Raw genomic sequence first — 288,358 nt, 5'->3', positions numbered from 1 at the left:
TTCCCATGTGAGAGATTAACTGATGTTGACCAGTTGACCTCCAAAGAGTTGAGCCAATTCACAATGCTCCTCACCTGGCAGCAGCTTGCCCAATTATACAGTCATTACACAAACTGAGTGATATTAATAGCTTCATTTTCGGAGGCTTGCTCAGGGTTATGATGAAGAGTGAAGGGTATTATAGAACATGCTGAATTGCAATTTACTTTGGTACTGGTGAATTTGAAAATCTCTGCTCATAGACTTGTGCTGCGCGGCCTTTTATTGTCTGGGAAGTGTCTGCTCTTTCCTTTGCTACCTTTCCTACTGGGTGGGTTTTTTCTTTAACTTTTCATTTTCAAACAGCTTTTGATCTGAGATGAGTGTCAATGGTTGAGCGGTAGTTAGGGTTGGCAATAGCTACAATCTCTTGTTACTGGTCACGGTGTCATGCTTAAATTCCTGGGACTCAGAAAGGTGCTGTTGTGTTAGGCATCCATCCACTCCCTGGCCAAATGTAGTGTCTTAATGTAAACGAAAATATGTGAACCCAAAATTCTTGAGCCTGAGGAGTTCCAGGACTGGGGCTACCTCTTCTGTCACATACAGTTCTAACTTCAGATGTGGGGCACTGTCTTCACACATCTAGCCTCCCCAGTCTAGAATATGGTCAAATCAAACTACTACAATAATGTAGGCAGCTTAGCTCATCTGATAGAGGATTTCTTCGCTATTTGCTTAGCTGAAGTTGGGTGAAGAGGTCAGTGGTCACCTTATATCTTCACAGGGTACCAGACCATTGAGTCATGCTTTCTCAGATGTCTCCAAATCCTCTTTGGCTGCCCTTAACCAAAAATGGCCTCGAGGAGAGCCAAACCCAACTGCTTCAGATTTGAAGTGAAGGAGGCCCAGCTCAGGGCCAGCGTCCACTCAGCCTCACAAAAGGCCAAACCTTTATCAACTGCTAGGCCCCATAGGAGTTCTAACAACTTTGGGTTTTGTCAAAAACTTCCTCTTGGTGGCAGTATTGTTCTAGAAAAGCCAATTAACCCAGCCCTTCCCATCTACTCCCGCCCATTCAATATGAAAAAAAGCCAAGAGACAAAGGAGTCAGGAAACAAAGCTGCCCAGCTAATTGCCCTGTTTGCAGGAAATTTGCTCAAACAGATGTACTTTTGCTCCTGGTTTCCCTAGAAATCAAACTGAGGCCTAAACCACTTAACCTCATCAGCCATGTTTTCTTTTCAAGAATTCCATTTCCATTCTACCAAAGGTCTGCTCTTCTTCACTCAGCCTTGATCCCCAACATTTTCCCATGTTATTTGCTTCAATGGGCAATTCCCATGGATCCAGGGCTAAGAGTAAAGAAAATAATGGAAATAAGGGCCTGGAGAAGAGCAAACCTAGGGACCAGGCCATGTGGTTCTTGATTTATCTCACTGCCTGGTTCCCTGGGAGTCCTCTATTTTCTGAGTGGGCTCTAGGCTTTGTGTAATGAATGGGAGGCAGCGATTTGGCTGGAACCTTAAGAGGAGGGTCCAGATATCTCTCAAGTCTGAATTCCATACAATGTCCCACCTGGAGTAACACATACATAAACATATAAATTCCAGGATGAAAGGACATGATTTTGTCTCATGGTTTCATCATTTAACATTGAAACACAAGTATGTTTCCATGCTTGTGATTATATGACCTTCAATGGTTTCCTATGATTTTATTATTATGTATGTGTATGCCACTAATTAAGTCTTAACGATCAGTCTTACAGTTTTCTCGTAAGTAACCAACACATGGTGCTTGCAAAGGATTAAAAAAAAAACAACCATGTACTGATCAAGAGAAAAAGTGCTGTCATAAAATATTGCATTAAGCACTGATAACCTTTTGCATATTTACTCCCATTCTTTCAACACACACATAGTTCTATATTTACAGTAAGAAACTACAATAAATTTACATTTAATTTGGATTTATAAATGCAACGTGTTTTAGATCCCAAATTTTCACTTCTGATTCCGGGGTAGCTTTAAATTATTACGAAATATTTGCATGACCTGGATTTTACATAATAAAACATTTGCAAAGAACTACTTGATTGACCCATTAATTAAAGAATATTAATTAGCTTACTTCATCTTTTTAAATTCATACACAGGACATAAAAAACCTATAATGCCACCCTCAGGAATCTTGATTTTGAAATTTGCCTTACCTAATCATTAATACAATGACATATACATACTCTAATATTGGAACAGACACTAACTACTCATGCCCCAGAACATTAGGGTTTCCTTTTTATACTTCTCAATATTTACAGCAATTTTTATCTTAAAGTTTAGGAAACTTTATTTTAGAAAACAGAATTCAATAAATTAAGGTTGAAATTGGTATCTCTCAAATTCAGTTACCCAGATGTGTATCCTAAGAAAACTTTAAGGTGGATGCATTCACACCCTTTACATGCAGCTATAATCTTTCATTAACGTCTCCTTTAAATATAAATAGTCGACTGAGAATTTCAAGTTGAAAAGCATACTCACTACAACACTGACCATCATCGTAAATATGTAACATTTGAAACTGTTTACATATATATACATATTATATAAAAATACATACTTATATCTATATAAATGTTCACACACACACACAGGTTTGCTTCTCTTTAAACATAATTGGACACATACTGGGTGCAGTGTTGCAAATAGTCTTCAGCACAACCTTATATCGTTTGCATACTTGCATATCAATATATACTTCTGAGTGCTTGAAAATGTTTTTATATTTTACTCTAAAAGATCTTTCTATTCCAAGAAATTACAAAAGTTATACATGCTGCTGGCAAAGCATTCAAATTTTGAGTAATTCTAAAGTAGAAAACAAATGGTACCTCTACCAGAAGAAATAACCACTTAAAAAATGTCTTTGACTTAAAAAACAATATTCAAATTCTCTTTGATCATTAAAACAAGTCTTCCTACCTTGTAGCTTGAATGCTTTTTGAAGCATCATAAAAGTCTTTGGAATTCTGACACGTTTTAAAATTTTGCCACCTGTTTTTGCATTTCTAGAAATAATCATGCTTCTTTACAATGTACCTGCTACAACAGCCATGTATGAAGAAGTGAAGCGAGGTCACAGGTAATGCCACCTCCGGCAGACAGACTTTTAAAATGTAGGTTCATCTTCAATCCTCTTCACCTGTTTTTGGTTCCCATCTGTTTGTGCGAGATCTGCTCTCCTAGCAGAAGTACTTCTTGGCTTGGTTGGGTGATTCCACTTCTCTTCAGGCTCTCCCAGGTCCAATTTGGGTGCACCTGAGACCTCCAGCAAGCACACTGGGTCTTGCTATAAGCCACCAGGAATTGTCCTGTCCTCTATTCTCAGACTCTGCTACCAAAAAGGGCCCAAGTCCCAGAGCACAGGAACACCACGTGCTCTGAAGGGCTGGGAGAGAGAAAAATACTCACAGGCCCAGTACTTTGTCTCTAAGTGGTTTCCTCTGGTCCCGCCCACACTGGGAGAATACCAAGACCCCACCCCATGACTTCCTGTGCCTGGACTTCCTGGCAGCTGCTGGCTGTCTTGCCTCCCCACTGGCAAGCTCCCACACCTGGATCCCACACTTTGTCCAGAGCCCCAGGTAGTTCTCTGGAGGAGGCACTGACCTTTGGCTTGGGGCCTGGCCCATTAGCCTCCCCACAGAATGGACCTTTCCAAACTAAAAGTCGTTTCAGAGAGGAATCCTTGGGGCTTTTTCCTGAGATTTCCTCACGATGGCAGTGTTGCTCCAGAAATTCAATCTAACACTGCCCCCATGCCCTCTTCTCCCACCCATCTGGTCTGAAAAAAATGCGACCAAGAGACAGAGGCGGCAGGAAATATGGCTGCCTTGCTACTTGCCCAGATTGAAGAAACCTGCACGCACTATTGTGATTTTGCTTTTGGTTTCTATCTGCAGTCAAACTGGAATCTAAACCTATATTCTCATCAGGCATCTTTTCGGTTCAAGAACTCAGTTTACACTTACCTAGTCTGTGCAGTTCTACTTTCTCTTCACTCATCATTATATTGCCAGTGTTTTCTCTTGGTATCCAATTGTCTTGGGATATCAGGGGAAAAGCTGGGGGATCCAGACCTAAGATGGAAAAGAAAATGGTTTCAGGGCTTGGAGAAGAGCAAATCTAGGCACCAGTACACGTGGTTCCCTGGGAGTCCTCCATTTTCTGGCCTGGGCACTAGGCCTAGGTATATTTAGAGAGAAGCAGCTATTTGTCTGGAACCCTAAGAGAGGTCTCTAGATTGTTCTCAAGAGTGCGTGCTATAGAGTGCCCACTTGGAATGATACAAACACTCAAATATGTATAAGTTCCAGCCATAGGGGACATGATTTAGCCTCACGGTTTCATCATGTAACATTAGAAAACAGGCAGGTACCTACATCATTACGGACCTTCAGTGGCTTCCTATGACTTTATTGTGTGTGTGTGTCACTGATTATGTCTTAGGAATCAGTCATACAATGTTTTCTCATAAGTAACTAAGACACGGTGCTTGCGAAGGATTCAGAAAATAATCATGTGCTGATCAAGAGTAAGCACTGTCACAAACAGTACCTGTTAGGACCGCTGATAAACATTTGGATTATGTTTCAACATACACATGCAAACTCAGTTTCCATATCCCCATGCACTCATTTCAAAGTACACATACAAATGTGTATATTTAGCTTCACACACAACCATAAGTTTACATTCAAATGAGATTTATTTGTATGTTGTGGTTTGGACCATACGTTCATGAAAAATTTGCAAGACCTGATTTTTAGTAAATAAAACATTGGCAAAGAGATTTTTGATTGCCACATTCACTAAAAATATTAGAATCTCAGTGAAGAAATGTACAGTTCATAAGACACTTATGTAACAACTGGAAATTTAATGCCTATGATGACACTCTTTGGGTATCATGATTTGAAGACCTATATTTTCTAATCATTATTATGCTAACATGTGTACATATGTATTCTTAAACAAATATTGAATCACAACCGCCCATGTTTGCTTCAGAAAATAACGTTTTTTCCCCCTTCTCAAAAATGTAACCTACATTTTTATCTAAAATTTAATCTCAACATCTTATTATCAAAAAATATAACAACAGATTACATTACTGTCTAGATAAGGTTTATGTCTAACATTGTGATCCAAGTGTGTATTCTAGCAAAGCTTCAAGGTGAAAGCATTCAGATTTTTTATAGTCACCAATAATCTTTCATCAATGTTTCCCTTTATATTTATTTGTTTACTAAAAATTGTCTTGAAAATTTTTCATGAATATGACAAACTGTCCAGGAAACAGAAGTGAAAATAGGATCCAAACCATGACACCTGAATAAATCCCATTTTAATGTAAACTCATTGTGTGTGACGCTAAATGCCAGTTTGTATATGAATACATATATACATACATGTACAAACACAGATACATACATACAGAACACAAACTCACACACATGCATATATGGACACAAAAAGTGCAGTTTGGGTGAAGTTTAATTGCACTCTTATTGTAATAATCACCATAATTTAAAATATATAATTTTGACACGTGTACACATATAGATGGATATATACGAATGTACTAACATGTATGTTTGTTTCGTTTTAAACATAATTGAATGCATACTGAAGGTAGTTTTAAAGAAAATCTTCGTCATTATCTTATATAATTTCCATATACGTATTTCCATGCATATATATATTTGGAGAACTTGGAATTTCTTTATTCTCCTGTAGGAAGAGCCTTATGATCCAAGAGATTTACAAAAGAAATACCTACTGCAGGCAAACTGTTCAAATTTTCAGAAATCATAAGGCCAAAAATAATGGCAATTCAATCCCAACAAGAATAAAGACATTTAAAATCTCATTCTTACCTCATACTTATATAATACACTACTTTTAAAAAATAAAATTCAAATTCCTTCATACCTCCAGGGTTCAAATATATCTTCTGCACTGACTGTGGCTAGAGCACTTTCCCAACTTCATTAGATATTTTTTGAAATACCGGTTATTTTTTAAAGAGTAGCCTCTTACATTTGAAATTTCTCAAAATCAGACATGCTTTTTAACAATAAGTAGAGGTACAACAGCCATTTACAAAGAAGTACAAGGAAGTCACAGGTAATGCCACCTCACACAGACAAGGACTTGTAAAATATTGTCGTATCTTCAGTCCTCCTGTTGCGCATGCTCAGAGATACATATTCCTTAGGTTTCGTGTGGTCAACACAGCAAGTTGTCACCAATCATTTTTTCTGCACATATTTATTCTGTATTTGCTCTTGAATTACAATATAATACAAACATTGTGAAGAATCTTGCAGAATACACAAATCTCTGAAAGACATATGGAAACACTTCATCTCAAATCAATTTATCCCAAAGGAACTACTATGGCAGCCTTAATGGGTGTATGTCTTCAACTGTTGTAAACAAGATGTACGACCATCCATGGTAGCTGATATTATTTAACTAAATAAATATAGCCTACTGCTCATCAATAAACTCCTCTGTTTGCTCACAAGGTGCTAGAAACACACAAACATTCATCCATAGATCAACACATCATTATTTATTTTCTTCAATTATATCCTGGTTATACTGTAGGTGGAGTTTTGTGTCACTGTTTCTTCACTCAGCATTGGATAATGAATACTCATAAATTTCCCTTGTTCTTGACAAAAAAATTCTAATGATAATATGTGCATCTGGAAAAGAAATGATAAACCCAGGAATTATAAAACAGGAAAGAGCGGATACTCTCGATGACATAAACTCAATTGATATTTCAATCTATTGCATTCTGCCCTTTCTTCTATATGCATTGTGTTTGTGCGCATGTGTATGTGTGTGTATATGTGTGTTTCTGTGCTTGTGCACTGGGTTGTTTTGTTATAAATTTCAACTGACATGATCTATATATGGGATTTTCTTGTGGTTTGAAATTTTTCCTTTTTCCATGCTTTTCTCAGGTCTTTTATAGCAAGGCCACTTCAAATGTCATTAAATACACCTAAGAAGGCTGGATTTTAATGTTAAGTAATAATTTGCCCACAGCTTTTGTTTCTATGACCATTAAAGGTAGAACATTTAATCATTCCAGCGTGTACATAGAACTGTGTCTATTTTTATGGAAAAATAGCGTCTTCCAATAAATCATCCTTTATAACTTGCAGTTTCATTAAATTTATATTGAGACCATTTTTTCTAATTTTCTGTGAATTTCAAAACTTACATATTTGTTTTCAAAATTTGGATCCTTAAGACAGGCATAATTAAAACATGTAGGCTTTACCTTGTATTCTTGAGAAGTAGATCCTACTAGTAATTTTCTTAGAAGACAGAAACTTCGCTTTGTTCATATTCACATTTCAGAATCAAATGTGTTTATGGTTGTAGGTAAAGTAGAGAAAACAGTCTTTCATTTTCTGTTTCTTTTTCTTAGCAGCCTGAGAGGGTTTGATCTACAAGGTCCGATAATTTGATTTTCTCCTCTAAATCAATGAGGTGAGATATAGAGATTGGAGTTTAGTCTTTATGAAGTCTGAAGAAGATTCCCTTATGTGTTTGTAGGAGTATGTGTGTGTATGCAATCCAAAACTTTAGCTATACATAGAGGCATGAAAATGTGACCCATAACCAAGAGAAAAATTAGTCAACAGAACCTGGCCCAGATATAGCTGAATAAATTGAATGAATAAAAAAGGATTATAAAAGAGCTCTTATAAATACATTCAAGTATTTAAAGGAAAATCTGACCATAATAACAGAGCAAAATAGAAAATTAAATAAACAAATAGAAACTATAAATCAGAACCAAGTGGAAATTCTAAAACTGAAAAATTATATGAAATGAAAAATTAAGCAAATATTGACAGAACTAAAGGAAGAAATATACAAATCCCCAATTATAGTTGGCAATTTCATACTCCTCTTTCAGTAATTATAAGAGCAAGTAGACAGAAAATCAGTAAGGATAGAGGAGACTTGAACAACAGTATCAACCAAATCATTATAATGGACTTATAGAAACACTCTACACAATGGAAAAATATGCATTCTCTTTAAGTGCACATAAAACAATCACCAATAAAGACCATATATTTGGGAATAAAAACAAGTGTCAATAAATTTTGAAAGGATCCAAATTATTAAGACCACACCAAAATTAAATTAGAAATTAAAAAAACAGATATCTGGAAAAATCTCCAAATATTTTGAAATTAGTCAATACACTTCTAAGTGACTTATGGGGTAAAAAATTGAAATACAAGGGAAATTTTAAAATATTTTGAACTGAAAAAAATAAAAATACATCAAAATTTGTGAGGGGTAAGTAAAGCAATATACAGATATAAATGTATAGCTCTAAGACAGTTATATTAGAATAATAGAATGTTTTAAAGCCAATGATTGAAACTTCCATCTTAAGGAGCTCCAAAATCAAGAGCCCAATGTAAGCAGAAGAAAATAAATAATAAATATACGAGCAAAAATTAATAAATTAGAAAATGGACAAATAATGAAAAAAATGAACTTACAATATGTGTCCTTAACTTTTCATAATCTACCTAGAGTTGAAATTTTACCACTTAATGCATAATATAGCATCCTGACAACAATGATGATCGATTTACCATGCCCCAGTATCCTTTATGCTATAATTGTCATACGTAATTCATCTATATACATTATAAACTTCACACAGAATAATGCTATAATTTTTGTTTTAATCATTCCTGTGTATTTTAAAGTAACTGAATAGAAATACAGTCTTTTGTATTTACCAGATTTTCAAAATTTCTGATGTTCTTCATTGGCTCCTGAAGATCTTCGTAACCTTCTGGTGTCCTTTTTTCCTCAGCCTGAAGAATGTCCTATAGCATTTATTTCAGTGCATGTCTGCTTCTGACAAAAAAACCTTAGTTTTCTTTTGTCTGAAAATATTCATTTCACCTTCATCTGTGGAGGATATTTTCAATAGATACAGAATTCTGGGTTGATATTTTTTTCCTGTCAGCACTTTCAAGAATATGTTTCATTGTCTTCTAGCCTCCATACTTACTGATGAGAAATCCATAGCTATCTGAATGAGACAAGTAATATATGACAGTGGTAGCCTTTCAAATCTATGGGGAAATGGCTGCCTTTTCAATAAGCATCTTGGGACTACTGGGTATGCATGTGTACAAACGAAACTTTACTCCTCCCTCATAGTCTCTTTTCAGGGCATCAGAGAAGGCAAATTCGTCATAAACCTGCACTGGCACTATGGAAAGCCCACGAAGGGTGGAGGGCTTTGATGGATTTATGAAATAAGACTGATTTTTTAAACAGGGGTTGGAAAACAATGGCCCACAGAATAAATCTGACCAGTGTCCTATATTTGTAAAGCCTGAAAGCTAAGAACAGTTTTTACATTTTTAAAGGGTTGTTAAAAAAATAAAGAACATGCAGCAGAGACCATATATGGCCTGCAAAGCTTGAATGATTCACTATGTGGTCCTTTACATAAAGAGTTTGCAGGGGTGGCCCTGTGGCCGAGTGGTTAAGTTCACGTGCTCCGCTGCAGGCGGCCCAGTGTTTTGTTGGTTCGAATCCTGGGTGCAGACATGGCACTGCTCATCAAACCATGCTGAGGCGGCGTCCCACATGCCACAACTAGAAGGACCCACAATGAAGAATATACAACTATGTACCCGGGGGCTTTGGGGAGAAAAAGGAAAAAAATAAAATCTTTAAAAAAAGAAAAAAAAGAGTTTGCTGACCCCTACCTCTAGAACTGAAGATATCTTCACCCACATTATTTTCTAGTTAGAGAAAGAGCATTTTCAAGAAACCTCACTGTGGTCAAACGTGTACTACCTCTCGGTGGGGATAGCTTCACTGAAGTAAGTATGTGATGGTCCAGACTAGTATTTATGTTAGGCCAGGCACCAGAAGTATATTAGAATGATCTCTAGGCACAAGTTATAACCTTATCTATGATGTGATCTTACATGAAACCAACTGAAATCATTCCTGAATAAAAGGCAGAGGCCTAGTGAATTGAGGGTAGGAGCTCGCCCTTTCCGGAGAGCCTCTGGGACCACTATCACACAGAATCGAGGGGCACCTCCTGGAGCTCTAACTACTTTCTATCTTCGGGTCTTAGTTTCTCAAAAGACAGCAAGCTGAGAGGAGGGGAAAACAAGGAGAATGCAAGAGACCACTGGGATCTTGGTTCAGGGACTATCATGGAGTCAAAATGAAGCTGGGAACCACAGAAACAGGATGTCGATTTTCAGAACTCTGTTAGGTTCTTTTAAATCTCTTGTTTCTGCAAGTGATAGCCCTGCTATGCCCTGATTGTTTCCCAGCGTGGTCAATAGCCGTATCCTTAAAATAATAATTGTCCAGGTTCTGGTCATCTGAGGGTCCCAGGGAAGGGAGGAGTGGGGACGAGCTATTGTTCCTCCCTCTGCAGCCAGGTTTTAGAAGACAAGGGTGAGGAACCACAAAGGACAGTTAGAAACAGCAGTTACAGGGGAAAAAAGTGTAAAGGAGAGGAAGAGAAAGGAGAGAGGAAGAAAAAGGTGAAGCTCCCTACACAGGCGCGCGCACACACACACACATTCATTAACACCTCTAACCACATTCTCCCAGGGTGATCTGTTTTCTTTTTCTGATTCGTGTTTATGTAGCTAAATTATGTCCATCCATGATCACAAATGCCAACAGAGAACTCTGCAGAAAGTGCCACCTTTGACTCCAGTGGATGAAATCAATCATTTCATCAGTGCAGTTGTCTATTTATTTCCATTCACTTAACACTTACTGAGCACCTGCACTGCTTCGGACCTCGTGTTATAATCCTCGTTACAAGTCTCTGGACTATAATGCATATTGCTTGGTAATGATACTGGGATTTTTCATAGAATGAAAGATTTCCCTTGCTCATACTTATTTTTATTTTTGGAAACAAATACTATTCCAAGGTAAGAGGGTCAGCGTTAGGGCGAATGTCTTGGATTAGGTGTGTATCAAGGACAGCTTCTCAAACTGCTTGGTAGTTAAGAATAGTAATTTTTTAATACTGTAAGATATGGTATAGTGCAGAGGATTTAGGTAGGAGTTTCTGAGTAAGGATGAGATGAGGTTGAGGGGTTTTGTCAGCAGAATGATATGATAAAGAAGAGCTATGAAGAGTGTCAGAAAAGGAGAATTGATCAGGGATTGAAGAAGAGTTGAGGAAGACTGTTTCACATTTTCCTTGCTGATTTTAAAAAGTGATTTTTACAGAGAGTATAAGATCACGTTTGTTTTGGAGACGTGGTAAGGGTCAGGAATGCTTGTTTCTCACATTACTTAACTTTTAAAACTATGGGGATTTTATTTATAGTAAGGGATGATGTGGGCTAGGATGAAGTCAGCACGAGGTATACAAGAATCGCTTCTGTTCGTTACATTACTTGGTAATTTCGGACAATAGGGAATTTACATAAGCCATAGAATGTCATGGTTATCAGAGATGACATAAAGATCAGGAAAACTGAGTGACAGATGTGATTAAGGGATAGTGATGGATAAGGATTGTGCATATGGTGCGTATCACAGACCTTTTTTGGGGGGGATACTTGATAACATAAAGTAGTAGTTTTACTTAAATGAAAGAATTGCATAGCAGCTGTCAATAGCATGAATGAGGATCAGAGATTTGTGTTTATAACATTACTAATAGTAAAAGAGCAATTTTAAATAGGATGATGGTTAGGGGTGAATTCAAAATTAAGGATATTTCTTTCTCATATTACTTGCTCATCACACAATCACCAGAATTACAGGGGATAAAGGAGCAGGTGTGTGTCAAGTAGTTGGTGAAAGGTAAGGTTGGCATCAAGGTCAGTGCTGTGATGAAAGCAGGGGTGTTTATTTTGAACATTACTTGGACATCAAAAAAGAGTGATCTATAGCTGAAAAGGGGTTTGGTAGGAGTAATGGATCAAGTGAGTGTCAGTGATGTCCATTTTTCATATTAGCTGCTCATAAAACAGCATTTTTATTACGATGATTATTATATGAGTATTAGGATAGGAGTTAGGGATGGAATGGATCAGGAATTTTGTGAGGGTTGGGGGATTTCTATTTCCTATATAATTGATCATTGAAAGTAGTGATCTTACATAGGATAAGGTACTGGATTGAAGTCAGGGATAGAGGTGAAGTCAGCAGTGGATGAGAGGGCAAAGAGCCTTAGATTAAGGGATGTACTAAGCATGAGTACTTTATAATTACTTCGTCAGAAAAACAGTACACAGTACAGATAGGGTGGGGTCAGGGAAGGAGTGATGGGGATATGTGTCTACTTGGCCATGAAATATAGAGGTTCTTACATATAATCAGAGGGTACTCTCTTAGTGATGGAATACGTATCAGAAATGTTTGTTGTATTATTCGGTAGTAGAAAGCACTGATTTTACATAAGGGGTGGGCTTGGGGTCTACGTTGGAATGAGATTACAGAATAGATGGAGGGTCAGGGATGGTTTGAGGTCAGGGTCAGAGATATCTTCATTGTGCATTACTTGTTAAAAAAATAAAGTGAACAGTCTAGTAGCAATGAACACACCTAGTACCGAGATCCTGGTCTTTAATGCTATTCTCCAATGAAAGAAACCAGCACTCCCTGGAGAAATGGCTGATTCTAGGAGCAGGGCAGGAAATACACAAGATGAACCTGGAGTATCTTGCAGTGCCAGAGGGTAAGAAAGTGCTCCCCAAAAATTGCACTGATGGAGGTTTGTCAAAGGGACATAGGAGCCAACAGAAAGAGCTCCCAATGACCAAAGCTGGAACAATATCGGCAACAAAATGAAGTAGTGTTGAACTATATCCCAAAGTATAAAATAAATATATTCATGAGTCCATACTGATAAAAATAATTGAATAAATAAATAAATGAAGGAAAAGAGACAAACCTCCCATGCAAAAGAATTCCAAGTAATTTATGTAGATACTCAGCTTTCAAGGAGGTATAGCACAACTCTCTGCTCTGTAAGTGTGGGCTGCTCATAGTGACTTCCTTCCAAAAAGTACAATAGAAGAGAAAGAAAAAAAATGTAGCTTTACAGTGGCGAAATCTGACAAACACTGCCTCAGCCAGTGATTAGGTTAACTTCAACACTAAGTCAGGGTGATAGTATGGACCCTTGATATGATGTGATGAAAATGGCACTTTACCTCTGTGATCTTCCTCCTCGAAATCTTTCACCTCAGTTTAATCATGAAAATAACAATAGACAAACCCCAATATAAGAACATTATGCAAAATGCCTGATCAGTGTTACTCAAAACTATCAAGGTCATCAAAAACAAGGAAAGTCTGAGAAACTGTCACAGTCCAGAGGAGCCCAAGGAGACATGACTACTAAATGTAATATGATGTCCTTAATGGGATCCTGGAACAAAAATGGACATTCTGTTGAAACTAAGGACATCTGAATAAAGTGTGGACTTTAGTGAATAATGATGTATCATAATTGGTTCCTTAATTGTGACAAATGCACTATATGAAAGTAAGACGTTAACAATGGGGGAAACTGCACGCAGGGAACTTGGGAACTCTGTACTATTTTTGCAACTTTCCTGTAAATATAAATCTATTCTAAAATTAAAAGTCTATTTTAAAAAATAAATAAATGACAACCCAAAGGCCGAGGGACTCAGTGGGTAGACGGTGAGAGAGATGCTGAAGATTATAGGTAGCTTGAATGTCAGGTTTAGGGATATCTGGTTTACACCTTATTCGTTTATATGTCTCGAAAAAGTGATTTTATATAGGATGAGGAATGGGGTGGGTTTCAGAGACAAAGTGAGGGGCAGATATTTGGTAAAGCGAGGGTGAGGCATGGGGGAGGCCCGTGTATGGCTTGAGGATTGAAGAACAGGTGTTAGGAAAATTGTTTTGCACATCCATCAGTAATAAAATAGTGTTTTTGTTTATTTCTTTACAAAGAGATGATGTAGGCACCTCAGGTAAAGTCAAGGTTTGGAATGGAATGGAGTAGAAGCTGCAGTGAGAGGAAGGTATAGAGAAAAGGCTGAACTTTAGGTACTGAACACGGGTATGATAGGGGAGATAAGACTGTCACACTACTTGATAATCATGAGAGAAATAATACAGTGATTTGATCTTTTCTGTGGCAGTCTACATACAGCCATTGCAATTAGTCCAAATGTCCTGCTAGCATTTAAAACATTCTATCTTTTCATTACACTGAGAGGTATTCTTGCACATCAAGTTACCACCTAGGAGACTGGACAGTGTGTGGGCCAAGAGGATGGGCCTTGGAAGCTGCCACATATCAAAGAAGCTTCCTGTTCCCAGTTATCACACTCATTATGGACACTCTCAAAGCTCTACATTAGGGTGTCCAAGGGAGAGGTACTACAAAAGGGCTTCAGAGAAGGGTTGAGCAGAGCTGTATCGCCGGTCACCATACCGTCATAGTATTCAGGATCTATGTCAATGTCTTCGGGTGCCCTGACCCTCAACAACTCCCTAACCAGACCTCCTCCTACACCTTGAATTAAGGGTTCATTTGATCACCTAGGGCAAGGGTTCTTGCCCCTGGCTGTACCTTCAAATCACACAGGGAGATTTTTAAAAACACCAAAGCCTTTTACTCCATTCCCCAAATTCTAATTTTATTAGTTTGGGATGGAGTCCTGGCATCAGTATTAAGAAAATTTTCCACAGGTGAGAACCACCAACCTAATGCCCGCTTTCTGCCTCCTGCTTCCAATTACTTTCTAGTTTCATTGACACTTGCCTACAGGGTCTCAACCACTATTCCTGTGGGCTGTTGGAGTCTTCCTTCATCCAAACCGGAGATAACTACTGCACACTGGAGACAGGTAGCACCCAGTTTGCATCCCGTCTGGATATCCTAGCCAGGGCATGATTACCTTTTGAGGCAGCAAACTAAAGCAGGGGAAGATATGGTGAGCCAACCCTCAGAGAAGAAAGCAGAGGGCAGGAGCCCAGGTGGGCCTCCAGGTATCCGCACTGAGGCAAGGGGAGAAGGACCCTGCAGAGCAGCAATGGTGACTTGGAGACCACCGGAGGGTTCTTTGCTGTTTGTGGCTCTTGCGTGTCTTAGCCCTGCTGGGTGTGCCCTGAATGTATCCTGCCCCATCCAGAGTGAAGCCCTTAAAGCAGGATGGTCAGTGTGCTGGCCATCTGGGGCCCAAGGGAGGAGCTGTGGTGGCAGCAGCCCCCTCTGCAGCGATGCTTCTGGGCAAAGAGAAGCCAAAGAGTGCGGTAGGAGGTGGCAGCTACAGAAAGGGGAAGAGGCAGGGTCCAGATCTTACACCAACGGGAGGGAAGGAGAGCGGGGGCGGGGGACAGGGACCAGCTGGACCTGAGAGCAGGCCCAGGCTGCTGCGCAGAAGAAAGGCTCTGAGGATTTCAAGGCCAGGCCCTGATGGACCAGAAAATGGACGGTTGCGGGGGAGGGGGGGGGGGGCGTGGCGACCAAGAGGCCTCAGTCAGGGCGGGCCTGCCTCTGTCCTCTGAATAACAAGAGGGACTAAATGCCATCAAGAAGTTCCCACTGGTGCAGTTCCACCCAGCGTCGTTCCTTTGTGAGCAGAGAGCACAGTGCTGGGGCCCCGTTTGCGGCCTCTCTCCCCCAATTATGACACAATGAGAGGATCCCTCAGCCTGGAGCCAGCCTCTCTGGGACACCACTTCCTGACCCTCCAGCTGTGGTTCTTAAATTGTGTGTGTCACAAAGCCCACTGCGGAGCTGATGACAGCTATGGGGAAATGCACCAGAATTGCTTTTACATATGATTCAAGGGGTTTTATTTTCACAGAACTTCCCCGCCCATCCCCTGAACCCCCAAGTTAAGAACCCCTGCTCTCTATTCTCCTCTGCAGTTTCACACTCGCACTTTCTGCGTTGGGTGTCGTGTGCCCCAGTGACCGCTAGATGCCGACAGAGATCCCGGCAGGACGCCTCACCTTAGCTTCTAGGGCTGAGGGCAGCCTTTTCACAGGCCAAGTTTGTCCTCACCCCGGTGAGTGAAACTGGGACTCAGGACAAAGCAGTACCCCCACATCTTCCCCTCGCCTTTCACACACGTCTTTGAGTGAACGAAGGCTGAAAACCACTCCTTGCTCACCCCTGGGACATTCTCCCTTCGCAATCCTCTCCCCAGCCGGATCACACAGTATGAGTGATACTTCCGCTGATAAAATCGGACAGGATAGGTGCTGCAAATGTAGCTGTTTTTGGCTGTCCCTGCGTTCTCCATTCCTCCTGTCTGCCTTCCCCACGTCGTGGAGGACTGGTGGTCCCAGATTCACCTTTGACCTCAGCATAACCCAACCAACAACTAAGTAGGCTTGCCTAAGGATATGGGTCACATCTTAGCAGCTGTGAGACTATGAGCTAGTTATGTAACTGATCTGAGCGTAGGTTTCCTCGGGTATACAATGAGGATTATAATAGTCCCTACCTCATGGGGCTATTATGGGAATGAAATGAATCAATATTTCTCAAACACTTGTGACAATACCTGGCACATACTAAGGACTCGATACATGTTAGCTATTCTAATTTATCTTGGACCCTCAGTAATGATCCTTTTTTGGGCATTTCCCATTTGGGCTGCTAGTTTTTGATTAGAGACTTTGTCCTCGGCTTCATCAACTGTGTCTGGCATTTACTAACTGCTTTTTGGTCCTAGTTTTCTACAAAGCTCTGTTGTTGGTGTTGCTGCTGTGATGCTCTGGACTGAGACAGGCCTGACAGTATATTACTAGAGTCTCAGTGTTCTCTGGGAATACATGAGAGAAAGTAGAAACTCTCTCCACCTACAGATAAAAACCCTTCCCCTCTGGTGTCAATATTTGTCCCTAGGGGCATAGCTTTAGGGCCCATACATAAAATACTCTTCTTGGGACAGTAAGTTAAGGTTCCACCCAGCAGGTACTGTGCCCTACCCACTCAAGTACACAGTTCTATTTGACCGAGCACTTACACAGCTCCCAGATTCCCTCATTCAACTACTTTTCTACCCAAAAATTCAGGAATGTTTTAAATGCTCTGTATGTTAACTGTGTTGAGTTGTTCCCTGTCCTAGTTCAATTACAGCTAGGAGAATTGGGAATGAAGTCAGTCCCACATGGGCAGAGCCTCAGCGCAGAACTAGGCACCTTCTCCAAACCAGCCCACTGGAGAGCTCACTAAACTAGAAGTTGTTTAGAACAACCAAAAACTACAAGTAAATGAAACAATAGTTATCAAGACACTGGACACTAGGATACAAGGGATAGTGACCCTTAAAGGTAGACAACAGACAAGTATTCCCCAACTTACTGCCTTGAAAGACAATTGTCCCAACTTACTGCCTTGAAAGAGTTTTCAGGTCTCATCTGAAGAGCCTAGCGATTCTCTAAGTTGAGATGGAAAGCAGTGTTGGGAAGAATGAAGCGGCTAACATTTGCTAGACAGAGTACCAGGAAGGGGATTGCACAGAGAAAATACTGAGATCTGCAGGGATACATAATTGGTGTGTGAAGCTACCCAAGACTGGGGAAACAGCTATCCAAAAGGACTAGAGGGAACAGTACCCAGCACTCATACAGGGCCGAGAATAGAACCTATTCCTCCCTGCCAGACTTGAAAATATCCAAATTCAGGATCATTGGGTAGAGTACTCAGAAAGGTCTTGCCTCAGTAGTGGGGAATAATTACTCTTGCATAAACACCATTCTGGTGCTACCCAACAAATCTAAAGAATCAAATTGTTTCCAAGTAAGTACACTGCATCCTAGTAAAAAGGTCAAAAGCATTTCTAGAAATACAAAAATATCCAGTATCCAACAAGGTAAAAGTCAGTGTCTGGCATCCAACAAAACGTTACAAGCATACAAAGAATCAGGTAAATACAACCCATAATGAGGGAGAAACCAATTGAAATTGACCTGAATCTTACAGAGATGTTAATATTGACAGAAAAGGACGTTAAAATGACTATTATAACTGTATGTCTGTGTTTAAAAGGATAAAAAGAGACATGGAAGATAAAAAAAGAGTCCAAATCAAAATCCTATAGATGAAAACTACAATATTTAAAAGTAAGACTAGGGGCTGGCCCTGTGGCTGAGTAGTTAAAGGTCCCCACACCCTGCTTCAGTGGCCCGGGTTCACGGTTCGGATCCTGGGCGCAGACCTACAACACTCATCAAGCCATGCTGTGGCAGCAGCCTATATACAAAATGGAGGAAGATTGGCATAGATGTTAGCTCAGGGCTAATCTTCCTCAGGAAAAAAAAAAGTAAGACTTTACTGGATAAGATTAACATCATCTTAACTGTGACAAAAGATTAGTGAACTCTTCAAAGACAAGATAGCAATTGAAACTATCTATCTTCTATTAAACCATGATTTCATACTAATACTTCCAATCCCAATCTAACAAAACATGGTTCTATTTAGTGTTCCCCTTTTCATATTTGTAATGACCTTCTCTGACAATAAGAAACCTGGCCTCCATTATCGACAATATATTTACTTTTTTCCTTAATACTAGAATTCACAGAAAGTAGTTTCAGAATTGATAATGCATAACTGTAAAAAAGAAACGTACCTGGGATACCTACACAAAATTCAATTTTGAAGTAACTATAGATAGATAGAATGATAGAATGACAGATATAGAAAGCGATGTAGATGTATGTCTATAAACATATACACATTTATATATATACAGTTACATATACAAGTATTGATGTATATACATGTATATACATACACATATTTCCTAGCCTTGTCCATGGAGAGAGCTTAGAAACGTGACACCACCCCAGCAATGAGCATATTTAGTGTTCAGATCTTATTTCGGAAATACCATTCTCTACCACAAGAAATCAAGGTTCTTTGAAGAACTGGCTGATCCCAGGGCTGGGAATGGAAAAGTATATGACCAGCTTTCACCACCATGTTGTTGAGAAAAAAAGAAAGTGGTCAAAGAATGGTAGGTACATGTCAAAAGGACAGAGAAGCCAGCTTAAAGTGTGCACCAATGGCCAAACCACTAACAATATGAGCATCAATATGAATAACAGCAGTAACATTATAATCCATTGAAAAAAATAAGAATCCATTATACTGAAATAAATAAATAATTGTGGAAGAAGGAAAAACCTTCATACAATGGAATATGAACTAATGTGTAGAATAAATGATGGAATTAGAAAATCACAATTTGGCAACCATCATAATAATAATTTATTCAGGCAAGAATCAGCAGTGGATGCTAAAACTAGGGGTAAACATTTGATGTACAACTGATTGATTACACAGTCTAAAAATACCTTCCAGAAGATATTTATTATTTACAAAGGGGAATATTATAACTTCACAATGGAGAAAACTGGCAGACACCAACTTAACAAAATGATTGCAAAGTTAACAACACCAGTAATGGGACAAATTCACATCTTTTGCCTCTTGATATGATGTACTGAGAAGAACATATCACTTCTGTCATACCTGCCAAAACTACATAACCAGAATCTAATCGTGAGAAAACATCAGACAGACCCAAACTGAGGTGCATTCTACAAAATAACTGCTACGTACTCCTCAAAAATTTCAAGATTATTAAAGACAAAGAAAAACTGATGAATTGATCCAGAATAAAGGAGACTAAGTAAAGAGACATGACAATTTGAATGCACGACATACATCATCATAAGCAAGCATTCAATGGGAACATCATTATTATTGGAACAAAACATCATGTCCCTCCTGATATTATGTAATGAAAAGGAAACAAAATAACTTCTGTGGTACTCAAAAAGTAGTAACAATAAAAGGGTAGGACAACCTGAATTTAATAATGAGGCAACACTACATGAACACAAATTGAGAGAATATTCTGAAAAATAACTGACCTATATTCTTCAAAAATTTGAGTCATAAAAGACAAAGACTGAGGGGCTAGCCCCATGGCCAAGTGGTTAAGTTCGCACACTCAGCCTCAGTTGGCTCAGGGTTCACCAGTTCAGATCCTGGGAGTGGACCTACGCACCGCTCATCAAGCCATGCTGTGGCAGTGTCCCACATAGAAGAACTCGAATGACCTAGAACTGGGATATACAGCTATGTACTGGGGCTTTGGGGAGAAAAAAAAGAGACAAAGACTGAGAAACCGTTTCAGATTAAAGAAAGATAATGAGACATGACAACTACATGCAATGCATGATCCTGGGCAATGAATTGGAAAGTCTGGGTGAAGGGTATATGATAATTCTTTGTACTATTCTTGCAAAATTTCAGGGCGAGATAATTTTAAAATAGAAAGTTTAGGGCCTGGCCCTGTGGCTGGGTGGTTAAAGTTCCATGCACTTGACTTTGGTGGCCCAGGTTTGTGGGTTCAGATCCTGGGCATGGACTACTCCACTCACCAGACATGCTGTGGAGGTGTCCCACATTCCCACATACCAAAAACAGGAAGGTTGGCACAGATGTTAGCTCAGGTCTAATCTTCCTCAAGCAAAAAAAGAGGACGATTGGCAATGGACATTAGCTCAGGGCAACTCTTTCTCAGAAAAAATAAATAAATAAATAAAATAAAAAGTTTAAAAAATGAATATGAAAGTATTTTTCTATGCTCTGAAGTTAAGAAGTACTGAAATCATATTATTTTTGAAGGTTTTGTAGAATTCCCCATGAAGCCTTCTTTTTTTTCTTCATTCTAGACCATTTTTCACCCTTTCCCCCCTTTTATTTTAAAGTAATTTTATTGGGATTGTAATGGTTTACAACATTGTGTAATTTCTGGTGTACTTTCGGGAAATGCAAATCAAAACTACAATGAGATATCACCTCACTCCCATCAGAATGGCTATAATTAACAAGACAGAAAACAATAAGTGTTGGAGAGGATGTGGAGGAAAGGGAACACTCATACACTGCTGGTGGGAATGCAAACTGGTACAGCCACTATGGAGAACAGTATGGAGATTCCTCAAAAAATTAAAAATAGAAGTACCAAACGATGCAGCTATCCCACTACTTAGTATTTATCCAAAGAACTTGAAATCAATGATCCAAAGAGATTTATGCACCCCTATGTTCATTGCAGCACAATTCACAAAAGCCTTCTTAATCTGATACCATTTATTGGAGGGAGGGAGATCTTCATCTAAATTTAATTTTCCTTTGCACTTGACCTACTAGACTTTCTGTCTCTACTGGGGTCAACTTAGCAAGTTGAAGGATAATAAAAATTATCCATATATTAAAATTTATTTACATAGAGTTATACAAAATAGTGGGCTAGTTAGGGGATCCTTCTGGTTTGGGCTACCTCAGATCGTTTCTGAGGTCAGTTGGCAGTGAGGCTGAATGATCTTGGAAGGCCTAACTCACATATCTAGTGATTGGCAGGCTGTTGACTGAAGCACCTCAGTTCTCCACATGGCCTCTTCAGTAAATTTTCTCAGGCTCTTTTACATGAAGATGTTCTCAGGGTTCCAAACTCAGCAAGAGAGAAAGCACCAATTCATTAGCACTTTGAAGGCATCACATTTGTTAAAGCACCACTGACCAAAGCAAGTTACATGGTCAAGCCTCAAATCAAGGAGAGGAGTAATAGGCTCCATCTCTTGATGGGAAAAGTGGCAAAGTCACATTGCTAAGAGACATGCATTTAGGAATGGGAATAATTTGTGGTCATTTTGCAATCTATCACACCTTGTCTGGTTGATTACTGAGAGCCTTCTCTAAAGTGGATATATTCTGGTGGGCGTTTACATGGGACACAAATATCTTATACTCTGTGCCCCCTCTGAGAGGTCTACCTATATATCTCTTCTTCACACTTTCTAGGTACCAGTTTTCTAATATTGCCCTTTCCAAGTTCCTAACAAGTTAATCAAGCTATTAACTACTGTCCATGAATAGATCCATATTCTAGGCCATTTCTCCTTCAAGTGGACTGGTTCTGACCAGTAGTACTATTACAGTACTGTCTTTCTGGGCTAACCCTGAGTGAAGCTGCAATTCACCACCCATCCACTTCCGGCTGGTTCCAGCAAACCATGCAGATCTATGTGTAAACCAGACCTATCTTTTCTTTCCTGGTTAACTGGTCATTGGAAACTCTATGAGGGCTGAGGGAAAAGTGGTGCAGCATGTACACTGGAAGACTGAGGCATCTGCTCATGCAGTTCACTAATACCTTTCATACTTATTCAGCTCTGTTCTTATATCAAATTTTCATTTTACAATGGAATACTGCTATATATATCCAATTTTATGGTTTGATGGATTAACAACACACACTTCATGATAGGAAATTCAGGTTCAATAGTTATTTGGTATTCCATAATCCAATGTTCAGCCTCTAATACGGCACAGCAGCAAGCTAGGAGCTGCTTTTTTAACAGAGAGTTGCTGACAAAGAAGGCCATGCCTTACTCAAAAACTCTAGGGGTCTGTGTAATAATTCTCCAACTGGGGCTTGCCAGAGGCTACACAGAGCATTCCTGTCTGTGACAGACACTTCACCAATTCTAACACCCTTGGGTCTGCTGAATCATAACAAGCAGAAGGGCAGTTTTTACCACAGCCTGGCTTTGCTGCAGAACCTTTTCTTCCTTCTGGCCCCAGTCAAAAATTGCAGTATTATAGCTTTCCTAGTAAAGGATTGGAGCAGCACACCTAAATGTGGTGTCTGTTCTCTACAAAATCCAAAGAAACCTACCAAGTATTGTGCTCTTTTCTTGGCTGTGAGTGTTGCAAAGACATGGCAACTTATTTCAGGCCACTGGACCCCTAATGACTTCATTAATGAGGCAGGCCCCCGAGTTTGATGGGGTTTATCTCTCATGCTCTGGCATGCATGTGTCTTTCTAAGGTATCTAGCATGCCTTCTGCTTTCTGTCATCAGCTCCAGTTAGCATGATGTCATCACTGTAAGAGTCCTGTGCAATGATCTCTGCGATATCAAAATTATGATGACCCCTCTAGACTCTGTTGTGACAGAGAGCAGGAGAGTTGACATAGTAAGAAAGGAAGTCAAGCAGTTTCTCCTGTTCTCTCAAAGGTGGACTTCCTATTATCTGTTGATGAGGATCAGGGGGCTGGCAAATGCATTTGATAGGTCAATTTGTGAACATTGATGAAGGAGGCATTGATTCTTCAGGCCCAGGTAAAGGGGGTTGAAGCAGGCTCATATTAGAAGAGAAATTCTTGCCGGGTTTCCAAGGTTGAATAGGAATTCCACTAGTCAAGAACCACATGTATTTTGCAGACACCACATCAATCATGTGCACAGAGTTGGAAATAAATGAGATGTTTATGGGAACAGCAATAATTTTGTATGGCTGGATAAGCAAGGGTTAGGCCATTCACATGGGCTGGGTCCAGATCTTGGAAAGCTTTAAGAAGGCCTGAAGAGTCAGTCCCTCCTTCATTAGGGTCCCCACGTATGAATTACATTTGCTTCCTTTGTGAACCCCTTACTCTTTGTACACGACTTTACAATACTGTGCTTCCTATGTGGCTAAAGGTCTTAGAAAGCAGGAAAGAGTGGCATTCATATGGGCGGGTGCTAGGACATCCATGTTGCTATGTGGACTTCCCCAGACATTCTCATTGATATGCGGCCTTCAGAGATCTGCAGAACAGCTAGCAGCAAAAAGAAGTCCACCTCTACTCTCCTACTCTTCTAAACTTAACTCCAGGGCAGCCTCTCAGCCCAAAGCTACAATAGCCCTTCTGCTTCCTCCCGAGGGCTGGGATCACCAGAGCTTTGGGCCTGGATTTGCTGGGGTGGGGGTGGGTGGCCAGGCCCTTCTTCCCAGAAGTCCTTCTAAACCAGTGATTTTGACTCCTGGGGGATGACATGGATGTGAGCAGCTGGACCCCTCATCATAGCTGACCTTTTCCAATCACTAAGGATACCCTGTTCAACTTTGGTTGGCCTGAATAGTCTCAAGTAGTTAAACCTACTTACTTTTATATATAAATTCAAGATATCAGAGGAAATATCGTCTGTAACTTCTTGTCCTACTCTTTACTTCTTTTTAGAAAATACAGAATCTCTGTCTTGTTACACTCCCACCCCCACCACATTCCTAGAGTCAAGAGGAACAAATGTAGAGAAGTTGTCCTGTTTTCTGCACAGTTAAGAAATGGGAAATTCAATATGTGTTTACAACGATAGCAAAATTAAAATAGCTCATGCTACGTTGCCAAATGAAGGATAACAGAGACATAAACACTGTCCTTAAAAAGATTCTTTTAGAAGAAAAGTATGAATTGAATCATTTACTCAAGTACTGTTTGAACAGATGGTGTGATTAACAGCTAACATGTAAGCCATCTAGGGAGCTTATGGAAAAGTAAACAAGTGGAGTTAAAAAGAAATCACTTTATTCCCCAGAAGGTTGTTTCATTCATTTTACTAGGAAAATTGGAAAGTCTGTGTTTTGAAGGCTGCATTTCCTTGGGGGATGTTAGGAGTGAGCAGGGAGGAGAGTCTCCAGAGCAAGACCACATCGATGCAGGGTCGAGCGCTGAATTCATCTGCTGAGGGATGAGATGTGCTGAGCAGCCGAGACCCTCAGCATAGCTGACACTTCTTGAGCACTAAGGACCCTTCCTTTTTACTTGTCCTAAAATGCCTAATGTGCCTGGGAGGAAGAGAAGGGAGCTGAGCTGGGAACGAATTAGGTAACAGCACTCTGCTAGGAATATTACATGCACTGTTTCCTCGAAGGCTAGCTCACAATGGCCCTGGAAGTCATATGGTATAAAGCCGATTTTCCCAATGCAGAAACTGAGGTGGGAAAAGGGGGAAGTGATCTCCCACGGCCACACAGCTACTTCATTTTCCTTTGTGGAGCTGCCATTGAAACCCTGGCCTGTTGAGTTGCAGAGCTCCTAGGAGAGGCAGCTGATTGCAGAGGGAAGAGCACTGACCAGGATGTCTGCAGACACAGGTATGAAAGTCTCCTCTGCCAGCTAGTGCCTTAGGGACAGCAGCTGTTCCCTTCTGTGCCACAGTTTCTCCATCTTTCAAATGTGGGAGCTGTACCAGGTGGGCTCCAAGGTCTTCAAGCGGATACACAAATGGTATCAGAATATAAAGGTGGCTGCCCCAGCCCTATTCCTGAACTTCCCCGACTGACATGAGGAAAAAGTCCTTGCACAGACGTACAGGCCTAGTCATTGTGCAACCCACTTAGGCAAATTTCTAAGGGATTGGGTGACCCTTAGCAGAGCTCTCTCTCTACTGCTTACCACAGCACACTCCACTAAGTGATGGCCCACCACAGGTTGTCGTAGTGTTCTTTCATTTCTCTAATATTTACTGAGAGTGTAGTAACGCTCCAGGCACTGCGCTAGATACTGTGGAAACAACAGTGAGCAAGAAGGACACAGTGTCTCTCCTTCCAAAACTAGACCCAGTGCTAGAGAAACGCAAGTGAACGGAAAATTAAAATACAGAGGGATAAGTGCGAGCATGAGAACAGGGAACCACAGTTCCACCTGAGGAGTCAAGGTGTGCTACTCCGAGGAAGTGATGTTGGCACCAAACTAAACAATTTTTTTATCAACCATCCAGATATTTAGAATCACCCAGGTGACTGTTGTAGATTTGCTTGCCTATTATCCTGGCATTTGGTACCACTTACACGCACGTGTGGTGGATTCCCAGGGCATTCAGAGCCAAAAGTTGCCAGGAAGGAAATGAAATCTTTTATGTTTCCCAAGATCTAGAGAGTTAATTAAGGGGAAAGCAACTTTAGTGTTAATAATCTAGAAACAAACTCCTTCTCTTGGGCATGTTCTTGTAAGTACTTCTGAACTCTTTCATGTTAATGGCCTTCTCATTGCCTCTCTCAACATGATCCTTGAGGCTTTGAAATGGTTCCCCTTTGCAGCTTTGAAACCTTTGATACTGTGTCCTCTAGCAGGTGTGATTCCACCTCCTTCCCGGGCCTTTCGAATAAATGGACTTTGAGAATCTTCCTCTCTCCATTTAGTAAAGGGGCTGCCCCTTTCTAGTTACATTTGGATTCAAATCAGGTCTCTACTGGATGGAAAGGAAAGGCCTACTGTGTGTTCTGTGTTGATATATGACGCTATTCACCCCAAGGATTCTTTCCTCGGCTGGAAAGATCTGTTGGAACACTGCTCCAGATCAACAGAAGAAAGGATTCCTGTAACACCTCAACTGCCTGTCTACTAGGACACTTACCACTTTGTACCCAAACTTATAGCCAGTTGGTGTCCAAATGTCACCTCACACCCCCGTACCCAACTATGAGTTCCTATAGGCAACAACAGTGTTTTGATTTTCCTCAGATGCTTTGTGCCAATGCCAATGCCTTGTATGTAAGAGCTGCTCGTTCAATATTTGGCCAACATCCGAAATTCCAATGTTGCTTTATTGATCTTTCAATACTGTTTTATTGTCACATAAAGCCTGTCATAATTCATTCTCAAAGTCAGCCATCTTCATTCTTTTCCACACAACAATACTGTTACACTATTTTACCAGGTGCTAAAAATTATATTCTTAACTTTTTAATTCAGAGGAATTTGTTTTTTTTAAAAACATTATATTTGGGGCCGGCCCAGTAGCATAGCAGTTAAGTGCACACGTTCTGCTTCGGCGGCCTGGGGTTTCCCAGTTCGGATCCCAGGTGCAGACACGGCACCGTTTGGCACGCCATCTGTGGTAGACGTCCCACATATAAAGTAGAGGAAGATGGGCATGGATGTTAGCTCAGGGCCAGTCTTCCTCAGCGAAAAGGGAGGATTGGCAGCAGTTAGCACAGGGCTAACCGTCTCAAAAAAAAACTATTATATTTGTTCATGTCCAGTAATTTTCATAAAAGCTAACTTCTGGACTGTGGACCACATGCTTCTTCTGAGGGAAAAAGAAATGGTAATATTGGTTCTTCAATTCACCATGCTGGACCGTTTTTTAGGCTACTATCAAATTGAGGGCCAACCAGTATAAATAAAGAATTGTAACAATTCTTTCTAAGTTTATAAGTAATTTGTTTTTACAGTTGTTACATTTAGTTTCCATGAAAAGCTTTATATCAACTTGTTAATGGTAAAAAAATCAAATATATTCACTGTGATTTTTGATGGTCTTTATATGGATCATAAAAAAACAAACATACCTGAAATCATAGAGCTAGAAGGGTCCTGAATGATTGTCTAATGCCACAGGAAAATACTTGAGTGGGAAGGCAGGTCACAACATTTTCTACAGTGTGACATAATGACTGCAAAAATACTTAGGCATACAAATAGGGAAAGAGCCCAAATGTTGTTAACGGTCATGATTAAACCGTGGGATTCTCTATGATTCTTGTTCAATTACCTATAGTTTTCTGCAGCTTGCATGTTTTCTCCATTGATTGGGAAAAAAATGTTGAGTAAAAACAGTAATTGTCTAGTGAGATTCATTTGCTTTACAGAAGAGAAAACTGAGGTGCAGTGTATTCTGGCAAAACCAGGACAAGAAATCTGGCCTCAGGACTTTTAGACTACATTGTTCTTTGAATTCAGATTTGAAGAAGATGTGGATTTATTTATCTTTTCCCCAGCTTTATTGAGATATAATTGACACTTTGTATAAATTTGTCCAAGTTTAAGGTGTACAATGTGATGATTTGATATACATATATTGCAAAATGATTCCCACCATAGCATTAGCTAACATCTCCCTCATGTCACGTAGTTACTATTTCTTTTTTGTGGTGAGAACATTTAAGATCTCCTCTGTTAGCAACTTTCATGTATAAAGTAGAGCATTGTTAACTATAGTCACCACGCTGAACATTAGATCCATAGAAAATACCCATCTTATAAGCGGAAGCTTGTACCCTTTGACCAACATTTCCCCATTCCCGCCGCCCCCCGTCCCCACTCCCGCCAGCCCCTGGTAACCACCATTCTACTGTTTCTATGAGTTTGGCTTTATTTAGATTCCACATATAAGTAAGATCATGCAGTATTTGTCTTTTTCTGTTTTGATGATGTGAATTTAGAGTTTTATTTTTCAAGTAATTTAAAATTTGGGTAAAATAAGAATTCTGTTCGATTTAAAACCCAGCAGTCATTCTAAAGTCAAGTGGACAGATGCAGTTTTACGCGGACAATTAATACATTTGCTAGATTGCACTTTCTTTTAGATAGAATAGTCAGTTGGACTCAGCATCTTGCGTGATCCCCCTTGCCCTACTCTCTAGTTGCTCCTCTCAGTCATCTGCTCTTCCCAAATGCCCACTGCCAACAGTGGCTTCAGTCATCCAGGGATGCTCGTAACCTCTGGTGCAAAAGGAGGTTAGACTGTTTTGGCAGATGACTGTCAATGCGTCTGGATATGAGTTGGTTTCACTGGAGGAAATCTGAACTTTACGTGAGGGGTGCTAATTCCCGCTAATTGCTATCACCTCGTAATTAGATTGGCAGAAATTTCACTTCAGGGGCAGGAGATATGAAAACTGGCAGGCTTAAAAGCAGCCCTGTCAGAGGACTCTGAGAATGGGGACTGTGCGATCAACAGGATGTTTCTAGGCCTTAGGTCTGTGAGGGATTCAGAGGGCACAGAGAACCACAAAGGAGTGCCCGTAGACATAGGACACAAGACCTGTGGATGCCTAAGGAACTACTGTTTGCAGTGACCTGTAGGGGATGGGTGGTCTATGATCAGTATAATGCCAAACACAAACGCAAGGTGGTGTCCAGGCTAGAGAATATGATTTCAAGAGTAATCACCACGTTTCTAGATCAGCAGCTGGCAAACTACAGCATGTGAGCCAAGTCCAGCCCCTTGCCTATTTTCGTAGATAAAGTTTTATTAGAGTACAGCTATGCTTATTCATTTGCATAATCCCTGTGGCTGCTTTTGCACTACAATGGCAGAGCTGAGTAGTTGCAACAGACACTTCGTGGCCTGCAAAATCTAAAATTTCCTTATATGGCTGATTACAGACAAAGTTAGCCAATCCCTGTTCCAGATCATAAAAGAGAAAGTTTGAAAGAAATAATCCTGAAAGGAAGCCAGGATAAAAGAAAGGTTAAAGGAATTCCAACCTATAGTGTTGAAGCTCAGTAATAGAAAAACTTAACAGAGGAGAAGGAAGGGTAGTGGGCAGAAACTGTATTTCTGGACTAAAATATACAGGGATGAGAATATTTCTTTTAAGGTGCTTCTGAATTATCTAAAACCAGTGTTGACCAGCTATGGCCTGCAGGCCAAATCTGGTGTGCTATATGTTTGTTGTTGTTGCTTTAATAGGCTATTTTTTAAAAGTAGGTTTAGGTTTACAGAAAATTTGAGCAGAAAATACAGAGAGTTCCCATATTCCTCTTCTCTCTGGCCCACAATTTTCCTTATTATTAATATCTTGCATTATTGTGATACATTTGTTAAAAATGATGAAAAAATATTGATATATTAACTAAAGATCATGGTTCACATTAGGTTTTATTCTTTGTATTATACAGCTCTATGGATTTTGACAAATGTATAATGTCGTGTATCACCTTTAGAATATCATACAAAATAATAGTTCACTGCCCACCAGCAACGAATGAGACTTCCTGTTGCTCCCTATCTGCCCAGTATTTGGTGTTGTCAGTATTTTGGATTTTAGCCATTCTAATAGATATGTTGTGGTATATCATTGTTGTTTTAATTTACAATTTCCTAAAGATATACGATGTTGAGCATCTTTTTTAAGTTTGTCATCTGTATATCTCCTTTGGTGTCTTTTCAGATCCTTTGCCCACTTTTTAATTGGGTTGTTTACTTCTTATCATGGAGTTTTAAGAGTTATTTATATATTTTGGATACAAGTCTTTTATCAGATATGTGTTTTGCAAAGATTCTTTCCATTCTGTGTATTATCACTTAATTCTCTGAACAGTGTCTTTCACAGAGCATAAGTTTTACTTTTAATGAAGTGCAATTTATCAAATTTTTCTCTCATGTGTCATGCTTTTGCTATTGCATCTATAAGGTCATCATCAAACCAAAGGTGACATAGATTTTCTTTTATGTTATCTTCTAGAAATTGTATACTTTGCATTTTTAAAATTTAGGTCTTTGGTTTATTTTCAGTTTATTTTTTGTAAAGGGTATAACATCTGTCTCTAGATTGTGTTTTTTACACATGGATATCCAGTTGTTTGAGCACCATTTGTTGAAAAGTCTATCCTTTCGCCATTGAATTGTCTTTGCTTCTTTGTCAAAGATCAGTTGACAATATTTGTGTTTGTCGATTTCTGGGCTCTCCATTCTGTTCCACTTGTCTATTTTTCCGTTCTTTCACCAATACCACACTGGCTTGATCATTGTTGCTTTATAGTAAGTCTTGAAGTTGAGTCATGTCAGTCTTTCAACTTTGCTCTTCTTCAGTATTACGTTGGCTCTTCTAGGTCTTTCTCCACTCTATACAAATTTTAGAATCAGTTTGTTGATATCCACAAAATAACTTGGTTGGATTTTGGCTTGGATTTTGTAGACTCTGTTGATTAAGTCAGGAATAATTGATGTCTCAATTGACGCAGAAAGAGAATTCGACAAAATTCAACATACATTCATGATAAAAACTCTCAACAAATTGGGTATAGAAGAAATGTACCTCAACATAATAAAGGTCATATATGACAAGTTCACAGCTAACATTATACTCAATGTTGAAAGATTGAAAAATTTTCCTCTAACATCAGGAACATAGTAGTGGAAGCCCTAGCCAGGGCAAACAGGCAAGAAAAAGAAATAAAAGACATCCAAATCAGAAGGAAAAAAGTAAAATAGTCTCTGTTTGCAGATGATATGACCTGATGTATAGAAAATCCTAAAGACTCCATCAAAAAACTGTTAGAATGAAGAGACGTTCAATAAAGTTGCGGGATGCAAAATCAACATATAGAAATCAGTTACACCAACAGAGAAATATCTGAAAAACAAACAAAGAAAACAATACCACTCAAAATAGCATAAAAAACAGTAAAACACTTAGAAATAAATTTAACCAAGGAAGTAAAAGATCTGTACAATGAAAACTATAAAACAGTGACTAAAGAAATTGAAGAAGACACAGATAAATGGAAAGATATCCTGTATTGACAGTTTGAAGAAGTAATATTGTTAAAATGTCAATACCATCCAAAGCCAACTATAGATTCTGTGCAATCCCGATCAAACTTCCAATGACATTTTTCACAGAAATAGAAAAAAATCCTAAAATTTGCATAGAATCACAAATGCCCCTGAACAGCCACTGTAAATCCTGAAAAAGAACAAAGCTGGAAGCATCAAATTTTTTTTTATTTCAAACTATATTGCAGAGCTATAGTCATCAAAACAGTATGGTATTGGCATAAAAACAGATATGTGGACCAATGGAATAGAATTGAGAGCCTGGAAATAAACCCTCACATATACAGTCAACTAATATTTGACAAGGGAGCCAAGAATACTCAACAGGGAAAGAATAGTCTTCTTGATAAGTGATGTTGAAAAAACTGGATAATCACATGCAGAAGAATAAAATTGGACCCCTATCTTATACTGCTCACAAAAAGTAGCTCAAAGTGGATTAAAGACATAAACATAAGACTTGAACCCATAAAACTTCAAGAAGAAAACATAGGGAAAATCTGACATTGATCTTGGCAGTGATTTTTTGGAAATGACACCTAAAGCACAAGCAACAGAAGCAAAACTAGATAAGTGGGACTACATCAAACTAAAAAGCACCTGCACAGCATAAGAAACAATCAACAAAAAAGAAAATGCAGCCTATGGTATGGGAGAAAATAATTGCGAAACATCTATCTGATAAGGGGTTAATATCAAAAAATATATAAGGAACTCATATAATTCAATAGCAAGAGAAACAATCATTAAAAAATAAGAGGACCTGAATGAAAATTTTTCCACAGAAGACATAGAAATGGTCAACAGATACATTGAAATATGCTCAACATCACCAATCATCAGGGAAATGGAAATCAAAACCATAATGCGCTATCACCTCACACCTGTTAGAATGGCAATTATCAAAAAGACAAAAGATAACAAGCGTTGGTGATGCTGTGATAAAAGGGTACCCTTGTGTACTGTTGGTGGGAATGGAAATTGGTACAGCCACTATGGAAAACAGTATGGAGATTCTTCAAAAATTTTAAACAGAACTACTATATGATCTAGCAATCCCACTTCTCGGTATATATCTAAAGGAAATGAAATCAAGATCAAAGAGATTTCTGCATTCCTATGTTCATTGCAGTATTATTTATAGTAGCCAAGATATGAAAACAACCTAAGTGTCTGTCTATGGATGAACGGATAAAGAAGAATTAATATATAGAAATATTATTCAGCCATGAGAAACAAGGAAATCCTGCCGTTTGTGACAACATGGATGGATCTTGAGGACATCATGCTTAGCGAAATAAATCAGATAGAAAAAGACAAATACTATATGATCTTACTTATAGGTGGAATCTAAAAAAGCCAAACTCACAGATAGTGGAATGGTGGTTGAGAGGGGCTCGGGGGTGGGGGGAATGGGGAAGTCAAAAGGTACAAACTTCTTGTTAGAAGATGACTAAGTTCTGGGGAGGTAATGTACAGCGTCGTGATTATAGTTAACAATACTGTATTAACATACTTGAAAGGTGCTAAGAGAGTAGATCTTAAATGTTCTCACCATAAAAAAGAAATGGTAATCAGGTGACATGAGGGAGGGGTTAGTTAATGCTATGGTGGCAATCATTTTGCAATATGTAAATATATCAAACCACCACATTGCAAACCTTAAATTTGCACAGTTATATGTCAATTATATCTCAATAAAGCTGGAAAAAAGTGCAGAAAAAGAGAAAACCTCCTCATCATACTACGTAAACACATACACTCTGAGAAGAGAATAAATGAATCAAAAACTACTCAAAGAGAAAAAAATTCCTCTTAGAAGATCAGATCTTGTTTTCCCCAAATCATTGCTGAAGTAACCATTCTCAGAAATTCTCAATAAACACATTAGGGTGAAAGAGAACATTAGTTTTAGTTCGGTAAACATAGCAACTGTCTAGTCTTCCACCGCCTTTGTATTCTCCTCTCCCCCACTCCCAACCCGTTTGCACTAGGCAACTGAATTGAGAAGCAAGAACACGTTCCTTTACGTTCCTGCAGTGTGAACTACTTCGAGACTGACGCTATGGATTTGAAATCACCACCAGACTTTCCACAGTTGTACTTGCATTGTGGATTCTTTCTTTTTAAGCTAGTTAAATATTTGGGGTCTCTCAGTAGACTATACATTTTTGGCAAATATGAATATCTTAAAAATTTGCACATATAATCAGAAAGTCCTCTCCTTAATCTATTTTTCTGTGGCTTGGATCAGGGAAACAATATCTTCAACACTGCAAGTAGAAATATTATTTTAATATTTGTACAGAGAAAAGAAAACTGCATGTCACAAACTGGCATCTATATTATTATCATGGATGCTAGAAAATGAATTCTCTTTGGTGAGTTTATGACACCAGTATTTAATGGTAGCTTTATTACAAGCCAGCTCTGTGTACATAAAAGAAAAATATATTTAAACAAGTAGAAATAAATGTGCATGATTCACCAGCACAGTTAACTCAAGATTTTCCAGCCATATAACCACAACTGATAGGAAGATTTATTACCACAGCTGCTTGTGTTAAAGTTCTTTTCCTTGCAGTTGAAGGAATCAAATTTCTTCTTGGAGATTAGTCATTTGTGGGGGTGTCGCCAACTGCAAAATGTTTCTGTTATGAATGAGGTGCACTTCTCCCTTGCTATCTTCCAGTCCTCATTTTCATCATTTTTTTTTGTCTTTCCCACTTATAGAGAGATAAATATTAATGACTTACACAGTCAAGTTTTCTTTAGTTGTTCAAACCTAAGACTTCAGGTTGCTTTGTTTGACGGTAACATGCTAAACTCACAAGACAGGATGGGATGAAATGAAATTTTGGCACATGCTCACAGGGATGAAATTTGAGCAGATGAGAAATTCTACAGGGAGGTGAAAATGGAAAAGGAGCTAGCATTTCTTGGGTGGCTATAAATGTGCCAAGCACTGTGCTAGGCTCTTTATTGAAAGTATCTCATTTCATTCTTAGAGAAATCCTACAAGAGGTTATGTGATATTCCCATTTGATACATGAGGAAATTGACTTTTTCAAAATTGTGCAGCTTGTTAGTAACTAACTGAGCAGGTAGGAGAAACCAGCTACCAATGACTGCAAAGCTCTTATGTTTTCTTTCTCCACTTGACCATAAAGCCGCTGGAGTCCTAGAAGAACACCCTTGGACAAAGCGTTGTTACAACTATATAACTTATAGGGATTTTTAAAATAAAAGCTTTGTTGAGAAATAATTCACATACCATACAATTCTCCCTTTGAAATTGTACCATCCAATGGTTTTTAGTATTTTCATAGACTTGTGTAACTATCACCACAGTCAATTTTAGAATATTTTCATCGCCTCAAAAAGATGTCCAATTCAACTATCACCTCCATGTCACCAATCCTCCCACCAGTCTTAAACTGCCACTAATCTACTTCCAGTCTCTATAGATTTTCTGATTATGGACATTTCAGAAAAATAGAAACACACATTATGTGTCTATTTGTGACTGGTTTCTTCCACTTAGTATAATGCTGTCAAGGTTCATCCACATTATAGCATATATCACAACTTCCTTTCTCTTTATGGCTGAATAGTATTCCTTTGCACGCCACATTTTATTTATCTACAACTTATACAGATTTGATGCCATGTCTAAATAAGAAAATTCTAAAACTAAAAGAGTCATCAATGATTTATCTGTTATATTATCTACCTAAATCGTGCAAAACTGATTGGGTCTCTCCTACTTTTTTCTAGAGGCTTCTGGGAACAGGCATCTCCAAACTTGCCTAGTCCTACCTCATAATTTCTGGTAACCATTGTCTTTGTGAAGTCATTTTGATTAATCAGACTTTGCTTAGACCTATATGGAGATGGAGGATCTACATATGTAAAGTCTTTGTCGAGCGAAGACAGATGACAGACCAATTGAGCAAAGAGTGCAAATTCAGTAAATCTATCAGAAGTTTGGTTATTTCATGCCACTTTAACTAGTTTGGTTTTCCCTGAATTGATTGGTTGTTTAGCAACATATAGATAATTTAATTAACATATTAGGATGTGTCTAAAATGACAGCTGGAAAACTGGTTAAAAAGCAAAAGTAGGAGCCGGCCTGGTGGCTTAGTGGTTAAGTTTGCATGCTTCTTTTCCGTGGCCCTGAGGTTCACAGGTTCGAATCCTGGGCGTGGACCTACACCCCACTCATCAAGCTATGCTGTGGCAGCATCCCACATACAAAGTAGAGGAAGATTGGCACAGGTGTTAGCTCAGGGACAATCTTCCTCAAGCAAAAAGAGGAAGATTGGCAACAGAAATTAGCTCAGAGCCAATCTTCCTCACCAAAAAAAAAAGGTAATTCAAGACATTCACTTGACATCATAACTGGTTGTTTCAATTTAAATTTACAAAAACGTATGGATTAGTCAGCCAATTTATTTAAAAACTGGCAAAATAATTTTGTGGGGAGATACGGCATATATGCAAAGATAAAACTGCTACCTCTTTCTGTCAAAGGTTTAGTCAATCACCCAGTTATGTCATTTTATGAAAATAATAGGACTATTTAATTATATGTTCGATTGAATTGACCAGAGATATTGACATAATGTAACCTAGTTTTAGTACCTTCCTTCAGAATCCGATAGCCTGAACAACTTTATCAGCTTTCCCTTGCTCCTTAGGTTCTAAGTTGAAAAGAAAAGGAAGCCTTTATTCAAGCAATTGTACAAATGTACAGTAGAGTCTAACACATTGTTACAAATCCTAGAAACTCATGGATAGAATGGAACAAGCAACTCATTAGTATTTATCTTGCTTAATCACAGAATATAAGCACTTTGGGAAACCACTTTAGGCCCTAAAACTACAAGTGTGCCCAAGATAGTGCACAGAGAAAGAATAGTACTGGGTAGAACCACCATAGCAGCCCATTTTGAGAAGTTCTTCAAGGTATGAACTGCAATTTTTTGTGATCTACACCTTCTTGGTACTTGTCACACAAGATGAATGGAATTAATACACAAGATAGGGTTTACGCTACCATAATGTAGGACTTCTTCCTTGGATCTCATTTTATATGCAGCCACTCTCTTTGAATTAATGTGCAATAGACCCTCAAATCCCATGTTAAGGTGATTCTGTCTCATGATAAGAATTATCTTTTGTAATGAAAATACTTTATCATTTTAGAAGTACTAGTGCATAAATTATTCTTGTTTATACTTACGATTTCTTATTTTAAGGTATTTTACATATAATAAATATTAATAAGTGTTTTCTCAAACATTGCTTTTACAAATATTAAATTTCCATCACATCAATTTTTCATAGAAAGTATAAATTGAAATTGTTATTCTTTCCCTGCTCCTGTTTCTTTGCCTTCTCATTCATGGTGTGCTTTAGCAACCCTTCTGGCCAATTTTGCTCTCAATCCTTGTACACATTTCTGAGTTTAGCATTTCTATTCTCCCTGAGAGTCATGGCCAAGATTGTGATTCCTTTTCTTCTTCTTCCCATGAGATCTCATACACATTATGTAACTTATTTAATCTTTTTCACTGTTGTCTTGGCCAACTAGCTCCCGATGACTTCTGACATGCCGTATTCACAGGTTACCTGAAACTGGGGTCTCTTCCTTCCCGCTCTATCCCATTCCTTTTTCCCTAACACTAATCCAGTCTCTTCTTGAGTGAACGCTATCTTTCTTGACCAGACCTTCTCAATCTTTATCCTAATTCCCCTTTGTGAATTTTCTTCATGTCTTATCCAACTCTAATGTGCAAAATCTCCTCTCCAAGGGGATATTGGATATAAAGAGGGGGAAGGGGGCCAACCCAGTGGCACAGCAGTTAAGTTGGCATGTTCCGATTCTCAGCGGCCCGGGGTCCGCCAGTTCGGATCCTGGGTGCAGACACGGCACCACTTGGCAAAAGCCATGCTGTGGTAGGCGTCCCAGGTATAAAGTGGAGGAAGATGGGCATGGATGTTAGCTCAGGGCCAGTCTTCCTCAGCAAAAAGAGGAGGATTGGCAGATGTTAGCTCAGGGCTAATCTTCCTCAAAAAAAAAAAAAAAGGTGGGGGGGAAGTTTCAAGAATGACTCTCAGGGGTTAGGGCTAATCATACTGAGGCAGGGAATAGGTACTCAAATGTTTTTATATTGAACCAACATATTTGCCTACAGTTCTAGAAAGAGGCCTAAGCTACCAATAAAAATTTGGAAGGAATGAGAAGAGAAGAGGATGCAACCACAGAATCTTGGCAAACATAAACCTTCAAGGATCAGGCAGAGGAACTGCTTCAGAAAGCAGAATGAGTAAAGGTGGTTAGAGACAGGAGGAAAGATTTCTTCACCTTTTCAGTGAAGCTTTTCCTGACAACTTATTTAAAATCTGCAACTCCCTCCTTGGCATTCTTGTGATTGGTGATTTGGAAAGACAGTTTCAAAGAAGTATAGGGGTAAAGTGTCAGATTGCTATGAAGTTTGGATCAAATTCAGGTGAGGAATTGGAAATAGCTAATGTACTTCTCTTGACTATAAAATGGAAGAAGTTACAGGATTTTGTGACATGGGAATATAGGGGAATCTTTTAAGATAGGAGAGACTGGAGAATATTTATGGTCTGAGGAGCAAAAGTCAATAGATAGATTCAAAGCTTATCCGAATGTTGTTAATTGATGAAACAAGGTCACTGAGGAGAGAAGAGGAGGTGGAACTCAAAGTATATACATAGATGGATTTTTTGGGAGTAGTTGAAAGGTGTTTTCTTCCACTGAGGAAAGTGGGGAGGAGAAAAGGATATCTTCAAATACAGAAATTCTGTGATTATGGGGATAGAAAGTGTGGGATCCTCTGCTCGAAGGTCTCCATTTTTTAAGAAAATAGAGAAGGAGTTTTGAGGATAAGGAGATTGGGGAGACTTACGCAAGTTTGAAATAGGTTTTGAGGGAAAGGGGGAAAACAGTTGATTAAGCTGGACCACAGGGTTCTCAAACTTGAGCGTGCATCACAATCACTGGGAGGACTTGTTAAAAAGGAAAATATGGGGCCCAACCCCCAGAGTTTTGATTCTGCAAGTCTGAGGTGGGGCCCAAGAATTAGCATTTCTAGCAAGTTTCCAGGTAATGTTGATGCTGCTGGCCCAGGGGACCACATTTTGAGACCCGCTGGCTGAGAGATTTAGAAAACAATTGCCAGGAAATGTAACAGGATATGTAAAGAGAACTCAGCTGAGGTTGAATACCAACCGACAGGTTTTTGAGAATTTTCTCAAGTAGTTTTTAGCAGCCCAGGTATGGAGAATTAAAGAAGGTAGCTGGTTGAATTGCTGGAAGTGTGTTGAGCTGCAAATATGGAGGGGAAGCAAATTAAATGAAATGCAAATGAATAGCAGATTAAATGAAATGTCAGCACCTAGTTGGTACTCAATAAATGGTAGCTGTTATCATCAAAAACACAAGAGATAAGTGTTGGCGAAGATGTGGAGAAAAGGGAACCCTTGTGCACTGTTGGTGGGAATGTAAATTGCTATAGCCACTATGGAAAAGAGTATGGAAGTTCCTTAATAATTTAGTAAAACTAGAACTGCCATATGATCACGTAATCTCACTTCTGGGTCTACTTCCAAAGGAAATGAAAATAGGATATCAAAGAGAATCTGCACTCCCATATTTATTGCAGCATTATTCACAATAGTCAAGATATGGACATAACCTAAGTGTTCACCAATGGACGAATGGATAAAGATGTGAGTATATATATATAAAATGGAATATTATTCCGCCACGAGAAGGAAGGAAATCCTGCCATTTGTGACATGGATGGATCTTGAAGGCATTATGCGAAGCGAAATAAGTCAGACAGAAAAAGACAAATACTATGTGATCTCACTTATATGTGGAATCTAAAAAAGCTGAACTTGTAAAACAGAGGGTAAAATGGTGTTTACCAGAGGCAGGGGGTGGAGGAAATGGGGAGATGTTGGTCAAAGGGCACCAACTTCCAGTTCTACGATGAATAAGTTCTGGGGATCTAATGCACAGCATTGTGATTACAGTTAACAATACATTACTAAATACTTGAAAGTTGCTAAGAGAGTAGATTTTAAATGTTCTCACCACAAAAAGGAATAGTAATTATATGACCTGATGGAGATGTTAGCTAATGCTGTGGTGGTAATCATATTGCAATATATGTGTATCAAATCAACACGTTGCACACCTTAAACCTACACAATATGTCAATTATATTTCATTAAAGCTGGAAAATCAAATAAATAGACAGATAGTAGCTGCTTGTGCATGCCCATACAATGCTTTTGCCAGACCCTCCTGCCCTCCTGGGACCGCCTTCATAGTGACACAGCATGCTCCTGCCTTTTTTTCATTGAAGTCATACCAGGCAAACTCTTAATTGTCATTGTAGGCAGATGACTCCCCAAATATTGCTGTATAAGTAACTGCATATCAGTTTACCCCACCAATGTATAAAAGCTTCCATATTAAACTAAGTGGGTAACTCTTGCCTTCTGAATGCCCCAAGCCCCTTATTTTTACCTGGCTAATGTCAACTAAAGGTTGTTTTCTTGTGATTTCATTATGTACATGTTTTGTCCTATGTCCCCAAATACAGAAATTAGGTCTCACCTGTAAACACTAAAGTCGTGTGGTATAAGGGATCCTCCCTGCTTCTAGTCCCACTATTGAGCCAGCTCTCCCTAGATTCATACCAATGGCGGGGGCTATCCCTCAATCCAGGCCGTATTTGGATAGCCATTAAAACCACACCACAGAGAGAGTGCTTGTTAGATCACGTGTTAACTGTTATCATGTTGTATGCACAAATGCACCTCATATCTTTCTACATGTCATATGAGGATGTGTTACATTCTCATACACAGGCATACCTCAAAGATACTGCGAGTTCAGTTCTGGACAACCACAATAAAGCAAAAACCACAATAAAGTGGGTCACATGAATTTTTCAATTTCCCAGTGCATATAAAAGTTATGTTTACACTATACTGTAGTCTATTAAGTATGCAATAGCATTATGTCTTAAAAAATGTACATACCTTAATTTAAAAACACTTTATTGCTAAAAATGCGAACCATCATCTAAGCCTTCAGCAAGTTGTAATCTTTTTCTGGTGTAGGGTCTGGCCATCATGTTGACTGATCAGCATGGGGTTGCTGAAGGTTGGGGTGGCTGTGACAACTTCTTAAAATAAGACAATGGTGAAGTTTGCCTCATTGATTGATCCTCCCTTTCACAAACAATTTCTTTGTAGCACGCGATGGTGTTTGATAGTATTTTACCCAAGTAGAACTTCTTTCAAACTTGGAGTGCATGCTCTTAAACCCTGTCACTGCTTTATCAACTAAGTTTATGTAATATTCTAAATCCTTTGTTGTCATTTCAACAATCTTCACAGCATCTTCACCAGGAGTAGATTCTATCTCAAGATACCACTTTGCTTCATACATAAGAAGCAACTCCTCATCTGTTAGTTTTATGATGAGATTGAAGCAATTCAGTCACATCTTCAGGCTCCACTTCTAATTTTAGTTCTCTTGCTATTTCCACCACACCTGCAGTTACTTCCACCACCGAGGTCTTGAACTCCTCAAAGTCATCCATGAGGGTTGGAGTCAACTTCTTCCAAACTCTTGTTAATGTCTACATTTTGACATCTTCCCACAAATCATAAATGTTCTTTTTTGTTTTACTGAGGAAGATTCACCCTGAGCTAACATCCGTGCCAATCTTCCTCTATTTTTTAGTATGTGGGCTGCCAGCACAGCATGACCACTAACAGAGTGCTGTAGGTCCACGCCCTGGAATGGAACCCGGGCTGCTGAAGCAGAGCATGCTGAACTTAACCGCTAGGCCACAGGGGCTGGCCCTACACAAATGTTCTTAATGGCATCTAAAATGGTGAATGTTTTCCAGAAGGTTTTCAATTTACACTGCCCAGATCCATCAGTGGAATCATGATCTATGCTAGCTATAGCCTTACAAAATATATTTCTTAAATAATAAGACTTGAAAGTGAAAATTTCTCCTTGATCCATGGGCTGCAGAATGGATGTTGTGTTAGCAGGCATGAAAACAACATTAATCTCATTGTACATCTCCATCAGAGCTCTTGGGTGACCAGACGCATTGTCAATGAGCTGTAATATTTCGAAAGGAATCTTTTCTTTTGAGCCATAGATCTCAACAGAGGACTTAAAATATTCAGTAAAACATGTCATAAATAGATGTGCTGTCATTCAGGCTTTGTCGTTCCATTTATAGAGCACAGGCAGAGTACACTTAGTATAATTCTTAAGGACCCTAGGATTTTTGGAATGGTAAATGAGCATTGGCTTCAACTTAAAGTCACCAGTGGCATTAGCCCCTAACAAGACAGTCAGACTCTCCTTTGAAGCTTTGAAGTCAGGCATTGACTTCTCCTCTCTAGCTATGAAAGTCCTAGATGTCATTATCTTCCAAAGAAGGCTGTTTTGTCTACATTGAAAATCTGTTGTTCAGTGTATCCACCTTCGTTTCATTAATTACCTTAGCTAGATCTTCTGGATAACTTGCTTCTACAACAACACTTGCTGCTTCATGTTGCACTTTCATATTATGGAGATGGCTTCTTTCCTTAAACCTCATGAACCAAACTCTGCTAGCTTCAAACTTTTCTTCTTCAGCTTCCTCACCTCTCAGCCTTCACAGAATTGAAGAGAGTTAGGGCTTTGCTCTAGGTTAGGCTGTGGCTTACGGGAATGTTGTGGCTGGTTTGATCTTCTATCCAGACCACTAAAACTTTCTCCATATCAGCAATAAGGCTGTTTCACTTTCTTATCATTCATGTGTTCACTGGAGTAGCATTGTTAATTTCCTTTAAGAACTTTTCATTTATGTTCACAGCTTGGCCAACCATTCGGGGCAAGAGGCCTAGCTTTAGGCCTATCTTGGCTTTCAACATGCCTTCCTCACTAAGCCTAATCATTTCCAGTTTTTGATTTAAAGTGAGAGATGTGCGACTCTTGCTTTCACTTGAACACTTAGAGGCCAATGTAGGGTTATTCCTTGGCCTAATTTCAATATTGTTGTGTCTCAGGGAATAGGGAGGCCCAAGGAGATGGAGAGAGATGGGGAGCAGCCTGTTAGTGGAGCAGTCAGAACACACACATTTATTGATTAAGTTCACTATCTTATATGGGTGTGGTTTGTGGTGCCCCAAAATAATTACAATAGTAACATCAAAGATCACTGATCACAGAGCATCATAATATATAATATAATATAATATAATATATTAATAATGAAAAACTCTGAAATATTGTGAGAATTACCAAAATGTGATACAGAGACATGAAGTGAGCAAATGCTGTTGGAAAAATGGCACCCATAGACTTACTCAATGCAGGGTTGCCACAAATCTTCAATTTGTAAAAAACATAATACTGCAAAGCACAATAAAATGAGGTATGCCTGTATAGAGAATGTTATATTCTATATGTTAGCCTGAACCCAGACCATGGCATCATGTGCTCCCCAAATCACATTGTACAGTGGATATAGGGGACATGCTAATCTTCTCCATAATTTCCAAATTTTAACATAGGTCCTACTGGACTGGGCACAAACTGCATTTCACGCAGAGGGGGCTGGCTGCTTCCTTTAAATCTAAAGACAAAACCACTCTCCCACCCCACCAGTCCCACTTATGACTCATATTTCACAAAAGCCCCTCAAATTCCATCACTAAAGCAAGTCTTTCATAAGCAAAATCTTAGCAGTCAAGGCCCCTCAAACTTCACTATGTACAGAGTGGATATATACAATATCTCTATGTGTGAGATTGTATGCTAACAATAATTAAAGACCTAAGAACATCCTTGAGGGATTGCTTTAATGACTTCCAATTATTAACATAGAAGAAGATGTCCAGGATAACACGGGCAAATTTTAAGATTTTAGTGGAGAACAAAGAGGAGCATTCAGTAAATTTCTAAATAGTATGCATATAGTCTTGTGGACACTGTGTATTTGAGGGGCAGCTGTCACTGAGATCACACCTGCCACTTAGTGCCTGCAGGGACTGCCCTCCAAATAACCCTGGGTAGGTGGCTATGCCTCTCATTACACTCTGTGAATCAGAGTCCCAGAAATCACACTATGAAAAGTCCCTCCTCAAATTACAGCATTTACAGATGCAATGGAAGCCGTTACAGTTTTGTTCTAAGCAAGCCCAATAAGACCACTTTAACTGGGACAGTTTGTAATTGAGGTCATCTCCTTAGGAATTTGCTATGGACTTGCTAAGGGAGATCAGTTTCCCAAAGCTGAAGTGAATTTTGCTGTTGTAACTTGAGTTGAGGCACATAAGACAGCTGGTAGTCTACCAAAAGGAAGGGAAAGCATGCTCAAAAGAATAAAAGCAGCTGTGGGGTTCTCAAACATGGGGTCTACCACATCTGGCACTGGCTGAACTTCCACAATATCTGGAAGTTTTCCAGGCTGCTGTCTTCTGATTTCATGGTCACCAGTGCTGAACCTCCTAGAAATGGTTCCTTCAATCTTTAGAACCAACAATTCCCATTCGTATACAGGGTAGTTGATTACAGCTGGAAACAGCTCCTTCAAGATATACACACATGGATTGAAGTCTCTAGAGATCCTCTTATAAAAACATTACCAATGCTTCCCTGTTAGAGACATCTGTCTCTGCTTTGTAGAAAAGACAGGTTACCGTGAGCTAGGTTTGCAGAAAAGGTAAGCAGCATCTATAGCTGCTAAAATGCCTTGGCCACAGCAAAGTTTCTACCATTCTTTGGGAGGTTTGTCAGGTGAAATATCAGGATGAATAAATTAAACATGAAGTTGTGAATACTCTTGAAGGGAAGGGATAGTTAGGGTGACTACCATTTTGAAAACATGGGATAAGCAAAGTAAATCATCAAAATACTTACACGGCACTGCATATTTGTACACATCAGTGATTTTATAACTCAGTTACCAGAATCCTAGTGGTCCCAGAGAGCCCATCGGGGTCCTCTTAGGAAAAGGTGATAAAGGTGATCAAAGTGAAGAGGATTGAAGATACTAGTTATGACTCTCTATAGAGCCGTGTTGTCTAATAATAATGTGTAGCCACTAGCCACAGGTGGCTATTTAAATTAAAATTGATATTAAATAAAATTAAAACCTCAGATCCTCAGTCACACTAGAAACAATTCAAGTACTCAATAGCCATATGTGGCTAGTGGGTATCATACTGGACAGCACAGATATAGGACATTTTCATCATCTCAGAAAGTTTTGTTGAAGAGCACTGCTACAGAGTTTCAGCTTCTCTATTACATATATATATATATACATATATATATTCCCTATTACATATACATATATATATGTAATATGTGTAATATATATATGTATATATATACATGTATATATAGAGAGAGACTATATATAGAGGCAATAGATAGATAGATAGATAGATAGATAGATAGATATAAATATATACACATATATATAGGCTCTGCCCACTTGGCCATTTTCACTGAGGAATGTCCCCTCTAACACCCTCAACCTCCCCTGATCAACGTTATCTCCTTTATAAGTTAGCCTGTACTAGACGGTTCTAGAGAATTCTTGTAACTGCACCTGTAGTGTAGTGTAGTTATAAGCCTAATTCTGGATAAACAGTGTAACTCTGAAGAGTAGTAACTGATAGTCATCTTCTCTTGATGGAGGAAGGAAAACATGTTGATGCTAGGTCATACTTTTCCCTCAGTGTGGCCGTGAATTTTATGTAATCTTTACAAGATAAGATACTGCTCAAGTGGAGATTACTGGGCTCATTTAGGAATTCCCAACGAGATCACACTTAAAGAAGGGCTATCATCTTCAGGTCCCTTCTCAGTCCTGCACATGCCCTCTATATTTCAAAACTTTTTACAACAATACACAGCACTAACCCACCATGGTCCCGTGATCTTATAATCTACTTCAAAGATTTGGGAGCTAAAGCTAAATTTGTCCCAATTAATATCCAAACTTCCATTTCTGCCAGTCCTTTTCTTTAGCGAAATTGAAACCAATTTTCCTTGCTCCTTGACCCCTATTCTGCTACACTACTCCAGTTTGATGCTCTGTGTAATTTTCCTGACTTTCCAACATCCTAGATTTAGCTAGCATGCTGCTTGGTTTATCATCTCTTCAGAGTAATACTCTGATATGGTTTGTACAGACTAAAGATGGCAAATAGGTTACATCTCATTTACTAACTCTAATCAATTGCTAGTGGCCGTATTACATTGAAAAGAATTAACAAGCCACATTCAAGCTCAGTGGGATAAAAATGCAATGATTGATTAATGATACGTGCCATGGGAATAAGATATATATGCCACATATTGCCATCCCTGAAATAGATTAATTAGTTCCTATGTCTAGTTGTCCTGGTACCAATCCACAAATCCTTCTTACTCTCTTTGGCTCTTTTCTTAGTTCACCTCTCCAGTTTGACACTCCTTTGGCACACTTTCCCTTGCCTGCCAGATACAGGCCCGTGAGCTACCCACATTCCATAAATATCCCCCCAGGCTGCTTGGTGGGCTTCTTGTAAACTGCTCTGCATTTAGATCCTTCTCTGTTGGGGCAAAAGGAGGGGAAAGGTAAAGTCTAAACTTTTAAGATTGATACAACAATTTCCTGTGTACTATATCATTTCTCTTGCTGGACATGGACTAAATTTTCTTTTAATATTGCTCCACAAACATATTTTTGATAGATCTCCGGTACATAGAACTGAATTATGATTTTTAGTTCATGATACTTTATCATCACTAGTTCATGAATGTATTTTATTTATTTATTAGCTGTCTACTTATAATTGAACACCAGTAAACCTACCACCCAAACAAGAACTAGAATACTGCAACAACTAGAATAGGGGCCAGTCTGATGGTGCAGTGGTTAAGTGTGCACGTTCCACTTCCGCGGCCCAGGGTTCGCCAGGTCAGATCCCGGGTGTGGACATGGCACTGCTTGGCAAAGCCATGCTGTGGTAGGCGTCCCACATGTAAAGTAGAGGAAGATGGGCACGGATGTTAGCTCAGGGCCAGGCTTCCTCAGCAAAAAGAGGAGGATTGGCGGCAGATGTTAGCTCAGGGCTAATCTTCCTCAAAAAATAAAAAGAAAAGAACTAGAATACTAGTAGCAATTTACATCTACCCATGTTCTTCTCCCCTATCCAATCCCCCTATCTTCCTCACCAAAGGTAACCACTCGAGGCCACCACTAGCCCAAGCACTAGAGCTTTTATGCAAATTAGAAAGAGATGTCCATTCCCCAAGTAGGTTTTTTCAGTTAGCAAATTTATTTATCAAAAATAACAATATGACTGTGTTCAGTACAAATTACATAAATAAAATTATTTCAAATTATTAAATAAAAATCAGGAAATCAGAAGTGATTTGAAGTTTTAATTATAGCTATTAGAAAACCAAATTCTTTATGACATAAAAATTTCTTTAAAAACACGTCTTGCTTTCATGAAATTGAATATCATATGAGAATTTGGAAGCTTATTTGCTCCAATATCTTGTTTTCTTTCTTTCTTTTTTTTTTTTGAGGAAGATTAGCCCTGAGCTAACATCTGATATGCCGCCAATCCTCCTCTTTTTGCTGAGGAAGACTGCCCCTGAGCTAACATCCATGCCCATCTTCCTCTGTTTTATGTGGGATGCCTGTCACAGCATGGCTTGCCAAGCGTTGCATAGGTCCGCACCCAGGATCCAAAGTGGCAAACCCTGGGCCACCGAAGTGGAACGTGTGTACTTAACCGCTGAGCCACCGGGCTGGCCCCTCCAATATCTTATTTTCAATAGAAGTGGTCAATAGATCTTATAATCTTTCTTATAATATTGCATTCCTTAAGTAATATTTTAAAAATTATTTTATTAAGTATTAATTTTGAGGTGCTATATTCTTCACTGATGACCAATATTGGAAAAATTAAATATAATCAGACACAAAAATATTTGAAAATGTACAGGTCGATCATACTAGATATTAGAATACAACGTAAGAGAGTTAGTTCCTTACACAATGATCTTCAAGCTATATCACATTCCTTACAATATTCATTGGGAAATTTCAAGTATAATTTTTATATAATTTCAACAGTCTTCATTTTATCAAATCACTAGTCCAGAACATCAAAAAGGCCATAATATTAGTACATTATTGTACATCTTTGTTTTAAAGATGCTATTTTATATCTAATTTAGAAAAACATAAATTGATTTTGACATTTACTTTTGGATTATAAAGGGGCTGATTGTGGAATTTGAGGTCAAAATGAGGCTTCTTACTTCTTTTTCTGGTATTTCCTTCATTGGAGAAGTAGGCATCAGTATCAAGAGACTCTGCAGGGGCAGGCCCGGTGGCACAGTGGTTAAGTTTACATGTTCCGCTTCAGCAGCCTGGGATTCGCCGGGTCGGATCCCGGGTGCAGACATGGCACTGCTTGGCAAAAGCCATGCTGTTGTAGGCATCCCACATATAAAGTAGAGGAAGATGGGCATGGATGTTAGCTCAGGGCCAGTCTTCCTCGGCAAAAAGAGGAGGATTGGCAGTAGTTAGCTCAGGGCTAATCTTCCTCAAAAAAAAAAAAAAAAAAAAGAGACTGCAATTTGTCTGGCATCAAGAATATAATTTCATAAAAATACCCCATTGCTTTCTTGAATAATTTACTTCTTTTGATGCTTTCAAAGGAATAATGCACAGAGGATTTTTATTCCTTTATCATTTTTCATTTAATGTTAATTTTACTTAAAACATCATATCAATTATTACCAATAAAATAAATGTAAGTGTGGATATTATTTGAAGTTATACATTGGACTTGAATTCTAGAATCTATATCTTGTTTACGAGTTCTTAGTTTAGACGCAGAGGATATTTTAGTTGTTATTAGGTCACCAAGGTCTTTCCATCATCAAACTTCACTCTCAGTTGTAAATTTCAGTAGAACAATATGTATCTTTCATATTACAAGAAGACCAACTGTTTACAGATACTGATTTTGTTAGAACAAGAGCATTTACCTCAATGTGTGGATAATTATTATAATAAATACAGAAATGGCCTGTTTTGGAGTCAACAATTTTGTAAGAAAAGTGAGAAAAAAATCAAAAGGATAAGATGTTTATTATGCAAATGGCTCCCCCTTAGATGTGATGTTCTCATGCAAGGCACATAGTTAAAATCTACTTGTAATTGGTAGCTCTGAACTCTCTATCCTAAATTTTATGTTTATCATTGCTTGGAATGAGTTGATTAAGAGACAATAATGCAACAAAGTTAGGTGACGTGGGCATTTGGGCTACCTATTTATGTAGTTTGTTCATAACTTCAGGACCTGCTTGAGCCCATCCAATAATCCAAATGTATTACTTCATCGTACAGGAGATGAAATGGCTAGCTGCTATGACTACTTAAGCTTATGACATGTTGGATCGGATAACATATTGAATCTCAATAACTGGATGCCCAGGTCATGATGCACATCTGAAAGTGTCTTCATAGCTTGTACTCAGTTTCAATTAGGCTCCAGTAGCATATCAGAAATTATTTTCGAACAGAGCATTTCTCGGCTATGAATGGCATGATCTTGCTCCAGAGCCCTAGAGGTCTGTACTGTTACTCTCTTATTGGGTAAAATTAAGTGATGTCTTTCTCTCTTGGTGGTAGGAGGTAAGGCGCAACAGTTTGCTCTTGGGAAAAATATCCCAGCAGGTTCTAGACCATCCTATAACTTCACCAGTATGATAGGACCATGAATCTTTGTGGGGTTTATCTCCCACCTTTTGGCATTCAAATGTCTTGCTCAGTTATCTTGGGGTATTGCCACTGTAGTTCAGCAGGTCCAATTAGTATGACGTGGACAGGAATAACTTCTCAAGAATTTTGACATATTCAAGGTTTCTATAAGACTATATTATGTCAGTGAGCATGAGTTAACATGGTGCTGAGGCAAGAGAGAGTTTAAAGCTGCTGTCTTTACCACGTAAATATCAATTGCTTTCAATCCTCCCTGCTGAGATGCATCAAGATGAAAGCATTCTTCCAAATCAATAGTTGTACACTAAATGCTAGAAACTAGGTTGAACTGCTTTCATAAAGATACTATATCCAGCACAGCAACTGCAAGCAGGGCTTCCATTTTGTTAAGTTTACAGTAATCACTGTTATTAGCCACAAACCACCTGGTTTTACAGAGACCAGATGAGAACACTGAGAGAAGAGACCACATCTTTCAAATCTTGTTTGGTGACACTAATTTCTGCAGTGCCTCTAGGAATATGATAGTTTTTAAATTTAAATTTCTGTCAGGGGAAGGTTGAGGGGCTCTCACTTGGTCCTTCCTACTATAATGATTCTTAATCCACAAGTCAGAGAAACAATGGCAGAAGTCTTCTGACATCTAGGAAGGTGTATCCCAATTATATACTCAGAGACCAGAGAAAGAGCCATGACATAGGTGTGTGGACCTACTGATCCACTATGAGATGGGCTTGAGCCAAAACTCCCTTTCTTATGTGGATTCTGAGAGCATCCATACTAATCAGAGGAACATGATGATGTTTTAGGTCCTCTGTGATCAGTGTCAGCTCAAACCCTATATATTCCTTTTTGCCCAGTATATAACTATCCTGGAAAATGGCTGAAGGCCTTTCTGGGGAAACATCAAAGGAAGATTCACTGTTTATATGTGAGGTGAACCAGCATCACCCTGCATCACCTTGAATAAATAGGTCTGTGAACTGATTTAAATCTGGAAACTGTCAGAGGGAGTGCAATTTCCATTGTGGCATCTGACATCAACCTTCTGATTAATAGCTTTCCTTTTTTTAAATTATAATGAAATTGGGCAACAGCCTAGTTGGCTTTCAATTTAGGAACACCTTGATCTATTTTGATTGCCATAGATTTCTGTGCATCCAGGCATTATGATTACCATTTTATCCTTGCTATTTATTGTATTAATAATAGTTGGTGGCCTCTGCAATTCCAGAACCTCATCATTCACATTGATATCATGGAGCCCATTTCCATGGCAGAATCTCACGCTATGCACCGCTGCCTAACAGAAAACAACCATCACTGAGCTCAAAGATACTAGTGCTTCTATCACTAGTGCATCCCTTCTTAAAGGAGTGGCCTCTGGCCTTCCTAAGGTACAAAGTCATTTGGAGGATTTTAAATCCATTCCAACCTTGTAAGCATTCCAAGAAAGTTTAGGTATCTCTACCTTGTTTACCATAGGCCATCAACATGATCAGGCTTCATAGAGGCATTCATATAAATATTAGGACCAGCTCTAGGTAGCCTTACCAGAATATTAAATTTGAATTCACAAACAAAGTACACTAAAGGAATGTGGCAACTGCATGCCACTTGTGATCTGTGATTTTCTTTCCCTATAAAGGACATCATTAGGACAGTTGGTGGACTTTGAATAAGGTTAATACATTAGCTAAAAATATTGCATTAATGTCAATTTCTTAATTTTGATATCTGTATTGAAGTTGTATGTGAATGTTCTTGATTTTAGGAAACATACATTGAAGTATTTAGGGTAAAGGGAAAAATATCTCTCACCCTCAAATAGTTCAGAAAAATTAATATGTATGGATGTGTGAGGGGGAAGAGGAGGGGGGAAGAAAGAGGGAAACAGAAGCAGGAAGGGAATGCAGGGGAGGGAGAATGATAAAGCAAATGTGGAAAAATATTAACATTTGAGGAGTCTGAAGATTCTTTGCACCATTTTTCAACTTTTCTTAATTCTGAAATTATGTCAAAATGAAAGTTTAAAAATGTTCCAATGCATAGGTCAATTCCTCCATGACAATGAATTCTTCTTTTCCACATTTATATTCTGTCACCTTCTGATCTTAACCCTTCAACCCACATGTAATACTCTGGTTCTTACAAGCACATATTCATTAGCTCTTGTAATTCATTTGTTATTTAGGCTATTTCTTACTGGACCAGAGTTTGCATCAGATTGAACCATCTGAAATTATCCTGGGCTTGCAGGATAGACTTTTAAGGCCCTCCAAATTCAAATCTAAATATCCATGAGGGATTTGAGGAAGCGTGTGAACTAAATATAGCACTTGAAGGACATAGAGATTTCCCTGCACTTGTCCACAAGGAGCTCCCTCTTTCAAACCCATTACAAATTTCACCCCTATGTTTCTACACCAGTCAGCATCACTTTGACACCAAGCACTGGTCTGCATCAGGAGGAGCCACAAGATCTACGGGATAAGCTTGAGCTGGACTGAAGATCATTCTGTCACATCCACTTCATCTGACCTTGCAGGAAACTCAAGTACCAGTCCCAGTCCATTCCAAGTCAAGTAGGTTACAAAATCTATCATCTTCCACTTCCAACTCCTCATTTATTTACATATAGCCCCCAACTTCTTATACCCACCCTTTCCTGAGCTTGCTCATAGCTCACTCATTTACATTCCATCTGAACGATCAGAGACAATGAACTGGAGTTTTCATGGTATGATATCTTTGTTTCTCACCACCTTTTAGATGAACTGTACAAAGAGCTATAAATGAGTGAGGTTTGGGATCTCATGAGTATTCCTCCTGTATACCCTCTAAGACACATTGCAACCTTCCTTCAGGGTATCCCATGCACCAAAAACAGATAAATAAATGGACCTGAGACCACAAACTGAACTAATTTGGAGTGTCCTCCTCTTTCACGAAAGGTCATATTTAAGTTTGGAGGGGTGTACAAGGTACAAAGGCTCTAGGGTGGGAGGTACAGTGAGAATCTGGTTTTCAGAATTATCTGTCTCTGTATTATCTGGCATCAATGACATGTTGACCATTGCATCTGGTCCGTTGACCTTTGTCATTCAAGTTCTGCTGAACTGACTGCCTGCTTGTCTAAAAAACCCTCTAGATCTGGCAACTGTCGCTGATGCTTCTTTTTCCTCTCCAATGCCTAAGAATTCTTTTGTTGCTCCAATGATCAAGAATAGGAAACTATGGTGCTATCGGAAGCTCGTAACTTTTTTTTCCCTGCTTTCTTTTTTTTAAATTGAGGTCGTAATAGTTAATAACATTGTGAAATTTCAGTTGTACATTATTGTCAGTTATCATATAAATGCACCCCTTCATCCCTTGTGCCCACCCCCCAATCTCCTTCCCCCTGGTAACCACTAGACTGTCCTCTGTGTCTGTGTCTTTGTTTATCTTCCCCAGATGAGTGAAATCATATGGTGTTTGTCTTTCTCTGTCTGGCTTATTTCACTTAACACCCCCAAGGTCCATCCATGTTTTGCAAATAAGTCAATTTTGTCTTTTTTTTTGTGGCTGAGTAGTAAGTCAGTGTATATATGTACAACATTTTCTTCATCCAATCATCAGTCAATGGGCACTTGGGTTACTTCCACCTTTTGGCCATTGTGAATAATACTGCAATGAACATAGGGGTGCATAAGTCTCTTTGAATTGTTGATTTCAAGTTCTTCAGATAAATACCCAGTAGTGGGATAGCTGTGTCATATGGTATTTCTATTTTTAATTTTTGTGAGGAATCTTCACACTGTTTTTCATAGTGGCTGCACCAGTTTGCATTTCCACCAGCAGTATGAGGGTTCCCTTTTCTCCACAACCTCTCCAACATTTGTTATTTTTTGTCTTGGTGATTATAGCCATTCTAACAGGGGTAAGATGATATCTTCGTGTAGTTTTGATTTGCATTTTCCTGATGATTGGTGATGTTGAACATCTTTTCATGTGCCTATTGGCCATCTGTATATCTTCTTTGGAAAAACAACTGTTCATATCCTCTGCCCATTTTTTGATTTCGTTTTTTGTTGTTCAGTTGTATGAGTTCTTTATATATTAGGGAGATTAACACCTTGTTGGATATAAAATTTGCAAATATTTTCTCCCAGTTGGTGGGTTGTCTTTTCATTTTGATCCTCGTTTCCTTTGCCTTGCAGAAGCTCTTTAGTCTGTTGAAGTGCCACTTGTTTATTTTTTCTTCTGTTTCCCTTGTCCAAGTAGACAAGGTATTTGAAAAGATCCTTCTAAGACCTATGTTACAGAGTGTACTGGCTATATTTTATTCTAGGAGTTTTATGGTTTCAGGTCTTACCTTCAAGTCTTTGATCCATTTTGAGTTAATTTTTGTGCATGGTGTAAGAGAATGGTCTACTTTCATTCTTTTGCATGTGTCTTTCCAGTTTTCCCAACACCATTTATTCAAGAGACTTTCCTTTCTCCGTTGTGTGTTCTTACCTCCTTTGTCGAAGATTAGCTGTCCATAGACATGTGGTTTTATTTCTGGGCTTTCAATTCTGTTCCATTGATCTGTGTGCCTCTTTTGTACCAGTACCATGCTGTTTTGATTATAATAGCTTGGTAGTATATTTTCAAGTCAGGGGTTGTGATGCCTCCAGCTTTGCTCTTTTTTCTTAGTATTGCTTCACATATTTGGGGTATTTTGTTGCCCCATATGAATTTTAGGATTCTTTGTTCCATTTCCGTGAAGAATGTCATTGAGATTCTGATTGGGATTACATTGACTCTGTAGATTGCTTTGGGTAGTATGGACATTTTAACTATGTTTATTCTTCCAATCCATGTGCACGGAATATCTTCCCATTTCTTTATATCATCATCGATTTCTTTCAGTAATGTCTTATAGTTTTCATTGTATAGGTCTTTCACCTCCTAGGTTAAACTTATTCCTAGATATTTTATTCTTTTTGTTGTGATTGTAAATTGGATTCTATTCTTGAGTTCTTTTTCTTTTAGTTCATTATTAGAGTATAGAAATGCAACTGATTTTTGTAAGTTGATTTTGTACCCTACAATTTTGCTGTAGTTGTTATTTCTAATAGTTTTCCAATGGATTCTTTGGCGTTTTCTATATATAAAATCATGTCATCTGCAAACAGTGAGAGTTTCATTTCTTCCGTGCCTGTTTGGACTCCTTTTATTTCTTTTTCTTGCCTAATTGCTCTAGCCAAAACCTCTAGTACTATGTTGAATAAGAGTGGTGAGAGTGGGCACCCTTGTCTTGTTCCTGTTTTCAGAGGGATGGCGCTCAGTTTTTCCCCATTGAGTATGATGTTGGCTGTGGGTTTGTCATATATGGCCTTTATTATGTTGAGATACTTTCCTTCTATACCCATTTTATTGAGAGTTTTTATCATAAATGGCTGTTGGATCTTGTCAAATGCTTTCTATGCAAGTATTGAGATGATCATGTGGTTTTTCTTTCTCATTTTGTTAATGTGGTGTTTCACATTGATTGATTTTCAGATGTTGAACCATCCCTATGTCCCTGGTATCAGTCCCACTTGATCATGTTGTATGATATTTTTAATGTATTGCTGCATTCGGTTTGCCAATATTTTGTTGAGGACTTTTGCATCTATGTTCATCAGCGATGTTGACCTGTAATTTTCCTTCTTTGCGTTGTCTCTGTCTGGCTTTGGTATCAGGGTGATGTTGGCTTTGTAGAATGTGTTAGGAAGTGTTCTATCTTCCTCAAATTTTTGGAATAGTTTGAGAAGGATAGGTAATAAATCTTCTTTGAATGTTTGATAGAATTCTCCAGGGAAGATGTCTTGTTTGGAACTTTTATTTTTGGTAGGTTTTTGATTACTGTTTCTATCTTTTTACTTGTGATCATTCTATTCAGATTCTCTATTTCTTCTTGATTCTGTTTTGGGAGGTTGTAAGAGTCTAAGAATTTATCCATTTCTTCTAGTCAATTTGTTGGCATATAGTTTTTCATAGTATTCTCTTATAATTTTTGTATTTCTGTGGTATCCATTGTAACTTCTACTCTTTCATTTCGGATTTTATTTATTTGAGCCTTCTCTCTTTTTTCTTAGTGAGCCTTCCTAAGGGTTTGTCAATTTTGTTTATCTTCTCAAAGAATCAGCTCTTTGCTTCATTTGTCTTTTCTACTATCTTTTTTTGTTTCAATTTCATTTATTTCTGCTCTAATTTTTATTATTTCCCTCATTCTACTGACTTTGGGCTTTGTTTGTTCTCCTTTTTCTAATTCTGTTAGGGGTAGTTTGAGATTGCTTATTTCAGATTTTTCTTGTTTTTTACGGTGAGCCTATATTGCAATAAATTTCCCTCTTAGGACTGCTTTTGCTGCATTTCATATCAGTTGGTATGGTTTATTTTCATTTTCATTTCTCTCCAGATATTTTTTGCTATCTCCTTTAATTTCTTCAATGATCCATTGGTTGTTCAGTAGCATGTTGTTTGGTTTCCACATATTTGTCCCTTTTCCAGCTTTTTTCTTGTAGTTGATTTCTAGTTTCATAGCATTATGGTCAGAAACTATGCTTGATATTATTTCAATCTTCTTAAATTTATTGAGGCTTGCCTTGTTTCCCAACATATGGTCTATCCTTGAGAATGTTCCATGTGCACTTGAGAAGAACATGTAATCTGCTCTTTGGGGATGGAGTGTTCTATATATATCTATTAAGTCCATCTGGTCTAGTTTTTTGTTTAATTCCACAATTTCCTTGTTGACTTTCTGTCTGGATGATCTATCCATTGGTGTAAATGGGGTGTTGAGGTCCCCTAATATTATTGTGGTATTGTGAATATCTCCTTTTAGGTTTGTTAATAGTTGCTTTATGTACTTTGGTGCTCCTCTGTTGAGTGCATATATATTTATGTGTTATGTCTTCTTGGTGGAGGATCCCTTTTATCATTATATACTACCCCTGTTTGTCTCTCATTACCTGTTTTATCTTGAAGTCTACTTTTTCTGATATAAGTATAGCAACACCTACTTTCTTTCGTTTGCCATTAGCTTGGAGTATCGTCTTCCATCTCTTCACTCTGAGCCTGTGTTTGTCTTTAGAGCTGAGATGTGTTTCCTGGAGGGAGCATATTTTTGGGTCTTGTTTTTTAATCCATCCTAACACTCTGTCTTTTTTTTGGAGAATTCAATCCATTTACACTTAGAATGCTTATTGGTGTATGACAGCTTAATGCTGCCATTTTATCACTTGTTTTCCAGTTCTTCTGCATTTCCTTTGTTTCTGGTCCTGTGTTTTTTGGACTACCTATTTATCATTTGTGTCTCTGTTCTGATTATTTGTTTAGCGGTTACCATGAGGTTTTTATTTAAAAAAACCTCATAGATGAGATAGTCCATTTTCTGATAGCTTCTTATTTCCTTAGACTAAGCTGATTCTATCCCTTTCCCCTTCCCCTTCTAAGTTATTATTGTCACAACTTAGTCCATCTTGTGTTGTGAGTTTGTGGTTAAAATCATGAAATTGCATTTGTTTTTGATATTTTCCTTCCCTTTATCTTTAATGTTATAATTAAATGTTTACTAACCTGTTCTGATAGAGAGCTGCAATTTTCTGATTTTGTCTACCTATTTATCTCCTTACTCAAGTCTTTGTAACTCTCTCCTTTTTTTTCCAGGTATGAGAGCCTTCTTGAGCATTTCTTCTAGGGAAGTCTTGTGGCAATGACTTCCCTTAGCTTTTGTTTATCTGAGAAAGCTTTTATTTCTGCATCATATCTGAAGGATATTTTCACTGGATAGAGTATTCTTGGCTTAAAATTTTTGTCTTTCAGAATTTTGAATATATGATTCTACTCTCTCCTAGCCTATAATGTTTCTGCTGAGAAATCCACTGAAAGCCTCATAGGGGTTCCCTTGTAGGTTATTTTCTTCTGCCTTGTTGCCCTTAGTATCTTTTTCTTTGTCATTTACTTTTGCCAGCTTTACTATTATATGCCTTGGAGAAGGTCTTTTTACATTGATATAGTTAGGAGATCTATTGGCTTCTTTCACTTATATTTCTAGCTCTTCCCCAAGGTTTGGGAAATTCTCAGCTATTATTTCTTTGAAGAAGCTTTCTGCTCCATTCCCCTTCTCTTCTCCCCCTGGAGTATCTATAATCTTTATGTTGCATTTCATAATTGAGTCAGATATTTCCCAGAGAATTTCATCATTTCTTTTCAGTCTTAGTTCTCTCTCTTCCTCTATCTGAAGCATTTCTATATTTCAGTCCTTCAGACTGCTGATTCGCTCCTCCATAATATCAGCTCTGTTATCCAGGAAGTCCATATTTTTCTTTATCTCATCCATTATGTTCTTCATCTCCAACATTTCTGATTGGTTTTTCTTTATAGGTTCAATCTCTTTTGTGAAGAAGTTCCTGATTTCATTTAACTGTCTATCTGTATTTTCTTTTAACTTGTTGAGTTTTTTTATGATAGCTATTTTGAATTCTCTGTCATTTAGATTATAAATTCCTGTGCCTTCAGGATTAATTTCTGGGTGCTTGTCATTTTCCTTCTAGTCTGGAGATTTAATATATTTTTTCATACTGTTTGATGGCATGGATTTGCACCTCTGCATAGTGATAGTATCTGGTCACAGCTTCCACCTGCCGCCACTGGGTGTGGGTCAAGAGCTATGTACTCTGATCCCACTGCCATCTGCAGCCTGCTCGTACATAGCTGCTGCTTTTCTATCCATGTGGGCGCTCTGGCTGACTGGCTGAGCTGAAGTGCTGGGTTGGGGGAGGGGTGCTTTCTTTCACCTATGCAGTCCCAGGGGCATTCTTGCTCTCCCCTCACTATCTGCTCTCCTGGGGTGCTTGGTTGATGAATACACCCTGCGATAGCTTAGTCACCTCTGCATGGGGCTGTGTGGCAACTTGGAGAGCAAACAATTTCCCATGGAGGGCTGCCCCTACCCCCTCTCCTCTCAGAGCTGCACAGTCTGGAGCCCAGGGTTGCTGCTGTTGGGGGAGGGAGAGGAGATCCCCTTACCACCTTCTACTCACTCTGGGGTGTCCAGCACCTCCACCTTCAGATCTATGGCTGCATGGGTCTCTCAGATGTCTTTTGTGTTGTGTGAATGTCCTCTGTTGCTATATGAAGTTCCTTTTCATTGTATCTTAGGGGAGAGAGTCTAAGGGAAGAGCTCACGTCACCATGATGCTGACGTCACTCCTCACTCACAACTTTTTTAACACATCTTGTTTCCCCAAATTCTGTGCTATTCTCATGTTCAGGGAAATCATTCCCATGCACAAGGAACTCTGTGAGACTGTCAAGGTCTCTTCCACTTAGATATACCATACAGTTGTTTATTTTCTGCATTCTTGCCACTTCCACAGAACTCTACCTGGGAAAGTGGGTACATGCTTTCTGTATTAGTTTCCTAGGGCTACTGTAACAAAGGTATCAAGAACTAGGTGGATCAAAACAACAATTTATTCTCTCACAGTTCTGGAGGCTAGCAGTCCAAAATCAAGGTGCCAGCCATGCTGTGCTCTTTCCAAAGACTCTAGGGAAGAATACTTTCTTACTTCTTCCAACTTCTGGTGGATGCCAGCAGCAATTGAGGCATTTAAATATCTCTAGATTCTCTTCAACCCTTCCTTCAACAAATTTCATTGAAATCTAATTTGCCCTTACTGAATAGAGATAGATACCTCAAACACAACACAGTGAGCCATCCTTTTGTGCAAGAGAATCCCTAGGAAAAATATCTGGGTCTGAGTGCATGTTGATTATGGAAGCTGTTTGTGGTTGAAATAGATGCAGGCAGGAATTGCTCACACAACATAAGGCAATATTAAAAGCCTGGAGGAAACATCTTGTCTCATGACTATTATGGTACTCAGTTTTTGAGGATCAGCTCTGTTTTGACTTGGCTCATCCTTTTGGGTTGTTAGGATTCCATGCTAACCTAGATAGAAACTTCTTTCTTTTAACACTCATCTCAAAATCACATCCAGAACCATAAAACCAAATGACATACTCTAGAGAGAGGACTAGCTCTAAACATCCACTCAATCCTCATTTTTAGCAGAGCCAGGGTGTGTTTTGGATATCTGTTGAAGATAGGATAGCAGAAATGTTCTTCTGCCATGTATTCTCTTCACTATTACTCTATCCATTTGTTGAGTGTGGCTCAATGGATGTGAGGCAATCACCAATCATATTAGTTATTCTTCCTTCACTAGGCAGAAGCCAGTAATGAATGGATAGAGGGGCAGGATTTCCTTCTCCTGAACTATCTTTGAAAGGTAGAAGATTTGACAGAAATTTTGTCTTCCGTGGCCTTGGGGAATGGGGAAAAAGTGTTCTCTTCATAGGACTACCACTGACACAATACAGTCACTTTCTGAGGTTGCTATACATATCACCTGATCTCTGAACTTCTAGACCACTTCTAGGGAGCATGGGTCTGTGGGCACCTTCTAAGCATATTCAATCTTGTCTAAATAAGGAAAGCTGACAAGTTGAAGACAACTTTTCAGGTAACTTTCCATGTATTAAAAATATTATTTGGGAGGCAGGACTTCTGGAATAATGCAGTAAGGAGTCCAGCTTACCCTCTCCATAGCCATAGCCAAACAACAATTTAAGTAATGAAAATTATTTTCAAAAACAAAGACTCTGAAAATTTTCCTAAGGGAATACAGAAAATGGAAAAACATTAATTCAAGAAAATCTACTAAATCTCAGTAGGGACAGTGAGAGTCTGTGGCATTTGAGTCACAACTCACTCCATTACTCACTCTCTTCTACCAGTTTCTGTTATGGAAAGTATACCCTGGGCAAATGCAACTAGGAAGACAGGGGCTCCTTCTCCTCCAGCTTCCAGTTTGAGGATATATTTTTACCCATAATGTCAGGTTGCTGTTTCTCATTTCTCCCAGCACCATGTTGCAGAAGCTCTAGTCCAGGCAGGCACGGCAGGGAGGCCTTTGTGTCTCTTCCCTTACCCAGCCTTCACTTCTAGGGTGTAAGCTCTACTCTAGGTGTAGGAGGCCAATAATACTGGCCCAAATCACCTCTGCCCCAGTTTGTTCATAATGCAGAGAATTCATTCAGCAAGGGGCAAGCTGAAAAGACCAGGAGCTATCACCTTCCTCTGCTGTCCACCTTAAAGAGGGGGAGGGTCATTTTGGGTTTGAAATCATACAAAGTATGTTCTCTGACCACAATGAAATTAAATTAGAAATCAATAACAGAATAAAATTTAGGAAGTTCACAAATATGTAGAAATTAAACAATAAACTACTAAATCACCAATGGGTCAGAAGAAATCATGAGAATTTGAAAATTACTTTCAGATGAATAAAAATGATGACACAACATACCAAAATCTATGGAATGAGGCTAATACATTGGTGAGACAAAAATATATAACTTTAATTGGCTACAGCATAAAAGAAGAAACACCTCAAATCAACAGCCAAACTCCTAACTTAAGAAACCAGAAAAAGAAGAGCAAAGTAAATCCAAAGAAATAAAAAAGAATGAATTAATAAACACTAGAGTAGACATAAATGAAATAGAGAACAGAAGAAAAAATAGACCCATACTGGGTTCTCACTGATGCCTAGAGAGGCTCCAATATCTGAGAGACTAGAGGGATGTGAGGCTGAAGAATGAACTAAAGATTTCTGTTCTCCTACCTAGTACCCCTTCCACTTAAAGATTAATGTTTCCATGGACACTATAAAAAATCCTACTAAACAATTTGAATAAAGAGATGAATAGTATAGGCCCTGGCTCAGAAAGACCTCACTGTTTAGTGGAGGCAGCTGGTAATGCAGCTAAGAACTAGGAGTAGAAAATTATTCAAACCAGTTCACAAGTATCTACTCTTATTTCACAGGCTTTGATGGCCCAGCTAAACTGAATCACATAATGCCTCTAATCAGTATATAATTAAAGGCATTTCTGAGTTTCAAGCAAACTAGTAGCCCTCCCCTACCTTGGAAAGTGAGAGATCAGAGAAATAAAATTCCCTTATCCTATTACCAAGAGCTTAAACATCATCCACAATTTTCAGTTTGTTCTTCAGCGAAAGTGAGATAATACCCTTACCTCAACCGTCACTTCACAGTGTTGTCATGAAGATTCAATGAGATTATGTATGTAAAGCCCTCCCTGCCCACCTTTCCCAACGTAAATCCACATGATTATTCTTGTGCCCCATGCAATGGGACTGCCATTGTAAACAGGGCCAAACTCTAAACATGGGAGAATGTTAAACAAATCTCATCTTTAAGATCCCACGGTTGGGAGGGAAGATAACACTCATTTGATACACAGTGCTTTCTTTCTACTATATCAACTATATAGTTTATATTTTAAAAATTCAACTAATAATCTAAGCCAAAAACTATGCCCAATGGAATGAATGCATTTTAATCTAAACTGCAAAGACTAAGTTTGAAGTTCCTATCCTCACTGCAAGATTTTTCCTATTTTGGCCTTAAAAATAATAATAGGTGTCATATACTCACTAAAGGGCTTACCAAGAGCAGGGCTTTCAGAGTGGTATGTCCCCAGTGCAGGCAATAAAGGAGTGAATTATCTGTAGAGAATTTAAAATAAGTAATACTGACTAAAACTTGGTATGCATTTTATTATCACTGTGATCTAAAAATTCTAAACAAATTCAGTTATAAAATACTCTTCTGCTTTATAGCAGACCACTCCTACCATCTCATTCTTGATTCACCACTACACCCACTATATTCCAGGAACATTATTGGCATTGCCTTATTAATCCTCACAACAACACTGTGAGCTAATTATCTTAATTTTACAAAGGAAAAACACTGAAGCTCAGAGAAGGTAACTCACACAACATCAAAAAAATAGTGAATGGTGTAGGCTTGCTTCAGTATACAGAAGAACTTTATGAAAAATTGAGCTGAATAATTGGTACCAGAATTTGAGCCAAACCATGTGAGTTCATACTCCATACTTTTAACCACTATAAAATACTACCATTGTAGAAGAAGAGTCTTTGTCTGAGACTTTGAACAGCTTCTCTGGCATAGGGACTAGAATTGTCTGGAAAGAATTGTCTGCCAAGAATGTAATGGAAAGAACCCTGGACTTGGAGGCAACCAGATCAAGATTGGATCTTGACTCTACCACCAACTAGCTGTGTGATCCTGGGCAATTCGTTTAACCTCAGTGAGCCTCACATTCCATAATGGAAACTTGTACCTGCTTCACAGTGAGGATTGCATGACTTGGCTTATAGAAAGGTGCCTGGCATATAATAGCCATTCAACAAATGCTAGTTTCCTTTCTTAACACTAGGCTAAAGAAAATCTAGGGTTATAGCCAAAGTCCAAATTTACAATTGGTTCTACTCCTCTGTAAACAAAGCCCTCATTCCTTTTACCTCAATTTCTAGCCCACTTGCACCAACCCAGTGGAGTAAACCCTCCAATTCTACATCAGAGTCAGAAACTCTACCTTGAGGAAGTAGATGATTGTATTTGTGTGTCTTGAGCTACAAGTAACAGAAAAGCCAACATAAACTAACTTAAGCAATAAGAAAAACTTTATCTCACATGACTGGAAGTCCAAAAATGGTGTGCACTCTGGGCATGGTACAAGCAGGTCCCCAGTTCAATTTCTCTCAATTTTTTCAACTCAGCCTTCCTCTATGTGTGTCCACTTTGATCTCAGGCTAGCTTCCTTCATGGTCACAAGGTGACTGCCTAAATCCACTGGGGAAATATACTTCCTTGTTCATGTTCAATGACAGAAAGAGAGAAATCTTTCCCCTGGTCATATAACAAAAAAGTAGGGTCCAGCTCCATGGCGTAGTGGTTAAGTTCAGTGTGCTCTGCTTTGGTGGTCCAGGTTTGCAGGTTCAGATCCTGGGCGCAGACCTACGCCACTCATCAGCCACATAGGAAATAGAGGAAGAAGACTGGCAACAAATGTTAGCTCAGGGCAAATCTTCCTCACCAAAAATAATAATAATAATGAAATAAAATAAAAAGTACTTTTCTTCAATTTTATTGGATCAAAACCACATGCCCACCCTGTATCAATAATAGTTGCTAGATGTATGTCATGCAACTATTAGCTTAATCTTTATTTCTGAACCAATCACTAGCAAAGAGGTTTGGATTACCTAGACTGACTGAAATAATCAAGATTCGCTCCTAGAACTGAAGACAAGATTACTTTCCCCTGGGTCACTTGGGTTAGTGTGATTTCAGAGTGGATGGTGGACATCTGAATAAAATCAGGGATCTGTTATTAAATAGGAAGGGTGAGAATGGATACTAGATAGCCATCCAACTATGGTATATCTTCATACATCCACTACAATGATGTTTAATCAATGCAGGTGTATCTCTCTTCCTCAGGCCCTACCACAGACTCTTCAAAGTCACCTACTGGAAGCATCAGTACCTACTTTTCCAAAGAAAATCTTAATATAGGATCAAAACCAAAGACTTTCTATATTAATTCTAAAGTAGCAGGCTATCTGGAAAAACACCAGTAAGCTTATTCTTATTCTGTGAACATCAGATGAGTATCTAGGCTGAGATGAAAATTCCAAGGAGTCTTGGTTCAATATAAGGAAGAAGTTACTAAGAAATAGAGCTGACTATAATCAAAATGGCCTGTTTCACACGTAAGTGAGCTCCTTGTTATCAGAAGTATCTAAGGACCTGCTGAATGACTGTTAGGCATGCATACTGTAGAGAGATTTCTCTACCAGGTAGAAGGTTAGAAGAAATGACTGGAAAGGTCACTTCCAATTCTTTTATTTTATAATTCTATGATGGATCTGTGATTCAGCTCAAAATAAATGACAAACACCACTCAACAAACTAATGAAGGCATATTGTAAGAGACAAGGCCTATCAATGAGATAGATTAGATTCAGATTTGATGGACAACCAATCAATGAGATAGACACACTTGTGCAATGGAGATGGACGGTGAAGACACTATTGATGAATTCCTAGCAACTTCCAGTCCAATTAACTAGATAGTTGTCTTTGGGGAAGGGGAATTTAGAGGATGTTTCTTTACCTCCTTCTGTTTGTCCTTGGATTTGCTTTTAAATAGAAAGCAAATGAATATGCCAATCACAAAATTCTCCTCAAGCTTAGATACTATGTTACTGAAACGATTTTCCTTTCTTTAACACACTCTGTGCGCATCTTTATCTGCAGGGTTGAATCTACATTCTCAAGTAAATTGGTATGAGTTGCTGTCTTCATTTAGCAAAGTAAAGGTTATTTTACAACATATTCCTTTCTAAACCTGTTGCTCAAGTGTCTTTAAATGGCGATCTTAGTTCTGCCATTCATTCTGCTCATTTGAAGCAGAAGTCTCAGATTAAGGCTAAACTGTAGGTAAGTCTGTCTAAGACGCAAGTCTGTCTGAAAACATTGGGACAATGATTTGGAGTACCTGTTGGGTTCTACTTATATGGGAGACCAAGGAAAGAACTGATCTTTGGATTGCAATTAGTCTTTGGGTGGTGAACATAATGTAATCTACACAGAATTCAAAACATATTACGATGTACATCTGTAAGTTGTGTCATGTTATAAGCCAATGTTACTGCAATAAAAATAAATTTAAAAAAAGAGAGAGAGAAAATAAAACCCACCTTAATCTAAAAAAAAAGAACTGATCTTAAGAGTTTAAATCTACCATTGTACTATGTGTTCTACTATGCGCATTCATTTTTCTCTCTTTTCTTGCCTTATTAAGTATTTTAAAAATTATTTCTCTTTACCCCTTTGTCAGTTTATTAGGTATCCATTCTTTTATTATTCCTTTAATGGTAATACTAGAATAGTGGAATTCAAAATGTGGTCTATAGATCTCTGACAGTTCTCAAGACTCTTTCAGGGCTCCACAAGGTCCAGACTCTCTTCATAATAATAGTACAAAGTCAATTTCCTTTTTCACTGTGTTGACATTTGCACTGATGGTACAAAAGCAATGGTGGGTAAAACTGCTGCTGCCTTAGCACAAATCAAGGCAGCAGCATCAAATCGCACTAGCTAGTCACGGTATTCTTTACTACCACACACTTGAAAGAAGAAAAAGTCTGTTTCAGTTAAGATTATCCTTGATGAAGAAGTTAATTTTACTAATATTAACATCTTTTTAAATATTCTGTGTGAATGCACATCTTTTTAAATATTCTGTGTGACAAAATAAGGAGTTCACATAAAGTACTTCTGATGCATATTAAAGCATGATGGTTGAATCGAAGAAAAGCATTGTGCATTTTTTTGAGTTGCAAGTCGAACTAGCGTTTTTCAGAAAATGTCCTTTTTGATTGAAAGAATAATTGAGAGGAAAACTATGGTTTATTCAGACTTGAGTACTTTGCAGATATTTCCTCAAAAATGAACAAAGAGAGCCTATCATTTCAAAAGAATCATCTGCTCTTTACAGAGGGAGCAGGCAAAAATGCTCATCTCCCAGTTTCTCTCTAGAAGGAGTTTGACAGCATACATTCCTAGCTGGAGCGCAAGGGTCTGGCTTCTAATCAGCATGCATCTGGGTGCTGACTGGGATCCTCCCAGGAAACTGAAAGAGCCAGTAGGCACTTTCCTCACCTTCTACCTCCAGCTTGCTCCAACAATGAAACCTAGCCTCCAACTTCTCCCTGGAAGGAGATCTCCACACATCTAGTGGCCCAACTTTTATAGCTGCCACCCGATAGACAGGTCCTCAAATTACCTAGTTCTGAGAGCCAACAGGGTTTGACATTTGTGAGTCTCCTAGGACCACGTTAGACAAAGATGCAGTTTTTAAAAGGGTGCGAGAGCACTTCCCACAGCTCTTGCCCAGGGCTCACTGCAGAAGGAACAGGCAAAAATGCCCATGTCTGAGTTTCTCCTTGGAAGGAGCATGACTATATACATTCTCAGCTGAAACCCAAGTGTCCAACTTCTAATCAGCCTGTATCTGAGTGCTGACCAAGCTCTTCCAAGAAGCCTGAATGAGCTGGTGGCCACTTCTCCTGCCTTCTCCCTCCGGCTTGCTCCAACAATGAAACCAAGCCCCCAGTTCCTCCCTGGAAGGAGCTTGTACACACATCTAGCACCCTAACTTTTATAGATGCCACCTGAAGAATGGGCCCCCAAATCACCTAGCACTGAGAGCTGACAGGGCTCAGTATTTCTGAGTCCCCTGGGACCACATTAAACCAAGAGATGGTTTAATACAGAAGTGCAAGTACTTCCCATAATTATCCTCCTGGGCTTAGCACAGAGGGAACAGGCAGATAGGCAAGGCTCTCAATTTCTCCCTGGAAGAGGTTTGACCGTATACTTTTATAAGTGATGCCTGAGGGTCAAGGTTCTCATTAGCCTGCACCTAGGAGTTGAAGGGGTACATAATTTATAGTCATCTGGGAGCCTGAATGGGTGTATGCAAATAACCTAAATCTTCTCCCCCTGAGCTTGCCCCAATGATAAAACCAAGTCTCCAGCTCTCCCCTGAAAGGAATTTGTCTACACATCTGCAAAACTCAACAAAATACTAGTAAACCTAATTCAACAACACATAAAAAGGATCATACACCACAATCAGATGGTATTTATCCCTGAGATGCAAGGATGGTTCAATAAATGCAAATCAATCAATGTGATACACCATGTTAACAGAATAAAACACCAAACCACATAATTGCCTCAATAGATGCAGAAAAACATTTGACAAAATTCAACATCCTTTCATGATAAAAAAAATCTCACCAAATTAGGTACCAAAGAAATGTACCTCAACATAATAAAAGTCACATATGACAAGCACACAGCTAACATCATACTGTGGTGAATAGATGAAAGTTTTTCCTCTAAGATCAGGTACAAGACAAGGGTGCCCACTCTCACCACTTCTATTCAACATAATACTGGAAGTCCTAGTCAGAACAATTAGGCAAAAAAAGAAAAGGCATCCAAATCATAAAAGAAGTAAAATTGTTTCTGTTTGCAGATAACATGATTGTATACATAGGTAACCCTAAGGATGCTACCAAAGCTATTTGAACAATAAACAAATTCAGCAAAGTTGCAGGATACAAAATAAATACACAAAATTCAGTTCTGTTTCTATACACTAACACCAAACTATATGGAAAAGAAATTAAGAAGACAATCTCATTTATATTAGCACCAAAAAGAATGAAATACTTAGGAATAAACTTAATCAGAAAATGAAGGATCTGTACCCTGAAAACTTAAGACATTGATGAAAGAAATTGAAGAAAACACAAATAAATGGAAATATGTCCCATGTTCATGGATTGGAAGAATGAATATTGTTAACATGCCCATACTACTCAAAGCAATATACAGATTCCACACAACCCCTATCGAAACTTCAATGACATTTTTCACAGAAATAGAAAAAACAATCCTAAAATTTGTATGGAACTACAAAAGACCCTGAATAGCAAAAGCAATCTTGAGAAAGAAAAACAAAGCTGGAGGCATCACACCTCCTTATTTCAAACTATACTATAAAGCTATAGTAATCAAAACACTGCTGTACTGGCATAAAAATAGACACATAGACCAAAGGAACATAACAGAGAGTCCAAAAATAAAGTCACACATATATGGTCAACTGATCTTTGACAAGGGCACCATGAATACGCAATGGGGAAAGGATAGTCTCTTCAAATAAATGGTGTTGAGAAAACTGGATATCCACATGTAAAAGAATGACACTGGTTCCTTATACCATAATCTTACACAAAAATCAATTCAAAATGGATTAAAGTCTTACATGTAAGACCTGAAACTGCAAAAATTCCTGGAAGAAAAGATAGGGATAAGGCTTCTTGATTTGTTCTTGGCAATAAGTTTTTGGATATTACACCAAAAGTACAGGCAACAAAAGAAAAAATAAACAAACGAGACTACTTTGAACTAAAAAGATTCTGCACAGCAAAAGAAACAACAAAAAAGATGAAAATGCAATGTACAGATTGGGAGAAAATTTTGCACAACATATATGTGATGGAGGTTAATAACTAAAATATACAAGGCACTCACACAACTCAATAGCAAAAAAATAACTAACCAGATTAAGATATGAGCAAAGGATCTGAATAGGCATTTTTATTTTTTTTTAAATATTTATTTAATATTTTTGTGGTAACATTGGTTTATAACTTTATATAAATTTCAGGCGTACATCGTAATATATTTTGAATTCTGTGTAGATTACAACATGTTCACCACCCAAAGACTGATTACAGTTCATCACCACACACATGTGCCTAATCAACTCTTTTGCCCTCCTCCCTCCCCTCTTCCCCTCTGGTAACCAACAATCAAATCTCTGTTTCTATATGTTTTTTTGAAGAGACATTTTTCTAAAGAAGACATACAAATGGCCAACAGATATATGAAAAGGTGATCACCATCACTAATCGCCAGGGAAGTGAAAATCAAATCCACAATGAGATTATCACTTCACACCTGTTAGGATGGCTATTATCAAACTGACAAGGGATAACAAGTGTTGGTGAAGGTTTGGAGAAAAGGGAACCCTTGTTCGCTGTTGGTGGAAATGTAAATTGACACATCATTACGGAAAACAGTATGGAGGTTCCTCAAAAATATTAAAAATATAACTACGATATGATCCTGCAATCTAACTTCTGGGTATATATCCAAAGGAAATGAAAACAGGGTATTTAAGGGTATTGAAGAGATATCCACGCTTATTTATTGCAGCATTATTCACAATAGCCAAAGATACGGAAAACAAATGTCCATTAACAGATGAATGGATAAAGAAAACATAGTATATTTAACAAAAGAATATTATTTAGCCTTAAAAAAGAAGGAAATCTGGCCATTTGGTGACAACATTGATGAACCTGGAGGACATTATGCTGAGTGAAATAAGCCAGGGAGATAAAGACAAATACCAAATAATCTTATTTATATATGGAATTGAAACATGTTGAACTCAGAACCAGAGAGTAGAATGATTGTTGCCAGGGGCTGAGGTTTGGGAGAAATTAGGAGATGTTGGTCAAAGGTTACAAAAGTTCAGTTATAAGATGAATAAGTTCTGGGGATCTATTGTACAGCATGGTGACTATAGTTAATAACATTATATTGTATACTTGAAATTTACTAAGAGAATATATCTTAAGCATTCTCACTACAAAAAACATGCAGCTATGTGAGGTGATGGATGTGTTAACTAAGTTGATTGTGGTAATCGTTTCACAATGTTTATGTATATTAAATCAGGATGTTGTATACCTTTAAAAAAATCACATTGCACAACCTAAATGTACAGAATTTTCATTTGTCAATCATACCTCAATATAGCTAGGGGAAAAAATAAAATAATTTTTCAATTAAAAAATAAATGTAATTGCTTCAATAAAATACTTTTTAAAAAACATAAAAGCAAGAATGCCGTGGGATAACATATTTAAAGTGATGAAATAAACTGTCAGCCAAAAATTCTATATATGGCAAAACTATTCATCAAAAATGAAGGCGAGGGGCCGGCCCGGTGGCACAGCAGTTAAGTTTGCACATTCTGCTTTGGTGGCCCTGGGTTCTCCGGTTCAGATCCCAGGTGCAGACATGGCACTGCTTGTCAAGCCATGCTGTGGCAGGCATCCCACATATAAATTAGAGGAAGATGGGCATGGATGTTAGCTCAGGACCAGTCTTCCTCAGCAAAAAGAGGAGGATTAGCGGCAGATGTTAGCTCAGGGATAATCTTTCTCAAAAAGAAAAAGAAATGAAGGAGAAATTAAGACATTCCCAGATAAGCAAATGCTGAAATCATTCATTGCTAGTAGATCTGCTCTACTAGGAATGCTATAAGGAGTCCTTTAGTCAGAAATAAAAGGTCAAGAGGTTGGTGTCAAGATGGCGATGTAGGCAGACTCTGAACACACCTCCTCCCACGAACACAACCAACCTACAACTATTTTTGGAACAACTATCCTCAGAGAGAGGTGAAAACTGCATAAAAAGAAGTCCTGCATCAAGGGACAGTTTTGACTGAGGCAGAAGAGGCAGACATTCCTTCTGGAGAGAAAAAAAGCCACCTTGGCAAGCTGCGGAGCTTCACAGCCAGGTGGGAGCAACCTTAAGGTACAAAGCATTCCCTGGAGAACTAGGGACCTGAACTGGGGAATATTACTGCTATAAGCATCCTTCAGACTCAGCACAACTAAGACGAGTCTCATAATATCTGGCTTTGCTGGCTAGTAACTAGAACAGGCAATACCCCTAGAAAAGCTATCAGACCAAAGGGGAATAAAAGCTGCTCTTCAAGAGCCTACCCACAAATACACCAGTTTTAGAAAGCAATCTAAAATCAACAGAAAGGTGCACAGTCCTTTGGTGAAAAGAGACTCACTTGATAGGCTATGGGTGCATCTTGGTGAGAGGTGAGACCTCTCCGGGGACTGAGAAATTGGTGGTGGCCGTTGTTGTGACGTAGTACAGGGCTGCTGACACAGACACTGACGGACGCCATTGGAGTTCTTCCCCTGGCCTGTTAGCCCAGGGGTGTGCCTTATCCATTAGAGTGCCAATTTAATCCAGCTCAGCCAGGATAGGCAGCCTGCCCTAGGGACTTGCCCCACCCATCAGCAACCCCTTGGGAAACTTTTCAACCAGCATACACTGGGTGTCTGGATCCACTGCAGGCAGGCAAGGTGCCCCACCTCTGTAGGCCAGGCATGTGTGAGAAGCATTGGAGTGGGTGGGGCAATGGGTGGAATGTGTGGAGGCCTCTGTATCCAGGCGACTGGGCACGCTCCAGGGGGCAGGGACGTGTGTACAGGCCAGGACTATGTTCACAGTGTGTGTGGACCTGTGGGCTGTGGGGCTTATCAGCAACAGACCTGTGCTTCACAAACAGCCACATATGGGATGTGCACCACCTTCCAAAGCCTGAAACAATTGGGTGCTCCCATGCCTAGGGCCAGCCCCACTCAGCTGTAATCCTGAGAGAGCTGACAACAGCCTTGCAGGCTGGAGGCCTACAGAAATTATAAGTCCCTGAGCCTAGCAACCAGCCACACTGGGAGCCTACTCACTTAACAGAAAAACTGCAACAGGAAGGCGATATTAGACCTTGCAGCCAACTGTGCTAGGACTCCCCAAACCTGACAATGTGACTGAAGGGTCCATAGCAGCCATACGCAGCTGAACATTACAACCAGCCAGCCAGGGGGGCAGTCTAGACTCCCTGGGCACCTGCAGCAAGAGCAACCCTGCCACAACAGGAAGACACACATAACCCACTCAGGGGTCACTCCTGGAACACTTGGAACTGTTGACAAGAGGGAAGCACACTGCTGGGCCTCAAAAGCCATCTCCTACATGAGGCCACTTCTCCAAGATCAGGAGACATAGTTGACCCACCTAATACATAGATATAAGAAGCAAAATGAGGAGGCAAAGGAATACATTCCAAGCAAGGAAACAGGAGAAAACCCCAGAAAAAGAACTAAATGAAACAAAAATAAACAACCTACCTGACAAAGAGTTCCAACAAAAAGTCATAAAGATGCTCACTGATCTTGCAATAAGATTGGATGAACACACTGAGAATGTCAAGAAAGAATTGGAAAATATAAAAAAGAACCAAACAGAAATGAAGAACACAATACTGGAAATGAAAAATTCACTAGAGGGACTCAATAGCAGAGAAGATGATACAGAAGAACAGATCAGTGAGCTGGGCAAAAGACTAGAGGAAATGACCCAAGCTGAACAGATAAAAGAAAAAAGAATTTAAAAGAAGGAGAAAAGTCTAAGGGATCTCTGGGACAACATCAGGTGTTCTAACATTCGTATTTTAGGTGTCCCAGAAGGAGAAGAGAAAGACAACAGGGTAGAGAGTCTATTTAAAGAAATAATAGCTGAAAACTTTCCTAACCTAAAGAAGGAAACAGACATCCACATACAGGAAGCACAGAGAACACCAAACAAGAAACCCAAAGAGGCCCACACGAAGACATATTGTAATTAAAATGTCCAAAATTAAAGATAAAGAGAGAACCCTAAAAGCTGCAAGAGAAAGGCAATAAGTGACATACAAAGGAAACCCCATAAAGCTGTCAGCTGACTTCTCAGCTGAAACCTTGCAGGCTAGAAGGGAGTGGCACAATATATTCAAAGTGCTGAAAGGAAAAACCTACAGCCAAGAATACTATACCCAGCAAGATTATCATTCAGAATGTAAGGAGAGATAAAGAGTTTCCCAGACAAGTAAAAATTAAAGGACTTTATTGCCAAGAAACCAGTTTTACAGGACATGTTAAAGGGACTTGTTTAGTGAGAAAGAGAAAACTACAATTAGGAATAAGAAAATTATCCCAAAAAAGGCAATAAAATCACTGGTAAAGGCAAAAATACAAAAAAGGTAGCAGATCAACCACCTGTGAAGTTAATATGGAGGTCAAAAGACAAAAGTACTAAAATTGCCTATTTCAATGATAAGACGGTAATGGATACACACACAAAATAAGAGGTTAGATATGATATCAAAAGCATAAAATGTGGGAGAAGGGGAGTAAGATAGTAGAATTTTTAGCAAGAGGTAAACTAAAGAGACCATCAACTCAATATAGATTGCTATATATGTAGATTATTATAAATGAACCTCATGGTAATCACAAACCAGTAACCTATAATCAATACACAAATAATTAAGTGAAAGGAACCCAAACATAATACTAAAGAAAGCCACCAAACCACAAGGGAAGAGAGCAAGGGTAGAAGAAAGGAACAGAGAATAACTACTAAAACACTCATAAAGAAATAACAAAATGGCAATGAGTACATATTTATCAATAGCTACTTTAAATGACAATGGACTAAATGTTCCAATCAAAAGGCATATAGTGGCCAATTGGATAAAAAAACAAGACCCATATATATGCTGCATACAAGAGAGACACTTCAGACCTAAAGACACTAACAAAATGAAAGCAAAGGGATGGAAAAGATACTCCATGCAAATAGCAATGAAGTGAAAGCTGGGGAAACAATACTTATATCAGACAAAACAGACTTTAAAACAAAAACTGTAACGAGAGACAAAGAAGGGCAAACATAATGATAAAGGGAACAACCCAGCAAGAAGATATAACACTTGTAAATATCTATGCACTCAACAAAGGAGCACCTAAATATATAAAGCAATTATTAACAGACATAAAAGGAGAAATAGACAGTAACACAATAATAGTAGGGGACTTTAACACTCCACCTACACCAATGGACAGATCACCCAAACAGAAAATCAATAAGGAAACACTGGTCTTAAACAACAAATTAGACCAGAGGAATGTATATAGAACATTCCATCTAAAAACCACAGAATACACATTCTTTTCAAATGCACATTGAACATTCTCCAGGATTCATCACATATTAGGCCACAAAACAAGTCTCAATAAATTTAAGAAGACTGAAATAATACCAAGCATCTTTTCTGACCACAAAGGTATGAAACTAGAAATCAACTACAGGAAGAAAATCAGAAAAGCCACAAATATGTGGAGATGAAACAAAATGCTACCGAATAACAATTGGGTCAATGAAGAAATCAAAGGAGGAATAAAAAAATACCTGAAGACAGGGACTGGCATGGTGGCGTAGCAGTTAAGTTCACGCACTCCACTTCAGTGGCTTGTGGTTTGCCAGTTCAGATCCCAGGTGCAGATCTCTACACCACTTATCAAGCCATGCTCTGGTGGGTGTCCTGCATATAAAATAGAGGAAGATGAGCCCAGAATTTAGGTCAGGGCCAATCTTCCTTGGCAAAAAGAGGATGAATGATGGTCGAGGTTAGCTCAGGGCTAATCTTCCTCAAAAAGAAAAAACCTGGAGGCAAATGAAAATGAAAATACAACATGCCAAAATCTATGGGATACAGCAAAAGTGGTTCTAATAGGGAAGTTTATAGGAACTCAGGCCTACCACAACAAACAAGAAAAATCCCAAATAAACAATCTAACATTGCATCTAAAGGAAGTAGAAAAAGAAGAACAAAGTCCAAAATCAGTACAAGTAAGTAAATAATAAAAATCAGAGCAGAAACAAATGAAATAGAGACTCATAAAAACAGAAAAAGTCAATGAAACCAAGAGCTGGTTCTTCGAAAAGATAAACAAAATTGACAAACCTTTAGCTAGACTCACCAAGAAAAAAAGAGAGAAGGCTCAAATAAATAAAATCAGAAATGAAGGAGGGGAAATTACAACAGACACCTCAGATTATAAGAGAATAATATGAAAAGCAATATGGCAACAAATTGGATAATCTAGAAGAAATGGATAAATTATTAGAGACATACAACCTTCCAAAAATGAAACAAGAAGAAATAGAGAAGCTGAATAGACCAATCACCAGTAAGGAGATCGAAAGAGTAATCAAAAACCTCCCCAAAAATAAAAGTCCAGGACCAGATGGCTTCCCTGGTAAATTCTGCCAAACATTCAAAGAGGACTTAATACCTATCCTTCTCAAACTCTTCCAAAAAATTGAATAGGAGGGGAAGTTTCCTAAATCATTCCACAAAGCCAACATTACCCTGATACCAAAACCAGACAAGGACAACACACAAAAAAGAAAATTACAGGCCAATATCGCTGATGAACATCGATACAAAAATCCTCAACAAAACACTAGCAAATCGAATACAACAATACATTAAAAAGATCATACATCATGATCAAGTGGGATTCATTCCAGGGATGCAAAGATGGTTCAACATCAGCAAATAAATCAACATGATACACCACAATCTCAAAATGAAGAATAAAAATCACCTGATCATTTCAATAGAAGCAGAGACAGCATTTGACAAGATACAGCATCAATTTAGGATAAAAACTCTGAATAAAATTGGTATAGAAGGAAAATACCTCAACATAATAAAGCCCATACATGACAAACCCACAGCTAATATCATTCTCAATGGAGAAAAACTGAAAGCTATCCTTCTAAGAACAGGAACCAGACAAGGATGCCCACTTTCACCACTCTTACTTAACATAGTTTTGGAAATCTTAGCAAGAGCAATCAGACAAGAAAAAGGAATAAGAGGATCCAAATTGGAAAGTAAGAAGTGAAACTGTCACTATTTGCAGACAACATGATTGTATACATAGAAAACCCTAAAGAATCCACCAAAAAACTTCTAGAAGTAATAAACAAATATGACCAAGTTGCAGGATACAAAATCAAAATATAAAAATCAGTTGCATTTCTTTTTTTTTTTTTAAAGATTTTATTTTTTTCCTTTTTCTCTCCAAAGCCCCCTGGTACATAGTTGCATATTCTTCGCTGTGGGTCCTTCTAGTTGTGGCACATGGGACACTGCATCAGCGTGGTTTTGATGAGCAGTGCCATGTCCACGCCCAGGACTCGAACCAATGAAACACTGGGCCGCCTGCAGCGAAGCGCGTGAACTTAACCACTCGGTCACGGGGCCAGCCCCTCAGTTGCATTTCTATACACTAACAACAAAGTGGTAGAAAGAGAAGTTAAGAATACAATCTCATTTAGAATGGCAACAAAAAGAATAATATATCTAGGAATAAACTTAACCAAAGAGGTGAAAGATCTGTACACTGAAAACTATACAACATTGTGGAAAGAAATTGAAGAAGACACAAAGAAACGGAAAGATATTCCATGCTCTTGGATTGGAATAACTAATATAGTTAAAATGTCCATATTTCCTAAATCAATCTACAGATTCAATGCAATCCCTATCAAAGTTCCAACAACATTTTTCACAGATATAGAACAAAGAATTCTAAAATTTATATGGAACAACAAAAGATCCTGAATAGCCAAAGGAATCCTGAGAAAAAAAGTACAAAGCTGGAGGTATCACACTCCCTGATTTCCAAATATACTACAAAGCTATAGCGACCAAAACAGCATGGTACTGGCTCAAAAACAGACACACAGATCAACAGAACAGAATCGAGAGCCAGGAAATAAACCCACACATCTATGGACAGCTAATTTTCGACAAGGGAGCCAAGAACATGCAATGGAGAAAGGAAAGTCTCTTCAATAAATGGTGTTGGGAAAACTGGACAGCCACATGCGAAAGAATGAAAGTAGACCATTATCTTACACCATGCACAAAACTCAACTCAAAATGGATTAAAGTCTTGAATGTATGACCTGAAATCATTAAATTCTAGAAGAAAACATAAGGAAACAATAGAAAAAATAAACAAATGGGACTACATCAAAGTAAAAATCTTCTGCACAGCAAAGGAAATCATCAACAAGACAAAAAGACAACCTAACAATTGAGAAAAGATATTTGTAAACCATATATCTGATAACAGCTTAATATCCAAAATATGCAAAGAATCATATATCTCAACAACAAAAAAACTAACAACCCAATTAAAAACTTGGCAAAAGATCTGAACAGACACTTCTCCAAAGAAGGTATATGGATGGATGACAAACAGGCACACGAAAAGATGTTCAACATCATTAACCATCAGGGAAATGCAAATCAAAACTACAATGAGATATCACCTCACTACTGCCAGAATGGTATAATTAACAAGACAGGAAACAACAAGTGTTGGAGAGGATGTGGAGAGAAGGGAACCCTCATACACTGCTGGTGGGAGTGCAAACTGGTGCAGCCACTATGGAATGCAGTAGGGAGTTTCCTCAAAAAATTAAGAATAGATCTACCATATGATCCAGCTATCCCACTGCTGGGTATTTATCCAAAGAACTTGAAAATACGAATGCATAAAGATACATGCACCCCTATGTTCACTGCAGCATTATTCATAATAGCCAAGATTTGGAAGCAACCTAGGTGCCTATCAAGGTACGAATGGATCAAGAAGATGTGGTATATGCACAAAGGAATACTACTCAGCCATAAGAAATGATGAAAGCCGGCCATTTGTGACAACATGGATGGACCTTGAGCGTACTACACTAAAAGAGATAAGTTAGAGGGAGAAAGTCAAATACTGTATGATCTCACTCGTAAGTAGAAGATAAAAACAATAACAATCACATAGAGACAGAGATTGGATTGGTGGTTACCAGTGGGGAAGGGGAAGGGAGGAGGGTGAAAGGGGGTGATTAGGCACACGTGTGTGGCGATGGATGGTAATTAGTCTTTCGGTGGTGAACACGATGTAATCTGCACAGAAATCGAAATACAATGATGTACACCTGAAATTTATATAACGTCATAAACCAAAGTTACCGCAGTAAAAATAATAAAGAAAACAAAACAAAACCATAAGGGACGTCTCATAGAACAACAATGATTACCTTTTCTGATGAGATTGTGAATATAATGACTTGAACAAATAATTTAAAAATAAAAAATATATATATTTGTTCAGTAAACAAAAAAAAAAGAAATAAAAGGCCATTAGATTGTAAGCTGAAGCCATACAAAGAAATAAAGAATGTTAATAAAGGTACCTACATAGGTAAATATAAAACCAGTCTTATACTTTTAATTTGTATCTTCTCGTTTTTCCTATACGACTTAAAAGACAAATGTATAAAACAATCCTTAAATATGCATTATTAGGTCTGTTGTGTATAAAGGTGCAATCTGTAACAGTAACACACAGGGAGAGAGATGAATGAAAATATACAGACGCAGACTCATTGTATACTATTGAAGCTAAGATGGTATTAATTCAAACTGTATTATTTTAAGTTTAACGTGTTAATGTAATTATCCAGTTTATGACTAAGAAAACCACTCAAAAATACACAAAAGGAAACGAAAAAGGAATTAAAATGGTACAGTACAACAAACAAAATATAATAGAAGGCAATAATGTAGGAATTGAGAATAAAAAATTGTCATATAGAAAACAAATGACAGAAGTCCTTTTTTATCAATAAGTACTTAAAATGTTAATGGAGTAAATACTCCAATTAAAAGAATGGATTAAAAATCATGATCTATTTATATGCTGTCTACAACATACTCATTTCAGATCCAATGATACAAATAGGTTGAAAGTGAGAGCACGGAAAAAGATATTCTATGCCAACAACAGCCAGAAGGAAGTGATGGTGGCTATAGAAATTTCAGAAAAAATAAACATTAAGTAAAAAACTGTCACAAGAGACATAGAGGGACATTATATATTGATAAAAAGATCAATCTATGAAGAACAAATAATTATAAACATATACGCATTTAACAACAGAGTTGCATAATATATGAATCAAGAACTCACAGAATTGAAGGGAGAAATAGAAAATTTACAATACTAGCTAGAGACTTCAATACCCCACTTTCATTACTGGATACAACAACTATACAGAAGATAAATAAGGAAATACAACACTTGAATGACACTATAAACCAATTAGAACTAACAGACATGTTCACAACAGTCCTCCCAACAGGGAGACTACCTATTATTGTCAAGTGCACATAGACCATTCTCTAGGATAGAAGAAATGTTAAGTCACAAAACAAGTCTTTATAAATTTTAAATAACTGAAATCATACGAACTCTCTTCCACAACCACAATGGAATGAAACTATAAATCAATAACAGAAGGAATACTGGAAAATTCACTAATATGTGGAGATGAAACAATACGCTCTTAAACAACCAATGAGACAAAGACGAAATCAGAAGGAAAATTAGAAAATATTTTGAGGGGCCAGCCCCGTGGCGCAGCAATTAAGTTCGCACGTTATGCTTCTCGGCAGCCGGGGGTTCACTGGTTCGGATCCCAGGTGCGGACGTGGCACGGCTTGGCAAAAGCCATGCTGTGGTAGGCATCCCACATATAAAGTAGATGAAGATGGGCATGGATGTTAGCTCAGGGCCAGACTTCCTCAGCAAAAAGAGGAGGATTGGCAGCAGATGTTAGCTCAGGGCCAATCTTCCTCCAAATAAATAAATAAATAAATAAAATTAAAAAAAGAAAACATCTTGAGACAACTGAAAACAAGAGCCCAATGCACAAAAACTTAATGGGACACAGTGAAAGCAGTGCTCAGATGGAAACTTATAATTGTGAATGCCTACACTAGAAAGAGGGAAAGATCTAAAATCAATAACCTAAGTTTGAAACTTAAAGATCCAGAAAAAGATCAAACTAAATCCAAGGCAAACAGAAAGAAGGACATAATAAACATTAGAGCAAAGATAAACAAAATAGAGGATAGAAAAACAATAGTGAGACTCCACATACCCAAGAGGTGATTCTTTGAATATATTAACAAAATTGAGAAACTTTTAGCTACATTGATGAAGAAAAAGAGAGAAGACACAAATAACTAAAATTTGAAATTAAAGAGGAGACTTTACAACTGACCTAACAGAAACAGAAAAGGATTATAAAAGAATATTATGAACAGTTAGTTGCATGCCAATAAATTATATAACCTACATGAAAGAGACAAATTCCTAGAAGGATACAAATAACCAAAACTGACTCAAAAAGAAATAGAAAATCTGAACATATCTATAACAAGTAAAGAGATTGAACTAATAATATAAAAACTACTCACAAAGAAAAGTGCTGGACCAGAAGTGTTCATTGGTTAGTTTTACCAAACATTTAAAGAATTAATACCAATTCTTCTCAAATTATTCCCAGAAAAAGAGGAAGAAACATTTCCTAACTCATTCTATGAGGCCAGCATTACCCTGATACTAAAGTCAGACATTGGGGCCAGCCTGGAGGCGCAGTGGTTAAGTTCACATGTTCCGCTCCAGCGGCCCAGGGTTCGCAGGTTCGGATCCCGGGTGCGGACGTGGCACCGCTTGGCAGGCCATGCTGTGGCAGGCGTCCCACATAGAAAGGAGAGGAAGATGGGTACGGATGTTAGCTCAGGGCCAATCTTCCTTGAAAAAAAAAGGTAAAAATAAATAAATAAAAGACATCATAAGAAAACTACATACCAATACCTTTTACAAATATAGATGCAGAAATCCTCAACAAAACACCAGAAGCTAAATCTATCAGCATATTAAAAGGATTATACACCACGACCAAGTGGGATTTAACCAGGAATGCAAAGGTAGTTCAACATAAGAAATCCAGTCATTGTATAGGGCCGACCCAGCGGCATGGTGGTTTAGTTCACATGCTCCACTTCGGCAGCCCGGGGTTTGCCAGTTCAGATCCCAGGCGTGGACCTATGCATAGCTTCTCAAGCGATGCTGTGGTAGGCGTCCCACATGTAAAGTAGAGGAAGATGGGGATGGATGTTAGCTCAGGGCCAATCTCTGTCAGCAAAAAGAGGAGGATTAGTGACAAATGTTAGCTCAGGGCTAATCTTCCTCAAAAAACAAACAAAAAGAAATTCAGTCATTGTAATACACCACATTAATAGAATAATGGGGAAAAGCACACATAATTACCTCAATAGATGCAGAAAACACATTTGTAAAACTCCAACACCCTTTCGTGGTAAAGATTCTCAACAAACTAGGAATAGAAGAAAAATTCCTCTACATGATAAAGGGCACATATGAAAAACTCACAGCTAACATCATACTCTATGGTAAAAGACTGAAAGCTTTCCCTGTAAGATCAGGAAAAAAACAAGTATGACCACTTTTGCCACTTCTATTCAACATTGAACTGGAAGTTCCCAGCAGAGCAATTAGGCAAGAAAAAGAAATAAAAGGTATCCAAATTATACAGGAAGAAATAAAACTCTCTCTATACACAGGAGATATGACCTTATAAACAGAAAATCCTAAATAATCCACAGAACAAACAGAGCTACTAAACAAATTTAGCAAAGTTGAAGGTACCAATAAACACACAAATATTGGCTGCATACAATATACATTACACACTAGCCACAAACAATCTGAAAGGAAATTAAGAAAACAATTCCCTTTATAATAGCGTCAAAATAATAAAATACTTAGAAATAAATTTATATAAGGAGGTGCAAGATTTATACCTGAAAACTACAAAACATTGTTTAAATAAATTAACAAAAACTTATTAAATGGAAATACATGCCATGTTCATGGATTGGAAGACTTAATACTGTTAAGATTGAAATGTGCCCCACATCAATCTGCAGGTTCAATGCAATCCTCGTTAATATCCTAAAGGCCTTTTACGAACAAATGGAAAAGCCAATCCTAAAATTGATATGGAATTGCAAGGGACCCAGAATAGCCAAAATAATCTTGGAAAAGAGAACGAAGTTGGAGACTCACACTACCCCATTTCAAAAGTCACTACTGCTGCTTACATCCTTTACTTACAAAACTTACTATTGTTACTTACTACAAAGCTATAGTAATCCAGAGTATGGTACTGACATAAAGGTGGGCATATAGATCACTGGAATATAAGTGAGAGTCCAAATAAACCCATCTACTAATGGTCAACTGATTTTTAGCAAGGATATCAAAAGCATTCAATGGGGAAAGAATAGTCTCTTCAACAAATGGTGACAAGTGAAATTCACGTGCAAAAGAATGAAATTTTACTTATATCAAATCATATACAAAAACTAAAAATGGATCAAAGACTTAAATGGAAGAGCTAAAACTGTAAAACGCTTAGAAGAAAACATAGTGGTAAACCTTCATGACATTGGTTTTGGCAATGGGTTTTTTAATCTGACACCAGAAGCACAAGCAGCAAAAGCAATATCAAACTGGACATTAACAAATTAAAGTTTTTTGTGCATCCAAGGACACTATCAAGGGAGTGAAAAACAACTCATGAAATGGGAGGAAATATTTTCAGATCATATATCTGATAAAGGCTTAGTATCTAGAATATATAAAAAGAACCCTTAACACTCAGCAAAAAAAGACAAACAACCTAATTTAAAAATGAACAAAAGACTTGAATAGACATTCCCCCAAATAAGATACACAAATGGCCAAGAAGCACATGAAGAGATGCTCAATGTCATTAGTCATTAAGGAAAAGCAAACCAAAACCGCCATGAGAAATCACTTCCTGCACACTAGGATGGCCACGTATACACTCAAAAGAAGTGAAAATAGGTTTCAAACAAAAACTTAATATATGAATGTTCTTAGAAGCACTAATCGTAATAGTCAAAAGGTAGAAACAACCCAAATTTCCATCAATGGATGAATGGATAAATAAATATGGTATTGCCATACAATGGAATATTATTCAGCCAAAAAGAGGAATGAAGTACTGATACATGCTACCTTATGAGTGGACCTTGAAAACATTGTGCTAAGTGAATGAAGCCCAATACAAGACAACATATTGTATTATTCCATTTATATGGAATATTGAGAATTGGTAAATCCATTAGAGATAGAAAGCAGATTAATGGTTGCCAGGGGCTGATGGGAGGGGCAATAGAGAGTAAGTGGTTGATGGGTTTCCATTTAGGGTAATGAAAAAAGTCTGGAACTAGATAATGGTAATGGCTACACAACATTCTGAATGTACTTAATGCCACTAAATTGCACATTTTAAATACTTAAATGGTAAATTTTATATGCATTTTACCACAATAAAAAAGTTAAATAACATTATTTCTGCAAAAGACACCGACACAATATTGAAAAGACAAACTATAGACCACAGAAAATATCTGCAAATCATATATGCAACAAAGAATATTGTATATCCAGAATATATAAAGAACTCTCAACACTTAATACTTCGAAATCAAAGAATCCAACTGAAAAAATGGCAAAGGATTTGAGCAGACATTTCACCAAAGAGGATATAAGGATGGCAAATAAACACATGAAAATATGTCCAACATCATTAAGCATAAAAAATGCAAATTAAAACAACAATGAGATAATATTATGTGCCTATTAGAATGGCTCAAATTAAAATTACTAATACCAAACGCTAGCAAGGATGCTGAGCCAGTGAAACTCTCATGCATTGCTGGTGGAAATGCTTTAATATATATGGCATAGCCACTCTGGAAAACAGTCTGGCAGTTTCTTATAAAGTTAAATATATACCTGTGTCTGTCTTACCAACCCCTATGTTCACAAACAACCCTGTACCTGAATGTTTATAGCAACTTTATTCATAATAGCCAAAAATTGGAAATAATTCAAATGTCCTTAAGTGGGTGAGTGGAAAAACAAACTGTGGTAGGTACAACCAGACCATGAAATACTACTCAGTCATAAAAGGAACAAGCAATTGATACATACTACTTGGACAAATCTCAAAGGCATTAGGTTGAGTAGAACACAATCTCAAAATGTCATATATGTAATGATTCCATTTATATTACATTCTTGATTCTAGAAAAGGCAAAACTACAGGGATAGAGAACAGATCAGTGGTTTCCAGCATTAGTGGCGAGGGGAGGGTGTGACTATAAAGGGATAACACAAGGGAGTTTTGGGTGATGATGAAACTGTTCTATATCTTGATTGTAGTGATGGCTATATGAATTACCTGTGTCAAAACTCACAGAACTGCATACCAAAAAAGTTAGTTTCACTGTATGACAATTCAAAAATGAATTTAATTATATTCAAAAAACAAAAAGCCCGTGCCTGGAATATTCTACTTTTGTAAATCAGTTTCACTCATGAAATCAATGAGGACCCAGCATGGTCTGAAATATATGCTTCAGTCCTAAAATCAAGTAAAAGAAAAACAGAAGATGAATAAAAGATAGAGTGATTTCAGCTAAAGGACAAGAAAAACGTTGTTTAAAAAAGGCTGAGATCTTAGAACATAGGCGATATACATGTGTGTGTGAGAAAATGAGACATTTATAAAGGGAAAAATGATATGCACCCAGGTCTAACTAGTGAGTCCATTGTTGAGAAGAGACAGATCTTTGTTCTTCAAAGTTACCGTCTTCTATCATCTTTACCTGGCAAGGTGAACTGGTTCTGAAGGAATGAGCTAGCTTAAAGAGAAATCTGGAGGATGATACTGCAAGGTTGGTATGCAAACATCCTAGTTGAGTCTCAGAGGTTACTCAAAAATACTTCCAGGGCCAGGAAGCCCCATTTTGTTCTATTAAAAAAAGACTCCCTTTCATCCAAGCCTATACACATGTTAAAAAAACAAACAAACACATGCATGACAGCAAATTTTCCTCTACTAGTATCTCCCAGTTCTTATGTGCTCAGACACATCCTTCAATGGAATAGATATTCCATAGTTATGGGGGCCCAGGGGATCCTGTGAGTTCTGCTACTCCTTTGAGTGTAAGTTATATTCTCAATAAATTCTATCATAGCTACAACGTGTGTTACTAGTGCTATAGCAACTTGCATGACAACCATAAAAGAATTGGGAAACATCACTGAAGAGAAGGGTGGTTGTAGGAAGTGATTTCAGAAAATTTGGACTGAATTGAGAGGAAAAGACAAGGAGGATTAGCATCAAATACCCCAAGAGTTACTGGGTAAGTTTCAGGATGACAAAGGTTTTGTAGACAACAGGAAGTGATTAACTGTATCCTAAAGAAATATGCTATCAAAATTTGAGATTATGGCTCTAAGGAGAGGCATTGTAAAGATGAGTCATATTAAAGGGGATCCAGCCAGGGCAATAATAGAGTCTGGTTTTGATAGGAAAATAACTCCTGAGTGGGACTATACAATTTAAGGAGGTAAAGGTGGACAAGATCTGCACAGTGGATGCTTTTGGAAGAACCTCAATTTATGTTCTACATGTCTCACTAAGGAAGACCCAAGAAGAAAGAACCTAGAAGAGTGTGTTTTTAAAAATGTCCAAGTCAGAAAGCAAAAAGAAAGTAAAAGGAAGCAAGGCACTCAGATCCAGCACACAGCGATGTTGAAAAGAATGAAAAACTTAAGGAGAAAATTCAACTATCCTTTTGGGTCTTGCTTTTATGATTTGTTGGGCAGATCCAGAGCAGTGTTTAGTCTAGAACTAATTCTTCCCCACTGCTGAGGGAAGACCCTTCTGGGTACCTCTACTCAATGCCCTGTGAATTATGAAGTTTTCTAGTCTGACTGGTTGAGAACAGGTACGATCCTGGCCCTGTGTGACAGCCAAGCACTGTTATTTCTAATCCTTTCAGGAGGTTTTTTCCTTGGCCCTGGTTACTTTCCACATATGCATGCGCTGATAGATACTCTACTGAATACATGAGGAAGACCCTCTGAAGATCTCAATGGTTCTCTCTCTCTCTCTCCGCAGCTCTCTCCCTCTCTCCACAGCTCTCTCCTCTCCAGTACTCTGCCCTGCCATCATGGTCTCCCAGGAATCTAAGCTCCATTTCCTCAACTCGGGGAGTCTGCAAGGTTCTGGTGTGTTGCCCGTCCTGGCACCATCTGGAATTTCTGTCAAGGCAGCGAGTTGGGGATATCATATGGCTTACCTTACTTGTTTCCCCTATCTCAGAGATCCCTGTTCTTTGTTGCCTGATACTCAGTCTCATGAAAAACATTGTTTCATATACTTTGTGTGGTTTTTTTAGTTGTTTCAAGCAGGAGAGTAAATCTGAACCCCTTTACTCCATCTTGGTCAGAACTTGAATTCCCAATTGGGTTTAAGTTCATAGGTCGTGGAACTCTAATTTCTTTAGATTTTAACTCACAAAAGAAAATGAATTTGATGTCTAATTCTAATTCTTCTGGACTTTTATTTCTGTGTACTTTAACAAGCATATTTACTTTTTAGACTTTAATTTTTCCTAGAATCTTCAAAATGGAAGGATATTTGCATTTCAGTTCAGAGCATCTCTATGCTGTTGGCTCTTCATTTCGATGTTTAATCTCATTGTAGAAACTCTGGTAAACTATATTGCTTAACCTGGCTAGATAAAAATTTTTAGGGGAAAAAGAATAAGTGTTAAGGTCTTGGGGTTTTAAGCTTTGAGTTCATTCATAAAACATATATTTATTAAATATGTACTATATGCCATATAGTAAGGATAGAGTAGTGAAGAAACAGACAAAAATCCCTGCCCTCATGCCTAAAGTAACATATTTTGGGAGGAGGAGACAGAGAATGTTAATAAACAAGACAAATGAGTAAAATACACAGTGAGTCAGATTGTAGTAAGTGCTAAGCAGAAATAAGGAATGGGGGGGTGGTTATATTTTGGATAGAGTAGTTAGGGAAGCCCTCACTGAGTAGGTGACACTTGAGTAAAGATCTAAAGGAGATGAGAAAGCAAGCCATCGAGATAAGTGGGAGAAGAGTGACCCAGGCAGAGGGAACAATAAGTGCATAGGCATTGAGATGAGGCCTAGGGAGTTTCAGAAACAGCCAAGTGTCCTGTGATGCTGGAGAGGAGTGAGCAAGAAGAGGAGCAGTAGGAGATGCGGGCAGAGAGGTAATGGGGAACCAGATCATGTAGGCCTTGAATTGGAGAGATGGCTTTATGTTTTACTCTGGGGGTGATGGAAAGCCATTGGAGGGATTACGCAAAGGAGTGACATGACATCACTTAAGTTTTAACAAGATCACTTTTGGCTACAATGTGGAAAGTAAACTCTGGGGACAAGATGAGGGACAAGAGAAAAAGCATAAAGACCAGCTAATAGGTTATTGTAATAAAGCAAGCAAGAAATGATGACGCCTTCCACTAGAGTAGAAGCAGAAGAGGTGGTAAGCATTGATTGGATTATGGATATCTTTTGAAAGTAGAGCCAATCGGGTTTGCTGATAAACTTTTTTTTTTTTTAAGATCATGAAAGAAAGACAGCAATCAAGGATGACTCCAAGATATAAAGGGCCTGAGCAACTGAAAGAATGGAGTTGGTATTATTGAGATAGATAGAGAAGACTAGGAAAAGCAGTTTCTAGGGGAGTAGATCAGGAGTTCTGGACATGTTAAGTCTGAGTTGTCAATTAGACATCCAAGTGGAGATATCTAGAAGTGGTTGGATATATATGAGTGTGGAGTTCCATAGAGAGGTCTGGGCTGGAGATATAAATGTAAGAATTATTAGCACGAGTTTGGCACTTACATATGAGAAGAGGTCCCAAGATTGAGCCCTGTGAAACTCCAAAATTTAGGGATTAGGAAAATATGGTGGAAATAGGAAAGGTGTTTGAGAAGGAACAGCAGGAGAGGTAGAATGTGGTGTCCTGCAAGTCAAGTGAAGAGAGAGTTCAAGGAGGAGAAAGTAATAAATGTCGTCAAATGCTGCTGATAGGACAAATAAGATGAGAACTGGGAATCAATCATTGGGTTTGGCAATGAGGAGGTCATTGATGGCTTTGATAAGTGCAGTTTCGATGGAGGAATAAGAGCTAAAGACTAATTTGAATGGGTTCATGAGAGAACAGGAGGAGAGGAATTGGAGACAGGGAATATAGATAACTCCTCAAAGGAGTTTTTCTGTAAACAGGCGAGAGAGAGAGAGAGGGCAGTAAATAGAGGGAGGAACAGAGAGAAGATTTTTGCTTTCTTACGATTTTAGGATAGGAGAGATGTTTGAGTATGGGAAGCCTTCATCAAAGACAGAAAAATTGATGATGTAGGAGTACGAAGAATTGTTAGAGTAATATCCTTAAATAGGAGAGAGGGCATTGGCCCTAGTGTACAAGGAGAGAGGCTTTGCTAGGAGCATGCACAGTGCATCCGCAGTAACAGGAAAATAGGTAGAGTATAATGGGTACAGATGCCTGTAGATAGGTACATAGAATTATATGAGCCTATAAGAAATCTCTTACGAGTGCTTCCATTTTCTCAGTGAAATGACAAGCAAGACCATCAGCTAAGAGTGAGGATGGGAAAGATGTTGGAGTTTGAGGAAAGAGGACAAGGTATGAAATAGTTCTCTAGGAGGTGGGAGAGACGAATGGACTAAGGAAATGTATTATAATTGGCAGCAGCAGTAAGGGCCCATTTGAGGTTCATTGCCATGAATAAGTGAGATAATCCCCCAGGGTTGTGTGTTTTTCTCCAGCCACGTTCATCCAGATTTCAGGCTACATATAATTAATGTATGGTTCTTAACCATTTCTAGAAGCAAAAAAATCAACATCATTCACCATTAATCCAGTAGGATACCTCCAGAGAGAAGTGGTTGAGAAAGTGGCTTCATGAAAGAGAGAATCTCAATAGGCCACTGATCTCCTTTCCCATAGGGGAGAGCTGTATCCCTGGTTAGCCACACGTTTAATGATTAATAAAACAAAAAGCAAAGGAAAGTTGAGGGCACACTTCATCTCCCACCCTTCACGGCTCCATGTGAAGAGATTTCTTAATCACTCCTGGCTACTTTCCTCACCTCTTACTCATCGTTCCTTATTGGAGAAGGGATTTAATTAATTGGTGAGCTTGGATGAAGAGCTGGGCATCTTTGCCTTGGCCTCCTCCTCTCTTCTCTTTTGGGATCTGCCTGCCTGCACAGGAAGGTGCTTTCTGGTCAGCTTGCTCCACTTTCCCATAGTCTAGATGGGGCAGGCTATGGCCCCGTTAGGTAGACCTGAAATGTTGTGGGGGATAGTTTCAATTAAGGGCACGGCAAGTAGTATTGGTCAAGTCCTCAAACCCATCAACTGTATGAGTAGTAAAGCTGATTATTTTGACTTCCATTTTTCTGACCCCTGGCTCTATTTCTCCATTGGTTCTAACCTCAGATAGGAAGCACAGAGATATTTATTAGTTCCCTCAAACCCCAATACAAGTGTTATGTTGTTTAAAATAATACTATTTAAGGTGATGGGAAATAGAACCATAAATTGTGAAACTATATAACTATATGATAAAGTCGAAAATTACAAATCTGCCTGAAACAAGTGGGTGCTCATTCAGAATGGATTTTGTACAGAGGTAGGGATAGCAGTCCAACCAGCCCAATAGCTACTACAAGCTTCATTTTGGCTACAAACAAACACTTGGGGGTAAATTTTTACTTCATTGCTAAAAATTTCATTGCAAATAAAATTTATAAAGTATTTTTCCACAACTCCACTTTATAAAACAGGATGGAGTCTAAATAAATAGAGAATTAGCTATACCCTCGTAAAAGGTCTTAATAATAATAGTAATGTTAATGCTAACGACAATCTTAGTTAAGACTTAACACTTATTGAGTGCTTGCTTTAGGTCAAGCACTGTTTTCAGTGATTCACCTGTATTATCTCACTTAATTCCCACAACAATTACATGAGGCAAGTGCTATTATCATCTCTCTTTTAGAGGTGAAGGAACTCAGGCAAAGTTAATTAACTTGACTAAGATTAGACAACTAGTCAGATGGCAGAGCAGGAATTCAAACTCAGGAAATCTGATCCCAGGGCTGCCTTCTTAACCATTAAATTCTACTGCCCAACAGTCAGCAATTGAGCAGGCACTATATGCTTCCTAGTTACAGCAAGAGCACCAAAGCACATACCATAGGGAATTACCGAAATCCATCGAAACAAGCCCTGGTTTTTGATGGCATTTACAATCTACTCTAAGCACCAAGAATGTACATTCCATGGATGATGAGACTATGTAAGTATATAGAGTTGCTGACACTCACTCTATATTTCCTAGTTGGATAGGCCCAGAAATAGAAATTCTTGAAATGGACTTAAGGGAGACTTTGACCTCTCACGTTCAGTCAATAAAGTCAATTCTAATCTCCAAAATTTATAAAACACCAGCCACTGAGAGGGCAAATCCGAATCTTATGGCTTTGATCAGCTGAAAATGAGATATACTGTACTGTGTCTAAGAAAACATACTGAGGCAGGAATCCTGCTAATGCTGCTGGGTTCATGGCCAGATGCTTCCAGAGGATAATATTCTCGTGATCTGGAGCATGCACTGTTCTTTGCCCTTTCAGCAGCAAAGGGAAGCAGCCTTACTCTGAGTCTCCAGACACTGCACAGGGAGGTGGCATCACTATGCTCTTTTTTAACACTCCATTGACAGTAATTTTTGGCTCCACAGAGAAGGGAAGAAAGAAGGAAGGGAGATGAGGAGGAAAGTAATATTTGCTGAGTTCTAGCACTGTACTTGGTGTTTACGTTTATGCTCTCTCATTTAATGAAATAGGTTTTATCTCCAATTTGCAGATAAGGAAACTGAGGTTGAGAGATGTTAATTCATTTGCTTAGCATTACACAGCCACGAAGTAGCAGAAACGTGAATGAAATCTACATTTATCTTTATTATTTATCTTTATGTTTCAAAGCCCATATGTTCTCCATATTATCTCTTTGAGGGAAACTGAGACCTCAATAGGTCCAATTCCCTTTTTAAAAAAATGCAGAAATTGAGGCCCAGAGCATGTATGACCTTGCCCAAGGTCACAGGTTTCCCTTACTTTCCTGTTGGTATACGCTAGAAAAGCAGAGTGAGGACCTTGCCAAGCCCTGCAGGGTCCTACATAGTAGGAAATTTTGCTGTCTCCTTCTGAGGGTGCACATCACCCTCCTTGGCCACTGGGGCAGAGTGGAAACAACAGCAATATCTGGACGCCCTTTGGAAATAGTTTTTCACGGCATCATGATGAACACTTTCCACATATGACTCACAGGCCAGTATTATTTTCCCATTTTCTGAGGAGAAAAAGACACTGTGTGGCTTGAATCAAATTTTAACTAAAGAGACCTATTTAAACTGAATTCCAAGCTGTGGGCAGCTCTGAAACACCAGGGCAATGAAGGTCTAAGCTGGCCTTTACTTGCAGCCTGGGAGAGACAGGAATGAAAATGGAGGAGTGCCCCTTCTCATTTCTCACTCCACTACAAGTCAAGCTGTTTCTCGCAAATACTTCGTGTGGGCCTGGCTGAACTATTCTTTGTGATTTGTGGAACTCTCTAGAAATTGATCTAGGGCAAAGATTTTGTGAATTTAGGTCACGAGATTTTTAGGCCCCTGGTGAGGACCATACTGGGTCCCAGTACTGGTCAGTATCCATAGCTCCTCATAGAACATTCTGAGATGTAATAGTGTTTTAGGGACCAAGCAGATACCATGGCCCCTATTACACTTAATAAGAAAAGGAAATATGCACTTCGCAGTCAGTCAATGCTTTACAATACATTAACTGAGTGCCCATTCAGTGCTAGGATCTGTGCTAGTAGACTTGGGTTATATAACAGTGAGTATCACAGATGCATCCCTGTCCTCATGGAATTGCCTGTTTAGCATGTTCATCACCAGTAAGACAACTGAGACGCCCTCTGTTTGGGAGGATGATCGAGGTAAGATGACTGAACTCAACAGAGACCATGCCAGAGAGAAAACATGCTGTGCAGAGAAACTGAGGTCACATAACTCCATCAAGGACTTGATTGAGGCTGGAATGACTCGGGGAAGCAGTGAGCTAGGAGTCATTCAGAAAGGCCTTGGAAGAGGAAGTAGCTTCTGGAGGCAACTCTGGCAGGCTAGCAGGAAGGCTCTAAGGAGAGACTTGTTAAGAGATGCCAGCCAAAGCCTTGGAAGGACTGTGGAGTTGAGTTTAGCTGCCTGTCTAATGAGCTGAAACTCAAGGGTTGAAACCTTTGACTGAAACTCAAGGGTTATAGCTGGGGCTGGACTAAGAAGAAAGGATAGCGAGTCCCCTAAATTAGGAGTAAGGAACAGCCCACCAGGATGGATTAGAGAGGTGGAGCTAGGTGCGTAGAACAGAAAATCTATGGTCTGAACCTGATCAGCGTGACCTGAGCTAAACTAAGAGAAGTCAGGAGAAACACTTGTAACTTATTTTAATGGGTTTCCTCTGTCATCCCATCCTTCTGGCCCAAAGTAGCAAAGAAGACCGTCCTCCTTGTAACCTCGTGATGCAGCCAGAGGCTAGTACTGGAGAGGAAAAAAGAGGCCAACGCCCAAAGCCATGTGATCTTTTGTGGAGGAACCTCTATGACCTTAGATGGTAGCAGGAGAACCTTAGCTGCAGGGTGCCCTAGGTGCAGGCGATCCAGGTACATCTACACCAGGGAGGCCGGCCTTGGCTGTCGGGTCATCCCAATACTTCTGATACTGGGCACTGCATTGCTTCACTTGCCCCAAGACTGATTTTGAACCATAGGCTATCACAACTGGAGAGGTTATTATAAACTTTCTAGAACAGTGGTTCTTAGCCTAATGCTTCTTTTTAATAAAAATAATTAACTCCTCCCATTATCCTGAAATGAAAAACATAGGTGATTCCACCTGCCTACACATGTAATTAAAAACTAAAAGACACATTTGTAAAAATAATTTTTAAAATAAACAGAAAGTTAAAAAAAATTAATGTCCTTTGATATAAAGGAGGGAAAGTAATCTATTATAAAACAAGATTTATTTCTATATGTAAAGACGTGGGCAGAAATACACCAGAAGACAGACATGCCCCAACAAATTTCCGAAACCTCTTCTAGAGGGCAGTACTAGCCCTGTTGAGAACCACTGCTCTGCCCCGATCTCAGTTTCCTCATGGACAAATGCGCCCCCAGAGAAAGGAAGGATCAAATCACGCTGCCTTTCTTTCGTCGGGTCATTGCAGCCTTGCAGAGGAGACCACTTAGAGTTTCCAATCAGAAATGTTGTGGGACTCCAAGTCTAGTACCAGGAAGTTCATGCTTTTTGGCAACTCTTACTACTGTATAGCCCAGTAATTAAAAACATGGGGTTTGGGGTTAAAATCTTTGAATTTTGGCTGCCTCTCTGACTCTGTTTTCTCATATGTAAATCGGTGACAAGCTAGTACCTACTCCATAGGATTAATATAACGTGTGAAAGAGGCCTGATACATTGTAAGCCTCAAGAAGTGCTAGTTACTACTATTAATACTTGTGGCACACCACTAACTGCTTTCAGCACTCTGTTAATGCGGTTGTCACCATTCCACCGCCACAGTTGCTGCCACCACAATTTCTACAGGGGTTCCCAATGGGGAGCATCTCTTCCTTTCAGTAACACTCTCTTGGCCAGCCTAATGTGATCTGTTCTCATATGCATACTATCCTGTATTAGGAAATCCTGACTATTTAGGTTTTGTTCTTTCCTTTGCTGTGGAATAAGGTCCAAAGGATCAGGCGAGAGGGCATGAGAGGGTCGCCCTCCAGCATCCCATTAGTTGCATTTCTCAATACTCTCAAACTGGTGTCACAGGAATGAGCCCAGGAACCTCACTTCTCTCCTGCTTTCAAGTGAGTTCCTGTCAATGCCTGAAGTTGGAACAGTCTTTGTCTCCCCTTCTTTGTCCACATTTTTAATCCTGCTATGCTGAGAGCCTTCACCATTTATCCCAAGAGGCCTACGTGCCCTTATGCAAATAAGACTCCTGGTAGGTTACCCTTCTTATCACAAAGTTCCCAAAATAGAAAATTGGATTTGGTTCCCATTATGACCCTTGTCTCAGTAATTTGGATAAACTCTATGGTTCCTTTCAACAATAATGAAGCTCTGATTTGGGGCTTAGCCAGCCTGCAAGCCTGCCAGGCTTACTCTCACCAGCGGGGAGTTTCACAGCAGCAGGGGAGGGGGAGGTATAGTTAGATATATGTAGGAGCCTTGGACTTTGGCAAACAACTGACTTTCACAAGCAAGTATGACCCCCACACAGCTGTTGAGACACCTGAACACACACTCTTTCTCCTCCAACCCTTTCTGCCCCTCATGTGAAAGCACATTTCCCCAATAAGTAATGTAAATAAAGGCCCTTGGGAAGTGTTTGTGAGGAGTATGTTGGGGGAGGGGTATTATATCTCATCTTTTCCAATTTATGCTGAAGGTTGATACTTGTGTGAATTTTATATCCATCCATATTATTATACCCCCTAAGGCTCAAGTAGATGAAAAATATTTTTTTCAACATGATTTCTCAAGTTTCTTTTTCACAACTCTGAGAATATCACACTACTAGTAGCCCTCAGGGTATCTGCCAGCTTCCTGCTCGGGGCTGCCCTGTGATGTTTCAATCACAGCAAAGCACAGGGTTGGGGAGAAACATGCACACGTGTACCCATGCACGCACACACACACCAGCATAAGGCCACAGTTATCATGCCATACCCAAAAGCAGCTTCTCTAAAACTTTAGAAACTCTCAGACAAAAGAAAAAATGAACCTCAAAAGTCACTTTTTTTACATTTGAAATATGCAAATCACCATTATTAGAACCCCTCAAGCACGCAGTATCACATATATTTGAACTGAGCATCCTTGAATATAATTTCCCTATTAATACAGATATATGAACCAAAGAGAAATAAGCTGGGACACACTATGCAAGGAGGCATGTGCACACATGTACACAAACACACACACACACACTCACCCCAAATCATTACCTGAATTTTGTCCCAATGAGACTCAGAACTGCATGGGAGAATGTTTAAAAACAGAGATTTCAACTTACTGTAAATCGTACTTGAGTGACCAGGAGGAGAACAAAACTGTGAAGTCAAGTCTCCAGTGGGTTTTGTAAAATCAGGAAATTAACAGAATATTGAAGGAGATAATGGCAGGAGATAGAGGAGCTGCTTCCTTTAAATTCACATAAGCCATGGAACAGCACATGCCGCTTTCCACACAGCACTCTCCATGTCTATTCTCATCATTCTTCCTTGCTTTCTTCATTACTCCTTGTAGTCACTAAACCGGTTCTTCACCCTCCCTACAACATCTAATCACTCAGTACCTCCTGTTTCATTTGAGTTATGACCACATGATTTAGTCACAACAGCCTCCCTTCCCAGGTCACACTCTGTGGTCAGCTAATTTAATGGTACACTCCTCGCTACCTTGGACTCTTCTGTTCATGAGTTTCACCTAAACTCATTCCAACAACTTGAATTCCTGGCTATGGGAAGCAGCAGCCCAGCATGATGGCAAGGTGGTCAAGCTCTAGCGTCAGACAGAACTGGATTTGAAGCCCACTTGCTAGCTGTATGATCTTTGGCAAGTTACTCAACTTCTCCAAGCATCAGTTTCCTTTTCTGGAAGATGGAGATCATAATAGCACTTAGATCACAGGATTGTTGTAAGGATAAATGCTATCACCCATGTGAAGTGTCTGACCCAGAATAGGCATTCAGCAAACGTTAGCCATCACCACCACCACCAACATTATCAGCAGCAGCAGCAGCATTATTCCTGCTCCAGTGTGATGAAACTGTCCAGATGACCCTTATACAGAAAGTTCCTTCTGTTTAACTCTGAAACATTCCACTTATAATATCCATGGAAGTAAAGAAGCTTCTTTCTTTCAACCTTTGATTCTAAGACTATAGATTCATTTCAGTTGCTATCCTATGCCCCAAGTCTTCCATAGTTGTGCAAATTAATTCCAGGAATTTTCTGACAGTTACATGCCTGTTCCATGGCTGTAAAATGTTGTGGAGAGCAAGGCTCTGGCCCTTGGCATACTGTGATGAAAGGTAAGCACTGCCTCGCACTAAGACCATACAATGGGAAATTTCCCTAAAAGAGAGACTGGGGCACTATTAAGAAGGAGGATATGCTGGATAGCCAAATGATGGCAAATGTCTACTATGCCTGGGAGGGTAGTGTGAAAACTACTGACCTAGACCTTAGGAAGACAAATCTTAATAAATGTTGACCAACTTCTCTCTTCTCCCAACACCTGCCATCCGTACTGAAGAAAAGTAGCATAGCAATAGAGTCATTGGATTCTAGCACACTGTGTTGGTCCACTGTCCTAGGAGTTTAAGAGTCTGCCTCTCTCTCGGGATCCCCTCTGCAAGCAGTTGCTTGATTCCATGAAGTCAGACAGGTATCAGCTCTGTTCTCTTTGTCTCCCTCTTTTTTTCTCTCTCTCTCTCTTTTGGCTTGATTCCTTCCATGAGGTAAGGAGATAAGAAGAGGGCAGGGATGCAGAAAGACTGGGGCTAGTGGTTCTAGGTATAGGGGAAAATACCCTTGCTCTGATTCTCTGAATCTCCCTTTCCATCTTTGCCCCCTAAGATTATCCTCAATTTTACATATTACTACTCTGGTAGCAAGAAAATACATGTGAGCCAGTGGCAAGTAGATTAAAAGATTAAGGCATCAGAGTAACAGAAAGAATCAGAGTCAGAGCTTAGACCAAACCTTAGCCCAGTAGCCCTGCTTCTCACAAAATAAAAGCCCATTTGAGATTCTCTTGCTATAACAGATTTTGTTAGAGCTCCACCTATGTCCAGTGGACCTTTCCATGTGCTCAGACCAAGTTCCAACTGCCAGTATCGGTGTGACTGCTTGAGGACTCTTTTCTCAGAACTGCAGATCTCTGTGCTGTCTACATGTGCAACAATCTAAAAAATGCCAATGAAGTAACACCCCCCCAGGAGAGGTGAGATGTGGCTCGTAAATTGATGTATAAATACTTCAGCTCCCTTGCCCCTTGGGTAGGACAATTCTGAAGTATGTGTGTTATACCATTTTCCATAGTTTCCTCATATGATCAAGTGTCAGTCCACCACTGTGGTAGCTGGCTTAATAACACACTCTTTATTGGCTGCCTTCATTTCCTTTATAACTATCCCGTTCCCTTACAGGTGTTATCTTCAATTCCAAACAAACTACTTTCATTCAAATCCTTGTCTCAGGGTCTGATTTCTGGAGAACCCAAGCTAAGATTCCATGATTATCCTTGAGTCAGTTAATAAAGAGCCCCGAATGAGATAGCATCTTTCCCAAAGTGTTTGCTATCTTGTCTGACACTAATCTCTATAATGAACTTTTGGTTCTTAAATCATAGCCTAATGAGAACTTACTAGCCAAATGGGATATAGAGTAAGTATAGATCAGATGTAGTATAATATGGTTAAATAATTTCCTCTTGAGAAGATCAAACTTTCTAAATGTAAGTGATGTGGAAAATCATCATTTTACTATGGAGTAGGAATATTGGGACCAAGGGTCAATTTCACAAATTGGCAAATTAAGGGGATTAGGAAAAGCTACTCCTGATCACTAAAAAATGTAAACTTTCTCTGAATAATCCCAACGAACACACAAATGCTTGCCAAGATTTGTTTGAAAAAATTGTTTGAAAAAATTAAGGATACAGATTTCTGGAATGAGCTGAATACATTTAAAAAGAAAATATAAATGGAACAATATGCTATTAGCTTCAACAATAGATGGGTGACAAAATCAACACAAATAAAAATTTTTTGAGCACTTACTTAAGTATAGACAATTCACTAAATATTTTATGTACATTATTTTATTTAATCCTCGCAATAACTCTAAAAGGTATTATTTTCTACCCCCATTTTACACATGTGGAAACTGAGGCACAGAAAGGCCGAACAAGTCTTCTAGGGTTTTTATACTCCAAAGTGTATGCATTTTCTAATTTACCTCTTTGCTTCTTACTCATATACATTTTTATTGCTGCTGTTTGTATTTTTCTTCACGTGTGTTTATTACTTTCAATAAAGATCAACTGTAAAATGTAGGACTAAATGTGATATAATGTTTAAACTTTATAATAATTTATAGTAACTGTAAATAAATTCATCGTGAGAAATAAATCCTTAGTCAGATCACGTGTCTGATCTGGGATTCATAAATTATAGCTGTCACATTCATAACGAGTCAACAGCACATCATGTGTCTAATCAGACCTGTAGATTCCATATGCTTGACTTTTTGACAGAATCAAATCTGGCATGGTTTACACTCTTGATATAGCTTTCGAGTTCCAAATTATCACATTCCTGAATCAGAACCTAACAGAGTGCCTTGCACATAGTAGGCTTTCAATAAATGAATTGAATTGAGTCCCAAGTTTCCTTTTGACTGGTTTCCAGCCCCAAGGCCCTCACTTAAGCTTGAAACTATAATCAACCCAATCACCAGGATTTGAAATAATTGCTTTCTCCTCTCTGAAGTCAATGATGAGACACTCTTTCCTTGACCCTCCCTCCCTAGCCATGGGCAATTTTCAAGGTGTTCTTCTGGGTCTTGAAGCTTGATTCATAGGTCCTCAAGTTTCCATCTCCTCTTATGTTCCTGGGTGCTGACAAGAGATCTTCCCTATTCCTCAGAAGTGCTCCATGCCTTCCTGACTCTTCCTTTGTTCATAGTATTCCCTTGGTCCAGGATACCCCTCTCCCCCATGTCTTGGCTTCTGCCTGGCTCTTGTCTCAGATTCCTGAACCTTTCCTGATCCAGGTGCAGATGTAATTCCAGCCCCAGTCTCCAGTCTCTGCTCTCCATACCAGCTGGGAGTATTTATTTCAGCCTACTAGGGTCTCCAACCTTGACCTGGCCCCTCAGATCTGGTGTCTGGCCAGTGTGAGCCTGATAAGGAGGCAGAGAGCCCTGAGAGGTCACCACCAGCATGTCTGTGTCAGCTGGATGCCTGGTTTCCAGTGTGTGCCTGCAAATATCTAACTTATTCATTCATCCTGCCTTTTCTTTGAGTTCTTTGAACACAGCAGTTTCCCCCAAATGATTTCTGATAGCACAGAAAGAATCCTGCCCTCATCAGTCCATAAGTGAAATGGCAAGTCAGGCCTGTAAACAGGATTCTGTAGAGATATGCAGCCCTGCAACACACCCCCACAGAGAAACATGGCCCAGACAGGAGGTGGTAAGATGAGTATTGACATGGTTTTTGCACCTCTAGATATGTGATTCTATTTGAAAGAGAGATTAGACTCTTGGTGAGAGTCCTGTTGACTCCATCAAGGACAGCAATGATGTGATGTATTGTAAAGAGGGTCCTACCGGCTATTTAGAAAATCCAGTCAGTTGTCCTGAACCATATCAACCGTCAGCATATATTGTAAACAATTTTCACACTTTCTTCTCTTATTGTTTTCAGAAAACTGAGCATGCTTTATATACACTTCCAGAATATAAAAAAGCAAAGTGCTTCTGTGTTTGCCTAAGGTACATGGTACATTTTCACTCGTGTTTGATGAAAGATAAGTCTGAGGCTCCCTTCTTGCTCCACTTACGTCTTCAGCTGGAAATGAAAGCTCCAGGTGGTTGGAACCCTAACTCTCCCTGCTAATGGGCCAGCCTGGCCCAGCATAGGGGCTCCTTTCCATTATTGTGCCTTTGCAGAAGCACATGTCATCACTTGCCTGGATGCTTGTTGTTTTGTAATTGCCTAACTCTGACCATCATCTTCTCCCCTCCTCACCAGCTCTTCAGCCCCTTGCAGCCTTATCATAGTCCATACTTCCACCAACGCTATTTAAAATGATTATAGCACATATATAATGGTCGCTTTCAGCTCTACAAAAACATTTCCACATGTAAAAAGAAGATCATCTGTTGATTTTGTTTCCAACGTGTTGGCATTTTTTTTTTCAATACAGTCAAATCCCATTTGTTAATGCTGCCTTACTCTATTGATTGGAAATACCAGGGGGCCGTGTTCCCTAAAGCATCACTTCACACAGTAAAGGGCAACTCAAATTGGATTAGTTTATTTAGCAAGGGTGTCAGCTCTTCTCAGACATCAGTGCCTCTGAGACAACCCCTTCCATTTTAAGTTACTGTTCTTAAGAAAGTTAAGATCCCTTTGAATAATCTGAGATGTGTGAAATAAGGTTAGTCACAGGATTTCCTGCCACCAGAGCTCACAAACAAACTTTCCTCACTTCCTCTTTTTTAAAGTTCAATTTAGGCTCACTGATCTAGTTGCTTTTGTTTTAGTGGTTACAGTCTCCACCCTGTTACCAATGGTTCAAAAGGCTGACAGAATCGCCAGTTCTTTCTCTCTCTCTTTGTCTTCTTCTGTCTCTCTCTGCCTCTCTGTCTCTGTTTCACTCTCTCTCTCTGTCACAAACACACACACACACACACACCCCAGAGGAATTATATTGAAATGATAGACATTCTATCCATCAGAAACTTAGACTCAGAAAACTTAGTTTCCTCCAGTTTGGGCTTCTTTTTCTCTCTTTCTTATCTGTCTTCCAATCCATAGAATTTACCATCCTCCCACCTAAGCCCTTTTTTTTTTTTTTTGCTATCATCCTCTTTACACCTCCCCAGTCACTTAGGTTGTCATCCCCCACAGAACGCCAGCCGCTGAACTTTTCCTGGCCCCCTGCAAATTCTCTCTCTCTCTCCCATGTAACCTCATCCCACTTACACCTAATCATAAGACGAATTTTCCTATGCCGTCCTCATGTAAGGCCTGGGCTCAGCTAAACGGTGAGATTCTTGATGGGAGGGATTAGGTTTTACACATATGTGCATCCCTTAGCACTCTGCCAGGCCCTCGATGTTTGTTGAAGAATGGAGACAAAACTAATGAATCAGATAAAGTGTTATTCCTCCCAGGTAACAATATCGTAGTTCAATTAAAGTGTTTGTTTCCACAAGGCCATGAAAGATAGAATCTAATGGTGGGAATTTCAGACCCTGAGGCATGGTTTCCGCAATTTGACATATCTCAGGTTCTTAAGATGCTATTTGTGATGAGGCTGGAGATTTCTTTATTCAGGTATAGGTTCCCCATTTTCACCAGACTGTCCGGATTTTCCAGGAGCATTCTTCTCCCTCCACCCTGTCCACTGAGGACCAGCTCAAGTAATTTAAACATCTAACAAAATCTCCTTCCAACATAAAGAAATTCCAAGCTATGTATTATGTGCCCATAAACTTTCTCCGAAGTACAGCTCATTTGACTCACTTTGCACAGATATAAGCCATGGGTGGATTCTATTCAGGATCCATCTGCTGGCATTACTTTTTAATCCACAGATCTTTTCTTAAAGTGACGGGATTTTGGTTGGTTCACTTTACTTCCCCCCTCCAGTTGAGGGTGGAGCTATTATCTTTGGTTCTCATTCTGGTTTCTGGAGGAGTAAGGTTCTGTTTTGTTTGAACTCTAGGTGGAACCCATTTGCTTCTGGTAGAACCCATTTCTGTGCATACAGTCTGCTCCTTCATCACCAACACAACTGATACATTCTTACTATTCTGCTCTATGAATTTTGCTTCTTTTTACCTCTCTGCCCCAGCCCAGGGCATAGGCCTTCTTCTCTCCATGAACTTTTCTATGTACTTTTCTGTCTTAGGAGGTTCTGCCCTGCATTAACCACCCCATGCATCTGGGATCCTCTGCTTTGGATCTTCCTTTTTTCCTTTCTTAACTCTTCAGCCAATCTCTGTCCCCCAGCCCACATTCTCCTATCATAGCTTGTCTACTCTGTTAGTTTTCTTAAAATGCCACGATTAATTCTTCATGACTTACCAAATGAAGGTCAACTTTACCACCGCCTCCCATCCCTGATCTAGCTAAGGGATCACTCTCACCTAACTAAACAATTTAAGAACAAGGACCACGGTTTATGCTTCCACATGTCCTACAAAGCAATAAGCACAGGGTTTTACAAATAGCCAATATTCAATAAAAATTTGATTTGGGTTTTTGAATAATATCCCCCATTTAGAGCTCCATAATGCACATCTGTGTTTTAAAGACAATTTCAATTTACTCCAACTTTACTGGGAAAATACTTAAGGCCCCATATTTATAAATGAAAACAACTACTTGCAACTCTTTGTATTGGGGGTTGGGGGGCTGTTCAAAATCACTTTTAAGGGAAGACATGTAGCTTTCCAGTTAGCCAGCTGATAGCGGAGAGAAACATTTCTACAGGTTGTGCTACATTATTACAGAGAGTGCAAGCCAGAAACATGAATACCACTGGCGTCACATTCTGTTTGAGTGTAAGGGGAGACTTGTCAGTGCTGGCCTGGGAAAGGCAACCCAATGGGTAGCATCAAATGTCCACCCTGATTTATTCAAACTTTGGTTACATGAAAAGCAAGTGTGCTTTCTTCTCCTCAAGAAAATAATGGAAATGAATTCCCTTAAAGAAGGTATTCCAACCACATCACATCCCAGCCAGGTAGAATTCTGCCTGCTAACACTCGGAGGAATTCAGTTTCAGTCTCTGAGTACTTTCCTTGAGTCAGTCTCCTGGGGGATGGTATTTCTCCCTAAATAACACAAAACACCTTCATCTTTAAAAGGACTTAGGTTTATTAAATCTGATTTACAATGAGCACTGTGACAGTTGCCAGATGGCAAATATTCAATAGCTGTTGGCCCTTCATAAGTCATCATTTCTAAAGGAAAGAGGTGCCTCCCTAGTTTCAAATCTTCTTCTGAACTACCACTTTCAGTCAGTACCACACAATATCTCAATTATAAAATATCTTATGTGGTTCCTTAGCAGAATGAATTACATAATTCTTCTATTTTCAGTAAGGCTTGGAACTAGGACCTCCCTATGTGTTATAGAGTTGGGTATATGGTAGATAATTAATCATTGCTTATGAGTTTCACACAATAAACATTTTTTACTCACTGCTATGTTCCAAACACTGTGGTAGGCAAAAAGGCTGGGTATATGTTTCATAATACAAGTCTTTGGCCCTCATCTCATAGTCTAGTGGGTCAGATAAACATGTAAATCAATAATTACAACCAAACTTGTTAAACGTCATAACAGGAGTTTATATGAAGATGAATGGGAGCACTACATCAGGATTAGAATATCTCACTAAAGACATTTGTTATAGGCTGCTCCTACATAATAAGGTAGACAACAAGAAGAATAAATTTTTCCAATAGAATGAAAAACACAGGAACAAGAAAAGTTATGAGAGGTTCAAGGAGGAGAAGAGAGCTAGTTCTAGCCAGAGCATAGGGTGTATAAGAAGGAGAGGAAACGATGAGGGAAGGCCACACTAAGGAATTAGGATTTCATTCGGAAGGTGTTGAGGAGCAATTGATGGGTTTGAAACAGGTGAGTATCATGTTCAGATTTCCACTTTTAAATAGCCCACTTTAGCAGCAACATGTAGGGCAGATCAGAAGGTCATGAGTAGACCAGTTAGGACACAATTGCAGAAGTCCAGATGAGAAATAATGATGGCTTGGGCTAGGGCCATGAGAGTGCAGATAGGAAATTCAATAGTGTATAGATTTGAGAAGCATTACGGAGGTAAAATGAACAGCATCTCATGACAACTAGAAGAAAGCGTTTGGAGAAGGAGAGGTCAGACAAAAGGATTATAGACTGGGAACCCTGGTAAATGGTAATGGTGTTAATCGAGATCATGACGTCAAGAGCTTAGAATTTGGAGTCAAAGCTAGAACGTTCATCACTTATCAGCTGTAAGATTTGGGCAAGACTTTTCAGCGTGGAAACTCAGTTTCTTCACAGTAGAAGCAAAAATAGCTATGACTTACCTCACAGATCTGTTGTAGGACTTAAATAAAATCATGTATGAAAATATGCTTTATATGTTGGAAGGTGCTATACACAAATGTTAATTGTTATTCCATTAACTTGAAAACTCACATTTCTTGAATCTAGCAGAACCAGACCATGATGTTTTTCCTTAGAACCAGTTATTGACACTATGTCTCTCATAATTAAAGAAAACGTTGCTTGTGTAGGACACGTAGGCAGAAGGGATTATTCAAGTCATAATGACGAGTCAAAATGACAAGTCAGCTACCCACACTCCACAGCCGTCTCTCCTATGCTGCCAAGCAGGAAATGGCTGTCAGGGGTTATTGTACAGGTGACAGTTAACAGCCACACTTTTAACATTCCATCAAACCTAGTGTTTTGGCCTGCTTTTAGTCACATAGGTAAGGACTCATTGTTTATGTCCTAAAAAAGCAACAGTTGTAACTTGGTGATTTGAGATTTGTTTATACCAGCTAGTCAGCGGATTCGGAACCAAAAAAAAATGTACTTGGGTCCAAGGAAGACACAAACACAAATGTTATTTTCTCTAAACTGTCAATTAAAAGTCTACATAAATAATAATAAACATGACCTTTGAATTGGTCATCAGGGATGTCTTGCCCTCAAACTCCCATCATGAAAAGGAGTTGCATCTTCATTCTCTTCCTCGAAATTGTTTTTATAAAGAAAACTATGTCTTGTTTTTACAGGTTGGCCAGAGATCATACACAGTTTCTAGGTGAATGGGTAATGTTTGCTTCTGCTTCCAGCTTTGTTTCATCTGCTAACCTTGTACATTGATCTGAGTTCCCACAGTACTGATTCACTTGCCAACTATATACATTTGATTAGATCTTATCCTTCCAAAGTATGGCTTTTGGGTCTCTGTTGGAACACAGGGACCCTTCCATCCCCATGTATTTCTTGAGCTTATTTCTTATGTTATTTGAATCAAGTTTATTTCTTTCCAGCATCAAAGAAATTTGCCTGAGTTTTTATTTTGAGGTGGTATAAATGTGACTCCACTAAAGTAGTCTTCCACTGAGAATATATTATATATACGTGAGAATAAGCAACTTTAAATTTTTATTTATATAGTAATAGCTAACATTTCGTGATCACTTACCATTTCCCATAAATGAACTATCCCATTTAATTCTCAAGACAAACCTGTATGGTAGGTACTATTATTACTTTTAACGATCAGCAAATTAAGGCTCAGAACAATTAGGAAACCGCCTAAGGCCACACAGCTAGAGAGTGGCAGAACTATAAGTTGAACCCAAGTCTGTCTGATGCCAGAATTTGGTTTCTAACCATTAAGGATGCTGTTAATACCATACCATTTCATGTATTCTTATTACTGCTGGCTTAAAGCTAAACAGGAATGGAAGGGAAGCTTGCCTTCGGGTACTGTTCTGCTTCTCTCTTCTAGGAACATCCCTACTGCACCCCCATGAGTCCCATCCTGTGCCTTCATATGTCCTCGGTATCTGACCTAAGTCTGCTCTTTGGGAATATGAACCTTTGCCTCTACTATCTTACCATCAAAATATTCCAGTCAGGTGTCTTCCCTAAGGCATCTCTTTTAGTTAAGTGTTAGGTGGAAGGGATCTGACAAATTAATTCATCCCTGGGTGCTAATGACTGACAATAATTTATTACTCCTTTCAGAGATATTTGCATCTTAACAAAGGATTCTTGTTCCGTATTAACAATGGATCCTTAACCCAGAGTAAATAAGAGGGGACCTGAAAATTTCAGGTCAGGGTCTTTTCAGAGCTACTATATAGGTAATTTGTAATGCCATATGTACAGCCTGATGCTCATCACATCTCTGTGAACAAAAAAGCAAGTATAATCTGTACAATATTTTGTTATTCATTTAAGAGAGAATGTAGAAATTAATAAGTGGAATTGTTATAAGATTTATCTGAACTTACCTTAATAATTGTTACCTAAGTCACCAGTAGAGATTGAGCTAGCATTATTAGACAGGAATTGCATAATTAGGAAACTACTATTGGAACGAGATATTTATGGAGCATCCTTTAGGGTCCTCAAAGTACCATTTTGGAAAATCACGCTGTCTGTTTGTCTAGATGATGATTACTAAAATTTGTTTAATTGCATACACAAAAATCTATATAACACTGAGGAGTTACCATTATATTTGAGTTTTCAAGTAACAAGGATGGAGTCATGGTGTAGATTTATCCATATTCTGTTACCCATGTTCCACTGGGACCTGCAATTGTGAAATAGCTGGCTGAGGTTATGGTTACAAACTATGTCCATGAAACTGAATGAGGCTAACTTAAACAAATGGGAATTGAACCACCAACTTTGACCTCCATAATTGCATGCTCTAAACAACTGAGATTTGCCAGCTTTCGAATAATATTTAACAAATTCATTCTCTGGAACCAAAAATTTGAATTTTCTTTAGGAGTACCTAATCTACTCACTTAGCCAAATAGATCCAATACATATTTAATTTTTAATATATCTACTGCATACTATACACCATTCACTATGCATAAAAGTTGTACTGTCTCCTCAAATATAGAGATAAAATAATATCTATGTCATAGGACTACTGTTAAAAATTATATAATAGCAGTGACAACACTCTAAAGCACAATACAGACATAGCAGATGAATACTATTGTCATAATTAGAAAAGTCTTTCTTCTAGAAAATAAGAATCATATATACAATAACAATCCGACACATGCATGGGACTGAAAAGTGTTAAGAAGAGGAGTAACATGATCAGAGCTGGGTTTTAGAAAGATTACTTTGGAAGAAATGTGGAGACTGAATTGGCAGGGGATGAGGAGCATGTTAGAGTGGGACCAGGGGAGAAAGAGAAATTGGCCACAGGGAGACCAGTTATTAGGATACTACTAAACAGCTCAAGCAAGAGGTGATGGATTCAAGAGACATTATGGAGGGTAGAATTAATAAGTCTTGGCAGTTAATCGGTGGGTGGGCTGTTGAGGGGAGGTGGATATGAAGGAAAGGAAAAAATGAATAGTAATTCTTCATGTCTGAGAATTAAGAATTACTAAATAGTATATACTATAAACCATCACTTTTCTTCCTTCTCTACTTTGGACAATATAGAAATTCAATTGGCTCCTCTGTATATAGCCGTTGGGCAATCAAACTCTTTCCTTTCCATTTTTTTTCCTGTTGTTTCTGAGAGCAGTATCAAGGAGCCACAAATCTCTCAAGTCTGAGTTCTGCTCCCAGGACTTGGTGTATCAGGCCGCTGCCTTCCAGGGGCCTGTGTAAAAGTATTAGATCCCAGGGAGCAGGTTGGTCCCAGTGGGACACTCATCCGTGAATGCCAACAGCAGTCTAGCCAAGTGGGGAATTTGATTATTGGCCAACGAGGACTGCAAAAAGTTCAAGTTGGAGAAGTAATACCAAGTGCCAGGACCTAGGGTGAGGCAAGGTGGTGAGAGGAAAAATGAGTCACGAGGTCAGAAATTAAAACAGACTGAGGAAGAGTCAGGAAAGAATATGAGATAAGCTGGGGTGAATGGTTCAGGACAGAAGCCATGAATTCTGAAAGAATGAGGGAGGCCTGTTTTCACACAGCGTGGGCAGGTTGGTACAGGCAAATACCTGATAGCTTAAAGGCACTAAACAGGCCCAGACACCCTATGTGGAGTCCCTAATACAAAGTATCTCTGCCTCAAGAGCTAAGGAAACTTACATTCTTATAATTATAGCAGTTTCCTATTTTTGTTTCGGTTTCCTAAAATGTGCCATAGAAATACATATTTCCAATACGTAAGACCACAAGTTCTTTCTCCCCCTTGAAATTCATGGGACAGATGATTTCTAATCCAGAAGTCTAAGTCCAAGGCGATCTTTCTCATTCTATCAGGTTACTATTTTCAAAGACAAATCCTCTCATTTATAAACACAGACTGCTTCATTAACTGTGTTTAACAGGTAGCAGAGGCTTAGTTACTGACAACTGCCAGGCGGTGACTTGGAACACAGCCCTTGGTTTTCAAATTTGCTGTAACATGATACAGAGCACAGAGCACATATTTTACTTCAAGAGAGATGTCTAATTTCGTATCGCTCAACTTTTTGCTCAGGCTGCTATAATCTGTGCTTTCTGCTCTGGGCTCTCCAAGAAGCTCATGTTGACCTTGTGATTGACAAAGAGTAAAACAAGGGAGTAGGAAAAGTGCAAAAGGAAAATACAGTGAATCTTTCCCCCACCCCCCAAAATATAGTCGTAGTAATAAAAGGGATAAAAAGCTTAAGCACAAAAAAGCTTGTGAGGGAAAATCCAAGCTGGGAAAGGCTCAGAAATCACAGCTGTCTCTGACTCTTTCCCGTCTGAGTTTTGCATTTTCTTCTGCTCCAAGGCATCTCCCCAGCCTTCTAGCTGAGGCAGTCATTGCCACCACCATCCCAGGTTTCCAGCAGGCTTCTGATTGCCTTAGCTCTCCTGAACCAGTCGTGGGCAATTCCCCTTGTTATACCAGAACAAGGTTGGCATTTTTAAGTGGATTTTTACTAAGAAGGAAACAAAAGCAAGGAAACTCTGATGGCTAGAACTGGACAGGATTCTTTATTCTGAGACAATGATATGTAAAGTGGGCTCCCAAGATCAACGGTATCAGCAACACCAGGGAACTCATTAGAAACGCAAATTCTCAGACCCCAGCCCAGATCTTCTGAATCAGAGACTCTGGGAATGAGGCCCAGCCATTGTCATTTAACAAGCCCTTTAGGTGATTCTAACACAGGCTCAAGTTTGAAAACTACTGTTCTAAGGAAACTGCAGCCTACTCTTGGGCAGCCTTGACAGTTCCCCCTGCAGAGTACATTAGCCTCCTCTTTGTTTCCTTGCGTCAACCATGTTTGGTTCTGTTTGCCTATGGCCTGCTCACAAGTGGCTAACTCTACCTTTCAGCCAGTGGACTCCACATTCTGGGCTAGCACGTGCACCAAGTATTACTACTACTAATCATTCCAGGACTTCCACAGTTTTTGCCTGTTTCTCACGTGTTCTGCACTGTGAATGTTTCACTTAATCCTCACAACACTTCTATAAGGTGGGCATTATTATCTGCATCTTCCAAATGAGGAAATGCAGACTCACAGAAGGTGACTTGCCCAAGGGATGCCAGGAAATAAGGGGCGGGACCAGAATTCATACCTAGGTGTCTGTGACTCCAAAGCCCACACGCATAACCTCGACTCCATACTGCCTCCACACTGCCACATAGCTCCCATGCAAGGCACCATCATCTAGGCAGCTTCTGTCAAGATAGTGAGCTTGTCAACTCACTGTCTTGGCTAGCTGACTCGTCTCCTTATGCACTGACCCTTTCACATATCCCAGGACAAGTTACTTAACCTCGCTGAGCTTCAGTTCCCTTTTCTGTAAAATGGAGAAATACTCCTCACCTCAGAGGGTGGCTGTGAGGATCAAGTAAGTAAATGTATATGAAAGTGTTGGCAACTGCAATAGAAATGAAAGGTATTATTATCTCCATTCTCCAGATGAGGAAACATAAGGTCAGTGTGGTTGCCCGACTTAGACAAAAACTGTTGGCCTTCCACCTGTTATTTCAGGGTGCAAGGAGGCCTCTCCTCCCAAAATATCTCTACTTGCAACTAGAAGTAGAGAGCCATATTTAATAAGTATTCTCTATTAAGATGAAAATGTTCTCAGACCAGGGTAACAAAATGGGTAGAACACAGATTTTGACCAAGAGGGGTGGGAATGGCCTAGAACCAATGGCCTAGAACATAGGGGAGTACTAGCTTAGCCACTAGCCGCCCAAATGGGCTTTGGGCAGCCAGAGGGCACAGGGTCAGGGTGAGAAAAGTGAAGAGAGGGCAGAGACTCTACTATGAGAAGTAGGAGAGTTCAAAGGGTTGGGCAGCTTTACCATTTTGCTTATGGCCCAATTATCCATATTACCATTTAAATCCACATTTAGTTGTATCTTTTTAAACAATTTTTAAATTGTAGTATAATATACTTCAGAACAATCCTGTCTTTTCATTTGTCCCTTTCCCCTTCCTCTGTTTCTCAGCTTTTCCATTTTTTTAATTTTTCTTTTCATACTTCCTTCCCACAGATAAGGTTAGTAAACTAGACATTCACTCCTACTCTTTCTTCTCTTCTGTTTCTTTTTCAAGATGTACCCAGAGCACATACAATGCTTCAATAAGGTGGAGGTCACCAAGCCAAGTGAGGATATTGGTGCATTTTGTGGAAACTAGCAGTGTTACACCAACAAGACAGAAGAAGCCACAAGCAACACTAGATGGGTCTGTCCTTGGGTTTTGTGAGGATTGCTGTGACAAGAAAAGCACTATGCAAATTTTCATGGGATGGTTTTTACACAGGGAGACTCTTTCAAGCAACCTTCCTGTTTTTCCTTGTATGAAATGTATTTTCTCTGTAATGTAATTTCTTAAAGAAATATGGCCATGAAATAACCCCAAACAAATGCTGACTGGAAGATGGATGTTAAAGGGAAAACCCTCTACCTGTTCTCTTTGTGGCAATTCATTCTTCTGCAAGTAATTTTTAAAAAGATTCCATTTCTACAGGGCAAAGCTTTGCTTTAAACAGGAGTCTGTATAATTCAGGCTATCAATGAAAACAGATTCAAGCACAGCATAAATTACAACCATATTGAAATATCCACAAGGAATTCAAATACCATTCCTCTACTTATGTCATAATTAAAAAGGAAAAGTCAGACTTGTTCAAATTTCTGGTCCATCCAGCCCAGAATTTTTAGGGGCGGACTGTAGACATGTTGGCAGTAGGAGTGGAGATTGTGTGGTTGTCCTCCTTAATGACAATTTCAAAGGTTAAAGACATTTCTCAAGATTCTCTTAGTAAGCTGTCTTGGTTTTATCTTCTACAAATATAGTTTAAATCTATCTCGAATGTCTTTTCAGCTCAACTTGTACTGTTGCTTGAGGTGGTGAGTTCTGTAGGTTTTACTGCCCACTGTATAAAGTCTCACTTCCTTTTGTTTGTCCTGGACTTGACCCTTTTGAGTTTCAGGGTCTACGCTGAGCTCTGGCCAGTAAATAGCTTAGATCTCTATTTACTCTGTACACACCCTTTTTGATGCTTTTATAATGAGGGACCTACCATATCGGGTTAACAGGTATTGAATGATTGAGTACATGTCAAGTGCATAGACCTGTGCCAGGCACAGAGTGAGTACTAAGTAAGTGGTGATTATGAGTAGTACAAGTATTAGTATGAACTTTGGCCATTGCCTTTATCTTCATCTTTCTGGGTTAAAGAATCCTAACACTTTGAATCTGTCTCAGCATAGCTCCCTCTCATTCCTTCATTCTTGCTGACCATCTCTATACCTCCTTGAGCTTCATTTTGCCTTTTCTGATTTATGGCTCCCTGAATTAAACATTATGTTCCAGATATGGCCACACTAGGTTTTAATTTTTTTTTTTTTCAAAAATAAGATAATGTGTGGGGCCGGCCCGCTGGCGTAGGGGTTAAGCTTGTATGCTCCACTTCGGCGCCCCGGGGTTCACTGGTTTGGATCCCAGGTGCGGAGCTAAGCACCGCTTATCAAGCCATGCTATGGCAGGCTTCCCATATATAAAGTAGAGGAAGATAGGGGCCAGCCCGGTGGCACAGCGGTTAAGTTCACACGTTCCGCTTCTCGGCGGCCCTGGGTTCACTGGTTCGGATCCCGGGTGTGGACATGGCACTGCTTGGCATGCCATGCTGTGGTAGGCGTCCCACATATACAGTAGAGGAAGATGGGCATGGATGTTAGCTCAGGGTCAGGCTTCCTCAGCAAAAAAGAGGAGGACTGGCAGTAGTTAGCTCAGGGCTAATCTTCCTCAAAACAAACAAATAAATAAAGTAGAGGAAGATAGGCATGGATGTTAGCTCAGGGCCAGTCTTCCTCACGAAAAAGAGGAGGATTGGCAGCAGACACTAGCTGAGCCTAATCTTACCCCCAACTCCCGGCCCCCCAAAATAGGATAATGTGGTATCCTGTTTCTAGTTTGTTTTCTACTGATGCACAGCATTTTGTTGACCTTTCCACCCAAAATGGCACAATGAGGTGAAATTGTTCCAGAAATATCTACAACTCCTAGATCTCTTTCCAGAGCCATAAGTAGCAACAGATCTTATTATTTGTATTGTGTAGTTAGGATTTTTTTTTTTTCTGTAAATGCTTTACCTTGCTGAGATAATTTATTGTTCCTTTTTTCCCATTCTCCCAATTTTGAGAGATTTTCTTGCCATTTATTCTACCAGCTTGCTATTTCACTACTGAGAAGAGTTTAGTGCCAGCTACAAACACAGGAATACCACCATATATAGCTTATTTTACACCACTTATTACGCTTATACAACCCTGGGACCATGGGAATCTTAATGCTGACAGTTCTCTATCCAGAGAAGCACCTACTTTTTCCTATCTTCCATCTCATTCTGTAAGTTAGCTCACCTTCCATGAGAAAAAGCTTCCCCAAATCCCATAGGGACTCATTTAACAACAACAAAAAATCGACAGTGTGGAAGCTTGTTAAAGGCTTTTTTAAAAGTCTATGTAAATTCTATCCCCTGGTTCCTCCTTGTCCATATGTTATTTACTTTCTTGAGGAGCACTAATAGATTAGTCAGACATGATTTTCCCTCACAGAAACCCTGCTGCCTTCCTTCTGAAAGGTCATGTTTGACTGTGACTCTAGATTTATTATTTGGCTATAAAACAATGGTTCAGAGATTTCCAGATTTTGCTTTTTAAGGATTTTTTTCATATAATCATTAAATGTCAGTGCTAGAACGAACCTTAGAGATGGCCCAGTTCTCTTCATTTTACATTGAGGAAACTGAGACCTAAAAAGGCTTCTGACAAAATTGTTTTTCATTTATTAGTCTTTTAACAATTTGAGTAAAATTCTTATTCTGGATTGTGGTAAAATGTTTGGGCATATGCTTTCTCTGATAGCTCAAATGAAATGTATTTTTCTTACCATGGAATACAAAATAGACATAATTTATAGAAGCAAAATATTTTTAAGAACTCTAACATTTTTAAAAAATAAGCTTGTTACATTTAACTTTATTGTCATATGCTTTAGCTCACAAGTTAGATTTTTATCTTGTTATTCCTATTAAGAATTCTACCCCCAAAACATACCTGCTTTCTTGTTATTGTTAAAATCACATTGTCAAGCTTATACCATGTTTACCATGTGCCAGGCATTGTGCTAAGTGTATTACATAGATCCTCATTTAAAGTTCAAAGGTAGACAATACGAATCCATAATGTTCAAAGACAAGGAAGTGGATCCATTTGGCATCAAGGTGACTTCTGGGGTGCAGGGGGTGTTCTGTTTCTTGATCTGAGTGACAGATACATGAGTGTTAACTTTGAGAAAATTCATTGAGCTGTTTGATGCTTATTATTTGCACAACTTTCTGTATATATGTCATACTTCAGTAAACGTTTAATGAAAAAATAACATTCTTTTAAGCCCTTAAATCAACTTGATTACATAGGTATTGTTATTACCTATATTTGACATATGAGGAAACTGAAGTACAGAGAACTAAATACCTTGCTGAAGATCACAGAGCTAGTATGTAAACAAGACTGGGATTTGAACCTAAGTAGTCTCGCTCCACGGTTCATGTTCTTAATTAGCATACTGCATACCACCTCTCAGAATTGATATTTTCAAATACCAATGATATTTGCTTTCCAATCTTACAATGACTTTGTATTTGACCCTAACTGTACTTACTTTTGTATTTCCTCTCATTATATATCACCACCCCTTGCTTCAGTGCACATGCACACACGTACACACAGAAAAAAATGCTGTAATGACATAATTTCCTTGCTCTTGTCATCTCTTTTTATGCCTGTGTCCCTCAGAGATGTCCACGGTGAGTTTTCCCATGAAACTAAAGTATATAAACCCCAACTTGAAACTCTAAGAACACTCTCAATGTAAAAAAAAAAAGCACCCTAAAACTCCTTCTACTAATTTTAAGAGCAGAAATCATACTGTAGTCTTTTGTTCTAACCTAAACATTTTAGGGATTCAAAAGATAACGGAAGGAAGGAAAACATTTTAGGCACTCTGGGTTCCAATTGACTATACCTCCGATTGCTATGTAACTTCTGGGCAAGTCAAAATGCTTTCATAAATAAGGGTTAGATTTTCAAAGATTCATGAGGGTTGCTGAGAGTAGCAGAGGCTCAGAGGAAGAGGCAAATGGACAGAGGAAAGGAACTCTCACTATTTGTGAAGTGTCATTTCTGTACCAGATATCACATTAGAGCAGTTCATGTTCATTATCTCATTTAATTCTCACCATCACCATTTGAAGGAGGCATTGATAATCCCCGTTTTGCAGATGAGGAAAATGAGGCTCAGACATCAAGTTCACAGAGCTAACAAGGTTTGTCTGGCTCCAAAGCCTATGTTTTTTCCATTCAATTGCACTACCTCTCAAAAAGTAGATGCCCCTTTGCCTGTTTTACAGTAAAAATATCAAAGGAAGAGAGAAGAAAATAGTGTGAGTAAATACACATTTTTCTTTTAAAAAGCTCTTACTAAAAGAAAGCTCTTACTCTTTACAAACAACACAAAGCTGCATTGTGAAGGAAGAGAAAGTTGTTTTGAACAACAGTACTGATCAGTTAATTCCACTCATTACAGTGAATCGCACTTTTTCTTTAATCTCTCTCCTGGGAGAGCATTGAAAGAAAAATTATTTCAAAAATGTTACAGATCTTATCACTTTTAAAACAAAAGTTCTCACCAAAGTACTGTGACCAAATGATATTAACTATTAAATTAAAAGAAATTCAAACTTATAGACCTATGATCCTACCAATGAGATATTCATTAGTCATGATTTTTTTCAGTATTCCAGATATAGACAATGAAGCACTCTACTCTCCCTTCCTTATAATCAGTAGAAGTATAGTGGCTAAAAGCATGAATTCTGATGTCACACACCCCGGGTTCAAATTCTGGCTCCACCCCTTAATAACTATATGCCCTTGGCTTGAGGGTTGTCGGATTTAGTAAATAAAAATACAGGAGAGCTAGTTAAATTTGAATTTCGGATACATAAAATTTTGAAAGTATAAGTATGTCTCACATAGAATTATTCATCACTTATCTAAAATTCAAATTTTACTGGGCATCCTGTATTTTCTCTCACAATCCTACTTTGTATGAGTTACTTAATATCTCTGTGCCTCAGTTTTGTCAACTGTAAAACAGGAATGATATTATGATAGTAGTACCTAGCTCATGGAGTTCTGGAGAGGATGACATGAGAATATATGTAAATCACAACCATGCCTGACACAGAGTAAGAACAATATAAATCATAGCTCTTATAATTACCTAATTCCTCCATTTATATTAATATGAGTTTGGCTTGGGCTTTCATTTTAAGAAGGACAATGAAAGAATTACTTTATACCTCATTTACTATGTGCAGAACCAACGCAGAAGAGCGATACTGAAGTGTATTGTTAAGCATACTTACATTGAATACCTCACTTTTTCACTAGGAAACATATTCAACAACTCAGCATTTTACAACCTAGACACAGTTTCTTTTGTTATTGTTCATATAAATTACCTTTCCATACAGCAATAACCTTTTTATGCTTTGGGAGTCTGGAAGAAAATGAGAAAATATCTTTTTTAAGTATATATTTCATGAACTAAATCTATCCTTCACAACACAGTAAGCACTCATTTCTTTATATTTGCATAGCAGGAATCTGTATATTGTCAGATGCAAAAGTAACATGAAAATTTAAGAGCTGATATATTTCAGTTTCTTGTAACACCTGAGAAAAACCCAAACACATAATAAAATGCGTTGTGCAAAACATTTAAAATATAATCTATTTGTATCTGCTTTCATGATCTCAGATTGTAAATGTCTATCACTATTTTCACAATTTATGTGAAAAGCATGATTTATCTATGTTAATTTCAAGTTGGCATTTAGCCATTTGAATGCTTACCTTCACACATGGTAAACTATAGGGATGTGTGAAGTTTCATAACAGGTCAATAGCACAGAAAGAATGGAAGAACCAGAACAGTATGAATTACTCCGAAAAATTGAAGAAATATTAACTAAAGTTGCTGTGTACTTTCACAGCAGGCAAATATCATGACTTTGCCAGTAATCTGTGCTTTAGATTGCAATAAATTGTTCCTGTTTTTCTTTCCATTGTAGAAGACACTAACTTGGCTTCATGAAACCAGGCATGCATGTCATCTCCCACCTCATTTTCTTTTGAGTGTAGGAGGGGAAATATAATACAAACTGCTCTGGTGCACAATAATCTATTTTACAGTTGCATGCAAGAAAACCATCCCAGAAAACCTGGCAACACAGCATGCAGATCTCTTCACATCATTTCTGTCCCTTACTCCATTCCTTTCTTTACTGTCATAATCTTGCATTCAAAGGGCCATCTATGTATGTGGGAACACAGCAGAAATATCTAGTAATACAATCGTATAGACATGAGATTAACAATGATGACTTTGAAGAAAATGGTATGCTTTCTGCAGATAGATATGATGTCAGCAGGCACAGCCAGCATTGACTGGACCAAAACATAGGACAATTATTTAAGAAGTGATTTTCTAAATAAGAAGTGAATGGTTCCAACTTGGTTTCTATTTTTTATGTCCTTTATTGACACCTTGCGGTGAGGTTACAAAGGATTTCTCTCTGCAATTCTCAAATCTATATTTGCAATCTGACCTCTTGTCATTTTCAACTGCCTCTGGACATCTCCACTTAGATATCATATAAGCACCTCAAACTCAGTGTACCCAAACTGAACTCCTTATCTTTTCCCCAAACCTGGTCCTCTTCCGGTATTCCCTGGCTCAGTTCCAGGCAACAACATTTACCCATTTCCCTAAGCTAGATGTCTCTGGCATTTCAAACCTCTCCCTCTGGTCCATATCCAATCAACCAAATTGTTTCTGGAATCTATCCCCTTCTCTTCATTCTCATAGCCATTAATTTAGTTCAGGCCCTCTCCTGTACTTTCACAATGGCCTCTTTATAGGTCCCTCTGCTTCCAGTCGCTCCCATATCCAATCTATCCTCTACACCAGAGTTTGGTGTTGGGTGTTTTGTTTTGTTTTGTTTTGTTGAAAATACAAATCTGGAGCAAATTACTCTTTTCCTTAAAACCACTTAGTACTCCCAGGAGCCTACAGGATCAAGTCCAAGGTCTTCAGTATGGCATACAAGGCTCACAGTCTGCCCCTCACTTCTTCCAACCTCATTGGTGGGATGCCTCATGTACTATACGTTTCCGCCTATTAAACCAACTACCAGCTAGTCCTCAAAGAAAGCTTGTCATTTCTCCAAGCTAGTGGTTCATAACCAAGAGGACACATCATAATCATCTTGGGAGTTGTTTTTTTTTTAATAAAATGCAAATGCCCTTTCTCCATCTCAGACTTACAAAATCAGAATCTGTACAAATGGAGCACAGTATCTATTTCAATCAGGTCATTAGGTGATAGGGGATACACATGCCTGGCTTAGGCATCTGTTCATGCTCCTCCTTATATCTGGAATGCCCTTTCTTCTCCACTCCCTTTCCCCAATTCTCTACCTGGCAACCTCCTACCCATTTTGCAAGGCTTAGCTCAAATATCACCTCCTTTGTGAAGCCTTCCAGGATCTACACAGGTGAAATGAATTGCTCTCTGGTGCCTGCTATTGTAGCACTTTGTAATATCCTGCTACTATAATCATGGGTCATTTTGAGTGCCCCCTGTTTTTTATGGTGTTCTCCTGCGAGAAAGCAAACTCCTTGCATTTCTTTGTATTCCCAGCACTTAGCAGAGTTCCCAGCACTGTGCTCAAGAAATATGTGAGAAAGAAACGAAGGGAGGAGAAAGGGAAGAAAAAGGGGAAAGGTAGTGTGGCCTAGACTGGCTCTGGGGCCCAAGTGAAAGTATAAAATGACATTCTGTCTTCTGTTTCTCAGCAAAAATTCTGTTACAGTCTACAGTTCAACCCTTGGAGTGGGCCTTATGGTATAAACACACTGAATTTTAACTAATCTTAAAATATTGATTTGGCACAGGAAAAAAATGAGTAGGGTGGGAGCTTTGCTTGTCTACACTGTTGTTTCTGCCCCTAGAAACTTCTGGTGGTGCCTGATAACAGTCCTGCAAGGGGTGCCTGTTAGTCCCTTGCTCTTTTCACGTTCTCTTGAGTACAGCAGCAACAAAACTATGGCAGCTTTTACCACAGAACTTCAGCAAGCGAGTTGAAGGGTGGTAATTTTACACAACTGCCTTTCTTAGAGGTCCTGGCAACAACTTCCTTTTCCTCAGTGTGAGCTGATGGCATAGTCACTTCCTATTTGGTCTCAACTGCCAGTTTTTTTTTCCTGTTTTTAACTGCCACCTTTGACTAGAACTGTTTTCTTGAGAAGCTTACAAGTTAAAGAACAAATGGTCAATTCAATACATTTTAAAGAGCTAATTCAGAGGGAAAAAGTATCACCCGAATTGGTTGTTTAGCATCATTTTATGGTAACACATGAAGGGTTCTCCTGTGACTAAAAACCACACGCTGGAGAGCAAAGAAGTTACCTGACTTCAACACAAAGAATGTAATGTCCCAAAGAATCTCTCCTAAGAAACTCCCCAGTCTCTTCATGTATCCCTATTGGCAACACAGAACTGTCATTATAGGTGCAGCAAGCAGCGGTTCCATCACCGTTGAGTAGACCGTGAGTGAACGCAGGCTTCTGAGGGCCTTCGCCCTGGGTCCAAGGCAACTAGAGATCAAGCGTGCAATTCTGTGAGAGTTCAGGCAGGCAGCAAAACTGAAACCAGGAAGCTATCTCTTAACATGCCATCTTTTGACTCCCACCTCTACACCTTAATGAAATTGTCTGGGTCACATTTACCCCTCTCGGTTCTGTAACCAATTGGTGAAGGCAAGAAGTAATGAGCTGGATTCTTTTGGTAGCTAAATGCAAATATTTCAAAGTGAGTGAGGGTATATGTAAAGAAATGGTATAAGCAGGAAACCACTTAAGCAGCATCTGCTTCCACCCACCTCCTCTGTTGCTCTATTCCCCTCTGTAGGGTCAGGAAGTAAAGCTTGCAAGAAAATTCAGCTGCGCCGAGTCTTAGATACTAGTTTTTGTTATAAATGATACTATGGCAGAGTACTGTGCAGCCCCAAAAGGTGCAAGCTTATTCAGGAGAATTAAGCAATTACACAGGTTTAATGTTCCCTGACCAAGAATTGATTCAATACGTTTTTCCTTGGGATGCTTTACTGGAACAATAGTGAGGACACAACATCTGCAAAAACTATTATATCCTGCTTTCCAATTTGATACCCACAGAGAGCAAAGAGGAGATTTGAGGTATCACATACGCTTATATATATATAGGCTCTGAGGATACAGCATATATATATATATATATATATATATGACCCCTGAATGTTATACTTCCAAACATCAGTACAGAGTCTAGTAGCTTGAATCAAAATCTTCCCGTCACTGGATGGTGAGCTTCTAGAATTACCCAGATAACTTCCTTTAGTTTCAAATATTCAGATAATTGAAAGAAATTCAGATAATTGTATCGATGTGTCCTTATACTTTATATATTTTTACACTTTATACATTTCAGTGTAGTTATTAGGCCCAAATGTGAAAGTCCAAAATGTTAAACCCTACCTTTAAATTTTGTGAAGTAGAGTTAGAGGTCAAATGTATCTCAATGAGGTAACATATTTGGAGGCTCCCAGGTAATGCCTGGTACCTTAGAACATGCTCCATGACTAAATATTTTTTTAATCAAATCATTAAATTTTTCTTAAAGTTATTTTCTGTTCAATATTATTTTTCATTAGGTGGTATTCATTCTTTTGAGGGAAATGATCTATGGTTTAGTACAAGGTAACATAAAAATACCGCTTTGTTTCCAGTACCCACTTGCTGTGGCCCAATGTCTTGTGGGTTTTTTTTTTTTGGTTTCTTTTTTGGCCCCAGCCATCACATTCAACTGAAATCCTCGGGAAACAGTGATTCCCAAGTTAGTAACTTCTATTGCAAAGAGTGTAGAGCATGGTTTCTCAAAGTTTGGCACCATTGACATTTTGGGCTGGGTAATCTGAGGGCTGGCCTGCGCATTAGAGTATAGCCAGCAGCATCCCTGGCCTCTACCCTCTACTAGCAGCACCCTTTCCTCCCCATGTGTCACAATCAAAAATGTCTCCAGGAGGCAAAAATGACTGTGGTTGAGAACCGTGACCCTAATGTATTACCTCACTGTTGCCTACATTAAAATTTGGCTATTTCTGTCTACTTACACTTTAGCTCTGAACCAGTCCATCCAGTAAATATTTATAAACATGGGTAAAGTCAAATATTTAACATTGAGGGTATGACAAATGTAGGAAATTAAAACCAAAGATCATAAATTTAAATTATTAAACTTTGCGGGGCTCAAGGACACTGTCTAACTTGGAATTCACTGACTTCAGTTAATCTGTATACAATCTCACTTTATTTCTATGGTTATTAAGTATTCATAGCTACTCAGGCCACATCAATCAAGCAGGTACCAAATGCTCCCTGCAGGACTATGTTACATTCTGTGGGGTTACCAAAGAGCATAAGATGTAGTGTCTCCCCTCAAGGAACTTGTTCCATCAAGCTGTGGGAACACCTTCTAATATATTATTATACTCTGGGCTGACATTTGAAGTAAAATATTCAAGTGTCCTTCTTGAGGGGGAGTACCAAAGCACACTTGAATTTCTTAACATGGGGCCAGCCCGGTGGTGCAGCAGTTAAGCGCGCACGTTCCACTTCGGCGGCCCGGGGTTTGCAGGTTCGGATCCCGGGTGCGGACATGGCATCGCATGGCAAGCCATGCTGTGGTAGGCATCCCACGTATAAAGTAGAGGAAGATGGGCACGGATGTTAGCTCAGGGCCAGTCTTCCACAGAAAAAAGAGGAGAATTGGCAGATGTTAGCTCAGGGCTAATCTTCCTCAAAAAAACAAAAAAGAATTTCTTAACATTTTATTTAAATTAGAAAAAATACATATATGAAAAAGCATAAGCAAACCACAAGGAGCTCCATGTAAAAACTCAAGTGATCTCTATCAATAATAGCAACAACAAATAATTTGTTCAATAGCAGTAGGCCTAAATAAGGTCAAAAGTTGCTAAGATCTCAAAGAAGTGTTTTTAAGGAAATGTCTCAATAGATCAGGTCTCAAAATTTAGCATTCAGTCTTCCACACTCTTTCAAAACTCTGGCCCAGAATGATGCCAGGGAAAGTCACTTCAAAGACATACTTAATTTACTTGTTTATTAAAGTTACACAACACACTCTTAGGTAGTTGTGAAATTAAAGCAACTGGAAAGAATTCAGAAGACAAAAAAATGGGAGGTGTAACATGTTATAAAGTGAACAATTTAAAGATTCAGCAAGAGCAGTGCCTAGGGGTTTAACCAGGCAGCAATAAAACATACAGTGTACCCATAGCGTGCCCAGCACTATACCAACCTCAGTGAGGAATTCAAAGGGAATCCATTCATTCATTCACTCAACAAATATCTGTTTAGGGCTTATTACATGCCACATACTGTTCTAGGCTCTGAGGATACAGCAATGAACAAAACAGACAAAAATCTTGCCCTCAGAGAGCTGACATCCTACCTGGATAATCTTCATGTAAGAGAAGCTGGATCTCTGGGCTCAAGCACTCAATAATCTTGTTGGGCAGACTAAACAAATGAAATGCATGAAATAAGAAAAAATTACCATGTGAATGTAATAGGAGAATTTGGAAGGAGGGCTTGGAGCAATGAGGAAGGCTGAGTGGGGGTGGGCCTTGAGATGAGCCTTAAATGATGGAGCTTGATTCAGACTCTTGCTACTCAAAGCATGATCCAAGAATCAGCAGTATTGGCACCATGTGATAAATTGTTAGCAAGGCAGAATCTTGGGCCCACTCCAGACTTCCTAAATCAAAATTCGCACTTTAAGAAGAATCCCAGGGAATTTCTATGGACATTAAAGTTTCGGTGGTACTGCCAGTTTCTGGTTAGGCTGACATTGTGAAGTGTGAGCTGGGCTGGTGGGAAATAGACTGGATTGGGGCCTATCATCAGGTTAGAAGGAGCAAGGGCCTGGAATTGGGGAACCAGGAGTAAGGGAAATGCAATTATATCCTTTATCGTGTGAATGGATAATGAAAATGTGTTGTATATACATGCAATGGAATATTATTCAGCCATAAAAAAGAAGGAAATCCTGCCATTTGTGACAACATGGATGGACCTTGAGGGCATTATGCTAAGTGAAATAAGTCAGAGAAAGACAAATACCACATGATCCCACTTACATGTGGAATCTAAAAAAATACCAAACTTACAGAAACAGAGAGTAGACTGGTGGTTGCCAGGGGCAGGTGATGGAGGAAACAGGTGAAGGTGGTCAAAGGGTACAAACTTCCAGTTAGAAGATGAGCAAGTTTGGGAGATGTAATATACAGCATGGTGACCATAGTTAACAATACTGTTTTGTATACTTGACAGTTGCTAAGAGAATAGATCTTCAAAGTTAGACGAACCTGGGTTTGAATTCCCAACTCTATCACTTCTTAATTGTGTGATATTTGGGTCAAATTATTTAACTTCACTGAGCCTTTTTCTTCTTGTGTAAAATGAGGGAAAAGCAATACGACCTCAAAGGGCCCTTGTAAAGATTCAATAAGGTAACACACATATAATACTTAGCAGTCCCTGGGCAAAGAAAATGGCATCCGTTAATAACAACAATATTGATAACAGTAATATGTTATCTTTTGAGAAAGATTCAAAAGGAACAAGAGAAATATTTATTGAGCATCTACTAGAGCCCCAGCACTGTGTTGGGTACAGACCTACAGCAACTTGCAAGGTAGGGAACTTCATCCTCATTTTAAAGTGGCACTCGGATATTACATTTTTAAAATCTTATTAACCCCTTGTAGCTTCCCAAAGGTGCCTTCACAACGAGATTCCTGTAATTACTATTATTATTATTGTTACTGTTGTTATTATTAGGGTACTCTCAAAGGAGCTTGTCTCCCTCCTGAAGTGGAACTTAAAATGGGGTGGAGGCTGGGAGTTGCCGGAAACATTGCTGTGTATGCTGAGTCCAATAATACGGACTGCTAATGATCCGATCTCATTTCCCATGCCTCTATTATCCTCATTAACTTTTCTGCCGCTATACCAACTGTTTTCCAATTTCCCTCTCTGTTACACGTGCGAACTTGCGGCGAAGAGAAGCCTCAGTCTGGCCGTCCCCCACCAACTGAGAGCCCAAGAGGCAGGTGTAGCCTCAGGTTTAACTCATCTGAAGCACGTCTGGGGGCAAGGAATCCGGAAAGCAGGACAGTGGCTACGGACCCGCCCAGTGGCGCGCAGCCCTAGATTGAGGAGATTGGACCCCGCGAATGAGCAGGGGTCCACTGACTTGGCGGCTCTCTGTGCCTCCACCCTCGACAAGATCGGGGAGCCAAGAAACACTTCCAACACTCCCCGAGTTTCAACTCAAAACGTCTCCGAGGCTGCGTGTGCCCCAGTCTCGCGCGCCTGCCTGCAACGTGGCCGCGTCCGGGACGCCCTCAAACCCCCAGGGTCACCCAAACTCTTCCATTCTCTCTCCAGGCCGAGCCGTGTTCCAGGTTCCCCAGGCCCCAGGTTCTCATCTCCATGTGCCGGGAGAGTCTCCCCCTTCTCAGGTTCCAGCAACTCCAGCCAAACCCCTTCACTGCGTGGAGCCTTAGTTCTCCTGACACCGCCCGGCTGCGGGGCGGGGGCAGGGCCAACGGCGGAACCGCCCCCAACCGCCTCCCGGGCCAGGCGGGCGGGCGGGTTGCTGGGGCGCCTCCACCTCCTCTTCCTAAAGCGGCGAGGCGCAGACAAGCGGCATCACTGGAGCCCAGGTCCCAGCCACCGCCACACACAGCGCCCCGCATTCAGGAGGAGAAGCGGCAGCGGAGGCGGCGGCAACAGCGCCGGGCGGGCGCCAGAAAGGTAGACTGAGTCCCAGGGAGCCGCGCCGCGAACTGCCCACCTCCCAGCTCGAGCTACGCGCCACCAGCCCGGTAACCCTACTTCTGTGTGTCCTTCCAGGCCCCGGTCGAAAAGCCAGGGAGGGCCGCGGAGCTACCCCCGGAGGAGGAGCCAGTCCGAGCCCAAGGCGCCACCGCCGCCGAAGCAGTGTGGAGCAGCAGTCGCCTTCATGGCCCACTCACCGGTGGCTGTCCAAGTGCCCGGGATGCAGGTGAGGAAGCCCAGGCCTCCCCCGCCGCCCACGTGACGGCCCGGTAGCCCGGTGCGCGCTCCAAGCTGGGCACCGGCGACGAGAGGCGGCCCCAGGGCTCCCCTCAAGGCAGGGCCGGGTGCTCTGGCCAGGTGACCCAGGAAGAGGGCTCTAAGTGTTTCTTGGCGTTTAGGCTAGGTAGTGCCCCGCGCTGGGAAGGCGGGGAGGAACTGGGGCGCGCAACGAGGTGGGAATGGGGGGCGGGGGCTTATAAAAATAGGCCAGAGCGAGACACCTGCGCCTGCTGAGCGTGAAACGATTGGGGATTGGAGTGGGAGGACGTAATTTAGGAGAGATGGAGGTGCCTCGGAATTCGTGGGGTAAAACGCCAGTCGTGCTGCCCCACCACACACACAAGTTGGGCCGGAGCAAGACAAGAGGGTGTCTGGGGTGGCGGCATTGAATTGGGCTCTTCCTGTGTGCGTAGAGCGAAGAGCGAGGTGACTTCTTTTCCCCTTTTGGTGCTGCTTCTGAAGGGCAAAGTTGTATCTCGCTCCCCCACCTGGCCCAGCCCATAGTGTGGCGTGAGAAATGCAGGGTCCTATGTCACAGTCGCCTAGATGATGACTCCCCGGTCCCCTCCCCCTGCCTTTCCCACAAGATGACTGTTGAATGTACTTAAAGAAAGCTTTTTGTCCTGGACAAGGGACTACAGCATGGGACCCAATTTGTTACTCGCGATCTACCCAGCCCCTCATTATATTTTCATTTTACTAAAGAAGAAATAAGCTGTGTCCATACACTTTTTATGCTGTTATGTTTTTAGATCGGTGCATTTCAAGCTATCTACTAAATGTTATCCAAGTCTACTAACTTTTAAGCGTTCACATTTTTTTTCCGTTGCTAGATAGCCTAAACAACCCATTTATGAATAGGTCAGAGGCTAGAAATACTAAAGCCGCAGTCCCTCATTATCTTCTAAAACTGTGAAAGCAAACTTTTCAAGTGCAGAAAAAATGTTTAGAGTAGTAAACAGACAGCTTATGTTTCTAGTAGAAATCAAAGCACTATGCATTGGGGCCTCAATTTACTAACTGATGCATGGAATTCATCCTGTTTTAGCAGTTGGTCACATTTTATGCATGGCCACAAACAGTGATTTTAAAAATACTTTCCCAAAAAAGGACCATTTGTGTCAGACATATATCTGACCTATGACTCCCGTGTGTCTAAGCACCGGGCCTGTTCGCTGAATATGGGGCAAGTCTGTGTTCAGTCCCAGGAAGTCGGTGTGTATTTAATAAAGAAGAGAGGGGGAAAAGGGGAAATGAGAAATATTAGGGCTTTTTAAAAGGTTAATCCATTCAATTTTTGCAGAATGCCTCAAACTTTTTTCTAAGGCCGCCCCCCTCACCATCCTTTCCTCCCTCTTTCTCCCATCCATCCTGCCCCACACCCCATTCATTCAGCCCTGCCTTTAATTGTATCAAGAGAATTAATAGTTTGCAATAATAACTACAGTTTTGCTCTTTCTGGTGTGGAAGAAAGTGCGAAAGTTTTCCCACCGTGCTCTCCATCATGTGGAGAGCAGAACGTTACAGATGTAAAATTTGTCTCTGAGGGTCTCCATGTTTCTCTCTCCATTGTGTACGCGCTCCTGCGTGCATACGTGCAGTGCGTCAGCAGAGTGAGTGCCTCCAGTTCATCAAGTTTGTGGTTCTAGGGAACCTGTGTGTTGAAGAGAAAATGGTTTCTGGTCTTTATTTCATTTGTCTTGACGTTATTTGATTTATATGGTTTCTGGTCCTTATTTGATTTGTTTTATTTGATTTATGGTTTAGGAACTGCTTACTGTTCAGTATTTCCTTTTGCTCCCTGCTTTTTAATTATCTGCGTTCCCTATCACTTGAATTTTTAAATCTTAATTAAGGTGGCTTAGAATGTGAATCACATATTTTAAATGTCAAATTCTGCCTTTTCAGTTTATGCCTTCTCAAAGTTGCGAATACTTCTTCCAACCTAATTTGGGGAGGGCAGTCATCTCAATATTAGCAAAGAAGAAAGGAATATTTGTCATTTTCTCCAACTTAATGAAATGGTAAATTCTTAAATTCTTATTTCCGTTTTCTTAGTAGATGTGGTTCTTAAGCATTTGGTGCAACACAAAAGTTTTCCACAGTTAAAATTGTACAGTACCCTAAAAATAAATTTAATAGCATGCAGTGTGACTCTTGAGCCTAGACTACTTTTGCTATTTTTTTGTTCAAAAATATAGCAGATGAGATGCAGAAATATACCAAGAGCTTGTAAAATTCTCCTAGAGTTTTCTTAAGGAGTTAGGAGCAACTTTTAGACCTTTTGAGTAGTAAGAAAACTCGAGTTAGCCATGTGTTCTTGAAATTAATGTATAGTATTTCCACAAATCAGGGTGAAGTGGTCGACCAGCCTATAACTTTTTAACAGTTTATTTTAGAGAATTATGAAGATTGATGGAAAAAATGATTTTTCCAGAAATAAAAACAAAATTACTGTACCCACAGTGTTTTTCTCCCCCTGAGGAGAGACGTGAAGTAGAAGCTGAGTTACCTGTTCTATCACTTAAGACTTCCAGCGTTCCTGACTTTCAAACAAAGAAATTTCTGTTGCCACTAGTTTAAAATAGAAAAGAAACTTGGAGTGACGAAAGAAAACCCAGGATTTGGTCCAGTTCAAACTCTTCCTTGTGAATTAGTTATTCAAACTCATATTGTTGATATTTCTTAATATTGTGGTAATGAACATTTTTGCCATATTACACCAAATGTTGAGGGTAGGAATTTTTCTTATACTTAATTTGTGATTACTTCTTTAGTATATAAAGGAATTTTCCATACCAGGAGCTAAACTCTTGAAAAATATTTAAAGCACTAGTTTAAAAAAATAAGCCAATAAACCTGTTTCTTTCCGCTGAAATATTTACTCCTTAATGGTTTAAAACATGTTTTTTTCTTTGAAGTTTTCGGTTATAAATCATACTTGAGTTTAAGATATTTCCCCTTAAAACCTGCATTTGTATTTATGAAGACAGTATTCTAAATAGGTTGTTAAATCTTTCATAAAATGTAGGTGGGAGAACAAAGTTAAATGTTGGAGTACTAAGCATTATTGTTATGCTTTATGTTATGCCTTTTGTGAAATAATTTTTTTAAAGTTCTTACTGAAGAATTTTAAAACTAGCCTTCACATATCTTTAAGTATGATCAAGGTGATAGGTGATACACTTTTTAAATGGTTGTTATTTGAGATGTGAGACGGAAATGAAGTTTAAGGATTAATGAACACTTTATTGAAGACTTTTATCTAAGAGGTGGAAAATATTGCCTTGCATTGGTGAACCTACTTACTGGGTTCTGGGAAGGATGTAGAAGTACACTACACAATCTGTGCCCTTAAAGATCTTAAAATGTTGTTGAGGAGTTAAATCTAGCTCATGAAATATCAAATAATGGAAAATCTGTGATACTCACTCTGTAATAGAATTTTCTGCCTAGAAGAGTTGAAGGCTTACAGAAGGTAAACTGACCCCAAAGGATTGTTAGGCTCCATGTTGGAGAGGGCATTTCCAGGCAGGGAAATGCCCTGAGCAAAGCCATGTGGACAGAGAAGGGCCCACCCACAGGCATGTGTGCACACACAATCTTTGAGAATGGAATAAAATCACTTGGACTTTGATGAAGAATTCCTGTAGAGAAACAGTAGGGGGTAAGATTGGAAAACTTGATTGGGTCCAGATTATGGTCGTTCTTGAATGTTAGGGAGAAATTTTGGCCTTTGGACTAGCCACTAAACATTTCTGAGTAAGGGAGATTTAATGAACAAAGTTCTATTTAGGAAGAAAAATCTCAAGACTGGATGAATGGATGAACTGGAGAACTGAGAGACTTGAGGCAGTTTGATCTACCGAGGCTGTTTCAGTGGGACAATCATATCTGTACAGATGCAATGGACCTTGCACTGAGTGATTGCCTTCTATATGCCTAGTACTGTGAAGAGAAAAATATAATTATCAGACTTAATAATTAGCTAGTTACAGAAGGAGGACTCAAAGCCTTTGTGGTATTGAATATGGGGAACTGGGAAAATTATGGTACATCTGAAAGAAATTGGAAAGTCAGGGGGAAGAGCCAATTATGGTAGGAAGTTAATGATTTCTAGGCTTGTGAAGTTTGAGGTAGCAATGGGATGACAAAGTGAAAATGTAGAACAGTATGTCTATTACCTTGATTGTAGTGATGGTTTCACAGGTGTATGTGTGTGTCCAAACTCACCTAATAGTGTACATTAAACATCTACAATTTCTTGTTTATCAATATGCCTCAATAAAGTTGCTTGAAAAAATGTCCAGCAAATACTTGAAGACATAGATCTGGAGCTTTAGTCATTCATCAGACATTTAGTGAGCATTTACTATATACCAGTCTCTTTACTTGAAACTGAAGGATGGAAGCCACCAACCAGGGAGAGGTTCATAAAGCCAGAGAGAATATGTGGAAGTGAGGGCCCTCGTGAGACAGGAACATAGATGGAGGATTAGCTTGTAAGAAAAGGAAGGGTGACTTTAAGAGGCGTGGTTGGATGAGAAAATATGTCAGTATCAGGATCTAGAGGGAGTTAACTGGGGGGAATTCTTGAACTGTTTAACTCTCATCGTGAAACCTAAATTGGAGTAGGAATTCAGTTTGGTTCCAGAATATAGTATGTGGAGTTCTTACTTCCTTTATACCTTCTGAAAGGACTAATCAGCTTTGCAATTTGAGGTGGAAAGCATTGCCTTGCATTAATAAACTCAAACCATTGACCTTGTTGGTACGTGATTGATACAGAGATGTTGAATATGCTAATAATAATGGCAGAAGACCAGCTGGAACAGAATAATCAAAGACAACTGTTAGCTGGGAGAGTTGGAAGGTATGGGGTTAGAGGCTAGGGGCTGTAGGGAGAGTAAATAGGAATTGGATATCATAGTGCATGTGCCTTGAAGACTAATGAGGGTCTAGAAATGGTACTTGAGGACAAATGTCCATCATGTCCCACCCTTACTTTAGTCATAGAAAATAAGAGAATGTAATTTAGCTGGTACTTAGGAACCATTGAACATTGTGATACTGTGTTTTTTTATTCTGCCTTTCATTTATTGAGTAACCTTGAGCAAATCATCTACAAAATGGGGAATAATAAAAGCTTCATTTCCTTTGCTTCAATGAGATGTTATTAGGATGAATTAAGTATCATCTGTGGAGTATATTTTGAGCTCCTTTATAAAAGGTGTTATGATGTATATGGGCAGTTAATCCTGCAGAACAATGCTAGGCTAATCACGTGAAAACGTTGTCATTATCTCACCTCTCTGCTGCTTGATAACCCACATTTTTCTGTTGAAGTCCATCCCCCCTCCACCACACACCCTGCCGCCAGACCCAAAGTCCTCTGCTCGGCTTTCCAGACTTTCTGTTATCTGGCTTCTCTCTACAGATCTAAACTTCGTTATCACTACTTCCCACCAAGAAATTTCTTTTGTTGTACCATGCCAGTTACAATTCAATAATCACTGACTAGCCAAATCCTACCTGGTTTTCAATGTCTCCATTTTACTTTCTCTATGAACTTTCTCTGAATGTTCCAGGCTACAGAAATCTCACCCATTTCCAAGAACTTATTATATCTGTTGTCGGTAGCAGACAGTCCAGTCAATTTATTTACTGCCTTAGATTTTCTCTAATTATATATGTTATTCTTGCCTCCCAAACTTAAGTTGTACATTTCTTGAAGGGACCATGTACTTTACTTTTCTTTGTACCATTAAGTATGAATTATATGTAACAGTGTTGGCTAATGAATGTAGTATAAACTAGACTTTTCTAACTTTTTTCCATTGTTTCTTTAAATATATTGTGTAATGCTTTAATTCGTGTAGATCATGAAGGCTAATTTCTGTGTGCACAATGTAGACATTTTATACTTACTAAAATGATTTGAATGCATTATATGTAATATGTCTAACAAAATATACTTGTAACTAATCAGCTGTCTACACACTGAAGCTCTCATTCCCTTGCCTTCCCAGGGTTTTGAGAGAAAAAGGAGCCTCATTGCTTTCCTAGTAACTAGGGCTGATTTCAGACAAATTTGTGTCTTTGGGAGAAATAACCTCTTGTCCCTTCCCTCTGTCCCCACTCTCCCCCCACCAAAAAAACCCAAATAAATAAAAGAAACTTTTTCAGTTCTCTATCCCAGCTATCACACTAAAATGAAACTGATGAATTTCATTCATATTAAGGTGGTTTTGATTAATGCCTCAGTGTGTGACCTCTCCCATGGATGTTCACATTTTACAGGGAATAATGCCTTAAAAAAAGGAAATCTAGTAGTAGAATTTCAGACAGCTTGATAGTTTTTGACTGAGTTGTGTCTCCTGAAAGAGTGGTGGTTTTACATGTTTTATTTGATGCTAGAAAATGGAGTTAGGAGAACAAAAATGAACACTATTACTAGGTGTGATGCAACAAACTCCTTTTCATTTCTCATAATTAAGACCCAAAGAATTTCTGCCACATGTACATATAAAACAATGTCTCTAGAGGAATGCCATGAAGTAACTCACTTTTAAAAGAACAGAAATCAGTAAAATGTGCACAACTAAAATTTTGACTTCATCTTGTGTACATTTCTCATTTGGTCATCTGCTGCCGCTTTAGACTAAGGTGCTATATGGCAGAGACCACATCTTTGAGTTAATGCTTGTAGGAATCAAACATTTTATAAAGATACTAACTAATTCTTCTCAACAATTCTATGAAATCGGAAGAGTTGTCCAATAGGAAAATGCCTTCAAATTTGGATTTAGAAACTCTACCCATCATCCTCTTTATTGTCCCTCCCCCAAATCCCATATAATTCAGGCAGGTCACCTGACATGCACATGCAGAGAAACCCAGAAACCTAGTACAGAGAAGAGCCCATACTTCTCTAATCCTGCCTGTTTCCCCATCACCTTTCACCAGCATTTACCTGACTGGGGATAGAGCTACATTCGCCCTCAGCCTTTTCTGGACTTGTTCCAGCATCCCCCTGACAGCAGCCCTCTGGCCTTTCTTTTCCTTCGTTTAGCATATGATCATGGATTACAATGATCCGTGTCCTAAAATCTCAGATTAGTCGTTAGTATGGCATAGCTTTAGATACTCTAGCAAAATTAGAACAAAATTGTGGTTCATACTTCCTAGGGACTAGAGACAGCTTAAGTGAAAGAGTTAAAAATATTCTAATTATCTTTTATAAGTGCCCACTTTCCTCCTTTTTGGTCAAGTAACTTCAAAAATGTGCTGCTGAGGAAATTCAAGGACTGTGTTTTTGTCTTTTTCTCATGGAAAATGTTTATAGGAAAAGCTTTTCAACCTTTCTTTGTGATCCTTGTAACAGAGATTGTGTGTTCTTAGTGGTATTTTTTCCCCTCTCCGTCTTTCACCTGTTTTTAAAAAAGCGAGGAAAAGAAATCTGTAAAACCCTACCAATTTAAAATGTAAAGGACTGAAAAAAGTAGGTTCAAATCAACCATCATTGAATTTTTAAATTTGTTTATCACAGAACAATAGAGTGTCTAGCTGAAGAATAACAGTTGCTTTGAATTATGGAAATAGCTTCCCAGTATCAACTTAATGAAGTTTTACTGGATTTGAAATCCATACCACACTAGATGTGTTAGGGAATTTCTAAGCATACTAGTGAATTACTCTACCAGGTTTCAGTAGTGCCTGGTAACACAATCCTAGCAGTGAATTTTTGGCAAATGGAGGAAATACTTCAAGGACATCTAGACGCATCCAGATTTTTCTTTGAAAATGCATTTTTGAGTTGCTCTGGTAATGCCTTTTTACCCCCCTCCCCCAGCTTTCCATTAAACCATTGGCTTCGGGACATATCACTTTACAGTATGTTATATTAAGCTAGGACTTTACTGCTTGGTGCACTATAGTGTAAATAACAGCAGTGGGTGATGAGGAAGGGATGGGCAACATAGATAATCAGGTGGGACATAGGTTGTTATTAATGCAAGAAAATTTGGGGGACCTGAGCCAATAGAAACCATAAAGTCATAATTTCTTCAAAAAGCCTCTGCCTCATCATCATTGCTGCCCGCTAGAGCTGGGAAAGTTTCTAGACTCCCTGGTCTCAATTTCCTGCTGCCTGCCTTAACTTTAAGCAGAAGCACAAAAGAAACTAATCAGCAAAGCATGCACACATGCTACTAAGTATGGTGATAGAAAATAGAACTTTGACCTCTTGTGGTTAAAGAGACTACAGTCGGTGTGTCTAGGAGCCTCAGGGAAAGAAGCGTATTTCAGATGTGTGCTTTTTAAGTGCTGCTGACCCCATGGGAAGCACAGTTAGCAAACTCATTAATTAGGATCCTGTTTGCTTCTCTAGCTTTAGTTCAAATCCTTTGTTTGAACTTAGCTCTGAGCCTTCCTATGTGCCTGTCAGTAAATGGTAATATATTGGACTTTCCCAAGTTGGACACTGGTGATCCAGGTTTAATGGTTTTACACACTTAGTCTTCATAAAACAACGAGGTGTGATTTAAGCTAGAAAATTATCGGCAAAGTTTGGAAGGCCCACTTTGTGTAGGACATGGTGCTTGATGCCTGTCTTTGAGATGCAAAAAGTATGAAAGTCTCAGACCTCAAGAAGTTTATGCTGTGACTGGAGAGACTGGACACCTGCACATTTAGAAATCTAAATGCAGAGCAATAGTGATGAATCCTAAATGAGACAGAAACTGCTGTAGTAGCGTCTGAGGCAGACGGAACGAAGGAAGGGAACTATCGTTTACAGAATTCCTTTATGCTAGGCACTTGTGCTTTTGCCACTGCTGTACTTTGCTTCTAGGCAGGGCAGCCCTCAACAGACCCTTAAAGGAGAGTAGGAGACAGGCAGGAGAAAAGGCACAGAGAAGCATGCACAAGGTTCCTTCTATAACAGACGTTTGAGGTAGGTACTTATTGCCATGAACTGTCTTAGGGCCAAATTATAAAAGGCCTTGAATGCCAAACTGAGACTGTTGTTTTTAACCCAGTCTACGAGGAGATTTTCAGCAAGAAAGTGAACTGATGAAAGCAATGACTTGTTTGTTTGTTTTTAGAAGATCACGTTAGACTTTCAACCCACCAGGCTGGGTTGGAGAAGGGGAACACTGAATGTAATAAGTGGATATTGTAATCACCCAGGCTTTAGTTGATAAGGGTTTGATCTAGGGCAGTGATGGTCAAACTTGAGCAGGTATCAAAACTAACCGGAGGGTTTGTTAAAACACAGACTGCCAGGCCCCCCATCTCCAGAGTTTCTGATTTAGTAGGTCTGCAGTGAGGTCTCTGAATTTGCATTTCTGATAAGTTCCCAGCTGCCCTGCTGGTCTGGGGAGCACTCTGAGCACCACTGAAGGAAGACTAACAGACCTTGGGGACTCATTGGATATAGCAAGGGGGGAAACATGATGGGAGAGTAAAGACCCAAAGATATGGCTGAGTGTGGGAGAAAATGGGTTCATTTTTACAAGTGTTCAATTTGAAGCACTGGCCACATATCCAAACAGAAGTAATTAGGAACAGGTTTGTTCAGGAGTGAAGATGGAGATCGGAGGTTCTACATGGAGGTAGATAGTAGATGAAATTGTGAGAAATTAAAATAACATGATTTTCAATTATCCCTCCAAGAGACTGAGCTCAATTTTGTGTTAAGTTCTACAGCTTCCAAAATCTCAGTCACCCATCACTTCTGTTTCCCTTCGTCCAGGTAGGTGTGACAGCTCACTAAATGCTCTTATCTTCAAATGCAAACACTTTTATTAAGAAAATGAAATCTATTTATGCTTATAGTTGTGAAAATGCAACTTGGCTAAAGTGAAATAAAATGCCAGTAAGTGGTAATATTTCCCCCAATGGTAGATATTTTTAAGACTTTTTCCAATTGTGATACATCTCACCAATTTTTATTGTTCAGAATCCCTTTCCCCCACCCTGTTATTACCCCCTGCAAAAAATCCTATACTTGATAACTCTGAGCTGCTATTATGTCAAAAGTACCCATTTACAGTCATGACATTCCAAAACCAACTCATGTTTACATATGTAAATTCCTGGAGAGGAGAGGAAGTTACTTCTGAATCATTAAGGAAATATCAAACCACTTCCTAAATGGCCTTTCTGACTCCAGCTCCTGCTCTCTAAAATATTCCCTATACCTGTCAGATTAATGTATTACCATTTGCCAACAAGTACCATGTAGGAAAATTCAGAGTTTAGTTCAAACAAAGGATTAGAACTGAAAAGAAGAGAAGCAAATAGGGCCTCCCTAATGAGTTTGCCAACATCAAACAATGTGAGCAAACCTGATCACCCACCTCACTCACTAGCCTTGGATCTAAATCTCTTTTCAATTTCTAAAATGAACACACAACAAAACCGAAAGTATCCTTCAGAGTCAAAGATTTGCCACCAATAAGGGTGTTAAGAAACGTGTAGAAATGTACCTCTAAACCATTTTAAGCAATGTTTAATTATCATTAGAATAAAGTCTTTGAATCTCTAGGTGGCTTGCTCCCCCTTTAGGGAATACAATTTATTTGGCTGTAAAAATTCTAATATGTTTATCTTATACCCCACACCTCTTATGTGGTAGCTGTCTCGTTTCCTGGCTACTTAATTACTCTTGTGACCCACTTTTCATTTTCTGGATGGTAGATTAAGTTTTTGTTGGGGAAAATTGGTTGGGGGATATATATGCACAGGCAACGTGTATTGTGCATGAAGTATATTTTGTGTTTGAAAACGCTTTTAATCTATTCAAGAAAGTAAGACTCAACATTTGCCTTTAGTTTTTAATGAATTGTACCAATTTTAGACGTAATTGTTTTTAAGAAGTAGAAAAGTGCATTGTCAAAACAAAAATGGGCAAAAGATAGGACGGTCACTAAGTTCAAGAAGCAGAAAATTATGATTTGGCGATGTCATTTAAGAAGGTCTGTGTATAAAATGAATTCAGTAAAAATTATGTACTCAGTAAAAATCATGGTATCCATGGATTTGCTAAATATTTTTGTTAGACAAAAAATATATAGAATTATTTATTGCCTTTAAAATATCTACTTTAAGGTAAATACATATATGTATATGTACCTATCTCTAAATACCTGAAAGGTTATCAGGATTTTACACATGTTGCATTTTTATCATGGCTGGTTCGGTTTGCTACTTTTAATATTTAAACTATTATTATTATTATTCAAGAAATTGGACTCAGAGCAATCCATTCCATATAGGGTGCAGATCATGGGAAATGACTTTTAATGAAATTCAATACCAGTATTAAGCTGTTTTGGTGAATTAGAATTGAATGGTACATTATGTAGGATTATATTTATCAAGATTCTCAGTTCTCTGCTTAATTTCTTCCATAGAATAGTCTTATAGAGAATCATTGCATCAAAGGAACTGCTTTTGATAAATTTAACTGGTTTACCTGTTAGTAAAATCAGAGGCATGTGGGTAGTATACAGATGACTTGTAGTTAACAGAAACTTGTGATCATTGTCTAAGCTCTCATTTTGAAGCTAAAATTGTTATAGGTATTTTACACTGTAGATTCTAAGGTGATAGAGAATGGAAGGGATGGGACATTGGACCCTGTTTCAGTGACAAGCAGAATCTTGTATGCAGAGAGCTGCTTTTTTTTAAACTATTCATCTCTTCATGAAAAACGGTAACTGTCACCAAAAGATCTTTTTTACTCTTTGCCAAGCTTCCCAAAGGGCACATAAAATGAAAACGTGGGATTTGACTAGTTAAATAATGAATCAATTTCAAGGTTTTAGCATAGGTGACACTTCCATGGTCGTCTTTTTGGACTGTGATTTCTGGTAATAGCAAGTGAAAAAAACTCTTACCGCTGTTGCTATGGATCTTCTATCTGCTGAGGTTCAGGCATCGTTTTGGAGGCTGCAGTGTAAACCCTGCTTAGGGAAGGTAGAATTTCATAATACCAGAGGATTACTGCTGCCTCATGAGCAAACAGAAAATGTAGGTGAGGGAAAAGGTGTTGGACTCTGGAAGAAGAGAAAGACAGTATTTCCAAGGAAGGGGAAAAGTAGTCTTTTGCTTGAAAGGTTGAGAATTCTCTCTTTATTTTTTAGAATGGGAAATTTCTCTACTTTCTGCAGAGAGGAGAAAAAGCTAACAGAAAAGGAAATTGGGGAGGTAATAGTAATTCATTTCTTTCTTGTTGCTTATGACTTCTGTGATAAAAGTTACATTTACATAATTGATTTGTTATGGCAAGAAAATGTCAGTAAAGAGTCTTTTGGTTGGGAGAAAGCTTGTGAAAGATCAGGGGGAAGAGCTGACATCAGAGAGATGGTGATTTAAGCTGCTTTGCTGTTTAAGATATGCAATTTTGGTGGCGTGTGTATTGGGCCAATAAATTGTTTCTAGACACTTGGAGTCATTTTGGGTGGCCTTTTTTTTTCCCTCTGTAGGCAAGATGAATACTTTTCATTAACAAGGAAAAGTGCCAGATATCACTGGGTTACAGCTGGCTAATTTGGACTGTTATTTTGGGGGAGGAGGGAGGCTAAAGAGAAGGAATCTTTCTTTCAAATGACTGGACTTAATATTGTTGTTACTTTTCCAGTAGGTTCTGGCCTTAAAACTCTCCCTCAGGGAATGATTAAAACAGTTCTTTGGAGCGTTTCAAGGCTGAGTAGCATCTCAGATTTACTTTAAAATAAGTTTACTTAATGACTTTTTAGCACCACTTGATTTATGTCTCGGCTGAGAGAAGACTTCTAAGTAGTATGTAGTCCAGTTATTTTTTTTCTAAGAATGCTTAGGGATGCTAAATACTGTATTATCCTATTGTTAGCTTTCAACTTTCCAATAGTTTAAAAGGTATAAATATCCTCATACAAAACAAAACAAAACATTGTGTTCTGCTCCCAGGAATGCAGCCCCCTCTCCAGGTTCCTGGCTAGACACAGGTCTCTCCCGTTGTCCATTCACATGCCTGAGTTCTCTGGGAGGGTCCATCTGTGTAACTGTAAGCATTTTAATATGATTGGTCTTGTGTGTATTTTTTGATGACAGTGTGTCATGTAGTTAGAGTGTAAGTATGATCCTGATTGAAAGATCAAGCACATTTTTGAAGGATTTTTAAAAAAACTCCTTTAACTGAAAACTTGATCTGTATATTATGAAAGAATATTCTTGTTTAATATGACCAAGTGGTTCCAGAGCTTGAGAATTTAATTATTTTTTCCTGGTAGGACACTAAATTATTTCCTCCTAACTACTAGAATGAGGAATGCAGTGTATTCTGTTCCTCTATACTATGTAATAATGCCTGCTTGCATCTCCTCAAATGTAAAGTAAGGGGATTGTATAGGGAATCCTTAAGCTCTAAAACTGTGAGCTTTGGGGATTCTGCTCAGGAGTCTGGACTAGGTTATTATTTATGAAAGATAAGGCATACACAACTATTCATATATTGAAGGCATCAGGTACTCATTCCAAGTAAATTTTGAATTAGGTGTAATTAATTTTCTACTGAGGCAATTTGTGTGTAATTGCTTTTCCACTATGTGTAATTAATTTTCTACTAAGAGGTAGTGAAGCTATAATGTTTGGCTTATGCTTTGGACAGAAGGAAAGTTTTGAAATTTTGGATTTTAACTTCTTCCTGGTAAATATTTTTTGACTGCCTGTACTTTTTGAAAATAATAATGATCACCTTCTTTGTTAATCTAATGCAGCCTTTCTCATCCTGGATTGTCATCTGAACCACATAATAAAGCAAATGATTTGAGTTAATGTTTTCTCAATTCTCCCAAGAAGGACACGTGACTAAGACCATTCTAGATCTACTAGAGAGGAGTTCATTTAGTACATACAATGGATTCCTTACAGCAGCAGTCGGCAAACTGTAGCCAAGGGCCAAATCCAGCCTGCAGCATGTTTTTGTGTAGCCTGCAAAGTAAAAATATTTTTTACATTTTTAAAGAGTTGTTGGAGGCTAAAGAAGAAGAATATGTGACAGAGATTGCAGACTGTACCTGGCCCACTAAGCCTAAGATATTTACCATGTGGCTTTTTACAGAAAAGTTTGCCGACCCCTGTCTTAGGGCATGCAACCACATTGAGAATTGCTGATCTAAAGAAAGGAAGCATTTTATAGCATTTGCTCCAAATTGGGGATACAGTAAGATAATAGGAAAGTTTCTCTTTATTAAGGTAACTGACTTGTATCTTGGTCCCATTATTGTAATGCTTGATTCAAGGAAAGACTCCAGATTATAGCAAAGAGGTAGACATATTTTTGTTTTCTAGACATAGATTTTAATGGTTGAATTATATGGAAAGTTACATTGGTAATAATAATGAATGGTAAATTATGTGTGTGTGTGTTTTTCTTAATTTCTAGAGCAAGAAAATAAAAGTGGGCAAATTTTATACAAGCATGTAAGGGAAGGCATTCATTTCTTTTATCGCTATTTTAAATTGAAGGGCCATGTCTATTAAAGAAGGAGAGTGAATAGAGAATGTTAAGTGTCAGATATAATCACATTTGTTTCCTCCTTGTACTGAATAAGTGTCTTCACCCTACAATTAACATCTCAGGTACTTTGTCAGCAGTAAGAAGAATAGTACTGTAATCAAAAATGCATTAAAATTATTAGATCATAGCATATGAAATAATCAGGCTCCACCAAATGCCACTTAACTACTTGATTTAGTGGGGGAGGTGCCATCAGCCATAAAACATATATTGGTAAATCGCAAAATTATCAAGGAGAAAAAGACCACCAGGCATTATTTGTCATTTGCGGCTGATTTCCTTTATCTCCATGTTCAGTTAATCATGAAGTTCTATCAGTCTTTTTTCCCAGAAAATGTCAGACATCATCCCTTCTTTTATCATGCCGTTCTGGCCTTTGTCACTAGGTAGACTCGAGGCTACTCACAGACATGATGGAGCTGCCTGACACACAGACTTTATTTTTTCACTCATCTGCTGAAATCTTTCAGTGGCTCCCTACTAGCCTGATCAGAAATTCCTGGGGAAGATGAGTTAAGCCAGTCTGCTGAGATGGGCAGGAAAGCCGTTGCTGGGTAGCTGAGCTGGCTTTAAGACTAGTTGGGAAGAAGGGAAAGAAAGGGAAGGAATGAAATTAGCCAAGGCAAGAAAGACACACAGAGTTGTAAGGTGGTATTTTTCAAAATGTTTTGAGTCCTTTTCGGGTGGGAAGTGAGAATTTGTTTGATGAGTGGTACTTTCTCCCTGGTTAGAGCTGTAAAATGATAGGGTACAAGTCAGCCGAAGTTGTAGATCACAGATCATTTTGGGTAGCACACTGTTCAAAGCATTTTAATTACTTTGAATTGCTCATCAAGCTTATTTTGGCGATGGCAATTCAAGAACTAATTAAGGAACTTTGTCATTTGTCTCTATCTTGAGGTTGCTTGTTTGTCATTGCCCTCCCCACCCCATTCCCAGCTAGAAATCCCTCATTATAAAATCAGAAAAGCCAAGTATTTTATAAGGGTCGCTTCCAGTTCTAAAATGCTATGACCCTTTAAAGTTCCCAAACAGACTACATAGCAGGTTTTTTTGGAGGAAAATAAATCAGATTTTGTGCATGTATTCAAATTTGGTACTGGATGTTGATTATCCTTATTGGAGAATTATAGTTTTGCTAAGTTGATTGCTAAATGAACAAGGACTATAAATTTCGACTAATAAAATATATTATCCTAGCCATAGTTGTGTGGAGAACATTTAAACAACCTTATGTTTATAATGGTATTTGTTAAAAATTGGAAGATTCAACTCATTTTACTAGATAGCTCATAATTTCACTAGCATTTTCCCCTTCATTTGAACATTTAATTTATCAAATATTTTGCTTTGGTAACACGAACAGATTTCAGCACAGGTCAATGGGGGTAAAAACTGGTCAATCTGTACCTTTAGGAATAGAGATTAGGAAGTTCACAATTGCTATTGACAGTGGGGTGTAGAGTAGGATGGAGATTTATTTGAGAAATTTCAGTTCAGGAAAAGTTGGCGAAGTTCGAGGGAAGATTAATTTATAGCAGAAAGCAGAAGAGTTCTCTAAGCTGAAATTCTTTGGGAAAAGGAAATATAACAATATTTAGGGCATTTTTTTTTCAAATGAACTGGCACTCCCTATGCAAGGGAAAGGGAATAAGTATAATAAAGTCATCATCAGTGAGGATGTTGGAATCCAGTCCCTGTTTTGTTAATGTAACGAATTTGTTAACGTAAGCTAATTTTTTATATATGTTGGGTGTATCATGGTGCTGAGTACAGAGCTAACTTTTATGCCCATTTATAGTAGTTCTTCTTAGCTTAGGTTTTCAGGACTAACTATCACACACACATCCCATTTTACTTGGTTTCTAAGTGTATTCTTATTTATTAATGCACTGCTCCAAATCTTTTAAAGAAGTAGATAGGGCATAAAAAATAACAACAAGCTTTATTCTTTTAGCCCTGCACCCATAGACACACATAAACATACACACTGATGATGTTTTTTGCTTTGGGTAAATGAAAATACTAGATTGTTGAAACTATTAGAGACCATTCTTTTAGAGTATTCTATAATCTCTCTGCTTCATTCTTAGTGTTTGCCAAGATTAAAATAGTTTTCTATTGACGCCATCGTGCCATCAGTGTCATTGTCTTGGGATCATAGAATGTTAAAGACAGCAGGACCCAAGAGATAATTTTCCTTAGTCCTAAGATTCCAGTGGGTAACTCCTTGCAAAGGCTATTTGATTAAATTCGTTCAAAGTATAGATTTGGTTAAAGAGGAAAATGTTGGAGGAAAATTATTCTGCAGCCACTTTCTCATTAAGAATGAAAAGGTAAGTCTACGTAAAATTCCACTTTTTCAATCAGTGTTAATTTTCTAAAAGAACTCATGGTGTTAATAATTTAGTGCTGTGCTTACAAGCTTCAAACCTATTGATTTTAATTGGAGTTCCACATCTAGAAGGAAGATAGGCAGTGAGCAAATCAATTTTGTTTTAATCCAATGCATTTTAATAAGTGTGCTGAAGATTCACCATAACATTACCTGTAATAGTTCGATATTTGCTATGAGTCCTCTGCCTCAGATTCCATCCAAAAGTGTTTATTTCTGAAAGTGCTCGAATGACATCCTTTTATTTTACCTCCAGGATGAATAGCATACAATAAGGCTGTGTCCATCACGTTAAAGTGCCCTGTGTGGGTTTGATTGAATAATGGCCTGAATAAATTAGGATACCTGTTTTATCATTTACATTTTAGCAGAATCCTTGTCTTCCTTTCATTGTATGGCCTTATCCCCCTTCCCAAATAAATGTTTTATAGTTAGGGCTTGTTATCAATCCCAGGGAATATTTATGTAACATCCTGTCTAGTCAGTAATAATCCCTTTTATTTTAATATTAATGCTTATGGTTAAACCTGATCCCTGATTGAATTGTGTATTTCTATATGTGTTTAGCCCAAAACAATTCAATGAAATTTACAGCAGAGTGATATACAGACTGTGGCTCCTCGAGACTTCTAATCATTGCATTAGAGTCTGAAATCGCCCTAGACTCTCCGGGACATACAGTAGTCACGCGGCTCTGGTTAATAGTGATTGTAGGTATGCTTCCAGAATCAGACTTGCATATACCACTGATAATGCATCCTCGTGTGTATGGCCACTACCAACTCTCCTTTGGTATCCATATTATTCAAGAACTGCTGTTTTGCGACCTAGAGAGCTCTCCAGTAGAAAGAAGAAAAATCTTGAAGTTGTCACTTTGTAAAGTTTTTATTATGTTAATCAGATATGAGAATAAGGATTGACTTAGAATTTCGTACCTATTTTAACATCCTTCAGTTTATTGAATGTGATCTCCCTTGCACCAAAAGTCAGAAATCAAACTGCAAATGAAAGGATAACCTTATGCCGAAGATTGCATTGTAGGAGGCCCCCCAGGTAAACACTCTGCAAACATCCAAGGGCCACAGTATACAAAGCACTGTACTGGGTGCTATGAGGGTACCTAGTGTTTAGTGAGACAGAGCCCACAGAGCCCCCTCCTTATTGAGCTTACTGTTGAAAGCAGAAAGGTCATGGCAATGAAAGAGAATGCAAAGATGATAAAGTGTGTGCAGTAATGGAGGTGCGAACACAGTGGAGGCTGCAGGAGGGCGAAGGAGATAGTAATTGATTCTGTTTGGGTGATCAGGTTCCCCTGGGAGTTGGGAAGGTTGGTGGGTTTTTTCTTTTAAATTAGAGGTACAGGATTTTCAGAGATGGAGGAGAGGTAGGGTATTGTCGACTGAGAAAATGGCATCATTCAAAGGCTCAAAACAAACAAAGTAGATTTTTCCCCAATGAAGCATTACATTTAAGTTTGTGTGTCTAAGCTCCTAATCACTGATGCACTGGGTTTGAGATATGGTAAGATATCCTTGAAATTTTCCCTTTAGGCACCTAGTTTTGTTGGATGTTCTAGTTCTGTATATGGACAAGTATAATTATGTTACTTTCTGAATGCTACTTTACTTTCTGAATGAATTTACTTTACAGTTAAAGAAGAGGAAGACTAATAGAACCTTAAGTCCTGTATGAGCTGAACTCCTGGCTCCCCTTGACTTCCTTGGAGCAGTCACTCATATATAATGGGACATGGCCAGCGTGAGAGGCTAGAGATCAGTCTGGGCAATAACTCTGCTGCTCTTTATCCATCTATCCTTGGCTTCTGAGCCTACTTCATTATAGTATCAGAGAGTTGGGACTTGAATGAAGCCTATGAGTGATTCGAAATTTCTTGCTGGAATAATGGGATAGTACATAGTTTTTGTTTGACTATGGAATTGACCATTTGGCCAGTGCCAGTTTATCTCTTGCCTTAATGATTGCTTCAGAACTAGAGTTGGCAAACTGCTAGTGATAGAAGGAGGGGAACAAAGGGATTTGGCTTCTAGTACTTCACAAATTCACAGTGTCAGAACAGTAAGGGATTTAGTGATCATTTAGCCCACCTCTGTCTCTCTCATACAGATGGTGAAGCCAACATTTAATTGCTGATTTCTTGTAATTTCCAGGATAAACAAAATTAAGCCAATTTTGCCTGACCTCTCTGCTCTCTTTACTTCTGTAATACTTATAAGAAACCAGACCGCCCTTTTCCTTTGGAATGGCTGTAAGGTCAGAGAGAAATGAGCTAAATGATGCAATGGAATTTGCATCCAGCATTTATTGTGATGATAGCCTTCACTTTTGGTTTATTGAAAGAAGAGTGTGATTGTTTGCAGGATGTTTCCTTTCCCTTCCCCATGGATATAATTAAAGATTTAAGGGAATTTCAGATCTGAGAGAGTTAGTCAAAAAGACAAAATTAGTTATTTCATTTAATTTAAGAGCTCTTAGATCCAAAGATGATTTAGCTGGCTGAACAAAATAACCTGACATTTCTACTTTCAATTAAATTTAAAGATCTATCTGGGAAATGGAGCTAATAAAAGTGTTGCCTATTATGACTTTGTTTCTTACTTGAGGATTTCTAAAAGTGGGGGAAGTTATTAAATTTCTTCTCATTCTTTATTTCATTTTTCTTTAGAAAAACGTGTTATGTGGTAAAATGACAACAGAATCAAATAATTGTTTCATTTTTCTTTACTCGATTGTAAATTCAACTGTCTTACAAACATATGTAAAGAACTGCGTTCTTCACATCCCAGAATGTGTTCTCCTTCCTTCATTGTTCTTTTCCCCTGCCTCCTAACTTGCTGTTCTCTATGATCTGTTGAGTAGGCGGAATTAAGATGAAGGAATATTATCAATTATTCTTTTGTTCTTAAAGAGGAAGTAGATGCAAAATTATTAATCAGGATAAACTCCTCAAATGGCTGTGTTATTCATGCAGCTATGTCAAAACCTTTGTAATAATTTTAATGAAGTTATCCTTTACTAAAATATTTGCATTCTAAGTATTTTTGCTAATGAGTTACATTTAAAAATAGAAATAATAAAATAAAGAGAAGATGAAAAAGTACTTATAAATCTAATTATATATTTGCCTGATGAACACATTTTTCTTGTTGCTAGGCACAATATTGCTGAAAGTTTAAATTGTTGCCTTAAGAGTACAAAATATTACTGCATGAGACCTTTGACTTTATCCTTTGCCATTAAGACCAGGGCTGCTTTGCTGCTCAAAACTGCCTTTTAGGTGAGTGAGTAAAGACAGGAACTCAGCTGTGAGTTGATAAAATGCTGTCTGATGACCACAAGGAAGCCCAGGGTTGTTGTAACTACATTTCTGACTACGTTCATTTATCCCATTGCATATATGTAAAATGAGACAATTTGACTTCCACTTTATGTTGCAAAAGCAGGTTATAATAACCTTTGAGAGAGATGTAAAAATGTGAGTATGCCATAAAAATAGGTAAACTAAGAATATTTTCTTTATGTGCTTAGATAAATATTTTGAGCTCTCATAAACATGGAAATGCAAACTCAAATGACTGACCACCCAAAGAAGTTTGACCTCAAGCCCAATTCTTCATGTTTAATTTGAGACGTATACAGACATAATTATCTTAGTTCTTATTCTGTCATATGCTAAATATAGTGAAGCTAAATATTTTACTTCAGTAATATAAATCACAGAGGTGTCTTAAGAATTCCATAGGGGGCCAGCCCCGTGGCCGAGTGGTTAAGTTCGCGCGTTCTGCTGCAGGCAGCCCAATGTTTCGGCAGTTCGAATCCTGGGCGCAGACATGGCACTGCTCATCAAACCACGCTGAGGCGGCATCCCACATGCTACAACTAGAAGGACCCACAGCTAAGAATATACAACTATGTACCGGGGGGCTTTGGGGACAAAAAGGAAAAAAAATAAAATCTTTAAAAAAAAAAAAGAATTCCATAAAATTTCATCAGATGCTTGTAATATGAACCCGAGGTTGTACAAAGTGGAGAAATACTCTAACATCACATTCTTCAAAAGTCTCTATGAGTTTGTTTTATCCTTCTCATTGTTAAAGTAATCTGAGTAGTCATACGGTCATTTGAACAATTCTATGCCTATATATAACCTAGCACAGAATTATTATTTTTATTCTTGGACAATTTCATCAATTTGAGGGTCTTTTTTTATGAAGAGAACTGAAAACCTTAGTGTTAAGGGCTACTGAATTCTATAATAAATCACTGATAAAGCTGACATTGGAGCTGTTGGCTTCTGGACATTGGATCCTATGGGAATCATAGTATAGAATACCAGCCCTACCTTGTTTCCCATGCTCTAGAAGCTGGCCCATTCTCGTCTGGTTATTGACATGGACAAAAATGGGCTGAGAATCGTAACTTTGCCAGAAAGGCAAGATTACATGCAGGTCGCTTCTCTGAAAGATTGTAGTATGAAGTATTTGGTAATTGTGCATATATGCAGGGATCAGTCAATTGTGTAGAGGTTCAAAAATTATAAGAAATCATAGCATTCAAAGAATAGGAAAGTCCTATTTTGAGTTTTTCAAATGCTTTTGTTTAAACTTTTTCAAATTCAAAAAATTACATTAATAAAATAAATTATAAGAATTCATAGCATTCAAAGAATAGGAAAGTCCTATTTTGAGTTTTTCAAATGCTTTTAAGTTTAAATTTTTTCAAATTCTTTAAATGTAGGGCTATTACTAAGTAGACATTAGACAATTGTATGATCTGTTCATAGTGGAAAATAATCTTGGTTTTATAGCAAAAGAGTAGAGTTTAAGTTACAAATTAACCCAAGTTGTAGTGAAAGAACCTTAGATTTAAGAGTCAGGAGACTTGAGTTCAAGTTTGAGCTTTGCCGCTAGTTAACTGCCGTATATCCTTAAACAATTTATAACCTCTCTGGACTACAGTTTTCTCTCTGTAAAAATAGATTTGTGATCAGATGTTTGCTAAATTCCTGTTCATCTCAAAGATTCTATAATTCTTTTAATTCCAGGATTTCTGCTTCCCTTCTTAACCTCTCCCTACCTCTACCATCACTTTGACATAAATGGCCTTAAATTTCATGGTTTCCATTAGGTGATATTAACCCAGGACACAGAAGGCATACAATAAATACTTGTTGCTTTATTGGAGTTGGATTAAATGACCTATACATTTCCTTCCAGCTCTAAAAGCCTATGACTGTTGGAGTTCCATCCAGGGAGAAGTCAATTTGTGCTTAGATCATATATGGCACTTTAAAAAGACAGATGGTGTCCTGTGGTCTTTCTTGAACTCAAGCAGTACTAAGAGGTATATGGCTGTTGATTTTTAATATTTTTTTTTCTTCTGACAGTATCTTGATTAGGAAGCACTCAACAAACTTTTGAGGCAATGTTCATAGGGCAGTTGAAAAATCTTAACATAGTCAATCATAATAGAACTAATTGAATTTGAAGCTCGTAGATCCACTAGAGAATAACTTATATTTATATGCACCCTACTTGTTAGATGACAGGTAATACTATAGAGATGGAAGTAATCCAGAAAAGCCTTTCCTCTCTAATTTGGGAGAACTAATCTGAGCAATTTAAATAGGTAGCTAACTGGGTATGCCTCTAGTTTTTAGTACATCATTAGGCTAAAGTTTTCAGTTACTCTCTGTGATTGTCAGGGCATCTTGAGTTCACTGCTGTCACTCCTGGTGTTACCGCTTGAGAATTTGAAGAGCGTAAGAGGTCTTCCTTTCTAAGCCTTTATATCATTAGCACATTCTTTGCTCATCATTTCCCATATACCCCTCCTCATCAGTGAGTCACTGAAAGGCCTATACACAGATCAGTCTTTGCAAAGTGCAAAAAGTATCTTATAGCCAAGAGCATTCATAGTATGGATTTTATTAAGATAGGGAGGCAAGTGCAAAACTTAGAGTTCAACCTTGCTCTTCTTGGTTCTTGGTTCTTGAAGGTCCTTTCACCTGAACTCAACCCTTCCTAGTCAAATCTTCTGAGAAATCTATCGTCTCTTCCCTAAATCTATTATGTGTTCACTCTCGGCTCCAGACTAGAGGTCTTACTTAGCTACTGCAGATTCAAAGAAACTATATTTTTTAACTTTGGTTCTTTCCCACCTTTGGCTCTCCAGGTCTCCATTCTGTTAGAACCTCAAGGCTAATTCTAATTCAGTCTATAATTTTCTTGTTTATCCCGATCACTTATTCCTAATGCCCCCTCATGGGGTTCAGAACACGCTACCCCAAAATATAGCACCTTGGCATATTGAATATTTGAAGCTGAAGGAGTTTGAGAAAACTGCAGAAGCACGAAGGTTACTGTCACTCCCCCTCTTCTCCCCTGAAGCAGATCCTAAGACCCTCATGTGAGAGGTGCTCTCCCTATACCCAGAGGAAAGGAGCATCCTTGTCTCCAAAGACAAAGAGACGCCAAGAAGAATCTGAACAAACACACCTCGCTGAGCTTCCCCCGGTTTACTACACTTAGCTCATACTCTTGGCCCTATCACATCTTCCCACGACTTTCCACACTTCATCAAACCTCGCATAAAACCCCACAAGTTTAACCATTTCCTCGAGCCTTCACTTCCTTATGGAGGCTCCCATGTCACACAAAACTTATATTAAATAAATTTATATACTTCTGTCCATCTGTCTCTGTCAGTTTAATTTTCAGACCCGGCCAGGGACACCAAGAAAATCAAGGAAATCTTTTGTCCTCTCCTACATCCCGCTCCATGATTCGTACCTACTTTCTACTGGCTAACTAGGACTAAATTTTCACTCCTTAGCAATGTTGACTGTTACCTCAAAACTGTCATCAATTAAATCTTAACTTGTTAAACACCCTATTATTACATAGACTATACTGGGTAAAGAAAATGTTCGAGAATACATAGACAAAGAGTATGGGATCTATTGTGTGTGTTTTGGTACATACTACGTGTCTGGTCATATTTTGAGAGTAGGTACTAACTTCAGAGAGGTGTTCTTAGAAGAAGTGTAGCAGACTTAATTTTTAAAATATAGGTATGTATATATAAATACCAAAGTCCTCTTAGTTTTATTTTCCTCTCCAAGTTGTCCACTTACAGTGTGCAGAGTTAGAAGAGAGCCGTGTGCTTGCCTGGGGGAAAATAAGGGTAATGGGTTCCCCGTAATCAACGATACAAATTTCAGATGTGTCTACTCCATGGTTCCTAAATGCTGATCTTAAGACTGGTGCCAAAATGACTACATAGGGAATAGTTTGTAGTACTTTTTTAAAAAAAAAATACTGATTGCTGGGCCTCAATCTTAGAGATTCTGACTCAGTAATTTTGGAATAAGGCCTAGGTATCTGCATTTTAAAAGTTGTGCTTGTGCTTCTAATTTGCAGCCAGGACTGGAGAGCACTTAGAGAACCTTTAAGAGTTCTTCCAGCCTCTGATTCTGTGAGTTAAGTGTGCAGGAAGTCTTCTTCCCTCTGCCCCTGACTTTCCACAGGAGACAAGCAAGAGGATCATCTTGCATTTTTCCATTTTGGACTTCCTAAGAGTATTTCCCTACTGAAAGGTCCTTGTTATTGTTGTTGTTGTTTTAGTGGTAATGATACCTTCTGTCTAAGACTTAAATTTGTAGAGGCCGGCCCCGTGGCCGAGTGGTTAAGTTCGTGTGCTCCGCTTCGGCAGCCCGGGGTTTCACCGGTTCGGATCCTGGGTGCGGACATGGTACCACTCGTCAGGCCACACTGAGGCGGCGTCCCACATGCCACAACCAGAAGGACCCACAACTAAAATATACAACTATGTACTGGGGGGATTTGGGGAGAAAAAGCAGGAAAAAAAAGAAGATTGGCAACTGTTGTTAGCTCAGATGCCAATCGTTAAAAAATAAAAAAAAGGCAAATTTGTAACAGTGTGCTTAGAACTGAAGAGTCCAAATCCAAGCAAAGGAGAGGTAGAGAGTGCGAAGGGCTCGTGAGAATGTCCTGAGGTGACTCTGTCAGGTTTTCATTTTCACAGACATATTTTTGAGGGGCACATATAAATCGTCTACTAATAGTTTGTAAATCAATGTGAAGTGAATTTAGTAATTCCTCCTATTTGTTGCTGCAGAATTTAGAGCTCCTTCCTGGGCTAACTCTTTGAGAAGGCAATGCAAATACAAATATAGTAGTAAACTATAATTTTGCAGTAGAGATAGAAAGATTTGGAAATTTTAATATTCTTCAAAGAATATTTGATTGAGTGGAGAGGGAGCTGACTTGACTTGATTTTCTTAGAGGCTCTGAAGAAGAGTGATGTGGATGATTGGGCAAATCAGGTTCTTTGTATAGGTAGCTTTTAAATTGCATTACTTGGGATGTTTACCGTTTATTTTCTTGACTTTTGCCCTGTTATGAAAAACAGAAAAGAAATCTGTCTTAATAAAGACTTAGGACGCTTTGATTTAAGAAGCTGGTGAGATAATACTTAGGTATTATCTATCCACGATTCAGGAATTGGTAAATAGGGCAGGGACCTATCCCTCAGGTAGTCAAGGAGGCGAGGTTATACTAGTGAACGCTCGTTCTCATGATTCCCTCCATTCTGAAAGTTTGGGTTTTTCATGAGAAGTTTTAGTCCCCAAATAAAAGAGTGGGAAGTGCAAACATTGTGTAAATGATAGATCTTTCTCCAACTTGGTATTCATTGATTTAAAATCTTAAACTATATTGATGAGTTAGGATTCACTTCAGAGTTTCTTTAAAATGCAAAATGTGACTTGATTTTTAAATCTTTGATTTACATACTTTCAGGAACTCATTTATTGTAGAAAGCAAGAGCAGCTGTGTGCTCCCTGGGGCTGATTGTTTCAGTCAAATCCTTTTAAAACATGAATTATGAACATTAGGATTTAATCTTTGTTTCTTGCAACAAAAATTTCTGGTTTTAAAGTTAACGAAAACACTTCTTAGTCCAGAATGTGTTATCAGAAAGTATGTACTATGTATTTTTTAATCAATGGTATATTTACAACTTTTAGATTTGTAGTTACATGAGAAAAACTGAAAGATTTGATTTTTTTATTTTTCCAAATCCACCGAATTTAATAAGTTATAGGGAGGCAAACTTACCACCAAGCTGTTTGGTGAGTTTTTTTGCTGCCAGGTAATAGAAAGACAAGAACCATCACCAAAAGTAGGAAGAGATAACTTGTGGGTTAGCTACTGTGTAATAGTAATCACAATGAGCTACAATGCCAAGGGAACCAATAATGATGATACTCAAGTTTTGGAGAAGGTATTATAACAAAATGTGAGCATTAAAGAGGCATTTGCAACCTACAAGAAGTCTAAATTATTTTTAAAAGCCTATACAGGAAGGTCAAAATGTATTTGCTTCGTGTGGGTGCTCGAGGTAGGTGGGGATAACAAGTGGCTTGCAATATCAGAGACTACTACATAGAAAGTGCATCTTTTAGAAGTGGAAAAAATCCAATCAAGGAGAAGGGGAAGCTTGTAAAGTAAGCAGGTCATGTGCAAATTGTATTTTAGGCAGGTTGAAAAAGAAAGGTTGGTGAAATTCTTTAAAAACAGTCGTAAGTATTTAAGTTACTCAAAGGTGTGCAGTTTACTGGAGTACTAGTGGATCTATTTGGTGATGATGGTACAAAGAACTTGAGAGAAAACTAGTAACCTTTAATGATGTCTTTCTCTAATAAGAGAAGATATAAGGAAACATACTGATTCTGTAATTATCTCCTGAAATTGAGGACTAGGTAACATTATAGCAAATGAACAGACAATCTAGGTCAGATTGACAGATTAAATATAGACAGCTCACCAAAACTAGATAGCATCCTCCTATATTTTTAAGGAGCTCAAAGTAAAGTTTAAGACGTAGACTAATTAAGCACCTAAGTATAACTTAATAGCGTTCCTATGGGGAGGGAGGTTTGGAAATCTTGTGTTTCTACTTTATCAGTAGCATTTATTCAGCAATATGAGTTTAAGTAAGGATATAAAAATTGTCTTGTGGGAATAAAATTTTAATTCAAAATTGTATAAGACAAAGGATATTTCCAAATCGGGAAAGGACAGTGAATTTGTCAATCTAAGTCATGCCTATACATTTGTTAACCTAAAAACCTATGCTTGATTCCAGATTTTATTGTAGCAAAATTTTGACTTATTATGGATTCCCACTGTGAGATGAGTTGTGGGAGTTCAACATATTACCATTTCCCTCATGAGTACTAGCAATTATGGTGAAGCTATAGAATCTTATTTCGGCCATTGATGAGAACATTGCATATGGATAGAATCCCACGTAAAGAAAAAAAGACTTGTAAATTCTCGAGTGTTCTGTGCTGTTTACATGCTGGTTTAGAAGTACAGGTGGGGTGATTGGGATGTCCGAGCTGGAGAGAGAGGAGAGTTAAAGGGTAATGTTTTGCTGATAGGATGTTAGGTTCTCTCACTGTCGCTACCATCGCATTGATGTGCAAATTGTGTATTCTTAAAAGTTCCTGTCCATTTTGCAGGCACCGGAGACAACATTTGCTCTGTGGGATTGTTTGTGGTGGTAGGATCAGCTCAACTCAGTTAGTGTGGGCGATTCAGTAGAATATGGACTGGCTGGCTGTTTAGGATTGCAGTTGTTCCAACAAAGCACATGTGCAGAGTCAAGGGAGTTTGTATTCTTTTGAAAAATGTGTGATGTCTTATCTGATTTATTTTCCTTCATTTAAACAAATGTGCTGCAAAACATTCCTTCTCTCCTTTCTTTCTCTCTCCCCCCTGGTAGAATAATATAGCCGATCCAGAAGAACTGTTCACAAAATTAGAACGCATTGGGAAAGGCTCCTTTGGAGAAGTTTTCAAAGGAATTGATAACCGTACCCAGCAAGTGGTTGCTATTAAAATCATAGACCTCGAGGAAGCCGAAGATGAAATTGAAGACATTCAGCAAGAAATAACTGTTTTGAGTCAGTGCGACAGCTCATATGTAACAAAATACTATGGATCATATTTAAAGGTAATGTGTGTGCTATATTATTTAAGTCATAAGGTATTTTCATTATAAGTTTTTCTTTGTTTTTTTTTTTAAATTCTGTTTTTTGAAAGGCAATGTCTTAAATTAGGATTTGGCAGTCTTTGGCCTCCAGGCAGAATCCAGCTCCATTTATAGTGCCAAATAGACTGTTTTTCGATTTAGCAGCTGTATCCTGAATGCATCCCAGTCCTCAGCTGCACCGTTTTTCCACACCTGAACTTCTGAGTTGATGGAGGAGCAGAAATGTAGCTGGTCCTTGAGACATATCCTTTGTCAGAAAAGAGCTTTCCCCCTGGGCTTTCATACATTATTCTTGATGATCCAGTCTGTCTCAACCTCAGAATTGATGGAATATGTAAATACTGTATGTCACTTATTCCGCTGAGTTACAGTGGTTATTTACACATCTCTCTGTCCCTCCAGGTTGTGAGCTCCTTGATGGCAGAGAGTTTATAGCTCAACCAGTCTTGGTTTTTACATCACTCAGTACAGGGCATGGCACATCTTAAGCACATAATAAATATTTGTTGAAATGGAATTAAATGGAATAATATCTGTTCCCCACCTCCTCCAAAGAAGAAAAGTTGGATTTTTAGTTTCCGTGGAATTAACAGACATTAAAGTTCCAGCAGATGGAGATGTTTCAGCATAACAATAAACTCTTTGGTTAGTAAAACCCAAGAGTTCTTGGGTTCCAGAGTTCGAAGTCAGGATTGGTATCTATTGAAATGTGAAGAATAAATAGGTAGAAACATCTAGCTTATGTTAGAGTTTAAATTATTTTAAAATAAAAAATTTCTGTGCTTGTGTTGAAATTTTTCAAAGGAAGGCAGTGTTAGTTAGATCCTTGCTTTTCTGGGTTTACAATGGGGGAAGGGCGTTTTGTTTGGTTGGTTTTTGGTTCATCTATCTCTAGGCCAAAAAGGGTGTGTTTATAACTCATCATGCTGTTAGCCTGCATAAAAATTAATTCTATATTTTTACGTTCTGCTGACCAATAAACCCTAGGATAATCTATTTATATTAATCAATACTGATGTAGAAATTCGTCATCAATTTTACTGCCTTTTTATGATGCGTGATTTATTCTAATATTACATGAATTATATTAATGTGGAATGAATGCATAGTAGAATGAATCATTAAACAGCCAGTCACTATGTGTCTTATACTGTACTAGATGCTAGAGATAGAAAAATGAGCAACTCACTCCTGCCATTACGGAGCTCACAGTGCCATAGTGCACTAAAATGGTACAGATTCTGTGATTAAGTATGTATAAGGTACAGATGGGGCACAAATAAGCAAGTAGTCACTTCTGTCATTTTTTGGGGGGTTGTGTGAAGCAAAGGCTTCCAAGAGGAGGTGATACTGCTGGTAATTCTTATCCAATTTACTTCTAAGTATTAGCCGTTACTCTATTTTACTATATACGCAATTATTGGATTCTTTGTGGCGTATTTTGCTTTGGTATTCTTTTCTAAAAACCTTATTTAGTGGATCAGATTCTTCTTTAGGAATCCTATCTATTGTCACCCAGTCTCACTAGTTTTAGGTCCCCCTGCTAATTCCCATAGCAGTCTTGGTTGTAGGCAGCCCCAGGAATTTGTCGTCTCGTGTGTGTGTGTGTTTGCTTGTTCTGGTTTACTCTTTCTGGATTAAATCCTGGTAATTCCAGACCCACTCCAGAGCAAAACTGAACCCTTGCTATTTTTAGACACCTGTAACAGATAAGCTATTTTTGGTAACTGACTTAAAATATTAAATAAGCCCTATTTAAAATTGGCTATTCTATATTATATTGAAAATGAGTACTGAATGGCATGCCTGTTTGGTTGGTTGCTTATAGCCTTTGTTTATTCATATTCAGTACTCTCATGGAAAATAAATTATAGCTCTGTTTGTATTATTGATTCATAAGATTTCATGTTTAAAAAGAATTCCCCTCATAGTGCGCATGTACCGGTCACCCAATACATACCTGATCTTTAAAAAGAATGGATAGTTTGTTTTGTCCAAATCTTGATTGCAGAATGTTCTCAGGCCAATCAGTGATATAAAACCATTATCCATGATGTCTTCTTAAAGGATTAAACTGGATTATTTTTATCTGTTTTACCCACGATTAATTAAAGTCCATGATGTGAAAGACTACTTTGAAAAACATGTCATTTCATGATAAATTCTAGAAATTCACAGCTGGCCGATTATTTATCATTTTTATCCTGAATCTGTTTATGTTAAAGTAAACAAATATGTGTTTGTGTATTATCTCTATATGGATGTACACATATATGCACAAAGAAAAATCTTATGCTTTTATAACCTTTTAATACTGTTTATTTAAATTACTTTCTTAAATTGACCAACTTGTTTATTTTCCATTAATATTAAAACATAGGGTGACTTTGTGGGCTTACTTTTTTTTTTGTTAACTAAAATCGTATCAAATATAACAGGGTTCTGTTTAATGCAGTTAATGTAATTCAAGGCTACATCGTCTAAGTGCCATCAGAGAGCTGCATTATCAATCGACTTATGTTCTTACTGTGACCCATCCTTCCGTTTCAGATGACATGGGAGATTTTGTGAGTCGAGTTAATTGAGTAAAGTAGGATATGGGTTTTTCTCAGATTGTCCTTACACAGAATATCATACATAACCAAGACCTCACTGTAAGCTAGAGGAAAGGTTATTGCATTTGAGACTAAATTATATGCTCTCTGAAACTGTATGCAGTTGCAGTGATTTCCTTGAAACATGCAAAAATGTACTAGGTATTCATTTTGACTGAGCTCACTGTATAACTTCATTTTTAAAAACAAGAGTAAAAACCAGACAAACACATCAGTATGACCACAGTATTTTCCTTTAATTTTAGTTCACTGCAGATTTTCTTGAGAGACAAAGTTAGTCTTTATGAAGAGGGCTAAAGTAAGCAAACCTTTCCCTTCTGATCTCATGATATTGGAAAAATCTTTTATAATCTTTAAATATTTTTTCTGGTTCGATGTAAATCTTAAAATGAAGCTCACTCAGGCATTGAGTAGAATTTGAATCGTGCCTTTATTTGCTGCTGAAAATTGCCTTTAGATTTCTGTTTGTGTTAAGGAAATATGCCCCCCTCCACATACCACCACCACTGATATAAATGATTGAAGTAAAATATTTCCAGAATAGAGTCTATACAGTTTTGTAGCCTTCTCATTATTTTTTCTGAGACTTCTGTGTGTGCTTGTTTCTGGTGTATGATGAATGTTTCTGGAATATTCTTTAATTTTTAAAAATTTTGGAGTTTTCTTATAAAACTTGAAGGAAATTGAAGTGGGACACATTTTCTCCTTCTTAGGATGATTTTTTCTCAAAATAAGAATAGCTTTAAAGTTCATATCACACACCTCTAAGAAGCCCCATGTTAGATTCAATTCAGCAGACATTTATTGAATGCCTACTGTGTGTATTCCTCTCATTGTGCGTATTTGGCCTGTCGGTCTCATTCACTTTATTCTGACAACCTCTAAATTCATGTCTCTGTTTCCTGCCTCTCCTCTTAGCCCCAGATAGGTCTATCTAACTTGCCTCATATATGCTTATCTGTAGGTACATCAAGTGGAATAATCCTAAAACTGGTAGCATTTGAACTGGGTCTTGAGTATGATTTTGCTGGGAGTTGGGATGTGAAGGTGGGGTATAGACAAGGCATTCTAGACTAGAGGAAAATGATTCGGAGGTGGTAAAGTATCTGGCAAGATGATCTCTACTGTCCCTTCCAGCTCTATAAAATTTCATATACTGTTTCTTTTTTATTGTGGTAAAATATACATCACAAAATTTACCATTTTAACCATTTTAAGTGTACAGTTCTGTGGCATTAAGCACATTCAAGTTGTTGTGCAACCAACAATCACCACTATCCATCTCCAGAACTTTTTCATTTTCCCCAACTGAAACTCTATACACCTCAAGCTGTAACTCCTCATTCTCGTCTTACCATAGTTTGGTAACTACCACTGTACTTTCTGTCTCTACGAATTTCACTCCTCTAGGTTCCTCATATAAGTGGAATCATACAACGTTTGTCCTTTGGTGACTGGCTTATTATACATGCTCGTTTATGTGGTCAGTGTTAAGATTGGCTATTGGATCCACAGACTAGCCCACTTAATTCAACATATACTTGCTATATAGTACAATGATGATCTCTCAAATACATATAATGAGTATTTTAAGTGGCTTTTCTATCAACAAATGAGTTCTAAGTTCTGTAGTAGCATTTCTCCCCGCTTTGGCCAAGTGTCTGTTTTCGCAACCAACAGTGGGATTCAAAGGCCTCATGGGGTGACAGAGTTGATACTTCAGACACCAGTAATTTGTTAACACTAGGCTTCAACTTCTCCTCAGTAAATAGTACAACTATTTGTTACACTAGATTTGTATAGAGTATGAACAGTCCCTGACTTATAGTGGTTTAACTTACGATTTTTCAACTTTATAATGATGCGAAGGTATTACATGTTGAGTAGAAACCATATTTCTAATTTTGAGTTTTGATCTTTTCCCACACTGACAATATGTGGTACAACGCTCTTGTGTGATGCTGGGCAAAGGCAGCGAGCCACAGCTCCCAGTCAGCCACGCAATCATGAGGGTAAATGACCGATACAGTGACAACCATTCTGGACTCAGACAACCGTTCTGTTTGTCACTTTTAGTACAGTGTTCAATAAATTACATGAGATGTTCAATGCTTTATTATAAAATAAGCTTTGTGTTAGATGATTTTGCCCAACTGTAGGCTAATGTCGGTGTTCTGAGCATGTTTAAGGTAGGCTAGGCTAAGCTAGGATGTTCGGTAGGTTAGGCCTATTAAACGCATTTTCAACTTACAATGGGTTTATCAAGATGTAACCCCATCATAAATCAAGGAATGTCTGTACTTACTCTTTAGGCATTCTGAATTTTGGAACAGAGCCATTTCTTAACCCCTAACTGACTACCCATGTTGACGCAGGACTTTAGACTTACTCCTCCAACCCTTTGTTAAAATATGTGGATCATTTTGGAAGTGGAGAAGTGGATTTTTTCCTTTAGGGACTTCCTGTGCTTAAATGTACTGGATGTATGGTTATAGTTTACAGTCACTTGGCTCTTTTGGAAGTGTATGTAGATAAATCATCTTCGCCTTTTAAATTATTTAAAAGCAAACAAAACATACTTATTTGCATTCTCCAACACAAACATCTTTTATCAGAAATCAAAGGTAGAAGTTGTAGTTCCCCCCAAAAATACAAACATAGGGCCTAGGTTTTTTCATTTTGTTTTGTTTACGATGGGTGTTTTCATCGAGACCTGCGGTGGACAAGGAACTGGTGAGAGGAGCCTCTGTGGTTAAGCTTCCTTGAGCAGGGAGAAGCCCCACCAGCTCACCATTCCTGCCTGAGCCCACTCGGCCCTTGCTTCAGTCCCAGTGCCTGCCTAGCACTCTTCTGAATGCTCAGATCTATGGCCATCCTCCAGTGAGGCTTATCTCCTGAAGTGGTAATCAGAAGGAAGCAGCCAGAAAAGCTATCAGGCAGGCAGCTCTGGTTCCCTGCCTGTCTCAGAAGAGTCCTAGTTCCACTGAACAGCTTGCTTGCTAGGAGGAAGCCTTCTTTTCAGATCTGGAAGTTGCTTAGTCATAACTTTAATAACATTTTAAGCTTTCTATGAATAATTTTTAGCGAAGAACAGTTGGTAAGTTTCTGTTTTGAATTGGTACCCAAAAAACCCCCACACATTGTTTTTAACTTGGAAAAACCGCAAAACAGGTAAACATGTTTTATAAGACCTTTTTCTTTTAAATGTCAGGTGAATGGGAAGCATTCTAAATTCATAAGGTAGAATACAGTACTTATTAGAAACAAGCTTGTGGCAAAAGAAAAATTCTCAGGCTATATGGCATTGTGAGAAACACTTTTTTCTTCTCTTGAAAAAAGTATAAAGACACATCAGGTTCATAATTCTCTGAGTGCCTAATTTCTATACATAATAACAAGTTACATGAATGATTTCTAGAACTCCTCTTTCCTCCCCACTATTATGGAGATTTATTTCTCTCTTTCCTACTGTAGACATCGCTGCTAGCGAAGACTCTCAGCTTTCTTTCTTTCCTCAGTTCAAGCTGGCCTGCTGTGACAGGAGAGAGTGGATGTGGAGATTAGGGGGAAGGCACGTTGTTCCTCTCTTCTCTTATACATCCTACATAGGGGCAGCCTCAAAAAACAAAGGAGGAATCCTTTCACCTTAATTCAACTGAGCCCTCCCTCCTCGGTCCCTAACTTAGGCTACATACCCCATACTACTGCCTAAACACTCATCATGTTGCTGGAGTCCATTCTCTGCCATGATAAAGCCTGAGCCTCATGGAAACACTTGGAAATGTTAAATGGAACTCCTGAGTACTTCCCGGGAATTTTAGAGTTTGAGGCCTACCAGCAGTAGCTTGAGAATCTTCATCACACAGCTGGGGCTATAAAGGTGAGAAATGTGTTCCTGGCATCTCAGGTTGAAGCACAACACTGAATATATTTTTCCCCTAGAAACACTGTTACAGTATAAATAGTAGTTAGTTTCTTTGGTACTCTTTAAGCTGTACTATGGATCCCTTTGTGTTAAATTGTCTTCTGAGGGGGACTACCCCAGGAACCTAGACATTATTTTTATGGAAAAATGCTTGCTTTCCAAATTCCAAACATCTCACTTAAAAATGGACTTTGGAACACAATCCATTCACAACTTGACTACTTGCCAGTATAGTAAAACCAACCATTCCACTTCCAGTCAGTTTTGTGGTCCCACAAAAATTCGGAGAATACCACTCATGAAATGGTATAGAGAGAGACGTGTCCCTTGTATTTCAAGCTATAGCTCACAGAAAAAAAGATTTAATGGTTTATTCCAGTTTTTATCTGATAGAGCTGAATGATGTGTGTGTGTATGTGTGTGTGTGTGTACACCTGTTTTGGGATTCATATACTCCCATGTACTCCCCCATGAGCCTCATTTCCTCGTGCACAACTTACAGTGAAGTTAATTCTACCTGGAGTAATCATATGCTTTTTAAGCTGCACAATCCCTTTCTCTTATCCATTTACCTCGGGCAGTGGGGGTAAGCCAAATTCTTTCTAGGTTCCAAATATGTACCAAAAATGCCCACTAATCATGGCTGATAAAAGTTGTAAAGTACATTTGGGGCCGACCCAGTGGCATAGTAGTTAAGTTTGCACATTCTGCTTCGGTGGCCCAGGGTTCACCAGTTCGGATCTCAGGTGTGGACCTACATACCACTTGTCAAGCCATGTTGTGACAGGCGTCCCACATATAAAGTAGAAGAAGATGGGCATGGATGTTAGCTCAGGGCCAGTCTTCCTCAGCAAAAAGAGGAGGATTGGCGGCAGATGTTAGCTCAGAGCTAATCTTCCTCAAAAAAAAAAAAATGTTGTAAAGTACATTCAAACAAAAGCCAAAAACCGAAAGAAAACAAAATATCCAGTGTCCTCAAACTCTAAAATCACATGGGAAGCATCCAGAAGCCCCATTCAAAATTTCTCCAAGTCTCCATTTACCTCCTCATTTTTTCATGTAACTATCTTTTCTTTTCGATAGCATCATTCAAAATAATCATTTAAAGCTATGGTTATTTTTTCTGGGTTATGTAAAAAATGCTAATAGTTTAACAATAAGAAATAATTGTTATTTATTTAGCTGTATCATAGGCTAAATAAGTTTGAGGGAGGGTCAAGACTCAGAATTTTACTTTCATTTGTAATGTTCTATAGAAAAAATATTCTGGTTCCAAACAACTAACTTATAACCTGTATTTTAGAACCAGTACATTAGTATGTCAGATTTAACATTTATGCTCGTATGTTATTTTGCTCGGGTTTCTAATTATGAAATTGTTTCATGGCTTTTACAGGGTTCAAAATTATGGATAATAATGGAATATCTGGGTGGCGGTTCAGCACTGGACCTTGTAAGTATTTTTAAATAATTACAGACACACATCCACATCCATACTTTAACTTTTCTTTCAATTGGAGTAAAGAACAGCTTTTGGGCAAGCTAAGTGGTTGCTTTAGTTAATGTGTTCAAAGTAAACTCTTTCTTTAGGACCACCACACTTGTGTTGACCCAGCTATGTTGCAGGATTGAGCATGTTGCTGACATTCTTAGAGCATATAAGAAATGCAAATAGCTTAATAAAATAAAGCCCCCCAAATGAGGAATAAGTGGGTGACGATTGATGTCAGTTTAGAGTTTTACTTTGCAAGTTTATCCCTGAAAAGACTGTGTATTCTTAGATTTTTAAAAATAGATAATTCAGATAACTGTCACCACAAGTGCTTCCTGGGTTCTGACCAAGTAGGTCTACAGACCCAGGGCTCGACAGAGTTCTCTCTGCCTCTCTATAGGTCACTTGGAAATGTGATGGCATTTTTGCTTGTCACAATGTCTTGGAGTGCTCCAGCCATTTTAGTGGGCAGGGATGAGGATGCTAAAATCCTGCAGTGTGTAGGAAAAGTTCCACACAGTGAAGCCGTGTTCACTCACAAAATGATTTTGAGAAACGCTGGTTGTTTTCCTCATGTTAGTGTGATTCTATCAATGTTGGTTTTTTACCCTTTTAAAATCTTTATTAATATGAAAATAAATTGTATTTAAAATTCAATATGAATTATTAGAGGCAACTTTGTGCAGTAGAATGACCACTGGGCTGGCCTATGGGAGTTTGAGGTTTTAGGGCTGGATTTATTCATAACTGAATCTGTCACAGAACCAGACCCATAAATTCCTTGCAATTGGCTGTCCTATAAAACAAAGACGTTTCACTAAGCTATTTCTAAGTTTTCTTCCATCTTGAATATTATATGACATATTAGCTTGCTTCTGCCTTTAAAATTAGAGTATGCTGTTTCTAAAAATAAAATGTTTTGATGAGTAAGATCATCAAGTAATATTTTAATTCTTATTTTTTAAGTGGAGATGAGTTTTCCTAACTGAAAGTGATTATTTTTAAAGGGCGTTAAGCCTGACTGCCAATGACTCCAAAGTTTCAAATGATCCTATGAACAGAAATGACCATAAGAGATTCTCTTTCCTTTAGACAGAACCATACTTAAACCATTCTGAATAAATGGTAATTAAACTTGATGGAGAGCCTCATCTCCTTCTAGGAATTCATCTTAGTTTAATCAGTTGCTGAGTTAGGTAATCCTTCCTCGTGTCTAATCTAATTCTTGATCCTAAAGCTTGAGCTCATTTTTTCTTTCTCTCTCCTCTCTCGTGAGAGAACACAACTGGAGTTTCTTTGTATAATAATCCTTCATGCATATGGAGTCAGCTCTCATTCTCCTCTTGAAGTTAAGTGATCTCATTTCTATTTGTCTTGTCACGTAGTTTTATTGTACAATAATTTTTACGTTAGCTCCACAAAAAGCCTCATAATTGCTCCACGATCCTCCTTTCTCTTTTTAAATATGAAGAGCCCTTTCCAAATTTACCACAGTTACCTTATCTGGTCCCCTGAGGTGCTCACCATGTCTCTTCCCCGTTTTGTAGGCGTTGGCAAAGCTAGTCCACTGCTTTCATCAGAATCACTGCTAGCCATGTTAAGCATTGGACACTGGCCCAGTCCTAACTGACACAATCTGTGTCCCCCAGTGGGAGTTTGGTCAGTTTTATGAAGTCTCTGAATGAAATGATTGTAAGATCTTAATCTTATCCTGCCGTTCTGATCTCTGCCTAGGAGAATAGGTACCAAATTAACATCAATTCAACAAACTTAAATGCTCTTAGCACTGTAGTAGCTAAAAATCAGGAGTCCTAGGTCCTAGTCCTGGTTCTGCCAGGCTAGCTGGCTAATTTTGGGCAAGCCATTTAACATCTGTGCCTTAATTTCCTCAGATGTTCAATGAAGAAATTCGATTAGCAATCTTTCTAGTTTTGTTTTTCTAGCTCTAAAATTCAATAATATTGTGATTTAATTATAAACCTCATTTAACTGAACATTGTAGGGAGAGCAAATGAGGAGAAAATGTGCTATTTCTTCTCTATGTATAGTCCTGTACAAATAATGCTAGCATTTGGAGGGCCTAAGAAAAGATTAGGCTTAGAGGAGGGCACTGCTACCAGGAACAAGAGAAAACAAGAGGGATACTGATCTGAGAGTGTTTATCACTTTAAACTGGGGCCTGACTAATGGAATATTATTATGACATAATTTATGTCAACATTATATACTGTATATCTTAAGATTCCCTACCATTCTTGAAAAAAAATTAGTTGTATGTGAACAGACTTGGAGCATACTGTATGTTATCGTATTGAATTTATTCTACCTCCCTTCTTTCCAATAAGAGTTGCAGTGGCTTACAATAAAAACACATGTAATGTGGTTAATAGAATAAAACTTGAGTACCAAGGAAAAAAGTTGGAAACAATATGCTTAACCATAAGAGAAGGCATAACATAACATGGTGCATTAGGGACCGGCTGGAAGTCAAAGGAACGTGAGGAAAATCCCCAAGCCCATAAGTATACAATCTTTGAAAGAGCCAATAGTCCTCTCTTGCATATCCTCAGCTGACAGGCAAATTACCCACCACGGGTAAACTGCCCTGAAGGCAGAGGTATTAGCTCTTGGGGACAAGGCGCAGTCTTCAGTCACTGGAGAGGAGTTCAGTTATGCACTCCAAGGGCAGTGGACCAAGATCTTGGGATTCTCTCTCCCAACGTTACATTAGAAATTAAAAAAACAATCTTTGTTCCATCTACTTTACCTTCCTTCTCTTTCCAACTCCCTTTTTTTCGCCTTTTTCTAATAGTTATCAACATGACTAAGGAAACCTTTTTACCACAAGGTTTGGGATAGTTTTCTGTCTGATAATTAATGAGAAAAACCCAACTGTCCCACCATCACATTCCCATTTCCTTGCTATGGAGTCTCCCCTTCCATCTTCTTCCAGGACCCAGTAAATTGAGGTTTTACTTTTACTGAATTTTAAACTGGACCTAAATATACCAGATAAGCTAATGGGTGTTTAGGACCCCTTTTTTGTTTGTTTTTCCTTAAATACATTTTTAAAATTCTGTATTAGGTAATACACTGGCTTGTCCAGGCCGTTTTAGAAGTCCTTCAGAATGTTAGCTACTACCCCTTATTAAGGACCTTTCCCAATTTCTTAAGTAACTGAGGGTATACCTCCTCTGGTCCTGTCAACATTTTATGATCACTGATGATAAGTACTAATATTTTTAAGGGAACATCAGTGAGTCTTTTTTTTTTCTGTGAGGAAGATTGGCCCTGAGCTAACATCTGTTGCCAATCTTCCTCTTCTTTTTTCTCCCGAAAGCCCCCCAGTACATAGCTGTATATCCTAGTTGTAGGTTCTTCTAGTTCTTCCATGTGGGACGCCGCCTCAGCATGGCGTGATAAGGGGTGCTAGGTCTGCGCCCAGGATCCGAACCAGCGAACCCCTTGTTGCCGAAGCAGAGTGCGCGAACTTAACCGCTTGGCCATGAGTCCGGCCCCATGAAGTACCAATTTTTAGTAGTATGATGTTTGTCTTTCACTTATTTGGTTAGTACCTCAGAATTTCATTGCCAGAATCGATAAAATAACATGCCATATTCACCTTTTAGAATGACTTTAATCATTACCATTTAAATAGAAACTTTTGGGGTGGAAGTTGATAGATTTGAGAGTAAATAGATAATGTTACCTAGGAAAGGCACCTATTGAACTACGGATGTCCCTGGAGTCTACTGTATACCCAGACCACAGTTAATATTAAATAGTGAGACCAAAGTATGGGTTCTATTTTAAGCTGTTAAATTTCAACATAAAAGTGCCCTTTATTCAGAATAAATACGGCATTCATGAAAGATGAAATACACAAGGTGCCAAAGAGCTGTGAATCCCTCCCAGTGTGAGGCGGAGTGGGCGATGTTTGATTTTCACCACCTCTTCCCTCCTGCCAGCAAACAGAACTCTACCTCAGCTCTGACTTTAGATTCCCACCCTTTTCCTGTAATAATATTGTACAGTCCACTGTTTGTGCTTTATGAGGTACCAGAATTTTAAAATAACCATGTATTTTAAAGAGAGATTTTCAGATATTCCATTACAAGTTCTCCTGAAACCTAATCATTGCTTTCCTTATATTCCAGTTTGGAACTATTGGCTTCGGTACAGGGATGGGGAAAGAAAGGGAAATGTGTTACAGTTATTTGAAAAACTGTATCCCTCCATGATTTGATAATTTTTTTTTTTTTACAATGAAAGTCTGAATAGTTTAATTATTAAATTCCTGGCTAGATTTTAAATTGGAGCCTCAGAAAAGCTCTATGCTTTCCAATGTTATTGAAATACATAAATTCTAAGAACCGTGTTGCAGTGGACCTACACGATCAAATTGGGTTGCTGCGGAAATCTTATGGACTGTCTGATCTAAAAATCAGTTCACTATAAATATTTAATAGCTTTTAAACAACAAATGCCAAACTTTAAGTAGCTGATTTCTTTTTTCCTATCTGAAGAAGAGAAAGCTAGTCTGTCATTATTTAAGCGTATTTCTTAAATCTTTATGTCAAAGATTTAAGAACCTCAGGATTTGGAGCTAGTATATAGGTGACACTGCTTATATTATCTGTCAAGATTAAATCTAATCATTTAAAAACTCCTTCAGCCCTTTGACTTAACTTTTTTACTCTCTTCCCTCACCTTTTACATTTTTGATCATTTGTTTAAAGATTGGTTTAATAAACAGAACTTCTTCATATATCTAAGTGATTCCCTTATTTCAAAGCTAATATCAAGTTTGAACTTTATTGTTCCAAACATTTATGCGTGTATGTGTGTGTGTTTTTGCCCTAAGCTGCGAGCTGGTCCATTTGATGAGTTCCAGATTGCTACCATGCTAAAGGAAATTTTGAAAGGTCTGGACTATCTGCATTCAGAAAAGAAAATTCACCGAGACATAAAAGGTACACAAACATCTAATATGAACCTGAGAAAAATAGATGCATTCTGAGGAAGCTGAGGGGTAATTTTTGTTTGTTTCCTTTTTCCTCCTAGCCGCCAATGTCTTGCTCTCAGAACAAGGGGATGTTAAACTTGCTGACTTTGGAGTTGCTGGCCAGCTGACAGATACACAAATTAAAAGAAATACCTTTGTGGGAACACCATTTTGGATGGCTCCTGAAGTTATTCAACAGTCGGCTTATGACTCAAAAGTAAAGTGTTGCCTGTACAAACTCTTCTCTTTTTAATAATAAGTTTTATATAGCTTACTATCCTGTTTAATCAACTGCCTTAATTTTCCTTCCTTTTAAAGTATTCTTTTTTTTTAAAGATTGGCACCTGAGCTAACAACTGTTGCCAATCTTTTTTTCCTGCTTTTTCTGCCCAAATCCCCCCTAGTACACAGCTGTATATTTTAGTTGTTGGTCCTTCTAGTTGTGGCATGTGGGACGCTGCCTCAACGTGGCCTGACGAGCAGTGCCATGTCCGTGCCCAGGATCCGAACCGGCGAAACCCTGGGCCATGGCAGCAGAGCATGAACTTAACCACTCGGCCACAGGGCCGGCCCCCTAAAGTATTCTTAAAGCCAGAATTATGTCAGATGTTGCTGCTAAATCATAAGTTCTCTTGATGCTGGTAATATTTGGATTCTATTCCCTTCAGTGGCGTTCCATCCCACTTGGAATAAAATCCAAAGTCCGCCCTTTCACATACATGCCTCTCTGTGATCTGGCCCTTGTCTGCCTCTCCAGTCTCATCTCCTATCACTCTCCTCTATATCCTATCTGCTTCAGCCATAGTGGCCTCATTGCTGTTTTGCAAACATAGCAGTACACTCTGGGCTCAGGACCTTTGCACTTGCCCTTCCCTCTGTCTGGAATAACCTTCCTCCCAATCAGGTCTCTGCTTAAACATTACGTACACAGAGGTCTTCCCTAGCCATCCTGTGTAAATATGCAGCCCCTTGACCCCATCATTCATTCTTCTTTTTTTTTTTTTGAGAAAGATTAGCCCTGAGCTAACATCCATACCCATCTTTCTCTACTTTATATGTGGGATGCCTATCCCGGCATGGCTTGCCAAGCGGTGCCATGTCCGCACCTGGGATCCAAACCGGCGAACCCCGGGTTGCCGAAGCAGAACATGTGCACTTAACCACTGCACCACCGGGCCGGCCCCATTCATTATTCTTTTATCCTGATTTATTTTTTTTTCCACAGAACTTAGCACCATCTGACATGATACTGTTTGTTTATTTATGTGTTTCTTCTACTAGAACATAAGCCCCTTGAGAGCAGGGATTTTTGTCTCGTTTATTCACCCCCTGAATCCTCAGTGCCTAGAATGTGGTACCTGGCCCAAAGTAGGGAATTTGATAATTTTTTAAAATAAATGAATTCTATTAATAAAAATTTAACACCACATTTCTTGAGATGCTTGAATATCACATGACCATTAGATTGCACAGGTTATTTTGTGGCCGGGTGTTGGAACGGAGTTTCAAGGTAATTTTTTCTGTCTCTTGCCTTAGGCTGACATTTGGTCATTGGGAATCACTGCTATTGAGCTAGCCAAGGGAGAGCCGCCTAACTCCGACATGCATCCGATGAGAGTTCTGTTTCTTATTCCGAAAAACAATCCTCCGACTCTCGTCGGAGAATTTACTAAGTCCTTTAAGGAGTTTATTGATGCTTGCCTGAACAAAGATCCGTCATTTGTGAGTATATATTGCTATCACTCCTGTTTTCTATTATCCGATCTCCATAGAGCAGATGTGGTTTTTTTCCACAGTGAGGAATTACAGTGCATGTGACAATTCTCCAGGATGCCAGGAACCTGGCCCTTCCCTCTGTATTGCTAATTCTGTTCAGTTCTTCCCAACTTCCTTAGTTCCTTTGCTCCTTCCCCTGCATCTCTTTCGTCATCCCTAGCTTCTTCCTTATTCTATTGATCATTTCCTATTTCGAGGGGAAAGAAGTTTGGGAAATAATGTTTATTTTATAGGATATCATGATTAAAGCATATGTGTAACTATTTGCAATGGTTTTTATTCAGCTGTGTTTTCATTTGCACGAAAAGTTTTGTTTGCGTTTCACTATTTTTTCACTTAATGTTTCGGAATTCCAACATGAAGTTGTATACTTTTCCTGAAGTCTAGTGAGCTCCACTCATTTACCTGGCAAATTTGATTATCGTTGTTTTATTGTTTTTAAAATAAAGCTGCCTGGTGACTTCTAGAAAGTAGAAATATACAAGAACTAAGTTTGATGCAACTGTTTTTAAGTCAATAATAAATATTCTAATATTAATAAAATACTAGGGAGAAATATCCCCCGCAGCACCGGGTATAGGCGTTGAGATTCAGTAGGAATGAATGTGTGATAGATGTGGGATGAGTCTGAAGATCATAGGATATGTGCAGATAATAACAAAGTTACAGCCTTGCTAGTTTTCATCTGTTTTTTCAATTTACAGTAAATAAAAATATTTGAAAGTGCTATTTTGAGATGTTTTTAAATTTTTATTTTCAAAATCCTTCCTGTGTTTCTCTGCTTTTGAGAAGGCCCTACCTGCCGATCTGCTGGTACATAGGCCATTTTTTGCCCCTTGGGCTTTAACAAATTGGTACCAAAGTAGTGAATTTAATTTGGTTGCCTTGAGCCACTTCAAAAATAGGATTAGCTATTGTCCTACAGCATTTTAGTTTTTCTTATGTCTACAGACATACTTTTTTGCCTTTCAGCTGAATAACTGAAATGATTTCTCATTACCCCTAGTAATCACAAAGAGCCTAGAAATATTCATGCATCCTTCGTTGTTTTCCTCAGCGTCCTACAGCTAAAGAGCTTCTGAAACACAAATTCATTGTAAAAAATTCAAAGAAGACTTCTTATCTGACTGAACTGATAGATCGATTTAAGAGATGGAAGGCCGAAGGACACAGTGACGATGAATCTGATTCTGAGGGCTCTGATTCGTATGTACAAATTATTTCACTTTTATGTAGGTAGCCCATTTTAATATTGCATCTCTTTTAACTATGATCCAATATGCTTTCTCTAGTATAAAATATAAACCATATCCTAAAGTTTCACTTTCGAAACGGAAAATGTTTTAAAATTATAGTCTGTTAAATACAATGAATTTGGAAACATGTTTTTCTTAGAAGTGAACTGCTCTAGTTTTAAATGGTCTTGGTCTAACCCCTAGTGGATACTTGAGTATATTACAAAATTTTGGAACAAGGTTTGATTAAAGGTGTTATATTAGTTTGCCCAAAGTGATAAGGGGCTATGTCTTCTCATACTTCGGTGGCAACCTGCAAAAATCCCTCTGGAGAACTGACTGCCAGGTCTTTCCCACATCTTGGCCATGTACCAAACCATGATCAGACTGGTACATTTAAATATTCATTTATATATGATTTGTACCTGCTTAAAAATTGCACCAGTTTTTTTTTTGTTTGTTTTTTGCTGAGGAAGATTAGCTCTGAGCTAACATCTGTTGCCAATATTCCTCCTTTTTTTTTTTTTTGCTTGGGGAAGATTAGCCCTGAGCTAACATCTGTGCCAGTCTTCCTCTATTTTATACGTGGGTTGCCACCACAGTGTTGCTGACAAATGGTGTAGGTCCGCACCCAGGGTCCAAACCTGCGAACCCAGGCTGCTGAAGCAGAGTGCGCTGAACTTAACCACTAGGCCACAGGGCTGGCCTCTGCACTGTTTTTTAATTGTAGCATTTACATTAACATTTTAGCCTCTAAATCCATAACTTAATGCAAATGTGGAAAGTCTGTAGGCTATACTAGAATTTACTCCTCCACTGGCTGAATTGGCACAAAGGCAATACCAAATTTCTTTACATGATACTCTCAGAGTCCTGCATTTATGAGAAATTGCCCAACTTTTAAAAGGGATAAAAAAATATCAGGATAGTTTCCTACCCTGTTCTAATACTTATTGGCCTTAGCTGCCCATGAGAGTTGCCCATGAAGCCTTAATAAAATCACAAGCTGTACTACGAGAGATTCTGGTCCAGTCAGTGGGGAGGGGCGGGTCAGGGCTTTATATATAAGAGGCCTCCACATGTGATTCTGATGCACACTTAGAGTTGAGAACCACTGCTCCTCTTCAGTAAAATGTAATATCTACCTGAAACTAAGATCAAATGCTTTTTATACTATGATTTTTTATACATTGGGGCAGTTCTCTCTTCAGAGTCTGGCTGCATTGATTTGGTATTTTCACCAAGCTGAATTGTTTAGGAACTTATAGAAATATCTTTGGGAATCTCTTTAGGGAATCCACCAGCAGGGAAAATAGTACTCATCCTGAATGGAGCTTCACCACCGTGCGAAAGAAGCCTGATCCAAAGAAACTACAGAATGGGGCAGTACGTACACGGAGATGATCACTTCCTCTTGACAGACTGTTTTGAACTACATAGTGATATTATGATGGCCGAAAATTGTTAGAATTGAATACCCCTAAATGCCTGTCTACCTCGTTGTGTCCATAGGATGCTTCATTTGCCATTTTTTGAGCTAATTAAGAAAAGGTCATAGAATTCATTTAAGTGGCCATTGGTGTATTTTTAAATGATTTTACCAAGAGATACATAAACCCAGTGGAATCATGAGTGTATGTTGTAATCCTACAAGTTAGAGGCCTTCTGGATGATGGATGGGAATTAGCAAGGGGAAGAAAGCGTGGAGACTTGCCTTATATTGAGTCTTTTGGCGAGGAGGATTCAAATTAGTGCACATTTGTTATAGAATAACTAAGAAAAATATGAATGACTTTTAAATTCATGTGTATAACTATACTATTTGTTCAAAGGAGCAAGATCTTGTGCAAACCCTGAGCTGCTTGTCTATGATAATCACACCTGCGTTTGCTGAAGTAAGTACAGATTCATTAGGTTTGGACATCTATTTTAAGAAGTATAGTCATTTTAAATGTTATAGCTATTGATCTTTCTCAGCTTAAACAGCAGGATGAGAATAATGCTAGCAGGAATCAGGCAATTGAAGAACTCGAGAAAAGTATCGCTGTGGCTGAAGCCGCCTGTCCTGGCATCACAGATAAAATGGTGAAGAAATTAATTGAAAAATTTCAGAAGTAAGCTTGAAATGTCATTTTTAAAATTTATTTTGACGTTTTCTGTTGGATGTTAATTTATAATGCAATATAATTACCTTGATTCAGTCATTTCAATTATTCCCAGCAAATTAACTTCTTAATGGTTGTATGCTTGAAAACTGTTTTGCTTGTTGCCCATCTTAAACATTAGCTTTTGAAATAATTACCTTCAGGTATTACAAGGTACTTTTCCATGGAATGAAATGGCTTTTTTTCCCTTTCCCTGCTAGTAGGAGTATAGACAAAAGGTCACGGAGCATGGTCTTATTTGGGCCCTCATAAACACCACTGAGGAATGCTTTCGTTCTTGCCATTACTCTCATCACACCACTATTCATGTAATTTCCAGTGCTCAGGTTCATAAGTTTAACCCCCATAAGAAAAGGAAAGGATTTTAGGTAGAGGAACTCAATAAATTGAGACTATAAACATTCCTTGACTTCAATTTCTATAATGTCTGGTGAACTATTAATTTAACTTCGTTCATATTCAATAAAGTTCTCACATTTTGTTTTAAAAATTCTCTTTTTAAACAAGACTTTAGTATGCATACACAAACATACACACAACTTTTTAGCTCAGGCAAGTTATAAAGCAATACTGATCTTAGCCTTAATCCCATTATATCACTTCTCAGTACATCTTTATATTTCTTTGTATTTGTGACACCACTGGGATCAAGACTGTAAAATCACACACTCTCATAGGTCTTGCTATCTGATAAAGCCTACTTGCACTTATAAACTAAAGCCCCTTTTAAAATTCGTTAGATTTTAATGGAAAACTCCCCTCTCTTTTCCAATTTGCAAACAAATCAATTGGAAGTTGTAAAATCAGGTGCAGAAGGGATTTTTTTAACATCTTTATATTTTAACATCTACATGATGAGACTCAATAGAAAGAATTTAGTTTGCTGAATCAGTTCCTTCATTGCAGAGTTCATACAGATGAGAAATATAAACATGCATAGTTGTATATCAAGTTTTTCTTAATTTCCTAGGTGTTCAGCAGATGAATCTCCCTAAGAAACTTCTTCTTATTGGCTTCTATTTCATATGGACCCAGAGAAACCCACCAAAGCCACTTCAAGCTTAACAATGCTTAATTCATGAGCTCCATGTGCCTTTTGGATCTTTGCAACATTGAAGACTTGGAAGAAGCTATTGAACTATTTTGTGATGGTCTTTATCATTTTGTATTTTAAAGAGATTATTTTGTAAGGAATAACTTTTAATACTATAGTTTCCTCAGTATCCTGGTAAATGTTGAGCTACAGTTTGGCTTTTAGGTATCATTATTACTTAAGTTCCTAGGATGAATGCCTTTCATGTTTTCATCTTTAGTTAACTGTACATTCATGAAACATACAGGTCTTTCAAAGTCATCCTAAGTATTCAACATTTGTAGATCATCAAGCCTCAAAAAGCTTTTTTTTTTTTTTTAACACAAGCATGTTCTAAAAATGACTGTTGGTGTAGAGGTGGAAACAAGTCATATCTTCTTAAAACAGAAGTTTTTAATAGGCTCTTGGAAATGAAACCTTGAAAAGTATTGACTCTCCTGCCAAGTTGGTGTGATATTCCAGGCAGCTCAATGACGATCACATTTGAGAGCCCTGTGATTGAAGCATTTATCGGCAACATGTAGCAACAGAGGTCCCTGTTGGTGTGCAGTATTTACCTTGTCTTTTTAGAAGAGGCAGTTAACCCTTATTTAACATGGTTGGAAATTTAAAGCAGTACCCGTTAGCCAAGGATGAGTTTTTGGTAATACTGGAGGAATTAGTCAGGCTTCATTTTAAAAATCTTCAAGTGAAATCGTATATTATATGCTTGGATTTGGGGAGCTTAAAAAAGCTGATCATCATGTGATTAAATACCTGATCAACAGGTATGAATATAATTTACACCAGCATATTTTTGTCATGGTAGTAAAATGTCCTATAAATTATTTATACATTTTTGTTCTTCATAATTATCCAACACATAAGCATCATTTGTTCATTTTTAAAGGGTATTTAAATAAGCATTTTCTAGTTCATAAGAAAATAACCATAGTACAGGATGATTTCTGTCCGTACAAAGGTAAGTTAGACTGTACAGTTAATTTTCAGTTATATTTATGGTACTGTTATGTGGGTAATACTTTTTTCTTTTAAGCCCAGTATATATATTATGCCTGCCTGAGTTCTGAACTGGGGCTATTTCGGTAGTTGTAGAATTATTGATATCAGTTAGCTTTGATAGTTAATGTTTTATTGTTTGGATCTGCACAATTTGGTTTTTGCACAGAAGTCATTTTTAAAAATCTGAATAATTGCCAAATATTAGAAGAAATATGTTCTTCAAGTAAAGAATGCAGTTTTTAGTCAAAGTGCCCATTACCTCCTCTGTTTTTGTAATAATACAGACATGTGAATAAGTTGTCATATCATATGCCAAGAAATTCTTTTCATTGGTGCCTGTACTGTAACAATTACTTTTAACATATTATATTTTGAAGTAATGGTCCAGTTAAAATTTTCACCTGCTGTCTAACTGAAATTCCATTACAGTTTATGATCTGTAAAGGTCTGGAAATAATTTTGCAATTCATCATTGATTAAATGAATATTTTTGTAAAAGTCAAAGCAACAGATTTATAAATTGATTATTTGAAACTTGACGACACAACTGTATCATGGATAGAAATTGTATTGCTTATTCATTGTAGTTAGTAGTCCTGTAAAGTGTTTCTAGGTGAAGCATACTCCAGTGTTTTGGGGGGTTTAAAAATAAATTCTTAAATTTCATGGTCTTCAATGTTTGTTTTCTTGAGCAGGGTATGGTATAGTATTTTAATTGTTTCAAATTATTTCTCCTTTGCCCTTTGATCTATTGTTGGAACTTTAACACCAATGTTTCTGTTGAAAACTGGAAGATATTCTTCACATTTTATTAAGCATTGATTGTAGCTACAGTGAACGTCTGTCCTCATTTCTGCCCCATCCTGACAAAACTATTATTAGATTCCTATATTTCACTCAAAAATGTCCAAGGTTGGACAATAAATTATATGATCACCCTAATTATAGTTTTATTTGGAAATCTTTTACAGATTGGAACCCTATAGTTCCCTGGGGCAAACAAATTTCACAAAGGTTTCCAGAAATTCATATGAGAAATAGCATAAGCCTGAAGGAATTTGAGATTTTCCTAGAGAAAAGGTCAAAGATGAACTTAACATAGCTTTGAGGATCTATAGGATTGATATATAGGTGATTGGGCTTCGATATAGTCTTATTGTTAAATATTCTAGTCTGTGAGTTACTAGATACGATTCCAGGGACAGGAAGGAAAGTGGTAGAATGTGGGGAAGGAGTAGAGTGAGGTATATTAAAAGGGATTTTTCTGATGTTAGGACTAAGAGAATAAGGAAACTGTTCCATCCATCTTTTCTCACTGAAATCATAGATAAAAATAGCTTGCCTATATGATTGCATCATTTCTTTGAAGTTAGTACCTAACATTATCTTGTAAATATGTTGTACTTAACATTAAAATCAATAAACAAAATAAAGTTCTCAAATAGAATGCTATAACTTCCACGGGGAGTGGTAGAGAAATTCTGAATGGGTCAAGAATAGAATTTTGGTTCATTAACTCAGTCTGGTTTTAGTACTCTCCTTTTTCATTTCAGCTACCCCAATTTACTGCTTCTCCATCCCTTACTAGGCATTTTCACATGCCTCCCTCTTTTCCTTGTTCTCTAACTGTCCCTTCCCTTAGTAATAGGCTAGAACCAACCACTTCTGAAATTGATTAAAACAAAAGGAAGCTCATACTTACAAATTATTTTTTAAATAAATGGATTTCCATTGCTCTTTATTAAAATACTATTCATCTCATTCCCTTGCCTACATTACGTACATGCAACAAGATATAGCAAAAAATCAATTCTCGCAGGAGAGATTAAATAAACACCATGTTAACTTTTATCTTTCGCTACATATAATAGATAGTTAAGAATAGAGAAGTAATAAGTCAAACATCATATCTTCATCAGGCATATATCTGGCTTTAGCAATTGATTAATTCATGAATTTTTGAGGTTTAGAATTCTGCCAGTTCCTAGATGAGTTATAGACTTGTGTTGTGTTGAGAGGATCTATGCCACTGTCTTGTTCCTGAGATATAGGAGGGCCATGCTCCCCCTAGTATATGTTATAAAAATTAAAGTCCTTAACATATAACAGGACCATTTTTACCAGGCCCCACGCAAATAATGAGGACTGAAACCTTTAGTCATAGTATTAAGAACAAAATGACCGACACAGTCACAATCTACTAAATCACTAAATGACATCAGAAGCCAATTCTATATGCCAACCCCTACTGTTACCATTCTTCAGTGTTGAAGAGCCTGACTTTCATTTATAATGTCTCTATGGAGAAATGTATAATGGAGATGACAAATACCCACCTCACCCCACCACAGTGCTGGTGAGGAGAGGGCATGGTCCAGAGACCCTTCAGAGGGAACACAAGAGTGGAGCTTGAGGATCGAGGCAGCAGCTGGATATTTCATAAGCTAGGTGCCCAAACTTAGAGGATTCCATTAATACCAAGGAATACTAACTAAAAAAGTGGTTTATGCAGAAGGTTCCTAATTTTTTACCTAAGTTGGTAACATGGAACTGGCCCAGGAATGTCCGTAGAGTTCACATTTTTAAGTTAAAAAGTAATTACACGGTTTTAGAAAAGTCCTGTCTTCAGCAGTTGGTGTAGTGAAAGAAACATCTTCATCTTCTTCGTCTAGCTGTAGACTACCAGAAGACAAGCGGATTCTGGCCATGGGTGACCTTATTCCTTTGCCATACAAAGAGTAGTAGTCTGGTTTAAGAATCTCTGATTCAGAATCACTGGATTCACTGGCTACACATCTTTCTGCTGCTCCCTGATCCATTAGAACTGGTGGAAAGTCCTGCTCTGCAAACATATATGTAAACAGGTCAGCTTTACGACTCAGAGCAGGACAAGGCCCTAAAGGTCTAAATTCTGACCCAAAAGGAAAACGGATAGTTTTCATGTCTGATTGGCTCTGGGATCGTTTAGGGGTTTGCTCTTGAATGTTACTTGCAAATGCATCTTCTAAATTTGGGTCTTCCTCTTCTGGATCTACATTGATGTTGCTCCTACCACTAGTCCTGGCCATAGCTTCTTGGAGTTCTTGAAAGTCTTGCTGAAAGCTCTTCATTCTGACATTCCTTGGGCTTTTTTTGGCCGGCTTCATTGCAGTGGGCTCTAGACAGTTATCTTGCCTTTCCCTTTCCTCTGCCATGATTGGAGACCGTCGGGGCACCTGGGGTGGTCTGTCCACATAAAAAAAGACTTGAGGAGGCATGATATCAACCTGCTGACCAGTACAAGGGATATAGGGCACATCTGTGTAAGTTAGCTGCCTTGCTGGACTCACTTTGCTTGTCAGGCCAGAAGATGTGCTCATGTGATTGTCAGCAAACTTACAGCTTGTTCGGAAGGAGCTTAGAGGACTCCTTTCCTCAAAGTAGTCTCTGGGATCAGTGGCAGGATCGGGGTCAGTTTTAAAGACAGGGTCTGTATAAATAAAAGGGAAAGAGGAACTGCTTTGGGACTGATGTAATGATGTGGGATCCGCTTCTGGTTTGGAACGCTCCAGCTCGGCTGCAAACGTCACCTCCACTGCAGAATTTCTCCTCCGACTGTCTAGCACCGGCTCAGATGCATGCACTCCATTCACATTTCGGTAGTACCCACCGCCGTATGCTAGTCTCAAATCTTCCACCTGGAGAGAAAGGACATATTATTGGTAAAAGATGGAAAAAGCCATTTGGTTGGGGTCGGGGCAGGGATCTAAATTAGCCTTGAATTTTGCAAAGGTAGTTTTTCAAGAAGTCATTTCAATCCATATTCTATTCCAGGGTTGATGAATATGTAACAGAAGGGTAATAACTTCTACCATATCCCAATTCATGCGATAAAAAATACCTATGACGCGATCCTTTCTCAATGCCATCCCACTCCCAGCCTCCGAGTTCTCTATGTCGTTCAGCCAGCATTGTGCTTCAAGCAGTATGGTTTAGTAGTTGTATCAATGAGCCAGGAGTGCTTCCTTTTGTCCTGGCTCTGCCTTTGACTAGCTGTGTGGCCTTAGGCAAGTCTCCTAACCTCCCTGTTCCAGCCTCCTCCCCATTTTCTGTAAAATGGTGGGGAGGAGGGCTATGAATGGCATGAGAGTGTCATGTCTTAGATGGCATCTTCCAGCATTATATCTCTGTGATGCCTTTCAGATAAAAACTGCCTGTGACTTGCATGAAGACGTGAGTTTATGAGACCTATAATTAATTTTTTTGTAGAGAGAGCAAAAGAAAAATGATTAACATGGTTCATACTATAAAACTCAAGTGAAGCCTTCATCTCACAGTTCCAGGAGAATAGCACTTTGTTCCTAAATTAAGTTACAAAATTACACAGCAAAAGTACTTTAAAACCTTAACCCAAGACCTTATAGCTTCCTCTACGCCTTAAGATTTTCATAGGTTAAAAAGCAGAGCTTTTAGTTTTAAAAATACGAAGCCATAGAAATTCATTTGCATCTGCATTTTGCAAGATGTTAGCAATTCAGGTTGCAATTTAAAGATGTGCCAGATGCTTCCAGTCTATAGGGTACGCACTGCTGGTAGTTTACTAAATGGTCTTCTATTGGCTGGAAAGACTGAGCTAACAGACCTCCCCAGGAGGCCGACCTACTTGAACAGAGTAACCTTTTTACACACTGGGAGATTCTGGCAGAATCAATCCTTGGAAGCATTTGGAATGTGGGCACATTACATTTATCTGAAGAAGAAGGAATTTTCAGAAACCTACTTGTTTTGACACATCAGAGAGGAGGTCTGGCGAGGACCTGCACTGCCGTTCATGGTACTGAGATGGATAATGTTTCCTGAAATCCCCAAACAGAGAAGGAATTGAAACAGTCTTCGTGTGAATACAGGATACATATAAATCTCCAAATTCAACTTAAAATCAACATGAGAGGGAGAAACAAAACTATGTACCTTTCAAATGGCAAGCTCTTCAACCTTCCTTTTTTTCCATATTCCAAAAGTTGCCTTTGGGTTCTTCCACTATTATAAGAACGAGATAATCATTTTATTAATGCTGGCAGTAAGCCAGGAGGCTACTAAAACTTGACGGCCTCATTTGTTGTTGACAAAAAAGAGTTTGGATGAATGACGTATGTCATGAATCTTTGGCCATCACATGAATGATAATACTTATCCAAGGACCAGGCATAGAGCAGTCTTAACTACTCAGAACCCAGAAACTTTTAAAAGCCTCTGAGCAGGGCTATACAACAGTTAAAAATTCTGGCCTTGAAAACTCATGTACTTTTCTTTCAAGGCCTTTTCCTTACCTCTGCATTTACACACAATTTCTAGTGAGGCTATTTATCCGGTTTCCCAATCCATGGCAGAAGACAAACAGCTAACCAGACAGTAGAATCTCCAGTCAGACACACACTGGCCAAGAAAGCCAGCTGACTGCCAGGAGAAACACAAGAGCCCAAAAAGAAATCATGGAATGATAAAATCCAAAAAGTCTGGGCCATTTATCACTGAGGTGCAGGGTCTGACATGCCTCCCCCACCCTGAGGCCATTGCTGCTACAGCTGCCTGCAGAGGATAATAAGCGATGTTTCTAATAACTCAGGTCATTAAGAAAAGGGCAAAATATGCTCAGTATCATCTGTTTAAGAAGGCAAGGATTTGTAGAATACATTTTAGAAAGATTCCATCAAAAATAAGTACGTTTTTAAAATCTCAGTTCTTACTGGGGTAGGTTTCCATTGTTTGAAAAATTTCTTATGGGAAGCATTCGATTAGAATTTTTTTATCTTAGCTAAGAGTTTTGAAAGCTTCTTCCAAAGAATTCCTAAGCTGGTGTGTTCAAGTGAAAACAAGATCTCATTTCGACCTCATTTCCATTCCTCCAAAGTGTTACCTATAGTAAGGAGCCTCTACTGCAACATTGCTCAACCTTTCCAATCCCTTAGCCCCTCCAGTGCTTTCTCACACATCTTTTGCCTAACCACTACCAAACGGATGTTGTTGAGCTTTCCTTTTCATGGGTTGCATATAAGAAAAACAATAGGTTCGTTGAATATGTTTTCTCAAGCTGCATATGTCCCCCACCCTTGCCGAGATTCCGATCTAACCTCTTAAGTAGGGTGCTCCCCTCCCCCGGCCTCCCAGTTAGGAAATATGTACTTAATGCGTCAAACAGAGAATGAGCAGTAAAGGGCAACATCCTTTGAGTGATTGAAATGGATTCTTTATTGCTTCTAGAACTCAAGCTCCTCTTACTGCCTTTCATGTTATTGAAAAGAAGTTGTGTGTGTAGTTTGCCTGTGTGCAATATTTAATTACCTATAGCGGAAACTGGAACCTTTGCTGCAGAGTAGGGTTTTGGGCTTTGATTTGGGCTCTTCGGAAAGTCGGAAGAAAGCATGGTACTCCACACAAGTCTTCCAGAAAGCCTTGCAGGCATCTCGGCTGGCCATGGTGAACTCCAACGTGTCCTTGCACAACACCTGTATAAACCAATTTCCATCAAGCAAAACACCCTTCAAGAATATCAAAGACCTGAAATCCCAACGCCTTCCAAACTACTGGCCCAGGGGCCCATGCAGCTTCTGATTTTCCACTTGGCTCCCTATAGGCTTCACACCTACTGAAACCAAATGATCGGCAACCTTCTGAGGAAGAGACAGGGCCCCTGCTCAAAAACAGAGCCTTCACTAAAAAGCAAACCTTGCTTTGCACACCCCCCTTACCTCCAATGCTTTTTTACCCCCTCTTCTCTGCCAGGAACGTTTTCATAAAGTTGTAAATTAGGTCAAAATGAACATCAAAAGGCATCCTTTCAAGGTGACAAGAAGTTATAAATGACCAACAGGAAAGGAGCGGGAGGAGATTTCCTTACAGATGGTAGGATTTATAGGATGATTACACGTACATGAGTCTTTTTAACATGCCACCTAGAAACACTTCTTCCTTTCTACACTCCCTTGTTTCTCTGATGCTCTGTATTGCTCGTTTAGCATAGTCTAATTTGCTCTAGGGGAGCTTAGCCTGTCAGATCTAAAGTTCAAGTTTTCCCCATCCCCCGACTCACTATATAGCCCCATTTGCCCATGGATGCATGTAGCCCTGTTTTCAACAGCCGCACCAACCCACTCTGCTGCCCTCCCACCTTCTCTCATTCCTTTCCAGGTTCCTGTATGCAGCCCTGGGACTCTCCATGAGCTTACACTGGACAGTCTCCTAAACTGCTCAAATGAAAACTTTTTTTTGGTGAAGAAGATTGGCCCTGAGGTAACATCCATTGCCAATCCTCCTCCTTTTGCTTGAGGAAGATTCTTGTTGAGCTAACATCTGTGCCAATCCTCCTCCATTTTGTATGTGGGACGCTGCCACAGCATGGCTTGATGAGCAGTGTGCAGGTCTGTGCTGGGGATCCAAACCCCTGAACCCTGGGCCACCGAAGTGGAGATCACAAACTTAACCACTACTCCACCAGGCCAGCCCCCTGAATACTTTTATATAAGGCTATGATCCAGAGAACGAAGCCCAAACTACTGGATCTTCTGTAGTTGACAAACGTCTTGATAAATACTTTTCATGATAAACATTTTTCATTTCCTTTATAGTCACAAAAGAACATCCTTTCTAGTACCTTTGTCTTACTCCGTACAACACAGCCTTGACCAATAATTGCTTCTTTTACTTACTATACACTCACTGCCCCCCCCCCCACATCCTGCTTTGGCATATAGTAGGTGTTGAATTATTTTTGCTTAAGGAAAGAAGATAAAAAGACTTCATAAAATGGAGCAGATAACATCAGATGAATATGTCAGTACTCCTGGATGTAGTCACTTCCATTTGATTCATCAAATCCCTGAAAAATGGTTTCTAAGGAGACTTGTCTTTCATCCCAGCCACCCCATTTTCCTGTTTCTTCATTCATTCGGAACTGCCAATAGGATTTCTTAGTGTTTTGCCTTTAGTAAAAATATGACTAAAGCTCTGTTTTATTTATGTAGAGGCAAAAGAGGGAGTCCATCCCCCCTCGGGGCCAGCCAGCTTTCACCACTCCTATTCAAACCATTTGCAGGAACAACCAAGAAATCTCAAGTGTGCAGAAAGTAAAAGAATTTATTAGAAAAATACTTACCAAGATGTTGGCGTGAAGTTTGATGAGAAAATGCTTTCTCTTAAAACTCAACTTGCGGATTTTAGCCCAGTTGAAAGTATTGATCTTTGTATTTCCCTATAATGAACCACATGGCAAATTTCAGGATGAACATTAGCACAAGCTTGTTTGTAAGACAATGTAAACCTGTTTAAAAATGTACTTCATGAACAGGACTATCCTTGATCTAGCGCTCGCACAGACTGAGCTTGTCATAGTAGGTAGAAGTCATGGCCCAAAGAAGGCACTCCAGGCGGGACACAAGGCTGCTCTGAAATGCAAGAAGGGGTATGCCTGGGAAAGGTTTCTAACCAGGATCGAGAGATCACAATAGAAAAAGATTACTGTAATAGCTTCTGTAATCTCACCACTTCCCATGTTTCCAGATTCAACTACTTAAAAAACTCCTATTTATCCTGCCACCCCATTGACTCAAACTCTTTCCATAACTCTTCGCTGTCTGCATCATGGATTTTCTTGCCCCAATTACATTGACTATCTAACCTTATATCTCACTGCTCCTAGAAAACACCCAACTCTGCACCTTCCCTCCCATAGGTCTCCTCATTCTCCTTACCCAGAAGGCCTTCCCCACAGTTAGGCCTTCTTGCCAGCTCTGGTAGCAACCCTTCTAGGATATTCTATATAATTACTGCAGGCTGCACCCATTTCTAACTCTTCCGAACTCCTCTGGCTCTCCTGGACTGCCCAAACAGTTTTGCTCTTTTGGCTGGTTGGCTGGTTGGCTGGTTGGTAGTTGTTTGTTCACCTGGTCCAAAAATCAAAGGTGTACAAAAATATATATATTGGGAAGTCTTACTCCCACCACTGCCACTCCTACCTCTGTCCCCATATAGCCATTCTCCACAGGTAACCACATTTATTAGTTTGTTGTGTATACTTGTTGTGCAACTATGAGTTAATATGATAGATTACCTTTGATTACTTACTATCTGATATTGATCACTATTTTTCTGGTCTCTCCAAGTAAATTGTGAGTATCTTAATGACAGGAGCCATGTGTCATGCTTAATGTTAGTTTCTTGATTATGCCATCCTTTATGCTTCTCAGGGCCTTTGTGTTGTGCCTTTTCTCTGGCACACATTCCCTCATCTGCCAACCCTACCCCTTTGGTCTGGATAACCTCCTCAGGTCTCAGCTTAAATGTTAAGCCCCTTTTACACGTGTGACCTTAGCACCTCATACTTCCAGCTCAAAGCACATCACATTTGTTTATAATTACTTGTTGAATTGTCTATCCTCCCCCTATTAGAATGCAAGTTCCGTGAAGTCAGAATCATTCCTGTTTACCTCTGTAGCTCTAGAGCTTGGCCCAACTCTGTAAATATACTCAAACCCATTGAATTGTACAGTTAAAACAGATGAATTTTATGGTATGAAAATCATATCTTAATAAAGCTGATTTTTTTTTAAAGATTTTATTTTTTCCTTTTTCTCCCCAAAGCCCCCCAGTACATAGTTGTATATTCTTCGTTGTGGGTCCTTCTAGTTGTGGCATGTGGGACGCTGCCTCAGCGTGGTCCGACAAGCAGTGCCATGTCCACGCCCAGGATTCGAACCAACGAAACACTGGGCCGCCTGCAGCGGAGCGCGCGAACTTAACCACTCGGCCACGGGGCCAGCCCCCCAAGCTGAAGTTTTTTTTAAAGAAGGAATAATACAATGAAGAAGACATAGAATGAACTCGATACTTAAGTATTCTTTGACTGGATTTGGGGTAGGACAAAACATGCCAGCTATATTGTTTCCAACTGCCCGTAGTATTCACATCAAAAGAGATAACAACTAACATGATGGCCTTGCTCCCTTACTCTCCTCATCTTCTCTATGAGATAGGAAATGGCAAGGATCAGGGCTTAGAGTGGAATGGGTAAAAATTTCCTCCTAGGTGAACAGGTATGCCTGTGATCCATAGGGCCTTTTGTCCATCAATGTGACTCTCATGCTGTAAAGTTTACAACCAAATAAATGAGAAGATCAAGATTCTTTTAGTCAAGTCTGCACCTGACCTGCTTTGTGACTTACCTCGGCACTGTAATTCAGTCCTGGGAGTCATTGGGTCTAAGGTCACCCCTTCCTCTCTCACAAGTAATTCATTTGCAAACCGGTCTAGGTATCTGCCCATCATTTTGAAGATTAGGCAAGTGTTCTCGAACTTCAACTTGGATCTAAATTCATTGAATGTTTACAGATGTGAGGAGACATAATGGACTGAAAAACTGCTGACAAAATAGCCTCTGGCCAAGTTCCTTGGAGGAGGATTAATAATGATGGAGGATCAGAGAGCCCTGAGTTGGTTTCTAACCCGGAAAACAAAGTCCTTGGGAAAGGATGAGCCAGTAAACAGCAACAATTGCTGGCGGGGTTGGTCACTAATTCCCTACCAGCTGGCACTGGGCACCTCCAATGAAACCAGTAACTGAACGAGAACACCACATTTTGGACCCTTCAGGTTGTTTCTGCTGGATTTGAACAGGTTGAATGCCCTGTGTGTCAGAGCCTAAGCTTTTACAATGCCAAAATCCATATTCTTATTTAGGTCTAAAATTTCCAAAGACCCTCTTGACTTCGTCTCTCCACCATGCTGGCCTGATCTAACGTGTGAGCTCCTCAGAACCAGAAGAGTCAGTTACAGACTGTAAATGGAAGCAAAGCACACTGAAGGGAGAGAACTTATCCAAAACACTTCCAAGTATCACCTCCCTTTCTGGCTGGTGGTAAGACTGATGGGTGAAGTCACCTTGGAGTGGATACCCAAGTTTGAGCCAAGATAACCCCCAAAGGTGAAGGATTTTAAAGGAAAGAGTTGTTACCCGTAACACCAGTACGCCCATGTGAGCAACAGCCAGGTGGATCTGCATCCCTTCGCCATCACTGGCAGGGTGAGGCCTGATGCCATACATATCCAACTTCCTCGCTATGTCCAGTAGCAGAATGTCAGATTCAGCTGGGCTCCTGCCACTGCAAGAGGAAGGAATTTATGAGCCTAATAAATGCAGCCAGAATGACACCTTCACCCTGAGAGCTCCATGAGGAGCTCAGTGTTTTCCTGAGCCTGAAGCTTCTCTGACTTAAGGGCTTGCTTTTAAGAGTCTGTCCCCAGCTTTAGTGTTCTCCGCTGGTGGAAGCAGGTGCCAGTTAAAGTACTTACATGTGCTTCTGATGAAAGTGCGTGATCTTGCTCTCTAAACAGTCTTGGTTCGGTAAGTACCGGGTTCGTGCCAGATGTTTTCTATCTGTTTCTTCGTGAAAGTCTCCCAGTTCTGCTACATGACAGAAAAGTGACATTTTTCACACTACCATTGAGGAGTTAAGTAACAGAGCACCCAGCAGACTCTCTGACCTCCCCCAAACAGCCCTTTTTTTGGTAGCCAGTGCAGCCCTAGGCCTCCCATCCATACTTTATGTGTATTTATGTTTTAGTATATGGGGAGGAGCTAACTGGTTCTTTTTCAAATCAGGAGCAGTGGGCTATGAAGTCTCAGTATAGTAAGTCACAGACACAGTGTAGGTCTGAAAGACTCCAGGACCACAGGTGAATATTTTGTTATTTTTTTCTCCCACACTCTGTTTATGATCTCTTCTACTTCTGATCAGTCCCTGGTATGGGCTGAATTGTATCCCCCCTTCTCAAATGCATATGTAGAAGTCCTAACCTCCAGCACTTCAAAATGTGACTGTCTTTAGAGATAGGGCCTATAAAAGAGATTACGTTAAAATGAGGCAGTAGGGTGGGCCCTAATTCAATCTGCTGGTGTCCTCATGAGAAGAGGAAATTTGGATACACAGGGAGACCCCAGGAATGCAGATGCACAGAGGAAAGACCAGGTGAGGGCGCTTCAAGAGGGCAACACTCAGAAAGCCAAGGGAGAGGCCTCCGAAGAAACCAAAACTGCTGACACTTCAATCTTGGATGTCTACCCTCCGTAATTGTGAGAAAACCAATTTCTGTCATTTAAGCCATCTAATCTGTGGTATTTTGTTGTGGCAGCCCTAGCAAACTAACACAGCCCCCTAACCTTACTCCACTCTGATCATACATTATCAAGAAAGGAGAATAAAATGCCAACTACAATGCCAGCCAGTCACAGCCATTCATCATTCTGTACATCGAGAATCTAGTAAAACCCCAGCTATCTGGAATCCTCACTAGATGAATCATTCTGAAAATCATTCTGGCTGTTGCAAATCACTGGCGGTTTATCCTTGATCATAATCGATTCTTTTCTAGATGTCTCCAGTTTATTGTTATAAATATCTGTTATAGCACTATGCCTACAAAGGCAATTGAAGTATATAGGATCATCTGCCCCTACAGTAAATGGCTTCAAACTGTTTCAATTTTTGAACTCTTATGTCTTCTTTATAATTTTTGTGCTTTCTCCCTCTCTGTCAGATTGATACAAATCATTTCTTGGTCATTGAAAAGGTCTCCACTTGGTTCTAAATTGTGACTTCTAATCTACCATAAACAGGGAACTCACAACAATTTTTACAATTAAAATTCACATTTTAACATGCAAAAAAAAAGGGAACCCAGATATTCGAACCTGTTAGCATTTTATGAATTGTATGAGTAAACAGACTTTCCACGGAATCCTGTGTTGCTCTCTTATTGAGTTAAACACATAGACACAGGGGAACTGATTTTAAGTGCTGAAAAGCTGTTATTTTCTCTTTTATCTTGATTTTCTAATGTGTTTTAAACAGATGGCATGCTCATTTTTAGACAAGTGAGGTGTATATATATATTTGAAAAACCACGTTATAATGAAAATATCCATATAACAAGCTTTTAAAAAAATCAATGGTTCTTTTATTTATTTTTTGCCAAAATTGATAAATGTATGAATCTCATTAAAACTCAATCAAGCCCATATGGTTTCACTGCTGAATTCTGTCAAATATTCAAACAAGATATAAACACTAATCTCTCAAAACTCTTCCAGAAAATAGAGGAAAGGATACTCACCAACTCATTCTAAGAGGCCAGTATTACTCTGATACCAAAACCAGCCCAAGAAATCACAAGAAAAGAAAACTACAGAACAACATCCCTCATGAATACAGAGGCAAAAATCCTCAACAAAATCTTAGTAAACTGAATCCAGCAACATATAAAAAAGGATTATACATCATGACCAAGTGGGATTTATCCCAGGATTGCAAAATCAGTTCAGCATGTGAAGATTAATTAATGCAATATACTATGTTAATAGAATAAAGGACAAAAAATTATCATCTCAATAGATGCAGAAAAAGCATTGGGCAAAATCCAACACCAATTTATGATGAAAACCTTCAACAAAGACGACATAGAAAGGAACATTTTCAATCTGATAAAGATTATCTATGAAAAGCCTATAGCCAACATCATAATCGTACTAAATGGTGAGAAACTGAATGCTTTCCCTTAAAACCAGAAACAAGACAAGAATGTCTGCTCTTGCCACTTCTCTCCAACATTGTACTGGTGGTTCCAGTGCAATCAGGCAACAAGAAGAAATATAAAGAATTTGTACTGAAAAGGAAGAGATAAAACTGTCTTTACTTACAGTCAACATGGTCCTGTCTGTAGAAACTCCTAGAGAATTCACAAAAAAAACCCTACTAGAAGTAATATATGAGTTAATCAAGGTAGCAAGATAAAAGATCAATATACAAAAAGTAACTGTCTAGCAATGAACCATGGAAAAATGAAACCAGGAAAACAATTTCAAGTATAATAGCTTATAAAAAAATGCTTAGGAATAGATTTAATTGAAGATGTATAAGACTTGTATACTGAAAATTACAAAACATTGCTGAGAGAATTTCTTTAAAGGTCTATATAAATGAAGAGACACTTTAGGTTCACTGATTAGAAGACTTAATATTGTTCAGATGATTAATCTGCCAAAATAGATCTATAAATTCAATGCAATTCCCACTAAATATTTTTGTAGAAATTGACAAACGATGTTAAAATTCACATAGAAATCCACAGGTGCAAAATAACCAAAACAATTTTGAAAAAGAAGAACAAAGTTGGAAGATGTACACTTCCCTGTTACAAAGCTTAATACAAAGCCACAGTAAACAAGACAGTATGGTACTGCTATAAGGATTTATAGATCAAGGAATCATAGTTGAGAATCAAGGAATAAGCCCTTACATTTATGGTCAGTTGGTTTCTGACAAGGGTGCCAAGACAATTCAATGGGGAAATAACAGTCTTTTCAATAAATGGGACAAATAAACACCCACATGCAAAAAATGAAGTTGGACTTTTACCTCACAACATACATCATACAAACATACAAAAAATAATTCAAAACGGATCATAGGCCTTAACCTAAGAGGTAAACCTATAAAAGTTCTAGAAGAAAACTTAGGAGAAACTCTTTGTGACCTTAGGTTAGGCAAAGAGTTCTTAGATACAACACCAAAAGCATGATCCACTAAAACATATTGAGAAAATAGAATTCCATCAAATTAAAAATCATTGCACTCCAAAAGACAGCATTAAGAAAATGAAAAGTTAAGCTGCAGATTGGGAGAAAATTTGCAAATTACATATCTCTTAAAGGACTTTTAATCAGAATATATAAAAATCTCAAAATTCAATTAGAAGACAACCCATTTTTAAATGAAAAAAGATTTAAATAGGCATTTTACCAAAGAAAACATAGGAATGGTTATTAAGCAGATGAGAAGGTACTCAACATCATTAGTCATTAGGAAAACGCTAATTATGATTGCAGTGAGATACTTCTTCATATCCACTAGAATGGCCATAATCAAAAAGTTAGACAATACCAAGTGTTGGTGAAGATGTGGAGAAATTGGAAACCTCATACATTTCTGGTTTTATTGTACCAATTTTTTTTTGAAGAAGAAGATAAGCCCTGAGCTAACATCTGCTGCGAATCCCCCTCTTTTTGCTGAGGAAGCCTGGCCCTGAGCTAACATCTGTGCCCATCTTCCTCTACTTTGTATGTGGGATGCCTGCCACAGCATGGCTTTTGCCAAGCAGTGCCATGTCCATGCCCGGGATCCGAACCGGCGAACCCCAGGCTGCCGAAGCGGAACATGCGAACTTAACGGCTGCACCACCCAGCCGGCCCCCATTGTACCAATTTGAAGAACAATTTGGCAATTTCTTAAAATGTTCAACATAAATTTACCTTAAGGTGAAGAAATTACACTCCTGGGAATCTACCCAAGAGAAATGAAAACGTGTGTCCACACAGAGACTTGCACATAAATGTTCATAACATTATTTAAAACAGCTAAACTGGAAACAATCCAAATGTCCATGACCAGGTAAACAGAGAAACAAAATGTGGTATATCCATAAAATGGAATACTACTCAGCAACAGAAAGGAACAGACTGTTGTGATTCGTGCTGGAACGTGAATGAATTTCAAAAACATCATGCTGAGTGAAAAAAGCCAGATACAAAGGGCCACATAGTGGATCATTGCAATTACATGAAATGTCCAGAAAAGGTAAATGTATAGAAATAGAAGTAAATTAGTGGTTGCTGGGGCTGAGCTTGGGAGCAGGGAGTGACTGCAAATGGGTGTGAGAGATTTCTTTTGGTGTGATGGAAATGTTCTAAAACTGGACTGTGGTGAAGGTTGCACAACTCTGTAAATTTACTAAAAACCATTGAGTTGTGGACTTAAAATGGGTGAATTTTATCGTATGTAGATTATACCTCAATGGAGCTGGTTTTAAAAATAAATTAGAAACACACACACAGACTAATCTTCCTGTTTATTAAGCACAAGACTGTACGTCGACCCTCAGGAAAAATCTAAGAACACATACGACCATGCTTGTTTTTCTCTCCACGCAAGACTATGACAATCTAGGGAGAGACCTACGACATACAAATGAGTAAATATCATCAGTAACAGAAGATAGCAAATGTTAGCATCTTCACTGATACCACGCTGGTCCAAACTACCATCATCTCTCTCTCCTGCAATAGCCTCTTTCTGGTCTCCCCACCTTCCACCATTCCCTCATAAGGTCTATTTTCTTTCTCTTATTTTTATTGAATAAATTTCAATAATGACATGTAACATTGTGTAAATGTAAGGTGTACTATGTGTTACTTTGATACATTTATACATTCTAATACAATTGCCATTGTAGTGATATTTATCACATTACATCATTATGGTACAATATTATGGTCTGTATTCATTGTATTGTACAATAGATCTCTATGGCCTATTTACTACTCATTACAAGTTTCTATTTTCACCACAGCAGCCAATATAATCTTGTTAAAACCTAACTCAGATCATTTCACTCTTCTGCTTCAAATGCTTCAATGCCTTCCCATCTCACTTATAGTAATGTTCTAGGTCTTTTACATGCTTTTAAGGCCTTCCATGATTACTCTCTCCCGCTCTCAGTCAGTTCCAGCCAGCCACAAAGCCTGTTCAATGTTTCTTGAACACTCCGGGCACACTCTCGTCTCAGGCCCTTTGCACTGGATCTTCTCTCTGCCTGGAACTCCCTTCACCATATCTCTGCATGGTTTGCTCTCTTACCTCCTTCAAATCTTTGTTCATCTGTCACCTTCACAGTGAAGCCTACCTTGACCACCTTATTTAAAAATTCAGTACCCATCCCCAGAATTCCCCCATCTCCCTTCCACACTTCATTTTCTCCAATGCAGTTAGCACCGTCTAACATACAGTATACATTTCCTTATTTTGGTTATTATCAGATTCACCTCCACTGCCAAAACATGAGCTTCATGAGAGCAAGGATTTTTGTCTGTTTAGTTCACTGCTATGTTCCCAGTGCCTATAATAGTACCTTGGCATGTAGTAAGTACTCAATAAATTTTTGTTGAATGAATGACAAAGAAGAGTTACTAAGGGTATTCATAAAAGAGAGGTTTCATTTGGAATGCACAAATCATGTTTGGGAGGCAGTGTCTGGCTAGAGTCATGGGGGGTATAAGAGAGACTTAAGCAGACGAGAAGGTCCGAATGCGGAGGTTCTTGAATGCCTAGAACATAGATATTGGATGAGTGAAGAAATGAGTGAATGAATGAGCAGTCTGGTTGTGTTCTGCACACTGCCTTAGCACGCAGAGAAATAGTCTGAACTGGATGGATTGGAAAGAGCTGACTCATTGGAACAACAGCTTTTTGCTATGGAAAGAGCTTCTATTGACAAAATATCCTCCGGAAAAGCTGAAGTGCTCTATGCTATGCCGGAAATGGCCACTAGGGAATGCCCAAATCCATAATGCTGAATCATTAAGAACGAAATTGGGCTCCCCCATCAGAGGCTGTCCCGGGACCCCCAATCCCCTCAGTGCTGCCTTAACAGGTAGCTAAGAAGGATAAGTCTTCCAAAATTGTTTTCTCTATCTGTCTTACCCCATGCCCTCCAGCAAGCCAAGCACAATACTGGAAATATGGTTGGTGTTCTTGGCATTCAAGGCCCTTTAAAATGATGCTTACTTTTCTGCTCTCTCTCCTAAACAGACCCTATGCTTGAGCTGCACTTGAGTATATACTTCTTCCTGTCCCACCACCAGTTTTTTTCATGCTATTTTCTCTGCCTAGTACTATTATCCAATTCCTGTGAGTCCCTCTAAGGCCCAGCACGAAAGCCATCTCCTCCCTAAGCTTTCCCTGATTACTACTGATCCCATTGCTCGCTGCCTCCCTGAGATCCGGGGGCTCACGTCACCTGTCCCAGTCAGGAGTCATTTGGTAAATACTGATTCACACACTGTTCCTACCCAAGCACTTCATTCTAGAGTTCCCAGTGAAATCAGAAATCTACCACTTCTGGACCGTCAGGAAGGTAAGGGATAGAGATAAAAAATGAACTTACAAAATAAAATAAAATGCAGTCATGATCCTGTAGGAATAGTGAGGAGCGGCCTATTCTTGTAATGACTCACTAGAAGAGAGAGAAAGTCCAGCCAGCCCTAGAAGAAGACATACTTTCTCTAGCTGCCTCGATTCTGCCCTTAGGGATACAGAAGCAACCTGGCCAGCCCGGCAAGCCCCCACTGATCCACAGGCCTCCCTCTCCCTGCCTTCATTATTCAGCCTAGTCCAACTACTTGGCTGCTAGGATACAGGGAACTCTAATAGATGCCTGGGGCCTTTTTCCCTTTTAGCCTCTCCCCACCTGCTGTACTCTGTGCTTTGTTCTCTGGAATCATGATAAAGAACAACACAGAAATCACATCAAACGTGACAGTCTGCTGCAGAAAGCACGTACCAGAAACGTAACCTGGGGTAAGCAGAGGGAGTGGGGGCCTGCCTGGCAAAGTCCATGCTCAGATTAGTCCAAACCAGCTCCTGGACAGCAAGCCCCGGGCAGCGAGAGGGGAAAGTTAAACTGAGATAGACGAAAATTAGCATTTACTTTTAATCTACATGACACTCTGTGAGAAGGTATTCTTGTCACTATTTTAAAGACTAGGAAACTCAGGGACTTCACCCAAGGCTACAGCAGTTAGAACATAGTAGAGACAGGATTTGAATCCAAATCTCAATGACTACAATGACCAGCCTGTTTCTACTGGACCATGCTATTTCTATGTATCTTATCCAGGCTTTCTCTCCTCTGTAAGTCCTAACACAGTGATGGACATGTTGGAGGTGCTCAGCTCCTTTGCTTGGTTCTCTGCCTGGCTGATAGGCCCCAAAGCCAACATTTGCTACTTACATTGTAGGATGTGAGATACCATCAACGCTGTACAGTTGTCACTGCACGGAAGCCTTCCTAGAGCCAAATCCTTCTTTATTTGAAGAGTAAAAAGATACCTGCAAAGAAGTTGGGAAAAATCTCTTGAGAAGAAACAGGAACAAGAAAGAAGAATTTCCCTTCTCCCCGATCCAAGATGTTTCAAGAAAGAAACGGCGCCCCCAGTCAGTGAGATGCCTTTTTGAGGTGGTGAGTAATGCACAGGCTTTGCTTCAGCCCCAAACCAGCACTAGACCACAACTCGGCTGATCCAGCACTTTGGCAGGCCTCATAGCCATTAGGAATCACCCCGGCCAAATCCTCCCGCCAACTTCAGAGAGTTGGCCAATCATCCTCTGCTGGTTTCTGCCACGTCGCAAAGCCACATACCCAGCCAGAGAGAAAGGGAGATTTAGCAAGAATAAGCCCACTCAGGAGGCCAGTACTGCTGTTTATAAAATGTGAACAAGTAGTCACTATCGTAACAACGTAGGAGGTTGGCCAGGCAGGAGCAATCACCCCATTTTACAATTACGGAAAGACAGAGGTTAGGTATTTGGCAAGGTCATATCATCCAAAGGTAGTGAAAGTGTGACCAGATCTCAGGTCTGCCGCTGAAATTAGGCTGCCTCCTATACAAAAGATTATGTTTCAGAAATAAAAACCTTGAGACCATGCTTCTGCCCCTTTGCCTGGACCACCTTCTCTATCACCAGAGCCCAGCCCAGGGCTTTGCTCAGAGCGAGAATGGAACTACTGTGTACTGAATGGAACAAAGCCAGACTGCCCTTTTTCTTATCAACGGCTCATCAGGGACCCATAAAGTGCAAGTTGGTATTGAGAGCTTTGCCAAACAGATAGCATTTGTCCCACACTTTTAAGTTCTCATCAAAAGAGGATCAATTTTTGAAAAGATGTGTATAATTAAAATTCAATCACTGACTGCTTTCTTCCATGGTCCAAAATTGGTTCCAATATTTTATTTTATACATTAAAACATTTATTGAGGGGCCTGCCCGGTGGCGTAGTGGTTAAGTTCATGTGCTCTGCTTCACTGTTCATGGGTTCACGGGTTCAGATCCTGGGTGTGGACCTCGCACTCCTCGTCAAGCCAGGCCAGGGCGGCATCCGATGTAAAATGGAGAAAGATTGGCACAGATGGTTAGCTCAGGACCAATCTTCCTCACACACACACAAAAGTTATTGAGTATCTACTGTACAGCGTTTCCCTGTATAAGACATGATTCTCAAAATAAAGTTCTATCTGGAATTTTTTTTAAACCAATTAAGCCTTGAAGGCAATGTGGTGAATCAAAATCAATTGCAGGTGATAGATGAACAGCTAGATTAGAAAAAAAAAATCAGGCAAATTAGTAGGTGATTATTCAATTTACAAAAGCATTCATTATTATAATCCTTCAAATTATGAGCTCCCCTAATGGATTAGAAATGATTCAATTAGAAAAATTGTATTTGCACATCACTGTCAGAAAGTCACGTATTGGCCCCAAACAAAGTATCCTTATAAAGACAACTACAGTTAAATATTCATAAATGGGCCAATGGGGAAAAAATAAAGGAATTCTAACCTTTGCCATTGCCTGCTTTCAAATATAGATGTAAATGAGAATAATCAGCCTCAGTTGCTAAAGGGAAAGTGAATTTCAGTTTGCTCCTAGCAAGAAAGAAAGGAAACTTCTTGTCATTTGACACGTTCCTTGCAGTTAAGAAGGCAGCTGCCTGCTACAAATACTAAATCCTTGCTCCGAACAGCTGATGAATCATTTATCATCACATTGATTTTCTCTTTTTTTTTTTCAGAGAAAGTTTATCTCCATCAAAATTGGTCACAACTTGAGATTCAACTGAAATGGGTTAGCAAATGCAAACTAATATAGATACCAAGATATCAAGTTGTCTGGGAAAGCAGCCTACAAGTCACAAATGTGGAGAGAATTGGGAGAGAGAGAGACCGTCTTGTGAAAACTGACTTCTGCAAAGACCCCTCAGGAAAAAAGTCCCCCTATACCAAAGGGATGAAGAAGAACCGGCCATGGACCACACGGGGGGGAGACTTCAGGGAGAATAACTGCCAGCACTCTGTGATCTTGGCTGAGTCACTCTAGCTCCCAGGACCGGTTTCTCATCCGTAAACCAAGAGGGCTGGACCAGATTCTCTCTTATTCCTTCTAGATGTCAGAGTCTAAAGTCTACAAAGCAGAGTAAGGCATTGGGGAGTGTTATGTTGACAATGTATTTTTGAAGAAGTAGGTTTACATTGTAATTTTAAAGGACATTTTTTACAAGTATAAAAATGCTTTCTAAAATGTTTTGTACTTTTTGTTCTTTGCCTTTTTAATTTTTACAAGTATAAAATACTTTTACTTATATAAAATTATCAATAATTTGATTATAAAATTATCCATAATTTATAATTATTAATTATAATAAAATTATAAATAATTTATAGTTATACATTGCAAATAATTTACAAATATTATCTTTTATACTTTAGTTTTTAAATTTTTTATAAGTATATGTCATCATCCTTTCTACTGATGGGATACATACAGACACACAGCATTTTCAATGTCCATGGACATTAGCTGGCATTATACTTGTGCTGACAAGCTGCCGTTGGATTGGAACACAGATGCAACGAAGGCAAGCACTCTTATCGTTGTAGCAGTTTGTGGCATAACCCCTAAGTGGGCACCCAGACTGGCTACCACTTCTAGAATACCACCCCCCACTTCTCCCCAAAGTCCCCACCCTTTGGAAGATTAACATTTTGGGGACCAGCCAGGCCCTCCTTCTCTTCAGCTTCTTGTCATCTCCCAGAGAGCAACTGAGAGCCAAGCTTTCCAAAGAAGGCTAGAAGCCCATTCCCTGATAAATGAAGAATACTTATTCATAGGTAACATCATGCAGCAGACACATAGGTAAGTACTATACCTTGTAAGCTCTTCTCGCAGATGTCCAGGGTCCACTGGGAAAAATTTCACCATAAATTTGAAAACAACCTCCTTAGGATCTTAAAACACAATATCTTCATAAGTTTTATTTAAATGTCCATCACAACAGTTACAGGTCTTCACACACACACTCCCCTCTCCTATTCCCATGACTCCCTCCCACAGACTTCTGAATTTCAATTGCTCACATTTGTAAGATGCTGCTATTTCTCGGATTGTGTCTCTATGTGGATAGCGATTGGGAAAGTTCTCCTGCCCCGCTTTCTACCCTCTCGCCCTTTGAGTTTCTTTTTATAAGGATGTGCCTGTTTGGGTGTCCTCTCTTAAGAAGTGTCCCATTTAGAAAAACATACTACTTGCTACTTGGGATTCTGCATTCCTGGCCAAGAGAAGGGGCCAGCTTTAGAGGCAAGCGAATACCACCTGCCTCAAGGATGTCATAAAGGGAACTAGAAGCAGTATGGACCGATGCCTCTATGTATCTTAAATTTTACATTAAGAAAACATATCTACTTGCCTTCACTTCTCCTTGCATTTGAAAATAAGAAACTTTTTGCATCAAAAGCAAACACATACATGTAGCATTAGCACCACTCATTCAGTAAATATTTGCTGAGTGCCTATTATATGCCAAGCATTGTACTAGGTGGGTACTGGGAATAAAAAGACAATTAAGCACTCATAGTCTGTTAGAAGAGACAGACATCTAGACAAACAAGCACACCACCACAAAGTGTGATAAGCAATGAGTAGTGGGGAAGCACAAGAGAGAGAAAAGAGTTTGAAGGAGGTCAAGGAAGCCTTCCTAGAGGAGTTGACACCTGAGTAGGGCTGCCAGATTTAGCAAATAAAAATACAGGACTCCCAGTTAAATTTGAATTTCAGATAAACAACGCATACATGGGACATACTTATACAAAGAAAATATTCTATGTTTATACGAAATTCCAATTTAGTTGGACATCCTCTATTTTATCTGAGAAGCCTATGCTTGAGGTTAATATTGTCAAAGTCAGAAGAGGTAAAAATATGAAGTGGTCAGTAGCAGAGGTAAGGCTGGAAAGGCAGTCAGAGTCTATTGCTCAGTGGATCATGCTAACGAGTTTGGACTTTATTTTAAGGCAATAGGGAGCCATGGAAGCATTTTAAGCAGGACAGTGATGTGGTCAGGTTTGTATTTGCAATAGTTCCCTTTGGGAGTAGTGTAAATGATGGATTGGGGGAATCAATTAGGAAGCTAGTGGAATAATGTACAGATTATCATTACGCTGTGGGAACAGACAGAACTGTGGGAAGCATCAACACGTAAAGAGCACGTCGGGGGAGAGACACTAAAACAGCATTTCTCAAAGCGTTGACTGAAATCCACACGCATCAGAAACACCCATGGAATTTGTTAAAAATGCACGGTACTGGCCCCCAACCTGGAATGAGGCCCAGGAATCTGCATTTTAACAACAGCTCCTAGTGATCCTAATTGCGAACCACCATGCTAGATTGTGAAATATGGGATGGGAGGATATTTCATACATAGTAAGGCACTCAAATAAGAACTGAAACAAATGGACAATGTCTGTGACAGTATAAAACAAAAACATCTTCAGGCGGAAGGTGAATGGCATTGCAGACTGACATAGAGGATGTTTGAAGCTTTGAGTGCTAGAGCCTGTGGTATATTCCCAGAGCCAATCCACAGAGTGCTGTAATTACTAGGGTTCTTCAAACCTATTCAAAGATCCAGCAGCATGATTTTCTTCATCTTGGGCAAAGTTAAACGATTTTTTTAAATTGCTAAATTCACTGGATGTATGAAGGATTAAAATAATACATCAAAGCCCATTTCTCCCCTTATATTAAGGTGAGGAATAGTATGGTGTTGCTGAAACATTTTCAAGTTGTAACTGGGAATTATATTCCTTAAGTGATTTTCCATACGTACTTTTTACTTGCTTTGTAATGGGCTTCAGAAGTTCCAACCAGACCTGTAACAACATTAATGAAAAAATCAGTAGAACATGGCATTGAGTGCAGGGATTTTTGGTTTTTTTTTTTTTGGTAACAGATAAAAGTCAACATGAAATAAACAAATAGCAAGATTATTTAGACTTCTAAAGATAGTTGGAAACAGCAATGTCAAAGAGATGATGTACCTCCACCACACTCACTGTGTCCCCTTCTGTTTTCCCAATGACAGTGAACATTGGTAATCTATAAGCTCTTTGCTGTTGACATTTGAATCACTGCTCCCCTGCCTTAGTAGGATGACAGAGGTGTCACATACAAGGCTCATTAGTTGCTACAAAGACTAATGAAGGCATTTGGCTCCACATTTGAATCCTACAGGCCCCAAAAGCCACCTTACTAGTCATAAGGAGCTTTTCTGGGAAGGTGCCAGATAGCAGACATGCCAAGCCAGGACACAGCGGGAAGAGCATCAGAAATGTTAGGACCTGAGAGCGGGAAAGGAGAGTCCTCTGAGTTCTCGTTGGTGAGGTTAAGAGTCTTAATTCTGAAAATTGAGGTCCAGACTCTGGAAAGTCAGACTAGATAAAGCATAGATGGCTGCTCACAGGATGACGAAAGAGGAGCATGGGGTAGAAGAGATTGTGTTTGGCAAACTGAGGTGACTTAACGGACAGGGAGGGAGGAGGGAAAAAGAGCTATTAAATTCAGTCATTTTGCAAGGCTTTAAATGGTTTTTCATCTTTCCCATCAGGGGTTTGAGCCCTAAATACCTAACTACAAACTGCATTTAGAAGCAATTCTAGACACAAAGCACCCTATAATGAAATCAACTTACATTATTTCCAGAATGGCTACAGAATTCTAATCCAAAATATTCCTTTTCAGCAAGATTTAGATGGCTGCAACTCAGGTTAAACAGCGCCTTCCCGGATGACTTTTGCTAAACAAAACAAAGAGATCATAGCACAGTTTGCGTTCCTAACCTGATATTGTTACTGCAGTGTGGAATAAAGGGTAGAAGCAACAAGACTTTTTAAACACTGTTTACTTTGAGCACTGTTTAGAGGCCCTGCATCCTCTCAAATGACGTTGAGTTTTAGAGAGAAATACATGCATCTATCTGTAGATCGCTTTAGGGGTACTCCTTAAAAAGCCTCAGACTGATGACAAGCCCTCTTGGAAAAAGAGAGCCTTGCACTTAACTATAGCTAGAACTGCAAATCTACCCTTTCAATGGAATTCTTTAATCAATTCATCCCACAGGCAAGTTGAATGATTTGCCCCAAACTGACAGATAGTTTAATCAAGATGCAAATCTGACCTGCTTAAAACCTTTCAGTGGCTCCCCCCAAGATGAAGTCTATACTCCTTAACTCAGGAGGCTCGGCCCTCTCTCCCACACGTGGCCCTACCTGCCCCTCTAGTCTCATCTCTTGCCCCACCCCTTCTCTGACACTTTCCCTTATAATAATCGAAGCCAGTTCAGTTCCCCACACATGTCAAGTAGTTTCATGCCTCCTTGCCTCTGCTCCTGTCATTCCTTCTCCGCAGACCGCCCTTCCCACCTTTCTTTGGTTTGGCTTCCTCCTACTCATCTCAGATGTCATCTCCCTGGGAGAGCCTTCTCTGATCCTTAACAGCAGCAGTTGAGCCAAGGGCAACCTCCGTGCTCCCAAATACCCTGGCTTACCTCAAACATGGCACTGCTCACATGGGATGTCTATCTTCCCCATTAGACTGAATTCCTTTACAGCAGGGACCTTGCTTTACTTTTCTTGTTACTCACCAGGTCTAACTCAGAGCCTGGCACATAGTAGGTGCTCTTGAATGTTTGTTGATCCTACATGAAATTGACCAAATTACTCTTAGGAGCTCCATGAGTAGATTTCATTTTGCAGCTTTCCCCACCAAATCTGCATATAGCATACTCCGTTCACATAAGACCATGCATATTTTTTATCTTCATAAAGCCCACCCACACTGAGAACAAAACAGTCCCTTCCTTACGCTCCTCTGAGAACAGGAACTTTGAAGAGCTCTCTGTGAAAATCTGTTTGAGCTGAGTATGACTGGGGCTGATCTTCAGCCACCACCATTGCGGAACCTGAGGGCTGCTGTTGCAGGGAGAACTGTGATGGGAAAATTGAGCCCTGGCTGATAGGCACAAAGACGTGCTGCTGAAAACTGCTAGTTAAATACAAGTCATGCAGTGCCTGCAGTGCTGCAAAGGAAGCCGGGCTCAGGGAAATGTAGCTGGAAATCACCGACCCATAGAATTAACGGCAACCTTGAGAGGTCAGAGAGTCCAGCCACCCTCCTCCCACCCCCTACCCTCTCCCTCAAGGCAGAGCCCACATCTGGGATTTAATAGCTTCCAGGAAGGCGGCCTACCCCACCCCCTTCCTCCAATGACCAAAAATACTCCCCTCTGCCCTGGACTTCTTTCCACTTGGTTACACCGTCCAAAGCTCCACCAACTCGAGGTTCGTGTGGGTTAACCAGGGTCCTATTTTTAAATGCAAATAGGGCGCCAAGGGTGAAACCTACTGCAGCCCTCACACCTGGAGAGAGAGCTGAAGGAAAGGGGGGTTGATTTTATGTGGGAGGTCACATTGGAGCTGTAGTCCAGGAAAAGGGGGTCAGCCCACTGTTGAGAGGAGGAGGATGCGGGGCATGAAGAGCACTGGGGGGCAGTCGGGGAGGGGGTGTCTGGTAGGGAGAAGGGAGGGGGAGTTTTGTCTATGTGGCAACCTTGCCTAGGGCAAGTGCTGACACAGACCATTCCAGACAGATGAAATCGCTCCTATTTTTAAAGTCCTCCAGACAAGTTGCTGCCACGGGATTTTTATAACGAAAAAAAAGAATTTCTAAAGAGAGAGAGATATGACAGCAATACTTTTTCCAACACCAAAGAAACATTTCAGTCATGAGGACCAAATTCCATCATAGACTCCAGGTTTTTTTTTTTGCAAACGTTTAAGAAACTCAAGATTTTCCTTTTTTCTCCTCATTTTTTTATTCTTTTTTTCCATCAGGTTGCTTAATCCTCCCCATCAATGCTGCCACATTCCACGTGTTTGTATATTTAAATGTTTCTGCAATCACAAAGAATATATAGCCATTATTGTAAGGTTTCCAATCAAGGCTTCCTTTTTGCTCCCTTTTGTAAGATCCCATACCATGTTTATAAGAACAAGCTCCCGATTCTTCCGTCCCTGTACATGGTGCCAACTGCCTCTAAAAGCCTTTGGCATTTACGCATTTGGAGGTCAGGCGCTCATGTGGCTCAGGCTCTCCGCCCCCATCTCCAGGAGAGGCATTTATTTCCCTTCAGTCCTCCATAGTGTACGTTGGAATTGGCCAACCTTATGGAATGTGTTGCATAATAGGTAAGGTCTTGGTTCTGTCTCAACACGCAGCTTTTAACTTTTTCCACCACTATGATCCAATTCCTCAATCTTTATATTATGATTATTTTTCTCATAATATCTCTTTATATACAGTTTTCCTATTTTCTCTTTGCTGGACTTCTGATTCCTTTTTCGATTGCTTGTTCTTGTTTAAGCTGACACTTTTCAACATTCTAATCAAGCTCCTAAGTGGATCTAAATTCTTTACCACAGTCCTTCCACTCCAGGAATTGGAACTCCAGTCCTGAATCCTGTCTTATCCTCATCTCTCTTATCTCCCTTGGGTTCCAGTAGAGCAATGTTTGCCTTAAAAAATATATATATATATATATATATATAAAATTTAAAACTTTTCAGAACTTGTATTTACAATCTCCAATTTACAAACACGGTCTTAACCATTGGACACTGATTTCTGGGGCCTCCAAACTCATCTTCTCATGGAAACAATAAGTATCCAAGGTGGCTACCTCTAAAACCAATCTACCAAATCTTCTCTGCACCCACAGCGTCATATAACAATTTGTTAAAACAAACCTGATTTGTAATCCTGCTCCATCCGCTTACTAATTGGATGATTCGGGGCAAATCTTTTAGCTTAGCAACTGACCTGCCTTTCCCGGGTACCCAAAGACAGAAACCGTGTGTTTGAATAGTTGGCATTAAGTAGAGTGACTGGCAAAGAGTGGACATTCAATAAATGTTTACTGAATAAATAGATGAATGAATCCAAACATTTAACTTGATTCATGTACATTAGTAAGACAGTCCTCTCAGGAGGAAGAACAAATTAGTCACTATGTGATCTAGGGCAAATTACTGAACCTTTCTGAGCCTCAGTTTACTCATGTGTAAAATGGAGATTATAGTAGTATTCTCTCATAGAGTTGTTATGTGTATTAAACAAGATAATTCACATCAAAGTTTCAAGTACAGTGCTTGGCACATCATATGACTTAAGCAATGCACATGTATAGGTAAATGCATAGAAGACTCTGGAAGGATACACACCAAACTGTAAACAGCATTATTCTTGGAGAAGGGATTAGATTAAAAAGAACTTTAGCTTTCTACTCTGTACATATCTGGATTTTGCTTTTTAACGAGCAAGGGCAGTGGATACTCAACCACTCAACAATGTACAGAGAGTGTTTTCCATTCCCTCTTTGAAACATTGATAGATGCCTATGTCATGATGAAAACTCACAGCTAGTGGCTACTCTAATACTATGGTGCACTTTAACAACCATTGATTAAGTTCGATGCTTAATAATAACTATTTTCTTGAACACATTTTTGGCAATTCTACTCGTTATTGTATTTACACAATTTAATTAAATTGTATAGAAATAAAAAGAATCATGGTCACTAAAAGCCAGAGTTGTTTCTATGATAACTAAGTCAATCACTTTGCAAAAACTCAATAAGGGGGTAATCACAAAAATTATGCTGTCAAATTAGTTTTGGATATGACAGCAGTAAAATATTAGGGGAGAAAAATCTGGAAGGTATTCTATACTCAAATTGCTTTGAAAGCATCTACATTCTTGTTCCACATTAAATAAGCAAATGCTGGAAATCATAGATGATGCATTATGGGTATGATTTATGGCAGAAAGACAAAGAGAACACCAATCAGAAGTCCTTACTCAAAAAGGCCTTGACTCTACATCAAAAGATCGGCATATAAATCTAAATGTGTATGTTCTATGTCAAAATAAAGCTTATGGTGTTTGTGTGTGTATGTATATATTAATTATGACTTTCTGCTTCAGCAAATTTTATCAACTAAATGACCAACAACCACCTTTGACACATTAGATAAAGGAGATTCTAATGTATCCACATACTGATTGTGTACTTTAAAAAATATAGACTATACAATTAAGGGTTCAGCAAAGGATAAACTGGAACAAAATGTAGCATATTATTAATAGTAGCATAATGGGTTATTTCTACTTTTTACTTATACTTGTTATATTTTACAGAGAAATGCAGCAGACATTGTAAAATTTAAAGTCATAGTGCCATGCAAAGAGTCTTATAGACGCTTCTCCTTTTTCCAATGCTGATTTCCACATTCAAAGTATTTCTGGGGGCTGGCCCAGTGGTGTACTGGTTAAGTTCGAAAGCTCTGCTTCGGTGGCCCGGGTGTTCGCAGGTTCGGATCCTGGCATGGAGCTAGCACCGCTCATCAAGACATGCTGTGGCGGCATCCCACATAAAGTCGAGGAAGATTGGCACAGCTGTTACCTCAGTGACAATCTTCCTCACAAAATACATATATATATCTTTCTCATGCTCCTCTTAGAAAATTGTTCTTGAAGACCCAGGTAATAATCACTCATTGTCTTGACTTTATGAGTATGCCTCATTTTTTATCCCAAAATATGACTGTATTGCTCCAGCTGCCATAACAAAATACCACCGACTGTGTGGCTTAAACAACAGGAATTTATTTCTCACAGTTGCAGAGGCTGGAAGTCTGAGATCAGGGTGCTAGCATGTTTGGGTTTTGGCGAGGGTTCCCTTCCTCACTTGCAAATGGCCTCGTTGTGTCCTCACACGGCAGAGAGAGACAGATACCTCTCTCTTCCACTTCTTAGAAGGCCACCAATCCTGTCAGATTAGGGTCCTACCCTTATGGCCTAATTTAACCTTAATTACTTCCTAAAGCCCTATCTCCAAGCATAGTCACGTTAGTCACATGGGAGGTTAGAGGTTCAACATATGAATTCAGGGGAGAACACAATTCAGTCCATTGCAATGACCCAGCTTGATAGCTGACTTTAGTTACCATATTTGCTCTTTATGACTTTTGGCTCTTTCCAAACATTAAATCTACCCTCAATTAATGAAGATTTGTGAGGCATTTTGGAAAGAATGCGCCCAGTTACAAAAGGCCAAAAAAGATTTCCAAGAATGTGCTGAGTACCTCCAATAAATTTGGGGAGGCAACACATCATGGCAGCTAAGAATGTGGGCTCCAGAGCCAGACACACCTGGGTCTAGTTCTGACCCCTCTACCTGTGAGAGGGGTGATCTTGGGTGGGCTATTCAATCTCTCTGAGCCTCAGTTTCCTCAACTATAAAATAAGACTGTCAGAAGCCAAACACAAAAGGCCACATATTATATGATTCCATTTATATGAAATGTCCAGAACAGGCAAATCCACAGAGACAGAAAGCAGATTGGTGGTTGCCAGGGGCTGCGGGGAGGGGGAAATGGGCAGTGATTGCTAATTAGTATGGGATTTTGGCGGGGGGGAGATAGAAATATTCCGGAATTAGATAGTTGTGATGGTTGCACAACAGTGAATATACTGAAAACCACTGACTTTTACATTTTAAAAGGGTGAATCTTATGGGCTTTGAATTTTATCTCAATTTTTAGAAAGCATCTAATGAGAATATTCATGTCAAGTTCTTTACACGGTGTCTGGTCCACAGAAAGAGCTCAAGAAGTGTTGACTATAGGGTGATCAGATAATTATTCATCCAAACTGGGACATTTTTGAGGGTTGATGGGGATGCTAGTAATTATTATATTGTCACAACAGGTGTAAACCAGAACTGTCCTTGACAAACCCTGATGTGTGGTTACCTAGCTATTAGCGTTTGGATCACCCAAAGGGTCTGTTTTGACAAGAGCAGCATTTATTTGAATATTCAAGATGTGGAATATTAAGGATCACATACCTGAGTTTCCCTTCATAGAAACCAGTGTCCGTTGATCATTCCTTTACCAGCAAGTGAATGAGCTGCCTTTCAGTCACAGTAAGCCTCTCATTCCACATTTTCATAGATAAGGCTCCATCACCACAGCCACACAAAAAGACAGGAACGGAGAACTGCTTCATCAGTCTTAACCTTCTCCTTAAAAGCCAATCCCTTGCTTCTCCTTTAGCATGTTTTTCTCCATTCTTTATTCTCTTTTTCCAATTCTTTTTTGTTGTTCTGTTGTAATTTTCCCTTGCCCAAACTCCAGGCTTGCTTTCCATGCACTTGCCTTTCTCCTTCTGTATATGCCTTTACCCTTTTGAGACCCTGTTCTCCAGCCATCCCTTTGATTCAACACATTATTGTGCACCTGTTCTGTGCCAGGTGCTCTCCTGGGCTCCAGGAATACTGACGTGAACAAGACACAGGCATTATCACCAAGGAATACATAGGCTGGTCGGCAAGACAGGCACATCAATACGTAATCACAGTAATTGGGGCTAAATGCCCTTGTGGAAGCATGTATGCAGGGGGTCATGTGAGACCACACCCAAAGGGCACCTAACCCAGAAAGATGGATAAGGCTGTAGCACAATGGATTTTTAACAGAGGGGACACCTAATTCAAGATGAGCAGTAAGATTTGGAGTTAGCCAGGTGAAGAGGAGAACAGGAGAAGGATGTCAGAGGCAGAGGAGATAGAAGAACTGGTGTGAACAGTGAGACTGCAAACAGTGTGGTGTTCCTAAAGGAGCAAGAGAGATACAGTGACTGGAAAAGTGGGCAGGAGCCTTACCAAGACGGGCCTTTTGCGCCATGTGATGCCATATACCTGAAGACAGAGTAGGCGTAGCCGGATGAATTTAAGCAGGAAATCAACACGGTCAGAGTTGAGTTTTAGAAACACCATCCTGGCAGCAGTTAGGGCAGAGCCTCCCAAACTGTAAAGTGCATATGAATCACCTGGGGATCTTATTTAAAATGCAGATACAGGGGCCGGCTCCGTGGCCGAGTGGTTAAGTTCGCGCGCTCCGCTGCGGCGGCACAGGGTTCGCATCCCGGGCGTGGACACGGCACCGCTCATCAGGCCACGTTGAGGCGGCGTCCCACATCCCACAACTAGAAGGACCTGCAACTAAGATATACAACTATGTACAGTAGGGGTTTGGGGAGATAAAGCAGAAAAAAAAAAAAAGATTGGCAACAGTTGTTAGTCCAGGTGCCAATCTTTAAAAAATAAATAAATAAAATAAAATAAAATGCAGATACAGATTCAATAGGTGGAGTGGGGCCTGAGAATCTACATTTCTCACAAGCTCCCAGGTGAGACTGATGCTGCTGCTCTGTGGACTACACTTTGAGGAACAAGGGTATAAAGAATGAATGGAGGAGGGGACAAAACAGGTGACAGGCAGACCAGGTGGGGTTACTGCAGCAGTTCAGGTGAGAGAAGATGGTAGCGTGGACAATGGCAGTGGTAGTGAGACTAGGAAGAGGTGAGCTGTGAGACACATCTCCGTGGTAGTGCAATTGGACTTGGGGAAGTGAGAGAGAAGGGGAGGCCTGGAGATCCTGGTATTCTCTTTGCTTGCTCCCCTTTTGCAGTTTCCCCCTTTTGGCCAGGGTCAGGGTTTGCACACACGGTGGCAGACCTTAGGCTATGTTTTGCTGTCTTGCATTCACCTTTGTGCATCTCTTTGCTCATCCTTGACATTTGTTTCTTTACCAGTTGGCCCACCAACCACATGTAAAGCAAGGGGCTACCCAAGCAGCTGATCTTACTTCCCACCACCCCTTATTGCTGAATTCTTCCCACTCCCACCTATCTGAGAGTGGGGATGCTTGGAACATTCCTCACCAATGTCTGCACATATTTGAGCCCCTCCTTTGACACTCCCTATCCTTTGCGTAGGTCTGGAAAGAAAATCACAGCTTGTCGTATCCAAGGCTTTCTGCTGACATAAACATAAAATATCTTTTTGACACCTCATCTCTGATGTGTTCGCTGATTCCTTTTAAAGTTGCCTAGCTGGAATTTTCTTTCTGGTCTTTTACCGTGCATCTGAGAGCTTCCTTGTGTATTATTCCATTTGCAACTTACCCCAATCACCCGTTCTGGCAATGATCCAGAATCAGTTCCACCCAGAATAGTATAAGCACATTGCCACTCAGCATCTTTATGGGGACAATTGTGAACTAGTCCTTTCTGGCTGCCCTGATGGCTAATTTCCATATCTCCTTTTACTCTTCCTATCCTGAATGGCATTTTGGAAGCCAGAACGAAGCAGAGTGCACTATGAGAGGATCTGACTTGTGCTGAGTGGAATAGAAGTCTGGAGGTATTTCTGCATTTTGGTACCATTTGGTGCAGTTCCAGGCTAAGCGTGTTTTCACTGACCCTGATTTAATTTTGGCCACGTAGGGAAATCTTATTCTGCATTTAGGGCTGTGCTCCTTCACCTCAATCCTGATCTCTGTTTATAAGCAGCAATAGGCGTGCACCTCATTTACAGTTTGGACTCCTCCGAAGGTAAGTCTTTCTCCTTTCTTATCATCTACAGGCTACATCCAGAAATCTCAGAACCCCTTAGGGATTAACCCCTGGGACTGTTCCTTTTAAAGGGCTGTTTTACTTTTCATTAAAAATGCAAATATCGTGACATTGCAAAAAAATAATCAGGCACATAGCCTACACATTTACCAATATGAGATCAGACGCAGCCAGTTTTCTAAGAAAGGAGTTGGACATAATTTCAAAGTTTGCACTGGGTAAACCACCCAGGGAACTAGGAATCATAATGCCTTCAGAGCAGGGCAGAAGAAATTATTGGCCAAGCTGTAACCCTTCTGGGGGTTGGACTGACTCTTGGTAAAAAGAGAACTGCTGAGAGCGCTGAGAGGCTAATTACCAGGTAGCAGCAGTTCACTCTAAAATGGAGCCCTCTCTGCAGGCAGTCTAATCTTCTAGCATCTGGTGGAGAGCAAGGTGCAGTTAGACACATCAAAGAACAAAGAATAAGTAGAAAGTCAACTGAGGCCCTTTCCCCAGAGCCCATAGGACTCAGCAATAAACCCCGGAGGGAAGCACAGTTTAACTGGGTACTTAAGATTTCCTGGTGGCAGTAAGCAGAGAGAACAACCCTTGTAGTTGCTTGTGCACGTGTGAAAGTCACACCAAATTACAACTGGTTTTTATTTTATTTCTGAAAACATAAAGCAGTTCAAAGGACTACATGTGTGATAGATGGAAGGCCTAAGGTTGCCTAGGATTAACTGCTCAGAAAGATTTCCAGCCCACGTGGCTGTCCTTGGGGGGTCTGGGGGAATCAAACTGAGCAGCTGCCCAACCACCACCCTCTGTATCTGCAGCCATATTGATACTGACTGAAAACTAAGTTTGGAAAAGAACTCTGGAATCAGAGAGCTAATCTAGTATCTGATAGATACTTTCTGGCAGACACCTTTTTAAGGTTACAAGGGAATGATTATGTCACTGCCTGAGGCCTCATGTAGCCCTGGCAATGACCTGGACAGGTTGCATCTGATTCACACTCTTTGCTAGATGGTGTCTAAGAGACTCTCATTGCTCAGAGTTACCCTTCATACTAAAGAAAAAAAAAACAAGATTATCACCCTAATAGCAATCTTGCCCCCATTCCTGGGACATTGAAATTACCATGCCTATATTGGAAAGGCTCTTGAAAAGTGACAGTGTAATAATAGCATTCTCAACACAGTGCTCCCAAGTCTTGTCGAAATTACTAGCTACTCTGGGTAATTAAAACAATTATAATTGTTTGTTTCCACGTAATGCTTTAGCACTAAATCCGTGTGGTATGCATGATGCACAACCAGATTCCAAATGGTAGTTGGAATTTTCTTTTAAATTTGAAGTTGGTAAATCATTCTGTACATATCTAGCAATATAGACATTCAGGACACAACAGAGACCATTAGATGTCGTGTAGTCCAGCACCATCATTTTTTAATTGGGGAGGTTTAGATCCAGAGCAGAGAAGAGACTTGCCCAAGGTCTTTCAGCAAGTTAATAGCAGAACTGGGACTGCCACCCAGGTCTTCTGGCCTCCAGTAATGGGCTCATTTCATTGCACCAGGCTGTCCTTAAATGTAAAATGAAAACTAATATCTAGGTGTATGAAGGACAGGAAAGAGAGAAACGTCTGAAACTTGTTCCTTTGATTCACTTTTTCCTTTCATAGTCACTCTGTTTTATCCTAACTTGATTATCTTTTCTCAACTTTTGACTGTCCTATTGACTCACTTTTCTCTTCTTTTGCTTAGGACTCCAATGTCTCTCCTTCTTAGCCTTCCTTTCCTCACTCGCTTTCCATTCCTCGCTCTTCTTTCCTAGAATCAGTTTTACTCCATTTATAAAGAGTGCTCACTGTGTTACCCAGGGCGGCTGTGAGCAGGTTGGAAGCCACTCTGTTCTGACAGGTTGTGAATTTCACAGAAACTCTATAAAGAAGTCATTAAAGGATAATGCCTTTGAAAATGTCTACTTAATAAGAGGCCATGAAACCCAACGTATTAGGGTTACTGTGGAGAATCTGTGCTGACTGAACAGAAAATCTTTTAAAAATATATTCACAAAACCCAAACTAAATAGAATGGTGGAAGCACATGTGGAGTTTAGGGATCCATAAGAAAGTAGCATTTCAATGTATAAAATATACACCAAAATGTTGAAATCTGGGTGGCAGGATTATAGTTGAATTTCATTTTCTTCTTTTTGTTACCAGAATTTTCTACTCTTTCTATAATGAATTTACGTTCTATCATATATTGAAACTGGAATTGAGAATTTAAAAAAAATAATGAGCCTCTAAGGGCTTCTGATTAGCAAAATGAGGGGTCGTGTGAGCTATCACTCAGGCTAATCTCCTGTCACAAAGTGCCTCATTCCCCCACCCTTTTAACACCCCCACATTAGCCAGGTGTGCTTGCTTGTCGTCACCTGTGGACTACACTAAGGGACCAGCTCTGCCCTGCAGCAAGAAGCCTAGAAGGGGCCCTTGCCACAGTCTCGACTTGGCTTCTTGCCAAGCTCTACCCCTGCAGAAGTCACTTAGGACGAGTTATTTCATTCTTCTTTCAATACCCAGACGTTTGCCTGAGTTCCTGACTCATGTTCACCTAGTTTCTTCACTTGGCTTCCTGCTGTTTGGTGCTGGCTTGGACTCACAATGGCAGCCAGCTAGGCTCCACTAAGCTCTGCTCTCCTCCTGACTGATCTTCACCTATATTGTGCACACGGTAGGTGCTTCGTGAAGATTTGCTGCACCTGTGGCTCAGCAGCTTAACTCCTGGGTCTGCTTTCAGCTTTCTACCTCTTCCCTCCTAGCCCACGCTGGCATGCAGCCGTTCAAGTCCTGAGTGCTAACTCACTGACACGGGCCTTGGGGTGACCTGGGCTCTACAACGCAAAGCCTAGCGATTATATATTTTTCTCAGTCTGGCTTAGTCTGGGGCCGACCCCAGGTTTGCAGACCTTTGCCGTCCTCCTTCCTCAAGGTTCTTTCAATATGGCGGATCTATTGGTAGGGTGTGCAACATAACTCAAAACAGTTGTCTGGGATTGTCTAACTGTACCCAGGTACAAACACAGCCAAGCCCAGGACATTTTTAATTCGTATGTTGCTTTTCAATACTACACACCTAAAATTCTAACGTACAAGAAAGAAAAAGAAAGCATGATTTAACTTGCAAAAGGTGGAATTGTGGGAACCTGGGAGGGGGTAGTGGAAGGAATTGTTACTTATTAGCAAGCTTTAGTGGGAAACTGGGTCCCAAGAGATACTAACCTCTGTCTTAAAATTAGTTGCACACTCCAAATGCAAGCTTTTCCAATACCTTTCTCCTTTAATTGCTTAGGTGGAATTATTTGTGCAGAAGGATCTGGTTAAGATGACTCATTGCTATTTATAAATCAAAACCAAAGATATTCCTCCCTTCTGAATGTTAAACTTGACATTTGCCTGTGCCAGCTTAGGAGGCTCTAATCCACATTCCTCTCAATGCAGAAACGAACAAACATGTTCATGGTAACATCCACACACAGACTTGGGGAGCCTTTGTAGATTTTTAGGAGTAGAGATGACCTCTCCTTTGCTGAACTTTAGTGAAGCCTAAGTCGGGGTATTTCTCATCTCTGGCAACACCATTCCAAACAGTCAGCGAGGGCTTACCGTGACCACACAATTTTATATGGGTACAGGGCTGGTCCAGGGACATTTTGTGACTGTAATATGTGAAATGTTTGTGCCACATCTTCCCTGATTTAAGATTTGACTTCCTAGAGTGACATTTTGTCAGTTAACTCATTGGAGCAGAGATTAGCTGCCTGGCAGCAGAAGAGAATTCATTCATTCCTTGCTTCAAAGATAGTTATTGAGCATCTCCTATGTTTCAGGTTAAGTGCTGACTATACTATAGACAGTCGCTGACTTCACTGAATTAAGAAACCCCTCTGTGTCCTTTCAGATGCGTAACTGCCCCCAGTGTGCACGAAGAATGACCTATCCTTTTTAGCCTCATGCAATTCTCAGACACCCTATACCCTATCTTTCTAAGCCTGTCCATTTCTCTGCACCATTTCCATTGTCCATCTGGCCTGTGAGAGCTTCCTCACAGCTCTTGCAGGTCCTGCTTACCCTAAGTCAGTTTTTCCCTGAAACCACTGACCCTGTTTTCCACATCAAGACAAGCCTTAAAGAAGTTCCCAGCTTGCTCAAGTTGCATTGTTTGTTTCTTGTCTTAATTTTGTTTGAGACTTTGACTTAAATACTAAAATGTTTAATTTTTCATGTAAAATTTTAATTAAGTACTGAAATGCAAACTGTGGGAAAGATTCATGACAGTGATTGCCCTCGCTTGGTAAAGCAGGGAAAGGATTTTATGAATGCAAACTTCCTCCTGGGTATGAGAAGTTGGGAGGCAGCAGGCTGTAGGGGAAAGACTTGGGGCTCTGGCATCAACACATCTACTTTTTTTGATTTTTTAAAGATTGGCACCTGAGCTAACATCTGTTGTCAATGTTTTTTGTTTCTCCCCGAAGCCCCCAGTTACATAGTTGTGTATTCTAGTTGTAGGTCCTTCTAGTTGTGGCATGTGGGACACTGCCTCAGCATGGCCTGATGAGCGGTGCCATGTCCACGCCTGGATCCGAACCGGTGAAACCCTGGGCCGCTGAAGCAGAGCGCACAAACTCAACCACGAGGCCATGGGGCCGGCCCCAACACATCTACTTTTAATTGCTGGCTCAAGTACTTACTTGCAGTTGTATGACCTTGGGATCATATTTAACCTTGCTGAACCTTAATTTCTTCATATGAATAATCTCTTTTATGACTTGGCCCATGCTTGTTTCTTCTATCTCATCTCTCAGTCTCTCACCATTCTCAAAACACTCTCTGCCCTCAATTTTAAGATCCAATCACATTGAGCTACTCTTCAGGCCTTTCCCTAGGTTTCTACCTTTGTCTGGACCAATCTTCAACTCTGCTCCCTCCTATTCCCCCAACTCCCCATATCTAAATAACTAGTACTGCTCATTAGGGCTCAGGCTAGGCGTCACCTCCCTCAAGAAAACCTGTCTGACAATCCCCTCAACACACACGGGTCAGTCTGGGTTAAGTGCCCCTGCTGGGTTGTGCTGTTAAAAAACTATCCTTGCCACTGTTATTTGTATACATCATACTATAGTGTACATGCCTGTTTAAGTTTCTGATTCTCCACTAGACTGTGAGGTCATTGAGGTCAGGTACCATTTTTTATTTTTGTCTGCATCCTCAGAAGCCAACACAGTGCATGAGAGCCGTGAAAGCTCATAAGAACCTGTTAAATGAGTGATGAATGAATGAAGTAGTATAATCATACCGATTTAACAAACTTATTAACTAACGATTGTATGAAATAATATAAGTGGAAATGCTTGGAACATAATTAGGTCAGGAAATGGTATCTCATAGTGTTAAAGGCAATGGAGAGTGACTTTGTGACAGATCTCTTGCAATCACTTAAGATGTTCTGAGTGTGAAATTCTGGAGAACCTTGGTCTTTGTTTAAGTCTGTTGAAAGGTGAATTTCGTCATCATCGAAGGAATCTCAGAGGACAAAGGACCTCTTGTTTAAGACAGCTAAGCCCAGCGATTAGCAGTGAGGCGCCATGCCTAAGTGCTTCCAGGGCCTGGGGTCAGCTCACTCAGACAGACCTGCCCTCTCTGGCCCCACACCTTGGACCCAGAAGAGAAGGAGGAAGTAGGTAAAGTAGAGAAGGAATAAATAAAAGGGAGCTGGAATAAGATTCTGTGGGGGTAATAATTGTAGCTTTTGCACAGCAGCTGTGTTTAGAGCAGACTATCCATCAGAGAGTTCCACAGCTCCCAGAGAAGTGCCTCCTGGATGCCTGTCACCTTCCCTTCTTCCTGAGCTTTGCAGCCTTTGGCAGGTCTTCCCCGTTGTGCCTTGCCCTGGCCCCTCATTGGTCAATTCCCCACTACTTCCTGTGGGGCAAATGATCTGTTAAGGGTGGATCTCTCAGCAGTAGAACCAGTCTAACCAAATGTTTTCCAGTGTTGACAGTCTAGCACAAAACTGCTTAGCGGCACCTGGTATCACAACAGGCAGCACTGCTCTCTGCTGCTGGGAGGGCAGGCTCCAGGTTCTTTAAGGAAATTGCTGGGTCAGTCTGGCCACCTCCCAGGTGGTTCTGCCCCTCAGGCCATACCCTTTTGACCCCAAGACATTGGACTCAGCTCAATTTGAAGAATTTCTGTCTCGAAGTTGTAATTGACAACTTCATTGCCTTAAAGCACAAGTTAAGGCTCAGCTCTTATTAGTGTGATATATTTGTATTTGCGACACGTCAAACAATGATGCAAGTACAGGGTAAATGACATGTAAAAGAAAGAGAGAAACTCGTTAATATAGAATTCAGAAGAATCTCGCCACCCTTTAGCAAGTTTCACTCAGAGAGAAGCTCCGCCTTGAGATCCAGCTGCAGCTAGTCCTCCCCAGTGCCCAGGCAGCAGGCGGGGCCCCGCACTGTGATGAAAGGTGAAGGGGTGGCAAGGCCCCAACTAACTGAAACTCTTCACAGAGATTCCCACGAGTGCAGACTTGAACAAACACCCAACTGCCACCCACCCAGCTCCAAAGACAGTTCTCCAGTCCCCACCCCCAGTGCCTCAAATGTTCCTGTGTTCAGGTTCCCTCCTCCTTCCAGCTGTGGGGAAGAGAAGAGGTGGGGGGGGGGGGGGGGGGGGGGGAAGACTTGAGTCCAGGCCTCTCCTGAGCTGAGCATCAGGAGGGCAGCCTGGCAGCCAGGTGACAGCGGAAGCTATGGGGCCCCTAGAAGGGTGGGACAGGAGGCACCTAAACCACACTTGGCCTGCTTCTCAGCCTGGCCCCAAGCCAGACAAAGCACAAGCACTTTCTTTCTTTTTCCGTTCAATTTATTCTCTGAATCAACAAACCTTAGGCTATGAGGGGCAAAGCAAACTCAGTAGTTTAAACAAAGGCATTCATCAGGCAGCTGGGGCCCCTTGCAATGACAAATAAATCCCTGGCAAAGAGGCTGGGACATTATGATTCCAGGAGGATTTTTCCGACATGGTTTAGAAGCTCCTTCTCTTGGAGTTCCTTGTACAGGCAGGAGGTGGTGATAAGTTGATATGGTCTGTCTATTGGTCAGCCTGTCATCAAACACTGATTGCGCCTCTAGTGTGGGGCAGGCTGCCTGGAACTAGAGAATATGTCATGAAGTCCTGGAAAACCAGGAAGCTGGGGGCCAGCCTGGTGGTGTACTGGGTAAGTTCGGTGAGCTCTGCTTTGGCGGCCTGGGTGTGGAGCTATGCCACTCATCAGGCCATGCTGTGCCGGCATCCCATATGCTAAATAGAGGAAGATGGGCACAGATGTTAGCTCAAGGCCACTCTTCCTCAAGTAAAATGAGGAGGATCGGCAACAGGTGTGAGCTCAGGGCCAATTTTCCTCACCATAAAAAAAAAAAAAAAGAAAACCAGGAAGCTTCACAACACATGCAGCAATCCCATTTGAGTCATAAGCCTACCACCTAACCAAGGCCCAGCCATGGTTTTGAAGCTAGACAGACTGGGGCTTGGACCCCAGCTCACTCATTAACTGAAAGAGCAATGTGACCGTGGATAAGTCAAACTCTCTGCACCTCAGGTTACATGCCTGTAAAATAGAGATAAAAATAACATTCCAGGCCTCATCAGCTTGGAATACTGCTGCTTGGACATAAGCATCAGGACTTGTGTTCATCATCTAAACTTGGAGCCAAATTCCACATGGCATCAGCATAGCAAACACTTTTATAGCACTTACTGGCACTGTTCTGTGTTTTACATATATTAATTCATTTAACCTTCGTAACAATCTTATGAAATGAGTACTCATATTATCCCCATTTTGCAGATGAGAAAACCCAAGGCACAGAAAGGTTATATAACTACCCTAGATAGTGCCACTCGCTTATCCGACTTACGTGAATATTACATAAGATAGTGTATGCAAAATACACCTGGAACGCAGGCTGTCAATAAATACTATCTATGATTATTAGTCAGTAATATCGTTGTCATTATTATTAACTGTGTTGGCATTACTGAGTAGTTACCACAGAGTAACTTAAGATGTAGTTAAACACAAAGGGTTTGGCTATTTCCATCTACTTCCTTAAAGGAAGCTCAACATTATTTTAGGTAACTCTAGACAGTTATTGCGGACCTTCCTAGGATTAATCACTCCAGGGGGAAGAACAAATCCGCCGGGGCTGCTGACTAAGCATAGGGCGAACGGCTCCGAAAGGCGGGAAACCCCAGATGAAGGGCAGACCTGGGGAAACACACGTTCTTTTGCCGGGAGGTGGGCTGCAACATCAAGTGTTATCAAAAGATACTCCAAACTTAGGGTTAAAGACTATTCTACGTTGGTTTGCAAAGTGTAAAATAGAGGTCTGCAAGCAAGGGAAAAGGGAATGAACATGCTCTGAGTACCTACTGTGTGTCAGGAACTTTAGCTCTGGTACTTCATTTACCTTCACGATGACTTTATGAGGTAGTGCTATGATTATCCCAATTTTAGTGATAAGGGCACAGGCTCAGAAAGGTGAAATGTGGAACCTAAGGTTCCACATCTTAACATTGCTAGAGCTGGGACCAGAACTCAGGTCTGCCCAACTCCAGATGCATTTCTCTTTCCATAATCCCGTTTATAAATCCACAACAAAACTTATCGCCCAACCTAAACTTGCTCCTTTTATTCTGTTCTCTGTTTGTGAACAGAGGTCACCATCCAACCAGTCACCTCAGCCAGAAATTTGAAGGTCATATAGATTCCTTGTCACTTATCTCCCATATTCAGACTGGCGTTAAATGCTTCTAGAAATTCTACCTCATTAACGTCTCTTGTATCCATCCTTCCTGTCTGTCTCTACCATTCCCTATCAGGCTGCAATATTGATGTTTGGGCATATGTGTTAGGACATGGCTTCACTATCTAAAATTGGAGCCACTGAACTTGAAGCTATTATCCAGATTCTACCTGGCATCTCCAGCACTTAGAACATCTATTTCGTTAAATATTGGCTGAGTGAATGAATGCATAAATTGAGTAAGCAGATGCTAATATCCCCATTTTGAGCTTCTTAAACTTTTCAGTGATTCTCTATCACCCTCAGGATAAAGCCCAAACTTCATATATAAACTACATGTCCCAAATGATCGAGCTGCTGACTACCTCTGCCGCAGCTTGATTTCCAGCTCCTCCCCATCTGCCTTGCAGGCCTCCGCTCTTCATCAGATTGACCTTTTTGCCCCTGAAAGGGCCATGTTCTATTTTGTATATTGGCCTTCAATCTTTCCTTTGTGTAGACCGTCCTACATCCCCCTAGCTCCCACGCTTCTCCTCCTTAGTTCCTACTCAGCAACTTAAATGTTTCATTCTTTGGAAAGTTTTTCCTGACACCCCAGGTCCAAGTTTTTAGAGTTGACAGAACTACCTCTGAGACAGGCTAAGTGACTTGCCCAGGGCCACACAGATTGTAAGCGGCAGACTCAAATTTGTCCTGCTTTATCAGACTCCACAAGTGCATTACATCATTTATATTACTCCTCACAACAACTCGGGGAGCTAAGGGGTTAAGTGACTGGCCCAAGATTACACAACTAAAATGGTGCAGTTTTTGTAGCCCCAAATCCAGGTACATTCTACTACACGAGAGCAATTCCATCTCATTGGAGTTTGCCTTATAAATGGGAGGGGTATTATTTCACTATCGACAAAACTGCAAAAGATCCCTCATCATTATAAATTGAAAAACCAGCTTCTGGACAGACATTCCAAGGATAAATACCACTACCAATAAAAAAAAAATCACTGGGCCAGTTCTTTGCTTTCTTATTTAGCTGGAATAGTGCTCAATCCTGGCACTGCCTCCCCTCTGCCTCTTTTAGAAAATGAGTACTCGTGGCTTTATGACGGGCTCCTAAGAGAATGGGGTAAGCTGTCTCACTATATCCACTCACTGGGCAAGCCACTCGGTACCCACTGCACTGGCCAATTCAGTCACCTAGCAATCAGGTAAATGTAAGATTTGAGATGTTTCAAACCTCTTATTTTGGCTCTAGGCTCCAGAAATCATCAAAATGAAGTGTGCTTTTTGAAAATTCACAAACAACAGCTGGTCATCCCCCCGCTATGCTTCTACAGAGCCAGACCTGCAGCAGGAAGGGGGATGTCAGACAGAACTGTGTCAAATATGGTGATGGGATTATTGTTTTGAAAACTGTCCATGTAAACCCGAGATAAGCAAACAGTCCAGGCTTAAAACGAGGTCACTCTCCAACAACACTCATTGCTGCTACTGGTATGTGTGAGCTCTGGGAGGACTCACAGTGATGCTAGAAACTTGACCTTCTCTACTCCTTCTAAGAGCTCAGAAGCTTTAGCTTTGGTCTTAGCCTCCCTTTTTCTATCAAGAAAAGTCCCAGTCCCCATGTTGAAGAGGTGAAACTGAATTTACACTAAAATCGGCAATTATTTTTTAAACGATTGCTTTATTCCATTTCTCCTCCTGCCTACCCACTCCCATCATCATTCTAGAAAGACCCCCTTGATTATCTAAGGATATTCAGCCCAGGATAAGTGCAACATTAGGGATGATGTTGATATTTGACAACGATCAATTTTATTAAATAAACATGAGACCTCAAAAAGTAAGATGAGATTTTCACTAAATACATTTTCTTCATTGGACTACACTTTAGTAGGCACATTCCAGCAATTCTGCAGTTCCATATCTATCCTGCATCCCCCAAATACTCTTGGAAATTCTGGAAGGAAAAAGCTGACTAATATTCTCAGAGAGTTCATCTATAAAATCAATACATGGTTTCTCAGAGCGCAGATATGCAAAGAAACTTCAAAAAACCAGGCCCTCTCTAGCCACTCTTCCCAGTAACCTAACTGAAGGCATTAACAAGTTAAAGACAGGTCACTCACAAAGGGAGTTTGTCAACCATGCGATGAGAGAAAAGGGAGTCACTGAAGCCAAAGTTGGTAGCTCCCAGCTGGCACTGTCCAAGCAAGGGTGTGACCTTGCTCAAGAAGTTTACCTTACCCATATGGTAGAGTCTACTGAGCCCAGAACAGAGCCTGAAACACATTAGGACCTCAATAATAATTCGTTACTGAAATGACTAAATGAATGAATGAGTGACTCATTGTCTCGATGACAAGGCCTTTGTGCAGATGGATGCATTATCAGGCCATCAAATATTCAGATCATACGTCTAATTCCTTTAAATCTGATTCTTTTGACATTTAGCAGCTGATATAACTGATGAGAGGATCCTAGTGTCCCCAATCCTACTGTAAATGGTGACGCAAGCATCCTGATTTTAATTATCAGTCTCTCACTTCAGTTCTTGTGGAGTGCTGACAGCTAAGGCTTCTGAGTCTGTAGGCCTGAGCCAGATCTTGGACACCAGTAAATTCACCAAAAGAATGCTACTAGGGGTGGAGTAAATGGTTCTGGACATCAATTAGCCTTACCCTGGAGATATTATTCTTATCTGACCATGTGCCCTTTTCATATTTCTACTCCTGTACTTTCCGTAAAATCAACACCAATGCCCAAGACTCCATTGTTTTTCCCATGCAGCCAATTGTTTTCTTAAATTTTATCTTGAAGAACAATTCTCCCTGGGACTGATCCATGCCTCCTGAGACTTCAGTCAATTTTGGTATCAAAAGCTCCTCCATGTGGCTTTCCTTAGCTGCTAATGATTCTCTTAATTATGGTTCCAAGCATTTATTCATCCTGTTTAAGATATTAGTATTAGTAAAAGAAGATATGTTTAGGTTGCTTTTTTTTTCCTATCCTTGTCTGAAGTCCCCCAAAATGTGGCACTGGTGTGCGTTTTAAGGAATTATTAACAGATCCGAGGGACCTTTTTATGCTTTTGAATCAATGAAAAGATTCACCCCCTGCTCTCCCTGACCTCTAGGAACTACTTTCTCGCATAGCTCCTCATCCACGGATACAGAAAGAAGGAACTACTAATTGGTGCACAATAGTCATCAGAGGCTTGCTGTACACCAAGTTCTGTGCCCTTTGAAGGCAACAGAAAATAATGTGCAAGAGCACTATTAAAGAACTAGAAGGCTACTGACAAATGAGTCTTCTGGATACATTGTACATGGAGTAGTGGGGAGAGTTCTGGATTGCAAGCCCCAGCTCTGCATCTATATGCTGTGTAACCCTGCACAAGTCACATAAGCTCCCTGAGCCCCTATCTCTTAATTCGTAAAATGGGAAAAGAGTGGAACGGAGGATCAAATGAACTAATGGATGTGAAATTGCTTTGTAAATTTCAAAGTGTTATCCATTGGTGATTACTACTATAGCTATCATTTTCCTTGTCATTATCCTCCTCCCTCATCATCAGTCTACGGTTTTTAAGGAGAGAAGATACTGTTGGATGACTGGATGCTAAGTTAAGGTTCCATTTCCCTCAGGTCAAAGCTGCTCGCGGGACTGCAGTCAGTGCTATTGCCATTCTTGGTAACGCCACGATTGCTACTTACAGAGCAGCCTTCCACAGAGCAAAGGGATCAGATGCTGTGACATCTGAATTGCTGGGTATCAAATCTCTCCCATTATCTTCCTAAGGAACACAATGTGTTGCAGCTGGAAAGAGACAATCTGACTTGAAGCCAAAGCTTGCTGGCTTCGAGTTGCTGGAATTGGCTCCTCAGAAGGTAAATTTTGTGAAGCTATGGTACTGTGCCTCCCACCCCTCATTTAATTGGATCTGAATTTGAACTGCACATTCAGAAAGCTCTTCTGTCACTTTTTGTCAAAGAATTCTCTTTGAGTCGCTTGAAATATCTATTAAAAACTTAGCCTAAAGCAGTGTCTTTTGAATACCCAGCTCACTAATTCAGGTACCGGAGCACTGTGAGCACACCACCAGCCTGCAAATGGATAAACTACTCAAAAGACATTTTCCACCCCTTAAATATAGTTCCAAGAAAGAATAGGAAATGCCTCATACCTCTAATGGAAGCTATTTGCTACAAAAACAAATCATTCAGGTCCGTGGACCTAGAAATGCCTTTTGCAAATAAAAGTCAAAGGAAGAGACAGCCAAACAGCAGCTGAAGCCATGAAGTCATCACCAGAAAGCACATGATTCAAATAAAAATGAAATACTTGTTTGAAAAATGGGTTACCCACACACCCAACAGCAGTTGTCAGTTTATGTATAAAAGAAAACAACCAGCATTTTGTATGAATTTCAAAGAAAATGAACTATTTGTTCCTTGTTAGTAGCTAATGTAAATATCAGAGCAAATAGCTTTTTTTGTTCCAAGAAAATCGTAGAACATTTCAAAGTGCTCATACATAAATCCTGACATCAAAATGTACAATCTTAAGATACAGGAAGATGAGCCCCAAATGATGTACTTAATACATTTGTTCTTTCTTGAAGAGATGAGGTATAATTGTACGCAATCATCTCGTAGCTAGGAATTATATTAAGAACCCTGAACTATAAGTACTAAATCAAACTAAATAGTCTCTTATCCTATTTTTCTCTTTCATACTTGTCATTACTTCCTGAAGTTCTCATTACAACTGCATAATTCTAAACGCCCCCCTCAACCCCGCAGGTTTTCTTCAGAAAAGGAAGGTAGCTTTCCCCCTCTCTTTTCCCTCAGAACCACAGTTTTCTCCCCACAAATGCTCATGGGGTGACACTCAGACAAATTATTTCAATGAGCCATAATACCTTTTTGGGTAGGACAACTAAGTTATTGCTGCTTTGTCTTTTCATAAATATTTAGCGTATCTTTAAAACTTGCTTTTGTTGTCCCTTGAGAAAAGAGAAGCTGTTCTAGAAGAAAGATTAATGGGAAGACATGAGCTACATTGTGATATTAAATACAGATTTCTTTTTCCAAAGCTAAAAACCACAGTCCTCCTTCATTTGGTCCTAAAGAAGACATAACATTGCTGGCTAATGGGCTGTCCACAAATGACCATTATTGAATGAATAATAAACGAATAATAGCAATGTGATCTCCACTTACATCAACCACAAAAATCTTCTGGGAATCATCCAAAAACTGCACTTTTAAATGTAGCATTCTCGGAGAGGCTGTTGGGCTGCGAGCAGGATCAGAGTGCTGTGGGTGCTGTGACAGGAAAGGGGCTTTCTCAAGGAATTTCACTCTCAGCTGGATGCAGTGTGCTCGGGTCCCGCCACCCCCACCCAGGCACCCCCACCCTCAGCAGGGCACACTTCTGTTTGCTTGAAGTGATGCACACCCAAGGGCGTTTGTGCTGCTGAATGCTGGTGATCAATAGCATCTGGACAATCTCCTATGCAGTCAACGTCAAATCCAGCTGGACTCTCTCTGGCCCTCTTAAACTCAGTTCCTTTCTTCAAAGGAAAATAAAAAGAAAGAAAGCATTTGCAACCCCTGGGTATTTTCTTTATTTCACAAGAGCACGATTTGAAATCCCTAAATGAAGCTTTGATAAACTGAAAATAGCCATTCTCAAAAGTAAAAGGATCAGTCTCAAGTAAAAGAGTCTCATATTGTACTAGAAATTTCATGGCCAAACTAGGAAGCTTTATAGTAATTTTAGTTGTTTTGAATTTACATGATTTAGAAATGAAAACTACATAAAAAGGAATATACGAAAAGCCTCACTTCCACTTCTGCCCCCTCTGTGCTGTGTCCCCATCGCATCCCTATCAGTAAGCAATTTCATTAGTTTTTTTGTTATTACTTAGCCTTCAGTGTTTCTTTATGCAAATACTGAACAAGCAAATATGAATGTGTTTCTTATATGTAGATAGCACACTGTTACACTGTTTCGTGTCTTCCTTTCCTTACTCTACATTGTAATATCTCTTCACCATTGTGATATCTCTTCAACTGTGCATGGAGAGCGTCCTCATTTCTTTTTACAGCTGCATAATTTTGCACTGTGTGGGTGAAACATAGTTTACTCTAATAGTCTCCAGTTGGTGGACATGGGTTGTTTCCAACGTTTTGCTATCATAAACAAGGTTGAAATGAATATCCCCATACATATGTCATTTTATATGTGCACAGGTATAGTTGTAAAGTAGATTTCCAGAAGTGGAATTGCTGGTCAAGGGTAACGTATTGGTAATTTTGGTAACTATTTCTAAATTCCACCCCATAAAGACTGTTATGGGATGAATTGTGTCCCCCAAAATTCATGTAAGTCTTAACCCCTGGGTAATCAGAATGTGACTGTATTTGGAGATAGGGCCTACACAGAGGCAATTAAGTTGAAATGAGGTCATTGAGGTGGGCCCTAATCCAATATGACTGGTGTGCTTATAAGTAGAGGAAAATAAGACACAGACAAGCACAGAGGGAAGATCATGTGAAGATACAGGGAAGAGAAAATGGCCACATACAAGCCAAGGAGAGAGGCCTCAGGAGGAACCAACTCCACCGGCATGTTAATCTCAGACTTCTAGCCTCCAAAATTGTGAGAAAATAAATTTCTGTTCTTATAAGCCACCCAATCTCTGGTACTTTTTTATGGCAGGCCTATCGAACTAAGATAAGAGTTGTACCAATTTGTAGTCCCACCAACAATGTATGAGAGTGCCTATTTTCTCCAGGCTCACCAACAGAGTGTGGTGTCAAACTTTTGGATTTTCACAAAATTGGTAAGTGAGAAGAATCTCAAGGTAGTTTTAAATGTTTCATATTATGAGAGAAGTTGAGTGCCTTTTCAGATAATTAAGGGTCATTTGGATTTCTTTTTTTGTGATGTATCTATTCATGTAGTTGCACACCCCCTTTTTATAATATTAGTTATTATCCTTTCTCCTCAATCTTTAGAAACTCTTTAAAAGTTAGGCAAATTGGTCCTTCATCTGCGATATGAGTTACAGATATTTTCCCCCATTTGTCCTTTGTCTTTTGACTTTGCTTATGGTGTATGTGTGTGTTGTTGTTTGCCACAAGAAGGTTTTAATTTTTGTGTAGTGAAATTAGTCAATCATTTTTTAAATGGCCTCTAGATTTTGAGTCATAGTTAGAAAAGCCTTCTTCGCTTCAAGATTTTCTTATAGCACTTTTATGGTTTCATTTTTTAAAATTTAAATCTCTGATCTATTTGGATTTTATCTTGATATATGGTGTGAATTATGGATCAAATTTAATCTTTTTCTAAGCGGATACCTCGTTGTCCCGATGTCATTGATTAGAAAGTTTATTTTTACTCTCATTGATTTGAGAAGCTCCCTTTATCATACATTGAATTGCCATACGCATTTGGGTCTGTTTTTGGATTTTTATTCTCTTCTATTCATGCACCAATTCCACACTGTTTTAATTTTGGAAGCTCTAGAGTATATTTTAATATCGTAAAGCTGCTCCACACAACATTGCCCTTTATTTACAGAGTTTTCCTAGTTATTCTTGTTTACTTACATTTCTATATAAGCTTGTTCAGTTCCAGGAAAGGAATGTAGGTATATTTATTGGGATGTGTTAAAAATTATAAATTTACTTATGGAAAATTGATATCTTTCTGATGGTTAGTCTTCTTATGATGGGGCATCTGTGTCAACTTGTTCAGGTCTACTTTTATGTCCTTCTCTTCCGGAATGTTGTACTTAATATACAATAGAATTAAAGAGTTTAGTACAATGAGCTCCCGTATGCTCATCATCTAGATTAAATAGTGTTATGAGATGAACTGTGTTCCCCCAAAATTCCTATATTGAAGCCCTAACCTCCAGTACCTCAGAATGTGACTGTATTTGGAGAGAGGGCCTTTAAAGACATAATTAAGTTAAAATGAGCCCTTTATGATGGACCCTAATCCAATCGGATTGGTGTCAGAAATACAGAAAACACAGAGAGATACAGGGATGCATGAGCACAGAGGAAAGACCAATTATATCTTCTAACTGGAAGCTGTTTGCACACATGAAGGGTGTTTTTATACGTTAATTTTATATCTTACTAACATACTGAACTTTCTTCAATGTTTGTAGTAGTTCTTCATTTGACTCTTGGATTTTCAGGTATAAGACAATTATATTATTTGTGAATAGAAATCGTGTCATTGTTTCCTTTCCAATTCTTATACGCGAACTTCTTTCTTTTTTGTGATTGAGTTGGCTAATACCTCTGATGAAATGTTAAATAATAGTGGCCATGGTGAGCATCCTCTTCTTTATCCTGACTTTAGCAGGAATGCTTCCAGTGTTTCCCCCTTAAGTAAAACAGTGGCTTTTGAAGCAGATATTTTAAAAAGTACATTTCAACCTGATTGGGCAAGAAGCCCCAAACACCACCCTTTGTCTATATTGAACCAAATTATTCTATGTCACTAAATAAATAGTGTGGAAAAATTAGACCAATGAAATGCTGTCGTCTGATGGACAAGAGTGCAGACCTTTGATAATATTTTGACAGCTCACAGCACAGTCTCCACAACAACTCCAAGTGGAGAGGCAGCTGCGAGGCTGGTGGAAAAAGCAGTGGCTCTCGTGAGCAAAGAATCTATTTTAAATCTTACCGGCAATGTGACCTGAGGCGAGTCACTTCAACTCCCTGTGCCTCAGTTGCCTAACCTATAAAGTAAAGTAACAATTCTAATTCATAGAGTTGTTACGAGAAATAAAAACTCTAGATATGTGAAATCATATATTTCAGTGCCTGGAAAACAGTAGGCACTGAATAAATGTTGGCTGAATATGTGAATATTAACAAAATAAATATGAATAAATTACTTTCTGCTGAAGTTTAAAATGGTAAATAAAGACTGAATTCTCTCTCTTCCTCTCTCTTTTTCCACCTAAACTTTATTCCTTCAGTTATTACTGGCAAAATATTACTAATAGACTGTGATCCCAAACAGGAAACCGTCCTAAAGGAAATTTTCATATTCTACTTTAAAGTAAAAATCCAAAGTTGAGCTCACTCTTGGAAAAATTAGCCTGGCTGGTCTGTCTTTACTTAGTCCCTCTACACACAGGGAGGTGGAGAGGGAGAGCTGGGCAGGAGGCCAAATAGGAGCAAAAGGAGATTGAGGAACGGATTCCAGGGTCTGTGAGCTCGGACGGAAATAGAAGAGTATGCTACAGAGCTTTTACCATTATCACTTAAAAATAAGTAAAATAAACCTAAACCAAGAATGAAAAGCACCACACAACTGTTTGTTCCTAAGATTCAAAGAGTGATCTGTAGTATGACTTGAGGGATAAGAGTTAAGAATTCTGACCAAAATTATGGCCCCAGTTCCTGGCATTTCATCATTAGTGCCTAATTTCTTTGAGGTTAAAGATTGTTCTTTTTCAAGGGTCCCTTATTTTTTCCAGCTTTATTGAGATATAATTGACATATAACGTTATGTAAGTTTAGGTTCAACATGATGATCTGATACACACATATTGTTAAATGATTACCTCGGTAGAGTTAAACACCTCCATTACCTCATGTAATTACCATTTCTTTTTTGTGATGGGAACATTTAAGATCTACTCTCTTAGCAACTTTCAGGTACAGTCAGGCATTGCTTAAGGATGAAGATATGTTCTGAGAAATGCATCGTTATGCAATGCTGTGTGAACATCATAGAGAGAACTTACAGTCACCTAGATGGTGTGGTACTAATCTTATGGGATCACCGTCATATGTGGTCCCTCATTGACCGAAATGCAGCAGCGTATGATTGTACATTATACAATATTGTTAACTATAGTCACCATGCTGTACTAGATTCTCAAAACTTATTGATCTTATAACTGGAAGTTGGCACCCTTTGACCAACAATTTCCCCATTTTTCTCACCTCCCCAGCCCCTCGAAACCACCATTTTACTCTGTTTCTGTGAGTTCAGCTTTTTCAAATTCTACATATAAGCAATATCATACAGTATTTGTCTTTCTATGTCTGACTTATTTCACTTACAATAATGCCCTCAAGATCCATCCATGTTATCGCAAATGGTAGGATTTCCTTCCTTCTCATGGCTCAATAATATTCCCTTCTATCTAGACACCACATCTTCTTTATGCATTCATCTGTGGACTGACACTTAGGTTGTTTTCACATCTTGGTTATTGTGAATAATGCTGCAATGAGCCTGGGAGTGCAGTATCTCTTTGAGATCTTGATTTCATTTCCTTTGGATATATACCCAGAAGTGGGATTGCTGCATCATATGGTAGTTCTATTTTTAATTTTTTGAGGAACCTCCATACTGTTTTCTGTAGTGGCTGCTCCAACTCACATTTCCACCAATAGTGCACAAGGGATCCCTTTTCTCCACATCCTCGCCAACACTTGTTATCTCTTGTCTTTCTTACAATAGCCATTCTAACGGGTGTGAGGTAATATCTCATTGTGGTTTTGATTTTCATTTCCCTGATGATTAGTGATATTGAGCATCTTTTCATGAACCTGTCGGCCATCTGTATATCTTCTTTGGAAATAAATCACTCAGTTCCTCTGCCAATTTTTAAATCAGATTGTTTGGGAGCGTTTTTGCTACTGAGTTGTATGAGTCCCTTATATATTTTGGATATTAACCCCTTATCAAATATATGATTTGTAAATATTCTTTGTCCATTTCATAGGTTGCCTTTTTATTTTATTAAATTGTTTCTTTTGCTGTGCATAAACTTTTTAGTTTGATGTAGCCCCCCTTATTTATTTTTGCTTTTGTTGCTTGTGCTTATGGTATCATTGCCAAGACCCACGACGAGGAGCTTTTTCCCTATGTATTCTTCTAGGAGTTTTATGGTTTCAGGTCTTAAGTTTAATTCTTTAATTCATTTCTTTTTTTTATTGAGGTAAAATTGGTAGATAGCATTATATAAGTTTCAGGTGTACAACATTATAATTCAACATCTGTATACACATTTGGTGATCACCATTAAAATCTAGTTACCATCTATCACCATGTTTTCTGCTAGGAGTTTTATGGTTTCAGGTTTATGTTTAATTCTTTTATTTATTTTCAGTTATTTTTTGTGAGTGGCAAGATAAGGGTGCATTTCATGCTTCTGCATGTGATTATCCAGTTTTCTCAACACCATTTATTGAAGAGACTATCTTTTCCCCATTGAGTATTCTTGACTCCGTTGCCAACTGTAAGTTGACTGTATAGGCAAGGGATTATTTCCGGGCTCTTGATTCTGTTCATTTGGACTATGTGTCTGTTTTTATGCCATCATCACACTGTTTTGATTACTATAGCTTTGCAGTATAGTTTGAGATCAGGTTGTATGATATCTCCTGCTTTGTTCTTCCTTCTCAGAATTACTTTGGTTACTCAGGGTCTTTTGTGGTTCCATACAAATTTTAGAATTGTTTTTTCTATTTCTGTGAAAAATGCCATTGGAATTTTGATAGGGATTGCACTGAATTTGTTGTTGACCTTGGGTAGTATGGACATTTTAACGATATTAATTCCTCTAATACATGAACATGGGATATATTTCCATTTATTTGTGTCCTCTTCAATTTGTTTATTCAATGTATTATAGTTTTCAGTATGTAGATGTTCAACTCCTCAGTTAGATTTATTCTTAAGTATTTTATTGTTTTTAATGCTATTGTGAATGTAATTATTTTCTTCATTTCTTTTCCAGGTATTTCATTGTGATTGTATAGAAATGCAACTGCTTTCTGTATGATTTTGTTTCCTGCAACTTTACTGAATTCATTGATTAGTTCTAATGGTTTTTTGGTGCAGTCTTCAGGATTTTCTATATATAAGATCATATCATCTGCAAACAGTGACAATTTTACTTCTTCCATTCTGATTTGGATGCTTTATTTCTTTTTCTTGCCTGACTGCTCTGGCTGGGACATCCTGTCCTATGTTGATAAGGAGCAATGAGAGTGGGCCCCTTGTCTTGTTCTTGATCTTAGAGGAAAAGCTTTCAACCTTTCACCGCTGAGTATAATGTTAGCCGTGGGCTTGTCATATATGGCCTTTTAATATGTTATTACAGTCCTTCTGTACCCAATTTGTTGAGAATTTTTATCAGGAGAGGATGTTGTATTTTGTCAAATGCTTTTTCTGCATCTGTTGAGATGATTATATGATTTTTATGTTTTATTTTATTAATGTGGTGTATCACATTTATGGATTTGAGTATGTTGAACTATCCTTGCATCCTAGGGTTAAATTCCACTTAAGCACAGTGTGTGATTCTTTTATTGCACTGGTGAATTCATTTTGCTATTACTTTGTTGAGAATTTTTGTATCTATATTCATTGGGGTTATTGGCCTGGGTTTTCTTTTCTTGTAGTGTCCTTATCTGGCTGTGGTATCAGCATAACGCTGGCCTCATAAAATGAGTCTGGGCGTATTCTCCCCTCTTCAATTTCTTAGAAGAGTTTGAGAAGAATTGGCATTAATTCTTTAAAATTTTGGTAAAATTTCCAGGGAAATCACCTGGTCCTGGGCTTTTGTTGGGAGATTTTTGATTACTGATTCAATCTCTTTACTTGTTATTGGTTTCTTCAGATTTTCTATGTATTCATGATTCAATCTTGGGAAGTTGTATGTTTCTGGAATTATCCACTTCTTCTAGGTTATCCAATTTGTTCTTGTATAATTGTTCATAGTAGTCTCTTAGGATCCGTTGTATTTCTGTGGTGTTAGTTGTAATATCGCCCCTTTATTTCTGATTTTGAGTCTTCTCTCTTATTTTATTTAGTCTAGCTAAGTTTTCTCAATTTTGTTTATCTTTTAAAAATCCAGCTCTTAGATTCATTAATCTTTTCTATTGTTTTTCTAGTCTGTATTTCATTTATTTCTCCTCTGATCTTTATTTCCTTCCTTTTACTAGATTTGGGCTTAGTTTGTTCTTTTTCTGGTTTCTTGAGGTATAAAGTTAGGTTGTTTATTCGAGATCTTTCTTTTTTCTTAATGTAAATGTTTATTACTATAAACAGCATCTACTTCTAAGCAGCATCCCATAAGTTTCGGTATGTAGTGTTTCCATTTTTGTTTATGTCAAGATATTTTTTAATTTTCTTGTTTATTTCATCTTTGACCATTGGTTGTTCAGGAGTGTGTTATTTAATTTCCACATATTTGTGAATTTTCTGGTTTTCTTTCTGTTACTGGTTTCTAGTTTCATACCATTGTGTTCAGAAAAGATACTTGGTATGATTTCAGTCTTCTTAAATTTTCTAAGACTTGTTTTGTGAACTGCCATATTATCTATCTTGGAGAACATTCCATGAGAGCTTAGAAGAATATATATTCTGCTGTTATGGGATAGAGTGTTCTGTATATGTCTGTTAGGCCCATTTGGTTTAAAGTATGATTCAAGTCCAGCATTTCCTTATAGATTTTCTGCCTAGATGATCTATTCATTGTTGAAAGTGGGGTATTAAACTCCCCTACTATTATTGTATTGTTGTCTATTTCTCCCTTCAGATCAGTTAGCATTTGCCTAATATATTTAAGTGGTCTAAGGTTGAGTGCATATAAATTTATGATTATTATACTCTCTTGATGAATTGACCCCTTTTTCATTATATACCAACCTTCTTTGTCTCTTGCTACAGTTTTTGACTTAAAGTCTATTTTGTCTGATGTAAGTATAGCTACCCCTGCTTTCTTTTGGTTTCCATTTGCATAGAATATCTTTTTCTATCCTCTCACTTTGAGCCTATGTGTGTCCTTATAGCTGAAGTGAGTCTCTTGTAAGCAGCATATTGTTTGGTCTTGCTTTTTAATCCATTCAGCCACACTATGCCTTTTGAATGGAAAATTTAATACATTTACATTTAGAGTAATTATTGATAGGTAAAGACATACTAATGCCATCTTACTAATTATTTTCTCACTGTTTTATATTTCCCTTCTTCAGGGGTCCCTTATATAAGGGCCAATAGTCTTGGAAGTTAATTAATTTTATTACAATGGATTTAGTAGAATTCAGCGCCAAAAAGAGCTTTCTTAGGTATATTGATTTATTCATTTTCTGTATCTCCTATGAAAATAGTTTTTTAATGATCATATAAAAAATGTTCATTTTTTTAATAGTTTGGCAACACAAACATATAAAGAAGGAATTAGTCATTTGAATTTAACCCAACAAACCTGAAATAATCACTATTAACATCTTGGTGACCATCTTTAAAAAATTACAGTAGCAATCTTGGTACTATAATTTGCTAACTGAGTGACTTCTGATAGGTTGTTCTCTAAACCTGTTTCCTCACCGTAAAACAGGGATAGCCAAATATTGTCAGTCAGTGCTTTGCCCAGATCCTCTCAGATGCCTTTTACTATTTTTCTGTGCCCATCTTCCCAGCTTCTATGTATTTTGCCTTTAACAGCCAGCACTTGCGACTCTTCTTAAGAGGACTGTCCTTGGGTGATTGGAGCCACTTTTCCTAAAACAACAGATAATCACAAAGTCTTGGGTGTTTGCATCCATCCAGTGTAGCCCTTAGCCAATGGTTGATGCAGAAGTATGTAAGTCTAGCTCTGATGTGTAATTTACATGCCAGAGCTCCCCTGAAGGATAAAACTAAGGCTGGGACTTAGCCCAAAATTGCACCCTTTTTTGGCTTCTTCTCCTTCTGTATCCCACCTTCCCCACTCTTTCCAGTTCTTCCAGGAGCAATTGCTTAATAAACCACGTGCACACGAAGCTTCATCTCAGTGCCTGCTGGGGAGCCCAGCCTAGGACACTCTGGTTGCTTACTTCACAGGTTGTTGTCAAGATAACTCAAGAAAGTGAAATTGGCTAACCTTGCTAGCTCGAGGACCCTCCCACAACCATCCTTTCTGCTTTCCTCTTCTAGAATGAGTTCTACATAGGACTGACTCTCGGGATCCATGCAGAACCACCTCTCTAGAAGTGAGTCTCTGCCCATGCTTAGAATTGAAGAAACTGCCACTCCTAGCACATTCTTTCTTTCCAGGCATGTTAATCCAAGAATACTAATAATTACAACTCCTATATGTCAAACTCTTACCATATTCAGAAGGTTTGACTATGTTATCACATTTTATCCTCACAACTGCCTCCTGAAGTAGGAATTTTTATTATCATCCCCATTTTACAGATGAGAAAATGAAAGTCCAGAAAAAATAAGTGTCAGCAAGTGCCAGTGCTGGGATTTTAACTCAGGTCACAAATTCATGACTTTAGTGCCTAACTCGACCAGTATGTGTACATACTGCCTCCACTTTTTACCTACCTCTCACTCATGGAACTCAGGAATCCTGTTTTTTCTTCCCATGTATGCATCAGAACCTCACCACTTAAAACATGCCTTCATTAGATCTCAGCAATCGCGCCTGATCAAGTCTCTGAATTTGTGCAGTATTCATCCTGGAATTTTGCTTTGGGACTTCTATATAAAAGTTTATCTTTAAATGACTGTTCTGAGACTTCTGGGAAAATGAACTTTTATTGAGTGTTCATTATGAGTTAGGCACTTTGCTAATCAGCTAATTAGCTCATTTAATTTCCACACAAACCTATGATGTGGGTACTATTTTCATCAGATAAAACATGAAGATTATTTTGCAGATGGAAAAACTGAGGATCAGACTGGTCTTACCCAAAGATCACCCAAGCAACTACTGGCAAACCTGTAATCTGAGGCCTGTTGACTCAAAAGTTTGAATCTGTTCTTTTTCCATCAGGCTGCCTGTTAACTTTATTTGTCCAAATCTCAAATTTGACTTGTTGACTACAGAGCTAAGTGTGTTGCCTTCTGTTCTTATTGATGCACTATTACTGAAGACGGTATTTGCTTAATTGTGGCACATATTTGTTTTTCACCACGTGCTCAGTCTGATTATTGCAAGCTGTGTTATTTGTCCAGGGGTTTTTGAGAAGGTGGGAAAGAAGTGATGAGGGCAAAGTCACTGTCTGGTGTCTTTTGGTTCCCTGCACAGCCAGTCTCCCATGACACACCTAACCATCCAAGGAGAAGACTAGCAAGAGGGATGACAAAATAGGTGGGTGACAAGTGAGGGCATGATTCTTCTCAAGGTGGAAGTTCTTATTCTCACACCAACAATATGTCGCTCAATTTCCTGCAGGGTTTTACTTGAGTAAGAGGCATTAGGATTTTCTTGGGTGCCAGTCTTCTTCATATGCAATTCATTCATCATTCATTCAAAAATATCTGTTGAGCCCTGTTAATGTAAGACATTGTTGTAGCCATTGTAGATGCAGGAATGAACAAAATAGGGAAAATATATGCTGCTCTAGAGCTTACATTCTAGTGGAAAGCAAATAAAATCTTGCTTTTCTTCCCCCAGCTACAGCCCCAGCCCCAGCTCCAACCCTTGCATCTTTGCTTTTATTTATTTACTATGTAGGGAGTTGAAGTGAGAATTCATTTGAGAAAAGAACCCTGCAGCCTGGAAAACAAAGTTGAGTAAGATCACTCTAAACAAATCAGATAATTAGATCTAAAGTGGATCCATAACTTAAACACAATCTTTTGGATCGTTAAAACCCGCTTTTGTTAGGAACTAAATAGCTGCTTTTTTCAGAGAACATCATTCTAAGTATGAATCAGTTCTGAGTAAGGGCTTTCGGCTTAGACAGCAAGAAAGAGATTTGAACTCTTTTATTGTCGAAACTGCAACAAAACACCAAATAAATTAAAATATTGCATTTTAAAATTACCAAGTGAGAGTTAATTACAACAACATTGCTTTCTTATTTAATTTTCATTGCAACTGCGTAAAGTAGCTGCTATGATCATCCCATTTTGCAGATAAGGGAATGAAAGCTTGGAGAGATTGACTTACTTGCTGCTAGGGAGCAGAAGTAGCAGGGCTTGCGTGAAGATGTGTCTGTGTTTCATCCACACAGCCCGTATCTGAGAGAGCTGGGATTTTAATCAAAGTCTGTTTAACTCCAAAGCCCAGAGACTTTTTACTTGAGCAGATACTCTCTTCTAGAACTGAACATGGCTGTTCTGCTCTCTACACTGATACTAATGAAAGACAGTGTTCAAGAGACATCACTAATGCTTTGGCTAAAAACAAGGAAAAGCAGTGTGGATCCCACAGCATGTATCTCGGCTGGTCTTCCTAGGGGATCACTTGATCAGAGGCCCCTGGGATTGACCATGCCAGGGAGGGCCTGCATTTGAAGAAAGGCAGTTTTGCCTCCTGTCAGATTCCAGGGATTGGAGTTCAACAGGCTATGAAGGAAAGGACAGCCATTTATTAGTTCCTTTCCACTCCTTGAAAATTCCCTGTGATCCCTGCAAAGATGATCCAGGTTTATGGAGGTGCAAGGAAACTTTTTAAGAGAAGGGGGACAGGGGGCACATCGTGCTGCCAAGAAAAGCCAACCAAGCAGTACATATCCAGCTGATTGTGTTCCAAGATTTCAGCTCACAAGCATGAAGCATAGTACATTCTTCCATATTTGCCCCTCAACTCCGGCTTCCTCAAATACCAATCTCAGAGTCAGTGTACAGCTGAAACACTTAGTAAGTCATGGATGCCCTCAATTGGTAGAACACAGCCAGGTCTTTGAGAGCAGATACAGTGAAATCCACCAGATGGTGATGTTTCCAAACAAGGTGATGTGGAGCGTGACTTGGAACTGCTCGGGAGGTCTGAAGTGTTTACTGATGGCAAACTAAAAGAACACTTTACATGTTGCTCAAAAGTCAAAGGGCATCTCTAAAAGCCATGAAGGTGATGGGTCCATGCAGAGGGTAAAAAACAACTTGGGACCAGGAATCAATCATTCGCTCTCTAGACAAGGAACTCTTTAGCTTAATGGGGACTAGGCTTACCCTCTCCAGGGCCCCGAGTACTTTATGTCTTGGAGAAAGAGATACATGACTAAAAATTAGGGCTGATGTCAGACATTTCAGCAAGAAAGCAAGCTCCAATGTCTGTCCTAAGATCAGCCCAGATGAGGCCCCATGTCCCACATGATCTATATCAGTGGTTGGCAAACTTTCAGAAAAGGCAGGCCACAGCTTTATTTAGCCCCACTAATTTAAGGTTGTGCATGCCAGGAATACATTTGAGCATTTGAGGTCTCTTGACTCAACCCTTCACATATGTACAGCAAATATGATTCCTAAGTGTTGGAGGACCTCCTTTTAAAATTCGGCTGCAGTGGCGATTTGGCCACTTTTGTGTGATTCCTTCTCTTGACTTTTCCTTGCAGAATATCTTCATGGATGATTTAATCTACCTTGACAAAATGTAGCCCCCAGCAGTCATCTGGCCTGTGCCACTCTGCATTGCAATCTCCCAGGGGATTAGAGGACTTGTTTCCAAAGGGCAAGCCACTGGTATTCTCTTCTCCCTGGCCCTCAAGGCCCTTCTCTCTGAACTGCAGAGCATGCAGTGCTTCTCTGTAGGCGGCCTCAATTCCTGCTAGAAATGTTGTCCAGCAGGCTGAGCACCCGAGACATATTAGAGACCACCAAAGCATCCTGGGTTCTCTCACCCTCCTCCTCTTTCTCTTAGCCCTCTTCTCCAAGCTAATTTACTCATTCTCCATGTCACGGCTTAAATGTCACTGTTGGAGCGGAGATGTCTTGCCTGATTACCTGGACCAGAATTGATTTCCCTCTTAAGCATGCTCATGAGCCCCTTTGTAGCACTAATCACAACTTTACTGTACTACACTGTAAGATCCATGGGGGCAAGAGGAAGTATCTATTTTGTTCACCATCATATTCCCAGTGGGTAATAAAGTTAATAATTATAATATTCACTAATAACAAGCATTTGTATGTGCCAGACATTGTTCTATGTGCTTATGTGTGTGTCCTGTGTTTTAATTCATTTAATCCTCACAAAAATCTGATAACGTGTGCACTATTATTATCACTGTTTTCGAGGTGAGGAAATTGAAGCATGGAGAGGTTAAGCAGCTTGCCTAAGGTCACATAGCTAAGACATGACAGAGCTGGCATTTAAACTCAGGTAATAGGGCTTCAGGGTCCATGTTCTTAACCATTACACTCCAGTGCCTCTGCCCGAGACTAATACATGAGTAGAAATGAGTAAAATGAAATGATCCACCTCTAACATATTCCTCAGTTATGATCAAAAGTACTGCTCTTCTTGGACTTCAGAAATGGCCTTTTGAGTTTGAAACTAGAAGTGAGCACACATTTATTGACAATCTCCGTTTAGAGGGGTCCATCCAAGTAGAATTGTCCTCTGCCGGGCTAGCGAGAGAATACCTGGGGCTCAATTTGCTTTATATCCCACACTGAAAAATACATTCCTAAGAGTCAAACAGGGATTTGGGAAGACCTTATCTTTAAGACAAGGCAGAGAAGGCTGAATAATACTGTATTATTGGGATTACGTTCAGTTACATGCAATAGAAAATCCCCAAACAACAGAAGTTCATTTCTCTTCCATGTTCAATAAGTCCCAAGGTCATCAGTCTAAGACCGAGGCATATAGTGTTTTATAGTGACAGGGGCTGTGGATGGAGATGCAAATCAAGAAGCGAGAAATAAGTGACTGGAGTTCAGGGCAAAGGTCAGAGTTGGTTATACCAAATAGAAAGTCATCATCATAGAGGTGGTAACCGAAACTCTAGGAGTTGGAGCAAAAGTTCTTTCTTTTTGCTCTGCCATGTGTATCTTCCATTCTCACAAGCTGTGCGACAATTCAGGAACCACCTTTTCAACACTGGGAACATATTTCTGCATTTATTTTCAAACTGAAAGTTCACTTTTGAAATAAAGTTTCATTTACCTATGGAATTCTGAAGGTTTTACATATTTATAAAGAAATGGCTTAGGTTGTAGAAATCTCCTTTAGAATCTTAGAGGAGGGCCGGCCCTGTGGTGCAGTGGTTAAGTGTGCACGTTCCACTTTGGCAGCCCGGGGTTCACTGGTTAGGATCCTGGGTGCGGACATGGCACCGCGTGGCAAGCCATGCTGTGGTAGACGTCCCACATATAAAGTAGAGGAAGATGGGCACGGATCTTAGCTCAGGGCCAGTCTAGAAGTGAGCACACATTAGCTCAGGGCCAGTCTTCCTCAGCAAAAAGAGGAGGATTGGCAGCAGATGTTAGCTCAGGGCTGATCTTCCTCAAAAAAAAAAAAAAGAAAGAAAAAAGGAATCTTAGAGGAGTCAATTTTCTAGCTTTTATTTTAAGCTATTTATTCCTGAAAGGTTTATTTTCTTTTTTTTTGAAGATTTTATTTTTTCCTTTTTCTCCCCAAAGCCCCCCGGTACATAGTTGTATATTCTTCGTTGTGAGTCCTTCTAGGTATGGCACATGGGATGCCGCCTCAGTGTGGTTTGATGAGCAGTGCCATGTCCAGGCCCAGGATTCGAACTGACAAAACACTGGGCCACCTGCAGTGGAGCGTGCGAACTTAACCACTCGGCCACGGGGCCAGCCCCAAAAGGTTTATTTTCTGAAACAACAATGAGATGCCACTACACGTCTGTTAGAATGGCTAAAATACAAAACACTGACAACATCAAATGCTGACAAGAATGTGGAGCAACAGTAACTCTCCTTCATTGCTGGTGGGAATGCAAAATGGTACAGCCACTTTGGAAGACTGTTTGCAGTTTCCTACAAAATCAAGCATACTCGTACCATGTGATGCAGCAATTGTACTCCTTGGTATTTACCCCAATGAATTGAAAAATTGCATCCACACAAAAACCCACACGTGAATTTTTACAGCAGCTTTATTTATAACTTCCAAAACTTGAAAGTAACCAAGATGTCCTTTGATAGGTAAATGGATAAACAAACTGGTGTGTCCAAACAATAGAATATTATTCAGCACTAAAAAGAAATGAGCTTGCCACAACTAGGAGGACTCACAACTAAAAATACACAACTATGTGCTGGGGGGATTTGGGGAGGAAAAAAAGAGAAATGAGCTATCAAACTATTAAAAGACATTGAAGAACCTTAAACACATATTGCTAAATGAAAGAAGCCAATCTGAAAAGGCTACTTACTATATGATTCCATCTATACAACATTCTGGAAAAAGGAAACCACAGAGACAGTAAAAAGATCAGTGGTTGCCAGAGGTTCCAACGAAGGAAGGATCAATGAGAGGAGCATAGGGGATTTTCAGGGCAGCAAAATTATTCCATATGATACTGTGATGGTGGACATATGACATTATCCATTATCAACACTCACAGAATTGTACAACATAGAGTGCACTCTAATGTAAACTATGGACTTTAGTTAATAATAATGTATTGATAGTGTTTGATCCATTGTAACATGAATCACACTAGTGCAAGATGTTAATAATAGGGGAAACTGTGTGCAGGGTTGGGAGTGGAGGAGTGGAGAGGCTGGGTATATGGGAACTCTGTGCTTTCTGCTCAATTTTTCTGTAGTAAACCTAAAACTGTTCTAGAAATAAAGTCTATTAATGAAAAAAGAAAGGCAAATACAAAGGTCATGCACCCACACAAAGGTTTATTTCCCTTTTACATATTTTGTGGTTATTGTTATTTATTATCACTACAATGATACTAGCTTGACTAAAAATCTGGATTTGATTTGTGAAAAGCCACCCAAAACAAAGACATAAATTTTGATTTCCAGTTCCAACTTTAGAAATTATGGACCAAGGTAGCTTAAACCTCTCCAAGAGCGAAAGATCGTCCAAAATCCTTGGAATGGCACCAAGATTCTCATCACTCTTTGCAGCTTGTCAATTCTATCAAGTACCCAGAGATTTCGATCTGAATAGGATCTTTACAGTAATCCCTCTTGTGAGAGCTTATTCTCTTGCCTGGAAGCTTGTTCCTGGAGCAATGGTCTTCTTTTATACTTGTTAACTGTATTTGTTTCTGAGGGCCACCCTAAAAATTACCACAAGCTGGATGACTTGAAACAACAGAAATTGATTCTCTCTTAGTTCTCGAGGCTAGAAGTCTAAAATCAAGGCATCAGCAGGACCTTACTCCCTCTGAGACTCTGGGCAGAATCCTTCCTCAACTGTTCCTAGCTTTTGGTGATATCCAGCAATCCTTAGCGTTCCTTGGATTAAAGCTTCATCACCCACTCTCTGCGTCTGTCATCACATAGCATTGTCCCTTTGTATCTCTCTGGATCTTTTCTACTCTTATAAGGACACCAGTCATATTGGATTAAGGGCCCACCCTACTCTACTCTGACCTCATCCTAACTTGATTATATCTGCAACAACCTTATTTCCAAATAAGGTCACATTCGGAAGTATTAGGGGTTAGAACTTCAACATATCTCTTGGGGGAATGCAATTCACTATAATACTAACAGAATAGTAAGGTCAAGTTGTGGGCATGTTTTGACCCTTGGCCTGAAGCAAGGACTTCTCAGAAATGACACCTTCTACTTAGAATAGCCTTGGGACTCTAGATAGACCAAAAGTCTAACTCTTACAAGCTAGTCATGCTTCCTCAGAAACCAGGCTGAACTTTCATTCAGGGGTTCTTTACCTAGGTCAGGAACTCTAAAGAGGCTTTTTTTTTTTTTTGAGGAAGATTAGCCCTGAGCTAACTACTGCCAATCTTCCTCTTTTTGCTGAGGAAGACTGGCCCTGAGCTAACATATGTGCCCGTCTTCCTCTGCTTTATATGTGGGACGCCTACTACGGCATGGCTTTTGCCAAGCGGTGCCATGTCTGTACCTGGGATCCGAACCGGCGAACCCTGGGCCGCCAAGAAGCGGAAGTGCGAACTTAACTGCTGTGCCACCGGGCCGGCCTCTAAAGAGGCTTTTCTTATCAGCCTCATTGGGCAGGATTGTGCAGCTCCTTGAAGCCACTGAGCCTGCCAGTGCAGACCACAAAGGTAGCACCTCCCCCAAACAGGCCTCTAACCCCTATATTGTTCGCAGCCTTAGTTCTGAACTTCCTACCCTAGCCATTCTTCCTTATTTCTGATTCTTTTATCTGCTGAGCTCATGATTCCTTTCACTGATTATGGTTATACCTGTCCTTTGGACCTGATATTCAGCACCACTTCTCTGGCTTTGACCAATATCTTCCTTCCTGTACCCCAACTTACCAAAGACCGTATTATAATCATGCCTTGTGTGCAAATACTCTACAATGTCCATCCATATGCTAGCACGGTCATCCACAGATAGCGCTTCCATTGGACCGCACCACACTCATGAACCAGAGCCAAACATTAAAGCCATGACCTCTAAGATTCTACAACATCTCTTGTGCTGCCATGAAATATTTGACCCAGACAGAACTCTCATTTTTTCACTGGGAACATATTTTTGCATTTATTTTCAAAACTGAAAGTACATTTTTGAAATAAAGGTATATTTGCCCACGGAATTCTGAAGCTTTTATATAGTTATGAAGGAATCTTAGGATGTAGAAATTTCCTTCATACTCTTAATGGTGTCAATCTTCTGCACTCACATCGTCCCTTGAACAGGACCCTAGGAAAGGTCCCTAATAGACTCCTAATTATTACATTCGATCAATTTTTTTCAGCCCTCACACCGCTTGACTTCACAGTGCCATCTGACGCTATTGACCATTCTCCATTTCTCAAAAATATGCTCTCTCTTGACTTAAGAGATATAACCTCTGCTTTTTTCTCCAACTTCAGTGATCACTCCTTCACAATCCCTTTGCTCTCTCCTCTTCCTCTGACCGTTCTTTAATCATTGGTAATTTCCCAGGCTCTCTCCTTAGCTTTCTGTTGTCAGGCTACACCCTCGGTGAGTGATCCCATTTACTATCACAGCTTTAGTTATATGTTGATGATTTCCAAATCTACATCTCCAGCCTTCGCTTCTTTTCTGGGCTCCAGACCAGTGTATCCAATTAGTGACTGGACACCTTTACTAAGATAATCTTCAGGCAGCTCAAATTGCACGTGTCCAAACAAGTCTCACTTTTTGCCTATATTGTCTACCTCAGTGGAAGGACCATCAGCCTAGATTAGTCTCTTCTTCACCGTTCACATCTCATTTACAGGTTCTGCCTCTCTTAATTGACTCTTCCTCTGTACTCACTACCTTTACCCTAGTTTGAGCCTTTATTATACTGTTCTGGGCTATTTTAATAGACTTTTGCAGGGTTTATCTCTCACTCAGAACCATTCTCCACCTGGCGTTCAGAACGAAAATGTCACAGCATGAAACAGTCCAGTCGCTGTCCATTGCCTACAGGATAAAGTTCAGTTTCCTTAGTGAGACATTCAAGAGATGGCCTTTTGCACTTTGAACCTCACCTTTTGGTTTGCTACCCCTCCTCCGCAGAGCTTCAGTCATATCAAACTACTTGTAGGATCCCAATGTGTATTATTGTTTTATGCCTTTTCTTAAACTTTTCTCTCTGCCTGGAAGGCTCCCCTTTCTCTACCCCCAACAGCTTAGAAAAAGCTCAGGGCCAGAGCTCCTGTCTGAAAATGAGACAAGAAAGGTGACCCTATGTGAGAGCTTACCCACTGTGGGAAGTCCCAGAAGACACTGTTGGGCAATTGCTGCCTTTGCATTGGGGTCCTGGAAGACTACCGCAAAGTGACCTTGGATCCCTGCCAGAAGCTGCAGGGCAGAGACAACTTCTGTGGTGGACTCTTCCGGATGTGTGTCAGTTCCGGGTAAAGCTTTGAGGCTGCCAAGTTCTCAGGCTGGATCTCCTGTTGGCAGGTTGACAGTTTCTCCATGCCCTAGGTGCCAGCATTGTGAAGGTTTCTGCTGGGGGGCTCCAGTATTCCACAGTTGCACAGACAACTTCACCTACACTTGTCTTAGAGCCTGACTCAAAAGCAGATGGGTAAATGGAACTGTTCCCATCCCCACTGGCTCCTGGGTTGCATTGTGGCCAGCCCACAGTATCCAACCTGCAAGGGGCCTCTTTCTCTAAATAACTTATAGGCTAACCTCTCTCTCATTCTCTCTCTCTCTCTCCTAGCATTTATTCAATCAACCAGTATTTATTGACTGAGAACTATACACCAAATACTCTACTAAATAACGAGGCCACAGCAATGTACAAAAAACAGGCACAATTACCAGGGGAACAGGGGTGGGGGGTGGGCACAGGGGGTGAAGGGGAGCACTTGTGTGGTGACAGACAAGAAATAATGTACAACTGAAATTTCACGATGATGTAAACTATTATGAACTCAATAAAAAATGCATGCACAAAAAAGATCACTGCCTTCTTTGAGTCTACAGTCCAGTGTAGAAGACAGACACTAAATACAAAGACATGCAAACATTTTCTTAATAACAATTGTGAAGGAAAAAGTGCAGTGAAGGACAAATGCAGGATTCTATGAAGCAACTGGCTCTTTACCAGCCTGATTTGTTAGAGAAATGACATTCCTCAAATGAGTATAAAGCAATTGCTTTTCTCTTGCAGTTTTAAGTTTTTCTTCTCTATTTGTATGAGTTTTCATACATTAAAGCTATTAACCCCTTGTCTATCATTTTTCTTAAAAATATTTTCCAAGTTTTTAAAATTTAGTTAAATCTAAAAATCTGATACATTTGAACATTGCAGGCCAGTTATGTAGGCATCTCCCATTTGAGTTTGTCTAATGTTTCCTCAGCATTTGGGGCACAATTGTCACATATGTGATGCTTTGGACTTTTCATTGCATCCTATCGGGGGTGGGGAGTGCACGTGATTTCATTGTGTTGTGTTACTGATCATATTCACTTTGATCACTTGGGTAAGGTGGTGTCTGACAGTCTTTTCCGCTGTGAAGTTACTCCTTTTCCCTTTGTCTTATTATTTTGTGGACTCGTTCTTCACCCTGCATGGACTGCAGCATCCCACACCAGGCTGCCCCTCCATGAATGCTTTCATCACCCAGGAACGGACAACCTCCTCACCTGGTCAGGCTCTGGCACCCCATGCTGGGCCATTCCCAGGTGTGGATGCCTTCACACCCCACGTCTGGCCGTCCTTCCACGTGGATGCCCTTTCTTACCCTGCTCTGACTCTGATGCTGAGCTTTCCCCCTTCATGGAGACCCTTGTCCCCCACTTAGGTTCCAACATCCTATAGCACGTGCCCATCTCGCAGAGGAACACCCTCCATTTGGGCTTGGACGTCTCCTGCTGGGTCTTCTCCTGCATGGGCATCCTGCCCACACTGTTCAGACTCTGACATTCTGCACCTGCTAGGCATCTGACTGCACAAATGCTGGGGTTCTGTGGGGACACCCTTCTCACCATGCTCTGACTCTGACTTCTCACTCCAAGCTGCATTTTGCTCCATCCCCCTTAATGGCAAGGGGACTGAATTGCTCAGGAAGGGAAGGAAAGAGGAAGTACTAGAGCTCCATGTCCTTAAAAAGCTCTCCCCACTCTGCTACCTCCAGGGTCTAAAGCCACCGTCACCTCTCACCGGGATTACCTGAATTACTTTGAAAACCGCCACCTTTTTAAAGGGTCCGTTTAAATGACATCTCCTTATGAAGCATTTTCTTATCAATTCATCCAACTATAAGTGATCTCCCCCCTTACTCAGAACATTCTGAACTCCTACACTTTCATTCATTCAACAAACATTTATTGAGTGCCGACTCTAGTGCCAGGCATTGTGCTGGACTTTGAAGATACTGTTGTGAGAACACCCCAGCCCTGATGGAATTTACAGTGTAGTTAGGAAGACAGGGAACAGGGAATAATAAAGTGTGGTAAGTGCTCTGATGAGAGAAATGCAGAGTCTGCAGAGAATGAAGGGGGAGTGGAGAAATGAGGATGAAGAGGTAGGCGAGGCCAGATCATGTAGAGGCTTTTCAGCTATTCATTCAACATACACTGATATGGAATTTACTATGTGCCAGCCACGGTTCTGGGCACCGGGAATACAGTTATACAAAAGAGAAAAAACTTTACCCTTGTGTAGTTCATATTCTAGTGGGAGGAGACAGCTGATGAACAAACTAAATAAGTGAGTCATATAGGACATCGCATGGTTTTAACTACTATGGAGAAAAATAAAACAGGGAAGGGGATAGGGAGCACGAGCTGGAGGCAGGGAAATTAGCAGGAGGGGGTAGTTCGGTTATAATTTTAAGTAGGGTCGTCAGGGAAGGCATCACCATTAAGATGGTATTTTACTTCCTTCATTGAAGTAAGTGCAGGAATGACATGGGCATTAGACATCGGTATTCTAACCAGAGAGAAGGGCAAGCATAAAGGCCCCGAGGCAGAAGCGAGGAAGAACAAGGCTACCATGCTGGAACAGAGAAAGGAGGGGTAGTGGGAAATCAGGTCAGAGGCTGATAGGAAGCCAGCACCCTGAAGGCCACGTAGGCCCACATACAGGCTTTGGATTTTGTTCTATTCTGTATGGAATAGAAAATCATCATAGAGTTTTGAGAAGCGTGGCAAGGTGTGGCTTAAGCTGTAGAAGAATAAGAACAGCAGTTGTGCTGCGAATAGACCGCAGAGGAGGAGGGCCTGGGTGGTGGGCGGGAGACTGGTCAGGGGTCTACTGCAGTAATCCAGGGGAGAGGTGATGACGGCTTTCTGCTCTGGAGGCAACAGAGGAGGTTTGGAGAAAGAGCCAATAGGATTACTGATAGACTGTATGGGGGATCAGGAACTGGATGGGGAAAGAGAGGACTCCGGGATGTCTCCAAGTCATGTTAGGGAGCTAGGACTGTATGATGAAGACAATGGAGAGTCACCGAAGGGATTTAAACAGGAAAGTGATATGTGCTTTACATTTTTAAAACACCTCTCTAGCCACTAGGTGGAAGATGGATCAGGGGAGTCAATTTTGAATGTAGAGAGACCAGTTAAAGGATTATTCCAGTAGTGTAGGCAAGAGATGAGCTTGTCCTGTAACTAGACTGGTGGCAAGGGAGACGAGGAGAAGCTGCGGATACAGAATACACGATGGAGGCAAACCTGACAGGAGCAGCAAATGGATTGGATGTGAGAGGGAAAGAGAAGAATCAAGAATGACCCAGGCTTTTGGCTGCAGCACCTGAATGGTGCCAATAACTGATATGGGAAAGCCTGGAAGAGAGACAGGTTAGGGTAGAAGGAGAAAATGGAGAATTCTGTTTCAGCAAGAATAAATTTTGAATTCTGTTAGATATTCATGTGGAGATGTTAACTAGGCAGCTGGATATATGTCTTTGAAGCTCAGAGGAGAGCGCTCCATCTCTGAAACTTCTCATTCTGAGACTCCCCTCCCTTCCTAATCACAATCTCCCATCCTAATAAACTTGTTTTTCAGTTTCATCAAGACCTCAAGTCCCATCCTCCATTTTCGTTTTCCAAGTCTAGCAGCTACCTTCTAGCTTCGTTAGTTTTCTCTCCAACCCAAACTCAATGGTCTGCTCTGTCAAACATTCCAGTCGAAATTTGCTCTGCTTTGTAATTTCTGTCATATCTGTCTTGCTAATCCTCAATTCTAGACAAACACAGTCGTGTTTCTTTCTTTCCTGTTCCTGTTCCATTTATGGGTTTCATAACCTGGGGTCCAAAGATGGACTCCATAAATCCTCTGACTTGCATAAAAATTTTCCATATATATATGGTATGTGCATTTATCTGAACAGACAACCCATTGTATTGACATTTCCAAAAGGATTTGGAGCCTTAAAAAAGAGAACTATTGGTGGCCGGTCAAGGGGCACAGCAGTTAAGTGCGCACATTCTGCTTCGGCGGCCCGGGGTTCATTGGTTTGGATCCCGGGTGCGGACATGGCACTGCTTGGCATGCCATGCTGTGGCAGGCGTCCCACATATAAAGTAGAGGAAGATGGGCACGGATCTTAGCTCAGGGCCAGGCTTCCTCAGCAAAAGGAGGATTGGCAGCAGTTAGCTCAGGGCTAATCTTCCTCAAAAAAAAAAAAAAAAGAGAACTATTGCATTAAATGATACTGTAAATATTAAAATCAAACAACAATAATTAGTCTCATTGTAAATTCATGTTATGGGAGCTCGGCTGATTCTTTAATGCCACTTAGTGATGATTTTTACTCTTTACTCCTGTTATGAGCTCAGGGGTTGAAGAAATTTGAGGATAAAAATACAAAATTATATTTGAGGTTGATTCTTTCAGTTATAGATGCTTCTCAGGCATAGTGGATTTTCATCTAGGCAGGGTAGAGCAGAAAGAGCATGGAATCAGGAGACCCAAGGTCTAATTCCATGTCTGCCCAAAACTAGTAGTGTGTCTTTGGGTAACTTAACCATCCCTAGGCATCAGTTTCCTCATCTGTAAACAGAGATAATAATATCTCACAAAGTTTCGTTTCTTTGTTTTGGGTTTGGTTTTTTTTTGAGGAAGATTGGCCCTGAGCTAACATCTGTTTTCAATCTTCCTCTTTTTTTTCCTCCCCAAAGCCTCAGCACATAGTTGTATATCCTAGTTGTAAGTCCTTCTAGTTCTTCCAGGTGGGCCGCTGCCACAGCATGGCTGGATGAGCAGTGTGTAGGTCCGCGCCCAGGATCCAAACTTGCGAACCCCATGCCACCGAAGTGGAGCACGCAAACTCAACCATTAAGCCACTGGGCCAGCCCCCTCACAAAGTTTTTTAAGGGTCAAAATTGTAAGCAACATATGCGGATGCATTTTGTACATATCTTCACTAGAAACCACATGTTGAGGACGAGAAATGGCCGAATTTTCAGAAGTGTGGCATTTCTTCTTTTGAAACAAATTGAGTGGAAGAGTCACAGGGCAAAGGCCTGGAAGCAATATGAAGTGGACAGAGAATTCATAATTAGCAATTGATTCAGTGTGTTTTGATATAAACATACTCCTGGAAATATTTTGAAAATCTTCAGCTGTAAATCTCCAGGCACTGAGCTGAGCCAAACAGGGAGGGGTTCTCCTTGAGTGGAATGATGAAATCCAGGATGTGTCTTTTTGGGCCCCCTTCATGCATCCCCACCCCCACCCTCCATCCCCGCCCCTAGTGCCCCCGCTGGCAGAGTCAGAAAGTACCTCACTCTGCATAAATGTGGGAACATGGAACAGCCTGAGGGCAGAAAGGGGCTGATCGAAGGCAAGCCATCATTCCTGCCAATTTCCCCTCCCTTTGCCTCTTGCCAAAAAGAAGTCATGTCTCCACCTGGCTCTCTCCCTCTCTGTCAACTTCCTTTCTACCAGTGAGCTTTGTAGTTTCTTAAGGAACTCTTGAAGACCCATAATTTTTCCGGACCCCAGTGAAGGAATCTTTCATGGTATCATTCTAGGCACTGCAACAGTATGTGGAAACAATACCTTCTCAGCACATTGATAACCCGGCCCAATATTTGCCTTTCAGTCTTCCTACTCTGAAGATCAGCCTTGGTGACAGAAAAGAGGGCTACAAGTCTTGAAAGTTCTAGTCAAAGCTTCTCTTCCAAGAATCATGAGTCACCAGGGTCGTTGGCCTAGCTAATGAACAAATATTGAAGCACTGGCTTCTTGTTGAATCCTCGTGGTTAATAATTCTTCAAAAATAGATAACCTGAAGTGGTGCCATATTGCAAATGCCACTGAAATTATGATGTAATGCAGTGGTGCTCAACGCAGGGCACACACTGGAATCTACTGATGGAGGGGATTATTGGAATTAACTAGAAACCAGCCCCAGGGAGTATGATTCATTTGTCAGAAGGATGATTGGGTGGGCGGGGCACTAGTATTTTCTAAAAATTCCCCAGGTAAAACAGTCTAGCAGTTCCTTAAATGATTAAATATAGAGTTACCATATGACGCAGCAATTCCACTGGTAGGCATATACCAAGAGAAGTGAAAACATATATCCACGCAAACAATTGTACACGAATGGTTTAAAGTAGCTCTATTCAAATAGCCAAAAAATGGAAACAACAACACATGTCTATTAATGGATGAAGAGAGAAACAAAATGTGGTATATACATACAATGGAGTATTATTCAGCCATAAAAAGGAAGGATGGACTAATACAAGCTACAATTTGGATGAACCTTGAAAACACTGTGTTAAGTGAAAGAAGCCAGTCACAAAAGTTCAAATATTCTATGATTCCATTCATACGAAAGTCCAGAACACGGAGATCTCTAAAAACAGCAGGTAGATCAATGGTTGCTTAGGGCCAGGTTGGAGTTTGGGAGGATAGCAGGGTGATAGCTCATGGGTGTGGGATTTCTTTTTGAGGTGATGAAAATAGTCTAAGATTGACTGTGGTGATGATCGCACATACCTGTGAATATACTAAAGTCATGGAAATGAGTGAATCGTATGGTATCAATTATCTCAATAAAGCTGTTTAAAAGAGAAAGAGAAAAAAATACTCCCCAGGTGATTTTAATGTGCAGCGAGCTTGAGAACCACTGTCTTTGAAGGAGCATGCCCTTGAAGTTAGACAGACTGGAACAAAACCACCGTGTCATTAGATGACCCAGCTGTGGCTCTCTTAGCTTCACTTTCCTCATCTGGAGAATGAGGATAATAATATCTGTCTCATAAGCTTGGAAAGAGGATTTAGTGTGGAAAACAAATGAAAGTATGTGTAGAGTCTGACACTTAGTGAGCTGGCACTCTATTAAAGGAAGCTATTGCCGTCATTGTTTTTCTTTTCTGCCTGAAGGCTTGGAAGGCCAGCCTTAGAAATATCGGTTCTCACTGCACAAGCTGGGAGAAGGCAATCTGAAGAGTGGAGGGGACCAAGCCAAATGCATTATCTGAATGTAGACTCAATAAATGTTCTCTGTGCTGGTAATAATTTTTTTGGCCCCATCACAAAACCCACATTCTTCCCATGAGTAAGACTGCAGCGTCATTGTTGACTAAGGAGAAGTGTTGGAGTTTTTGTTTTTTGTTTTTTTTTTTTGCTTTTAAAGCTTATAGAAGACCAAATACAGGCCCACAGTGGGATCTACTGATATTCTCTTGCTTTTCATAATATATTTGCCATCAAGTTCTGTCAAATATACCACTGTAATAAGCTTCTTAAATCCACTCACTGAATCTACTTCCACTGCCACTACCCGAGACCAGGCCACCAATACTTCTTGCTTAATGATTGCAACATCCTCCTTAGCTGCCTCCACTCCTTTCCCCTCCACCTCCTTCTCCACACCGCAGCCAGAGTGATCTTTGTGACACGCCATTCTGATGGGATCTCTCTTGTTTAAAGACCTTTCAATGGCTTAAGACCTTTCAACAGTTCCCGATAGTTCTTAAAGTCCAATCTCTGTCTAACCCTTCAGCCTTATCTCTTGCTACTCCCAGCCTCCTAAATCTCTTTTACAATCGTCCATTTCTCTCCAGCTCCACTCTGTCGCCATATTTAATATGCAGTCTTGCATAGCCTGCTAACAGGTCTCCTTGGCTTCAGCCATGCTTCCTTTCAATCTACCTTCCACAGAGCAGCCAGTATGACTCCTTTGCTTAAAACTCTTTTATGCCTCCCAATTTTTCTGAAGATAAAGATCAAGCTTCTTGGCAGAGCTACAAGAACTTCCATGATCTTATCCTGCCAACTTTCCCCCTTCATGTTTCCTCACTGCCAATGCCTGAACTACTACAGTTCTTCGCATACATCACTTTTTCCTACCCCTGCACCTTTGTGAACATTCTTGTTTTCTCCTGGAATTTCCTGCCTCTGTCCTTGTGTGTCCAATTCCCATAGAGCCTTCAAGGCGCGGTTTAAATGATATCTCATTCAGGACCTCTCTCCCGACTCCCCTCAAGAGCAGTGCTTCCTGGCTTTTCAGAATCCTCGTTATACATTGTTTCTGTCTTTGTCTCACCACTTTCTTATTTAGTTTGTCATTCTATCTAGGATGCATCTCTCTACCTCAGCTGTAAGATGGTTGAGGTTTAACTACAAGTTCCTAATCGAGGCTCAAATAAGAAAGCAGGAGACCTGGGCAGTCCCTGAAGATGCTTTGACAGGAACGGCTGTGCAAGTGTGAATGGTAATGAGCCTAGAGATATAAACTCCTTGGGTTACTGAAATGGATTAGTCACCCCTGCTAGCTGGGTCTGTGTGTGAATTTAGATTGAGGGAGTTAGGTCAAAAAGAGAGGAGTTGTTATAGAGTTGAAAAATGGGATCAAGGTTCTTGGCAAAGGACCAGCTCTAACTAGAAGTGTGTTAAAATGGTGTACTGGGGGGCCGGCCCACTGGCGCAGCAGTTAAGTTTGCACACTCCACTTCGGCAGCCCGGGGTTCGCCGACTCGGATCCCCAGTACTGACCTACGCACCACTTGGCACACCATGCTGTGGCAGGCATCCCACATATAAAGTGGAGGAAGATGGGCATGGATGTTAGCTTAGGGCCAGTCTTCCTCAGCAAAAAGACGAGGATTGGAAGCAGATGTTAGCTCAGGGCTAATCTTCCTCAAAAAAAAATTTTTTTAATTTTAAAAGAAGGTGTACTGGGTATATACCTCTGTATGTGCATGTGTGTATGTGCACTTGCACATGAGTGCTTATTTTCTACATGTGTGAGTGCTTACATAGATGTAGGAGTTTATGTGTAGATCTGCATGAGCAGACATGTTGGCATCTGGTATGATTATGAATATATTAAATGTGGTTATATATGTGTGTACAGTTGAGGCGGAGGGAGGGGCTTAGCTTGAGCCTAAGCTGTGTCAATTGCCAGCATTCACACGTGCCTGGGCGTGGCTGGGAAACTGGTGGGGCAGGCCCTCAGAGAGGTATTTGTATCGACAGACTAGGGAGCCTCCTGGGAGGTAATTTACTCTAGGGAAAGAAAGAGTCAGGTAGACAAAGTTGGCCCAGCAAGAAAGCTTTAGTCACGAGAGGGGAGAGACAATTCTGAGTAGAGCACAGTGGCTGTCACTTGAATTTGCCTCCAGGCCCACCCCCAGGGATTCAATGTCTGAGCCTTATGGGAGCGCAAGATGGCATAGTCAATAAAAATGAAAAGTGCTATTTTACAAAAACATTTCGTCATTAGGGTACAAGGACGACTGCTTCGGGACTTCAGTAATTCATTTATGTATTCAGTCAACAAATATTTATCTAAACCTGCTCTGTACCAGATCCTGTGTTAGGTGTTGGGACTATAGCAGTGAACAAAGCAGAGAGAACTTACATTCAAGCATAGCCTAAAAAGGAGAGACATTTTCTGCCAAATTGTACCAAACACCATATACTTTGACATTTATAGGCAGAGTCGCAACTAGTCTATACTGTATCTTCATATCAATTAGAAAATGGCACCTGCTCTAGGCAGCCCTAAAGCTTTGTGAGGGGACATTGCCCTCTCTGAGCAGGTGAGTTAGAAATAGGCATCCAGCCCTTTTCCCAAGACAGATTCAACAATACATGCATACTGTATGGCAGGGGGATGCAGGTTGGATTTCAGGCTCCTTGTTCTCTCTGCTTAGGCATCTCTTGTACAGTGTCCAACCTGCACGACTATCTGTGATGGCTTTGCTGCAAGGCTTCAAGGTGTCAACAGTTACTCTGGGCGCAAGATAGTGATGCCCAGTACTAATTTTGGTGGTATCTAGGAAAAGCTGTTACCAGGAGAAACTATTACCACATAGAAGTAGCAGCAGTGCCCAGAGTGAGTTGTAGAAGCCAGTGGGGGCAGCTGGTACCCAGTGGATGTGGTACAGTACTTTCCAAATGCAGCATTATACAGCATAAGTGTCAGCTATGCCCAGAAAATACAGTGATGTTTAGATCACACAAGAGCATCCAGAGGATGTAAGCTGGAGCAGAAGAATAGGAAAAAGAAAACACAAAAGCCATGTGGAAACTGACAGCACTTATTCATGAGCACACGTGAGATTCCCCCTGAAAACATCTAGAAAAAAAGTATGGTGGTAGCTCTCTTCAGGGGCTGAAAGAGGAGACGAGAGTGAAAAAAATGCGTGTACGTGTGTGTTCAAGTATGTGTGTGCACACGCAGACCAGGGGCTCCTCTTTACCTCTTATGTAAAGGATAGAGCTCAAGATGTGTAGCCACAGCTTTCCTGCCTCTCCAAGAGGCGGGGTGGTTTTCCCTTGAGTAAAAGAAAATCCATTTGTTCAGCTAGGCAGAAAGGGTTTTCTTCAATATTGGTTGGACCATTGAATTTAGGTCCACGAGACTCAAAGTGCTATTGACAGCAACATAAAGATATCTTTATATCTAGAGTCTTAGGGCTTTTCTTAGATTTATGTGAGTTCTTTGTATAATAAGAACATCAACCATTTAAAGAATTGCTGTGAATATTCACAGTTAATTCTAACGTGTTGCCTTTTTAAGAACTTTTTTCTGATTATAAAAGAAATATATGCTAGCCTAAAGAATATGTAATTTTCAAAAATTCACAAAGAAGGAAGTAAAAATGAGCCATAATCCCACTATATGTGTGTGTATATAGATACAGAGAGAGAGATATTATACAAATCCATTAATGTTTTCATTTGTTTCCATGCATATACAATATTTATATATACACACATAAATATATATTAGGATTACGCTGTTATATACAATTTGGTAGTCCGATTTTGTCAATCTTATATCGAGAACATTTCCCTATGTCACTATATATTCTATAAAATATAGTTATTAATGAATGACTGCATAATATTTTATGGATTTATCATGAAGGTTTTTTTGCTATTGTAAACAATATTTCAATAAACATCCTCAAGTATACATTTTTGTGTGCCTTTTTGCTTATTTACTATGATATATGATTGGAAGTGGAATTAGTCAAGCTTATGAACATTTAAGAGATTCTAGATATATATTACTAAACAGCCCTCTTTTTAAGGTTGAGCTAATTTACACTCAATGTACAGTCCTACCAGCATTGTGTGAGTACTCTTTTCACCATATGCTTGCTAAGAGTGAGGATTATCTTTTAATAAAAATCGTTGTTAATTTCATTCATGATGAAATACATGTTTTAGTTTCAGATAATATGACTGTCTAGGTATTTGAACAGATTCTGCAAGAAGAAAACAAAACTGCTGGATAAAGTTTAAAATATATATACATATATATGTGTGTATATATATATATATCTTCTTAAAAGTATCAAAAAGCTAACAAGATAATAAGGAATTATTAGGCTCAAATCTAAGTGAAGGTGGTAACCCAAAGAGGTAAACCAAGCACTGAAGCTAATTTTTCCCTAAGGACATTTGCCAAACAAGTTCAACTTGAGCGTTGCTCTGTGTGTGTGTATATGATTTCTCCAGCTACAAAGACAGAATGTAAGGCTCAGGGCCTTACCAAGATGGGGCGTCTAATTAGGAGTCCCCGCCCTCATAAATCTAGTATTCCAAAGGGCTACATCCTCAGCATAAAGGTGAATCACAAATAAACACCCATCCTAAAGAAAATGTACGGCAAGTTGCTTTGTCGCCTATCACAGCTACTTGAGGGGGAAGGTGGGTGGAGTGACCATCATTGAGAAGTTGTAACCACAATCCAGCTCCCGTATGAATTTAATGCCCTAAATTCACATTGCCTGTGTAGTAAACAAGCAACAACAACAAGAAAAACAACTTCAAGACATGAATGTAGCGCAGTGTGGTCCCAGGCGAGAAGTGCCCCCAGGCATCTGGCAGAAGTGAACACATATCTGGCCTGGAGAAACACATCTTTATCCAAGGCCACAGGTAATTTTCCAAGGACTGTGAGCGGCTGAGAGCCAAAAGTAAATACGCACGCAATGAAGCAAGACACCTTGAGTGAGAAACAACAGGCGAGAGGAACAGATCCATAAAAACTTCAGACACTGGGATGATCAGACACAGATTAGAAAATAATTCTGCTTGATATGTTTAAAGAAATAAACGGCAAACTCTAAAATAGCTTCCGGGAACGAGAAACTATTACAAATAGCTAGCAAAGATGAAAAAGAAACAAATAGAACTTTCAAAAATTAAAAAAAAGATAATAATGAAATTTTTAAAAAGTAATGTATGCCTTTAAAGATAGATTAAAAACATCATGTTTGTAGGAGAGATAGAGCAATAGCTGACTTTTCAATAGCAACAAGAGAACCCAGGAGACCCTGGAATGATATCACCAATGTGGTAAGAGAAAATAACTGCCAACACACAATTATATACCCAATGAAAATATCTTTGAATAACAAGGAAGAAATACAGTTCTCAAACATTTGGAGACTTTGTCACCAGCAGACCCACAATAAAGGAAATGCTGAAGCATGTGTACTCCGGGCAGAAGGAAGATGATTTGAGACGGAAGGCCTGGATTCCAAGAAGGGTTGATGAGCAAAGAAAACAATAAATATGTGGGGATAAGGAATCACTAACTATATAAGATAATAGTATCTTGGAGTTTTTAAAAACAAGATAATTTAAATATACAACAATAAAGTGCTATTTCTCTTGTTTTATTTGCAGATTTTGTTACACAGTAAGCTTGAATATTTTTTATATGTAGCAATACATACTTTCTACGAAATTTTTCCTTGTCTAATTTTCTCCGGAGGTTTTCAGTTTTTCCTCTCTACTTGTATGAGCTTTTTAAAATTATATTAATACCATTAACCCCTTTTCTATCATATTTGTTACAATTATTTTCTAAGTTTTAAAAATCTATTTAAATCTAAAACTTATCTTTTGTTATTTCCTCCATTGCTTTGAAACTTACAGTGTTCTTCCTTCTCAGGGAAGCTGATTAATAGTCTTCTTGGGTTTTGATTTCTATAGTTTTTGGTTTCGTTTTTCATACTTCTTTTTTACATTCTTCTGGATTTTACATTGATATATGTATTGTGAGCTGAAGTTCTAAGTGACTGCCCACCAAAATAGTTAACTAATTACCCAGCACCATTTCTTGTATAATTTTTCACTTCCTCACATATTTTTAATACCTTCTTATAATATATTGTTATATGAACAAGGGGTCTTTTGGGGGGATTATCCCTGTGTTTCACTGATCTGTTCAATCTTACAGTTGTATCACGCTGATTTAAGTACTATAGCTTTGCAGTATATTTTCATGAATGCTAAAGCTAAGGCTTGTCCTTCCCATTACTCTTCTTTTTTCAAATAAGTTGAAAATAAAGATGAACAGCAAATTGGTTTCTAGAAGTACAGTGGTTGATTTGACCTTGAGGCCATGTGATTTAACTTCAATAGATCATCGAGGAGACAGGTTACAAGGTAATTAATATGCCTTTACAGAGTACGACAGAATCAGAATAAAAAATTATATCTTATTTACCTGCTTTAGGATACCCAGAGAGCACGAGATTTGGGGAAAAGAGAAATGGCCTTTCCTTCCATGTGCTAACTTTTTTTAGGATTTTGAAAAACTATGACAGAAACAAACTTGCTGTGGTGAGATCCAAAGCTTAGGTGTTCAGAAAGCTCCTGAGGTAGCTAAGTGCAGAACTGCAGGTGTAGGAAAGTCCTGTTCTGTGAGTCAAAGAAGGCCTTTTAGGAGCAGCTGCCTTGTCTTGTCTATGGTATATTTCCACAATGTAAATCATTGGGTGTCTTAATAAGACACATTCAGAGAACAATACACAGTAAGATGAAATCCCGTGCTAGACAGTACAGATGCGTTCTATACAATGACTGTCCTCTACAGGCTGAATAAGCCCTGCATTTGATTTGGTAACACTGCTATGTATTATTTTCTAATAGCAATAAACAAACATATCAGAATCCGAATTCCCTGCCAAAGGCAATGGGTATATTTGTTTCTAATGCGTCCATGGAAACCTTAATAGGAAGCTGAGGCTCTTAACTCTGTTACATTAATGAAGATAGTTAGGCACTGATACGCATACCCACATAAAAGATGAGAAAATACTCATTCACTCAGTGACAGACTGAGGAGTATGTTGATCTGGGGACAGAGGTGGAAATTTACTCATCTAGTTTGCAAGGGTTGCAGGGATCAGAAATCCTGATATTAGCTTTGTTTGACTTTGGCTAAGGCCCCAGTGGAGGCTGATGGAAGAAAACAAGTCTTTATCCTCCTATTCCACTCCCCACCTTCAGGCACAGAGCCAGAGGCAGAGAAGACTAGAAATTTGACTTGGCTGACTTTTCTGCATTGGGTGTGGATTTGGTATTGATGTAAGTCAGAGGCTGACATCACTCTGCTTAAATAGAAACAGTGATTGGATCTGCTTTAAGAGCGTCACTCCATGAATGGGCACAAGATAGAGGCTTGTCCTTGGAGATAATCGTGGAAACTGTCCACTGTACCTCCCCACCTGTACGTCTTTAGGCATGTGCAATTCCACATGCCCCAGGCTGAAATCCCCCCCCCCCCCCCCACATTCCCAACTACTCTGACAACCCAATCCTGCTGTACAGCAGTTCTATTAATAGTATCACCAGCCACCCAGCTGAGTTCAGTTCAACAAATCTCTATTGATCATCTGCTTTATGAGAGGTACTGAGGTAACTAGTAAAGGAGACATAATCCTTTCCCTTTTAGAGCTTACCTACTAGAAAAGGGAGACAAGCAATTTCAACGCATGAGTAGTGGATAGGCCAGGAAGGGGAAAGGAGTTTCAGGTGGATGAGAGAGAATGAGCAAAGGCGTAAGAGTGTATGCAAGAAACTCCAAAGCCATTTGATGTTAAAGGGAAAGGTGTGAGGACAGGAGTGGTGGGAAACAAGGATGGATAAGCGGGTAGGGGCCAGCTCATGCTAAGAAGTTTGGACTAAATCTGATAGCGATAAGGAGCCATTGAGGAGCTTTAGGCTGGGGGAGAATCAGGATTATGTTTACATCTGTAGATCACTCTGGCCGTGTTGTAAAGGGAGGATTAGAGTGGGTCAGGAGTGGAAACTAGATTACTTAGGACTGTCCAGTTAGCCAAGCCAGAAACTACTTAGTTTCTATTTCCCTCTCTTCATTATAACCAACAATCACATCAAGTTCCGTCAGTTTCACCACCGAAATTAACTTAACCACTCAGCATTTATTGAATCCTTCCATGCCTCTGTCCACGAAAATAATCCATTATCAATCTATAAATGAAAATTTGGGAGAGTTTATTCTGAGTTAAAATCTGAGGACCATGGCCTGGGGCTTGCACCGTAGAAGTGAGGTGTACAGAGTGGTTATATACCCCCAAACAGGATGTTTCACATATGATTGAAATGTCCCTCCCACAATAGTCACAAGATTGCCCTGTCGGCACAGCGCTTAATGAACACAGCAGGTAGTGGGTCTGCTATCCTGGAGGGCAGGGCGTAGCAGGAGGCAAGTCTACTGTCTCGAGCTGAGTGGTCACAGGTGAGCGCAGCAATCAGTTCCTAGCCTAAGGAAAGACGCTTAATTCTTAAGGAAATGCCAATTTTGGGAGGCGGAGGGAAGTTGCACCTTTATCTCAAGGGCCTTTGTTCTTGCCATAGGGATTATCTAAGCAGATATACAATGCAGGCTCAACGGCCAGGGTCAGGCCCTTTTGGAAAGACAAGGTCAGGCCGAATTAGGTTTACACCAAACGGCTTCCTCATATATTCCAATATATCCTATTACTTGCCATTTTTATTTGTCACATCTAATGCTGTGCTTGGTGAAAAAGATTCCATTCCTCTCCTAAGAGAAGCTGACTGCCTTTTGGAGAAGACAGATATGTAAATAGATCATTTTGAAATAAAGTGGTAAGTATTCACTGGGTGATATCCAAGCTGGAGGTAGGGAGAAAGAAACAGTTGGGTGGGGCGGGGGTGGGGGGAGGAAGGGAGAGAGAGAGAGAATGTATCTCTGCCTGACAGGAATGAGAGAGAAATCAGGGATCTACGGAGATGTATGAGTTTTGTCTTAAAGATGAGTAAGAATTCCCTGGAGGGAGGAGGTTGGGGAGAGGGTATTGCATATGATGGGAACAGCTCCTGCAGAGGCATAGAAGGGGGAATGAAGAGGGCTTGTTTGGGGACCAGCAAGAAGTCCTTGTTTAATGCAGTAGATCCTGGAGAGGCAAGAGAGAATTTTAAGCTGAACAATGTGATATGATCAGGTTTGTGACTTGAGTCCATGTTTGGGGCCACTTTATCACCATCACGTCATTCTCCGCGATTTTGCCCTATTAAGGCTCTTGCTCTTTCTCATTTATATGATTGCCATGGTCTCCTAACAGGTTTCACTGCCCCAGGTAGATCCCCATCAGTTTATTCTCCTTCCCTTTGGTGTCCTTCTAAGACACGTTTCTGTTCCTGCCATTCTGCTGCAGCCTGCCAGTAGCTCTCTGTCGCTGCCAGGAAAACTCCTCAAATGCTCAGTAGGGCACACAAGACCCTCACATTCCAGCCTGTGCTGTTCTCCAGCCTCATCTCCCACCCCTCCTTCTCACTCTTATTCCGGCCTGTCCCTTTTGCTATCCTTGCCAACTCAAGGTCTCCCAAGTCTGCCAGGCACATTCAGGGCTCCACACCTCCTTTCACTCTTCTCCCTTAAAGTCTATCTGAAATGGCCTTCCTGCAAATTTCTCCTTAGCCTTCAAGAATCAATTCACAAGGCAAGCTTCTCTGACCTTCCCTTGACCTCTACAGGGAAAACACATCCTTTCCCTTTTCTGGGCTCCCTGGCATCTGGTACATGCTGATGTTAGAGCATACATCCCATTGCCTCATAATTATTGCTTTCAAGGCTGTCTCCAAGGCTAGAACGTAAGCTCCACCCGAGGACAAGGCCATATCACATTCCTCTTATGAACTCGGCTCATAGCACAGTGCCTGGCACATACTTAGAAGCTCAGTAAATGAAGGCACTGATCTTCTTGTTCCTTTTCTGTCTAGAATAGTTATCCTCCTCACCAAGCAACTATTTACTGTCAAAGGGAAATCGCTCTTTTTGGGGTCAGATTTCCATTCCTAGGTCACTGCAGCTACGCTTTTTAGCCAGCTGGAGAGCAAAAGCCCTGTAGCCAAGACTTCTCTTGGGTTAGAGACCAAGGGCTTCCATCTCCAGGCCATAGCAGTTGGAGGGACCTGCCATAGACTCAGCTCCCAACCAAGCAGCATGATAAAGCCTTGCGTCTGCCATTTCAATGTCCACCCCTCCCATTTATTTCTGTGTATTTTGGGACCTGAGCAAAGGACCAAAAACACTCGTAGAGATATCTTGGGGAATGGCATAATGTCTGCACTTCAGCTGGGACTTTTCTAAGGATAGTCATACAAGTGTCCAAAAGAGGACCACAGGACACCAGAGAAAACTGCGCACTGGTATCAGGACGTCCTCGGGCTCCCTCTTAAACAGAGGAACAATGAACCCCCAAAATGAGATTTACTGAAGAGTCAGAACCCTCAGCGATCCTTCTATTTCTCAACTGTAGATTTAACACCTGTCCACTTTCAAGCTCCAAGAAAAGTTCAGCATGGCTTAATTAAGTCCCTCCCTCCCTGGTACTGCCCCCCCCCCCCCCAACTTTAAACCCTACAGCAGCTGGTAGGAGCTTCAAACTACTAAGTCCAGGGCATTCCCTGTGGCTTACAGCATGAGTAAAAGTATCTAGAGCCTCAGGAGCCAATTCCTGGAGGGCTTGCTGGGGCAGCCGGGAGGCTCCAGTTACATGACAGACTGCACAGATCACTGACACTGAGGCACATAGACGGGGCTGATAACCTTCTATTGGTTTAAGGACAACCTGAAAATGTCTCAAACTATTGGTGTCAAAAGATTTAGAGACTGAGTCTTGGGGTTGGGGGAACCAGAGCAAAAAATTTTAGTTCCATTAGTTTCATTATTCATAAAACTATCTTTTGTACAGAAAAAAGGGAGGGGGTGGGGGGAGTTTGGTTACATGGGGTACAAATTAGTTGGTAGGTACAACGAGGGAATGGGAAGAAGGATTAAAGGAAAGGCCTAGGGGATGACTGGAGGGGTGCGGGTGGGGAGTCACCTGAGGTTTTGCAGGGAGAACAGGAATTATTGGCTTATTAGAGGGGAAGTATTTGAGACGTTTTTGAATGCAATATGAACATTTCTCTGACTTGCGTATGAATGAGGCTGGGACAGGTCTGGGTCAGCTTCAGAATCTACTGCGGAGGAAATCCAGCCACCGGCAGCAAATAGTCTTTCTTGATTGTATTCTTCTCCCTAGAGTCTTGGAGAATTTAATCTTGGACTCAAGGCCCTTCAGTCCATATTTACAGTATATCTGCATGGACCATCTCTCTATGGTATACATTTCTGTTGGAAGTGAGTTTAGAAACAATTACTTCTATTATAAACAAAAACAGAAAGGAAAACAAGCAAGCAAAAAAGAAAAACAGTGCTACAGAGGATGAAGGAAGATGGGGGAAGAAAACGTATTTCCCATGCTACCTAAATGCTATAAATGAGGAAGGCCAGTAGGAAATGGCAGGCTTAGGATTTTCTAAAGAGTGAACCACCCATCTGCCTGCCATACTGATCCTGTGACTATAATTTCATAAAATATTTATTGAGTGCCTATAATGCACTGGAGATAAGCACTGAGGATGGGGAGGTGACGGGCAAAGCCCTACCTCGAAGGAGCTCACAGTCTATGGGAGAAAACTCACAAATTATAATACAATGGCAGGACCATTGAGGTTGGGAGTGAGGCAGCCTGCGCGATAGAGAGTAACGCCTATAAGCACAGGAGTAGTGTCTCTTTGCTGACAAAACATATGTCTGGGATCAGCTGCACTCCTGGTCCTCCATTCAAACTATAAGTTTAGGGAGAAAAAAGGTGCAGCTGAGCTCTGCAATGGATTCAGGATACAGCTGCTAAATCTAACTACAGTTGTTTTGGCACTGCTAACTGGACTGGATTTTGCCTGGCAGCCAAATGCTGCCAAATCCTGATTTAAGACATTGCCTTTCCAAAGAAAAATAGTTATAATGAAAATAGCTTATGTCTTACACAAACTCTTAGCAATATAACAAACACATTACCTTTAAATAGGACCCATAGTATTTTGTTACCTATGGACTGTCACACTGACTGAAGACAGCTGTTTCTTCCTGTGTGGCTTTTACCTTGTTTCCATGAGCTTTATAATTTTAATAGCACCCATTTGACTCATCCAATAATGAATTTATTTTAAAATTTGTCCAGTAGACCCTTTCTCAACATTTTAATCGTTTGATCTTGCCTTTAAGATCTTAAGTCACAACTTTCCTGAGCCTTGGTTTCATCAATAAAATGGAGACAGTAAGTCCAAACCACCACATAGCACTAAGGTTCTAATGAGATAGATACATGCGAAAGTAGGAGCTTATCTGAAAAACTGCCCCTGCTTTAAATCTGAACAAGAAGTCTTACAGCCTTGGATCTTGACCCCAGGCTGCCATATCCTGGAGAAGGGTGAAGACTAGAAGAAGTTTTCTCCCCAGATAAGAACAACATGACGGAGGGCAGAGAAGGGGAAGAGATAAAGGTGATGCAGCTGTGACAGCTGATATCCAACACTGATTGGCTCATCAGGCTAGTATCCCTTAGCTCTCACCGTACTCCAGCCTCTCATCCTCTCCCTCTGTTATTCACTTGGTTACAAATGCTGACCTTGCTGGATGAAGAGGGGGAGGACCCTGAAATCATGAGTGCCTCCACTGTAGAAAAGGGTTTTTGGACTTCAAGGACAGCATCTAGTACAGCATATATGGGGTGTCTGGAGCCCAACTAAAAAACAAAAATCAATGGTAATAAACAATAAGATGTTTTCTGTATGCTATGACACAGCTATATAAACCTCCCCATTTTTACAATTTTTTTTAAAAGTCCAGTTCCTCTATGTCAGGACGGAAAGAACTGTTCACCTTCACAGAAAAGATTATGGGTTTAAAAAACATCGAGGTTAAGAAAATCTATTCAGTTCAACCAATTAAAAATATGGAGTTAGTGAATTAAAGTGACTGGCAAAACCTTTCGCTAGATAAAGTGATAACTTAATTGTGTTGAATTTTCTTAATTCATTATTTCAAAATTTAATTATATTGCTTAACACTGTCTGAAAGCTCCTATCCATGGACAATTTGGGCCACTCTCTTCATATGGGACAAGTCATATGTTATTCTTTTTTTACTCATTATTTATAATCTCTAATTTATTTATAAGTTATTCAATTGATTAAATATTACATTTTAGGATATATCCGTTTCTCCCCACATATGGCAGAATGGTGAATAAAGACACAAGTGAATGTTTACCTTCTTTAAACATGTACTACAACACAGATTATCATTTTGGTAAAAAGTTATGACTTTCACTTATGAGAAAGAGATTTACGAGTTAGCAAATCTAGAACAAATGGTAATTCACCAAATAATTCAAGAAAACAACCTCAGTAATACAGATGTCTATTTTATTAAAAAAGTTACAAACAGGTGGACTGCAGGATCGTCTTACAAAATGACAAGAATGAAATCTATTGGAAAAATTTTACTTTTACAAATCTTTATAGGTCATTGTTCAATGTTTGTACTTGTTATTCGAGATTTTTTACCTTTCATTGATAAAGTTACAGTACATTAGATCCATGATAATAGGTTACATGATTTTATTTGCAGAGCCCTACTGCAGTGATTTGAACAACTCCTAAACAGATGCCATAGTAAAGACAAGACATATATTGCATTTAATATTAATTTATTATCCTAATAAGCAACTTGACATGCAATCTATTGTGGAAGCTAAAATAACTTTTGGTCCCTTTTCTTAAAATGTGCTGGAGAAACCACCTTTAATCACTTTCCCCTGATTCCTGTGATCCTAAGTGAATTCAAGTTAAATTTGGTGCTGAGGTCAGTGACAGAGAGAGAGACAGAGAGAGAGACAGAGAGAGAGAATGAGAACTGTCGGTAAGAAAGAAACACTATATAAAAAAATGTATCTGCAGAAAATTTAAATCATCATGAATTATTTGATTCCTTTAAAATTTCACACAGCTGATAATGATGAACCATGATCACTTAACCGACTTTGAAGTGAGTGTTTGGTTTTAAGTTTGGTATTAAAGTGCAAACTTAAGTATTCATTTCAAGCAGTTTATAAATAAGGAACAATGTTTCAATTGCCTCCACCCTTACAATCTCACCACAAAATTCAAAATCTAAGATCAAGAGTTCACTTTGAGGGAATTTGATCAGGAATCAAATGCAACACGATTTAAAAAAAGGAAATCAAAGTTTAACCAATTTCTACACAATAATTAATGGTCATGCTGACCAATAAATCACATGAATGTAGATATCACTTTATTTGAACATCACACACAATATAAATTTAAAATTGCCACACCCTTCCATAAACCATCACTGCATATATTAGAGCTTTCCTTGACAAAGTTATTGAGCTATTATTGTAGATTAAAAGTATAGTTTTGGTTTTTCGTTTTGTTTTATTTAGAAGCATGTTCAAATGACTAAAGCTGGGCTCCTAAAATCGAGAACTTTGGTGCAGTAGGTGAGCTGCAGTTACTAACTTCTGCAAATTAAAAGCAGGCGACTAACCAAATAAAAAACCAACAACAAAATACTGTCAAATTTACAAAATTTAAAAATCATTGCTAGAAAAAGCGCTCATTGTCATGATGTTAAAACTGAACCAAAAGATTACTCTTTATAAGTTTCCTTTCCGTTTCTATACCTGTGTTACTGTTAAAATGTTCAAGTATTCAGACAAAATGTGCTGATTAGGTAAACAACATGGAAGGCAATGGCTATTAGAAGCACATTTGAAAAAGAAAAACAAACAAAAACAAAAACAAAAAATAAAAGCCCAGAGACTTGGCGCTATCCTCCTTCCTGTTACACAGATTTTTTGTCTCTACTACAAACATGCTTCTTGAGAAATAACTAAAAAGCAATTGTGATAGTGCAAGAAAACTTTAACAAATATTGCTTTAAACTATTATTCAGAAAGACAAATATTAAGAACTAGAAAGTGTATATGATTTTATTTGAATTCAATTTTACATGTGCAGAAGTCTACTAGATGTCAATTACAAGCCTGACTGGCAAAGCTGAGCTATCTCTGTTTGGGTATACAATTAATTTACCATGGATACAATATCCCTTTTCAAAGGCATTGCTAAGTAGGTCATAACTAAATTTAGAACTTCACAGAAAGGAAAATGTTACTGCTGCAATTTGATGCCGTAAATGAGATTAACACATGTGAAAACCTAATGGAATCAAACGCTTAACTCTTCAGCTAAACGTGCTACAATTTGAAATATCAATTGTAACTTTCAGAACATGTTAATTACAAAAAACACATCACAAACTACACTTGAAGAAAAGGGATATTCCATCCACACAGGTAAATTATGATCTTTAGTTTCTTTTTACAACACTGCCACACGTAAACAAAGTCTCAAAGTATTAACCAACCATTTAAAGGAGAAAGATTTTACAAATAGAATGAAGCACTGGTGCGAGGTAATATACAGAAGTAACCATTTGTTTAAGGCTCAATTTTTTCTCCATTATCACTTTCTTTTAAAAGGCATTGAGTAGGTAATACTGAGTTTGAGTATTTAATAAATACAAGTTGAGAAACTGATTAAAGAAATCAATTAAAATATTAAAAATTAATTCTTGCATATTAGCCATCAATAAGAACTTAGAAAGCTACAAAAGGACTGATTGATAAAGAACAGATTTTAAACGTATGGTAAACGTGCTAAGCATTCCCGTTTAAGGTCGATGGAGCTTGAAGGCCAAAGACCTTATGCACTTAATTAGATGTATGGCAACATGCTGTAAGAGAGACAGGTTTACCAAGGCTCAGTTCTGCAACCCAGGTTGTAAAGTTCTCCAAAGCAGCATCTGTGCAAATTTCCTCTGAGTTTTATCTGCAATTAAGATAAAAATGTCATAAAAACGTAGAAATAAAGATTACAGTTTAAAATGACAACGCTGACAACAGATCTATATACATATGGAAGTTGTACCAGAATAACGATCTTTAGATGGAATTTCACTGTGTTCCCCATCAGTTTAAATTAAAAAGTAATTTTCTGTTGTCCAAAAAAGTCATTAGAAACTGTAATGATGCATCGGATACAATACACTTTGTGTAACTACTCTGGTTTATTTTTTAAAATATTATTAGACTTTATACAATATTAAAACTGCTCTTACTTTAAAAGATCTTACAGTATAAAAGTAGCAGACGTTACTTCTACTTTGAATTTGATCTCTTCATATTTTTAATGGGAAACTGTATTAGAATTAAATGCATATTAATTATGAGCTAACTTGACAGTATGCAAAACTTTTTGAAAATTTAGCTTTTCTTGAGAATTTAAAATAAGAAAATGTAATTCCATCAAGATCTAGCTACTGAGCGTCTGCTGGGTGCCCTGACTTGGGTTAGATATTAGGTGACAACAGCAGTTCACATTTCCCACTCTGGTCTGCCCTTTTGTGGACATCCTCCCCACCACGGGAACTGGTGGGGTTAGGATTTCTCAGTCTCTGCTCCTACATCTGATAGACTTCCGCCCTTCTAATTAATACCAAGGAAAAAGATCTGTCTACTCCCACACCATGTCCTTTCATTGCGCTGGATCATCCAATAGCTTCTAGGGGAGTGGAATTATATATATTTTTAATATAAAAGATAAAAATTGTTAAATAAAGCCAGAAACGAAGGATAGAATTGCAACCATGAAAAAATGCCAAGTGAAACCAATTTAAGATCATCTGAGGGCTCTACCGATGTTTATGCATGCCTAATTTTAATTTCATTTGACAGCGCCACTTCTACAGTGTCCCAAAGAGCCTGCGAGAACTCTTTATTAGCAGCTCTATCATAAAAATGATTACTTTTAAATAACATCTCTCCACTCACTATTATTGAAATTCTGCCACCTAAACACATTAGGAAAAAGAGAACAAAAGTTTGCCTCTTTGGAAATTATTATAGAGACATTTTTCTTCCTATTAAAATTAAAACTTTATTGCATTAATAGGAATTGCTAATTAGGACACTGGTTATTTTAGCTTGGGCAAGTCCTCATCACTAAAATAAGGATAAAAATTCTTTCCTCACAGGGTTGTGGTAAATATCGCATAAGGTAACATGTGACAGTACCTTATAAAGTATGCAAATGTCAGGTATTTTTTTCATTTCCCAACTATGTTATAAATTTCTAGAAGACCAGGATTATGTCTTTAATATCCAGACTAAAGATCTTTATATTCTCTTTAGTCTTATTTGAACTTTTATACCTATTTGAACACAACAGTATTTCATTATATTTGCAATTCATTGTGAAGACTTTTCAGTAATGCAGACTAGAATTTCCTTAATTAATTTGAATAAGTTTGCAATAAATTTTAATCCAAATTTTTCAAAATAGTTTGAGATTCTGAAATATGATGTCTGTTAAATAGTGAAGACTTGTAATATGTGATGATTTAATAGTTCAGGCATTCTCTGAAATCAAATTGAGGAAGTAGTAATTATTTACTTCTAGCCAAAATAAACACTAAGAATACAAACCAGCTTATTAACCATAATCTACATTAAATAAAAGGTGATACATATGCATTATTTCCCACCCTCTAAAACAACCTGGTTAACATTTGGTCCATCTATACTCTGAAACACGATGACAACACTTCAGTGAAATCAAGAGAAATAGATAAATCCCGGGTCAGACTCAACAATATTAGTATCAGGCTTACCATTAAACAAATGAAGTGTTAATATCAGCTACTTTTCAACAGAGTAATAAACTTTCATTCTCTGAAGTAATAAATCCTGAAGCAAACGCTTGCATTAAGCAAAAAGGACAATCTCTCCCAGATTTGAATTTCACAGAATGCGAAATGTAAATGTTATTGCTCCACACTGTGACAGAAAAATTTTCAGTGTACTAACATCTCATTCATTTAAAAAACATTCCAGAAGCTTTAAAGGCTGCTGGTCAAACTCATATTTTTTAACTCCCAGGATATCACATCCAGACACACTGCAAAAGTCTAACTCACTGCTTGTGAGACAGAACACGAGTGATCCTTGTCCTCCCTCTCACGCTTCCAGCAAGACACCGAACAAATCTTAACTCTAGAAGCTTCTGCTCAAACTCTTGCTTAAATGGTCTGACTTTTTTCTAATTCGATTTTGTTATGGAAGAGTACAAAAAAAAAGTCCCAAACAACAGTCCAAACCTTTTGCTCAGGAAATTATGAAATAGGATCTCCCAAGTGGGGTAAATTGGTACACAAGAGCACCAAACACAGAATCGAAAGAACAAAGATCACTATTTATGTCAGCATGAAAAAAAAGGGAGATTCTGGATTCAAGACTAGCACATCATTTCATGTGGCAGCAGAATGCCTGGGATGTTAACAAAGGCTCCTGAAAGGCTTAGCAGTTTATGAATGTCTTTTGCTTAGCTAGATTTACCATTTCTAAACACAATGGTACTTACTAGCATTCTTTTTAGCAAATATAAATGTGCAGTCATAATCAATTTTAATTTTTTTCCAGTTTTAGATGTAATATTCTGGTGATTTAATCAAAGGAACTTTTTCAAAAATGAATTTCCCTTCACACTTTTTACTTGGCATTTTCATATCCAAGTAAAATACTAGTTACATTAGCAAATCACTAGGCTAGAATTCTGTTGATAGAGGTTACATTTTTGTGAAATATCTTTTCTCTATTCTAATTTGCATAATTCTCATGAAGCCTATTGGGGGGCAGAGTGGGAGAAATAGGTTACTAAAAGTGCTCACCTGTCAAACATTAAACACAGAGAGCAAAAGCTGACCTTATGGCATAGAATCCTTGAATGGAAGTGGAAGCATGCTTTAAGGAAAACGCACGCCCTAGATGTTTATGGTAAACCCAGGGTAGAAAGGATAAGCTATTTTTCTTATGTCCGAGACCTAAAATCTCTCTAAGTTTAAATTAATATGATGAGTTCCATTCTGAAATCTCACATAGTACGACCGTGTCCACCGATAATAAGCAGCCCTGTGAGCCCAATGATCTGACCCCAGGGGCTAGCTTTGAATTAAGACCAGGTAGGGTACTGCTCCCCTCAACCCTAAATTGCTTTTTCTGAATCCAATATTACTAAGACTGTGGATAATCAAAGGAATTTGGGAGTATGTTTTTGATAAGTTTTTCCAACGGCTGACAGGATTTAAGTTTTTCTTAGTGCTATTATCTTCTGGATTTTAGAATTCCACTGAGAAGCAATCCCACAAGGAGAATCTTTCCTGTAGTATGGCTAGAATACTTCCTCAGTGGCAATTCTCCAACTCTGTGATGCAATTTTTGTTAATTCTACTGATGGTTCATTCTAAGCCAGAGAGGTAATGGAGTAAAACTGAATGGCTCATATGCATTTCATTCTGTAATAAAAGCCTAATCTTGAGGTTAAAAGGAAGCAATTAGAGAGAGAACAGATATACAAAGAGTCATTCTAATCACCAGACACCTCCACACCCAGAGCAGGTCTAACTAGGCACCTATCCACTCTGAACAGTGCCAAACCACGAACCTGGTGGGGTCAGTGACGGTCTGGGAGAATTAGGGGGACAGAAGGGACAAGGCAACTCTGTTCTGCCCTTTGACCCCAGGTCCACTGCAGGTCTTCGTGGTACACTCTCCCCTCAAAGTATGCTCTTCTCTCCATTCAGGGCCGCTGGCTCCCTTTTGGCTCAGCATGTGAACTAGTTGACAAATGAGCATTTAAAATAAACTATTTTCCCCACTTAAAGTGATATGCAAAATAGGGCAGGGAAAAAAAGGAAGTATCTATCTAAACTGTAACTTCTGTAACAGAATTCCACCCTAGTGTTTTACTGATATGATTAATATTTAACTTGGATAAGAAAATGCCAGCATATTAAAGTACACGATGTGATTTAATTTTCATGATTTTCCCCTCACAATTGCTGAGTCCCTGGCATATCATATCTAATTAAAAGCTGGAGAAAAAGATTAGAAACAATTCGGATCCCACATTTTTATTTTGAAAAATCCTGAAAATGCTAATCAATTCCATTGTGTTTTAGAAACACTAAGGCCAGCTAGACTAAAATGACATTCATGGATGGTTCAGCCTTTCAGAAGCCTTTGTTAACATCCCAGGCACTCTACGGCCACGTGAAATGATGTGCTAGTCTTGAATCCAGAATCTCCCTTTTTCTTCAGGCTGACATATAATGAACTGAGGCTGACATAAATAATGATCTTTGTTCTCTCAGTGTGAGTCCTCGTGTTGGGCACTCTTTTGCACCATTTACTTTCGTTGGGAGAATCCGTTCCATAATCCACGGATTGACACAGGGTAAAACCTTGCAGAAGACCTTCAAACCACAGTGAAGAACGCCTTTTACACTCCTGTTTTTTGTTTTTTTTTTTGTAACTTTCATCAATACTGGGCTAAGATAAAGAAATTCTTGAAAAATAATCTTTAAAAAATTTCTATTTGCCAAAAGGGTATTTACCAAACTGTCACACTTCAGGGATAACTTCACTGCACTTCCCACCCTCTTTTCAGGGAATCAGCAGAATATTTTAGACTATTATCTTGCTCGTTTTTGGCATTCCCTCTATTTAGAATCACCTCTCCCCGTCCCCCATCCCTGCAAATCCTACCCATTCTTCAAGGCCTGATTCAAATGGTACTGCTCCTCAATTCCTCTAACTCAGTGGTTCTTAGCCAGGAGACATTTTGGCCCCCAGGAGGCATTTAGCAATGTCTGGAGATATTTCTGTTCATCATAACTGGGGGGCAAGGGGAATGCTACTGGCCTCTAGTGGGTAGAGGCCAGGGATGCTGCTAATCATCCTACAATGCACAGGACAGCTCCACAACAAGGAGCCCAGAATATTGAGAAACTTGCTCTGACTGGATGTGGTCTTTCCTTTCCCTGAACCCCCACAGCACTGTGATTTACTTCTTTTATAGTATTATGAGATTATTAACAAAACACCCATCCTTCTCAACAACAGTATACCAAAACAGCCAAGTGTCAATTATGTACACCAATACAGAGGAGCTATGATGTAGTTAATACAACCAAAACACAGCTGCAACACTGACCCGGGTTTCTAGGATACTGCTGCTGCGCAGTAAAAGAAGTCCTTCAAAGCACTTGATGGCAGGCTCCTCAGGTCAGTAAGGAAACCAGCCACGAAAGCAGCACATAAAGAATCTGGCCTTGCTTCCAAGCTTACACTAAGATCACTGCCAGTGGGAGGGGGAAAGCCGAGGAAACCATCCTGGGAGCCATGCAAATAAACAGGTGTTGGGCAAGAGACTGGTGACCCAAATTGAAGGGTGCTAAGAAATACATGTGAGAAATTATCAGAAGCAATTCTTAGAGTATTAATAAATTTTCCCTTTCAATTAAGAGCTACCAATTTACAGTAATCACAGACTTCTGACTTATTTGAGTCTTATTATTGCTAACTTGGACAAGGGACTCTTCTAAATATTAAGGTCAAACATTTCTCAAATCACCTTTACTTGCAGTTTTATCTTCGGTCTAGATCTAGCACTGACAGACTTCAGAGCTCCATGACTCAAGCTACAGGATTCAGAATCCATCACCTACTTCTTTAGATAAATAGTAAGCACAACCACAAACGTTACAGGCCTCAGATTACAGATTCTCAAACACATCAGTTTCATCTTATTTGACGTCAGGAAAAAAAAACCCCTGTAGATAGGGTGCTTTATTCTGAAAGATCTTGGTCAGGGAACTCCCTTTAATATTTTCAGAAATTCAGCTGATTAGATATTTTATTTCAAGGCTCATACCTTCAATTGCATATTCTGCTTACCAAAATAAAAACCAAACAAAAAACTACACAGGTAATTTGACCCATTATTATAAAAAATGAGCAATCATTGGTATTAATATTTTCTGATTTTCAGTACATTACTTAACAAAAATATAAACATAGTTGGCTCGAGATAAAAAAAAAAAATCTATTTATTCATTCCTGTAGGTAACCAAATGGATTACAAGTAATTAAATCACAAAAGTTGCAAAATGAAATAAACTCAGAAATAACTCAGAATAAGAAAGACTTAAAAATAGCTTTAGAAATTATCCATTTTTCAATTTGACTGAGACATTTGGCCCTCTACATGTATGAGATCAATTTTATTCTGTTTACTTCCTATAGATGTCTACATTAATGATGGAAAGAAAACTGGGAACATTTCGTGGGAGCCAGTTTCTTGTGTGTGTGTGTGTATGTGTGTGTGTGTGAGGAAGATTGGCCCTGAGCTAATATCTGTTGCCAATCTTCCTCTTTTTGCTTGAGGAAGACTGTCACTAAGCTAATATCTGTGCCAATCTTCCTCTATTTTGTATGTGGGACACCACCACAGCATGGCTTGATGAACCACTGATGTGCAGGTCCACACTCGGGATCCGAACCCATGAACCCTGGGCCACCAAAGCAGAGCGTGCAAACTTCACCACCATGCCACTGGGCCAGCCCCTGGTTAATTTTTTATGAAGATGATAAAACTAACGTGTACACTTATGTCACTTGTCTAGTTAAAAGTGTCAGACAGAAATAGAGCAAAATGGTAAAGATGCAATCACCACACAGAACTTGGTCAAATATGAAGCTGGCTTAAAATTTAAGAGAGACTGTGGAAGCAAGAACATGGGACTCAATCACCTACTTATATGCAAGAACATATGCCTGTTCCTGCCTCAAAAGACTATACGCAAGTGCGACGCCATCAACAAAACATATGCTGGACTACAGTCTGAACAGTGACATTATAAGATAACAGCTGTAGCTAGGTATAAGAAAATAAATGGGTTTTCATCATATTCTGGTATGCTAAAAAGCTGATGAGTGAAAGCATTTTGAATAAAGCACTGTTGTTATCCTTCATTTTCAAAGATGACACTATCTGACAAGAGATCTTGTCTGAAAAGATAAATTAGGGACCGTTAGTCTTTTCTCCAGGGAGCACATACAAAGCCAGACCTTTGACTGGGAATCATCGCTGCGATGTGAAATGCCTGTTGCCATTTGCAACACTGCCTCCTAGACTTGAGGTCCGTCTTGGCTCAAAACAATCAATTCCGTTCCTGATACCGTCAGGCTAGTGTGGAATTTGCTGTGGCTTCAGGCATCCAGAATATTGGTTGTTTTATCTTATTATCTAAGTGTTACTAAGTGACAGTATCTGCCCAATTATAATCTAGATTAAAAGATCATGATATGAATAAAATAATCTCATTTTAAATGCTCAGTTTTACATCTTACTTTTTCAAAAACTCATTCATTTAAAAATCTTTTATTAAATTATCATTTAACTCAATGAAAGGTTTGAAGCTTTTGTTATTGTTCTTATTAAGTCCGTTATTTATTAAACCGAATAGAAATGTTTCCTGAGCACTTGGGATTGTCCCTTCTAACACACCACAGATGATTTTAACAGATTCTCATTTGGATCACATATTCATAAGGAAGTCAAGGTACATTGTGGCACTATAATTTGTTACTATCAGAGGTCACTTAAGTCCCTCAAGTGCAAGGTCCAGATGAACTCGATTAAATAGTCGTCCTGTTAAATCAAGCACTTGGGTGATTAGTAAACTGATGATTTTAATTATAGTAGCTCTCTAGCCCAAGATAGAAAAGCAGAGAAAACACAGAACTAATCATCTTCTGAAATCATTGTTGAATGCTCTCCTGTGCACGTTGGACACTGAATCACCATAACAGGGAAAAGGAGGATTATCCCCTAACTCAGCCCACCCCAAAAGAATGCTATCAGTCAAGGAGAGAGAAGAACAGTAATTCACTTTAAAAAATAAATCTTGTCGATGGGAATACAGGCAATTTCTTACCTTCCTTTTGCTTATCCGTATTTTTTTGATTTTCCACGCTGAATGTTGAGTATTTTGGGCTAAGGGAAATGTTATTTTAAAAATAAAGTAAGAAATTTAAGGTAGCTTAATGTGTACTGATATTGACCAGTTTTGTGTCATACTTGGTGGAAAGCAAAACACTCTCTGGCTCATAAAGTTCCATCAACAACTAACCTGCTCGGTATGGCCATGATTGAGGTTATCTTTTTTACTGGACGACGCAAGTTGTACAACACTGATCTTGCTTCTCCGGCAGGGATGAATAGTTCATTTGCCTGACGATCTCAGCAAAAAGTTCATCCACCATTGATTTACTTTTTGCCGATGTCTCCATGAAAGGACAGCCCCATTCTTGAGCCAGAGCTCTGCCTTCTGAAGACATAACCTCTCTTTCTGGTTCCAGATCCACTTTATTTCCTACTAGGATTAGTGGGACTTTTTCATATCTCTTCACTCTGACAATCTGATCTCTCATTGGCTTGATATCCTGTCCAAACAATCACAAAGAGAAAGAAAAACATTATGCTGTTTGCATAACCACAACAGAAGTATTACCATCTCACAAGAAGTCATCCTCAATGAGTACAGAAAGCTGAATCCAAAATAAAACCACACAGCCAAATAGGGAAGACATCATTTTCTCCATTGAAGTCGGAACTAGACCATTTCCACAGACTACCTCTGCAGGGTTTCTGTCAAGAATGTCAAATGTAGGTTGCACACTAACCTTAGGACTCACTGAATCATTTCTTTCCCCTAGTCTATACTGATTTTAAAAGCAAGTTCCCAAATACGATGAATCCATTCGTACATAAGGGTTGTGGCCATCTCCTTTAACCTGCTGGCTTGTCACCACTCCTTGTGACACCTGTTATCCTAGCACAGGATTGCGGCATCTACGCATTCCGGGCATCTATGCATTCCGGGCATCTATGCATTCCTGGCATCTATGCATTCCTAGCCATTCAGCAGGAGCGCTCGAGGGAAAGGGTTTGAGGTGGGAACAAAAACACTGTGCTGTGCCTAGAAGACCAAAGTTAAAAACAGATTCATACACTTCAATGTTTCATTTTAAATGTAATGGTACATCTTTATCTCAGTAAAATCAAACACCTTAAAATACACTTAAATACCCTAGAAACTATTGTAACAGGGAGCAGCTCCTGGGAGGGACAATGTATACTTTTCTTTGAAGGAGTCATACTTTTCTTTGCCTGCGTTCAGTTTTACAATTTGGATTTTCTCCCGAGTGTATTACTTTTTCTAAGTAATTACAATTCATTACAAAAGATAAGAGCCTTAGCAATTCTCTATTAGCATCAACTCTGGGGGAGGGGAGTACTGATTTAAGACAGTACTATAGATTTAATCGTAACATTAAAATTTTTAAAAATGTTTGATAACTTAAGAGGTTTGACTTAAATATAAGCCCTGTTTAATTTGAAGAGTGACAGTAAGCAGAATATGCACAAGCAGGATGAAGGAAAAACAGGAGTGCAGAAATTTACAAAAACATAGTTATTTGATATTTGCAACATTCTTTTACATCATGTATCAATTCAGTTTTCTAGGTTAAGCTTCTTTTCCCTGTGTCCTTATGGAAACACAGGTTCAGCGGAGAATCTAAATTTATGGCATTGGGGCTTCAAAGAGTTTAAGCCTCTGTTGAAATAATGGCAGTTTTTCACTCCCTATTTATGTCTAGAACAGAAGTAGATATAATGGAAATCTTATGAAAAACCTTTCAAAAGACTTTCAGCCTCAAGAGAGTCAGCTAATAGAATAAGAGATCTCTGGAGGAGCCTTTAGAAAGAAAATGCCTGTCAAAGAGAACCTTTAGGACTCTGGGACTTTCTGGGGGAAAATGCTTTCATGATACTATTGCTTTGGAATTTCAGCCTACATAAAACGAACTTCAGTTTGCTCACAATAACTTTGATTCATTTACTCAGAGCTTATTATCTTTAAAAGAAAAAAAAAATCCTGAAGTTGCTTCATCAAGTTACTGGAAAAGTTCACTGTAGTACTTTAATTTAAAATAGTAAAAAAAAAAAGTGGAATTAGCACATTGGATTGGCTAAAGCACTTAATGTCTCTTAAGTAAGCAACATTAAGTGCATACCTTTAAATGCAGAAAAAATATCCATTTCCTAAATCAATGGAGGTCAATATAATGGGTCAATATGAGGTTATTTATTTTCAAGGAATAAATAGCAACGTTTATTGCCTCTCTTAAAATAATGTTAAACCTTCAGTCTGTCTCCCAATGAAGGACAGGACAGCTTTTCCAAAGAAACTGGACCACCTCCAGTTTGGCCACCCAGCCGGGGTTAGAAATCGGCGCTTGCTCAATGTTCCCAGATCCTCATATTTTCTATAAAAAAAGCCAATGTTATCAGAAACAATTTGGATCAACTGAAGAAAAGGAGAAGCATTCTAAATTTTTGCTGGTTCTTAACTCTAGGTACTAGTCTTTTCAACTCACAACTTTTCCTTCACCCGCCCCAAGCAAGTAAGTAAAATGCCCAGAAGGCAGGTCTTGAGTTCTTCACGGTGCAGCACTCAGATTTATGAATCTGGCTGAGAAACTTGGGTGAGAACAGAGAGGGGGAGGAGGAACAAGCAGACACAGAGGAGTTGTCTGTGCAACAGCTAATCGGCTCCAAATCACTGTCCTTCCAAAGTGCTCTATTTACCCGACGTTATCTGTTAAATGTCGTTTTGTTGAGTACATTAATCGATACTTGTTGAATTGAACAAGCAACTTCAGAAGGTTCTAGTCCAGGCTAAATAGACACAGACTGACCTATTTCTTTTTCACTTTTCTCTGACTTAAAAATAACTTTAAAATATTTGTTGACGGTTGTGACTTCAGTACTCTCTATAGAAACCACCCGATACTTTTCCGTGCCAGGAGTAACCTCAAAAATGCACCATGTCTAACTTTCAGAAGCAAAACATAGTCATTAACGCACGGCTCAGGCAAACCAGAAGTAAACGTCGGATTACCACACCCCTTTCTAACAAATTACAAGACTTGGTTCGGTTACCTGAAAAGACTGCTGATTAACCAGACTATAAACCAGGATGAAACCTTGGCCGTTTTTGATGTAGAGATCTCTCATGGAAGCAAACTGCTCAGTTCCTGCGGTGTCCAGAATTTCCAGCACGGAGGGGGAAGAGTCCACTTCGATCTCTTTGCGGTAGAAATCTTCAATGGTGGGGTCATATTTCTCAATGAAAGTCCCGGTGACAAACTGCACAGTAAGGGCGGATTTGCCAACCCCGCCGCTCCCTAACACCACTACCTTGTATTCCCTCATGAGGCTCACCTTCACCGACTCCTACCCGAGGGAGGGAAGAGCACACCCGCTCGCTGCAGCGGCCGGGAGGCGGAAGGTGGGCGGAAATGGGCGAAGCGGGGAGGGATCGCGGAGCAGCCGGCGAGGGCCCGGCGGGGAAGAAGAGGAAGTTGCGGCGGGGGAGGGGAAGAGCGGAGAGTCGGCGGGGTGGGGAGGCGCCGCGATGCCCTTCCTATAGGAGCCCAGGCCCGGGCGGGGGGCGCGGGGAGGAGGGCGCCGCGCCGCTCAGCGAGGGGGGAGGCGAGACGCGCCCCCGGAGGGAGGGGGGCGCAGCGCGGGGCCCGCGGGCTGCCCGGCGCCCCTCCCCCGCCCTGCACACAAAGGGGCCCCGGGACCCCGCTTCCTGCTCGGGACGCCGAGCCGGCCCAGGCCTGCGGGCTCCGCTCCAGTCGCTGCCGCCCGGGCGGGGCTCTGCGCCGCGGCTGCCGCGGGCGTCGTCCGGCCTGTGAGGGGCGAGAGGGGCGCACGTTAGCCGCCGGCCCCCCGCCCCCACCGAGCGGCCCCGGCCGCGCCGCCCCCCGCTCCCACCTGGACCAGGCCGCCGCCCCCGCCCGGCCGCCGGGAGGCCGTCACGCCAAGGCCATGGCCAGCCGCCGCTCCGCCGTCTCAGCGCCGCGCTCGCACAGGGGAAGGGGCGGGGGCCGGCCGGCGGCGGCGGCCGCTGGCGCTGCGGGCGAACCTACCTATTTTTTGCCTCACCCACCCCCCCACCCCCCCAGCACACACCCGGAAGGGTTTCTCTGACACACTGGCTGAGGTGCCCCAGTTCCCCGAGACTGGACGCGATCACTTCCGGTGGGGAAAGTCCCACCTCTTGGGGGTGAGCCCGGTGGTGCGGGGCCGCGCCCTGCTGAGCGAGACGGCGGCGGACGGTGGCTGCGGACGGCTTCGGGTCCGGCCGACGGCCTTGGCGGAGGGCCTGTCTGCGAGCCGCCGGCGTCCTTCCTCTCCCCGCCCGCCCGCCAGTCCCACCCCCAAACCTCCGAAACCCCCCCTCGTCTCAGGCGCCCCCAGCCCGGCCGAGGACTCGATCCGCTCGTTGGCCGGTGCAGCACCGCCAGCAATAATCTAACGACCGGGAGAACGCCAGACATTCCTGGACTAGAAGAGGCAGGGAAAATAAAACAGCCAAGAAAGTTTATTCTCTTTGTTGGTATTTCTTCCACTTTATATTTTTCTAGGAGACGCGTGCAAACTACCCTCACACTTTCCTATCGCTCTGATTTCCTACGTGGCGTGTTTTACTTAGCTGTCCCCAACAAATAATTAAACACACACACAGTACTTTTATCATCTGGCAAATCTGCCTTGCCTCCACCAGCAAATGCCAAAGTCACTCCTTTTCTTTCTTAACAGGATTAGAAAAAGACCCTGAGGTACTCTAACTCAGCTTTGCCCCTATTGGATTCCAACAATTACACAGCAGGAAAGGTGACTGACATTCAGGGAGGAGTTGATTGGACATTGTTTAGGCCTGCAGACCAACCTCCTCCAGTCTTTCATTATCTGCATGCACAGCAATTTGCATGGCTGGCTCCTCCACTTTAAAGTTTGTTTTCACAGCCATCCTTCACAGTCATTGAAATTCAAAAGCAAAGGACTCTAGTGTTAAACACTAAGCTTCTATTTTTAGATAAAATTGCTACTTCTTACATATCTTTCCCTCTGCTAACTTTCTATTTGTAAACTTTGTGTCAGATCCACAGGGCCCTAGGGCGAGACGGCTAGGTTATATTTTAGGCACGTCACTGCCTTTTTGATGCAAGTACGCACCCAGAAACCTGAGAGACTCCGTGGCCAGTCGAGTTAAATTTACTCCCAATTCCCTTACTTGCAATCGCTAATGGCCAGACTATGTAAAAAGAGATTTATTACCAAACCCAAATTGTTAGACATTAGAAAACAGGAAAATCACGGTAGTGTGAAGTTCCACTGTGTCTCTCTCTCTCCCTGAGTATTCCCCAATGTCACTTACAGTATCCGAAGGACAGTTTAGTTCAGCTTCTCCTCGGCCTAGGGCTGGTGCAATCTGTCCAGCGAAATCCCCAGCTCTGGCTCCAGCTGGCCCGAGTCCCGCCTGATATTTGAGGCACTGCCCTCTGCTGGAAGAGGTTTGGTCTATGAGTTATGAGTCTCCCCATAGGTCACTGCTCCTTCCACACGTGCTGTTGCCCGATTTGGAGCGCTGCTGCCCATCTCCCTGTCTAGCTGTCTCCAGACTGTCTGATGGAATCTACAGCCCTGCACGAGCCCTGCTTGTAACTGACTCGGGAAATTCCTCTTCTGATCCAGCAATCAGTGTTGAGCAATTGTAGCAAGTCTCTGCTCTATTACTAAACTATCAAAATAGGGAGCTCTGCTTTTTGAGGTCGTCCCACCTGTTGGCAACTCCTATCTCTCCGAACGTGTTGGCCAAAGTGTTTTGGGGAGAGCTCTTCGGTTCTCCACACAGTGAAACGCACTCTCCCCTCGGTGCAGAGTCCTCTTGGGTCGCTCTCATTAACTACACGGTTGACAAATGTCACACTCAGTCTGAAGATCCTTCTAAACTTTCTTAGGTAGGGGATTCGTTACAGCAGCCTTTAGGAAAAAAAAACTGGAAGTACCTTAAATGTCCTTCAGTAGACGATTTAAAAAATAAGGTGTGTGTACATTCACAAACTGGGATACTCTGCAGTTACTAAGAGAAAAGGAGATTTGTAAGAGCTGATATGAAAAGATGGCCAAGATATACTGTAAAGCTGAAGAAAAGCAACATAACTGAACAAATATATAGTTGCTCCCATTTACGTAAAATATGTGGGAGTGTGCAATACATAGTTATATAGCCATTAAAACCTGAAACAAAGTCATGAATTATCAGTGAGGGGTATTATGAGAGGAATTTCATTTCTCCATATCAGTTTAATTTTTTTTTAAGATTTTATTTTTTCCTTTTTCTCCCCAGAGCCCCCCAGTACCTAGTTGTATATTCTTTGTTGTGGGTCCTTCTAGTTGTGGCATGTGGGACGCCGCCTCAGCGTGGTTTGATGAGCAGTGCCATGTCCGCGCCCAGGATTCGAACCAAAAAACACTGGGCCGCCTGCAGCGGAGCGCGCGAACTTAATCACTCGGCCACGGGGCCAGCCCCTCAGTTTAATTTTTAAACAATGATCAGGTATTATTGGGAAAAGGAGGAATAAATATAATTTCATAATATTTTTAAAAGAGAAAAAAAGAAAGGTGTTCATCATTTCCTCAAAAAACAATCTCCTGACTGTCGAGGGGTCAGAGGACAGGTCTAGCCAATTTAAATAAACTCCTTTCCCCGCCCTGTCCTGACCCCCTCAAACATCTCTATACTTAGAAAAGTATTTTCCCGTCTATTATCTCATTAGACTCCAGTTGTTCGCCAGTTTCCTTTCCGTAGGCAATGGGAGTATAAAGAGCAATTAGGAGAGCACAGCCCGGCCGTCGGCCGTCGAGAGCTAAGGGCTCAGAACTGAGGCCGACAGGCATTGACGCTGCAGCCCCCCACCTCCTAGCTGGGGACCTCAAGCAAGTGGTTTCACCTGTCTGAGCCCCCCCACTCCTCACCTGTCAAGTGGAGCTAGTGATTAATGTGAGAAAATAGTGAAGTATTACATGTAAAATGCTTAGCACAGTCCCTCGCTCGTCATGTATCTTCAATAAATGCTAGCTATTTGGTTTTTACTTAAAAAATTTAATAAAGCGTTACTTTTAAAAAAATCAGCGAACATAGAAAAACACAACTTAAAAAGCCCAAATATCTTCAAATGGCACAAAAATAACTCAGTTACTCTTTCCAAAGGTACTTATTGTTAAAAGCTTCCTGTATTTCCTTTCAGGGAAAAAAATGTTATTTATATGCTAGTATATCTATCAAATCATCTTTTATATGTATTTTTTAAATTACTACCAAAGTAATTCCATTATACACACCATTCTGCATCTAGCTTTTTTCACTTACTATATCTTGGTGATTTTTCTATTTCAGAACATGTGGATCTACTTAGTGATTTTTAACGGCTAAGCCATGATTTACGTAACTAATTCCCTATTGAAGACCACTGGTTGCTTCTAGTTCTTTATACCGAACATCTTCCACATACATCTTTGCCGGCTCCGCTTTAGGGTGAATTTCTAGTAGCTCAATAATTGAAACAAAGGGTAGTTGCATTTACAATCTTTCTAGTACGTATTGCCAAATTGTCCTTCAGAAAGATCCCACCAATTCACATTTCTACCAACACGGTGTGATCTTATCTGTTTCTTTATAACCTCACCCTAAGTATTACTGATTTTAGTATTTCATAGCTATTGTTACTCGCTTTAGGGTATATTCAGGACTAACAAGCGCAGGGTAGCGTTATAGAAGGAATTTGGGCTTCACGGTCCAACAGTCCTTACGTTGCCATTTGCCAGCTAGATCTCCACTCCTCATTTGTAAACTTGGGCATAATAGCAGTATCTAGCTCATAGGACTCCTTTGAAGAAGAAATGAGACAATCCATTCAAAGCACTTAGCCTTCCAAACATTAACTGCTCAGTAAATGTAAACTGTTCAAATAATAACTTTCCACTCCCAAGGCTCAAAGATGGGGGAGGGTAACTTCTCTAGAGTATGCCCTTGAGATTTAGAACTTTTCCTTTAATACTGTATCAACCTCCGCTCCAAAGTAACTATTGCTTGGGCAATCATTTTCAAGAACACAGCCAATGTTTACTGTAGTGTGAAGAAATCTTAGGCTAGAAACTATATGCAGAATATGTAAGTAACAGGTACAGAATCTGTTTTTTGCAATTAGGTTGGCACAAGTTTAAAGTGCTAAACAGTTTGCTTCAGGCACCAGTTGTTCATTTCTCTTATCCCTCCCTCCCAGTTTATACTCCTTCAGTTTCGATCCCTGGAGCCATTAACTGTTCCGGATGATTTTCCCTCACTTCCACCCTCCAAGTGAGCCCTCTCACCTTCCAGGTCCTGGGAAAAAAAACAAGCCCTGTTCTACCCACGTCCCAGGCGCTTCCCTTCTGTTTGGTTTGAAGGTGCCTCCGAGTTAGCAGAAAGTTGAGTCCGTAGTGTGCTCCGTCTTTGCCTGTGGAAATCTGCAGCAGGGCAGCTCCTCTTCTTATTTGAGTGCTTTCTGAGGCCCCTTCAGATCGGATTGTCCTGGGTTCTTTCCAGCTCCTGCCAGCCTCAACGATTCCAATCTTCCCTTTCAAATCCTGCCTCCAGCCACACCAGCTGTTATTTCTACATGCCAGTCTCTTCAGGCACACAGAACCAATTGTATATCTTTATTATCTTTTTCTCAGTATCAAAAATGTTCTTTGCCAAATTTTTTTTTAAAAAGGTGTAATCCCGCCACCCAGAGAAAATCGCCATTAAATTTTAGTGCCTTTCACAATTTTTTTTCTCTGAGTGAAAAGGTATTTTTTAGACTAAGAATGGGATCATATAATTTTGCAAGCTACGCTTTTCACTTCCTGAAACTTCACGTCTGCATAAAGTGTTAAAAATACTCGTGTACCCCTCATAGCCTGGGTATGCCTTCTTCTCCATAGTTTTAGCTTTTCTACAACCCCAATTAGTATTTAATCACGTTCCACTTTGCCCACCTGGAATCCTTCAGCCAACCAATGACATTTCATAGGAAGGGCCGCTTCCCACTGAGGCGACTACTCTCGCCTGGCCAGGCAAACGCTCCGACAGAGAGACAAAGCTCTTTATTTTCCAGATGTGACAGCTGGGAAAGTTAGTTCCTCAGAACTCAAGGGCCTACTAAATAGGGGTGTACCTAAATGGATCTGAACTCCTTAATCATTTTCCCTCTCCATTTCATTTTTAGTTAGGAAAGCATTTTGTAATCTAAGTACCAAATAAGTTTAAGGAATTCATATTAGTAATAATCTTTTTTGTTGTTTATATCTGCATGTTTATTGGCAATTTTAATCCGTTGTATAACCGCATTCTTAATTTACATGCATCTGAATGGCCTGGAGATGTCGTTAAAATACAGATGGCCAGGCCCTACCCTCAGAGTTTCTGATTCTGGAGCGAGGCTGATAATTTGCATTTCTGAGTTCCCAAATGACACTGCTGCTGCTAGTCCAAGGACCACATTTCAAGCACATTGTTCTAAAAAGTGGTAGGAGTTTATATTTGGACCTTCCCTGCTCAGTATTCATTAATTTATCCCCTCACTCATTCATTCATTCAACACACATTGATGAAATTCCCGCCCTATGCCAAGCGCTTTGCTGGATAGTGGGAACAGAAACATGGAGAAGACACAGTGCCCTAAGGAGTTCATGGCCTTTTGAGGAACACAGGCAATTAAATCAATATTTACATTACAGTGTGGCAAGTGCCATGATAGAGACATGGCCCGGGTGCTCTGGGAGACTCAGGAAGGGTATCAGGAAAGGTTTTCGAGGAGGTGATTGGGCTGGAGGCCAGAGGGGCTACAGCCAGATGAAGAAAAGCCTTGTGCAGTAAGCTGAGGGGCTTCACCTTTCCCCTGAAGGCTGTGAGAAGTCGTGGAAGTTGGTTTTACAAAAGTCAGGCAAAGCAAGGGGTTCGGCACCCAGGCCCGGGGTCAAGTACTGGCTGTGCTGCTTGAGTGACCTGGGGCAAGTTGCTTAACCTTCTCCAAGCCTCCCTTTCCTCGTGCGTAAAGGAAAAATAGCATATACCTTAGTTAGGTGTTGTGAAAATCAAGTAAGCGAAAGTAACTAAATGCCTGGCGCATGGTAGGTGTCTTATAAATGGTGATTATGATCAGGTTTGAACTTTAGAAAAGTGAAAGACATGCTTCTCAGATTATTACAATTCATTTGAAATATCAGGCTAGTTCAAATATCAAGGCCATATTTGATGTAGAGGCAAGTTGGATGATTTAATGGTATACTGATAATGATTTGTTGATTACAGGCTATATGCCGGACATTGTGCAAAGTGATTTACACTTATCATTTAACCTCACACATATCAATAACCTTAAGAGTTAAGTGCAATTATTATTCTTCCCAATTTTACAACGAAGGGTTTAAAGCTCAGAGAAGTTGAGTAACTTGTACAAAGTCACACAGCTCATCACCAGCAGCGCTTGAATTCAAACTCTGGTCTGTCTGACCCCAGAGCCTATGCTATATTAACCCCCATGTTTCACAACAGTTCTGTTTCTTTGGAGTATAGAGCAGTGAATGGGTGGTAAGACAATGTTCAAAAATTTGGCCTTCATTCTCCTGTTTCTGTAAACTTGAGCAAGGCTGGTTGTTCCTACTGATTTCATATGCCCTCTGAGAACATGCCTCCGTGACCTGCCACGGGCCACTTGACTTTGGGTCTGTGGTACCTGCTGCTGATGCTAAGCTTATCACAATTACCTTCCAAAATGCCCTGGAGCATTTACAACAGGAAACCTCCTGCTCTTGCCAGTGGGACCATATTCAATTCCATCGGAGGAGGCAGGGGGCAAGCTTAATTATTTTTAATACTGTAATTACAAATAGCAGTTATTGTTTATTGGGCACTTGCTATGTGTCAGAAATTTTTTGGAACACTTCAATCCTCACAGTAACCCACAGCAAGTACTATTATCATCATCTCTAATTTAGAGATGAGGAGACTGAGGCTCAGGGAGGTTAAGTAACTTACCAAAGATCACACAGCTAGCAGATGCGGATTCAAGCAGAGAACTGGTATATTTTTACAAACCTTATGTTTTTAATTTTTTCCTTTGCCTCGGCAGCTATAACTCTTTTTTTTTTTTTGAGGAAGATTAGCCCTGAGCTAACTGCTGCCAATCCTCCTCTTTTTGCTGAGGAGGACTGGCCCTGAGCTAACATCCGTGCCCATCTTCCTCTACTTTATATGTGGGATGCCTACCACAGCATGGTTTGTCAAGCAGTGCCATGTCCACACCCAGGATCCAAACCGGCGAACCCCGGGCCGCCAAAGCAGAATGTATGCACATCACTGCTGCGCCATTGGGCCGGCCCCAGCTATAACACTTTCAAACACAAATGTAACCCTCTTGACTGCTTCTACTGCCCACATGATTTAGTTACCACACAATAGTTCAAACGCTGTTTTTAATGATATGTATGTAAACAATGCTTGTTTCCTCAAAATTATTGCATACCATAAGAAGTCATTCTTTGGCTATTAACAAAAAGACAAGAGATAACAAGTGTTGGTGAGGACGTGAAGGAAAGGCAACCCTTGTGCGCCGTTGGTGGGAATGTAAATTGGTATAGTCACTTGGAAAACAATATGGAGGATTCTCCAAAAATTAAAAATAGTACAACCCTATGATCCAGGAATTCCACTTCTGGGTATATATATAAAGGAAATGAAATCAGGATCTCAAAGAGCTATCTGAACCTTCATGTTCATTGCAGCATTATTTACAATAGCCAAGACATGGAAACATCCTAAGTGTCTGTTGACAGATGAACGGAGAAAGAAAATGTGATATATGCATCATATATATCATAATAATCATATATCATATCATAATAGATCATATATATGTTATTCAGTCATAAAAAAAGAAGGAAATCCTGCCATTTGTGACAATATGGGTGGACCTTGAGGGCATTATGCTGAGTGAAATAAGTCAGAGAAGACAGATATGGTATGATCTCACTTATATGTGGAATCTAAAAAACACCAAACTCAGAAACAGACAGTAGATTAGTGGTTGCTGGAGGTGGCGGGGTGGAATGGGTACAAAATTCTAGTTATCAGATGGATAAGTACTGGGGATCTAATGTATAGCATGATGACTATAGTGAACAATACTGTATTATATACTAGAAAGTTGCTAAGGGAGTAGATCTTGGAAGTACTCACCACACACACACAAAAATAAGGTAACTATGTGAGGTGAAGGATGTGTTAACTAACCTCATGGTGGTAATCATTAAACAATATAGACGTATATGAAATCATTACACCATACACCTTAGACTTGTGCAACGTTATACGTCATTTATGTCTCAATAAAGCCGGGGGGGTGAAAGCCACTCTTCCCCTCCCCCATTTAATAATTCATTCTTCTTTATAAATGACAATTTATAATAATTACATGTAAAGCTAAATTTTGGCTGTTTAGTATAAACCCTTAAGATGAAATTGAGGATTCTTCAATAGTTGAGAAGTATAGTTATGAAAACATTGTGAGCTCCAGTCCCATCTGACTCAACTTCCAAGGGGAATTTATCCTAAGTACTTCATAACTTATGGAAAGTGAAATTTTGGCCTACTTGGGCTTCCGTATGCTCTCAGGAATTCCCCCAGCAGATAACCAGAATTGAGACTAGAAAGAAATCGCCTTGAGTGAATTCTTAGTCATTTAAAAGGACTGATGTCTGAATGCTTTAAAAGACTGATATATAAATGTGAGAAATGTTGTGAAAAATTAATGTAAAGATACATATTATTGTTTGCTAAAACAGATTATTGTTATTGTCTGTTTTGAAGTCATGGCAAGGTATAAATTCTCTTAATGAGTTTTTTTTATTTGGAGCTGCTAGCTGAATTTGCAGAGTTTTGGCACTAGATGTCAGCAAAAGATTAAATTAGAAATACCCACTGTTTTTCTTTATTTTCCAAGTTTTTATAAGAATAAAAATAAAATGCATTTCCAGGATTTAAAAAAGAAGATGCCACACACTTCTTTGTTGCTGTGACAGCATCAGTGGGAGAGAGGCTAGGTTGCTGCCGCTCCAAGCGGGCACCGTCGGGAGGTCATCATGGCTCGAGGAATTTTAAGTCTCAGTTGGACCTTCAGCTTTGACTGGTCTAGAACTCAATTTTGTGTCACTTGGAAAACTGAGGGATTAGAAGTTTGGAGGTGAGGGTGAAGGAGTGAGTCCACTCCCATGAACCAGTTCCTAAATGTCTAAACAGTAAATTATTCACACAGAGAAACCTAATTTTCAAGCTGACCACCGCACTTGTGCTAATTAACTCAGTGACTGTTCTTCCCATGTGGACAAGGTGAACGAAATTAACTTAAAGGATCACTTTGGGAGCCAAGGGAGATGACTGATCCTAAGGGCATCTCAAACTTACTGCGTTTGATATTTAGCATATCATTGTTTTTTCTTTTAATCTCCAGAACTTTCCCCCTTTCTTATGTTTCCTATCACAGGAAATGGTACCACCATCCACCAGTTATTGAAAATAGAACTTTGGGTATCATCCTCAACTCTTCCTTCATCCTAGCTTCCCATAACCAAATAACTACCCAGTCCTGTCAATTCTACCTCCTACGTATTTCGTACGTCTGTCCCATCCTAAATCTGCTTTAGTGTGTAGAGATTTAAGAAACATTTCTGTCACATCTCTTTCCTAAACTTTGTAATAGCATCCTAAATGGTCTGCATTTCTCTAATCCTTCCTTCACAGTTCCACCAGTGTCATGAGACAAGTCTGTTTGAAGCAAGTCTGACTATATCTTTCTGCTATCAGCGACTCCTTGTTAAGATAAAGTGCAAACTCAGAAGCATGGAATATAAAATCTGCTATAATCTTGTCCCTGCTTCATTTCTCACCTTCACACCTTTTATTTTCTAGTATAACTAAACTCATCATGGTTTTAGTAAATTGGACCTAGTCTCATTGCTTTAAATACCATCTTACATACTGCAGACTCTCAAATTTTCATGTCCAGTCCAGACCACTCCCCTCAGCTCTAGATTCATACTTACTCTGCAGTTCCACTTGTATGCATTCAGACATCTCAGATTTAACATGCCCAACGCTGAACCTTGATAACCACCTCTCCTCAAAAAAAGAAAACTGTGCTCCCCCTGCAGTCTTAAGATCTCAGTAAATGGCAATTTCAGCTTCCAGCCGATCAGGCCAAACCCTTGCAGTTGTCCTTGAGTCTTCTGTTCCTCTCACGTTGTACCTAATCTATCTGGAGATACTGAAGGTCTTACCTGCACAATATATCGAAAATTTGACCACTTCTTACCACCCCCACTGCAATGAATGTGGTCCAAACCACCAGTTTCACTTTCCTGGATTATTGCTATATTCTCCTAACAGCTCTTGATGCTGCTACACTTAGCCCCCTACCCCATTCAGTGTCTTTTCAATGCAGTAGCCAGACTGATCCTGCAATAGCTGGAAAACCCTCCAGAGGTTTCCCACCTCGCTCAGAGTAAAGTCAAGGTCCTTACAATTGTCCAGAAGGCCCTACATGATCTAGTCCAAGACGACAGGTACACTCTGGCCCGAGCCTTTGCGCTTGCTGTGCCATCTGTCTGGGAAGTTCTTTCTCCAGATCCACAGAGCTCCCTTCTTGCCTTCAGGGCTTTTACTTAAAAGCTGCTTCTGCAGTGAGGCTACTCGCTATAACCTTGCAGCTCGCCAATGCAATGCCTCCAATCCCTTGTGTCTGTTCCACTTTTTGTTCTCAGAAGCACTTATCCTCTTATAATATACTCTATGCTTTAACTAGTCATTTTCTTTAATATTTTCCCCCTATTAGAATGTAGGCTCCATGAGGACAGGGATTTTTGTCAGTTTGATTCACTACATATCCCAGTGCCTAGAAAAGCGCCTGCAACATAGTGTTAAATAGTGATGAATTGATTAAACTGCTTATACTATTCTGTACATATGATATTTCTTTCCCATGTGCCTCTGTTTGTGTTGCTACCTCTGCCTGGAAGACTTTTCCCTCTCTTCATTTTTTTTCCCTATAGATTTTTTGTCAGCATTCTTTTCTAAAAGACAGCTTTATTGAGATATAATTCACATGCCATATAGTTCATCCATTTAAAGTGTACAATGAAGTGGTATTTACCACATTCATAGAGTTGTATGACCATCACCACAGTTAATTTGAGAACATTTTCATCACCTCGGAAAGAAACCCTTTAGCTACTGCCTCACTTTCCCCCCATTGCCCCCAGCCCTAAGCAATCACTAATCTCCTTTATATCTCTATAGATTTGCCCATTCTGGGTATTTCATATAAATGGAATCACATAATATGTGGCCTTTTGTGAATGGCTTCTTTCACTTAGTGTAATGTTTTCAAGGCTCACTCACGTGGCAGCATATATCTGTACTTGTTTCCTTTTCATGGCCAAATAATATTCTATTGTATTGATATACCACATTTGGTTTATCCATTCATCACTTAGGGACATTTGGATTGTTTCCACCCTTTCACTATTATGAATAATGCTGCTATAAACATTTCTGTACACGTTTTTGTGGGAACGGATAGTTTCATTTCTCTTGAGTATATACATAGCAGTAGAATTGTTGTGTCATGTGGTCACTCTACGTTTAACCTTTTAAGAAACTGCAGACTGTTTTCCAAAGTGGCTGCACCATTTTACATTCCAACCAGCAGTGTACAAGTGTTCCAGTTTCTCCTCATCCTCTTCAACATTTGGCATTATCTGACTTTTTGATTCTAGCCATCCTAGTAGGTGTGCCATGGGATCTTGTTGTCGTTTTGATTTGCATTTACCTGATGACTGATCATGTTCGGCATCTTTCCATGTGCTCATTGGTCATGTGTATATCTTCTTTGGAGCAATGTCTATTTAGATTCTTTTCCCATTTTACAACTGAGTTATTGATCTTTTTATTATTGAGTTGTAAGAGTTCCTCGTATGTTCTAGATATGTTCCTTAATAGACATATGCTTTGCAAATATGATCTTTCATTCTGTAGGTTATCTTTTCACTTTCTTGATAGTGTCTTTTGAAGCATGAAAGTTTTTAATTTTGATTAAATTCAATTTATTTTTTCTTTGGTTGCTTGTGCTTATGGTATCATATCTATGAAGGATTTGCCAAATCCAAGTTCATGAAGATTTATCCTATGTTGTTTTTTTTTCTTTTTAAGACTATTTTTTTAGAGCAGTTTTAGGTTCATAGCAAAATTGAAAGGAAGGTAGAAATTTCTCATATACCCCCACCCCACATGCATAGCCGTCCCCATTATCAACTTCCCCCACCAGAGTGGTACATTCACTACAATTGACGGGCCCACAGTGACACATCATTATCACCCAAAGTCCATAGTTTATATTAGGATTCACTCTTGGTGTTGGACAGTTTATGGGTTTGGACAAATGTGTGATAGTATGTATCTACCATTATAGTATCATACAGGGTATTTTCACTACCCTAAAAATCCTCTGGGCTCCACCTATTCATCCCTCCCTCCCCACAACCCATAGCAGCCTCTGATATTTTTACCATCTCCATAGTTTTGCCTTTTCTTGAATATCATCTAGTTGGAATCATATAGTATGTAGGAAGCCTTTTTAGACTGCTTTCTTTCAGTTAATAGTATGCATTTAAGGTTCTTTGCCTTTTCGTGGCTTGGTAGCTCTTTTTAGTACTGAATAATATTCCATTGTCTGGATGTACCACAGTTTATTCATCTTTTCACCTACTGAAGGACATCTTGGTTGTTTCCAAGTTTTGGCGGTTATGACTAAAGCTGCTATAAACATTCATGTCACAGATTTTTGTGTGGACATGAGTTTTCAACTCCTTTGAGTAAATACCAGTGAGTGCGATTGCTGGGCCATATGATGAGTATATTTAGTTTTATAAGAACCTGCCCGACTGTCTTCCAAAGTGGCTGTACCACTTTGCATTCCCATGAGCAATGAATAAGAATTCCTGTTGCTCCACATCCTTGCCAGCATTTGGTGTTGCCAGTATTCTGGATTTTTGCCATTCTAATTGGTATGTAGTGGTACCCAGAAGTCTTTTTATACCTCAGAATATCACAGTTTCCTTTAGCCCAGGCTGGCAGTGCTGCTTCTGATTCATCTCTCTCAGAAGCCGGCTGGGATTTCATACTTGATTCTAACCAACTTTGTATGCCAACTTTGGCATACCCACAATTTTTTTGAGACATGCCCTTCTCTCTACACTTAAATTACAGGCACTTGGGGGTACATCACATCTTTGTGGAACTATGCTTTTTATGTTTCTAGAAGTCACCCATTTTTTCCCCAGTAGAGATGATCTGTAAGGTACCACCTTAATTCTTCCAGAGGTCTTTTTTTTTATTGCAGTAACATTGGATTATAACATTATATAGCTTTCAGATGTACATTGTAATATATTAACATATTTCGAATTCTGTGTAGATTACATCATGTTCACCACCCAAAAAAACTAACTATAGTCCATCCATCCCTTCACATGTGAGCCTAATCACCCCTTTTACCCTCCCTCCATCCCCCTATGGTAACCACCAATCCAATCTCCATTGCTATGTGTTTGTCGTTGTTTTTATCTTCTACTTATGAGTGAGATCATACGGTATTTGACTTTCTCCCTCTGACTAATTTGACTCAGCATAATACCCTCAAGGACCATCCATGTTGTCGCAAATGGCCAGATTTCATCATTTCTTATGGCTGAGTAGTATTCTATTGTGTATAAATATCACATCTTCTTTATTCATCCATCCCTTGATGGGCACCTAGGTTGCTTCTAAGTCTTGGCTATTGCGTATAATGCTGCAATGAACATAAGGGTGCATGTGTCTTGACACCTTTGCATTTTCAAGTTCTTTGGATAAATACCCATCAGTGGGATAGCTGGATCATATGGTAGATCAATTCTTAATTTTCTGAGGATACTCCAAAC

General features: G+C 39.5%; 3 protein-coding genes across 7 annotated transcripts; 1 reads left to right on the top strand and 2 right to left on the bottom strand.

Annotated features, from left to right (window-relative positions):
* The first annotated feature begins 123,256 nt into the window (after positions 1-123,256).
* On the top strand, positions 123,257-172,751 carry STK26 (serine/threonine kinase 26). Its single transcript, XM_046674115.1, has 12 exons — positions 123,257-123,413; positions 123,513-123,663; positions 151,508-151,738; positions 159,714-159,770; positions 164,674-164,782; positions 164,874-165,031; positions 166,351-166,536; positions 167,648-167,796; positions 169,118-169,211; positions 169,658-169,720; positions 169,803-169,939; positions 170,961-172,751. The coding sequence occupies exons 2-12, from the start codon at positions 123,622-123,624 to the stop codon at positions 170,983-170,985; spliced, it is 1,251 nt and encodes a 416-aa protein (XP_046530071.1). The 5' UTR covers positions 123,257-123,413; positions 123,513-123,621; the 3' UTR covers positions 170,986-172,751.
* Positions 172,752-173,854: 1,103 nt separating this feature from the next.
* Positions 173,855-246,674, bottom strand: FRMD7 (FERM domain containing 7). Its single transcript, XM_046673747.1, has 14 exons — positions 246,528-246,674; positions 198,478-198,563; positions 197,924-197,966; positions 196,752-196,856; positions 195,891-195,933; positions 193,932-194,010; positions 190,959-191,056; positions 183,408-183,522; positions 183,070-183,217; positions 180,217-180,312; positions 178,407-178,570; positions 177,036-177,104; positions 176,845-176,920; positions 173,855-175,762 (listed from the first exon to the last, which is right to left on the bottom strand). The coding sequence occupies exons 1-14, from the start codon at positions 246,672-246,674 to the stop codon at positions 174,668-174,670; spliced, it is 2,364 nt and encodes a 787-aa protein (XP_046529703.1). The 3' UTR covers positions 173,855-174,667.
* Positions 246,675-259,805: 13,131 nt separating this feature from the next.
* RAP2C (RAP2C, member of RAS oncogene family) lies at positions 259,806-275,833 on the bottom strand. 5 transcript variants are annotated; one of them, XM_046673374.1, is made up of 4 exons: positions 275,679-275,794; positions 273,392-274,146; positions 270,516-270,828; positions 259,806-262,315 (listed from the first exon to the last, which is right to left on the bottom strand). In XM_046673374.1, the coding sequence occupies exons 2-3, from the start codon at positions 273,662-273,664 to the stop codon at positions 270,550-270,552; spliced, it is 552 nt and encodes a 183-aa protein (XP_046529330.1). In that variant the 5' UTR covers positions 273,665-274,146; positions 275,679-275,794; the 3' UTR covers positions 259,806-262,315; positions 270,516-270,549. The 5 variants fall into 5 exon arrangements, with proteins under 5 accessions (XP_046529330.1, XP_046529331.1, XP_046529332.1 ...); XM_046673375.1 differs by lacking the exon at positions 275,679-275,794 and adding an exon at positions 274,515-274,670; XM_046673376.1 differs by lacking the exon at positions 275,679-275,794 and adding an exon at positions 274,430-274,446.
* Between the last annotated feature and the right edge of the window lie 12,525 nt (positions 275,834-288,358).

Source organism: Equus quagga, chromosome 10, assembly GCF_021613505.1.
Source record: "Equus quagga isolate Etosha38 chromosome 10, UCLA_HA_Equagga_1.0, whole genome shotgun sequence".
Lineage (NCBI taxonomy): Eukaryota > Metazoa > Chordata > Mammalia > Perissodactyla > Equidae > Equus > Equus quagga.
The sequence above is the reverse complement of the archived record's forward strand: the minus strand, read 5'-3'. Positions and strand labels throughout refer to the sequence as shown.

Excerpts from the sequence above, each read along its gene's own strand:
- STK26 (XM_046674115.1), top strand. The coding sequence starts at position 123,622 with ATGGCCCACTCACCGGTGGCTGTCCAAGTGCCCGGGATGCAG. Across the intron at positions 151,739-159,713 it reads ACTATGGATCATATTTAAAG|GGTTCAAAATTATGGATAAT; the intron begins GTAATGTGTGTG and ends TGGCTTTTACAG. Across the intron at positions 159,771-164,673 it reads GCGGTTCAGCACTGGACCTT|CTGCGAGCTGGTCCATTTGA; the intron begins GTAAGTATTTTT and ends TTTTGCCCTAAG.
- FRMD7 (XM_046673747.1), bottom strand. The coding sequence starts at position 246,674 with ATGGCGTGTCACAAAGATCACTCTGGCTGCGGTGTGGAGAAGGAGGTG. Across the intron at positions 177,105-178,406 it reads GGTTCCAGTTTCCGCTATAG|TGGAAGAACCCAAAGGCAAC; the intron begins GTAATTAAATAT and ends TTCTTATAATAG. Across the intron at positions 175,763-176,844 it reads TCTCTGATGTGTCAAAACAA|GTGGAAGATTTGAGACTAGC; the intron begins GTAGGTTTCTGA and ends CTTTCTCTCCAG.
- RAP2C (XM_046673374.1), bottom strand. The coding sequence starts at position 273,664 with ATGAGGGAATACAAGGTAGTGGTGTTAGGGAGCGGCGGGGTTGGCAAA. Across the intron at positions 270,829-273,391 it reads TTAATCAGCAGTCTTTTCAG|GATATCAAGCCAATGAGAGA; the intron begins GTAACCGAACCA and ends TTGTTTGGACAG.